At 43.4% G+C, this 288,358-nt stretch overlaps 2 protein-coding genes across 5 annotated transcripts; one reads left to right on the top strand and one right to left on the bottom strand.

Annotated features, from left to right (window-relative positions):
- The first annotated feature begins 103,648 nt into the window (after positions 1-103,648).
- CCDC68 (coiled-coil domain containing 68) lies at positions 103,649-140,622 on the top strand. Of its 3 annotated transcripts, none has more exons than XM_090037817.1 (11): positions 103,649-103,923; positions 111,972-112,114; positions 116,605-116,637; positions 122,419-122,556; positions 123,139-123,264; positions 123,832-123,960; positions 132,641-132,723; positions 134,615-134,720; positions 136,140-136,223; positions 138,456-138,532; positions 139,950-140,622. In XM_090037817.1, exons 1-11 carry the CDS (start codon positions 103,893-103,895, stop codon positions 140,014-140,016), a joined length of 1,017 nt encoding a protein of 338 aa, XP_089893943.1. In that variant the 5' UTR covers positions 103,649-103,892; the 3' UTR covers positions 140,017-140,622. The 3 variants fall into 3 exon arrangements, with proteins under 3 accessions (XP_089893943.1, XP_089893942.1, XP_089893944.1); XM_090037816.1 differs by having other exon boundaries at positions 122,416-122,556; positions 139,950-140,620; XM_090037818.1 differs by lacking the exon at positions 111,972-112,114 and having other exon boundaries at positions 122,416-122,556; positions 139,950-140,618.
- A 3,169-nt stretch (positions 140,623-143,791) lies between these two features.
- RAB27B (RAB27B, member RAS oncogene family) lies at positions 143,792-217,226 on the bottom strand. Of its 2 annotated transcripts, none has more exons than XM_090037815.1 (6): positions 217,174-217,226; positions 172,401-172,572; positions 166,151-166,236; positions 162,265-162,368; positions 160,224-160,347; positions 143,792-151,945 (listed from the first exon to the last, which is right to left on the bottom strand). In XM_090037815.1, the coding sequence occupies exons 2-6, from the start codon at positions 172,551-172,553 to the stop codon at positions 151,756-151,758; spliced, it is 657 nt and encodes a 218-aa protein (XP_089893941.1). In that variant the 5' UTR covers positions 172,554-172,572; positions 217,174-217,226; the 3' UTR covers positions 143,792-151,755. The 2 variants fall into 2 exon arrangements, with proteins under 2 accessions (XP_089893941.1, XP_089893940.1); XM_090037814.1 differs by lacking the exon at positions 217,174-217,226 and adding an exon at positions 205,022-205,252.
- Between the last annotated feature and the right edge of the window lie 71,132 nt (positions 217,227-288,358).

The following is a 288,358-nucleotide window of genomic DNA, read 5'->3' as shown; positions in this document are numbered from 1 at the left end:
AAACTAGGTTTATGTCTCCTGAGTGTCCTGATTTAGTAGGTGTGCTTTAACCTGTGTAATCAGGTGCCCCAAATACAGCACCAAATGCCACTTTCACCCAAAACAACATCTGGAAGAGGTAATGGGCAGGGACTCACCCAGGTTGTGTGAGACCATTAGTAAATCCCTTCCTCACTCTGAGGGGAGCCAAACCCTGCCTCCTTGGAGTGGATCTTAGTCACCAGGTTATGGGCTATTGGAGAAAGTAACAGTGTCCACATTCATTGTGTTTTGGGTAAACTTGCCTACTTTGTGTATGGCCTCTGGCAGATGTTGCACTTAAGGTGTGATTAACCAGTTAATCACATTCTAAGTAGTAATCTGGCCACATGCTCATGCAATTAATGGCATGAAAACAGGGAATAAGCCACAAAAATATTACACAAAATACTGTCATATTGTTGGACTGGGGATTAGATCTCATTGCACCTTTAATTAAACGTCTGTCAGCAGCCTAAGATAATTCAGCATTTATTGAACTAGAGCCATCACAAGCCAGAGTGAGCATGACTCCATAATCCAGCGTACCCGGGGAGAGGAAATTTGGATTCTGGTCTCTGCCATGATAACGTCAATGATTGTTCCATGTAAAATATATTAACATACCTTAGAACAGGGACCAACTCTCCCAGAGTCCAAGTGAGCCCTTTACTCACTTGCTTGCAAAGTCATAGTCCATCTTGATTTCCCTCTTTCTGAACCAATGAACCCTAGCATCTTTTCTTCAATAGGCTGGCCAGAGAATACCCACACACCAAATTACCCTTTGGGGTGTGAGGTGAGAGATACGGGTTTGAACCACCTAGGAGAGGGAAGTAAGCCTGGAATGCCCTCATCCTGGGTGAGCCCCACCCAGTAGCTTATTGTATAAAACTGGAAGGGGTAGTAGCAATGCTGGCAACTATGATTAAAAAAAGAAGAAGAATTCATGTTAAATAAATTATGTGAAATCACGTCACAGAATCATAGAAAGGGTTGGAAAGGACCTCAGGTCGTCTAGTCCAACCCCCTGCTCAAAGCAAGACCAACCCCAGCTAAATCATCCCAGCTAAGGCTTTGTCTAGCCAGCTCTTGAAAATGTCCAAGGATGGAGCTTCCACCATCTCTCTGGGTAACCTGTCCCAGTGTTTTATACCCTCCTAGTGAGAAAATTCTTCTTAATATCTAACTTAAATGTCCTTTGCTGCAACTTGAGACCATTACTCCTTGTTCTGTCATCTGCCACCACTGAGAACAGTTTAGCTCCATCCTCTTTCGAACCCCACTTCAGGTAGTAGAAGGCTGCCATTAATTCCCCTTTCAGTCTCCTCTTCTCTAAATTCACAGGTTCTCAGAAGTTTAGGGTTGGAAGGGACCTTGTGAGATCATCGGGTCCAGCCCCCCTGCTCTTGGCAGGAAAGACTGTTGGGCTCAAATAACCCTAGCAAGGTGGGCATCCAGTCTCCTTTCGAAGATCTCCAGGGTAGATGCCTGCACCACCCACACTGGGAGTCTATTCCAGAGTCTGGTCACATGAACCATGAAGAAGTTTTTCCTCATATCCAGTCTGAAACCTTCTTGTAGGAGTTTATGAGCATTGCTCCTGGTTTTCCCCTGGGGTGCTTTGGTGAATAGTTGTTCGCCTAGCCCCTGATGCTCTCCCCTGATATATTTGTAAGCTGCCACCAAATGTCCATGAAGCCTTCTCTTTTCTAGGCTGAACAGTCCTATATCTGTGAGCCTTTCTTTATATGGCTTGCTCTTCAGGCTTCTAATCATAAGCGTGGCTCTTCTCTGGACTCTCTCAAGCTTCTCCACATCCCTCTTGAAGCGTGGTGCCCAGAACTGGATTCAGTCTTCCAGCTGTGGCTTCACCAATGCCGAGCAGAGTGGGAGAATATCTTCTTTAGTTTTGCTTGAGATGCATCAATTGATGCATGCCAGCATATTGTTTGCTCTGCTAATTGCAGCATCATGCTGGTGGCTCAAATAAGCCCAGTTCCCTCAGTCTTTCCTCATAAGTCATGTCCTTAAGCCCCTCACCATTTTGTCACCCTCCACTGGACTCTTTCCAATTTGTCCACATCCTTTCTGTAGTGGGGGGCCCAAACCTGATGTAGATCAAGTGAGGGAACACCTCGAGAGACTCAACATCTCAAGCAAAACCAGGGATGTCATCCTACTTAGTCTTAGTGAGGTTACAGCTGGAGTACTGTGTCCAGTTTTGGGCCCCCCACTTCAGGATGGATGTGGATAAGCTTGAGAGAGTCCAGAGGAGAGCCACCCATATGATCAAAGGCCTTATGAGAGGCTGAGGGACATGGGACTGTTCAGCCTGGAGAAGAGAACACTCAGGGGAGACTTGGCGGCAGCATATAAGTACATAAAAGGGGTGCACCAGGATCTGGGAGAACAGTTATTCACCAGGGCTCCCCAAGGGATAACAAGGTCTAACAGCCACAAACTTCTGGAAGGCTGATTTAGACTGGACATAAGTGTCCAGAGTCTGGAACAGACTCCCCACAGAGGTGGTGCAAGGACCTACTCCAGACTCATTCAAATGGTGTTTGGATACTTGCCTTCTGGGGGTCATTTGACCCCAGCAGACTTCCTGCCTATGGGATGGGAGCTGGACTCAATGATCTTGTAAGGTCCCTTTCAGGCCCTAATATCTATGAATCTATGAAAACTGAACACAGTACTCCAGATGTGGCCTCATCAGTGCTGATTAGACCTTGGGAAAAAAAACTTACAGACCTAGATCCAGGACATGGTTCAGGGATGTGATTCCTGAATGTAGTGGGTCCCTATGTCCTGGAGAGGGGCAGCATTCAAGACATATTCTTGTCCACAGCTTTTCCTACTCCTCTGCTTATCTTTCAGGGCAGCGTGCCTCTTGCCGTGAATCCTGTTCTGAAAAACTTACCTGCTTCCATGCACTGTACAGGGAGTTTAGGCATCTATCTCAAGGCTGTTGGTTCTGCTCAGAGATCAGGTGCATGGAAGTTATGCGCTATGGTACTCAGTGTTATAACACCCAACTCCTATTTTGGATCTAACCTTTACAACTTTTGAAAAAGTGACACTGGCAGATCTGGCTGGATATGGTTATTCCAAATTTATTGTTAAATTTAAAATGATTAAAAAGAAAATCAGGTGTCTAATGACATATCCCCGATTTTATTTATAATGTGTTCTGCTCTGCTCATACATACTTGTCAGGGCACAGTAATCCAGTTTTGCTATAATTAATTCTTCCACTCACATTCAACATAGAAATGATACAAGAATAGACACAAAAATCTAAGTGTGTGACATCTGAGTGGATGATTTCCTTTTTATATATATAACACTTCTGTACTGATAAAAATGAGTGTGTTCTTTTTTACATTTGTGACACAACCTTGGGCATGATTTTGTTATATTACAAAAAGCAATTTGAAAAATATCCCTCTTTGGCTTCTGTACAACCACAGAAAATTGATTTATTTTGGGGTTTCCACAGCTGTGTGTGGGTTTTTGCAATACTTTATTTTGTATTATTAAATCTGACCCTTGAAATGTTCCTTTGATTTAATGTGAAATCTGTTTTATTTGATAATTCCTTATAGATACGGGGGAGAAAGTCTTGTCAACGCCAGAGATTTTTTTTTCAAAATGTAATGGTTCGATCATTGCTTTACCACAGACTCCAAATAAGGACCAAGAGCAGAAAAGAAACCAGATTGTGAGGTAGAGTCATGATTTGGTGCCTCTTGGTTTTGAGCGAAGGTTTGGCATAACAGCCCTGGGGTCCTATGTGCTAACATTGTACCTATTGTTTTCCCTTGGGTTTAACTCCACCTGTTCCCTGAACTCTGACCTGCACATGAGCCTAGGGGGTGCTGCTTGTGCCCCAGGCATTTTTATCCAATAACAGGGATAGCGAGGACAAGGAAGTAATGAGCCCAAGCCTAATGTAGCCTTGAGTGAAACATGTGAAAAAAATATATGGGCTCCTCTGTGCTGACTGAATTGGAGGGCAGTATTGACCCATTTTGTTACTTGTTTCAAGCACAACCTAAGATCGTGGATGAACTCAACAGTAAAAATTACACTTTGTGGCTTTCCAGTCTGCCTGTTGGGCCCCCTTGATCTAACATTTTGTGTATGCTTTTAATAACGTATGCCAGCAAAATGAAATGGTACCTGTGCTTTGTCTCCATGGCAGCAACTCCAGAAAGCCCTGGTAGCAAGCAGCTGACGGAGGCTTAACTATTGTTGCAAGCCTTTGAAGATCCTGAGTAGATAATAAGGAGATGAATCATTATTGCTGTTCTGTGCCACTGTGTTGGTTTGAAGAGACAGCGTCATTAGGCCCAACATATCCTGGAACGGGAGGTGGCTAGTCACTGCAGGGGGGATCCGAACAGCAACATATACAGTGCTGATGTAACTGGAAGCCAAGAAAGAGACAGAGGCAGGACTATGTTGCCATGAACTGCTGCTGGCTTGCTTCATGCATTGAGCTACTGGCTCTCCGTGGGACTGAAACAAACAGGAGGGAAACAGTTCCCAGAGAGACAGTGCCAGACAGCCAGAACAACAGGCCATTTGTAGCTTTCCAGTTAAATCATGATATTCAGGGGTCCAGCAGCAAGGGGAGTTGCACAACGTATCCCTTAAGTGAGCAGAAGGCTGATTCCCCAGATGGATTTGTTTGCGGATCAAAGAGCTGCAAACAGGAAGGACCTGCATGTAAGTGCACGCAGGATAAAGGACACATGCATGCTTTCCTAGGGCTAGAACGTGCTCCAGGGCTGGGAGCTGCGCTAGAGCAGGGCTGGAGACGCTGCGTGGCAGCCGGCATCCGCAGGAGGGATTCTTGCTGAGTTAAAGAAGATTCCTCCTGGGAGCTCTGAGGTAGCTCGCTGCAACGCGCTTCATATGGCACGTGACAACACAACCTCACGGCCTTCTTTCAGGCACCTCGTGTTTACGGTGGTAGAGGAGAGAGTCATAGGAGAGGGCAACACCAAGCAGACGAGTGGGGCACTGGGGCAATACCAGAGGGGGCCTGGGTACCAAATGTTTCATGGAGCTCCTCAGAGCACTGCTGAGAAGCATAGCTCACCCACCCACGGCAAACCTGGAAGTCAGGCAGTGAAGCTGCTTCGGGCCTGCCCTGACCGCTCCTGAATTCTCTTTCTCTGGAAGGCTTGATAGTGGCAGCAGGAAAACCCCCTTTGGATGGCTTCACCACTTACTTTCACATTTGCCGTGGTGGCTGGGCAGTGTGTTTTGCTGCGGTCTTCCGTAATCTGGTGAAAGTGGTGTACATATATCCCAAAAGGGTGACGTCAGGTATGAAACCTGGGAATAGCACTTGATGTGAATTACATATCCCTTGACATGAATTTCTGTGCATTAATTGGAGGGCCTCAGTCTGGGAGGAGAAACAGGCATTCTGGAGGACAGGACTAGAGTTCAAAGTGATCTTGATCCATTGGAGAAATAGTCTGCAATCAATAACGTGAATGTCGATATAGATAAGTGCAGTGCACTACATTGAAGAAAGAGAAATCAATCACACACAAAATGAGGAAAAGCTGGCTAGGAGTTTATAGTGGACAAAGCAAAACTTTGAGTCTACCAGGTGGTGCCCTTCTAAAAAAAGAAAAAAAAAGAAAGGCAAATGTAATTTTGGGCTGTGTTAATGAGAATGCCATATGTAAGACAGGGGAGGTAATTTCTCTGCTCAACTCAGCAGCGGTGAGCTGGAGTACTATGTCTAGTTCGGGGCATGATGTTTTCAGAAAGATGGAGGGAAGTCAGAGTCCAGTGTCAAGCAACAGAAATGATAAAAGGTTTACCAACATGATCTATGAGGAAAGGTTGAAATAGCTGGTGTTATTTAGCTGAGAAGAGAGGAGAAGGGTAGGAGAGGACATTTGACAGAAGCCTTCAAAATGTAAAGGTTGATATAAAGAAAATGATGATTGGTTGTTTTCCATATCCAGCAAGAGTAAGACAGGAGGAAATTTGTTTAATTTGTAGCAAGAGTGTTTTAAGTTAGATATTAGGAAAAAATATTGGTCTGCAAAGATAATTGAGCACTTGACCTGGCTACCTACAAATCTTGTGGCACCCTGGTCCTTGGAGGTTTTTAAGAACGGGCTAGGCACATGTCCGTCATGGGTAGTCTGAGCATATTTGATTCTGTCTGGAGCGGGGAGTAGCTCAGAAAACCCCTGTACGTCTCTCCTGCTCTACATTTCTTTGCTTTTTCAAGGGAAGTTCTAACCAATGTAACTTAATTTCCACGCGGTGTTTATATGAAAAGTATTATCCTCATTGAGATCTGCATGTAGTCCTAAGCATTACTATGGTTGCTGCATTTTTACGTTGCTATTTCTCATAGAAAAACAGGGAAGAAAAAGAGGCACAAGAATAAAGGAGAGAGTGGCCCAGCCAGGGTGAATGTTGGCAGAGACCCTGTGCATGTTCCCACTTACTGTTTAATCCTAGAAGGTAGGACTATGTGCTGGTTGAAGGAGCTGCCAGGGGGCAGCTATCCAGTGGGGCTCTCCTTGCCAGCCTCATATAAACACACAAGGGAGAAGGCTGAGGCAGGCGGCATTAGAATACGTCTAATGGGTCTGGGGACACTTTGTAGTGTATAGAGAGAAGATAAGGCTGCAGGATAATGCACTGAAATCTTAAATAATCCACAGGTTACAATTATACCAAAAAGGAAGGGATAGATACCTCAATTCTGGGCCCAATCCTGCATGGCTTTGCATATGTATGTGGCTCAGTCGGTTCCAGCCATGTGCAAGGAGGCTGTCAAATCAGACTTGGTTGTGTTTTAGATTCCCTTTGCACAGCTGTGAGCTACTACACAATGTGCAAGGCAGTGGAGAATCACGCCCAGTAGCTTCACATAGGGGAACAGCAGAAAGAGACCAAGGAGGGGGGAAGTTTGCATTGCCAGTACATGCATTCGCAGGCGTAGTTGCTTTGGCCATTTGCTTGCTGCAGGTGTTTGGATCGCTGCTCAGCTTGCTAAGCTTGTGCTGGTAATTTGCTAATCTATTTTTACCAGTGTTTTCTTTTTTGCTGAGCCACTTTTGAAGGGAGAGAAATTCTGATTTGAATGGCTTTATTTCCTCCAACTTCATACCCTGTTCTATTTACAGACACCTCTAAAATTGACCCTCCTGTGCCCCCCAAAAAGTCATTTGGAAAATGGAAGTCCAGACAGGGCTCATACTATGTTGGTTTGTATAAAACCTGTAGATCTCTTGAACTAGAGGAGGCAGCTGCAGCTAGTAAAATAAGCACACAGTGATAATGCACTGCTCCCTCGATATATGATATTAACTCTTTAGTGATCACCTTCTGCAGCAGATGAGGGCCTTGTTGAATGGTAATTTTGGGCAGTTCCTGGAGCTGTTAACACCTGGACTGTCTGCACATTAACACCTTAAAGTAGCTTAAAGCACTCACTATTCGGCTCAAAGTTACACCAGTCCAGGGTAGGATTATCTATTTGCACAATCCAGCTCCTGTTTCATTCAGGTGTAGCCACTCCCCGCAGATGTATCACTCAAGCTGAAGGTGTGACCGCTCCAAACTCCAAGCTATCACTAAGCTGATCAACATTTGTGCAGTTCACAGCCGAAAGTGTAACAAGGCCCAGAGGCAAACCATTAGTTTGAACCAGAGGCTCTTAACATTATAATCCCTTGGGAGAGAAACTGAAATTAAAACTAGAGGTGTCGCTCCCTAGATCTCTAGGTCAGAACCATCTTTTAAACTGGTCCAGGATAACTAAAGTCTCTGACCAATGAATAACAGTTAAGAATGAAATGAGTCGTCTCCTTTGTGTCTATCTAATCTAATTCAGCATAGTTTTTAACCAAACGGGTAACTTTAAGCCTGTGAATAATCCTGCTAAACTCAATAATGCATTGTTTTACATCAGGCATGAATCTGGCCCATAGTCAAAATAGTCTAACCAAAGGTCTACCAAATAACTGGTATATTTTGTAGCTGAGAAAGGAGACATCTCTCAATTTCTCTCATGCCGTACAACAGGGAAAGCAGAGGTCAGAGCTGTGGAAAGACGGTTTGCCTCAAGTAGTGCACAGACGACTGTGGGTAAAGTTACATGTTTGATTTAGAGCATACTAATGGCACTTAAAAGGTGAGCATCCACAAGTTAAAGCTCTTTACCTTATACTAAGGGCCCTCTGAGCATCTCAAAATGATTTCTCTTTAGCCAAGAATTAACTCTGGGCCCTCTACTTAGCTCATGTTATGTAACTTCAGTCTTTGCCACAGAGATAAAACAAGCAATCTGCAGTCCTCAAGTATACCAGAATACACCACTCCCACTCCCCCTGCCCGAACGCTGAAGGATGGAGCGCAAGTGTCCTGCTCCTAGCCATTAGGGCTGTGCGAGGCTTCGGACAGAGCTTTGGATCTGGAGAAGCTTTGGATGATTCGGGGTCCGAAGCAGCACATCGGGGTCCAAGCACTGCCTTGTTAGGCTTCCCAGTGCGGTTCGGAGCTGCCTCGGAGATCCAGCCATAGGGTATAATGGGGAAACAATAAAATATCTATAACTTCGTTGTTTTTTGTCCAATTTGGATGAAATGTTCAGGGATGGTAGACTCTGCAGAGAGTATGAAGCCTGCCAAGCTTCAAGACAATTGGTGCAGGGGTTTGGGGGGAACAGCAGCCCAAATTCTTGAAAGCAAAACTCATGTCTGCGGACAAGCAAAACTCATGCCATGGGTGCTGTGGGACTGACTGTGCCTGTCTTGGGGCAGGGTGGGGGGGAGACACTACTGCAGGCCTGGCTGCTAAGCTGCTGTATTCCCAGTTACCAATCAATCAATCGTGATTCACTCAGGGACCAGGGACTCAGGGACCAGCGCAATACACAGGACCTAGCTACTACATAATGACTTAACAAGCATCAATTAGCATCTACAAAACCAGGCTAAGGAGAGGAAAGACTCAGTACAGACAATCAACTGCCCCAGGACAGACACAGTCTTGGCACGGGTTTTGCCCATCAGCAGCTAGAGGTGCAGGGCCCAGCACCCCCTGCACTGATCTCCTCCACAGCTGGCAAGCGTCACAGCAGGGGCTACCATCCCTGCAGCTGCACCCCGCTGCGCCTGAAGACGCGCGGTGTCACGCATGGCACCAGTTTTATTTGTCCGCAGCTTGAGGTGCAGTTCCCCCCAAACCCCTGCACCAATCTCCTTGAAACGTGACAGGCTTTGCGAACTCAGTAAGATCTACCACCCCTCCAGTGTTCACCCCCCGTGTTGTAACGTGCAGCCGTGACAGGAGTTTGGCTTTCAAGAATTTGGGGTACAGTTTCCCCTACACCCCTGCACCAATATGCTTGATACTTGGCAGGTTTCATGCTTTCAGCAGAGGTTACCACCTCTGCAAGTTTCATCCAAATAAGACAAGAAACAACAAAGTTATAGATATTTCATTGATTCCCCATTATACCCTATGGCGGGATCTCCAAGGCGGCTCTGAAGCTTTGGCCGGATTGAGGCAGAAACCCGGTCCAGAGCTCCCGATTAGATTGTGCCCATCTGAAGTGGTCGGGTCTTAAGCCGGATCGGATCGCTGCCTACTGGCAAAGGCCTACTAGCCTTGCCCCTGTGGTGCATGCAAAGGAAATTAAGCTCCTCGGACTGTTCTCGTCCAATGTTACCACGGGCCCATTCTGAGCTTGCTCTTACTGCTCCCACCCGGCTGTACAGCGAACTGTGAAAGTATATTCAAACAGTTTGTAAATCCACTTCCACAGACAACCTTCTGGGTTGGATTTTGTAAGCAACCACTACCGAACACTGAGGTTTGTGTTCACTATGGAGGCCAAACCTAGTAAATATGGACAATTGCGTTTGAGGGTCTCTGCAACAGTCCGACTCTTCCCTTGTATGGCCAAAAAACTTAGTTCCTTCTCATTGAATTCACAATCTCCAAGAACCACCCATTGACACCTAGAAATTGAGCTCATTGTTTCATTGAAAAGCAAGTCTAATAATCATCACGAATCAGCAGTTGATCATTCAGGGGAATAATATGTATTCAGGAATTTAATCATAATTTAGAAATTCTTCATTCAGTGGTTTAAACAGTGCTAGATTTTCCTTAATCGAAGTGTCTTGTAGTTATCTGGTATAATGGTGTTGCCCATGCAGTGAAATTTTATTCAAATCTCTTGTAGATTTCACAGAGACCCAAGACCTCTGCTCCTCTTCCTAGTTTGTAGGTACTGTCCAGTCCTTTATAATGTTAAGTTTTGATATTGAGGGTCTAATCCCTCCTCACTAACTGCATAGCTCAGAAAGATGATGTGACTCCTTATAGACTAATATATTCCTTGCAAGACTAAATTCTGACCCCCTAAAAAATTTTAGACTCCTTTCCATTCTCTACCATGCTTTATGGGAAAAAATAACTTCATCCAAAGACTTGAGAATGTTTTCAACTCTCTGAAATGTCCCTGGCGTATCCATGAGTTCAAAAGTCATTCTGTGGAAATGAAATAATCTGTATGATGCCACAATGGAAGATTTTTCTTGATCTTCTAGAGCCACTTTAATCTGATGGTATCCAGATAACCAAATCAAAACTAGTAAAATATTTGCTCCCGACATATTATCCCATGTCTCTGCTACATAAGGAAATGGGCATGAAGTATTTGCAAACTAAGTTTCCTGTGGTAAATGCACATGTTTGAGTCCCTTTTGGGTTCTTCCACAGTTACAATTGGGAATGGCCCAGGTGACAAACTGCATGCTACAAGTTGGCCCCACTGAGGTATTTGGTCTCTTGTTCTGTGCTACCTGATAGGTGAAGGGAATCTGGTGTGGAGCTGGCTCCCAGGAGCACTCTCTTGTTTAAGCATCGCTCCCTAGCTCTTTGTTAGTAGCATACCACGAGAGCAGCGGTTCTAAATGCTTCCTTTGTTTCCCTTCAGAGAAGTCTTCTATAAAGCCAACCGCCTAGCTCTTTTACTGACTGAGCTGCTTCACAGCTTGTGAGCTCTGCTCCTGGGATAGGCTTTGAGACAGCAGCTGTCCTTAGTCTGATTTGGTGCTATTTGCCCCTCCTAGTCAGTCACTGTGTTTGTACTGCTATTTCCCCAAAATTCACCTTTTGGCCCAGTTTGAAGTAGAATTCAACTAGCCAGAAACCCAGTCCAGACTTCTGTCATATCAAATGCTATTACAGGTTGACTAAAAATGGCCTTTTTCATGTAGGGGTATTGCATAATAACCCGGTTTCAAAATTGCCTAAGAAGATGGAACAGTTTTTCTCTGTCATTCAGTAAGCAGGTAGAAACCCCTCTACAGCTCCAAGAGTCACACTTCACTGACGGTTATCCAACAGTGGTATCTGAATATAGTCCAGAACAAATGTGGTCTATTAATACTCTCATCATTCTTGTGATGCCCTCTGATGAAATCCACTCCAAATACAACATCAGTAGAAATACTCGCAAAACCTGCTTAGTATACAGAAGCCTCCCATTCAACAGAAGCTCAGTTTCAGCTCTCTGCAGTGTCAGAAGATGAAGCATCACAAATCTAATTCTGGCAGTATACATTTTCTTTGGAATTAAAGAGTTTTACATGGAGCAGACTCCTTTCAGATCCTGTATCTAACACCATGGTGTCCTTACAGCAGTCAGTGGGTGCATCTATATGTGCAGTTAGTGTGCCTGAATAAACTCCAGCACAGTTCACGCCAGAATTTATTGCTCCTGGGCACAGCATTTACACGTGCGCCTGGAACCACAGCATGTTAAGCCCGGGCAGTGCAGCTCCAGCTGGCAGGAGGCTCCAGGAGGAGGGGTCAGCTGGCAGGAGGGGTCAGCCTGCCAGCTCGGAGCTACTCCACCCTGGCTCAACATACTGTAGAAGGGCTGGCTAGGGCACAAGGATGCTACAGTACAAGACTAGCCAGCAGGCAGCCCCAGTCAATGTCTACATATGCATTGCACTGGTGTAAATAACTCTGCCATCGAATAGTACTTGCGTTGGGCAGTACTATTCTACGGTTGAGTTAATTAATTTACACCAGCCTAATAGCGTCTCATGTGTAGACAGTGGCACTTTACTGCAGAGCTAATTAGGCAACTGCTGTAAGCATCTTGTGCAGATGCACCCCAGTGTCTTCTAGTTAGGCCCATTGCATCAACAACCTCTAATTTCCTTGGATGTATCTTCTATTTCCTTGGGCAATTACATCTTCAGTGGCCTTTGCCTGCACAATGCTTGAAAATATCATTTGGTCTGGGAGCCACTTCAGAAATAGTCTCATTTAATTCTGGGTCCACCTGTGAATACTCCACACCTGGGCCTCTTCTAGGTTTTAGTCGTTTATCTAGCAATCATCTCTTGTCATGCTGCCTGTGTTATGAAGGAGTCACCCAGAGCTGCTGCTTTTAAGGAAACCCCAGTTTCAGCTTCCACATTCATAATTCTGCAGGTCTCTGGTTTATCCACTAACTTATGTTCTTTCACCAGCAGGTTATCACCCTCTCCTGTTAAGCTGCTTATAAGTGTTTTTTCGCATTAAGTCTCTCCCAGTTGGAAGGTCTTGCTTTCCCACCCAGGGTCAGGATGGCATTTTTTTCTTCCTGGAAAAAAAATTCCTTCCCTCCTTTCTGGATTGGCACAAACTGCGAGGGGGGGTTGCCTTCCTGTCTGGTGTGGGGACTAGTCCTTTATCTTAAGGACTTTTCGACTAACTACTAACTGCTTTCCCATCATTGCATCAGAAGGGCATTGGCAGCAGCCTCTTCCCTCCTGGTTTTAGCTGCGGCGTGTTATAGGACAGAGTCCGGCAACCTTTACAAGCTGTGAGAAGGAACAACCCAGCCTGCAGTCTGCTGTGGTGAGCCAGCAGTGGAGAGGCTGCCTGCACCCATGCCAGGGCCAGACACTGCTACCACTTCTCCAAGGGTGCAAGTGCAGCTTCTTGCAGATGGGGACCTGAGCTGGGCCTGGGCAGCTGGAAGCTGCATCCACACTACTGTGGCTTCTCCCTGCCCTAATGCTGGAAGCCACACACATGCTCCAGCTGGGAGGGGTGGGTGCAGGGAGAAGCAGGCACAGCTTCCAGTTGTCCAGTCTGAATGCAGCTCCTTGCTACTTAGCCCAAGCCCAGGCATGGGCAGAGGCAAAGACCTCTGGCTCTGAGGACCAGATCTAGTGGCTTCATGCTCCATATCCTGTCCCTGTTGGATGCTCTTGGTATCTTGCTGTTTCATATACTGTGCTTTGTAGTTGTGTGCGAAGGTTTAAGGTGGCAATTTTGGGGATTCCTTAGGCTAACAGATATCTGTGAATGCAGGGGATTGTACTCAATGATCAAGGAGGCCTCTTTCTGTCCTATGTTCTTATGATTTGTCATGGGGTATTTGTCTGCCTTCCTTGTTCCAGATTGAGTGCAGCACCTTTGCTGCAGTTCAACCATCTCTTATATAGTGTCCCTCTAAAGCATTCTCCTCAAGGCACAAATTACCAACCCTCTTTCCAAAGATCAATCCCTCCCACCACTGCAGGTGTGTTGCATGGCTTTCTGTAACACTAGTCCTTTGCACTAGAAAACTGCTGGTAGAAGACTTTTGCACCACCATCCAAAACTACTGATAGTTACTGTACTGCTTTCTCATCAGCCCACACATCCGCAGGGCGTAGTAGCTCAAAGTCTGTGAAGAGTTCTCAGATTCCTGTGTCAGTAAAGTTATCTTGAAGCTGTCTTGAAGCTACTGATATTAGTAGTAATATTTCTTTATAGAAAAAAATGATTTATTTGAACACCTCTAACTCCAAATGCACAAAAGCAGAATGTAAATTATTACTATCCCCTGGAATCAAAGATAACAACCTAATATAAAACAAGACAACAGCTTAACACTATTGTAGAGATGCTGTTTGCAGTGTTCATACTGAGCTTATCTACAAAAGACACTAAATGCACAGTAGCCTAAATCTACTGCACATTAGTGTACAGGGCATAAACCATGCTAATAGGCTATTGCACAGTTAGTGTCACTAAAAAGCCATGTGCTGGCGCTATTGCACAGTAGTGCCAGTTACTGCACATTGATTTAATACTTGGTTATACAAGTACTAAACTAAATGTGCTTTAACTATGGGCACATTAATGAACATGGAGATTCACCCACTGTATAATATATAGAAAACCCTTCTGTCACATCCATTCCTTATTGCTCTTGATTAGGAAGACAATTCTTTCCTTGCCAACCTTTGTGTAGGCCCCACCTGTAGATTGCCTTCACACAGGAGGTGAAAATGTAACCGTAAATTACTTAAGGTCACAGAAGAAACTAGTATTAAAAATCAAGATTAGGAGTCAGAGCAGTAAGAACCTGTCTTCATCAAGTCATATTAAAGAAGACAATACAGAACTCAACCCTATCTTACAGCTACTACTATGTCCCCGATTTAGGATCATTCAGTGGTAGCGGATATAAAAATCCATTGCTCAGTGATAATCCAGACTTTGAAGAAAGAACTTTTGAACAAGGTTAAATGGGAGAAAGTTAAACAGCAGGAAGCATAATTCTGCTACTGCTGCCTTCCAATTCAAGTGCAACAGCATGATTAAGGGAATGAAGTCTTTTGCCTTGTACAGTTGCAAAAAATTCCAACAGCAGTAATTAATCTTCAAATAAATGGAAGAAAGGATGAGATAAAAGGTCAGCAGTGGACAGAGGAGGCACGGGATATTTCCAGGGAGTAATTTTTGCAGAAGTGTAAGATTTAGGAAGCAGAAGGTCAGTGTGTCAGTTTGGTAAATCTGTCAAGTCAGCATTGATTTTGTTCAGTTTGTTCATTTTTCTGAGATAGATAGGATCACATAATCGCCAAGGGTGAAAAATAAAATAAAACTAAAACTCTTGTAACTGTCCCCAGAGAACCATCAACAGGAAAAAAAATTCTGACTGCACGGTGGCTGAGGAAATGCCACAGTCAAGTGCCTTGCCCTTCCATAGTCCCTTTCACCCATTAAGTGCTTCATAAACATTAACAAATGAATAAATGCTGGAATTGTTGCCAAAGGCAAAAATGAATTAGAAGGTTGGTTTTGCCATCACTCCTGAGCTGAACTGAGATTTGTCAGTATCTCTGTCAACCTCAGGCGAGTTATTCTGGACTATATTCTGCAATGGTGTAAATTCAACAGTGAATTTGTTTTGCCAGAAGAAAGTCCTGCCCAAAGGCTTATTGTTCTTGCGGGGAGAGGAGGGGTGCATGCACTCACGCATGTGCATGTGCAGAGTTCAGTTAAACACAGTGGGCCAAATTATAAGAACAGAAATCGCATGGATGAATCATATGGATTAAGTTAATCCAATAAAGAATCTTTGGTGCCCTTATGCAATGTGTATTGCATGGCCTCTGGTGTTTATATACCACAGAGATGGGTACAGTATGTAACAGAGATAGATAAGATTAAATACATTTAAGATGAAGTAAGATTAGAAACAGTTTTACATTGAGCTAAACAGGAAATTGCAAAATTCAGCTTTGAAAAATTGCCCAAGTCCAAAGATCAAACACTTTTGCTTCCAGTTTCAACAAAGTATTTGTATCCCTGTAAACTGTTTCACAAGAATTCTAGCTAGATTTGTTTTGACACCAATCCCAAAAGAGTTTCTTCTGATTTAGGGTTGTGCAATGAAATTTTGGACCTCTTAGACAGAATAGAAACCCAAACCTCTTTTCTATTGAAACTGAAACTATAGGGAAGCGTGTATATAAAATAATTTTCATATATTTTCACAAAGTAGCTCTGTAATTCCTAATAATAGGTTTCTGTAGCAATTGGTGTGAAGTACTTTCTTCATTTATGTTGGGTCAAACTCAAACCTATGCAACTTCTTGAACTCATTTACTTTTTGCTTCTCTTCCTTGCTCCATTATTCTTCCTAATATTCTTGTCTTACTCCTCCTATTTCCTTCCTGTTTGTGCTCTTGGCTTCCTGCCTTCTTTCATCCTTCTATGCTTGGAACAATCTCAATATACTTGTTCTACCAGGCGTACTCTCTCCCCCTGCCCATTCTCTCAGTTTCTTTAAAATAAACCCATTTCTCTTTTCATCAGTAATCCCTACATTTTGTCCGTCATACACTCTTGTATCTTATGCAAACCAAAATCTCTTTAAGGCAAGAGAATGCACATCTTTCTAACAATATATAAAACTATGGCATCTTAGGAGAAGATTGGCAATACTAATTAATTAATAATATGCCAGGAATGAATCTAGCCTATTATCTCTACACAGGAAGACATTCCAGCTCTGTAAAGTCTCTCTAGTCCAGTTGGTTCAGTTACAAGTAAACAGAACAAACAGCCAAGTCTAAAGGGCTTGTTATAGTCGTGTTTTTTCAGAGATGTTAGAATTAATGCTAGTTGCCAAGTAGTTTTGCAAATGACATTGCTTAGTTCAATTCTTTAAATGTTCCTTCATTTCTGAGCAATTCAAAAGCCTGAGATAAGGCCTGCATTTGCAATAGAAGCCCTGACATTATTAAGGTTTTGAGCTTGAATTTTGTAACCACTGAAAAATCCTTCATACCAGATCAAAAAAAGGACAGGTTTGGTTTTTTCTTACCTGCTGGCCTAATATACATCATGCAGGTTGAAGACCTGGAGTTCTTACTTGCATTTCCAGGGCCATAGTCTAGTGGGCACCAGAGAACAGCTTGCTTGCAAGTGTCTCCTGCTCTTCTGATACCCCTATCTTGTGTTGTTCAAGCTTGCGGCAGCCTGTGATTGGTCTAATCCCATTTCTAATAATATTCTGTGTATTTGCAGCATGGTGAAGAATAGAAGTTGCCACTTGCAAAAGGTTTGTTCAAGGCCTTATGTGAGGTGCAGTTAGACATTTGCATCCAAATCAGAAACTTTCAGGAACGTCTAGATCCATCATACTTAGCTAAATCCTCATTTATTTCTATCTTGAGATACCTAGAGAATCAGAAGTGAAATGATAGTTTATTTTATTTGTTTTACTGGGTTAACGATAGCACCAGTGACACACTCCGCTCTGTACGCTGCAGACCCTGGGCCAAATTCTCACAGGGTACACAAAGTGGTTTCCACCCATTTACATTCACTTTCCCTGGGGTTAAGGGAGCCCAACGGGCTTGTCTGTATTAGGGACACTTGCCCTAAAGTAGCCACAGGAGAACAAACTTCCAGGATAGTCACAATGCAGTACTGTAATATGGGGCTTGCAACTAGGGTTCCCAACTCTGACTGAAACTATTCTGAGAGATTTTTTCCCCCAACATGACGTGATGTGATTAATTGTACTGTTCAACCCACTCACAATACCAGTCTCCTGGATTGCTTTCAGTAGTCACCGGGAGATTCACGCTGATTCTGGTAGACTCCCAGCCAGTCCAGGAAGGCTGGCAACCCTACTTGCAACATACAGTATTTCAAAGTGAAGGACAATTAAATTTATTCAAGTACATTTACACTGCAGGTTTGTGCTGAGATTTTTATACTGTTACAAACTTTTATAATATGTCCTCTGCTGGTATCATTTACATGTATATCTTATACATTCTCCTGCCAGGATGGCATAGCAAACCTAAAGTCTTAGCTTCAAGGCAGGGGGACAGGGTAAGGGAGCAGCCTGAGTATGTACCTTTGTGCACAGTCAGTGCCCAGGGGAGGTAGTGGCCTGGTCCATGGTCGAGAGACTGAGGCTAGGGATACTAGCAATGTTCACTTGCTGATAAACCTGGTTGATAGTTAACAGCGTTTATACATTTCTTTATAAATCCTTGCTTCCTCAAGTGCTATCAGGCCTTTGTACCCTCTGGCAGTGTGGAAGTCTGAAATTAACGGTCAAAGTGTAGGGGTCCCTACCACAGTTAGGTGGGTGGATTTATGACAAAGGCAAAAAGGGGCAAATTTAGCAAAAAGGTCCATGCCACATTTAGAGGAGAAGGAAAAATGAACCGCTGTGGATAAAAAGCAGAGTGCAAACAAGCTTGCTTATATAGTGAGGCAGCATGGTGAAAGGTCTATAGTCACCGGGATGGTCGTTCTAGTTCTGGGTGTAGTACTAACCCGGACTGCAATCTCTGACACCTCCCCAGGTTTTGTGTCCTGGGTCTATCTCTTTAGATTGTAAGATTGTAATGACAGGGGCTGCTTCATACTCTTACGTTTTCATAATGGAGTCCTAGTCAGAGCTGAGGTACCATTTTATATCTCTTCAAGATCAGAGGCCCATGTAAACCTAATGGGCTGTTGTTGGTAAGGTACACCACTTAGTCAACAGTACACCAGGGAGTGATATGGCCAGCATCACATCCAGCCACCTTTGATTCCCTAGCCTGAATAATCAGGCACCTATTTATTAGTGGGGCAATTGGGAATAATCTTTGGGTAAACTGTAATATCAATAATACTACTTGACTGTCACAACCCAGCAGTATGGATGTCCTCAAAGGAGCAAGGGCCATGCCCACGCCTCCCCTGAAGCTGAGCTGGGTTGGCATCTAGGGACCAAACCCTGAACCCATTCCAAAATCTAGAACTGCCCTTTCTCAGTGCTCGCACTGGTACTGTGCTAAACCAGGTTCCCTCTATTTCAGTCTGTAACCAAAAAGATCAAGTATCATCCCAGATGTAAATATAAAACTCTATGGACCTTATACTCCACTCCTTTAAATGTAAGAAGTGTCCTTTAAGCAAGATCCCCAAATCACTTCTGTGCTCCAAAAGTTTGTGTGGCGGTGGGGTGGAGAGAAAAAGCTGTCAAAGGCATAATAAGAGAGGGAATGACCTCTAGTCTTATTAAAATGCACTGACCTAATTTAACTGATGGATCTCTGGATTTACATGGCTGCCCACAGAATAGACTGGCACTGACCAGATTAACTACAATTATTTGGGATTTACAGAGACTGTTTGCAGAATAAACTGGCACTGAGCAGATTAACTAACTAAAATAATTTGGGATTCAGGCAGACTTCCCTTGGCAAACAGACTGACACAAACAAAATTAAGGGAGGGCTGAGGGAAATACATTTGTTCTGCTTATTCATCTCAGTTAAAATTTCTATATTCCGTTTTCCCTCAGGCACAAGAGTTATCTATTACTTTGGCCCTGAGCAAATAAAATATACTAAGTATGTGGATGAAGCCAACAGTCCTTACAGTTTTCGCGGTGATAAAATACAATAAGAGAACAATTACAGATTAGTAGTTGACTTCAACATGCTTTCAATCTTTTGATGTTATTTGTTGTTGTTGTTGCCCCTGGAAACATTAAGCAAGCCCCGCGTTTTTGCCTGCAATCACAAAATGATGCTACTTTTGCTTGAAGAACACATTATTATTATTATACTGATTTATGACCTGTGACCAATTAGGAACCTGTTGCTAAGGCCTGGGGTTGAGATCAAAAGAGCCACGTGGAAAAACCAAAGGCAAGAGTGGCTGGTGCCGCTTCAGTATCACTGCCTCGTAGTGTTGTAATCACAGCTACTGTCATTATGTAACTCTCAATAATACTTGGAAATTTGATAGCACCATCCAGCTTGGTATCTCAGAGGGCTTTACAAATATTAATGAACAGTGCTCTTGTGACAGCATCGCTGAACATGGACTACTGTTCAGAAAGGAAGGCGAGGCTTCCAGAGGCAGAACAAGAGTGAGCAAGCTTTTTAGGTTATGGGCTGGATTGGCCCAGTTCATGTTAGAGGCTGTGAGTGGGCAGGTGCTAGGACCCAGCTGCCACTGCTGCTTTTCTCCGCAGTGGCACACCGACACTTCTCCTTGCTGCTGCATGGAAAAGCAACTGCTCCTGGAGTCCCATGTCCATGGACCGGAGCAACTAGGCCAGAGTCAGCCCACTGTAGCCTAATGCTTACAACACTCATATGGAGAGGGAGAGCCCTGGGTTCTGGCTGAAGCTCCTGCTCTTCTTTTTGTTTTTAAGCCAATGACTGTAATGAAAAATGCATCAACGGTCCAGTGAACAGAGACTGGAAATCAGGACTTACTGTTCCCAACCACTAGGCCAGAAAGCTTAGTTTATTCTCCCTCTGGCCCATGAATCTCACAATCTTTGCTCCTCAGCATCAATGGGAGGGTTGAAGAGTGAATCTCCTTGGGTGGAAGAGATCCTAGAGCCCAGCTCTCCCGCCTCCTGGGTAAATGATCTAAGCACTAGGTTACAATACAGAAGGTGGGCTCCTACTCCTGCTGTTTGAATAAAAACAGTTGTAGCTGCTGGGTTTGGTGCTGAACTCAGTGCTATCGGTGGGCATTTGGTGTGCTAAGAGCACCTCTGCAGGACTCTGCCTGAGACGACTTAGGTACTGCAACACGGGATCTGGATCCAAATGGATCCAAAGAGTCACCTGCCTGCTTAGAAAGGGCAAATTTCAGCATGTGCCATGTGCAGAACGGCAAGTGTAGAAGCATCTTGTAGGTCAAAAAGGGAGATGCCTACTGAGGCACCTCCAGGGGTAGCTGGCTGTTGGGTGGAGGTTTTCGGACTTAGCAGGGGACATCTCCTGGAGTTGTTTTAGGTACTTCTGTGCTTTTTCAGATCTAGCCTTTAATCTGCCTTTTACCTCAGCCTCTCATTTACAATATTAGTAACACCTCCTCTTTCCTAACCCCCGTGAATCTTCCTAGTTTAGCTAGTAACCCCTTCAGTGCAGAGGTTGGTAGTATGGAGACAAAGTAAAGAAAGAGTAAAAGCCTGAATATGTGCCTTAGTTCTGACTGCCTACACCTTTAGGCCAGAGCCAAAGCAGACATCACACAAGAATTGTTTTGTGAGCATTTTGCATGGACTAGAAATAATATGGGCTAGAAAGTCATGTTGAATTATACTGGCTGATTATCTATCCCCAGGAGACCAGCCTTTCCTGAAGTATTCTGGTTCCATGGAAAAGAACTAAAAAATACAGATAGGAAAAAGTGAAGCATGAAAGGAACTACCATTTGCAAGCTGCAAATAAAGGATTGGTCTAGGTTCAGCAAAGGTTTGAAGTGGGATTTTGGTCTGTTTGTGTGTTTTATCCTCCTTTACCTCTCTAAATTTCCATACTGTGTCCTACTTTCCATATCCATAGTGCCTACTTTATGTAATTTAGTTGACTCATCTTTGCCAACAGGTAGTTTCTAAAATGTTCTTTCTCTGTTTCCTTTTTTTCTTTTTATTTTCTTATTGAATCTTTATTTGGGGAAATACAGAGTATAGGGGCATTTAAATGACCTTCTCTGCTATCCAGAACATATAATATTTATCTACTGGTCATGTTTGGATTAAAATTAGATGGGGCAGAGGTGGGGAGGGCAGTCAGTGTCCTAAAGTACATTTGCGATAATGTTAAACCTATACAGAGGCAAAATCTGCAGTCCACACTCTAGCAAAGCTCCCGGCATCCAAATGGTATATTAACAGAAGTGTCTTAAAAAAGATGGTATAGATCTATACCACCCACAGTAAGACAGGGAGACCACAAGAAACACTGGAATAGCTATAGATCACTGCCACGGAGTATATTGAGAGATAATGTGGAAGTAGAGAATAACAGATGTGCGTCAGAAAGTGAACCTCCTTAGATACTCTTCACATATTGCTGTTACACTGAAGACATCTATTTAATGTTGCATATATTGTTGACATACCACACTGCCATCTAGTGTATGAAGAAAATGAAGCTATTGCTGTTCGATTTACATGGACAATAACTGTGAAAAGAGTGTCTTTCCAAAAGCGACTTTTCTATCCTTTGCAAAATATTAAGCAGTTTGGACAAATGGATTCTTTTGGCCAGATGTTCAAACAAGTTAGGCTCAAGCTGAAAACCTAATTTATACATGCAGCTATTGTGATTTTGATAATAACGTACATGTGAAGGTTCATTTATAGACATTCACAAATCTTCTTGCTCCTTGTGTGTATGCATATGTATGTATAGGGACACAGGAATATGTGTGGTTGCACCCTAATCATACCATATTCCTTTCAATATGACACATATTTTAAAAAAATATATTTCTTCGAAGGATGAGCAGTCTTAAATACTAATGAAAAAAGTACAGAGCTCTCATAGGTACTATAATTTATCTTTTATTCTTTTCTTGGAGTGAGAATCAGAAGATTTGGGTATGTCTTAAATTGAAGGGCATTTTACATTTGAAGGAATATAGCATGTGTCTATGCACATGTATGATTTCTTTGGCTCCTGATCTGCCATTTTACTAATTTTAGTTGTTTTCTAATATTTAACAGCATATGTTGTGCTTAACTACCATTTAAATTAAATGGGCCTCTTTGTTTTGGTTTGTTACGAAAACAAGGGTCAGAAGCCTTACTAACTTTACCTCTTCCTTGCCATCTAAGCGCCCGTTCTTTTCTTACGCTATAAATATGAAGTATAAACTAAAAGCAATACAAAAGCAGATGAATGATGCCATTCTACCACACAAGGATAAAATAGGTTACCCTTTATTTTTACAAATGGGGGAGAAACCGTGAGTTTGACAGAAGATAGAGCCAGCACTGAGTACAATAGAGTTTGGGATATGCATCTCTCTCTCTGAACTCACTGGAGATGTGCATCTCAGATCTTACCAACACTCTGAGCATTTTCCCTTAACATGTGGACTGTGATAGCAAAACAGTCTTGATAAGGCATGTCATGGGTGAAGCTACAGTATGGTAATCAGCACAAAGACCTTGGAGGGTGAGTAATTTAGTAACCTCTTTCTGAGTAGGAGAGTCTATTTTAAAGTTCTAAATGGCACCATAAATGTAGTCAGGCATATATTTCCATACTGATACTGGATAATAAACACAGTAGGAGCCTAAAGTACCTTGAGGGACATCCTGCTGTGCTTATTATCCTGTACTTCTCCACTAATTACTACAGCCTAAACTTTAATACTCATGTATTTGTTTACCTACTACTTTATCAGCTGCCTTATCTCTGTTTTGTAGCTTTTCGATGCCTGCACTTATGTTGCCATGTTTGCCTTTCAGAAAGGTCTGCAATACGTTGGCTATGTATGTTTCTACTCACTTATTGTATCATGTGGCTTGCTGTGTATTCAGAGATACTGGCACACTGCCCGCATTCAACCTTGGTTGAGTTTGTGAGTGCAGTGCATTTGCTGTTCAGCCCCTTTTGTCCTGTATGTAGGCAAGGTTAGTGTCAATAAGGAAAAGAAGAGATGAAGGCAGTAAAGAGAACTGCATGTTGTTATTGGCTAGGAGTTTCAAAGGAACTTAATGGATTTTGGCACTCAGTTCCTCAGCCATTAATTCTGATCCTGCTGCCAATGTATTTAGTAGATGTTTATTAGTGATAACTGAACTACTTAAAAAATGGCACAAATCTTTCACCAAACTGTACAAAACCTTTTTTTAGGTTCAGACAAGTGCTTCCATTTGCTCCATTTCTCTGCCTACCAAAACCTCCGTCCCCTGTAACTCCTCTGACGTCCATTATTGATTATTTACGTTAGTACAGTGCCTAAAAGCTTAAGTCTCAGCCCAGGACCCCATTTTGCTAGGTATTATCCAGAAACAAAACAAGACAGTTCTTATCTCAAAGAACTTGTGCTTCAAATATAAGCAAAGAAACAACAGGTCAGTATAGATAAATGGGGGAGTATAATGAGGCAATTCTGGTCTGCATGATAGTTGTCTAGAGACCCCAGCAGCTTAACTGTTGTCATGTGTTTATAGACATCATGGCAACATAGAGTTCTGGGGAGGGATCTGAAGGAAAACAGAGTAAAATCAGGTAAATTGGATAAAAACCTTGTTTAAACATTGAACCAGTGTGAAGTGGAGGAGTATCACGGGCTGATCCATAGACTTAATAGATTTTTAGGGTTGGAAGGGACCTCAGTAGATGATCGAGTTTGACCTCCTTGCCCTTGGCAGGAAAGAGTGCTGGGATCACATGACCCCAGCCAGGTGCTTGTCCAGTCTCCTCTTAAAGACCCCCAGGGTAGGGGAGAGCACCACCTCCCTTGGGAGCCCATTCCCTTACCGGGAATAAGTACTTCCTGGTGTCTAACCTAAATCTGCTCTCTGTCAGATTGTGGCCGTTGTTTCTAGTTACCCCAAAGTAAAGAGAATATCTCTTGTTCCTTGCTGTCCCCTCTTCTGCACCCTCCCTCCCCCCCCCCCAATTAATTTATCGGCAGCCACAAGATCACCTTTTGGCCTTCTCTTATGGAGGCTGAAGAGATCCAGGTCCCTCAGTCTCTCCTCTCAGGGCCTTACCTGCAGGCCCCTAACCTAGCCCTCCTCTGGACCCTCGCAAGGCTATCTATAGTTTCATAGTTTCTAGGGTCAGAAGGGACCTGAGCAGATCATCTAGTCTGACCCCCTGCATGGCAGGAAAGAGCACCGGGGTCAAACGACCGCAGCAAGCTGTACATCTAGTCTCCTCTTAAAACCCCCCAGGGCAGGAGCCAGCACCACTTCTCTTGGAAGTTGGTTCCAGATCCTAGCCGCCCTGATTGTGAAGTCGTGCCTCCTGATATCTAGCTTAAATCTACCCTCTGCCAGCTTGTGGCCATTATTCCTGGTCACTCCTGGCGGTGCTCGGGGGAACAGGGACTCCCCCAGTGCCTGCTGATCCCCCCTGACTAGCTTAGATCCACATCCTTCTTGAAGTGCAGCGCCCAACGCTCGACACAGTACTCCAGCTGTGGTCTTACCAAAGCTGCATAGAGGGGAAGTAACAGGTAACAAGGTACTTCTTGATACTCAGCAGGAGATGATAGGAAGAGAGGGGGACCATGTAGGCCTGTGAAATTGAAGTCAGGTAACTTATGAGCCAAGAAGGGATGCACAGAGAAGGGTGACATGGCCCAAGCGGTGGGCTAGTAGTGTGCAGCAGCTCTCTGAACAGACACAAAGAAGGCAAAATTATGTGTGTTCAAGTTACAGAAAACAATCTTGCAGTAACTGAATTGTGAAATAATGAAAGCCCGAATGGAACATTGCTAATTCCTTCCTTCTGGACCTAAGAGATCCTCAAATATTAACTCCTTCTCATCTCAGAGCAGTCCCAGACATATAATTCTTGTTCTACAGGCCTCTAGTGATAGCCTGGTGCCAAACAGGCCTGTAATTTCGTGATGGGCTCAGCCAGCTATTCTTAGATTTGGTGTACTCAGCCACTTCCCAATAGCATAGATATTATAATCCCTGCATACTATACTATATTATAATCCCTGTATATTATATTATAGCATAGATATTATAGCATAGCTATTATAATCCTTGTATACTATACTATATTATAATCCCTGTATACTATACTAGGACAAACCTAATTAATGAAGCCCTGTGGCTTTGTTGCCATTTCCTCAACCCTTTCTGTGTTGTAGCAGGGTAAAACTGGCACTCAAGAGCACTCCAGCCATGTACTTTACCCTCCCTAGCTTACCTCCAAATAAACTCCAGTGCTCTTGGGGTAGCCATATGATTCAAAAAGGGCCCCTAGGGTGAAGATATTCCTCGAGAACTATTTCTGGTTTCTTTATGCACTGTAACATTATAGGGCTGAGGACCAATGGACTATCAGCCCCCTGGGTTCTGTCCAGAGAAAACGTACTATCTAAAGATGAGGATTTCACCTGCCTTACTCCCCAAATAACCCTTCTAAATTTAATAGGACTATTTGTAAAATAAGCTGGCCACAATGGCCATGGGTAGCAGAACCTGGTGCCGCAATAAAGAGTCACAGTAGATAAAGGTGGAAGTGTGAGAGGGAAGGGTGATGATTTATGAGTTGAAACACCAGTTAGTACTAGTGACCATGGTTAATTTTATGTGTATTTGGGCCACAATCAAGATGTTCTTCATTGCTGTAGCTTTTTTAGATGTCTTATGAACATGAGCCAATCTGTGGGAAGAATTAGTTTGTTTTGTTCAGCCAAATGTTTTGAGACAAATATATATGGCCTGCGTGATGGTCCTGAGTTCTTATATTTTAGGACAGTGTCAAATATGTGCATCCTGATGGCACTCAAATAGTAACAAAAGCATAACTAAGCACAGAGAGGTTGAATTAGCTCTGTTAGGTGCCCTGCAGCGGCGCATCATTGCCAAGTGAAGGACAAGAAGTAAGTACCAACTGAAAGTACCCGTGTTCCTTACCTAGGGAGAATTCTTATCTTCAGAAGCACCACATGTCCTCAAGTCACCGCCAGCAATGATAATGGTCCACATTAGGTTAAATTTCCCAGTGGTACAAGCAGATTCAGCTCCATTGATGTCAGTGATGTCACATCCACTTCTTTTGCTTTTTTGGCCAGCTCTGGTGGAAGTAGCTGTAAATCATCACAAAAGCGTGGAAAATAGTCCCTGAAATTATGATATTTAGCCTTTAGCTAATGACACTATGGAAAGAAGCAGCTTTCCTTTCAGATAACCTGTTTAGCCGCTGTTGATCTGGAGGATCATATCCATTTGTTCTATTAATAATTAGGCGGTTTGTCCAGCTGGTGAGAAAGTCCATGGGCTCCTCAGTCTTTGGGAAGACAGGGTGAAATAACCATTGCTGGAAGGAGAGCAAAGGTTGTGCCACCCATTACTCTGCCAGCTGTAATAATTGTTTTAGGGATTGGGCCTAAAAACTGCATTCTATCATCTTGTCCTTTCTTTAAGGAACAGCTGTGAGCATTGGCCTACATCCAAATAGCTGTACCTGGAGAGTGTAGTGTAGCTGGAGTGTTTTGGGGAGCGAGAAAGCTGGGGTGATTCCATAGGAATGGGAGATATTGGAGCCAGTCAGCTCCTGGTTTTATTAAGAGATCTCAGGTCAGTTGTCACCCCTGCTGGGCCGCATCAGGTCCGGATATTTGCTTTGAAATGTAAAACCAATTCTTGTGACAGGACAGCGTTGCATTACACTAATCAAAGCATCATAGCCCCAGAAATTTCTGTCCGCCAGGACTAGCTTTCTTCCACTACTGGCAGAGATCTCTTCAGATGTTAGAAGAAACATCAATTTCTGATGTACACAAATGCCTTTTACATACATGCTGCCTCATTTGCAAGGGAAGCAGCATGCTAAACCCCCCGTTCTGGTACACTGTTAAACAGTTGCTGCGTTTCACCCCAGAGGTTGGCTGCATTTCAACAGTGGATGAAAACAATTCCGGCATGTCATTTCTAAAGAGCTTAGGGACCATTTGGGACACAAGGTGCTACATAAATATATGCTGATATCAGTCGCAACAATAGAAAACTAGTGTAACTTTATCAAAATATGGAATAACACTATGCTGAGGGCCTCCTCCTTGGTGGCTTTCAATTGGTACTTACTTCTTGTTGTCCTTCACTTGGCAAACGATGCACCGCTGCATGGCACCTAACAGAGCTAATTTAACTGACAAAATTCAAAGCATTCAAGTCCAATAAATTGGATTATCACCCTTTTGTTGGATTAAGATGAATGACTTTCCAAATTCTTGGCCTGTTTACTTTGGCTGTGCTTGAATCCTGTGAACTCCATTTCTGATAACCGTGTTAAAAAGAAGACTATGTGGGAAAAGATTGAAATAGAAATACATAATCAACAAATTACTTTCTGGTTCATTTTGTTTTGTCTCCGAACTCAGAATCTTTCCATAATTACCTTAATTACTCTTGACCTGAGAACCACATTCAAAAGGCAATTTAAAAAGAGATTAATAGAAGGATTTATGAGGAAGAGAAAGTATTACAAATAATTTTCATGTCTGTCCTGCATACATTCAATAAAGTTTTCCATGAGGTAGACAGGATTACAGAAGGGCTGTAACTGGCATTGGCTAAATCATAATGCATACTTGCTGAATTGTCTTACTTAGTAGAGAAGGATTCTGGGCTTGTCATTGGCAATTTCATCTGTACTTTCAAAACAAATCCTCCGTATTTGAAATCTGTTCATTGCGCTTTTAGCTTGGAGTGCTGTAAATATACTTTCAAATGCCAAACTTAAACCACTGAAAAGTGTTACAAAGCCAGAAAAACACAATTTTAAATCCGCAAACCACATGGTCAGAAAACTATATCCTCCAGTCTTAATTTATAATAATGGATTATAAAACAGAGATGGAAGTGGGCCAGAGGCAGACAAATCTGAGTCCTTGGAGTTAGAAATGTCCCAATTCTTCTACTGATGGTGGGTAGATTAGGGGCCTGATCCAAAGCTGATTTAAGTCAATAGGAGTTTACTTTAATGTTTGTTGGATTAAGCACTGCATAAAAGAGGCCCCAATACCAAAAGTATCCACGTTATGGATGCAAATCCTTTGTTTTTTTGCCTTAGGCATGTAAGTAGTGCTATTCATCTCATGCAGATGAATACTTTAATAGTGCCGTGGTGCATGTTACACTTAGCAGCTGTTAAATGAACTTAAAACATGAATGCCCACTTATTCAGGCAGTAAAATGTGCTAAGTTTGCTTGTATTGTAGAAAAGTTATGCCTTAGTAATATGTGCTCAACTATCATCAGACAGTTCCATAAGCAATTTCTGGCCTTCACTGAGCTGTGATATCAGATAGGGATCTCTCTCCTATACCAAGCTTTTGGAGGGGATGAGGAAAGCCACACATCAGGAGGAAGGATCCTGGCTCTTTCACTTGCCCGGTTGCTCCAGGATCAAGTTGAAAGCTGGGTGTCCACAGCCTAGAATGTCACTAATTGTTGGTCCCAGCCCTGGGATCGCACTGGAGCCAGTTCAAGACTCTGGTGCAGTGCCAGGGCTGGAAATGAAAACCAGCGAGCTGTGCATGTTAGAGATTATAGTAAACATTGTCATGCAACTACTCCAAACATGTTTAATACTTCATGGATTTAACACATACCAAGTGTCCTAGTGACAGGATCCTAATTTGGAACTGTTTAAGTCATTGGACTGGACCAAACGCTGATCTCCTTAGCTCCACCAGAAAATTCCCTAAAACTGATACATTGCAATCTATTATTACCTTTTGCTTACAGTTCCTTCTGACACTTTCCAGGGCATGTTCCAATGCTCATGTCCAATTTAACTGACTTTTTCCAAATGTGATATCATCTGCTTCTGTCTCAGATGTGTTACCAAATTCTGAACATATTGCATTTATTATGGTCTTTATGTTCACAATAGATAAAACTGCAACTGGTAATCATGACTAAATTTTTGTATGGCCAGAACCAGTCAGTCACATGCAGGAAAGTATGCGGGTGCTGATGGATATCTTACTGTCTTGCCCTGCCTCCCTACATCACCAATCATCAGGGGGCGGGGAGGTAAAAGAATTCTAGTATGGGGGGCACAAGTAGTTGCTATCAGTATAAACTGAATAAAGAGAGAACAAGGGACAGAACAATTGGAGTGACTTGATTGGGACCCCAGGATAGCCTTGTTTTCTGGTTGTACATTTGATGAAATCAGAGAAAGAGACCAAGTTTGTCATTTCTTTTATAAAAACTCATGGCAGCATTTCCAAAGCTCAGGATTTATAATTGCCACCTTAGGCACCTAAATCAAAATTTGGTAAATCGCTTGGCAGTCCATGAATGTTGTGCATCCTAAACAGCTTTGCACTCACTTGTCTGGAGATTCCTGTGCTAGTTTTACATGAGCTAGTAGAGTAAATTTGCCTGGATGGAACTCATTGCTTTTGTGACTAGTCTGCTTCCAATACACAAGTTATATCTTAAAACTATCTTGGGTATAATTATACTGCACTGCAACCCACAGTGTAGCCATACCTTAAGACTATTTTCATTAGGTAGGTTAAAAATGGCAAAAAGATGCCATCTACCCCCACCACTTGGGCTACGAACTGTATCAGGGAAAGAATGGAGTGTGAAGGGGAAGCAAAACACTGCCCAAGGTATTAAATTAATTTGGCCAGGATGAGGGGATGTGAAAGAACTCTTATCATTACTGCTGTTGTTATCCTTGATTTGGACAGTACTGGGCACATTTACATGAGACACTCTATTTGAGATCAGAGCTAATTACTGCACAGTAAGCATCACTGTCTAAATGTGCAGATGCTTACTGCGCAGCAATTAGCTCTAATTGCAAGTAAATTTGCTACCTGCAAATGCAAGTAACAAATTTTCTCAGGTTACATACTGCACAATAGAGCACATGTAGGTGCTCCTGGCTGGGAGCAAATATGCTTCTGGTCAGCGGGGCAGCAGGGAGCAGGAGATTATTTGAGAGCAAACTCTCCTGGGCATGTGTCTACGTGTGCAGCAACATGGGAGCAGATTTGCTGCTCCTAGCAGCAGAGTGCTCCCACTCCCTGCAGCCCTGAAACAGCCCCTTGTAGCAAACAAGGGGAGCTCTAGGCTCATCCTGGGTGCTAGTCTGGGGGCCAGGAGACAGCTGTCTCCTGGCAGGAGCTGGGACATGGGTCCCTGCCCCCAGGAGCTGCCTGCTGCTGGGGCGGGCTCTGCCACTGGACCCCAGGCAGGGACAGTGTCCTCCTGCTTCAGCAACAGGGAGCTCTCAACCCCTTCTCCACAATCAAAGGACCCAAGCTGGAGTGGGACAATCAAAGGACCCAAGCTTATCTCTCAGCCTGAGCCCTGTGGTCATGGGGCTTGGGCTGAGATATCCTTATCTCCCAGTCCCCACTCCATGGTCACAGGACCTGGGCTGGGAGATCCTTCTCTCCCAACATCAGCTCTGTGGTCATGGCCAGCACCAAGAAATCCTTCTTTCCCAGTGCTAGCTCCACAGGCCACAGAGATGGCTCTGGGAGAGAAGGTTCTCCCACCTCAGGTCCTATGATCACAGAGTTGAGGCTGGGAGCTCCCTGCTGCTGGAACATGTGGATATTATCCCTGCCCAGGCTCTGGTGGCAGAGATGCCCTGGTAGCAGGCAGCTCCTGGGGACAAGGAGCAATCTCCTGCCCCCTGCTGCCTGGCTGACTGTGAACACATTTGCTCCCAGGTGGGCAGCTACATGTGCACTACTGAGCAGTAAGTAAGCTCGAGTAAATTTGCTACTTGAATTTGCAGGTACCAGATTTACTCATGATTAGAGCCAATTACTGTGCATGTGTAGAAGTGGATGCTTTCTGCACAGTAATTAGCTCTACTGTTCAGTACAGTATCTCATGTAGACAAGCCCACTGTGATATACTAGCCAATTATCATCACTTACAACAATAATAGCATTTTAGTTGGTGCAATATTATCACTTCTCACTCTGGAACATTATTCAAACACACAAGATTGAGAGCAAGATAGAAAGCTACTACTACATTGCTTCACATGTTGCACTATGCAGATAACTGCCCTCTGGTGACACATTCCCAACAAGACTTGTGGGTGTTGGTTGACTACACTGGGGCAGTTCCAGACAGCTGTGGGTTTACAGTTAACAAAGACTTAGTATCAGTGAATACTCAGCAAGTGTTATATGCCACCTGTAGTGTACATTGGTGGAGGACAACTTCCTGGACCTCAGAAGTTCCACTTTCTAGACCATGCACAGACAGATCAAGTCGGTATCAATGAGTAAGTTGCTTTTGGCATCCTGGAATTTGACCAAGCAGGCCTGTAGGCAACAAGGAACCAAAGTATCTATGTAAGTTAGATGTATAAGACTGTGGCTTTTATTGTTTTGGCTTAGGGATGTAAATTTTGCCTGTAAATGACCCCCCCCCCCCCAAGGATCACAACTGTGACATGGTGGAGAGGCTAGTGTGCACTGGTGGTCTCAAGAGTAATGTCATCTGGAATTTTATACTCCTGGTATGGTCAGTCAGTGACAAAGTGAAAAGTGACAGTTGCAGGCTAATAACCATCAAAAAATAAAAATAAATATCCTCAACAGTACCACAGATGGAAGAAGAAAAAGTACTTTACAGTGGCTGCAAAAACAGATGTAAGCCGCAGTGGAATAGAAACCTCCAGTTGTCTAGGTTTTCCTTGCCAATGAACTGAAGTTTTCTTCTTGCAAATTATCATGTAGTTTCTGCTGCACAATGGCATTCCCCATGTTAAAAGAAGGTACGTGCAAATATCTTCCTTCAATAACACGTCCTACAGCAATGGGCTAGTGATGATGTTCTAATGATTACCAGTTCCCAGTGATTACCAGAAGCCCCTACTTATGGACCTACACAGAGGTGATGATTGTATAAGGGCCATTTTGTGCTTGGAACTTGGACAGATGTGCAATTTGGCAGCTCTATTCATGGCGGAGAATTCACTCCTCACCCCTTCTGGAGATGGACCTAGAAAAGGAGCCCTAACCTTGGTCTGTCACATTTCACCTGTCTGGAAAACCATGTCCAGTGGGATTGTTCTATCTTCTGTCCAAATGAAGTTATGAAGTTTGTAACCTGGAATGTCCACACCCTTATGGACAATTCTAATAGTGATACACTGGCATTTGTGGCCAGCAAACTTGCACAATTTGATATTGACATTGCTGTACTTAGTGAGACCAGATGTGCAGGAGAGGAGCAGCTCACAGATCATTGTGGTACCTCCACCTTTTTTTGGAAAGGAAAAGCCAAAAAAGACAGACACATCTATAGCATTGGTTTTTGTTATCAAGACAATAATTACTACTCTGATGCAGGATTTCCACTTGGCATCAATGAGTGTCTCATGACGTTTCTTCTTCAGCTGACCAACAGACAATGTGCAACAGTCATCATAGCAGACTGTTGTAGATGATGTAGAACTCATGATGTAGACTGAAAAACAAAAGAGGAATTCTATTCTAAACTTGACCAAGTTTTCTCATCTGTTCCCAAAGAAGGTAAAATAATGCTTCTTGACAACTTTGATACGAAAGTGGTCAGGAATCTGAGCTATAGGAAGGAACACTTGGAAAAGAAGGGGTAGGAAAAGTCCATTCAAATGGAATTCTCCTCTTAAGCAAGTGTTGGGAGCATGACCTTTAGCATCCTAACTCCTTATTCCACCAAAGCAACAAATGGAAGACATTATGGAAGCACTCCCAATCAAAACACCAGCACCTGACTGACTACATCATAGTGCATACCTGGGACCATTGCAGCATCCATATTACCAGATTTTTGACCAACACAGACAACTGCTTGACAGATTGTTGTTTGATATGTTCTATCATGTCCATACGTATTGCCTGTAAACAATGTAAATTGAATAAGCAACCAAGGAAGAGGTTCAATATTGAGCGCTTGAAAACCCTGCTAAAAGCAAACATCTCCAGAAGTGCCTCATTAAAAAACTCTCCAAACTCCCATGAGGTATTTAAGGAATCGCTAGGCTTCTCCAAAAAAGAAACATGAGGATTGGTTTTATGAGATTGATAAGGAAATTCAAGCTCTCATTGACAGGAAAAGGAGATCCTTCAAAGCTTGGCAGAATAACATTAACTGCAAACAGAAGCAAGACATTTATTGCCACATTAAAGCTGAGATCCAGCTGAAAATTCAAGAGTGAAAAAAGAAGTACTGGGAGGATGAAGCAAAAGAGAGTCAAAAGTTTACCAACAGTCAGTATATGCATAGTCTCTGCAGCACAACCAAAACTATCTATGGGCCAAGCACAGAAGGAGCCATTCCTCTGAGGTCCAAAGATGGAACAACACATTTTAAGGACAGTTGCACCATTAACACATTTTAAGAGCTTCTGAACTGAAATTCTAACACAGCACCATCACAACATTTCACGACACCCCATTGAGGACTACCTTGCAGATCCACCAACTTATCAAGAGGCCTCGAAAGCCATTAAGCAGATGAAGAACAATAAAGCATGTGGGCCTATTGGAATACCAATTGAAATGTGTAAGCCTGTCAAAAAAGTTCTCTCACCAACTATATGCCATTGTTCTGAAAATCTGGAAACATGAACAGATTCCCAGTGACTTGGGAGACGCCAGACTCATAACCATATTCAAGAAAGGGTATACATTGAATTGCCACTATTATCTTGGTATTGCACTCCTGTCCATAGCTGAGAAGATCCTCCTGCACACTCTCTTCCATAGACATACTTTCCTTGTCAAGATTTTATTTTAGGTGAGTCCTAATGTGGTTTCAGACCACTTACACGTGCAATAGATATGATCTTTCTTGCTAATCAGCTGCATTAGCTACAGTAGAAGTGCCACAGGCAACACTGTGATCTTTACATGGCCTTCTTTGACCCGACTAGAGCCTTTGATTCAATCAGCAGAGAGGCTTTATGGAAGAACCTGATGAGATCTGAATGCCCACCAAAATTTGTTACCATCATTAGACTTCTTCATGACCACAGATGCAACCATCCTAAACAATGCTTTAGAAATTTAGGATATCAATTCATTTTAGCCTTTTTTTAATGCTTTCAGAATATTTACACCCACGTTGCACTTTTTTCAAACATATTAGTTACTTGAATGTATTTGATACCTTTTCTATTAATATTCTCTGCACACTAATGACTAATATCTAACATTTAAAATTGCTTAGTTGTGACTGGCTACATAATTACATGACATGTCTTCTTTCTCTGCCTGGGTAAGTGCATGGAACTTCTGGCCCAAATTTTTGGGTGTCCCCAATATAAAATTTGGTCTTCAGAGAGAGTTGAACATGCACTTTTGACTGACGTTCTCCTAGTTCAACACTTTCATTTGAATGTCCGTGGGCTTCAACTGCTAAAGGGATGTGGGACTGTCCAAAACAATTTTTTTTAAGTTCATTTTTTTTCCCCTTAGGTTTAAAATCCAGAAATGAGAACAGGATGTTCTGCTATGTTTTGGATGTCAAGCGAGAGCTCTGAAATGAGTTAAAAGGTTTCAAGAGGAATTTCCACTTATTTTAGCTCGTGTGTGTAGAGAGAAATGACATGACATTCTATGGAATTGAGAGAGACTTCAAAGACCAGGGAACAGAACTGAGAGCACGAATGACCTACGTGAACTCCACAGAGAGTCTTCTGGTGCTGATATGAGTGAAGAAAGGTAAGGATGGATACTTGAGTTCAGCTAATGGTGGTGCAGGTGGTACAGAGATGAACGCAGTTGGATTCACTGAGTGCTTTTTGTTATAAGAGCAACTCTTTGGATTGTACACTATCTCCACTTAAGCAGCTGGGTTACCATTCTTCTGGGTTCAAAGCTGGCAGGTTTCTTAGGCAGGTTTTCAGATAGAATGGAACAGTGAGGTTCAGAAAATCTGCTGTGTAATTCAGCCGTAAGTGGCTAAAATAGAAGAAAGAAAAGGACTCTGATTAAAGGGTAGCGGTGCTAAATCTAGGTGTCTTACTATAAATGCAAAGGTATTGGAAAAAAGCATCATGAGTGTACTGGTTATTATTACCTTGGTATGCACAGTTCTATCCATGCTATATAAACAGAGCTGAATAAAGCTTGCTCCCCTGAAAAAGATCTGAAGTTCTTTTCTTCCCCTGCAAGCCCCTGTTGTCTTTATTTTTCTGTTGGGATAGGTGTCCTCTACAACCAGTCATTCAGCTCTTCAGAATGACAGAATACGGAAAAAAAAGGAAGGCCTAAAAAAGATTAGGGTTATTTTTAAAGCCTGGCCACCGCAGTTTTGAGAGTGGAATAACTATCAAAAAAGAATACAGAAGCTTGTATTCTACTGTATGTGGAACTGCTCACAGGGAATGGGTTTTTTTTCTGCTCTCTTCCATCTCTAGTTTCCTCTATCTAAAATACATGTAAAGCAAAAATTTAAAAAAATAATAGATAAAGCCAAACATATTTATTAGTCTCAGGCAAATGGCTGGAGACATCTTTTTTTCATGTGTTGCTTTTTCTGCTCATAGGAACCCCCAGTGATACCTTAGAGAGACTGGTAACGAAGCTAAACCCATATCTGCCTTCTATATAGCAGCAGATTTGGCGAGACATGCGTAAAGTATTTGTCAGCCCCACTTCAGGTAATCTTCTCAGCACATCCTCATTTTGGGACATCCAGAAGAGAGAATGGCAAATAGCAATAGCAAGGGGGTTCCAGCCACTCAGACTGTTCCTTCCTCCCCTGAAGGTAAAGAGCAGCACATGCTCATAGCTGCCTTTTCAGTTCCCTTTGGAGCCAAGGGACTTCTATCTAGACAATGAAGAGCTAAAAGAAGGAGAGTATAAAGATGCTAACTCCAGACTGACACCTCTGTCCCTGAGGTCAGAATCTCTAGACGGGCAGGAAACATGGGAATGGAAACAGGCACAGAAGAGGGAAAGGGACAAATGCTGTTTCACCTAACGGCTGTCGTCCAGGTGCATAGTTGCCATTTTTGCACTTAGCAAATAGGGGCACTTGTCCATCTGACGAAAATTGGCCATTTTTTTTGTAGTTTAATTCTGTCACGCTGTACAAGTGTGGGGATTTTTTACGATTCAAATGAGTTTGCTGCATTGCTAATGAAACCACATATGCATGTAGTTTAGTTTACAGTATAGCATTTGTAACATCACGGCCTTTGACAGCTTGCCCCTCCTACCCCCCCGCTGCAGGAGAGGTGGGCTGAAGGCAGAAGTGGTGAGGGGCCCAATCCTTTTTTTTGGCAAAGCCTGCCCATGTGTCCTGCAACCAGGGAGGTGAGCTGCCAGTGGGCCCCAATCCTTCCTTCCATAGTGGCAGTGTCCTCTGGGGGCACCAGCAGGTGGGTGCTGCCCCAGCTTAGGCTCAGGGAACAGTTGGATTGGGTTGAATGTTGCCTGCAAGTTGGGTCAGCACCTGCCCGCTAGCCACCCACCTGGCTGGCCCTGCAGGGTGCTGCCACTGTGGAAAGAAGGTCTGGGCCCCCTTGCAGCTCAGGACCCACTGGCAGCTGGCCCCCTGGCCATGGGAGATGCAGGCAGGCTCTGTGGGAAAAAAAAAAATAAGATCAGGCCTTTTGCGGCTTTTTTTTTTCCCCCCCATGAGCTGCCACTGGGTCATGCTGCCCCTGAGCTGTGGTGGGGCCCACATCTTCCCTCCATGGCAGCAGTACCCCTTGGGTGGCACCTGCCTACTAGCAGCCCACCCTGGCAGCCCAGGGGGGTACCACCACCATGGAGGGAAGGACCGGGGCCCCCTGCAGCTCAGGGCCTGCTCAGCCTGCTGTCAGCTCATGCCCTGAAGAGGTGGGCAGGCTCCCCCAAAAATCAAAAAAGAACAGGCCCCTCACCATAACAGTGGGGAAGCCCCTAAATTGAAACAGTGGGTTTTTAATCATCGCAGTTAAAAACCCACCATTTCAATTTTGGGGACTAAACCACATCATGTATACAAGCATCCTAGTTTGCGATTCTGCTCCACATACATGTGGCCTGGGTTGCCCCAGGGGGCGAGGGGGGGGAGAGTAGTGAATCAGGGGATTGCCCCAGGCCTGCACTTGGGGTGGGGGGGCACGTGGAGCTGGGTGGAGCAACCACCTAGTGCTGGTGACTCCGTGGTGCTGCCACCGCCACCGGTTTCACATCTAGCTGCTTGCCATGCCACCCCCACCCCCACCCCCTGCCGCCAGCTTCTTTATGTCTGGGCCCCACACAGGCTGATTTGCCTCAGGCCCTGCACCCTCCTAGGGTCACCTCTGCATCTGGCTGCTGAGTATTTGCAATGGGAAGGTACATGGCTCCGTAAGAGCATGTGGCTGGCAAGCTTGAAGTCACAAAATTCTACCCAGCAGAAATCTAGTGAGTGCTAGATGCTGGAGGAGAAAGGGCCTCCTATGTTTTAGTCCCAATAATTGAGTGTTTGGGGCACTTGCCCAGGAAATGGGAGACCCAGGTTTTAAGTCCTTCTCACCCAGGGCGGGGTTTGAATCTACATCTCTCCAACTTTACAGTGGAGTGCTCTGACCATCAGGCCGTAAGTTAAACATTTTTAAACTTGCTTTTGAAGCTGGCCCCTGAGCATACAAAGGAGAGAGAAATGCCGGGCCAAGAGGAAGCAAACAATTGAGTGGGTGTGTGAGATTAATGTTGCTCTGGAAGGGATTTAATCAGCAGAGCTGCGTGTAATCGGCAACACCTATGGTGGCTCTGTTTGTAATTTTTCACTAGAAAAATGTTCAGCAGTGTTTCTTAATGGTGTGCTTTTCCCCATAGCAGGACAGAGTTAACCAAAAGCACATTTTATTTAGGAAATGTCCTTTACTATTATATTCTAAACTGTGCCTATCATGCAAATAGCATCAGAATAACTCATTTATATTAAAAAAAACCTCTCTACCATCTATCCCTTTCTCCCCTTCCTCTCCCAGGGCTCACAGTCTCAGGATGTCTAGCATCTTGACCCCTCTGTAGAAGTATTTTCTAGTTGGGTCTCAGATGCTGCTCTTGAAAAATGACTTTTTAAAACTACTCTTTGCTACTCTTCAGTGCACACACTGATCTAGGAAACAAGGAACAGGTAACAATTACCTATGATGCATCAGTTCTCATTCAGTGACATCATTGCCTTGACACAGTATTGGGCTGGCATTCTAATATTCTGATCTGTATGTGGATGTCCTCATAACTTGTGTTCAGGTTTTACTTTAGCTGCATTTCTAAACAGGTCAGACTTGCCCAAATAAGGCCTTGTTCAGTGTTATGCACTGAGCATGTTCATTCTGAAGAGGAAAGTGTGAATGCACATGGCCAGTCCAGTTGACCATGCCCACGTAACCCACCAGATTTTTGGGTGCTCATGGAATATTTGTTAAGCTAGGCACATGCACATGCATATATTCAACACGTATGCTCCTGAATATCTGTCCCAGTGTGCCCACAAACAAATCGGACTAGGCTTCACATACCGTTTGGTCTCCAGACATCTGCTGCTTTTTTTTTTAAAGCAGAAAAAGAGTTACATATGTTTTATCCATGAAAGCAGTGGGATTGATGGCCATCTTCTTGACTGAACCTGCAACCTGGACCAATGGGTTTATTATCAGAACCTGTTTCTCAAGAACGGCCAGTCCCAAAACAATGTGGAGAGCTAATTAAAAAAGCTGTTTCTGATTTAACTTGGCAAGGTTTTCTGACATCCACTGCTGAACATCTGGAAAGAAAATTATTTTTAAAAAACAGAGGAATGAACAAGGCTGGGTAGAAAGGCAGTTGGGGGATAAGTTATTTTATTAAAAAAATACCCAACCAAATAAAATCCCCAGCATGGAACTTAAAAGACATCTGCTTACCATCATCTCAATCACTCTGGTTGTGTGTTGTATCCCATTCCCCTTTGCTTTCATCTGTCTCTGTCTTTTTTAACATAGTAAGCTCATCCTGGCTGGGTGCATGTTAGTTTTATATTTTTGTTCAGCATCCAACATAACAGCGCCCTAAACACAATTTGCGCCACTGCTTTAACTAGCATGCAAAGTTGAAAAAGCAAAAGAAAATAATGTCCCTAACTGATTAAAAAGAAATAGAAAAATCACACTGGGCTTGATTCAGCTTTCACTCAGGTGAATATGATGCTTCTTATGGATTTCAAGGGGAGCAGGATCAGGTTGTTTATTCATCCCCAGGTTTTAGCTATGACTTCCCTTAAGTGCTGCATTTAATCAGTACTTTGTGCCTCTATTTGTGATTTTTCAATAGAAAAATTATTAGCAATGTTTCTTAAGGGTGTGCAGTGAGAGAGGGTTAACTAACATCTTGGATTTAGGAAAGGGAAAAAAGTCATTCTGATGACGTCTCCATTAAAAAAAACCTGAAGAAATATTTGTGAAACTACTGAGAAAGGAAACAGGGAATAATGGTGAGAAATATACACAATATTGGACAAGACAAAAAAATCAAAGGTTGTTCTCCAGACAATGGGAATGCATGCTTCCTTCTTTTCTCCAGCAGAGTATGCATTGTGTGGCACTAACACAATTAGCCCATCAAAAGATGTGCTAGTTTATTCCAGGTGCCTTACCAATTAGGAAAACATATTGCAAGTGAACTTGAATTTGTAGTATAAATGAGAAGTTTTATGAATTTCAGACTTCTTCTACCCCTTTGATTCACTGACTAAAAGATGGGTTTCTTGTAATATAATAGTAAAGAAGAAAACAGAAATGACCAAATTGTGCGATAAGCATATGGAATAACTGAGGTAAGTGATCAATTAATGGACATTCTTATTCAGCGGGTGCATCCACCTATTCAGTTAGCATGTAGCAATAAACTCTGGCACAGTTCGCACCAGAGTCGGCTGCTGCTAGGAGCAGTGTCTGGGACCGCAGCTGTTTGAGCCAGGGTGGAGCAGCCCCAGGATGACAGAAAACCCAGGGGATCACCCCAAGTTGATTAGGTGGTGGAGGGCCTAGCTGGGTCACGAGGGTGCTACAATGTGGAACTAGCTGGCAGGCAGTCCCCGCACTATAGCACCCTTGTTCCCCAGTCAGCCCAGTCCCCGTCTACATGTGCATTTTGGTGCATTAAATGACATCCACTGTAGGATAATATTTGTCCTAGACAGTAGTATCCTACAGTGGAGTTAATTCATTTACTGTGCCCTAATACGAGTGCATATGTAGATGGTGACACTTTATTGCAGAGCTAATTAGTCAATTCTGCAGTAAAATGCTTGCATATATGCACCCAGTCAGTGCTACTATATTATACTGTAAGTATCTATCTAAGGGGACAACAATCCTATTTAGCAAATATGTCTGGTATAGTTCAGTTATAATTTTCCCCTCCAAGGGTACATCTACATGAGATGCTTTACTGCAGATATGACTAATTAGCTCCTCAGTAAAGTGTCACTGTCTATAGGTACAGTGCTATTAGGAAGCAGTAAACTAATTAACTCTGCTGTAGGATAGTACTGCCAGACACAAGTACTATCCTACAGCAGAGTAGTGGCACGCAGCAAAACGCATGTATAGACAGTGATGGAGCTGGTTGGGGCATGAGGGTGCTACAGTATGGGGGCTTCCTGCTGGCTAGCCCCACACTGTAGCACCCTCATGCCCTAGCCAGCCTCTCCATAGCATGTTGAGTCAGGCGGGGACAGCCCTGGCCTGGCAGGCTGACCCCCAGGGCTCTCTGCCAGCTGAGCCTGCTGTGCCCTGGCTCAATGTGCTGTGGTCCTGGGCACACATACAAAGGCAGTACCCAGGATCAATAAACTCTGGGGCAAACTGCACAGAGTTTATCACTACATGCTAATTGCATGTGTAGATGTGCCCAGAAACATGGCAAATAGCCTCCTAATTTATCATTTGACTGTATTAAAAATAAAAACCTAACAGCAGCCTTCCAAACATGACTGCATACATCAGTTATTGAGTGCCCAGCTTGAACCACCTTCCAGAGGTGTGATTTTCTTCGGTAGTCTTCAGGACATTCTGTTCATCATTCTACAGGGACACACATAGCAAAAAACTAGCTTTGCTCTTCCTTTCTGGCCAAAACCACAATAAAAGAGGTCTAATGTAGGTAAGATCGTCCATCCTTACACAGTTATGTTAGAGCAAATCAGAATCCAGCTCAAAGAGACTCCAAGCTTTGGAGTTCTGGTTGGTACTTATGGCTATTTGGCATCACAGTAATACAAATATCACATAGCGGCAAGTATTCTCTAACACTTGCAACTTTATATCGTGAAGAGGCAGGAGCCATAGTTGTTACTTTTGGAGAATGGAGAGTTTGCAGGAATAACATGTTCTTGTGTGAGTGCTACAGGTATTTTATGTTCACTAGTTTTACAATTTTTACTCTTGGAAGAGTTAATTACAAACAATTTAATTAAGATCTCTCAGTCATTAATGTTCTAGTAGCTTAGCAAGTTTGGGTTCGCTCAGCAGGTTGCAAAGGTTTTATTCTATCAGTTACCCTCCTATTAACTCATCCTGCATCAGCACCGAGCTTGTTTATTGTTCCCTGCCCTGGGAGCTAGATAATTTTAAATATCATTAAACAAAAGATTCTAGGATGTCTCTATTTTTGGGATGCCACCTGTCCTGTTCAGTGCAGGGCACTCCAATCTATTTTTCCTCATACCTGGGTGCTGCAAATCAGGAGCTTTGCAACGCTCCATCTTTACAACAACATCAGTTATGAGGATACAGGAGAGCTGCGACCAGAATGGTTGAATTTTTCACTGTGGGTAATGTAGCTCTCTAAGGATAGGCACTGTGGTGTTCCCATCATGTTCTATAAAACTGCTTCTCAGACGTGGTCTGGAAAATAAACAAAAAGTGATTTTTTCCTCCTGCCTTGTACCTCAGAAAGTTAATCTTTATATGCACTGGAGAACTGTAGTACCTGCACAACTAGTAGAACAAAAGGCAAGACACTGAAAAATGATTAAGTTAGAGGGAAAATGATGTAGTTAGTTCAAAACTGTTCTGGTTTGTTATGTGTTAACACCCCCCTATTACATGGGTTGTCACTGAATATATTGTGGTTGCCATTCTCTATCCCAGACATGAGTGCCTTTCAGTTTAAAGTTGTGCACCATAGATGCTACCAATAGCACCTCCATTGCTGAAGAAACATGGAGTCACAGGAGACCATGGACATGGAATCCTGCATTTCACTCTTACAGAGGCTTTCCTAGACCTCTTAGATGGGTCCATCTAGTCTAGCATATTAGGCTAGATATAGATATTGCCAAATGAAGCAGATCAGTTGTGCCAGGTCATGTCTTGGCACAGCTGATCCACTTCATTGGACAAAACCACATTGCCCATTGTCCTGCCCATTGATGCTGAAGGACAATAGGTGATGGGGCAGGGTTTGAGGGGCCTGGTTCTGCACACCTAAGGAATTCCCACTCAGGGTCAGGCAATTCAAGTCCTGGGAGTGCCTGCCTAGCTTTCTCTGCTTACCAAGACATGCCCCTGGGGATACAGACAGCACTTCTCAGTAAGTGGGGAAACCCCGCCTTTCCCCACTTACAGAGACATGTCCCAGGGATCCTGGGGACATTTACCAGAGAACCTGGAGACATATCATAGGGGCAACCCCCCAAATTTAGTCACATATGGGGTGCATTCTACACATGCAATTAATGCTCAGAAAGCTTACTACAAGTAAAGTATTGCACAGTAAGCTTTTTCTAAATGCACATCAACATGTGTGCCCATTGGAATCAAATTTGCTTCCAACAGGAGCAGTTCAGGGCAGGGATACTCCTTCTGTCCAGTGTCAGGTCTGGGCTCCAAGGGACTGGGGGGAGTTGTTCTGCTTCCAGGGAAGCTACTTGCTGCCTCCACCCCTGCCCCAGGTAGCTGCCTGCTGCCCAACCCCCGCTCATTGTGGAGCCAGGCAGAGACAATGTCCACTGCCCCCAATAGCAGGAAGCTCTCAGCCTCCGGCTCTAAGATTAGAGCCGGGGCTGTGACATTGCCCCCTCCCCTGAGAGCTGCCTGCTACTAGGGCTGGCTCAGATCATGGAGCTGGCCCCAGCAGTGGACAGTTCCAAGGAGAGGGGGTTGTTCTCCTGCTCCCTGCTGTCCACACTGACTGGGAGCAATTTGCTCATGGTCAGCTATGAAACCATGCACTACTGTGCAGCAGCTACTTCACAGTAAATGTATTATCTGTATTTACAGGTAGTAGAAAGCCATGCAGTAAACTAATCTACTGCACAGTAGCTCCTGTGCATGGATACATAGTGATGCTTTACTGTGCAGTAGATTAGTCTACTGCACAGTAAAGCATCTTGTGTATACACACCCATGGAGATGCACCCCACAAGTTCCCAGGGGACTATCTCTATCACCAGAGCAGGTGCTTTCACAGCTTGGGGAACTCTACCCTAAGTAGAAATTCCTGCAGTCTGCAGACTTTGGTCTGTCGAGCTCCTAGAACACCTCCCCGGGGTGGCTGGAGAGTGCAGGCAGCTCCAGACTACCCATATTCTCATGCCATAACATAAACAGACATTTTCCACTAAATAGTATCACAAATTCATACCGCCTTTGTTGCAGCCCCAAGTTTTTGACAAGAGGTATTTTGTTCTGCCATAAAAATGTTTACAGTAGTACAGGATGATGAAAGATGACCTCTGTTTCTACACCCATGGGGCAGAGAGTAGATACTAAAGGAAAGTGCATTTATGCAAGACCATTTCAGACTGATCTGCTTACCTCTCTCCTCCTGTAACTCCCAACATGTCTCTGGTGTTTTAGCAAGTTGCTCTGACTGCCCTGCAATAACAAGTCTCTGAACAAAGGGGAAATAATCTAATATATAGGAAAACTTTGTTTATCATGCTGCTGTTTGGCTGTATTATGTACATTGATTTTTGTTTTGTTTGCTTGTTTTGGCTTTATGGCATCTGGGAAAATGGCATATATCTATATCTATCAAATCAGTAATGTTTGCTTTCGCAGCTGCTTTCCAAGTGAAAATTCATACATAAATCATTAAAACCAGTCTCACATGAGACAAGAGGCCAATGATATTTTATTGTGATTTAATGAAAAGCTAAAGCACTATAGCACACGGCACAATTTTCTTTGCATTTATAGATGTTTTGTGTTAGGTAATGGGCTGCACTTTGTTGTACAGTACTTGCTTGTGTAACTATGTAGCTATGCTATAATGGAGTAAGTTGGACAAGCTTATGATTTGCAATGGTCTCTGGTAACAGCTACCTTGGTTTATATATCAGTGCTTAAGAACCTTCTCTAAACAAAAGGAAGCACATTTTATCATCCCTTTCCTGAAAGGATCACATCACTTTTGAACAGTATTTGGTATTTTTAAGGGTTGGTTTTTGGGGGGGGGGGGGTGATCACTCCAAAGCCTCTGTCTTTCTTCTAGGCCTGGGGCATCTGCAGTGTAAATGTAAATGGGTGAGAATCCTCCACACAGATGCATTTAAACCTTGCTACAACCTAGACAGAAGAGATGAATGGCTTTTTAACTTACATTACTAGTAGTGCTTTATTGGTAGGAGGAATGACATGATCCTTTTTGGAGTAAAGAGGTGGTTAGCTGTGTTAGTGTGAAGTCAGGCAGAAGGTGGGGCAGGGTGGCACTTGAGAGACTGGCCAGTTCAGAGAGGCATGAGTTTTGTAAGCAACAACAACCTACTTTGTCACATCTGGTGAAGTAGGTTGTTACCCATAAAAACTCATGCTTCTCTGAACCAGTTAGTGTCTAAGGCTACTTTGCTTGACATTCTTCTTTTTTGGAGGAAGGAAATGCTTTGCAGGAACACCATAGCCTAGTCCAGTAATTCTCAACCAGGGGATTGTGGCAACCTGGGGTGCTTGGAGATCCTTAAATGGTGCCATATAATGTTAGCCCTATTAGGTGTACATGTACAAACATGATTCACAAGATAAACTCAGAGATTTCAAATAGAAACCCATAATATCAAAAAATCTTCAGGACTTTCTGAGTTATTTGCAAAAGAAGCCTAGCCGTATTATTTTTCTGTCGTCAAAAACAAGGAGTGGGTATTTTCCAAGGGGTGACTTGTGTCTAAAAATGTTGAGAACCACAGGTCTAGTCAGCATACACATGCAAGAAAGCTAGTTGTGATTGCACAACACAGTTGTATTTCAATGGTAAATAATAGTGCATTAGTCAGAGGTGAGATTATAAAAACCTGGTTGTCAATACTAATGGGCTATCTAGTTATTTATATCAATTGTACAATGGGCAACTGAACATGATCTTATGACTGAAGTCCTGACAAGAACAAAATGGAGGTATTAAAAAAAATAATAACAATTTTATACTTATAATTGAGCAGAATGGTAAGGATTTCTGAGAGTGATATCTTTACTGGACTAACTATGGAGAACTGAGTAAAATTCAGAATATCTATCCCAGGCACTTCTGATACTTAAAGATCTCAAAACGGGATGAAAAATTGAATTTTCTTTACATTTTTCATGGAACGAGAAATTAAAAAACTTTGACTCAAATGCTGAACCTTTTTTTCAGAACAAAACTCTGGACATTACTGAAATAAAAAAAATCTGAATTTTGTTGAATTCAATCAAAGAATCACTTCTCTTTGAATCACATGAGTGTTTAATTGCTGATCTCTTGCCTTATGGAAGTTACCATATAATTTGGGCCTCAACTCAACTGATTCGAATGGGCAGTTTTCTCTGGAGACCTACATATCCTGAAATGTACTGAGGACCAGGTAATTGAGCTGTCTGGATCATCAGGGAAGTTATAACTTAGACAGCCTGATCTAGATTTAACAGATTTCATAGACATTAGGGCTGGAAGGGAACTTGGAAGATCATCAAGTCTAGCCCCATGCCCCAGGGGCAGGAAGTCAGCTGGGGTCAAAGGATTCCAGCAAGATAAATGTCCAAATATTTCTTAAAAGAGTCCAGAGTATGTGCCTGCACCACCTCTGGAGGGAGTCTATTCCAGGCCTTGGGGACTTGGACAGTAAAGAAGTTCTTCCTGATGTCCAGCCTGAAATGGTCTTGGAGGAGTTTGTGACTGTTTGACCTTGTCATCCCTTGAGGGGCTCTGGTGAACATCTACCTATGCTCCACTATGAACATTATATTTACTGTGATTGAATCAGAGTCCTATGGCCCTTGTACTACACCAAATGACTAACACAGCTCAGTGTGCACTTCACTGTGGAAGATGCAGTCCTCTGGTATCTGACCCACATGAGACAGTGGGACTTTGAACTGTAACTTGCCAAGAGCATTGCACTATGGATGATAATTTATTTGTTGTACTAATTAAAAAACAAAAGACCATGTGCCATGCAGTAAAACAAAATATTCCAATGTGAGCTAAACCTACCTAAAACAAAATATTTTATTCTGCTTCTCCTGAAAGAAAAACAAGACATTTTGGTAAAATTGAAATTTCTCTTAGGAATACTAGATCATGGCAACCACTAGCATTTTTGGCTTAATTTACATTTATGTTCATAAATAAGTGACCCAATGTTCCAAGATGTTAGCCCTCACCAGTCCCATTGTCTTCCATGCCTGCAAATATAATCACTTGTCTTTCAGTGGAGCTCTGTACAAGCATGACTACACCTGGATGGATCTATTAAGTTCATAGGGCTGGAAGGGAACTCATAAGGTCATTTAGTTCAGCTTCCAGCTGGATCATCCCAGACTAAATCATCTCAGTCAAGTGCTGGTCTAATCTGCTCTTGAAAATTTCCAGGGATGGAGATTACACAACCTCTATAGGTTGCCTTTTCCAATGCTTGACCACCCTTATAGTCAGAAGGTAGCTGCTAGAATGCCAGTAATCTGGGGCAAGAATTGTATTGTATTAGTAGGTATTTACATTGTTCCTATCATGATTTGGTGCTAATATAGTACACGGAAGTAATATTTTAATGTAAGCACCATGACTATCAAACAAATAGCAAGTCTTGGTATGTGAATATTAAATAAATATTATATGCTACCCTTTCTGTCCCTGACAGCTGTTTTGGAGATATATATGTCCTGAAAGGGTTTTTAAATGTAGCAGATTATTTTGAACTAAGCAAAATGTTTCTCATAGTCATTGCACTCACTCTCCACTTAGCAAAATACTATTTTTCAAATGTTAAATAATTTATATAATTTATAAGAATCTCTTTTTGTACTGAGTGGGGGAAAAAATAACCTATGAGGTTTCTTGTGTGCTGAGCTACAACAATGTATTAATTTGATTTACACTGCAAAGAGTCATTAGAAAGAAAGGGATTAGACAATGAATCACTTCTAACTTTGCTTACTGCCTCTTTTACCATTTAAGTAGTATTGGAGTGCTTTGAAAAGTGCTTTAGGTGAAGAAGAAAATACTACAGAAAGTAAGCCATAGATCTATTATATGAAATTCAGACAATTTCCCCCCAAAACTGATGCATAATATTAAATGCATCAGAAAAAACAAGCATGAATAATATATGGGTAAAGCTGGTAAGTCTTTAGTTGCTTTGGGAACAACGACAATCTTTTTCTTATGAAGGAGGTCATTTTATATATCTATTTTTATGTACACGTGCACACACAAAGAAAGTACAATCAGATTTTAAAATGCTTTTCTCATTACCCTATGGGGAAAAATGTACCTGTAAAAGTGTATTACAAGAGCCAGCTGTGACTGGTGGTTCTGTTGTAGAGAAGCACAAAGTGGATCATTTAGAACTGAGACACCTTGGGTGCAGAAAGAAGTGACAATTTTTGCTCAATATGGCTACAGAAAGCAGTCTATAGCCATGACCAAACACAAGTGCATGACTGCAGACAGCTTCAAAAATGCCCGATCCAGTGAAAATCTGAACTCACATCCCAGGAATTCCTACATAGGATAGGGTTCCTTCAACTGTGAAAGCGCCTGCCCTGGGACAGTCCCCTGGGAACCCTTGGGGTGCATCTTCATGGATGTGTGTACATGAAATGCTTTACTGAGTAGTAAACTAACCTACTGTGCAGTAATGCATCACTATGTAACCATGCACAGGAGCTACTGTGCAGTAGATTAGTGTACTGCATGGCTTTCTACTACCTGTAAATACAGATAATACATTTACTGTGCAGTAGCTACTGCACAGTAGTACATGGTTACCTAGCTGACCAGGAGTAAATTACTCCCAGTCAGTGTGGGCAGCAGGGGGCAGAAAAACAATCCCCTCCCCTGGGAGCTGCCTGCTGCTGGGGCCAGATCCATAATTTCAGCCAGCCCCAGCAGCAGGCAACTCCACTGGTATTACGACCTCAACCATTTGAGGTAAAGCATCTTCCCCTGAAGCAGAGAAGAGAGAGCATAAAGGAGAAGAATCCTAGCCTGCAGCATACTCCCCTGTGGAAAGACCTGCAACTGCTGTAGATGGATCTATGGCTCAAGGATTGGACTCTTAAGTCACCTCAAGCCCCAGGAATAAGCCAAAATAAAGATCATCTTTGAATCAAGGGACTGCCGGTGATGAGGGCTGTGAAGTTTGGGAGGGGAGGAATTCCCAGAGGTAAGGGACAAACAAGGTAAGAAAGAAAAGAAGCTTGATTAATGGTGGATCAAGACCTATCAAAAGGTAGGAGGGTCATTATGACCTGTAGTGTGAAGGAAGACTTTCAGGAGTCTGATAGGTTATAGTATACCATAAAGTAATATCATTGTTCAGTCCTTGGTTCTTAGTGTTCAGGCAGCTTATGAATTTTTGTTCCCAAGCTCGTTTTTTAAAGATGTTTGTTATGTTTCCCTTGGCCAATGGACAGCATAGTGAGAAACAGAGTGGTTTTTTTGTGAAAAATTTGCTCTATTGGCATTTGTTTGCCTCTATCTTTTTATTTTTCCTGTGAGAATTCATTCTGGTATGTAGTTGCTGTTCAGTTTCACCCACCTAGTTACTAGGGTTTTGTGAGGCTTTGGTCGCTGATTCAATTCAGCAGAGATTCGGCCTGATACAGCAGCTGAATCTCCGAATCCGAACTGAATCAGGAGACCCTTTAATCTCTCTGAATTGAATAAGAACACTCTGAATCAATTCAGAGAGATTCAAAGAGATTCAATGATTCGGACATAGACACAGCTTTAAATGTTTTTTTCTACATACCTCAGGGTACCAGGCAGCTTGTGAATGCTGAGATGCTGGGGCAGATGGAGTATCCCACAGGAGCACTGGGGGAGGGAGGGTCCCCAGCATGCTTGGCAGTGGACCCAGAAGTGGACCAAAAGCACTTCCAGTCCACTTCTGGATCCGCTGGGGAGCGTGCGGGGGACCCCCTCACCAGCTTGGTGATTGGTGCCTCCTGGGTCTGGGGGAGAACCCAGGGTTCCCCCATGGCCAATTGCGGATTGGTGAGATAATTTACCTGATGAATTTCAAGAAATGTTTTAAAGGAGCTAATTGACGAATAATTCTTTCTTTATCTTCCCAGCTCTAGGTAGGCACTTGTTTTGACTGAATTGCTACCATAGTGCTCAGTAAACCCCTACATAACATCTGCTGCAAGATCTTTAGTTCCTGTCTACAGCTCTGGATCTTACAGCAGCTCATCTGTTTGGCCCAAAGCCAAGGTAAAAACCCAGGTTAAGTCTTCAGAGAAGACATACCCTTATAATCAGAGGAGAAAGGGAGAAGAGCTTCCTGGAGTAAAATCCTGCTTCTCCTGAAGCTAGTAAGTTGATGAGCTGAGTTGAGTCTTTTAGGCTGGTTTTCCATGGTTAGACATTGGAGTATTCCGGTCACTTGAAAAATGTTTTTGTCAAATTATCCCTTATGATGCTGGATGTCCAGAAGTCATATTATATTATTATTTGCTTCTAGCATTACCTGCAATGGTGAAAAAGTTTGCTCAATTGAAAAGGAACAGCTTCTAAGGAGCTTTAATCAAAAAGACAGATTTTCTATGGTTAGCAGAAATGGCTATAATGTACAAGGAAAGAATTCACGGTTTGCTGGAAGGACTTAACTACTGGCAAAATAATAGTGTAGAGTAGGGCTGTCCGACTTCTTTGTGGTGGGCTGCACACCACAAGAGCTTCACCTGCAAGGGCCACAACCCCTCCTCCCCTGAGCTCCCCAGCTGCAAGCTCCGCAAGCACGGCGCTTGTGGGGTGCTCCCCCCATTATACCGCTGCACTAAGTGCATGGGTGGGCAGCCTCCACACATCCTTGGCTTCAGGCTTCCTTGCTGCACTGTGCCATGGGCTTCCCTGGCACTGGAGGCTGCATTGAGCTGTTCCTTCCTGCCCTGCCCTCTGAAGAGAGATGGGAGGGAGAGCATGGAGACCATAGATTAACTCCTCATAGGCTGCATGCACTAGTTGGGCAGTCCTGGTCTACAGGGACTAAGGGTCACACACACAAATGTCTAGGTACCTAGCTTCCAGTGATTCCAAGGCAAGTTAGGTGCCTAAATTGAATTAAGCACCTAAATCCCTTTTGTGGAGAGGAGCCTGAAGTCCTAATCTTATTTCCACTGCATTCAGTGGAAGTTTTAGTATTGACATCAGTAGAAGCAGGGATGATTGGATAAATTAGGAGTTGAAATTGTGTTAGTAGCCCTAGCCATTAGCTGTCTCTCTAGAGGTGTTTTTGTGGTTTAAGTCTGAGGAAATTTTCTTTACATAGTTCATGTTGTGACCTAGAATCAGTAAACTCACTGTTTGATTGGGTAGATATGGATTTCATTGAGGGATGAATCTTTTCCGCTGGGATATAAATTTCTTTCAGACTGAAAAAAATTCAGGTAATCATCCAGCATAACTGATGTCAATGTTGTTATGTAATAGAAAAGCAATACACTGCGAAAGTGTGGCTTGGGATTTACTAAATATAATAACTGTACAGAGGGAAAAAAATAGATGTTTAGGGAGTCACCAGCAGCCTGAATTGAAAAATGAGTGTCACATTAAAAACATTCCTATTTAATTATCTCATAGATAACATCACTTAGATTGAGTTTCATATCTACACAAATTAGTTGTACCACTATTATTAAAACCTACTTAGGAAACACGATCAGTGAGAACTACCACTTTGAGGCTTAATACATCTATGAACATGAAAGTGGATTTTTAACAAAAATGATCTTAAGCAAATCTATGAGCTAGGCACATATACAGATACATATATACCTAGTAAGTATGAATCAAAACTAATCCTGCTTGTCAGTTTACCTATGATATGCTATGTCAAATCTGAATACAGTCAGTCATAGTCAGTCTGTTTGACTTGAGCTCTCATTTGTGCAAATGCCTCAAGTCTGACAGTGTAAAGGGGCTTTATACATCATATACATTTACTTCACTTTAAGAAATAAACTATATTGCCATTTCAATGTCAGAGGTTGCATCTACAGGAGACATTGACTGCTCAGTAGCCCAAGACTAGGAGTGTCTTCTGTAGACATGACCAGAGCAATATAATGGATCTCTGTGGTAAATGACAAAGGACTTTATTTAGCTAGTGTGCCTTAGTCTGTATACTGAAATGGCTTAGCACAATGGAAGCTCTGACCTGGATCAAGATGTCTTGAGTACTGCACATCTTAACCACCATTTTCCACAATTAAATGGTCTCTGATACTTCTTTCATTTTATTCAGGAATAAATAGTACTGTGCCTTGCCTGGAGTTTTAGGATAACAAAGATTTTCCTGTTAATAAACCTACTGGTTCAACTGATCCAATGTCCAGAGCGTCTCCTTCACTGGAGAGAAGAGATTTGCATTTGGGATCAAGCCTTAAACTTTGAGTCTGTCACTATTAAGTATTGTTGATGAAGTAGAATTTGATTAGGTCAGGTTTATGGGGCTTTCCCCTTGTATATGGCCTCATGCAAAGGACTTGAAGAAGGTTGCTTAGAGACATCACAGTGCGTGGCATGGTTAGGAAGGATGATTTAATTCAGTGCATTTCTCTCAGAAGGCTTTGTTCTTCTTGCAGGAAAAAGTCCTGAGAAATATAAAAGTGATTATCCACTGCCTCACCCAAGATGCAAGGAACTCACCTGGTTACCTATACTCTCTGGTTCAGTACTACTGACAACAAACTGATGTCAGCAACTAAACACACACTACAATAAGGCCACCGTTTAATTTCCCAGTGCTTAGTTTCTCTTTTGTAAAGCTGCTAACTCGGGACTCAGGGGATGTGATGCAATAAAACGCACAATTAACTCATCACTCAGAATTTATTTCCATTTTGTCATTAAAGCAATAGTCAACTACCTGGCACTTGAGCCTAAGGCCAATGGCTATTACCCTAATGCTTTACTAACAGAGCTGTTAGCTCCTCAGACTGGTTTGTGATTCTTCTTAATCTGTATTCTACTACAGCTCCATAACTTGCATATATACACAGTCATCAAAATATTTTAGGTGAGGCTATTATGTGCACATAGATTCCAATTAATACTAGACTAAGGCTGGGGATTTAGAGAAAGAAATATATTTATGTTTTACACATCATCATTACCTTTCCCTTCACTTTCTCAGTGCAAATAGGTCCTCTTCTAAAGTCCAATAAAATGAATGAGACCCTCTCTCTATCAGCTTCAATAGGCTTTGAATGAATTCTCTTGTATTCTGGAAATGTTTTAATATCTATTTATTTTGGTGTAAAAGAGGTGGGCTATGTATTCATTTGAGATGGGTTTTAGGTTGCATCGAGACTCTGCAGGTTAGTACAGTCTCTTGTAATTTGTTAGAAGTAATCGTTGACTATTTATTCGTACCTGTGAATTTAGTGAAGATGAACAGCCATTGAAGATTTCCAGTTCTCCAAAATTTTGTAGCACTGCATAATGTGAATTAAAACTGCATGCCCATTGAAATAATTATTGGTGAACATAAGTGTGAATAAAAACTGGCAATTTGCATTGGCATTCTAGACCTTGTTATATGTATTTTCTGTAAATATTTGTAAATACAAAATCATTGTCTTTCTTTTGGTTTTGTTTGATTCCCAATACTTTGATAGAAAGAGAACATATTGTGAGTGCTCATGTGAATATACATTCACATTAACATTTGCCTGACTTATTCAAGAAAGATTTTATAAAAGTTTCACTAGTTCAACAGCAAATGCCAAACAGTGAATGCTTAAAAAATCAATGTGTTTATGTTAATTCATGAACAGAATAAGGGGCTACATTTACTGAACATGATGTTCCCTGTAATTACATTGCCTAGTCGTAGTGTTAATTTTTCTTCTGTTTTAATGCACGTTCTATCAAAAAGCTATGTTAAGAGGATGTTAAAATCACACTGCTAAGTATTCAACAGACAGAAAATGCCAAGGTGAAGTAATAGGCATATCTGGTTCAACACTTCATACATTAGGATATAATTTTATCTGCAAATGTACGTACCCACATGGAACAGTTTCTCCTACTGTGCACTACCTCATGAATGCCAGACAAAGACAATCAGTGCAAATGACTTACATCCAAGTTGGTCTACCAGTAAATTAAGGCTGTTATATCAGTAGTAAGTCTTGTGCCTTAGGAAAGAGGAAAGAGTTTGAGGTATGGTTACCCCATAATTGTGACATAATCTTCCTGTCATTTTATGACTCAGATTAGTGAAATTGGGGATGCACTAATGGCTTTGGGAACAGAGGAGCAAAGACACTGTTAAAGATCTGAGGAAAGATTCAACCAAACATGTCAGGAAATAGATATCTACTTCCTTTACCATTTCCATTCTGGCATCAGCATCTACTTGTCTAAGCTTCACTTAGGTTTGCAACACTTAAGAAATTAGCTATCATGAGGGCAGAGAACAAAATGCAATTAAAATTGCAGCTGCATCATACATCACAAATCCCCGACAAATCTTTCACCTTCAGGCGTACTGCTTTCATTTCCATCTGTCAATGTCTCATTCATGAGGTGAACCATGACAATATGGGAAAACTTGATAGGACCGCCTCCTAACTGCAAACCACACTGGTATTTCACAGCTTCACGTATGTTGTATCTTCGCATCTACTTCTGGGAAGCTTCATAAAATTAAATCCTGCCCAATAATTAGGCTTGTATTTTTATACTAGGTTTCCTACAACAAATGTCATAAGATATGGCAGATAAACGGGAATGCATTTTCTTCTCAGTGAAATACTTGTCACCAGATTGATCCATATAGCAGCTGCTTATAGTAAAAAGCAACTATATGTAAGTGTTTAAGATAGAGATATATGAGGAAAAGATCCAATTATTATGAGGAGACGTAACTGGGTCTGGCCTGGGTTAAGTCTCTCAGAATGCCCAGTGTGAAATGAATGTTTTCATAGCCTTGAGCAGACTCAGTCTTAGTTGAGTGATTGATTAATTGTTTGTCCACTGCCTTCTCTCTTGACATGATGGACTACTGAAGGCTTTTCTAAACATTAGAAATGTGAGGACTAAAGTGCATGGTGTGTAGTGGAGTTTTATACCTCTTTGTAAAAAGAGATACAATCCATTTGGGGTAAGGCACTGAGACAGGTATCATTTGAGGTTTAGTTCAGATAGAAATAAAACAGAATGAATTGCTTTGTTCTGGCTCTTACGGCAATGCCTTGACTTTGGTAGAGTCAGAATTTCACCCCAGGTGTGCTCAGGTTGAGCACCCAGAATTACTGCACATTTATTTCACGTTTTTGATTTTGTGAGCTGTGATGTGGGGGATAAGTCTGCAACATGAAATAAATCCCGGGATGTCATTCTTCCCTTGTACTCTCGAGCAAATCCCAGGACGTCATTCTCCCCTTGTACTCGGCCTTGGTGAGGCCGCAGCTGGAGTACTGCGTCCAGTTTTGGGCTCCACAATTCAAAAAGGATGTGGAGAAGCTTGAGAGAGTCCAGAGGAGAGCCACACGCATGATCAGAGGTCAGGAAAACAGATCTTACGATGATAGGCTGAAAGCCATGGGACTCTTTAGCCTGGAAAAGCGCAGGCTCAGGGGTGATCTGGTGGCCACCTGTAAGTTTATCGGGGGTGACCACCAGGATCTGGGGGAACGTTTGTTCACCAGAGCGCCCCAAGGGTTGACGAGGTCGAACAGTCACAAACTCCTGCAAGACCGTTTCAGGCTGGACATAAGGAAGAATTTCTTTACTGTCCGAGCCCCCAAGGTCTGGAACAGTCTGCCAGTGTAGGTGGTTATCTTGCTGGGATCCTATGACCCCAGCTGACTTCCTGCCCTTTGGGCAGGGGGCTGGACTCAATGATCTCCCGAGGTCCCTTCCAGCCCTAATGTCTATGAAATCTATGAAATCAATGAAAGTATACATGATAAGCACATGTCTAAATTTCCCAAGTCAAGCCCATCAACACTATACACTGGCATCATAAGCAGTTATTGTTTCTCAACTGCTCTCCACCTCCTATAAAATAACAATACAAGGGACCCATAATCAGCATGGGAAAAGGGGGCAGGAGTTTTCCAATTGAGCATATGGCAGAGACAGATTCTACCAAAAGGAAGGTGCATTGTCATTGATGGACTGACCACTGACCAATGTGGCTTTGACATCCCAGACTTATATAAACAGGATATACAGGAGAAGTCAGGAAGGACTCTGCCCATACTAAAATGCTGAAAAACCTCAGACCCATAGAAAGGATAGGATCATGCAGGGGGAGAGTGTGTGCATCTATGTAGGCAATTAATTCAAAGCAATAAACTCTGGAGTTTAGGGCATGTTTTCTACATGTGCTCTCAGCAGTTTGAGCTGGGGCAGAACAGTTCATGCCAGGGCCAAGGGTATGGGGGTCAGCCCCGGGCTCTGGGTGGTGGCGTCAGGCGGCAGAGGGGCTGGCTGGGGCACAAGGGTTCTAAAAGTGTGGATCCATGTGGTTAGGCAGGAGTGTCGTCCGCGGCTGGCTGGGCTGAGCCCATGGTCAGGGTCTACACGTGTGTTTAATTGCAGTTAATTACCCCACTATAAGCGCTATCCCAGACAGTATTATCTTATGGCAGCATTAATTAGCTTTCTGCAGCCTAATAGCATCGCATGTGTAGATAGTGACATTTTACTCCACAGCTGGTTAATCTGCTCCACAGTTAAGCATACATGTAGACACAGTCAATGAGTCTCACGGTTTGTGTTATTTTTCAAAGACATGTATGTCCTAAGTACTTTTAAGAATAAAGTGGCTGTGATTAAGACATTACATTGCTAAGCTTCTGCTACGTTGCCCTTGCAAACTTTAAACTAGAAGCCCAGGTCACCCACAGCTTTTGTGGAGCTTGGGGTGGGCTCAGGAGGATGGATGCACTAATTATCCATATGCTTATGGTAGCTGGATTGTAATGTCCCATGTCCTAGTGAAGGATGTTTGACAAAACTTTTGAATCAGTGTGCTCTCTAGCCCTAGAGTTAGGAATACATGGGATGCTTTTGGATCTTCTTGCAATAGAATGGTAGGACAAAAAGATAATCAGGCCACATTATAGCAGTGAGTAGAAATGGTCAAAATGTCTTAAATTCTGACCCATGGGCCAGGAAATTTGTTGGCAGGGGAGTGGTAGCAGTTAACATTGTCCACCAAATGTCCAAGTCCCATATGGCTAAATTGGGCCTAGGCCACTGACATGGGGATGAATTGGGACCAAGCCATTGCCACATTGCTGGATCAGGGCCAGGCTAGGCCACCATCACATGTCTAGATCAGGGATGGGCTGTTGCCTTATGGCCAGATCAGGGTGGGCCAGGTCTTTGCTGTGTACCTGGATTTTGGCGGGGCCAGGCCAGGCCTACGCTCTGCAGCTGGATCACTCCCTAGTGCACCCACCTTGGGCCCATGGCCAGATTTGGCCTGCAGAGAGACCTGGCACCACCCATCCAGCCCACAGGGCAAAACAGCTCTAAGATGTTGAGGCAGAAAAGCCGTAGCTAATTTGAAACATAGAAGTAATTAGAATAACTTCATATACACTGAAACATCTAGTGGAGCTCTGACAGGGGTTGATGAAGAAGGAAGGACTTGAAATTCTACTGGTTGGAGAACAGGCCTTGGAAATGGGAAAGCTGGGCTGGGTTTATATTTTTACTATGCCTCATACCAAGGGTGGGCAAAGTCCGATCCATGGGCCAGATCCGGCCAGCAGTGGACTCCATTTCCCAGCAGTCCCTGCCTGGGTGGCTGGGGCCGGTCTCCGTGTGCCAGCACAGTGCAGCTTCATGGTGCCCATGAAGACCAACCCCAGCCATGCAGGCAGGGGCTGCTGGGAAATGGAGCCCAGCTGCCGGTTGGATCTGTCATTTTACCTACCGCTGTCTTATACTGAGATCCAGTGTGAGAATCTCCATTATGAATAACTTGGGCAAGGGATTAGAACCTGTCCCACAACCTAAGTAACACACGCTATCCCTAGATTTAAACCTGTCTTGATACCAGTCCAAAATGGATAAGTTTAGGTTTCAGTCTGAAAAAACATTTGCCTTAATTTTGGATTTGTGAGCCTTTTTTTTTTTTTTTTAAGTATGTTGTTTTCATTCCCGTGCAAAACTAAAACAAAGTTTAAAGCTTCAAGAGCTTCTGCGAAATGGATGTGTCATCCTTATGCAGCTTTGGATGTAGCTGAAGACTGCTTTAATGATCTCTACACAGAAAAGACAGAATTAAATTGCTCTTGCTAAATTAACTCTGTCTCCTCCTGATTTTAAATACAACCTTAACATTTTGTTAATATTCCTCCCCACCCCCTCAAAGACTAGGTATATTTGTGTCATACTCTATATTTGTGTAATTAAGATATACATATAAGATTTTAGCTGACATAAGATACCATTACAAAATATTGAAAATTTACTCAAGAAAGATCACATCTTCATGGGCTCCATTCTATACAAAACAAGTGATATTTACAGGAGTACTTCTCTATGTAATTACACAATTATTAAAAACATAGTAGGGAAGTAGAAGCTTTTATCAAGTCATTCAAATTAGAGCTTTTTCATACTAATCACCACCTACTTGAATATGTATTGCTTCGATGTAACTGTAAAAGCTCATTAAATAAATTTTTCTTTAAAATTTAATTACTGAGAACTTCTTCAGAGAATAATGATTGTGGATCATAATTAGGATCTTTGTTTCTATTTGTTTTTAGACTAAAAGGTATAAAGATGTGGAAAAAGAGAGAGAAATTGCAGATCCAATATTTGGAAAAGGAGCTGTCAGATGGGAAATAGAATATTAACATGTCAGATCCAGGATTAAAAAGTAGAAGGATGGAGCTGTAATTTGAAGCACCTTTTAAAACCTTTGTTTTTGGTGTTAACTACAATACAGACTTTTTATCTTCCTCAAATGGAAGATGCTAAATGGGTGGTATTTCCAATCAAAGTATTTATGCACATTCAATTACTTAAAACTATGATAATGCGCTTGTAACTTGAATTTGGCAATAGAAGACAAACTTTAGTTTTATACTTCACAACTTGTATAAATCAAAAAATTTCTAGTGCACATTACTTAAAACATATATAGGTTATAGGGCTCTAGCCATATTTTACATATATTCAGTTGTATGTGTTTGTACATATACTAACTATATATAAACAAAATATATGCATGTGTATATATATATATATTATATAGTTATATATACACACACACTAAACTTCAGAGCAAGCCTTTATCTATTGTTTGGGGGAGGAGGAGGGCTTTTGTTTGTTTTTTTGTTTTTGTAAGTATGACAAAGGATGGAGTAGAACTATAGAACTGCAAGTCATACTAAAAAATCTATTAGAAAAGAAAGATAAAATATGGAGACCATGAATATCTTTACTCCAAGATGTAAAAAGGTAAGGACTAATAGAAGTAATAACTGTGATGAATAATCAGAAAGAATCTGATCCTGCAGGCTCTAATGTGAGTAGCCCATAGGCAAGTGTGGTGAAATCAGCAGGTTGCTTGAGTCAGGGTTGCAAGATTTTTTTCTAATAAAAGCTAGATGAAGGTGATCGGTCACCTGAGAGCTTTGGGCCTGTAGCTAACTTTCACCTCCTTTCATCCACTTATAAGGGGGAACAGGGCTCACTGTGCTTTTCAAAGCCTGGGTGGTAGTGGTGCTACTGGCACCCTTTATAAAATCACCTAGTGGTTAAAGCAATCCAGTAACATAACTAAGGAGATGGGGGGAGGATAGGGGGGTGAATTGGGCAGGAGCCCAGGCACCCATTTAGGTGCAAAAATAGCAGCCACTGCAGTTGTCATCTGACTGTGCCACCAGTAGACAGTGGGCACATCTACATGAGACATTTACTGGAGAGCAGCCTAATTAGCTCTTCAGCAAAGTCTCTGTGTTTACACATGTGGTCTATTAGGTTGCAGTAAACTAATAAATGCTGCCTTAAGCTAGTACTTGTAAATACAAGTACTATCCTGCAGTGGTGTTATTTACTGTGCAACAACACGTGTAGATGGATGGGCCTGGCTGGGGAGCACAAGGGTGCTTTAGTTTGAGGGCTGCCTGCCGCCTGACCCCTCACTAAAGTACCCTTGCACCCTAGGCTGTCAGGCTGACCACCTGGGTTCCCCAGCCAGCCACAGCTGCTCCAACTTGGCTCAGTGTGCTATGGTCCCTGGTGCACATGTAAATGCTTTGCATTAATTACATGTGTAGATGCACCCAGTGCTGCTGCTTCCCAGGGCACAGAACTGCTCCGTTTTGCTTGTAGAGCAGTCAGCCCAGAAATGGGAGATTTACCATCAATCCTACCTCCACTCAGGGTTTAAAACCCACACTGCCTATCTCCCAAGAGTATGCCTTAACCACCAGAGTGTAGACTAGTAGACTAGTCATGATGGATGTATTCCCTACCACTCCTGATAAAGGTGTCCCACTACTCCAAACAGAGGAAGCCAGAAAGAGAGCAAGAGAAGCATAAATACAGAGCATGACTTTGTAGCCTACAGGTTAGGGCATTCTCCTGGGAAAAGGTGTCCTGGAAAAAAATAATCTCTTCTCCTCTATATTTCCCTTGGGTTTCTGTGAATCCCATTCCTAGGCACCTACCTTTTTCTTTGCCTTAAAGCAGGGATTCAAGTGCCTGTTTAGAAGCTTGTATTCAATTCAGCTGCAGTGCCTGTAAGTCATTTGTGAATTTGGTCCTTTTCCCCTTCATCATACAGGAGTAGCTAGCTGCTTCTCTTTTCTTATAAGGAAAGACATGATTACAGACAGCTTGGACAAATCGACCAGTTCAACTGTTTTAAAAAGGATTGCAGCACAATTACAGCATTCAAGGATACCTTGTAAGTTTTTATCACTGCTTCTATTTCATTTAAAAGTTTCCTGAGAATAACAAAAAGTAGCATTCAAAAAATCTGTTGAATTCTTTGCATTGTCTGCTTCAGAAGTACCTCCTGCATCTACAGCTAAAATGAGCTGGGCCGAGACATTGAAAATCATCATCCTGAGGAAAGCAGTAGGCATACACTCTACATATTAGTGCACAATAAAGCAGAAGGTGTTTATTCAATTGCTCAACAATGGGTGCTAACGGGTTGTTTGTGCTGTATAAGGACAGCTTTTGAGCTGGTAACAAGAGAAATCAGTCTGATGATGCCTCTCAGCCAGATTCTCTCAATCAGCCAGACATAAACTGGACATTAGAGAAAAAAAATACCTTTTGAGAGATGGAGAGCAAATTGGGCACTCAGTTGTGAATAAGCTACTGGACAGGATAGAAAGTGGCTTCAGATGACAAAGGATTGTGCTTTAAACCAGAAACATACTGTCTGCCCTCTTTAAGTTACATAAATGTTCAACATCTACTTCTCTTTGGTATTTGACATGAAGTACAAGGATGTTGACGGAATAGAAAGTTTGCCATTTGTGGCAAAGGAGAAAATGAGGCATCATCTACAGGTATAGATACCTTACACACAAAAATCTTTTGAAGGAGAAGCAGGCTAAAACCCTAATGATAATTTTTAACAAAAAACGAGAAACTAGGGAAACTCCAAAGGGCTAGAGGACTGCCAACAATATGTACAAGTTCCAGCATCTAAAACAGGTAAAACAGGATGACTCAGAACTATAGTCTGGTGTCAACAAGTAAAATAATGTAATGGTTAATCTAAGACTTTGTCCACAAGGAATTAGAAAGTAAGCATATAATTAATGCTGGTCAGTTTGGCTTGCAGAAAACTGATTTTGTCAAGCATTTTTTAAAATAGAATTATAGGTCTGGCTTATTGGCTTATCACAATAAACTTCAACTTACTTCCATAAAAATATTTCAATTAAAAATCTTGTGTTATGCGGTATTATTTGGTAGGGGTGCACCGATAGCCAATATTTAAGGAGGCATATTGACTGATTCTGATCTGATATCCAATACAGCTGCCATCAGCTGGTCAGTCAGTTGTGGTGGAAGGGGAGGGAGGAAGGGAAAGGGGAGTCAGAGGGCAGATCAATGCCCCCTGTGGTAAGGGAGGGGGTAGGGGCAGGGGCAGGCATGTGGGAAGGAGGCATGGCTCATGGTGGCAGGGGTGGCTCGCACTGCTGCTTGCACCTTGAGGGGGGGCACGTGCCTCCAGATCTGCTCAGCATGGGGCAGGCTGCAGCTGCGGGGTGGAGCCGGAGCTGGAGCTGGGGCTACATGGGGACCTTCTTAGTGGGTGCTGGGCTTGGAGTGGGCTCCAGTGGTGCTGGGAGGAGGCTGCAGCCACCCCAAATTTCACCCCCCAGCACAGCCCCTGCTGAACGTCCGATCTCCACCCAAGTTCTGGGCAAAGCCGCGGCTGCCCCAGGTGGTGGGTGGTGGTGCAGGGCTGGGAGCAGAGCTGTGGCAAAATTTGGGGTGGCTGCGGCCTCCTCCCAGCACCACCAGAGCCTGCTCTGAGCCCAGCTCCTGCTGAGAAGTGCCCTGCGCAGTGCCAGCTTTGGCTCCACCCTGTAGCTGCAGCCCGCATCACACCACGCAGATCCAGGGGCACATGCCACCCCCCCCGTGTCCTCCCAGAGTGCAAGCAGTGGTGGGAGCTGCTCCCCCCATAAGCTGCGCCTCTGTCCCATACCCCCCCGACCCTGGCTGGGCAACACCTGCTCATGTCCCCTCCCTCATCGCGGGGGGAGTTGATCTGCTACCCCATGCCCCTTCCTCCTCCCCTTCCACCACAATGAACTGACAAGCTGGAGGCAGCCCTCTATACTGTCGGCTCTGCTCCATGCCATGCAGTGGCTGCGCATTTATCAGCCAAATTATTGGCCCCATTGGGCCGATATATACAATTTTCTTTATATCGGTACTAATCCAATATTGGACCGATGTATTGGTGCACCCCTATTATCAGGACACAAATTAGATGGATAAAAAACTGGCATACTAGTAGATCTCAAAATATAATTGCTAGTGGGGAAATATCAGAGTTGGACAATTACTATTATGGTGCCCCAGGGATCATTTTCCTTTCAACACTTGAATATTCCAGCAGTTCTTTAGTCGATAATGTAAAATCTTGCTAGTTAAGTTTGCAGAAGACAGATTACAGAACTAGGAAATAATGACATCAGGTTATTGTTTATACATTGAATAACCTGACTAAATTGTCATTATTCAATTAAATGTGCTTTTTAGAATAGCTAAATAAAGGCAATGTATGTGGCAGCAAGTAAAGCAGGCTCAGTTTACAGAATAAAACATTTTAGCTTGGAAAGCACAGACTTGGAGGCAGACTTAAAAGTCATTTTAGAAAATTACTTCAACTTAATCTCTTTGTATGTTGCTGTGGCAAAAAGACTTATGCAGTCCTTACATGTAAAAATGGGAATGTCAAGTCAAGGCAGGGAAATTATTTCTGCTGAACCCAGCTTTGGTAAGACCACTACAAGAAGAATCCTGTATTCATTTCTGACGTCCATGCCTCAAGAAGGACGTGGAAATACTAGGGAGACTCCAAAGGAAGGCAACAAAAATTATCCAGGGGCTGCTAGGAAAGCTTTACAATGTGAGGTGAAAGGAATTTAAGTTATTTTGTTTTCTCAAGCCAAATTGTGAGGAACAGATTAGACTACAAGATTAGACTACATGACCTTAAACTCTATGAAATCCACCCAATTATTTACCATTTTCCGATGAGTTTTTCATGGGGTAAGCCTCTTGTAGACAGTGAGTCAGCACGTTTGGTCTGATAGTTCATTTTAGTTGAATGCATCCAAGCTTGGGAACTTTAAGAACCTCCATTTAGGGAAACATGCTTATCCCTGTAAACCAAACACAGATCTCACAACATGGGCATCATCAGCATGAATTTTACAATCATTTTTAAGACTGGAAGAATACTGTCATGGTGATGACACCACCACCATCCATATACGGTAACTGCTCTGGACAAATACAAATCATTTGGATGTATTTGCTCAGCTGCAGCACGGTTTCAAGAGTGGATCAGCATTAGGCTGCTTGCTCCCTTCCTCTGTTCCCTCATAAATGAATGTAACATGTCACAAGGGTAGGATAAAAATATTATTTCTTTGTATTCATAAATGATTCTGGGTTTCTACCCGACATCAAAGCATTTGAGACAAAACTCACAGTTGTCTCGCAGAGGCTTTATGCCTTGAGTCTCCCACCAGGCCTCAAGTCTCACAAGCCCAGGTCAGTGTTTTAATGACACAAGCTCTCCTTTAATCTTTCTAAATCCTTCATTCTCCGAAACTATTTGCTCTGAAGTCAAAGCATAAGCATCTAGCTAAGGGAAGGCTAAAAACAAAAGAACTGCTAAGCCAACAATGGAGATGAGTGATATTTAATCAGTAACAGAAGTACTGCTGGAAACAACAGAGGTTAAATATAGCGATGAAGGAGCGTGCTAATATGCACGATGATACATAGTTATTTCTGACATGTAACTGAACAAAATGTTTGTCACTTGCATGATATTAAACTATATTCTAAGGCCGTGTTTTAGAAAGGGACCAAGTGTTACTTTATCTCCTTCCAATCCTGTCCTCAGTCTTCAGGCTCCTGCCCTCTATTTCCTTGTGTTAGATTCTTGCAATTCACCTTATTGAGAAAGGACACATCTGGGGTATTAGATCATGAGAAGAGACTGGGGTTGACGTTCCAGAACTGTATTCTTCTCTTTGGTAAGATGATGGATTCATCTGTACAATGTTAGTTGATTTCAAAAACAATTTATTAAAAAGAGAAAATAAACTACAGAACGTGTTTGCATAATAAAACTAATTGTAATTCTTTGTAAAGCCCAATGGTTACAAAGGAAAGAACATCTCATAAATTTTCCTTTGTTAAGAAATAAATAGTATTGATAGACCCAGGCTTCTATCCCCATGTGTTTATCTTTTACTAGTAATACCATGTGGTTATAAAGTCAGCAATAGAAGTGCTTGGATTTGAACCAGGTAGAATAGTGTTCACAGAGTTATTCAGAACTACCTACTTCATTCCTAATATAAGCATTTTTACTCCAGCAGAGGCCCAGATATGCACAGAAATGTCATGGATGTCAAGACTATCACTGATCATCAAATCACAGATCTTCTGTACCACTACCACAAGCTACTACTGCATTAGCAAAACGCAATAGCTTTACTTCAGTCTAGCAGCTTTAAATAAGATAAAATCTCATACCCCAGATAATTTAGTCAAGCTTGTCCTGATTTCCTTGATCTGTGCAGTTCAAGTCCCATTTGAAATCCAGAAACAACCTGCGCACAAACACTGTACTGCAGTTACTAGATCAGACTGATCTTGGGACTTTTAGCACCAAAATCCTTACTACCTGACCTTGAGGAGGACTCCCTCACCTACTGGCAAAGATACGAGATACATAGTCTGCGGCCTCTGCAGTAGATATGATGAACTACCCAGTTCAGTGGACTGTACTATTAAATACCCATTGTACTGGGTGATAGAAATCCTGCCTCCTCATTACCAATATGTATTTGGAGTAATTTAACTGAGGGAATCTCTCAGGTTGCTTTTATGTAGTGTTGCGTCCAGGACCCACAGAGCATGTTGTAGCACTGCTTGGCCTGCCCAAAAAATGCCAATATGGCACACAACTGAAGGGCTCTACCTCGTTAGAGGGCACAATTCCCATGCAGACCTTTCCTGGGTGTGTGTTTGCTTTATTGTAATCTTGCCCATTTGCTGTTTATCCACAGGTCTCACCAAAGTCCTCTTCTGATTCATGATATTTGTTCTCTTCCTTTCTTCCCTCTGTTCCTTCTTCCTTCCCTTCTTGTTTATCCTCTCCCCTCTATAGTACACAACACTTTTTCCTACATGGCTTCCTTCCTCTCTCAACATCCCCTCCCTGCAGCAGATATCTAGGTCTAACGTCTGCCCCTCCTTTGCTCTGGTAATATTTGCCCTAGCCCTGGCCTGCCCTCCAACATTCCCATTTGCCCTTCCTGCCCTCTTCCCACTCTTTCAAAATCAATTGGCCCATATTGCCAAGCCTAATCCCCTATTTGTTACATTTCCAAATAGGTACATTTCTGATTCACTGTGTTCTCTCTATCATGCTTGGGAGGAGTTTCCCATAAATAGCAATGTAATGATACCATTGTCCTTCTTCACGTTCTTCCTTAAAACTCTCCTTTTCTGCATTGTCTACAAAAGATCTGATAGCTGTTGTCAAATGTTGGGTCACTGGTATTCTTAGACATATTATGCTGAGTAATATGGTCTCATCAATTTCTTGTGCTCCCTTACCCTTCTGTCTGAATTGTCCATTTTTTAATATTTAGATGGTAAGCAATATAGGACAAGGAATATATTTTTCTTCTGTTTGTGTATAGTACTTACCATAATAATGTTCTACTATTTGATTAGGGCCCCATGTTGCTGTGGTGCCACAACGAATAGCAAAAACAAGTGTACTTCTTTTTTGTCTTTTTAAAGAAGAAAATCGATAAGACTATTTGTTTTTGCTGTAGATGTTTCACGTGTCAATCTATTGATCAATAAATGTATCTAGCACCTTCATCCACAGGTGGTGTCAGAGAGAGGATTGTTCGTGGAAGAATACAGCAAGAGGTGTGAGGAAGGGTATTCAGATTGTCCATTTTCATTGCTAAAACTAGTTTTTTTAAATTCTCCATTGGCCTGGCCAAATGAACTTTTGCTATGGGTGATATTCATTTGTATCTCAGATTGCTTGCTGTTCTCATGTTTTGGTTCAAGCATATTATTATTATTATTACTACTACTTAATTATAACAATAGATCCCTATTCTGAAGGTCAATATTTATCATTTAGTGTAGTTGAGCACTGCCACAATCAGTGTTCTACATTTTTAATACATTCTTTAATAATATGTTTCTATTAAAGCCATTTTATTACTGCTGAATGTGACCATAATTACCATTACTGAATGTATTATAATGTTTTTTTTAAATTCTATGATGCCAAATTCTGGCCCTTTTCAGAGGTGGTGTGTTGGGAAAACCCCCCAAAGCTCTTACTTGTGCATTTTTCTTCTGGAGATGAATCATAGGCAATTAACAGGAACAACTCTAATTAACTGGCATAATTAAAAAACTAATAATGTTTAACATTATTGTTTTATACAATGACATTAGCTTTAACAGCCTAGCAACACATCAAGGCTTCATTTACATAGTCACCAAGTATATTATTTATTCTTGGTTTCTTTGGTAACCAAATTGACAATAGGAACAGCAATGTGAATTCCTAAATTGTTTTGCCATATAGCTTCATAATTTATGCCATTGGCAGTAATTGTAATGTCTGTATAATTTCCTTTTAATTATCGACTAATGAAATTTACATTCATTTGGGTAAAAAACAAATATTCACATTCAACTTCCAATCACCTGTCCAAGTTTCCAATCAATTTGCTGATGTTTTGTGCCTATGTTTATCATTTTAAATATCAAGTTGTAAAAGAAGTATTGAAATCTCTTTGATTATTAGCAGTTGGAGGAATATCGATTAATACATGTGTTCCTACTGAACTCTTCTACCTTTAATAATTTAGAAGAACCTTCTATCAGAAAAGAAGAGATAAACTACTGACTTTTTTATATTAAACTCTAAGGATTTTACGTGGAATTAATTCTGTAAACTTTAATTGCAGAATAATCTCTGCCTGTTCCCTTATCTCTTGATTTATTACAGGCATTTATTTCTAGTTTGAAAATTTCTCATCAGTTTCCCAGGGAATTAATTTAGATTTCCAAAAAGAAAAAAAAAAGGGTGTGGGGAAGTAAATTGCTTTTAAATTCAAATTAAGATGCTAATTACAATAATTATTTCTTGAAATTATATAGAAATTTTATACTTTTGAGTATAGTCATTTTGGGGGAAAATGTGGTTTTCTCATAATCTTAATTGAGTTGTACTTTTGAATGAAATAACACTTTACTTCAGTTTATGTTAAATAATGACACTTGGGAAAAAGCAGAATAGGTGTAATAATCTCTTGTTTTAGGCCCTGATCCTGCCAACACACACAAGGGACATTCATGCCATTTACACACAAGCCTAATTATGTGGAGCATCAAAAACTGATTTTACGGGTGTAACACTGTTGAAGCCTGTGTGACTACATTCATGTAACTAAGGCTGTGGACAGATATCAGGTTATAAGGTTTTAAAGGACTGAGGGAAATTTACTAATGAGGACTGTGGCAGTTGGAACAATATAACTCTTTCATTTTCCCACTCCTATACTGATACGGTGGTAGAAAGGCCTAGGATGATGAACAAATCAGGAACAGAGGTTGGATTAGGCAGTCTTCAAGCAGTTGAAAAGTATATTTAAAATGTCTGAGCTTGTAAAAATGAGGGATTATTACTTCCCTGATATCTGTTGGGGAAAATAACATAGCTTGATGTGAAATGTCCAGCATGTTCTTAATATGCTTCAGAAAACATGGGGGAAAAAACCTAGGTCATCTATCTGGACCACTAGGGTAGGGGTTCTACAGAAATGTGAGGCAGAAAAAATAGATGTGTGGGTTTATTCCTGAATGGAAACCTGAGGGTCGAAGGAAAGCTTGGTGACAGCGATCATGAGTTGATCACTTTCTCTATCCATTGCAGAGCTGGCAAATCAGTCAGCAATGCAGAAATCCTTAACTTTAGAAAACCTGACTTCCATAAGCTCAGGAGGTTGGTTGTTGAGGCCCTGAGAGACCATGATCTGACAGGGAGGGAGAGTCCATGATGAGTGGTCGCTTCTTAAGGAAATAATCCTAAAAGCACAAAGGAAGTCTGTTTTGGCCTGTAGGAAAGATAGAAAAAGAGCTGGGAGACCCCCTTAGCTCAATAGGTAACTCATGGACCTCCTGAATCTGAAAAGAGAAGCTTATAAGGGATAGAAGTTGGGAACTACCACTAAGGAGGATTATGCAGCACTGGCCCACAACTGTAGGGAACAGATGAGAAAAGCCAAGGTTGAAACCAAACTCAAACTGGCTATGGGATTACCAAAGACAATAAAAAGTCCTTCTTCAAATACGTGCAAAGTTGGAAAACAAAACAAGGGCAACATCGGCTGAACCAAATGGGGCAGCTGACAACCAACACCAAGGAAAAAGCTTATCTCTTCAACTGTTGTTTTGCATTGGTTTTCCACCAGCCCAAGGGGATCACCCTGCCTGACAGGATGTAGGACTACCTGGGTAAGGGGGATCATATGCCTATCATTGGCAAAGTTCTTGTGAGGGAACACCTTAAAGGCTGGACACCCACGAGTCAGCTGGCCCAGACAGAATGCACCCAAGAGTGCTAAAAGAGTTGGCTGACATCATAGCACAACCAATGGCAAGGATATCTGAGAACTCATGGTACTCTGGAGAGGTTCCAAAAGATTGGAAAAGGGCCAATGTGGCCCTATCTTCAAGAAAGGAAGGAAGGAAGATCCAGGGAACTACAGGCCAATCAGCTGAACCTCAGTCCCTGGAAAGATCTTGGAAAAAATTATCAAAGAAACCATCAGCAACAGGCTAACAGAAGGTAACATTTTGAGAGAGAGCCAACATGCCTTCATCGCAGGTACATCTTGCTTGACCAACCTCATTTCCTTCTATGACTAAGTGACACATCACCTGGACAAGGGTGAAGAGGTTGGTGACATATACTTGGATTTCAAAAAAGCCTTTGACTTGGTCTCTCATGATGTCCTTATGGTAAAATTGGGGAACTGCGGCCTTGATAACCTCACAGTCCAAAGCCTGGGGAACTAGCTCTGTGGTCAGACCCAGAGAATGATAGTCGATGGAACTGAGTCAACATGGCATATGGTGACCAGTGATGTCCCCCAGGGTTCAGTACTTGGACCAGTACTCTTTAATATATTCATAAATGATCTGGATTTGGGTGTCAGAAGCGGTCTGGCCAGGTTTGCAGATGACACCAAATTATGGGGAAGTGTAGTCATGCTAGAGGATAGGCTGGGGATTCAGGCTGACCTGGACAGACTCACAAGGTGGGTGGATTAAAACCTGATAGCATTCAACATGGAGAAATGAAAGGTGCTCCACCTGGGCAGAAAGAACTCACATCATACCTATAGGCTTGGCAATGCTACACTCACTAGCACCACGACCGAAAGAGACTTGGGGGTCATGACTGATCACAAGATGAATGTGAGCCACCAATGTGATGCTGCAGCCAGAAAAGCAAATAAAACTCTGGCTTGCCTCTACCGATGCATCTCAAGAAGACCCAAGAAGTCATCCTCCTGCTTTACTAGGCCTTGGTGAGGCCACAGCTGGAGTACTGCATTCAGTTCTGAGCTCCAGACTTTAGAAAGGTTGTGGAGAAGCTTGAGAGAGTCTAGAGGAGAACCATGCAAGACAGCAAGAGAGCAGGTCTTATGAGGAGAGGCTGAGAGGCATGGGACTCTTCTGCCTGGAGAAGCAAAGGCTCGGGGTGACTTAGCGGCAGCCTATAAGTATATAAGTGGTGTGCATCAGGAATTGGGAGAGCTTCTGTTCACCAGGACACCCCAAGGGAAGATAAAATCTAATGGTCACAAACTGCTGGAAAACTGTTTTAGACCGGACATAAGAAAAAACATTTTAATGTCCAAGTCTCCAGAGTCTGGAACAGACTCCCCCCAGAAGTGGTGCAAGCACTGGAAACTTTTAGCCTGGATACTTTTAAGAAATGCTTGAATGCTAATCTTGGTGGGGTGATCTGACCCCAGCTGACTTCCTGCCCTTTGTGCAGAGAGCTGGACCCAATGATCTCATGAGGTCCCTTCCAGCCCTCATGTCTATGAAATCTATGAGAAAGCAATATACTAAGAAACAAAGAATGCAGAGCTCTTTAATGCCTTTTTTGCTGCAGCCTTCATGAAAAATGAATGGTGACCAGAAATGTGAGGCAGAAAAGATAGCTCTGTAGGTGACAGGTAGTATCCCAAAAGAATAATATAGTGCCATTTTTTAAAAAAAGGAAAGGAGCATCCAGGAAATTATAGACTGGTCAAGCTGACTTCACTATCTAAGAAGTTACTACAGAAAATTATACAATATAAAGTGTGTATATATCTGGAGGATGAAGTGGTGATTGATAACAGCTTGTAAAGAACAAAATATGCCAAATCAACTTGATTTCCTCTTTAAAAGATTAACTGTTTTGGTGGATAAGAGGAATGAGGTCAATTAAATATACCTGGGATTAGTATGGCTTTTGACACAGTCCCTCATACAATTTCATATGTAATTAACACTTCAGAGTCTGACTGGTAGGATGTCTCAAGGAGATCTACACATATAGAAGAAAAACTATGCAAATGACAGCATAGGATAAAATTAGCTTTGCAGAAGAATGGTTGAGAAGCATCTGGAGTTATGGCGGGTTACAAACTCAACACGAGTCGGTATACAGATGATGCTGCAAAAAAGCAAATGCATTTTTGGGCTATATTAACAGAAAACTTGTATACAAGACATAAGAGAAGATAGTTGCATTCTACTCCACATTGGTTACGCTTCTGTGGGAGAATTGTGTGAGCACAGCATTTTAAGAAGGATATAAATAATATGGAGAGCATGCAGGTATGAATGATGAAGAAGAAAAAGAGATTGGAGGCCACATCACCTGCGGCAAGACCGAAGATTAAAAGAAATTAAGGGGGTCGTGATAGGAGTTATCAAGTATTTGAAAAGCTGTCATAAAAAGGCCAAACAATGTTCTCTCTTTTCTCCAGGGACAAGACAAAATACAATAAGTTTAAACTACAACATAGTAGCATTTTCCTAACCATAAGAGCAGTAGGGCAAAAAAAAAAAATACTGCCTAGGGAAATTATGGAGTCTTTCTCGTTGGAGTTTTGCAAAAAGAGGCTGAATAGGCAACTGCCCTGGGTGGCTGAGGAACAATGAGACCTATATCTGAGAAAGGGATTGAATTAAATGAATCTCAAGGTTCCTTCCAATACTGTGATTTTAAAAGTGGACTATATTACTATGATTTGGTTTAGCTCTACTTCCACCTGTGAAGAAACGTACAGATGAAAATAATTATATTAATTCAGCACGACTCGTGGCAAACCAGTGTAACTTAAAACTGGTGTAATTACCTGTACATACCCTAAGTGGAGAATTTGTTCAAATGCCCAATCTTGTGTCAGGCCATTCTTGCACCAGGCATCAATATGTTAATTGTGCTGAATGTGTAATAGTGCTAAGGTAAATGCTCTCTCATCTTGCTCAAGTGAGAAGACAGTGAAATATGTGAAATTAGTGAACTGAGTGAAACTAGTGACTCAGTACAATGGTTCTAGGAAGCTCCCAGGAGCAAACTGCTGAAACTTCTGCCACAGCTGGAAGGGGATGTTACAGCGGTATGTGATTGTGATGGAGTCATTGGTTCCTTATCTCCTTTTTCTTTAGATCAGGTTAAAGGGGAGTCCCAATAGGGGCAATACTGGCTGTACTTCAGTGAACAGATGGCAGGCCAAGTGAGCTATGAAGTCCATCGTACGAAATTACCTTTATGTGTTTCCACCATAGGTTTAATGTGAATCCAGATGGGACAAATTAAATTATTAAAGAATAATCTTGGCTAAATCTTGATGGGAAACAATTATTGTTTCACAGACCCATCAACACCTTTAGTATAATCAAGTACATATGGACAACCAAAATATAGTAGAAAATTGGTGATTATAGATGTGATCCGACATCTTAAGTGTAGAATTATACATGTGATCCTACATCCTACATCTAGCCCTATAGGCTATGGGAATCTGGCTATGGGAATCAAGGACAATAGAAAGTCCTTCTTCATATACCTGGGAAGTCAGAAAAAAACAGAGGCAACATCGGACCCTTGCTGAACCAAAAGGGGCAGCTGACAACTGACACCCAGGAAAACGCTCATCTCCTCAATGATTATTTTGCATTGGTTTTGCACCAGCTCAACGGGATCACCCTGCCTGACAGGATGCAGGACTACCAGGGTAGGTAGGGTATCCATCTCTTCATGGACAACAGCAAAAGGTCGGCCTTGCAGTGCATCCAGAAGGTTGATAAACATAGGCCTTTAGGGATCTGGGACTCATAGGAAACGGGTTCCAGGAGCCCAGGGAACACATTTCTTTATGCTAGGTGTATACCCTCCCATATCAATTGAGCTGTGGCTCTTCAGTATGCCACAGGGAGAGTTTCTCTCTTAGATAAGTAGATCCCCGATCATGTAGTGCTTCATACACAAAACAGTTTTGTCTTTTCAAAGGCATGCTGGAACAGGTATGTATATTTGTCATGCAGGTGCTCAGATAATCATAAAGAGAAGATGTATCTCACAAAATGTAGGAAGCGGGTTCCAACCTTCTGTGGTACTGCCATACAACAAATGAAAAAGTATAGTTGTATCACTTTTAAAGCCTCCACAGAAGTGGAATCAATACAGTGTCAAAATGTACTCAACTAATTCAGAGATTTCAAATGCTCCATTTGGGGGCATTTCATGACTATGAACTTCTCTACAGAACTATGGGTCCTTGGAAAAAATGAATGTATTGCACTTCTCCATATAGCACGGATTTACTGATTATTAATTTTAGGCCCTGGTATTGCATAAAAAGTGGCTTGGTAGAAACTGATGTCTTGTGCACATCTCATTGCAAAAACAGAGATGGGGGCCCAGCCTTTCTGCAAATGTATTCCGGAAGATCTGATTTTCCAGATATTAGAAATAAATCCATAGTTATGTGAAAAAATATTAATGCAATTTTTGTCCTGCTTTGTTCAAATAATAGCAGTAGTTGCATATCAATACCTGATATTTAATCACCCCATCAACTAATCAGGGCATATTTTCATGTGGGAATGCCCCCTTAACAGCTTAATACATTGCTTACCTCAGAGGAAATATCTTCTTCTGAAGTTTAGCTTCATCTTGATTTAGCCTCATCTTGATTTTCATTTCATTGCAAATCACATTTTTCATGAAAAATCACTTAATTTTGTGACTTTCATGAAAAATGAAAAATTGTTATTTAAACCAAGCCCTAACCATAGCATTTGCAAAGTCCTGGTCAGTTGTATGTTCCAGGTAGCATACAATTTGGTTCATCTGAATTGTCTCTTCATTGCTGCAGAATTATTTCTGCTGTGAAGAATTTTCTTTTTATTTTGTGGATAAAGTCACTAGAATTCAGTCACAGCTGCCTCCCTCCATGGGAGTAGGCCAAGCCCTTGAAGAGACAAATTCTTGTTCTTCCCTGCTTGAATTTCAGGTGGTGTCTCTGATGGAGGTCCTGGGAGCCCTTCAGGTAGCAACTTTATTTTGGGACCCATAATTTTGATTGGGGAGGGAAACCAAATCCACAATTTAAAGGACCAGGCCTTGTTGTCACCTTTATCCCATTCAATTGAAATCTTTAATCTCTTCTCCATTGCTTTCCCCCACCCTGATATTTATAGAAGTTTTCACTATCTTATTTTTAAAGTTAGCTTTCTGCTTTCTACCCCTTTTAAAGGTACAGGTTTCCCTCACTTTATGCTGTACATGCGTTCCTGGAAAACGGTGCATAACTCGAATTTGCATAATGGGCACCCACTTTACAGTGTAACAAATAAGGATATGTTCCAAGACCTCAACTGTACTGACCCCCAGACCCATTTCTTCCACTTTTACAAGACCATTTCGGTACTCACCAACAGCAGACAGTACACGCAAGCACAGGGTGGTGGTGATCATTTAGTTGCTGTGAAAAGAGGGTGGTGAAAGGTGTTAGAGTTAGTGAAGTCCTTTTGCGCTTCATTGATGGACCAAGGAGAGGGGTAGGAGATAAGCTAGCAGTAGGAGATAAGCTGGCAGGACGCTTAGAAGCCATAATGGGGAGGGCAACTACAGAAACACAAGTTGCAGACAAGGAGTGAGGAGCACAGATCCACACAGGAGACTATATTTTGGTGCGCATCACTCTGACAATGCACTGCACAAAGCAGCTGACTGCAGGCTTCCATCGCACCTATCGCAAAAGACTGAATTCACCTTGCATATAATGAATTTTTGGTATAAAAAGGGCCATTGCATAAGAGCGAATTCGCACATACAGAACCAGCATCAAGTGATGCAAACCTGTATTTGGCTTTTTTCCCCCATTGTTTTATTTTTAGCTGTTCTTAATGCATAACTCTGCCCCGCATTCATGTGTGTATCATAACCTTATATTATATACGAGGTGGTTAGTAATAAAGGTAAGTTCATTCGCATATAATACAATCCATGCATTGTATTATAATTAGTATCCATATACAGTCTATGGAGACTGCAGTGTTTAGGTATCTTTAAAGTACAGGATTGGTAAAGAGAAGTCATTCCTTTCTGCTGAAGAGTAGTTTCTAGTGCTTTCTTCTAGAATTTAATGTTGGTGAACAGAGCTCTATAATATTAACCTGACACCAAGAAACGCTCCCTCCCCAGACCTTTTTTATAATACTTTTATTAGAGCACAAGGATTGTAAACTATATATATTTATATTTTTCAACTAGCAACATACATTGGAAAACTTTGTTTCATAAAAGCAGTTCCTCCTTACTTCCAGCACCAAGGACAAGGCTAAAGATGATGCCAGCCTTGACCCACACCCCTTGAACACTTATCAGACACATATACTTCTGGGAGAACTTGCACATAAAAGTAAGTGTGTGCATTAGTGTTTTCAGGGTTAATGCCTTAAAATGGTTCTCTTAGGACTCAGCTCAGGCACTTTGCCTCATACCCAGAAGTGCCAGCAATCTCATTAGAACATTGTTATCTCTATCCTGCCCCATGTGGAGTAGGGCCCCATTCTCCAAATAGTCCCACTGACCCTGACTATTTAGGATATTTTTATTTGTCAACCTATACTATGCTGATTCTTGTTACAAATGCCTTATTCTAAAATGAATCCCACAAAAATAATGTTTTGTCAAGGCTTAATTGCAGTATTTTGATCCCTGTCGTGTAGTTCTCCCAATGTATGAGTAGTTTCCAGCATTATGCTACTTGCAGAGTGGGGTTCTACACAATGAAAAGCAGAATTGGGTCTTGGAGATAAAGACCTGTGTGTCAAAGGAGTTGCTTTTTTTTTTTTTTAATCCACACTCATTTTTTCAGCTATTCTTCGTAAGGGATTGCTTCGGCAGTTTCTGATGTGCAACGATATAAAGGACCTAACAGAGCACAATCTCCTTAAAATAAAAGGAATGGGACATTTTAAAGAAATGAGCATCTGTGATTTAGCTAATTTTACTCAGCAAGCAGCAATTGTGATCCATGTTTGGGTCCACTGAACAGCATTTCTATAGCAGTTGAAAATTCATTTCATTTCATTATCTGAACTGTTCAAGCACCCCAGTCTGGATCAGAGAAATCTTCCTAAACCTGCAGGAAACCCATTTACCCCCGCTGAGGCTCCAGCTTCCTTTCTTAGATTAAGGTAGAGTTGTCTTGCTTACAAATTCTGGCAGATATATATCTTATATATATAAGATTTGTATCAAAAAGAAAAGGAACTTTTACTGAAATCCACAGTGTATATGCGTGGCATTATTACTCTTTTCTGTTTCATTTAGGTCTGTTTCAAGGCTACTTTACTGATCTCGCATCTGTTACAAATACAGTTCTTGATACATTAGGAAGGAGAGAGCTGCCTCTGAGGTGATGCTGTGTAGAACAAAGAGAAGACCATCTACACTCTGAGATTTTACTAATGAAGAAAGTTGCAATGCCATTAAGTTGAGAAAAGAAAAAAATGCAGCCATCAAAGTGGAGTGTTTTCAAATTAGTGACAAATAAATGCAGAGATGTTTGTGGTTGTAAAGATTCTTGACAGCAAGTACCTACCCTCATCAAGAACATGACTCTGCCTCCCAACCCACAATGCAAAATCTGACCTAGATTCAGTTCTTGCTTATGCTGGTTCCATACACAATAATTTCACAGAAATTAAGTGATTTACTTCATATTGGCACTACTGTAAATGAGATGAAACATTACATAACTTATTTCTATCATTAATATTAGGTTCCTGTGAATGCAGAACATGTACAGAATATATGGCAGATTTCTGCATTGTGTGCCAGATTATTAATTTGGACATACATGAATACATTCAGATGCACTGCATTAAACGGAGAAGGCTTAGATCAATTAGATCAGAATTCAATCCCCTGGAATAACATGCAGAAACTACATGTGACTATTGGTCCCATGAGAGGTTATTATCAAATAAATTAGCAAAACTGTTCTAAAGTACCCATACATACTCACAGAAGGTAACTAAGATGAGACCAATGTGTCTGAAAGAGGAATTTCCACATGTAAATGAGATTCATGAGTCAGTCTGAACTCTACATTTCAATCCTGTGGGTTAAGCTTGAGTTTTTTCCCTTTGCTTTTCTCTTGGATTAAAACACTGTGTTTACTTAATTCCAAAACAAGATTTTTTCCTCCCATTCAACAAGTAACAATGTAATATCTACAGTCAAAGGCAGCAGGAATCCACCTGGCAAGGCACAGGGTGGTGCAGGACCCAGTACAGTGGCAGGTGGGCAAGGTGTGTGTGTAGGGGGTAAGGAGTCTGGGTCAGTCTAGCGATCTACCTCTCCAGCCGCTTGCCTTTTCCACTGCTTTTTCCCCTGCTGCTGCTTTCCCTACCACAGCACTTGGGAGAGAGGTATTTAAGATGACCTTCCAATAGCTAGATTCTACACGCAACGTTATAACAAACTTCTCATTTTCTGTATATGGAATCTAAATTTGGGGAGTCATCTTAATGTGAAGTCATCTTTGATTCAAGCAAAAAGGACAATTTGACAAAGAAATTTTAGGGTTCTTTTTCCCGTTTACCCTGTCACGTTAATTAACCACTCAAGATCTGATATTGAAAACAAAACTGTATGTTACATCTCTGCATACATGTGGACAGTCCAATACTCAAACCAGAGACAGACTGAAAGATGGAAGGGGTAGGATGAAATATGAAGGGGATAAAGTAAGAAGAAAAAAACAGAAAAGTGATGAAGGTGTAAATTGGAGGTGTCAGGAAAAAATAATGGAGAAGATAAAAATGAGAGAGAGAGAGCAAGTTAAGCAAGATGGACATTAAAGGCCATCTCTAACTGTCAGTCTCTAGATCACAAGGGGAGAGGAGTATTGGAATCAGTTTAATGATTGCCCAAGATACATGTAAAGAGTTGGAGGCCAAGGACTTCCTGCCATATTTCCCCCTCTCATCTCAAGCATTGTTCTGGAGACTCCTGCTTTCTTGGATTGAGCAATGGACCTAATGAAACACGTCGCTTACCCTCTGTGATACAATCATCTCTCTCTCTCCCATGAACTGTGTTTTCACCTTGGTCCTTTGTAAAACAAGAGAAAGAAAGAGAAGCGGTGATTATACAAATGCCATGTTAATGGAATAAGGATATGCTGGAACTGATCTTAGATCTGCTCCATTTTCACTAAGCACCATGATAGACTGTGAGTTCCTCAAAGCAGAAAACATTGTACTTCAGTATGTGGAAAGTTCCTTCTTGCATTTGTACTCTGTTTAATGGAGTATGGGAACACCTAATGCACAGTGGATGCTACCATAAAATGCGGCTGAACTGCTCTATTTCCACACCAGGAAGCACAGCATCTTGCAAACAGCCAGTTATGGAGGTTCACAGAATTCAGGTTTCAGCAGAGTCAATACTCCAATTCAGACAGTCTTCTGCGGAGCTAGGTGATCAAGCTGATAATCCTGTGTGATATTTAGGGTGGAAGATCTGTTGTAGCCACTATGACCTAGGAAATATGTGAGAATCAAGATTTTTTTTGGCTTTTTTGCTTTTGTTTTTGGACACACTGAATAGTTGGAAGAGAGGTTAGGTAAGCGTTTGGGCACAAAGTATCTTTCCTCAGGTCTTGGAAAGAAGCAGAAACAGCTTAAGATAAATACCAGGTAAATACCACTGTAGGCTAAATGCCAGGCATTCCCGCAGAGTTTCTTTGAATGAACCACCTAGCACAAACCTACAATACAAAAAAACTCACCCCCCACTGACTGTACATCCCAGTTGTCAAATACCATTCCGTACTTGAACGTATAAGAAGAGTCTTTAAACAGTTACAGCCGATACTGGAAGAGGACCAAACCTTGAGAGAAATATTTCTAACCCCCACTGCTTCTGGTTTTCAAATAACCCCCAAACTTCACCTTAATCATCAGCAGCAGCAAACTTCATGGTGATCAGCCAACACCAAATGGAACATGGTCTGCCTAAACAGCAAATACAAACCAGGTGAAGCCATCCACATTGCTGCAACAGTCGATACACCCCACAATGAAACCATCAGAATCCAGGGATCCGCCCCACGTCTGCCACAGCTATAGCACCTCCGATGCAATGAACGCCCTCGTGGAAACGACGTGGGTGAAACTGCTGATTATGCTAGAGAATGACTTCTCCCGGGGAAGCAATGGAGGGCACAAACACCCAGTCACTAGTGAGAGAACACTTCACAGAACAAGCCCTCTGTTTCTGACCTCACAATCATTGCCATTAAGATGAATTTACAAAACATCTTCAGAAGACTGGCCTTGCTACAAAAAAAATGGTAATTTTACTGAACGTTCAAGACCCTGAACATAAACACTGGTTTGACCTGTTACAATGTAGCTGCTCTCTGCTAACCTCTGTGTGAACTCCCCAGGTGACAGGGACCCTCTTTCCTTCTGGTAACTTCTTTGCTCGGCATGGTTACAGTCCTCTTTCACTTCTTGGGGTGACTATTTTCATTTCCATACCGGGGTTAAATAAAAGTCATTGCTTTATCTACTATGTAATTCAGGTTGTCTCTGCTTCTTTCCCAGAACTGAAGAAGGGCTGTCTTTGCGTCTTTTCCAGAGCTGAGGAAGAGCACTTTGTGCCTGAAAGCTTCACAGTCAGCATTGATCTTGAGGATACCCCCAATAAGCCTGAGCTATGTGAGCCACCCTTCTCTGACTATATCATAATTTGTAGCGCACATCATAGTTGTCCGTATTGCACCGTTTACTTGTGAAGTGGACCACTTCTAGAAATCAGTCTTCAGACTACTTCTCTTCCTAGCTTTGTCTCTGCTTACAGGCAGTGGAGCTAAGTGGGATACAGGAGGGTTGAAGTCAGGAAAAGGGAATTTTGAAATCGCTGCTGACAGACTGCATTGAAACCTGAAGACTGGGAAATTTCCAAACACAGTGCAGAAAGGGGAGGACTAGGAAGTAGGTGGTGGGAGGCTCAGTCCTGAATGCTGAAGTTCAAAACAGTGTTGAGGGTAAACCTAGATTGCTTTCAGTGCTGAGCTCAGTGGATTATAGTATAGACCAGTGGTGCTCAACCTCCAGCCTGTGGGCCAGATTGAGCCCTCCAGGATGTGTCGTCCAGGTCATGGGGCTCCCCATGGGTCCAGGAACTTGGTGGTGACAGAGCAGTAGCAGTATTGTCACTTCCCCACTACCAAATTTTTTAGACCTGTGGGGAGCCCCATAGGCTGGATGATGTGGCCTCCGCTCTAGATACTGCTGGTAATGGGATCACTTAGTAGCTGGATCTGGTGTGTGGAGTCAAGCCATGCGTGTGATTGGGTTTGCATGCCAGCCCGCACCCATGGACTGAATCTACATTGGATCAAGCCTGGGACTGAGACCCGCCCTACAGACCGACCCTGTGCCACTCATCCAGCCTGGGATACCTGAAGGTTGAGCAGCCTTGATAGAAATGGTTGGCAAATACATGCTTCGGGGAGACCTTGCAGTGGATCCTATCATTGCAGGTGTAGCCACTGTGACACAATACCAGAATAAAGCAAGAATTTTAAAGAAAAAAGTGGTCAGTGTATTGTAGGAATGCTTTAAAACCTGGCTAGACTTTTCCAAAAACAGTGCACTGAAAAATCATATTTTTACACAATTTTTCTGGTTATTAAAAGAGCATCCATAAAGTCAAATCTCTCCTTATATACATTTACAGCAGTCAGATGATTAAAGACACTTGTTTCATAAAGCTACAGAGGATGCCACCCATAGAAAGGGGAAAGGGATAATGTTGTTAACTAACCACAACAAATATTCACTCCAGTACCTCCCAGTCTATGCAATGAGCTTGCGTAACTGTGATAAGAATCAATTTTTGTATCCTTTTCCAAGTTCCCAAAAGTGATATTGTATTTACTTAAAGGGAAGCATGCAACAGTGATACAAGTGTGAAATTAAAACAACATTCATAGATAGCTAAAAACAAGTATTTTATCTTGACAAAGCAGATTAAATGAGTCCTTTACAGCTCAATCCAGAGGCATTACAACATAATACAATTACACTCCAATCACATTATAACTCATATATTCTAGAAATTTCTTAATGATTTTTTAATTATATCTTTTATTTTTGTGGAAAAACTGTAACCCAAAAGGAAACTGCTTTTCAAAAACTGAAAGCTAATAGAGTTTTGTTAATTTTCTTTTTTTGTTAATATTTTGCCACTTTTGAGCAGAGGGACCAAACTGTTTTGTTCAGTGTTTCTTTGTAAAAAAATCAAATTTCAGGGGGGAAAGTTGGAGAATTACTTTTGTTAAAGAAGAAATACTTTCTATTCTGTACTAAATATCGATAACTGAACCATGAAGGCCTGTAAAAACTGATGCCTTCATTTGCCAAAGACTAAGGCAAAAATCAATAATGCAGGAACTGACATGGGCCATAACCCTAAGAACATGTCCTTTATTACTATAGAATCTCGAGGTCTCCTCCCAGTGGTAGTATTAAGCATGTATGTCTGTGCAGAGTCATGGCTAGGAAGAAAAACAAGAAAAAAGAAACCTGGACAAAATAAAACTAGTTCAGGATGTTTACAAAAAGTATCTTGGTTTTCACTGTACACCACATGCTAAATATAAAAGGAAAATGACATAATTCATTAGGACACTGAGCAGATAGAAGGGCTCTAGAAGACTACAGAGACCCGGAGTTGGAATATTTATATGGGAAATAACTTCAGCTTTTCCCCTGGCAAAAGTTGAAGATGACAACAATTAGTGCAGGCAGACCACGCAAACCTTCCTCTTCTACAACCTATGTCAGTGTCAGCTGGTTTTCACTGACATCTTGTTCATGTGACCGAAGTAACTTGGCTTGACATCCATAACATAAAGGAATTGATGTGTTGCAGGAAAGGTAAACAGAGGGCACATCTACATGTTCATTAATACAACATTAAGTTTAGTACCTGTAACGATAGATAGATACTAACTTAACATGTCATAATCAGCACTACTGCACATTAGCACAAACGACTGGTCATTTTGTGATATTAAGACACAGTAGACTAAATCTACTGCGTATTAATTCATTAGCATGGGTTTTGCCTGCTGTGCTAATGCACAACAGAATTCGTCTACTGCCCTCGAAGCACCTTGTGTAGATACGCCCAGAGAGACCAATTTTCTGTGGGCCAAGTTGGGACGGATTTCATTTGCATCAAGTGGACTTTGCTGTACATATCCCAGCAATTATTTTGCTCTCCTGAAGTAAACAGTCTGCAACTGGGACTTGGCTGTCTTGTCAGACTGCCATGCATTTAATAAAGCTAGCGCTAGGTGGCAGACCAGTGTCACGTTACAGGCTGCACAAAGCTCTCCCACTGGCACTCTTTCTGCCCAAAGATGCATTTCATGCAGTTTTTGTCCTTATCATTAAGAAAGATCTGAAACAGGAGAAAGAGCAATGGCTGCAATGATTCATCTATATGGTATACAAAGCAGGTGGGGCTGTATTGTGCTGTAAAGCCTCTTTACATATGGAAGGAAGGAATCCAGCTACCCTGCCCAGATAATACACTTGATTTTAACTACCTGTTTTATTTTACCTTTGTGTAATTGTTGCCTGCTTCCTTGTAGGGTAAATCGTGCATATTGTAACAATGCAAAGTGACTGCAGAAAGTGATACGCATGCTTTCTCATTCTCAAACCGACTCCCAAAATGTTCAGTAAGGTTTAACTCGGGCTTAAGAACTCACCCAGGGTAGCCTGTAACTTTCTGTAGTTGCATCAGGCAAGTTTCATTGTATCCCATCTATTAGGCTTCACTTTACAATGAATTAGCTACATGACTTGAATTGGGAGTTAACAACAGTCACCAGTTAAAACCTCATCTACATTCAAGATAGCTACTGGATTGGGTTTGATCTCCAGAGACAAGGGTTTCAATTTAACACTGATCATCAGCTAAATGGAGAATCCTTTACAGAAATAATTTCAGACCTTACCTTACAGAAACCTAGAGGTAAATTGCTTAGAGACCAAATTAGTTTTCTAAGCTAAAAAACGCTACATTAATATCTTTGTGAATTGCCTCTTGCAGTCAATATTTAAGTTCCTATGGGCTGCTTCTCCTTAGTTTTTTTCTAATTTACTGTAGTTATTATCACTTTCAGTTCCTTATTCAGACTTTGCAAATTACATGTCATCCATTACATAACTAGATTCCCCATGATGCTGGGCCAGTAATGTCATGTAAAGTAGCCAGGAATTTACTCTAATGCCTAGTTAAGAAGTAATTACTTACATAAGCAGTTATAGCTGCTTTTCTTTAGTTCACTTCCAGTGTTTCCTCAGTGCTTGGAACTGTTTAGATCCTCTACATCTCCTAAGATTACACTAGGGGGCACACGAAGCACTGTTTACCCTCATTAGTCAGTTCCTGGCTATTTTCATCATCCTGTTCTTACAGCACTGGAAGGTATTTCCTGCCTCTCCTATTCCAGTCCCCTGCTATGCACAGGGGCATCTGCATCATATAAACCAGGGTTTTCAACCTTTTTTAATAAGTGTCCCCCCCCCCCCCCCCCCGCGGGCAGATGTTGGGAGGGGAAGTCGGGGGGGGGGAGGTGGTGCATAGCCTGATGCGGAACAGCAGAAGTGTGGGGTGGTAGATGACAGTGGCCACCACCTCTGCCACATGCAAACCCCCTCGCCCCCCACATCTGACTGGCCTGCTCTCTCAGGTGGTGCCTGTGCAGCCCACAGAGGGGTGCTGCTGCCCTTGCCCCACCCTGGCCCTGCTCCTGGGAGGCGGCAGCATGGGGTGGTGGGTGGCAGTGCTCTGCCTCTGCTCATGCGTGCATACCACTTAGGGCCTTCCTAAGTACCCCCAGGGGTACATGTAGCCCTGGTTGATAACCCCAATATAAATCTTTTTGCCAATTGATTGAACTCATTCAGTCGTGTTGCTTTCTCAGAGCATGTCTACACTGCCTCGGGGGCAATCCTGGGAGCACTGCTGAGAAGCGTTGCCTTTCCCACTCCCTCCTCCTCAGTGTATGCAAACCCAGAAATTAGGCAGCTTAGCCTGGCCCTGAACATGAAATACAGAGACTGAGAGAGACTCTGGGCTCATGTTCCAGACCATAATAAACTGGCTACACTGCCTAATTTCTAGGTTTGGGCCTGTAACAGAGGGCCTTCCCTGGGCCGATTTGCCTTTGGCCCGCCCACCTGTTTCTGGGCCAGTCACTCACCTTCCTTCCTGCCATGCCTTGTTGCTAATTAATTAATGATCTTAATTAGGTTGGATGCTGCCCATTTCTTGCCCCAATGCCAGGGGGTGCTATCTGTGGCAGCGTACCTTCCCTACACCGCAGCCCATGCCTCACCGATGGCATCCACTGATGTTAATGTGGGCGGCCCCACACTGGGCCCTAGACTTCTCTAATCGGGACCCCTCCAAGATTCCTCCATTCCGGTAGCCTACCCCACCTTCATTCAGGCTATCTAGCTCCCTGAAACTATTTTCCCCCCTTGGGTGTGGTCCCCCCGGGACCTTTGGCCATACAGGCCCTAGCTTCACCTCCAAGGCCAGTCAGAAACCCCAGGCCCTCTTAGCTCTGGGCATCTCTTGCGGTGGGCCCCTGGCCCTTTTGCCTGTTCTGGTCCAGGCACCAGCATCGACTAGCTGAGGGTACTCTCTCTATCAGGTCTGAGTCTCTAGCCCTGCCCTCTCCCCTGGGGTCTACCCTCTGGGTAGCAGGTGACCCACCCAGCTGTGGGAACTGGAGTTAAGGTGCCCCAACCTGCCTTTCACTGGGGTGGTAACTGGCCTGGCATTTCCTGGGGGCTCCCGTGCCATTGAGAGCACCACCAGGCCAGCCACTCCCAGCAGGGTGCAGTTTTAGGCCATGCCCAGGACCAGGCACCTCCTAGCCATCCCCTACAGCTCCTCCCTTACCTCCAGAAAGTGGCAGGCACCAACAGTGCCCTGCCAAATGGCCCATAAAGTATGCTCCTCAGAGGTGTTTCTGAGCTCACTGTAGGGACAATGTAGAGCTGGCCTCTACAGTGACTGTTCTTCTAGCACTTGCCAGACCTGCTTCACCAAAGACCTGGCCACTTCCAGTCCTCTGCTTGCCATTCTTGTGATTGTATGTTATAGATCAGAAACTTCCATCCATATTTATTATATCTTTCCTCTAATAAACTTTATATTGTGATAAACACGTAAGTGTGGGCTTAGTGGTAACCATGTCGATTCCAGTATATCCAATTACATATTTCCAGTTATGTGTGTGCTTAAATACTTTGTAGTATTGGGTGCAGCAGGCTTAGCACCTTCCAGCACCAAAACCATAAACAGGATATTTAATTAATATTTCTCATAGATTTAAGTGAATGATTTTATATTGCCCAATTATAGTTATGGTAGGGAGTGAGTTGTTATAGTTTTCCTGTCAAGATAATTTTACAGACACTAAATCTCAGCATTTCAGGAACTCTTGATTGCTTTCTGCTAGTGTATATATTGAACTGGTTTCTGATTGAAAAAAAAATGTTATCCAACAACTACATGGATAAATTCTACTGAATAAAGAAAAGACTTCCCTGAGATCTCAGGAAAGCATACATGTAATTAGTAAATGTAGACTTTTTTCTGTGCCCTAATCCTGTTCATTTTTTATTCACAGTGATTTGGTAAATAATTTCTGGGTCTACTCTTTTGTCTTTAGGTCATTCACGCACAATTCAAACTAGCATCTGATATTTTCAGTCTAAATTGTTTTGCTTAAGTTTTGAATCAGTGTGCCAGATACATGGTCTGTTGCTGTTCCCTTGCTGGGTGAACACAATTCTTGTTATCCCTTTTGATAAATCCAGATTATGGTCATTGTCCTAGAGCAACAAGTTGCTGTAATCACTCTATTACCACTTTGGAGAGAGAACTGCATCACTTGTATGCACATCTCAACTGCTGGCTTTTACCTCTCTCACAAACTCACCACTTGAATTCTCTGGGCTTCAGAACTGCATCAGACTCTTGATATCTTGGACTCCATAATCTCAATAGTCCTTTTCTATTTGTTCAAAAAGTCACTCCATTGTGTCCAGAGGAAAGCAGGGGATGGCTGTAAATATATTGAGCCTACAGAACTCCCTGTGCCTGAAATCAAAGATGTCCTTTTTATAGTAGCAGAAGAAAAATCATGGCAAAGCATGAAAAATGGTTCTGTTCTAGTTTAAAAGACCTTAACCTGTACTTTCATAGAATACTTAAATTAACGAAATATTGAATTCACAAAGAAAACAAGTATATCAAATACGGTAAGGAAATTGATACAGCCACACAATCTTCCCAATTACAGTTTTGCTTAGCACTACAGCAAAATCATAGTGTCTGATTTTAAAACCTTCAAAATTATTCACTCATTGCTTTGCAAGTCATTTTTCAGGGATCTAATATTTAATTCTGATTACAAAAACAGCATGGAGCAAGATATGGGATGATACCCTGGAGTCTGCAGAGAAAAGAATATGTTTTTCTTTGCTACTAGAAACATGAGATTAAACTAGATCTCAGGTCATAGAGTTCAGTTGGCCCTGATCCTTTTAAAGATGGATTAAAATACAAAATAAAACTCTACCCGTGTTATGGAAATGGGATACATGCTGCTGCCACATCCTTCTCAACCCTGGTTGAATGTGGTACAACTGTAACATCTTCACTTTTTTTTTCTTTGTCATGAGAGCTGAGAAGGATATATTCTAGCTACCTGGAAAAAGATCATAAATAAGACATCAATAATAGATATGGTGGTACAGACACTTAAAATGTATCTATCTGCATCCTTCAAATGAATACGGTCCTAATTTTAATGCAAATAAATATACATGTCTTCATTAATATAGTTATCCCCTGACAGAAGATGAAGTTTTCCAGGTTGTATGGGATGGTAATTTCATTTCTTAAAGGTGGTGAGAGTTAGATGTTTTGGGGGTTTCCTCAGCATCTTCTGACCAAGAGAAAGCTAAACAAAAAGATTGCTCTCCCAAACCTGTTAAGCCCAGTGATTTTGGGGAACATAGTGAGAACAGCAATGACTATTTCAGTATCAGCACAAATGGCAGGCAAGTCTTAAGGCAGATTCTGATGGAAAGTCAAAAAGGAAAACACAGAAGTTGCCACTTCTTGGCACCAGAAGCTGCACTTCTTTTCAGCTTTTATTTTGTGCTTAGCAGTTTGCCAGTGTCTGTCATTTTTTTCCATTGATTTTGGCCAAGAGCACAAGTCTTATCCATATAAGAGCAGGCCAAAGAAACCCGACAAAAATGTGAAAAATACTTTTAAGTGATCACAAAATTTTGGGTGCTTCAATTTCTGGGTGTCCAGCATGAGGAGCTTCCAGTTTTATTTGCTGAGTACTCCCAGGTTCAGATGAAGTTGTTAGGAGCTGAAGATGCAAAGCACCTCCAAAAGAGGGCCATGTTACTTCAGCTTTCACATCCAAGTATGGAGGAACTCAAAGTTAGTGACTGCTTATTGCGAAGTTTGGTTCAGTCGCAGTCCTAATAAAAATGGATGATACTGGGATGATGCCAAACTGAAGTTAATTTTTGAGCATTAAAGCTGGTTCTCCTTTCACATAAAGCATTGTACTATATGAGTTATTCCACTGAAATCAATTGAATTACCAATGTAAAAATCAGTATAAGTGAAACCACCGTGGGGACTTCAGACTTTAAACCATGAAACCTTTCTGCTTTTGCATGGCTGAAGTCCAAGATGATTTGCATCACATTGTTTTGTGATGCTATGTCTAAGGCCTTAGGAGGCAGGGCAGGGGGAAGCTTTCCCATCTGGGCAGGCAGCTCCATCCCAGACAGGGGGGAGATTGGGCTGCCCCCGAATCCCAGGGGTGTGGCGGGGAGCCTTTTCTGGGCCAGCAGGTACAGCTCCCCACCACCCCCAACAGGCTTGAGGCCAGCCCAGCCCTCCCCCTGGCTGGAACAGAGCTGCCCCCGCCAGCCGAGACATCTTCCTCTGCCTCCCCCTGGAGCTTGGGGCCAGCCCAATATCCCCCAGGCTTGGACGGAGCTACCCACCCACCTGGGACAGTTCCCCCCTAACCTCCCCAGAGGACTGGGAGCCAGCTTGACTTCTCCCAAGTTGGGATGGAGCTGCCCACCAAGTTGGGACAGCTGAGGTTAAGCCCCTGTGCTCCCCTGCCGACCTGGGGCTGGCCCCTGGGAAAGCCTGGAGCTCTCCCTGGCTGTTACAGGCTGGGCAGAGCAGGTTGGGAGCAGCCCCTGTGCAGAAAAATTCAGGCACGTGACTTGTACATGTAGATGTGCCTACTTTGTCTTTTCCATGCGGTTCAATGCATCTATACACACAGCATTCCTAATTCTTTATAAAACATTGGCACCTGAATACAGGGACTTTGGCCTCAGTTCAATAAAACACTTAAGGGCATGCTTATGCTTAAAAATACGAACAATGCTCAAATAAATAAGACGTGTGTGCATAGGGGTTAGACCCACAATAGGACTCAGATGCCTAACTCCACCCTGAACTGCCATTTAAGTATCTAGGCCGCATTCAGATGAGCAGGCATGTGCACTTGCAGTGGTGCAAATAGTAGCGGCACAAATTTGTACTGCGGTGCTTGTGCCCTTTGTTGTAGGCTGTGCCCAGCTCCCCCACTCCTGCCTGGGCTCCATGCACTGCTGGGGGAGCTGGCTGGTGCACAGGGTGCCTCAGTGTGGGGCTAGCTGGCAGGCAGCCCCCACCCTGAGGCACACTACACTTCAGGCATCTGGGGAACTGCACTCCAGCCAGCTGGGGAACGGAGCAGCTGGCTGTGTCACAGGGTGCCTCAGCTCCGGAGATCTCCCTTCTCCATGTGCCTGAGTACTGGGCCTCCACTGCAGACTCCCAGGGGAGTCAGGGGATGAAGGCCAGCGCCTTGAGTGCAATGTACCTTGCTTTACTTTGGGACCTGCAATTGGGGTGGAGAAGACTGTGCTACTGATGCTGCGTGTTGTCATGCTGCTGGTGCTGGGGTTTAGTATCACAGCTGGTGTCAGAGGGGGTGCAGGTGCAGGCACTGCTGTGACCTCCTTGCTCCCAGTGCCAGCAGAAGCCTCATGGCTGGTTGAAAAGAGCCTGCGGCTCAGCTTGGGCAGTGGGGAACTGACACCTCTCCCTCTGCCTCCTCTCACTCCCCTCCCAGACTTGGCAGCACTGGTCTTTCCAGCACGCTTCATGTTTTCCTGTGCTGGAAAAGGTGCCTGGCTGTGTGTAGTGTGTGTATATGTAGGTGTCTGTGCGTGCAATCTATTGAATCTATGCTGTGCTTTCCTGAACAGTGCCCAGGGATCACACTGTCAGGCAAAACACAGATTTCTTTTTCTTCAGGTAAAAAGAAAGAATAATTTCAAAGGAATGGATATAGGGAAAAAAAAGAAATGGCATAGGGATAACACCACTAGTATTGAAGTTAGGCGAGTATAGCTAAGCTGTGAGTGTAAGCTGTATCCTATCCAATCCTTTGCAAGTGGAAGACACACTCCCTAGTTGGACAGTAGCAGGTAGGAAGCAGTCAGAGTCAATGCCCTGCAGATGCTGCTCTCTGGTGAGAGACAGGCTGACAAAAGCTGACAGCTTAGGCACTCACAGGCTTATATGCTGTTTTTAAACATGTTAGATCCCTCCCCCAGAGCACTGGGATTGGAAGGGACCACAGGGACAGTTGGCAGACACTGGCCAGCTTCAGATGTCAGTCTATTCCCCACTTTTCCCCCTCCCTCTCCTTACTTTCTCTTTCCCTGCAAGCCCAGCTTCGAAACAACAAAACATCTTCGAAACATTTTGATTTGTTTCATTGCGTTTCGAACATTTCAACATGTCTCCCGTTTTGTTTCAGATTTGGAGTTACGGGTGTCGAAATGCTCGAAACAAAACGGCAGTCCAAATTTTGCCGTCCTACTATTTGTGAAATCAGACCTTACTCCACTTATCTCACCCATGGGGCCCTACAGAGCTCAGTCTTGAGGGTGTTCCCAGCTCATGCCTACTGATCAGGCCCAACAAAAAACACAGCCGGGGGGTAGTCCCTCTATTTTAGCCAGAGGTAAGACACTCACTCAGGATGTGGGATGCCCAGGTTTAAATTTGTCTTCTACTTAGGTTTGAATCTCCTCAGGCTGAAAAAAGAGGAGATGAGATCTGGTCTTCCACAGTCTGAATAGGTGCTCTAATCAGAGAGCTACTGGGTGAACGGGGAAACAGCATCTCCTCCTGTGGGTGTATACTACACAAAAAGGTTGGGTTGGTCCCTAACACAAGGATAAAATTCATGGCTCTCAGTTTCTTGTTGGAAGAGGTACATCCCCACAGCTCATAGTTAGGCCCCTAATACTTTTTGACGGATGGGGCTTAGGTTACACACCTTTCCTCAGGATATCCTACAACAGGGGCGGGCAATTATTTTGAGCAGAGGGCTGCTTATTGAGTTTTGGCAAGCCATTGAGGGCCACATGACAGGCAGCCATGGGCAGATAAATATTAATTTTCTAAATTTTTTAGGGGCCCCATGGGCTGAATACAATGGCCTGGTGGGCCGCATCGGGGGGCCACATTTTTGCCGACCCGTCCTACAGGCAGCTTTCACTACTGCTTGTGCAAACCCCTTTGTGCAAATGCACTATATATGGAGTCTGGTGCTTACTTAGGGGCGGTAGATTCTTCTCAGCAAAGCACCTGAAAGCTGCCTGCTACAATTCTCCCTCTTTCTGTAGGTTTCACCCTAGTGCCCTGGCTGCATTTAGGCTCTTTTTGCTGAATTCACCCAGAAGCAGAACCTTGTAAACGTCTCTTCGGTCAGAAAACTTTATCAGGAATGCTATGGCCAACATCATGAAAACCAGATTCAAAAAGCCTGTAAGTATTTGTAGGTATGTAGAATCTACACAATACACATCTTATTTCTAGATGATTCATGCTTTTTTCTATTCCAACAAAATGTCAACATAGGAAGCAAACACTGCTTGGTAGTTGAAAAGAAGAATGCTTCTTAAATCAGTGGGTACCTCACAGAATCTTTTTACTGGAAAAAAGGATCCTCTGGATTTTTAAATATTTTTTTAGCACTGGACCAATAAATCATTTTAATGTCTAGCACAGAGCTACTTTTGATGTGCAAAATATTAACGTGTATTACGGCCTTGATCTTCAGAAGTGACTAGGGTTTTTGGGTACCATTTTTGAGTGTCCAAGTTGAAATTCCAAAAAAGGACTGGATTTTCAGACAGTGTTCAGCACCACCCCTTGGAAAATCAAGATCCTTTAAGGCATCTTCATTACAGCACCTATCACTTGTCACTTGAGTATGTCATGTAAGATCTATATCTTCTCCCATTTAGTTTGTTGATTCAGTGTTTTCAGGAAGGTAGTTATTGGGAGTTGCTGACATATTCTTTAGTAAGCATGGATATCATGCTAGGGCTGACTCATAGTTGTCAGTTCTGTGGGTTTTGAATCATGATCGGCTACAAATAAATGTGCACTTGGATCTCCCTAAGGTTTTCCTCTTCTCTTACCACAGTGTGAATCGTCTTTGCATCATTGTTCTTTACAATTTTTTATATAAATAATTTAAATTATATTATGAGATAATTACATAATTGTTTTGACTAGATAAATTGCAGCAAGCAGTTTTCCTTGAGTTTTAACTTTTGCTGCTCCACACCTTTGGTATTGCATCACATCTATATTTCTCCATTTAAAAAATTCACAGGAGCCATTCATGTACAGAATGGCCCCATAGGCATCTTCCAAATTAGGTTTCAGCATGCTTAAAAATTAGGTATCTGGTCCCAGAAGGACATTTCAAAGAAACAGGGAGTCAGCAGAGAAGTTTGTTTCTTCCAGTGGGTTCTCTGACTCCTCCAACACCAAGAGGTAGCTGCCTATATTTCATAGATTTTATAGACATTAGGGCTGGAAGGGACCTCGGGAGATCATATAGCCAGCCAATAGGACATGGAGGGTATTGGGATGTGGCTGAACCCGTCTCCAGTCTGAATTTGGAGCTCAGAGACCTGAGTCAAAGCTGTTCGTTAGGCACCTGGGGTCCAGAGCCCTCACCACATGAAGACAGGCACATGGTGGTGCCAATCTTTTATATACAAGCCTATTGGTTGGAACATTCATGTAGGAAGTGGGAGACTTAAGTTCTAGGCCCTCCTCAATCTGCAAGGATTGAAACCCAGATCTTCTATTTCCCAGGAGACTGCTTTACCTAGCATGTTACAGAATAGCTTGGGAGAGGGAAAGGACTCTCTGAAGCCCTTCTGTGGACTTTCTTCATCCTCCATTGATTGAAAAAAACACAGCTAAGAATGTAAGTCACAGAGCCCAAAGTAAAGCAAGCAAGAAGCAGCCTGACTTGGTGGCTTTCGCTTAGATGGGATAGAAACTCAGGGATATATATGTAGGTGTAAAAATACACGTACACACACACCTCGGATACATATTTTATCCAAGAACTAAGGTAAAATGCATGGACAGTGCAGAAAGCAAAGACTAGTGAGCAATAATGAGATAGACAATTTCAGTATGTTAAAAAGATGTTTATGGTATGGGAAGATTTCAAAAAAAATGAGTACATTTTGGTAGGATTGTGTGATTCATAATAACAGGCCAAATTCATCCCCACTGTAACCTGCATGCATTTTATTTATTAAACTTAGCAGTCAGTTACATCAGGAACAAATACATGGCCCCTTTCTGATCAAAAGCATTGGGAATGGGGCCATTTAGAAGAAAGGAATAAGCGTCCATTTTCTAATCAGGGTAAACAGCTTTTAAAAGCAGGAAGTCTTTTTAATAGGCAGGAAGACTGAGGGCTTCATTTTCCTGTTAATGTTGTTTTCTGCGCAGGCAAAAAAACCTCTGAAGTCTTTTCAGTCTTACCCAAACCACTCATGCATGAGACTCTTATTTCAAAAAGACATTGACAGGACCAGTTAAAATACTGTTTAATTAAAGCAATAAATTAATTACCAAGTTTTGCGGGTGACTATTAAACCCTGGAGGCAAATGAGCTGCTCCTTGTTGACGGATTATTACTAGTTTGTTTGAACAACAGGTTCATTTCTCCAGCACAAGTTGGTAATCACTGAAGTTTTAATAATGGAATAATTGTTGGAGCAATTGACCAGATGCATATTCCTTTAAGTGGCTACAATACCACTATGATGTGTGGACATTCTTTGAATTTCTAGTTATGGCATTTTCAAGTGCTTGCAAAGAAAATTGGCTCAGATTCACCTGAAAGCGGAAGTGCATATCATCTGTAGAAACTGCGTTAGGACTGAATCATGCTTTTAAACCATACCTGCACTATGCCGTATTGAGAACATGAGGAAGAATTCTAATCAAGCCAAGAACAGTGACTAAGAGCATGCATATGGAAGTAAGCATATCTCCACCCTTGAAAAGAGTATGATACACGTTGCTCTATACTCAGCCAAGTCTGTTATAATACCTCCTTCCACGAGGACAGCACAGATATTAAGGATGATCGTGCCTTTAATGTGTGACTGTATTCCATTGCACAACAGCTCTATGTGCAAAAACATCATGACAAAATTCAGTAGATCTGCATAGGAGCCACTGCCTAGTCAAGGGCTGCCAGATGCCTTTCACAAGTCTGAGAAAAGCTGGGATCGAGGGCAAACATGTTCCATTCTGCTTGTTCAATAGGGTATTTATATGTGGGGCATTACTGCACCCAAATATGATGTGCTACATAGAGCCCTATGCAATATTTATTATCTTTTATAAACTTATTCTACACTTACCTTTTGTCTTCCTTCTCATGAAACCTTTAATTTGGTGGCAGAATGTTTATATAAGAGCCAGAGACATCAGAGCTGGATTCTATTCCATGTATTGGGTGTCTAAATTGGGTTTAATTCCATTCTACCCTGTAATCCATTAATGCATCTACCTGAAATCCATTAATACATCTTTGTTTGTAATGCTCCATCATCTTGCCCTTAAGACTGAGTCATAGAAAAGCAGAGAGGAGGAGGACCCCCCTCCACCTTTTTTATTTATAGGTTTTTAGGGACATGAATATGGTAGGATAGGTATGTAGTTAGGTGCTTAAAACCACTTACGTGCCTAATAGGTGCAATAGAATCTGGCCCCATGTACATTGTGTGTGTGTGTGTGTATATAGCTTATATCTTTTCAATGTAGTTTTTCATGTCAAAGCAATAGATACATAATATGGGTTTTAGTAAGCTTATTGGTTAATCGGAGCCAGAATGCAACTCAGTGGGCACATCTACACATCTACACAATGTACATGGGGGCAGTCAGGAAGGCCAAGGCAGAGATGGAGATAGGACTAGCTTCCCGGATTAAGGACAATAAGAAGTCCTTCTTCAAATACATAGGGGGTAAAAAGAGGGTCCCGGGTAATGTGGGGCCCCTGCAGGACACGATGGGCAGCTTAGTCGTCACGCCAGATGACAAAGCTAACATATTTAACGATTTCTTTGCCTCTGTCTTCCTAAGTAGGGACCAGTTCAGCCACCTCTCTGCTGGGCCCCCCTCGGGCCCCGGGAGAGACACGCCTGGGCCAGGGGTTAGCGAGGAGTTAGTTAGGGTACTTCTGGAGAGGCTGGACGTGTTCAAGTCTGCTGGTCCGGACGATCTTCACCCTAGGGTTCTACAGGAACTGGCCGAGGTCATTGCGGGACCCCTGGCGCGGCTCTATGAGCACTCGTGGTGCTCTGGTGAGGTGCCGGAGGACTGGAAGAGGGCCAATGTGGTCCCTATCTTCAAAAAGGGAAAAAAAGAGGACCCGGGAAATTACAGGCCAGTTAGTCTTACCTCAATCCCGGGTAAGCTCTTTAAAAAAATTATCCTGGCACACATCCAGGAGGGTCTTCCGGGGGAATGCATGCTCAGGGGCAACCAACATGGGTTCATCAGTGGCAGGTCTTGTCAGACCAACCTGGTGGCCTTTTACGATCAGGTCACCAAATCATTAGACGCAGGGGTTGCTGTGGATGTAGTCTTTCTGGACTTCCGGAAGGCTTTCGACACTGTCTCTCACCCTGTCCTCATCAAAAAGCTGGGAGACTGTGGTGTCGATGCCCACACAGTCAAATGGGTCGCCAACTGGTTGGAGGGCCGCGCCCAGAGGGTGGTAGTGGATGGGTTCTTCTCGACCTGGAAGGACGTGGGCAGTGGGGTTCCGCAGGGCTCGGTCCTCGGGCCCGCACTGTTCAACATCTTCATCAGTGACTTGGATGAGGGGGTAGAAAGCACCCTGTTCAAGTTTGCTGATGACACTAAGATGTGGGGGGATGTGGGTGCACTAGAAGGGTGCAATAGGCTACAAGCTGACCTTGACAGGTTGCAACGGTGGGCGGATGAGAATAGGATGGGGTTTAACACTGATAAGTGCAAGGTGTTGCACATGGGGAGGAAGAACCGGCACCACACTTACAGGTTGGGGAACTCCCCTCTTGCCAGCACGGAGACGGAAAAGGATCTTGGAGTCGTCATTGACTCCACGATGAACATGGGCCGGCAGTGTGGGGAGGCAGTCAAGAAGGCCAACCGTACCCTGTCGTGCATCCACAGATGCATCTCGAGCAGGTCCAGGGAGGTGATCCTCCCCCTCTATGCGGCACTGGTCAGGCCGCAGCTGGAGTACTGCGTCCAGTTCTGGGCGCCACACTTCAAGAGGGACGTGGACGATATGGAAAGAGTCCAGAGGAGGGCCACTCGTATGATCAGGGGTCAGCAGGGCAGGCCTTATGAGGAGAGGCTACGGGACCTGAACCTGTTTAGCCTCCACAAGAGAAGGTTAAGGGGGGACCTTGTGGCCTGCTACAAACTGGTCAGGGGGGATCAGCAGGTATTGGGGGAGTCCCTGTTCCCCCGTGCGCTGCCAGGAGTGACCAGGAATAACGGTCACAAGCTGGCGGAGGGTAGGTTTAGATTAGATATTAGGAGGCGCTACTTCACAGTCAGGGCGGCTAGGGCCTGGAACCGGCTTCCAGGTGAAGTGGTGCAGGCTCCTAGCCTGGGGATTTTTAAAAGGAAGTTAGACGAGCACCTTGCCGGGGTCATCTGGCCCCGGTGCTCTTTCCTGCCAAGGCAGGGGGTCGGACTAGATGATCTACCTAGGTCCCTTCTGACTCTAGCTACTATGAAACTATGAAACATGCATTAATGTGCTTTTTCTAATGCACATTAAATTTAATACCTCCAGTGTGAGGTACTAAATTAATGCACATTAGGTTGCACTAATGCACAGTTGCACATTTGCATGTTTTTTTAGTGATGCTTAATTTGCAGTAATGTCACAGTTTTTTACATGATATGAGCAGTAAAATAGTCCACTGTGCATTAAAGTATATGGATAAACATGTCTCTTACCTAAATAATTCTAACAGGAATCCCTTGTTTAAATAACTTCCTACTGCAGATAAAAAAGCCAAAACTTTTTACTGTTGGCTGTACAGCAAACTGCAATTCCATATAGAGATACCAGAATTAGCCCTGAGAATTAACCCTTCACAGAACTAATTAGCCTGGATAAAGTACCAGACTAACACTGGCATCTTGCTTCCTGTGCCTAAGCTAGTTTTCTTAGCACTAGCTTTAGTGCATCTACCTGGTAATGCACTGTGCCGTGTAGACAAGTTCATATTATACACAGAAATCTCCTTAAAGGACTGCACTATTAAGATCTTCACAAAAGCTGGCTTCAGTTATGTTTGTGGCCTATTCCTAGTTAAATGAAGACATACTCTATGGTATTTGGGAGAGAGAGAAAAACAAAACTGAACAGGAATGCATTAAGTAGTAAGTATTCCAAAAGAATACAGACTGGTATTCATCTTATGTACTGAGACAGGAAGAAAGATGAGTCACCCTAACTGGTTTTCAGAAAGGAATGTTTTTGCTTGGTTAATAAGCATGCTACCCACCAAGAAAATTACTAACTTGGTTTGACCTGAAAAGTGATGTAATGCCAAATGTTAATTTAGGGTTGAAAGGTGAATTGCCAAAGCTCCTGGAGCTCCTCATAGTATCTCCAGTTATACCCAGAAGAAAAAGGGTCCAAATGACCTAACAGGAAAAACAGGAAGCTTTATTTGTAAGACAGAAAGTTCTTGCATGTTACTGACATTTCAACATTCTTCTGAAATCTAAGCTTAACATGAAAACTAGTGTTTACTCCTCCACTTACAAATCTGTGGTTGTCATCACCACCCTTTACTGAATAAATTGTAATTGGAAAAAAGATTTAAAAAAATAATCCATATGAATTTCTATTCCTCTAAACTAAAACATATCCTATCACACCACTTCCCTCCACATTACATTATGGTGTCTAATGTCACAGGATAATGTGTACTAAGATTCAGCTAAGATTTCAGTTCACTTGAAAGTCTGTAAGATGCTATTGTACACGTAACTTGATTTTTTAGATATGCTACTATCTAATAATGTGTGTTCATTTTCTAATACATTAAACTCTACCCTAGCTATTTCCTATTTGTCAGGATCCTTAGAATTTAGAGACAAACTAAAATAACAAATTTGGATTTGATACACTGTGGGTGGATGTACACGTCACCCTATGGCTACGTAGTGATAATGGTGTGCTATAGCAACGTGGCAATCAGTGCGGTCTACACATGATCGCCAGCTACATTGCCATAGTGGCATGATCCCTGATTACAGCATGCTGCTATAGCAATGTAGCGGCAAAATCTACCCATGTGCCATGCGTACTGTGCAGTAACTACCTATAAAGCACAGCACCATAGCAACGTTGTTATATGGCGACGTGTAGGCATGCCCGGTTTTCCATCAAATTATATACCCTGAGTATAAGTCCATCTTCTAAGGAACTGTACTGCACTACAATTCCTTTATCACAATAATTGCATCCATCCTAACATTGCTTCAGTTCTCTTGAATAACTTTTACTTGACTGAGAACTAGACTATGGCCCTTTTTCACTGTTGAAGCTAATCACAAAAAGACTATGGTAACTGGTCTATTGTCTAATAGCATCCTTTAGGTGGGATTTTCCAAGTCAAGGCAAAGCCTCAGCAATAGATGGTAACTTTCACAAAATCATTTCCTATAAATAGCAGGCATTCTCCTTTTCTCAGGATGTCTCTTTGGCTAAAATCACAGGTATTAAATATAGACAGATGGAAAATTAGTTTATTCTATTGGTTTGACTAGAAAGAGGATACCATATATGAAGAATAGATTAACTGGACTTTAAATAATATAATAAACCACAAACTCCATTAAAAACCTATTGACAGATATGCTTCCAAGTCCACTGATGTTAATAGGACACTTTTCATTGAGTTCCTTAGGCTTTCACAGGATAATAGCAAAGTATATCTCCTGAAACCCTCCAACTAAGCTTTACTTGTTCAAAATACAAACTGAACAGAGGGCGAGCCCATACCAGAGTCCATATTTTTATTCCTTTCTTAGGCTAGAGACAGAAATTATACATAAAACTTAGAAACCAGTTCAAATCCGTAACACAACACAAGTTAAGTACACATGAACTATTTTCAAGGTGGCTGTAACCAGTTTAAAATAAACCTGGATGGATGTAGTATTAGACTTAACTGATTTAGGTTAAATAAGTTTATTGAACTGCTGCTCAGATCCCCTCCAGATAGAAATTAACTCACAGTCCCCTGGTATCCCAGGATGCTTTGCAACTCCCCAGCAAATCCCCCCACCCCTCACAGGGTGGATGAGCTAGGCTTGGACCTTAGCTTGGAGTTGCTGGCTCCAGTGGAGCAGGGAGGCATGCTTTAGTGCCCCGCTCCCCCAGCTTCTGGTCTGGGCCACTGCTTTTCTGGCTGCATTTCCAGAATAAAAAATGAATGTGTGTTCACTTGCTTATCGGTTCAATCTATGCATCTTAGATGAACCTGTGAAGACTGAAATCGATTTAGCCTAGGGCTTTTTGACTGTTTGTAGTTAACCTTAATGGATCTGTGAGACTTAACTCCCATATTTTGTGTTTTATTTTGACAGAAACTGAGTCTTTCAGCAAGATTTAGAATTCAATCAGTTTAATAGCAACAATGAGGCAGAAACCTGACCTTCAGCGTGTAGCCTTTTCACACTATGTATTTTATCAGCACAGCAGCTAGTAACAGTGTAATGATGATGATGACTGAACCTGAGGGCAAGTTGGAGCCTTTACCTGAAATTACATGTTTGCCTATCCTCCACTGCCTCTTGTGAACTACATGTTTCAAGGACTCTAGAGTTATGATGGGAAATGTGTTGTAATTCCTCCTCATTTCCTCTTCCTAAGAATACTTTCTCCAGTTCTTTGTAAATGGACATGGGGACAAGTACAATTGCTCATTTTTTGGGAAGCAAGAATTGGGTCCAGGAGATTTTCCTTTATGTGTTTGGAGAGTGGGACAAGTAGGCATCTTAGGGCCGGCCATAAACGTAGGCCCACCCACTTGTCTTAGGGCTAATTGCCCACCTCCTCTCCTGCCATGCCTCGATGTTAATAATTACAAAGATATTACGCAGGTGGGAGGCTGCCCATTTATCTGCCCTGATGACAACGGCCTATATACACGACTCTGACCTTCCCTTATCATTTCATGTCCCATGCCTTACAGATGTTTCTTCTTTACTCACTTTACTCATTCACTCGGGATCTCCAAGACCCACACACTGTGCCCCAGGCCCCACACACTATGCCTCCAAGCCCCATACATTGTGCCTCCAAGCCCTGGACCCCAGGCCCCACAACTACTGGGCTTCCAAGCCCGCACATTCTGAGCCTCCAAGCCTGCCTTATAGGATCAGGACTCCAAGCCGCATCCCTTTGCCCTCCCTGTGCATTCCCCTTACCCCTGGCCCCTGGAGCTTCATCAATAGCTCCTCAAGGCACAGGGCCCCACTCCACAGGAGCCTTACACCCAGTTCCCTTTGTGACCTTAGGCTCATCTGCAAGCCTGGGCACTGCCACAGGTCCCTTCACCTGGCCTAGGCCCTACCTCAGCACTCACAGTGAACCTGGGCTCCCTTTGTACAGATCCAACTACCCATCAGGGCTGGGGCTAGAAGGCAGCCCATACTTGCCTTTCACTTGGGAGATAACTGGCCTGGCATTTCTGGGGGATTGTCCCACCACAAACAGTCCCACCAGGCTACCCTACCTTGGCAGGATGCAGTTTTCAGTCATACTCAGGACTATGGGGTCTCCTCCTTCCCCAGCCCTTACCTCCAAAGTGTCATCAGCCACCACTACCTGCAAGCTTGTTGTCAGGGCCATGCCCTTATAAAGGGCAGCTGATCCCTGTTCCCCAATCAGGCAGCCATGCCTAACTGGGGCTGCAAGAAGCTGCAGACTGCCCTGCTGCTGCTCAGGCCCCTGCAAATAACAGAGCACTCTGTGCTCTGTTACAAGAGGTGAAGTTCAAAAAAAGTCAAGTTCAATTTTAGGAGAGGCCAAGTTCAATTTTCATTTATGTATTAGGAGAAGTTAAGTTCAAAAACTGGGAGTCAAGAAGACTTGGAAAATGTTGACTCATTACCTGGCAGGGCAATCATCCAATGCTGAACCAATGGTATTATATTGAAGACAGGTATCCTCACTATTCTATTTCAGTTACTTTTAGGTTATTGCCTAACTTATATTTCCCATGCTTAGTTAAATGGAATGTGGAAAAGTGATCAAAATAATTTATTTGGTAACATACAGAGCTTTAAATCCTAAATTCTCAAGAGGTTCGTGAATTCACGTGCTCTTTTGGCTGAAGTGAGCAGCTCTCTGAAAATCGAAGCCTGAAGTCCCAATCCTGCAATGAGAAGTTCATGGAGTGTATATGCTAAGATAGGGGTGTCAAAGGTATGGCCTGTAACAGGCTTGTGGGGCTGCTGGGAGCCAGGGATTATGGGGTGGGGCTTACCACTGCCTTTGCTGCAGCTGCTGCGACAGCTGCTGACCCCACTGTCTCCACTGCTTGGCCTACAAAGAACCCTGTGGTCTGGCTCTGACTCGGGGTGTGGGGTGAGTTTGACACCGCTGCAACAGAGAACTAGAAGGGACCTGGGTTGGTGAGTTCAGTTCCAACTAGAGCAAAGATTAGGCTATGTCAAGAGAGCTTCCCTGGTAGAGACCAATCAAACTGCACTGGTAAAGCTAGCCATGCTTCTTCCCCTGCGTCAGCATTCAGTGATAGCAATCAAGGTACACAGCACTAATCTCAGTCACTGGAAGTGTTTCCTGTAATGGACTGTGACTGAGCTCTCCATTGCTCTTACAGACAGTTTCAAAGATACATGGAGTTGCTTTTTCCCCACCTCAATGGCACATTAGGCAGCAATGAAATGGCTTAGTGGCCAGTTTGACTTAATGTCCCTTGGCTGCTGAACACCTGAAACCACTGCTTTGCCTGAGACAATCACTAGTTCCAGAAAATGCCCTGCACTTTGTTCACTTTTTTTCAGTTATATCTAATAAAGGCGGGTTAACAATCACTCTGGAGATTCAGACTTTCTGTTTTAATTAAAAACAAAGGAGGCAGAAATTGCTTTGCCTGCCAGTTCATTTGTTAAGAATTACTGGTGAATCTGGACAGGGGCAACACTGAGTATGTAGAAAGCAATGGCCTGGCTCATTGCTCTTACCCTCTCACCTGCTTAAATCAGGCAGTAGACTTTGAAACTGTGCCCTGCCTTTCCTACATGGACTTGTCAAACACAGAGAGAAACAACTAGCTTTGTTCCCAAGGGAGTGGCATTGACCTAAGAAAAAATGTGTGCAAAGAGGGCACATTTTAAAACAAAAATTATAATTAGTATTAAAATCCTCTTGCGTCCCAACTAAAGCCTCTTATAAACAAATAAGTACAGATTACACCATTCACAGATGCCTCTCAGGTAGGTGTCACATTGCTTCCTGTTAAAAATGTCTTCACTCAACACTATGTTATTAATCAATGAGACAAACTGGGTGCTACTTGGATGCTAATCATGCACTTGTGACTTTAATGGGGCTGCTTATGTAAGTACAATAATTCATGCATCTGCACTGGGGCCAAACAGAGATGTCTGTGCAAGAGAAAAGCAAGTCCATGGCAGAGATTCAAGGTTGACTTAAAAAGGAACAAAGTCATTTTAAAATGGAGTTTGATAAATTTGTGACTAGGATTACATGACACAGTGACTGTCATAGTGAGGGCCTGGACTTGATGACAGAGGGAGGTCTCTTCCCATCTTCCCTATTTTTCATAATCTGCCTACTTTATACTTTGTCTCCTATATTAAAAAGGCATTGCTGATAAAGCAACGTTTATTTGGCTTTATCAGTCTGGATAAAATATACCTCTGAGCACATTTTGCATAATTTTTCCCAGTCTTGTTTCATTTAATGCTTTTTATCCTTAAACCTCGTCTTCCTTTGAGGTGCGTTTCTTTTTCAAGCTTGCTCGTTCTTCCCCTCTTGCATCTTAGAGAGGGACGCTTTTGCATCTCCTCCTTTTTCTCTTCTCCCATTCATTTCAATCCTCTTTTTGTCACCGGCTCCAAGTAGCCCAAGGGTGGACAAAAAATGGCCCATGGGCCAGATCTAGCCAACCAGCTGGTTGTGTCCAGCCCACAGGCAGGCAGCCATGAACTCCAGGGGTCTGGCCCATGGGCAGCCAGCAGCTCCAGCCACGGCGTGGTGCCAGGAAGGGCTGTTTCCACCGTGCTGGGTGGGCAGGCGGGTGAGACAGCTTCCATGCAGCGCTCACGCACTGGCGTCAGCTGTGAACCTGGGCAGACACCCCGATCCCCACCAGGAACCTGCCAGCTGTGTCCATAGCTGATGCCAGCACGTGCCCGGGGCTGCTTCCAGTGTGCCGGGTGGGTGCTGGTCTGACCTGCGGACCTGCCTGGCAGGTTCTGGGCTGGGGTGGGGATCAGGGCGTGCTGCAGCTCTGGGTAGCATGGGGGTCAGGGCGTGCTAGTTTCAGGTGGTGTGGGCAGTGGGGTGAGAGAGAGAGAGGAGCCCAGCCAAAATAATTGCCCACCCCAGACTTAGGGAGCTGTGGTGAGCTGTTGTGGGGCGTAGGGGGCATGCTGACCCCATCTAACCTCCCTAAGTGCAGCGGTGGCCTTAGGGTTGTTGGGGCCCTGGGCAAGAGCGTCACTCGGGCCCTCTTAGAGGCTTAATTTTGATGACCTAGAAGCACGTGGATTTCAATTGCACGTTGCCCTATCCGTGAAACGGCAGTGGAAGTATCTGAACACAATACTGACAGAAATAGTGTAACGAACTGCTATTTTTATGAAGTGTGGGGCGGTCGCTCGGTTTCCCTCCCCTGAGGCCGCTACTGCTAAGCGGCCCCTGCCCGAAGGCCTGCCCACCCGTCCTGGCCGCGCAGGGAGTCGCGGTGAGGGGGCCGGGGCGGGGGTGCCGACCGGGCTGCCAGCACCGCCCCGGGGTGCCCCTCCAGCCCACACTGCCCCTTGGTTTCCTGTGCCCCGGCCGGCGCCGGCGCGGGGAGGCCGCTTGGCTCCCACAGGCAGGTGTGGAGCCGGGTGCCCGCGAGCAGAGGTGAGGGAGGCGCCCACACGGCCGGCCCCGCCCTCGCGGCGGGAGCGGGGTGTCTCCCCGGGCTGCTCGGCACTTCTGCTTCCCTGCAAGAGGATGGATGGCGCCGAGCTCGCTCCTCCCGCAGGTGAGTGTCTGCTCGGGCCCCCGGCCCCCGGCCGGGAGCAGCGAGGGGCTCCTGGTGAGCTGGAGGGTGCCGGTACCCGCCCGGGCTTGCAGCCCTGGCACCTTCAGGCCGGCCGCCTGAAAGGTAAGAAGTCCTCCCCTCCCATTCCCGGCTTCCCCGCTGCCCCTGGGGCTCCCCCTATCCCTCAGGATTTCCCCTCGCTCCCTACTCCTCTTTCTCTCCTGCCCCTTGGACTCCTCTGCTTCCCCCTGCCCCGCTTTCCCCTCTGCCCTTGGGGCTTCCCCCTGCCCCTCAGGATTTCCCCCTACTCCATGGCCCTCTTTCCCCCCTGCCCCTGGGGCTGTCCTGCTTCCCCCCGCCCCTCAGGATTTCCCCCTGCCCCCCCACTTGTGGCTGCCTGTCCCCAGGGTCAGGCCGGGAAGGGGGAACTGCCACATTGCTGCTCTTGTCCAGGCTGAGCCCGGCCCAGAGAGCGGCAGGTTCACCCTTGCCTGCTTGCTCCCCCAGGACAGACAGCGCAGGGTGGGGGGAGCAGGGATCTGGGAGGGCAGAGGGGCAGTGGGGCCGACCTGGACCAACAGGGGAGACAGGGGGCAGGCGGGGTGTGTATGCGAAGGTGTAGCCTAGAGTGGCTGCACATTTGTGTAACAGGAGCCAGGCAACATGGATCAGAGAGAAACCTAGGCTGGAGTGGCATCACTTTAAATCAATTAAGGAGTGCCTAAAACTAGTTTGAGGTGTTAATTTGCAGACACTACTGAGTTAAGAGCTCCAGGAGGTGCCTAAAATTAACATGTAGCAAGGCCCTTGGAGTGGTATCTTTTATAGGACTTGAGGAAGAATGGTTTACATTCAAAAGCTTGTCTCACTTTATCCCAGCTGCATAGTGGGTCCAGTAAAAATGATCGTCCTAAGAAACCCTTGGCTCTCGCATCATTCTTGGACCATCATGGCTACAACATCAGTCTTCTGCTACCGTAATATAGACACTGTACAAACGTAGCAGAAGAGTCTCTTCTCTGAAAAACTTTACAGTCCATTTAGATAAGACATGCAGATGTGGGGGTTGGACTGGATCGGGGCAGGCAATTATTTTGAGCAAAGGGCCGCTTACCGAGTTTTGCCAAACTGTTGAGGGCCGCATTTTCTTTTCCAGCGCAGGGTAGCAGGAGCGACCCTGTGGTCTCAGGCCAGAAGCCTCTGCTAGGCAGGGGTTTCTGGTTGAGAGGCAAGGGCTAGGCAGACCTTGCTGCTGGGTCCTGCCACTAGCTCCCTCTGGGTCCTACTGCTCCAGGCTCCTGTCACCTTTAACAGGTAGCTATGAGCAAATAAATATTAATTTTCTAATTTTTTAGGGGTCCCATGGGCTGGATCCAGCCCCCGAGCTGTATTCTGCCCACCCCTGGACTAGATGACCTCTGGAGGTCCCTTCCAACCTGATTTCTCCATGATTTGATGATGTTTGTATGAAGTGGAAGGGGAAACAGATGCAGAGGGTCGGGTATCTTCCAGCAATGGGTTTTGTTAGAGCTTTGGATAGAACCTGTGACTTCCAAGTTCCCAATTCAGTGCCCATGCCAACCATGGGACAGGGAGGTCCAGATAAGGGAGATCCTCTGCCTTCCATCAATGCTGACCTCATGAAGGAACAACTTAAAAAGCTTCAAGTCAGCCAACCCTGACAATCTACACCCCAGGGTACTCAAGGAGCTGGTGAGCATCATAGCCCAGCCCCTGGCACAGATCTTTGAAAACTCCTGGCACTCTGGTGTAGTGCCCGAAGACTGGAAGAAGGCCAATGTGGTGCCTATCTTCAAGAAAGGGAGGAAAGTGGATCTGGCTAACTATAGGCCCATCAGCCTGACTTCTATCCTGGGGGAGATCTTAGAAAAGTTTATTAAAGAGGCCATCCTTAATGGACTGGCTGATGCCAACATCCTGAGAGATAGCCAGCATGGCTTTGTTGTGGGTAGGTCTTGCTTGATCAATCTCATTACCTTCCATGACCAGGTGACCTATCACCTGGACCAGGGACAAGAGATTGATGTCATATATCTTCACTTCAAAAAAGCCTTTGATCTGCTATCCCATGATCACCTCTTGGCAAAACTGGCCAATTGTGGCCTTGGGTCCACCATGATCCGCTGGCTGGAGAACTGATGCTGTGGTTGGACCCAGAGGGTGGTAGTTGATAGAAGTTGATTGTCATGGTGCCCTGTGACCAGTGGGGTCCCCCAAGGCTCTGTCCTTGGACCCATATTGTTCAACATCTTCATTAATGATGTGGACATTGGAGTCAGGAGTGGACTAGCCAAGTTTGCCGATGACACCAAACTTTGGGGCAAAGCATCCACACCAGAAGACAGGCGGGTGATCCAGGCTGACCTGGACAGGCTCAGCAAATGGGCGGATGAGAACCTGATGGTCTTTAACACCGAAAAATGCAAGGTTCTCCACCTTGGGAAGAAAAACGTGCCGCACCCTTATAGGCTCGGCAGTGCTACGCTGGCTGGCACTATGGAAGAAAGAGACTTGGGGGTCATCGTTGACCACAAAATGAACGTGAGCCTGCAATGCGATGCTGCGGCTAGTAAAGGGACCAAAACGCTGGCTTGCATCCATAGATGCTTCTCAAGCAAATACCGAGACGTCGTTCTCCCCTTGTACTCGGCCTTGGTGAGGCCGCAGCTGGAGTACTGCGTCCAGTTTTGGGCTCCGCAATTCAAAAAGGATGTAGAGAAGCTTGAGAGAGTCCAGAGAAGATCCACGCGCATTATCAGAAGTCAGGGAAACAGACCTTACGACGACAGGCTGAGAGCCATGGGGCTCTTTAGCTTGAGAAAGCGCAGGCTCAGGAGTGATCTGATGGCCACCTGTAAGTTTATCGGGGGTGACCACCAGTACCTGGGGGAACATTTGTTCACCAGAGCCCAGGGGATGGCACAGTTATAAACTGCTGCAAGACCGTTTCAGGCTGGACATAAGGAAGAATTTCTTTACTGTCCGAGCCCCCAAGGTCTGGAACAGCCTGCCATCGGAGGTGGTTCAAGCACCTACTTTGAACACCTTCAAGAGCAAATTGGATGCTTATCTTGCTGGGATCCTATGACCCCAGCTGACTTCCTGCCCTTTGGGCGCGGGGCTGGACTTGATCTTCCGAGGTCCCTTCCAGCCCTAATGTCTATGAAATCTATGAATTCAGCGTCACTCTTGCTGTGAGAATCGTTATTGGCCCAGTTGTGCTTTGCTGGAGGTGGGACTACACACAGCATGTACATCAGCATGGAAAGAATTTCAGTATCTGCAAGGGCGAAATCTATGTTAGTGTTTTGTTTGTGGGATCCTCATTTTAATGCAAGCATCATATGTAGCAAAACCGTTAAAAAAGTTATCATTACTGTAGGAGCTCTATGCTTGATTGTGTTCTGTGCCAAGTATGTACTTGAGATAAATTGAGGATATTTCAGAGCATGCTGTATTGTCTCTGTGCTTGCAGTTACAAGCAATGTGGATAGTTGATATAAGGAAGTTCACTTGTTTGCTTTCTGTGAATGTGAGCACCTGTCTGTATTCCTGTCCCAAATACAGCGCCTTCCTTCCTTTAACAAACTTGAAACTTAAAAAAAAAAAGCTTTACAGAACTTGGCTTCCCCATACACACACTTTCAACCACTTGTTTTTTCTGTTTCTTATGAAAAGTAGCCTAGTATAAAAGATGCAAGAACTATTTATTGTAAATAAATTATTCAGTAAACTTAGCTTTAGAGGTTTGATGAGGTGACTAAAACCTTTTAACTTGGAGAAAAATGAATAGGGAGTGCTCTTGCTGCAGTACAAACAGCAGCATTTTCCCAGAAGTGCAGGTATTCATGCAAACTGTTTCTCAAACATTGATGAGAAGAAACCAATGCAGACAAACAAACCAAAATATTCCCTGAATGGTTATGAACAGCAAATTTTAAAAAAACAACAAATAATGTAGAATGGAGAAAATGCTCCATATTGAAAGGAATATTTGCAAATGCATCACCAGCACTTCTCCTCTTCCTTCGTACTATGTACAGCTTTTGCATACAATACGTGCAGAGAAAAGCTTATAACCAAACAGAAAGTCAGGCTTGAATCTTGCTGGTCATCTAAAACTAACCTTAAATGGCCCTGTCTGTTAAATATTGCAATTCATTGCTTTTGTTTTAAACAACAAAAACAAACAAACCAAGCCATTAGTCCTAAAGCTAGTCATAAAAGTTGACCTTTGCTTCTTGGTAGTGGTAGCACAACATGAAGGAAACTGACTGTAAATCCCAAGTAAGCTGTGAATTAATATAACGTGTGGATATTTCATATTCCTTTCAGTTTCAAGATATCTGTGACATTATTTGACTATATTTTTGCTGGCGTGTACCAGCATAATTTTGAATGTAATACTCTTGTGTTACACAACTAAAGTTTGAATATGAATATGTGGATGTCGTCTTCAGAGCTTTCTAACAAAGATGAAAGCAGAACGTAAAACTCTTGAGAAGAGCCAAATTCTAAAGCGAAATATATAGTCTTGTTTATTTGGCACGTGATCTGAAAATATTTTTGGCTAAAATATCCTGTTTTCCTGGACTCTTCTTGCCCTCTCTTGAGTCCACCCTCCTGGTGTCTGTTCTGGCTTCCTTGCTACAAGGGTAGACTGGTGCTATTCATCCCTTTGGGACTGAGCTTTAAGAAGTCAGACCCTGTTTCCCAACCATGTAAATGCCACAAGCCTATCTGTATTGGGCCGTATAAACTTGGCTGATATGCTCTGAGTTTATGTTGGGGTGCTCTTTATCTTAGCCTTTCCTTTGCCTGTCCTGCTTGATTTCCTCTAAATCCCCTTTGGATGTACCTCTTGAACAAATAATGTGTTATAAACAAATGCAATATGCATAAAAGAATTATAGCTATGTTCCTGATTGTCACATCTGCACTGGCAACTTCAAGGCTAATCAAAAGTATGTTATGTAGTAGTAATTTCAGAAAATCAGGATGCCTGTGTAAAGCATAGGTTAGCATCCAGTAGGTAAAAGTATTTTTCTACAGATGTCTTCCTTTTTACACTGCCATCCCTGAGTGCAGGAAAGCGCATGGATAACAGCTGGACTTGGCATTTCACCAACTACACCAAGCTCTAAATTGAGGAAAGTGTGTGTTTGGAAAATCGAACAAACTCCCAGTGCCATTTCATTCTGCCATGATGTGTTAAAACATCATTGAATGTCAGTTAATCATCTTGAACAGTAGGCTAGTGGTAAATTGTTAAGCTTCAGCATGACAAGGTCAATATTTTCTCCTAGAAGAGTCTCTTATATCGTGTCTGTCACACTGGTAGGTAAGGGACAAAAAGGGATTTAAGCATGTGTGGTGGGATTTACGTGATGTTTAGGCACCTAAGCCCAAAACTGAACCAGAAAGCTCCTGCTGAAGACTCTTCATTCCTGGATGAAAACCCTGACTTGTATTCCTACTTCCTCTTGTTTTTGGCCCAGTGAAGCCTAAACAGGAAGGGGGAAAGTACTCCCACTCCAGAACAGGCTATAACCTTTTGGGAACTGAGATATAAGGCCTTGAGTTCTCTCAGGTAGGAGAGAATTTGAACCCAAATTTTCCGTTTTCTCAAAAATGCCACTAAGCCACTTTTAAAGGGGGAGGGCGAAACTCTAACCCCTTCACTGAGTTCTAAAAGAAGTGAGATCTGTTTGGTTCTTTGAAAGAAAAGTATAGGCACCTGCTTTAGGGGAAGATTTTAGACCATGGATGGTGAGCGGATGGAGGTGTCTCCCTCCAGCTTGGAGTAAATGTCTGCATTTAAGATGCTGCAATCGCAAGTATTTCCTAAAATTTAGGATCCCTTTGCAAGTTTCCTAATTTTCCACACAGTCTAAGGAGCCTAGGCATTTAATGTTGAGTTCTGGATTTTGTTGTTTGACTGCTAGGTACTTTTCTTTTTTTTGGTATCTAGTCCAAAGTACCTTTACAGAAGTTCTTGTTTGGTGTGAAAATTGTTTAGGTGATTTTTTTTTTTTTTGTGATGTGCTTAAGCAAAGTACCACCTGTGGACAGGTCTAAAGAGCTGCATTTCTGGATCTGACTGGGCTGGAACTTTGTCAAACTGAATACCTTCCATGGGATATCTTGGAGAGCAGCCTGGTTGGCATTACATTGGGTGTTAAAACTCAGGTAGACTGCCTGAGTTGCTGATGACATGCAAATTAGGTTCATTCTGTTTACTATGGGAATGGCATCCTTCATCTTGAATAGCATTAAGAAGATTCAAGTTGTCTAATTGCACAGTATTGGAACATTACTTAAATAATAAATATGCTAACTTGAGGGAGCTTCCTGTTGGTGTTACAATTTATTGTGGGATGACTAACTAACTGGTTATGCTGAAGGCCAAAGCCTTTCGTAGCACAGAAATAGTACTGTTACTGAGTTGAATGAAGGCAACTTCAAGTTCTTAAATGAAGCTTCTGTGTTAAAGAAACACATTTTAAGTCAGGGGGGATCAGCAGGCACTGGGGAAGTCCCTGTTCCCCCGAGCACTGCCAGGAGTGATCAGGAATAACAGTCACAAGCTGGCAGAGGGTAGATTTCAGCTAGATATCAGGAGGCGCTACTTCACTGTCAGGGCGGCTAGGGTCTGGAACCAACTTCGAGGAGAAGTGGTGCTGGCCCCTACCCTGGGGGTCTTTAAGAGGAGGTTAGATGAACACCTTGCTGGGGTCGTTTGACCCCAGTACTCTTTCCTGCCATGGCAGGGGGTCGGACTAGATGATCTACTCAGGTCTCTTCCAACCCTAGAAACTATGAAACTATGGAATGAAAGTGTTTTTAAAAAAAAATCTCATCTTTATAGTCTGTAAACCCCTGTCGCCTACGGTAGGACTCCTACCTTTCCTGCTTCCATGAACGTTACACACATTAAGAAACCCATGAGTTTTTCACTGCAAAAATGGATTTTTATAGTTCCTGAATCCAATTTTTAATGAAACTTGAATACTCCAAATATGCTTATTTCACAGCCTGATTAAATTAGTGGAATTTGAAATGTGTGCACCCCCAGAGACATGCATGTTCACCTGACAATAATCCAGCTGACATTGGATGTCACCGTTGTACTACATAAACTTAACTGAAGGCAGGTTGGCACTTCCTTCTGGGTATATATAACCAGTCTTTTCATGTTAGCAAAGAAAAAGTCTCGGCTTGTGGCTCTCCCATGTAACTGCTATGAAAAAGTTTGTGGGATACTGTGTTATTTAGGATCCAATTTAGACACCCTTATTCATAGTGAGAGGCACATAAGTGACTCCACCAATGTCAGTAGAATTGATTCTGCTACCCATGCTTCATGTAGTCATGTTAAAATGAACGTGATTGTGGAGTAAGGTGCGACTCAGTCTGAGTAAGGTAGAAACTCTGCTAACACCGAATATGGCAGTGCTTTAGGAATGAAGGGCATGTGGAACATTGTCTTTGAATGAACACATACTGAAACTGAAATATAGCACGAGGAAAGTAAGCCAAATTCTGCTTTATCGGACTGGTGTAAATACCGACTAATGTCATGGAGATTAGAGGACTTACTGTGGAATGTAGAATTTGGTTTAGAGACCCTAAAATACATGTAGAAAACTTTTAAAATGTAATATTTGCATGCGGGGGGTATGAAATGTACTTATTGCCAATGACAGAACCCCTAAATGTGCGCATATTTTGGCCACACACTTTATTTTTGTGTGAAGAATATAGGAATGTGGTTTGGTTGGGAATCCTATCCAACAACTGCAATAGAATAAACATTCAAGAAGTGTGTATTAAAGTTTTTTTTGTTGTTTTTGTTTTGTTTTAAAGTCTACATAAATTTTGAAGATGTGGAGTCCTTTAAAATATACGTTATATACAGAGCCATGTATTCAGCCTTCTTGTGAGTGGCATTTAAATTTGTGTGTTTTAGAATTAAATTAATTCTCTATAGATATTGGACTAATAAGGCTTCTTCCCCAAATATACAGAGCAACACAATGCCCGAATAATGACAACCACCCTGATACTCGCAGAACATATCACAAGAGAAGACAGAGGCTCAGATGGAAACTATTTACTTTATGGTTCCTCTTGTGCCCAAATCTCTGAAGAAACTGAATATGTAAAAAAGGTTGTTATTGTCATTATTATTATTATGCAGCTCTATTTACTTGTCTTATTCTCTAATCCACAGCAGAAAAATTTATCAACTTATTATCCTTCTAAACATTTAATTTGGAAAATTAAGAGTTTGCTCTCCTTTAAACTTTCTGCTGTTATATTGGTTATTAACACGCAAACTCAAGAAATACTATTTTGCTTGAAATAAGAACTGAATTGTGTATTGTTATAGATGAGATACTCAGTGTTATTGGTGGGTTTTTCCATTCATCTTCTTAGGATTCCTGTAAGAGACATTTAAGCACATTAAGATCATGCAGAACAAAGATGCTCAAATTCCTGAGCAGATATTCTTTCCCCAGATAGGCATTAAGGAGACGCCCATGAAAACAGGCAGGACAAAAAATCAGGCACTTCCTGAACAAACAGTGAGAGCATATCTCAGAAAAGGACCAGAGGGAGAGAGAAAATGCTTTTGGCTGTTGTTGAATGAGTTTTGGTAACATGAGAAAGAAATCACTTACTGGTTGCTTGAGTCCTCTGTGTTCAGAAAAATAGGACTTTGATTGTTTACAAATGAGATTGCACCAAGGAAATATCTTATTCGGTTACCAGTTTCCTTTACATGAAACACCATGAAAGATCACTAAAATTCTTAGGTAGTCATACAATTATAGGAAAGTAGGGCTGGACGAGGGACCTCATGAGGTCATCTAGTCCAGGCCCGTGCTCAAGACAGGATCATCCTTAGCTAAACCATCCCTGCCAAGCATCTCTGTAACTTGCTCTTGGACATTTCCAGGGATGGAGTTTCCACAACTTCTTTAGGTAGCCTGTTCCAGTGTTTGGCCACCCTCATAGTCAAATAGTTCCTCTTCATCTCCAGCCTAAATTTCTTCTGTTGCATCTTGAGGCCATTGTTCTCAGTCCTGTTCCCTATGGCCACAGAGAAAAGCCTGTCTCCATCTGCTCTGTAATCACCTTCCATTGTGAGGCCTCACCAGTGCTGAACAGAGCAGAAGAATCACTTCCCTTTATTTGCATACGACACTTCTGTTAATGCAACTCAGTATACTTTTGGCTTTTATGCAGAAAGAGCGCACTGTTGGCTTATATTCATCTTATAGTCTACTGTAACCCCAAGGTCTCTTTGTAGTACTACAGCCTAGCCAGTCATTTCCAAGTCTGTATTTGTCCATGTTCTAATTATTTTACCCAAGTGCAGGATTTGGCACTTGACCTTTTTGAATATCATCTGATTGAATACAGACCATTTCTTCAGTCTATCCTGGTCATCCCGGATCCTAGCCCCAGAATATTTGCAACCCCACCCAGTTTGGCATGCTCCACAAATTTGCAAATCATTCACTCAATCCCATTGTCCAAATCATTAACAAAGATATTAAACAATAACAGACTCAAGACAGTTAGTGAATGTTCTCCTGGGGAACCCCATTTGCTACCTTTTCTCAATTAGTCATCAATGGCTCAATGTCGATTTGTTGAGAACGATGATCTAACCAGTTATGTATCCATGTTACAGTCCTTTCACCTACTCTCTATATCCTTAGCTTGTTAATGAGAAGGTCTTGGGAAACAGTGTCAAAAGCCTTGCTGAAATCAAGGCATATCATATACATTCTTCCCCCCGTCCACAGAACTTGCTACCTTATTATAGTTTCTAGGGTCAGACCCCCTGCCATAGGTTCTAGTCCGACCCCCTGCCATGGCAGGAAAGAGTACTGGGGTCAAACGACCCCAGCAAGGTGTTCATCTAACCTCCTCTTAAAGACCCCCAGGGTAGGAGCCTGCACCACTTCTCTTGGAAGTTGGTTACAGATCCTATCTGCCCTGACCGTGAAGTAGCGCCTTCTGATATCTAACCTAAACCTACCCTCTGCCAGCTTGTGACCGTTATTCCTGGTCACTCCTGGCGGTGCTCGGGGGAACAGGGACTCCCCTCATGCCTGCTGGTCCCCCCCTGACTAGTTTATAACAGGCCACTAGATCCCCCCTCAGCCTTCTCTTTTGGAGACTGAACAGGTTCAGGTCCCTCAGGCTCTCCTCATAGGGCCTGCCCTGCTGTCCCCTAATCATGTGAGTGGCCCTCCTCTGGACCCTCTCCATGCTGTCCACATCCCTCTTGAAGTGCGGCATCCAGAACTGGATGCAGTACTCCAGCCACGGCCTGACCAGTGCTGCATAGAGGGGGAGGATCACCTTGGACCTGCTCGAGATGCATCTGTGGATGCATGACAAGGTATGGCTAGCCTTCCTGACTGCCTCCCCACACTGCCAGCCCATGTTCATCTTGGTATCAGTAATGACTCCAAGATCCTTTTTCCGCCTCTGTGCTGACAAGAGGGGAGTTCCCCAACCTGTAGGTATGGTGCTGGTTGTTTCTCCCCAGGTGCATCACTTTGCACTTGTCTGTGTTGAATCCCATCTTATTCTCGTCTGCCCACCCTTGTAATCTGTCTAGGTCTGATTGTAACCTGTTGCTTCCTTCTAGCGTGCCCACATCCCCCCACATCTTAGTGTCATCAGCAAATTTGAACAGGGTGCTTTTTACCCCCTCGTCCAAGTCACTGATGAAGATGTTGAACAGTGCGGGCCCGAGGACCGAGCCCTGCGGAACCCCACTGCCCACGTCCTTCCAGGTTGAGAAGGACCCATCCACTACCACTCTCTGGGTGCGGCCCTCCAGCCAGTTGGCGACCTATTTGACTGTGTGGGTGTCGACACCGCAGTCCCCCAGTTTCTTGATGAGAACGGGGTGAGAGATGGTGTCAAAAGCCTTCCAGAAGTCCAGAAAGACTGTCCACTGCTAACCCTGCATCTAATGATTTGGTGATCTGATCGTAAAAGGCCACCAGGTTGGTCTGACAGGACCTGCCACTGATGAACCCGTGTTGGTTGCCCCTAAGCATGCAGTCCCCAGCTGGGCCCTTGTGGATGTATGCCAGAATAATTTTCGCAAACAGCTTGCCTAGGATTGAGGTAAGACTAACTGGCCTATAATTTCCTGGGTCCTCCTTCTTCCCCTTTTTGAAGATGGGAACCACGTTGGCCCTCTTCCAGTCCTCCAGCACCACACCAGAGCACCACGAGTGCTTGTAAAGCCGTGCCAGGGGTCCTGCAATGACCTCAGCCAATTCCTTTAGAACTCTAGGGTGGAGATCATGTAGACCGGCTGACTTGAATACGTCCAGTCCCTCCAGAAGTTCCCTAACTAGTTCCTCACTAACCCTTGGCCCAGGTGTGCCTCCTCTGGGGCTTTCTTATCATAGAAGGCAATCAGGTTGGTCAGGAATGACTTGCTCTTGATGAACCCATGGTAGCTGTTATTGATCACCTTATAGATGTGGCCACTTTCACCCAAGTTACCTTTTGCCTTCACATTTTCAACTTACTCTTCCGTTTGCGAGGAGTAAATCAAGAAGAGCTTCACCTGTAGTTGGCCTCTCCACCACTTGAATCAACAAATTATCCCCAACACACCCTAGGAATTTGCTGGACTGCTTCTGCATTACTGTGTTTCCCTCCCACCAGGTGACCTGATTATTAAAGTCTTCCATGAGCATCAGTCAGTTGCTTACAGAAGGCCTCATCCACCTCCTCCACATTCTCCCCCTTGTTTGGTGGCCTGTAGTAGGCACCCACCATGACATCCACCTGCTGCCCTCCCCTCTGACCTTTACCCAGAGGATTTCAACAGGCCTGCCTTCCACTTTGAACTGTACCTCAGAACATGTGTACATCACCTTTCTAAATAGAGCAACACTTCTTCCTTTTTCACTGTCTATCCTTCTGTTTAGCAGACACTGAACAAATTATACCAATCCATGATTGTGCTCCAGTCCTGTGAACTATTCCACCCCATCTCCTATAATCTCAATGTCATCATAATTTTGTGCTTGTACTAGGATGTCCAGTCCTTCCTGTTTGTTCCCCATGGTATTTATTTGCATTAATATATAAACTTCAGGTACCCAACCGACTGTCCTGTCCTGTCCCTGAGAACACTGCTAAGGCTTCTGTTATTGCTTCTCCTTACTAAGTTTTTCTTATTCAGGTCCCCGGGCTCTTACTTACTTTCACTTTACATATTTTTACTTGTTACTCTTTATACTTTTGATTTTTATCCCCCTGTAGACCTAATTTAAAGCCTTCTGTGAGAGACTAGCAATATGCTATCCGCTCTTTTTGGGTGAAAGAAATTTAAGTTGATCCTAACACTAGAATGAATAATTAAATCCAGTGTATTCATCGGAGATCTCCTGAACAGTGATGTTTGGCTTGTTGGAGACAGGTGTTTTATTTTTGGTAGCTAAACAGTAGTACACAATGGTGATGAAAAGCAGCCTTTGCAATTCAGCATTGCAGCTGACCTAGGGTTAATATCATGTAATAATAATAAGGGAGAACAATTAGATTGAATGATCATACTAATTAAAAATTATTTTTGTAACCTGTCTTTAATTCTCTTTTTCTCTACAGATTAGATCCACACTAGCAAAGATTCAAAATCAGGTATGTAAAGACATTGCAAATCATAGAATTGCAAATGACAAAACAGGAGCAAAGGCATCAAGAACTTTCTCTGTTTAGTGGCTACTGCCACCGCAGAAATAGACCTACATACTCTAGGAGCCCTACTCAAAAAATATCCTTCTGACATGCACAGGTCCCAGTCAGGAAAGCTGTTTAGCACACACTGAACTTTTTAGGAGATGCTTACGTCTCATTTTATTTATTGCATCTTTAAACATATTCTTAATCTGCGCTTCAGATATCATTAGAAGTAGGGATATTTTTCTCATTTGGCATTTTTGCCTAAAATAGGATGGGCCCTTTTGTTTGTTGCTTTTGTGCAGTTTTTTTGCTTCTGAAGAGGCATTTCTGTGAAAGTCTTGTGAGAATTAGCCACCTAGTTGTGACTTGAGACCGGATATAATTTCTAGGGATGTTGGCAGAGGGCAACACTTTGTAAATGTGGTAGGTCGATGGAGGTCGTTAAGGCTGGTTGATACAGCACTGGGCTGGGATTGGGAAACCTGGTTTTGTTCCTATCCCTCCTTAGATAAAACCTCCCCACCTGTTTAAGAGCAATTTCAGTGATATAGGTTTTAGCAAATGTCAGACAATACTTAGTTTTTCCTAGATGGATTTCAAGGAGAATGGCATTCATTCTGTCATCCATCTGCTTAAGACTTTTTTGATTCTCAAAAACTACTCTAGGAATTACCTCTTTAAATAGATGCAGCTTGTATATTAATGTGACACAATGGCACATCAAGATTTTTTTTTTAAAAACAGTTGCAGAAAACTTCTATACCTGGCTTTATTAGTCTTTTCCTACAGGCTTTAGAGTATGTAGGTTGTAAGAAATGGCTAGGAGTAGGACTGGAGTGAAATTCTAGATCAGATTGTCCCCAGAGCTCAAGGCTCTGAATATGGAGCCAAATATTTATTATGCATCTGATGCATTTTCTCACATGAGCTCAACAACAATTCAAGATCAAAAGAAGCCTAAACTTTAAATAACAACATGTGTTTAACTGTTGTGCTTTCAGGCTAATCTCACAGAACGTTCCAAAGCCTTGTAAAAATTGTAAAGAAAACTTCATAAACTAACAGTGGACTGTAAATATATGAAAAGGTTCAATGTTTACATACTTCCTTTAACCAAAAATGTATGCACCTTGCTGCAGTACATCTGTCAATTTGAGAGCAACTGAAAAGTCCTTGGAGATTTACTGATGAAAAGCTTTAATTAAGAGGTGTGTTGAATTGTCCCATATATGATCGAGTGAACAGATAGGAATGCAATTGTGAGGGAAGTTAAGGCTACATTAATTACAAGATGGATCTGAACATTTACATGCTTTGGAATTTTAATGGGTGTTTATTATACATAAGAGAATAAAGACAAAGTTAGCAAGATGCTGTGAGTTACTAGAAGAATGGCTGTGTCAGCAAAGGGGTGGTATTTAGGAAAGATCCTCTGAGTAAAGGGAACTGTTTTACAGTGAGCACCTTTTCAGTAGCATTAAGAATGCTCTTTTACTGTTTTGTATTGATTTGTTTTAAAAACATACCTTGCCTAATAAGTCACCTGAATGCTGGTATAAATTAATTCTAAGTGTTGGGGGCTGACAGTGGTTTTGTACATGTCTAATCTGTATTTTGTTGTTTATGGGGATGGCAGTCTTTTATAATTGTTGGCATTGTAAATCCTATGATTTATATCACATATGTTTTAAAAAAAAGCTTTTGGGGTAAATAACATTTGCAATTCTGTTATAAATACTGAGCAAAACCTCATTGTAGTGCCACTGACTTCTGCTTTCTGTAGTTCACTTCACTTACACCAAATGCTGCATCTGCATCTGTGTATTAGAAGAGTAGGTGTGAATACGGTTGTGAGGGCAATTTCTGATGATGACTTTGGAGCTATGCTCATTTGGATCTGCCCAAGGCAAGCAGGATTAGCTGGGAATGTGGCCTATAAGGCTGTAACTCATTGCTTGTTGTGGTCCATAGACCTTGGTCCTTGAGGCTCCTGATACTTAACATGAAATAAATACACCGACTCAAGTATAGGCTACAGAAGATGAATGTGGATAATTAAATGATGTGTAGTTGTGTAAAAGTGTAGTTCCCGGTATATATTACAATTAATTTTTCACAGAGAGAGAAGTTTGCTTAGAAAAATACCAGAGTATTGGAAAGTAAAGAATTACACCCTTCATCTGTCTAATGGACACTTATTGTTCCCGTAGGAATAAGAACACTTTATAATATTGTGAAGTCAAGTACTAGAAAATTAGGAAATGGAAGAATTGTTACTTGTCAAACCTTAATCTAGCCCATATTTGCATGGATTATTATACAGTCTTAAATTACATTATCTTATACAATTCTCTCCCAAGCCGTTTGCATCATTTAGTTCATAGCATGCACATTGTGTATATGAGAGCAGATATTGGATATTTTTTTTTTATTATTGTTCAGTGTGCGACCATAGGTCTGTTCCAACCCTGCTGTGAAGAAAGAATTATTGACCTTTTTTTCATGGGGTTTTCTATCATACCCATGCCTGTTGTATCAGAGCACTTCACAGATATTTATTAATCTTCACAACAGCTATGGGAGATGATGGGAAGATGTTATCTCCATTTCATAGACGAGGAATGGAGGCACAGAAACTAAGGTCAAAAACATCTACATTTTTTTGAAAAATTCTGTTTGGGCTTTAGCCTCCATTGAGTTCAGTTGTGGCTTCGAGTGTTCATAGTTTTGGGAGCAGTTTTCAGGGTCTCAAGTAGATACCCTGAAAATAAGAGGCAAAGAGTAAGTAACTGGCTATGAAAAGCATAGGTTAAATGACTTACCTAGCCTCACATAGGCACTTTGGGGGCAGGGATAGGATCAGGGCATTATTTAACTTCTTTAACCACGAGGCCATATTTCCCCTTCTTCCCATCACAAACCAGATTCAAAACACCAGCGGTGTCAAACCTATCTGGCCCCAAGGGGTGGAAGACGGATGAGGGGTTGGTCTATGCGGGTGATCTGAAACCTGTCGGGTTGGTCTGGTGTGGGGGCTGCAAGCAGCACGTGTTGCTTGCAGCATGCAAGCTGAGTCTAACCCCACATGCTGTTTGCAGCATGCATGGGCCCTGTGAGTAGCATGTGACTTTGGGCCAGTATGGACAGATGCTACACACAGCACCCAGAGCTATTCTGGGGTGTGCATGCTGCATGTGTCGCCCATGCAAGATCCTGCATGCACGGCTGGTCTTTGGATCTAATCTAGACTAGCTCTGGATTCAGCATGCAGGGCTGGTTTTGGCTCAGGCCTTGGACCAGCCCAACACACTGTCTTCAGTGAGTACTGGCTCAAGCCTAGTGAAGCACATGGTGCATGGGGCCAGTCTGGGGCATTCACTGAACGCAGCACCCACACCACACTGGCTTTGCAGGCAGGGTCCAGCATAGGAGCAACCCCACACATTGTATGCTGACCCAAACCCAGCCTGCAAGGCTGGTTGGGTATAGGTGCCACATATAACACATGCACCCCACCAGGTTGGTTCGGCATGGTGTGCACCCTGTGCCTTACGGGCTCTGCACCTCACATATGGCATGCATGTCCAAAGCCAGTGCATGCTGCATGGTGTAGGCACCACAGCAGGACGGATGATAAAGTTTTGCAGGCCAGATCCTGCTCTCAGGCCACATCTTTGACATGCCTGAATCACACACGTTCCAGCCAAAGAAACCATCACTGCACAAGCCTGATTGGTTGCCAGACCACGTTCATTTTGTTCACCAAATGAGGTACAATTCCTAAGGAAGACATACAATAGTAGTTCTTGTAGTAAGTAATCACACACTAAAGATTGTACAGTATCATAATACACAGGCATAAAAGGGCCAAGTTAACTTTCACAAGCTGATTTCTGGAGGTGAGACTTTACAAGTTGACTGAAGTTCTTCTGGAATCGATTGTTTTTTCCCCGTATGATTAGCTAAGTTGTAAAACATGCCAATGGAGTGCACAGAAATGATGTGATATTGCATGAACACCCCTACGGGTCTTGAGTAGGGTTGGAAACCTCTTCAACTCGCAGATCTCTGCCATGTTAGTTGAGTGAAGGTAGATTCTGACCCTCTATGTGAACCAGAATTAGCAGGGTGTACAGTGCAAGTTTTGCTAGTGGGTTACACAGATATTTTCTGACAGCAGAAGTGCAGCAAGACTCAAGGATTGTTTGCCTGATTTCCCCTTCCCATGAACCCCAACCTTAAGGTGTTCCAACCCAGACTCCTTGTTTCAGTTTTGCCTTTCTCGACTCCTTTTCCTGCCTATTTTATCCACCCACATCTGGTTCTGCTTGGCACTAGAGTTCTTTGTCATCTTTGTCTCCCTTCTCATGTACTAAAGGGGGCTGAAGCTGGAGCTGAGCTGCCACGTGCCTCAGGCCAAGACAGCTGGTTTGGCAGGGGAGGAGACACATGACTGGAGAAGCACGGGGGAGAGAGCAAATTGCAGGGGAGCAGAGGAAGATTGCATGCGTGATCCGTGGGGAGCATGAGGGACACGGCACAGCTTGCGTCTTCTCCCCACTTGCCTTCTGCTCCAGCTCTGGTCTCTCCAGTCATAGTCCAGCCCAGCTTGGGGGTGGCTGCGTTTCTCCCGGGCTTGGCTGGGACTGGGTTAGGGCCACCACTGTTTCCCATGGCCCCAAAGCTGGAGCACAACTGTAGCAGAAGATGAGGGGTGTGGGCAGGAACAGGGGACAGGTGGCAGGAGTCGGGCACAGGCGCAGGAGTGCAGATCGTGCCCACAGACCAACCCCACATCCCTCTTTCACTCCATGGGGCCAGATGGGTTTGACACCCTTGGTGTAACGAATTGGTTTGTGATGAGAAGAAGGGAAAGAGTGGCCTCATGGTTAAAGAAGTTGATGAATGCCCTGATCCTATTCCTGCCCCCCAGGTGCCTATGTAATGCTGGGTAGGTCATTTAACCTCGCTTTTCATAACTAGTTACTTACTTTTTGCCTCTCATTTTCAGGATACCTGAGACCCTGAAAATTGCCTATTTTCCCTGCCACAGCAGGGGGCGGGTAGAAATTTAAAATGATCTTTCACCAATTAGATTCTATACATGCAGGATTTATCAATGCGTTTACCTTTTATTGTAATTGCAAACACATTTATAATTTTCCATATGTAGAATCTTGCACCTTAAATTTGAGATCATCTTGGATTCCAGTAAATACAGTATATTTGTCTCTAGCCTCATTCTCAAACATGGCTGAGGTATTTTGGCTGAAACATTCCAATAATATAGCGCTGGGGGCAGACAGTGGGTGTAGAAAAGCTTAGTCTAAATGATTCAAGTTTGGTAAAGAGAATCTTCTTACAGGAATTGTCATGCAGCCTTAATAATTGGTATTGCTGCAAGTCCCACCTATAATGCTACATGTACTGCAGTATCCTGAATGCTAATTAATCTTGTGTGGTTATTTATGAGAGACAACATGCTAATGCTTGCAAATGTAAAACGGTGGAGAGCTGAACAAATGGAACATTGACTTATTTAATTTAGCAAGAGTGTCGAATCAGTCGGTGCCTGGAGACTGTGGTCTGTGAATACTTTCGGCCCTGATCCTACAGTGAGCTCCATGAAATATAAGTCGGTCTGTGCAGAGCTTCTTGTGGGATAAGGGCTGGAGATGAGTCTCTTTGTGAGCCCAGTCAGGTAAATGTGTACTGTAAATTGTCTCTCAATTTTAGCAGCCTTTGCAGGCCTCTGATGGAACAGAACGTGAGAAGGATGCTCTTCGCTCCGGATATGATCCAATCATGACAAAGATGAAGGAGACGGACAAACAGCTTGCATGTATAAACAGGGAGAATGAAATCCTCAAGATCAAGGTGCATTCCTTTTTGCAGTGTTTAAATGTACATCTTAGCTGTCCTCAGCCCTGGGTTAGCTGGACTCTAGCTGTAGGAAGAAAACTAGCTCTTCATTATGCCTTTGCCCTATCTGTAAGGCAGTAATCCTTCAGAGTCGCAGCAGGGTTTCCCACTAATCCAAATCTGTTTCACTTTAGCCAACAGTGAATTTCACCGTAAAGCCAGTGCAGCTTCTTGGTTTTTTTTCAGGTTGTAACACCCGAAGTCGGCTCAGTTCATAGTCGTCCATAGCAGATGTACTCAAAACCAATTAGAAGCTTATCTGCCCTTTTACCTCCTCTGCTTTCTGTTGAAATCAGGCAGGGCTATTCTGTCAGTGAGTATTTAGCAAGTTTGTGTCCTTTTCTTCAGAATTTAAAGTATTAGTTGGGCATTTTTATAAGTTTATATTTTTTCCGCATGAGACTTGGGGAAACCTATTTTGCATGCTATTGGTCACACACTTTAACAGCAACATCCATATTATGCTTATGTCATGACTACAGCACGCTCTTAAACCATGGCATAACATTATTAATCCTGTGCATTGCCCTTTTCTAGCTGGAAGCTACAAGAGAGGCCGGTGCAGAATCTCTCAGACATGCCTCACGGACGCTCTATGAGAATTACCAGAGACGGTCTGAAGAACTGAAAAAAGGGTGTGAAGAAGATAAATGCCTAATGCAGGTACACCTCTATATAAATCCTGTATACAGAGTTGGTCAAACACAGAGCAAAATGTATCTGAGATACCTAGGAGGAGACGCATTTCTTCTGGTCAATAGGCCAGAAACTCCATTGAGCGGATTTCTTGTTGGCATCCTGGTTCTAATTAGGGCCCTAGTTTTCAAATGTGACTTGAGATTTAGGCTGCCTTACTTTTGGTGGGCTTAATTTCATGTGGATAAAAGAAACTAATTTTTCAGAAGGTGGATGATTAGCACTTCCTGTAGAGCAGGTCTCAGATGTCTCCAGTGGCCAGTTCAGAAGCACCCAAAATCATCTTTTATTCCTGAAAATGCTGGCTGTGACTGCTTATATGGATACTGGTGTTGTTGCTTTGCACTGGACTCTTTCCCTAAAGGTTTGCCATTCTCTCCCTCGTATTGCGGGAGGAAAGAAACAGAGTCTTACTACAAGGGTTAGGGCTTCCACAGAATGATATATCCAAGTGCAGTAAATTGGCACATACTGGAAAACGGCAATACAGTAGTTTAGTAAAAAATGTAAATTGTGTACTTCATTGACTTGCAGGCCTGCAACACTGACAGAGAACAAAAACTCAAACAAAATGCAGAGAACGTCAGTTGCCTTACTGAAAGACTTGAAGAAAAATACAGTCGGATTGCAGAAATGGAGAAACTAGTGCAGAGGATGGAAGAGGTATGTTCAGAGAATGTAGTTTGTAGTCCCTAGTTGTGCAGTCAACAGAAGCTTCCTTATGCCTGTGGAGTCTGTATCTTTGATTTAGTATCTCTTGAATGATAAAGCCCTGAGATTCACAGTCAAGAATCTGCAATAGTCTTTGCTCACCTACATGTTGTCATCAGATTGGAACTAGTCTTGTGAATAACGATTTAGGGATCCAGCTCTTCAGAAATACACGATTTCAGTGCTTTAGCTCCTACCACTATTAACAGAAATAGATGAAGCATTTTTCACTGGAAGTTTAACATTTGTTTAATCCCGTTGAATTAAATAGCATTAAATGGTATTTAATGCTAAACTTCCATTATCTGCTGGAGCTTTAATGCCATTGAAAGCTTAGTGTTTGATGTGACTGACCAATAGCTCTTGCTTATGAGGAAGAATTAAATTTAAAATAATTCAAACATATCCTCAGGTGGAGTAAGTGTCCTTTTGCTTTCACTTGGGCTTACCTATGTCAACCAGCTGAGGATTGAGGCCCTTTAAATGTAATTATAAATAAAATTGTGGCCATGCTTGCCCTCTCTTTCCATCTCTCTCCCCTTCAAATATTTAAAAACAATTAATGGCCATAACTAAATCTAACAGAAGCCTTGACATTTCCTGGGGGTTTTTTTTATTGTTTTCTAGCAGGAATGATCTATTCTTTCATGCTTATTCTTGCATTGCCACATTTAATAGAAACGGTGCAGTTAATCTGTTCTCTTATTGGGAATTTCTTTTGAAAGTTCTCAGCTGATTCAGAAGCACTGAGCATTACAGCAAACAACCCTCCTGTTGTAAATAGCCATTAGCAGTGAAAGCTAAAATGAACGTATTGTTTTAAAATTAAACTTTCACCATATGTTCACGGGCAATTATGAAAGAAACATGATCTCATTTCATTAATACAATACCAGTAAAGAAAAGTCAAATTAAAAACATTTAAATGCAAAAAACAGAATGTACTTTCCAGGGCATTTGTATCATTTGTACTGCTTAACTATATTATACTCCTGCCATAAATAAGGTACTGGAGAAGTCAAGTAGGGGTGTGTGAATAATTACATTTTCTGTTTAAATAAAAAGCTTAAATATTAATTGGAGCAGGGGCTGGAAGATGGGGGCATCCCTTATTATTGATCAGGTAATAACGTCCTCTGTCTCTGGTCCAATAAATATTTAAGTATGTTATATACAGTTGAACAGCTTCATATGAAAGTGAGAGAACCACCATATAGTGAAGGCATACCCTATGACTTTGTAGTTGAGCCACTCTCCTGGGAGAGATTTTGATTTAACAGCCTGCTCTGAATTAAGTGGAGAGGAGGTTTGAACGTGGGTTTGCCACATCCTACATGAGTGCCTTAACCCTTGGCTTCCAGAGCATCAGACCAGCCCTTCTCCATTTTATGAATGGTGCTCAAGTCCCCTAGTGAATTTAGCCTGAAAAACTGAAATGTAAGGTTTTGTTTTGATATTTCAGGGTGTTTTGTTTTGTTTTTTTTAATTTGTCAAAACTATTCTGAATTTGACCCAAACTCACCAGTAGTTTTTTTTGATTGGCCTAAACTTGCTTTGGAGATAGTGGGAGGGGTGACAGAGGGATCTGCAGCTTTTGAAGTTCTCCCAGAAGTTCTGAATGACTTGCCTGGAAGTAAATAGTTTCATAGTTTCTAGGGACGGAAGGGACCTGAGCAGATCATCTAGTCCGACCCCCTGCCATGGCAGGAAAAAGTGCTGGGGTCAAACAACCCCAGCAAGACGTGCATCTAAACTCCTCTTAAACACCCCCAGGGTAGAAGCCTGCACCACTTCTCTTGGAAGTTGGTTCCAGACCCTAGCTGCCCTGACCGTGAAGTAGCGCCTCCTGATATCTAACCTAAACCTACCCTCTGCCAGCTTGTGACTGTTATTCCTGGTCACTCGTGGCGGTGCTCAGGGGAACAGTGACTCCCCCAATGTCTGCTGATCCCCCCTGACTAGTTTATAACAGGCCACAAGATCCCCCCTCAGCCTTCTCTTTTGGAGACTGAACAGGTTCAGGTCCCATAGCCTCCCCTCATAGGGCCTGCCCTGTTGTCCCCTGATCATACGAGTGGCCCTCCTCTGGACCCTCTCCATGCTGTCGACATCCCTCTTGAAGTGCAGCACCCAGAACTGGACGCAGTACTCCATCTGCGGCCTGACCAGTGCCGCATAGAGGGGGAGGATCACCTCTTTGGACCTGCTTGAGATTCATAGACATCAGGGCTGGAAGGGGCCTCGGGAGATCATCGAGTCCAGCCCCCTGCCCAAAGGGCAGGAAGTCAGCTGGGGTCATAGGATCCCAGCAAGATAAGCATCCAATTTGCTCTTGAAGGTGTTCAATGTAGGTGCTTGAACCACCTCCGCTGGCAGACTGTTCCAGACCTTGGGGGCTCGGACAGTAAAGAAATTCTTCCTTATGTCCAGCCTGAAACGGTCTTGCAGGAGTTTGTGACTGTTCGACCTAGTTATCCCTCGGGGCGCTCTGGTGAACAAACGTTCCCCCAGATCCTGGTGGTCACCCCTGAGAAACTTACAGGTGGCCATCAGATCACCCCTAAGCCTGCGCTTTTCCAGGCTAAAGAGTCCCATGGCTCTCAGCCTGTCATCGTAAGATCTGTTTTCCTGACCTCTGATCATGCGCGTGGCTCTCCTCTGGACTCTCTCAAGCTTCTCCACATCCTTTTTGAATTGTGGAGCCCAAAACTGGACGCAGTACTCCAGCTGCGGCCTCACCAAGGCCGAGTACAAGGGGAGAATGATGTCCCGGGATTTGCTCGAGAAGCATATATGGATGCAAGCCAGCGTTTTGGTCACTTTACTAGCCACAGCATCGCATTGCAGGCTCATGTTCATCTTGTGGTCAATGATGACCCCCAAGTCTCTTTCTTCTGTAGTGCTATCCAACATAGCACTGCCAAGCCTATAAGGATGCTACAGGTTTTTCTTCCCAAGGTGGAAAACCTTGCATTTTTCGGTGTTAAACGCCATCAGGTTCTCATCTGCCCATTTGCTGAGCTTGTCCAGGTCAGCCTGGATCACCCGCCTATCTTCTGGCGTGGATGCTTTGCCCCAAAGTTTGGTGTCATCGGCGAACTTGGCCAGTCCACTGCTGACTCCAATGTCCACATCATTAATAAAGATGTTGAACAGTATCGGTCCAAGGACAGAGCCTTGAGGGACCCCACTGATCACAGGGCACCACGATGAGTGACTGCCATCAATTACAACCCTCTGGGTCCGACCACGGAGCCAATTTCCCAGCCAGTGGATCGTGGTGGAGCCAAGGCCACAACTGGGCAGTTTGGCCAAGAGGTGATCATGGGATACCAGATCAAAGGCTTTTTTTGAAGTCAAGATATATGACATCAATCTCTTGTCCCTGGTCCAGGTGATAGGTCACCTGGTCATAGAAGGAAATGAGATTGGTGAACGAAAGACTGCGGAGCTGGTGTCATCGGGAAGGCTTTGGCTTCCATGACCACAGCCCGCTCTTTGGCGAGAGAGGCAGTGAGCTGCTGGGAAGAGATGGCCTCCACCTCTCCCCCCTGGGGTGGAGGCTCTTAGCCAGGCTGGCTGATCTGCTCCACCGGGCTTTAAACTAAGCTCACTGGGGGATGGGGGGACGACTGCCACTGCTGGCCCGCTGAGCAAACCTTGCAAAGCCAGCAGACCAAGGCACTTAAGGTAGCCCACCCCTGCCCCAGCCCTGGCACAATCTGTGGGCAAGGCAAGAGCCCCCAAGGGCACACTTGCCTGCCTGTACACTAATGCCAGGAGCCTGGGCAACAAGCAGGACGAGCTCGTCCTCCTGCTCAGTGCAAAGAATTATGACGTCTTTGGGATAACGGAGACCTGGTGGGACTCCACCCATGACTGGACCACGGGTATAGAGGGCTATACCCTGTACAGGAGGGATCATGTTGACAAAAGGGGTGGGGGTGTAGCTCTCTATGTGAAGGAAAGCTACATGTCCCTGCAAGCTGATGTTGGCGACCGGCATGGACAGCTCCCCACATATCTGAAAAAGGACTTTTTGTTGTCCTTGATGCTTGAAGCTAGTTGGAGTTCAGTTGCAGCCTTATCTTTCCTGGTTTGCTCCATGCAGGACCGGACCAGTGCAGAATAATTTTCCTTGGAGGTGAATCCCGTCCTCCATCCTTTGTAGGCTTTCCTTTTTGGCCTCAGAAGGTCCGCTAGGTCCCTGGAGATCTAGGAGGGCTGCTGTGCCTTCTTGCTGCCTTTCCTCCATGTTGGAATAGATTTAGCTTGTGCATTGAGGATCGCTTCCTTGAGAAGCAACCACTCTTCTTTGGTCCCTGAGGGCCTGACCATCAAGCCTCTTGAGCTTGTCAAAGTCGGCTTTTCTGAAGTCAAGGACTTCTGTGTTGCTGACTGACTTGCCAGCTTTACGGCGGACAGTGAAGGTGATCAGCTCGTGGTCACTGTCACCCAGCTTCCCATCGATCACTGGGTCACCAATTAGGTTGTCCCCCGTAGCCAGTACCAGGTCGAGCAGCGCTTTGCCTCTCGTTGGCCCATAGACTTCTTGAGTCAGGTAGAGGTCATCCACGCACGAGAGAAAGCTTTGCGACTGCTGGGATTTTGCTGAGTGATCTTCCCACAAGATGTCCGGGTAATTGAAGTCACCCATGACAACCAAGGTCCTGGAGCAAGCGGCCTCAGTCAGTTCCCGGGCAAACTCCTGGTCAAGCTCGGGACTTTGAGTGGGAGGTCTGTAGTAGACTCCCACCGTTGTGTCCCCTGTGCCGTATTCCCCACGAATTTTTACCCAGAGGGTCTCTAGCTGTCCATGCTGGTCACCAACATCAGCTTGTAGGGTCATGTAGCTTTCCTTCACGTAGAGAGCTACACCCCCGCTCCTTTTGTCAACACGATCCCTCCTGTACAGGGTATAGCCCCCTATACCCGTGGTCCAGTCATGGGTGGAGTCCCACCAGGTCTCCGTTATCCCAATGACATCATATTTCTTTGCACTGAGCAGGAGGACGAGCTCGTCCTGCTTGTTGCCCAGGCTCCTGGCATTAGTGTACAGGCAGGCAAGTGTGCCCTTGGGGGCTCTTGCCTTGCCCACAGATTGTGCCAGGGCTGGGGCAGGGGTGGGCTACCTTAAGTGCCTTGGTCTGCTGGCTTTGCAAGGGTTGCTCTGCGGGCCAGCAGTGGCAGTCGTCCCCCCATCCCCCAGCGGGCTTAGTTTAAAGCCCGGTGGAGCAGGTCAGCCAGCCTGGCTGAGAAGAGCCTCCTCCCCAGGGGGAAGAGGTGGAGGCCATCTCTTCCCAGCAGCTCACTGCCTCTCTCGCCAAAGAGCAGGCTGTGGTCATGGAAGCCAAAGCCTTCCCGATGACACCAGCTCTGCAGTCTTTGGTTCACTGTGTGGATCCTCCTCTCCCTCCTCAGCCCATAGCCTGAGACTGGGAGGATCGACGAAAACACCACCTGAGCTCCCAGACCCCTAAGCCCCGCTCCCAAATCCCTGTAGCGCCCCATGACCTGGCTGGGGGTGCTCCGAGCCGTGTCATTGGTGCCCACGTGAATAAGGAGCATGGGGTAGTGGTCTGTGGGCCGGAGAAGCTGTGGGATCCTCTCCGCAATGTCTCGGATGCGGGCCCCGGGAAGCAGCAGACTTCCCGGGCTAAGGGGTCGGGGCGGCAGATTGCCCCCTCAGTCCCCCGCAGGATGGAGTCTCCCACAACAAACACCTTTTGCTTTGTCTTGGGGAGAGCGGGGGCAGTAGCTGTGGTTGAGCCTGGGTTGCCTGCGGGAGCTGGCAACTGAGCAGGCTCTGCTGGGGCTGCAAGAGGTGTGAACTGTGGATGCATGCCAAAGTGCGGTTGGCCTTCCTTACTGCCTCTCCACACTGCCGGCCCATGTCAATGATGACCCCCAGATCCCTTTCCACCTCCGCGCTGACAAGAGGGGAGTTCCCTAACCTGTAGGTATGGTGCCGGTTGTTCCCCCCGAGGTGCATCACCTTGCACTTGTCTGTGTTGAATCCTATCCTGTTCTTGTCCGCCCACCCTTGTAACCTGTCTAGGTCTGATTGTAGCCTGTTGCATCCTTCCAGTGTGCCCACATCCCCCCACATCTTAGTGTCATCAGCAAATTTGAACAGGGTGCTTTTTACCCCCTCGTCCAAATCACTGATGAAGATGTTGAACAGTGCGGGCCCGAGGACCGAGCCCTGCAGAACCCCACTGCCCACGTCCCTCCAGGTTGAGAAGGACCCATCCACCACCACTCTCTGGGTGCAGCCCTCCAGCCAGGTGGCGACCCATTTGACTGTGTGGGTGTCGACACCACAGCCCCCCAGTTTCTTAATGAGAATGCGGTAAAAGACAGTGTGAAAAGCCTTCCGGAAGTCCAGGAAGACTATATCCACTGCTACCCCTGCATCTGGTGATCTGGTCGTAAAAGGCCACCAGGTTGGTCTGACGGGACCTGCCACTGATGAAATGATTTGGGGCATTCAGTCTGCAGTGGCTCCCGCTGTACTTTTGAACAGGTGACACCACAATCACTTGCCAAATCAACTCCTGCCAATAGGCAAGTGAGGGGACTGAGGCCTCCACCTTAACTTCATCCTTTCCAGCCCAACTGAAGTCTATATCTGCCATTGATGCTCCAGCCTTCTGTTTGTATTAGGGGTTAAAAGGCACAGGAAGTGTGGTAGGCTTATGCCTCTGCATCCAAGGGAGTGGACTGCTTGTTTCCCCGCTACCTTTGCACATCAGTGTAGAGGCAACTACCACATGCCATTAGTATTTTTAATTATTGATAAATTATACTTAATTGCATGCAGAACTCTTCAGTTATTTCAGTGCACCTTTTGAATGTCTTCAAGTTGACTATGTTTCCAAAAAACTTCTGTATGATATTCCCAAATCTCATCATCCTGTCACATCAATAGGGTAACATGGAGGGTAGTTGCAAGCAGAATTCTGCATACAATTTTTTGTTGTCTATGGCTGAGATTTTTAGACGTGCCTCCTATTTCCAATTATCCAAGCTAATAGCAGCACCATTTTAGGCAGTGTTCATAACACTCCATTAATATACCATGTTGGAACTTGCCAAAGAAAGAGAAACCAAAAAAAGGCTTCAGTTTCTTGGCAGCATGCAGCTAGGATCATCTAGACTCTACAGCCAGCCTCTAAATCCTGTCTAACTTGTAGCTTGTTCCTAAACAAAATCTCCAGGGGCAAAACTCTTGCCTTCACCAGGGCTGAGGTTTTACACTTACAGACTAAGATGATACATTGTGGAGTGGCTTTATCAGTTAGTAGCTTCCTTAATTTTCCCAGCAAGAAAGATTGTATCTGGATCACTGAATATTTAGAAGTGGACTATCAAGATTTGTCATTTGTTGATATGAAAGTTTCTAACTGAATCCATTTTAACCTATGATTTCTGATCCATATTTGCTAACAAAGTCCCTTTCAGTCTGTACATAAATTGATGAGGTTATAAGGGATCTCAAGGATCATGTAGTTCAACTTCTTGCTTAGGTGCAGGATTCACAGTTGCAACCTTTCCACTCAAATGCTTATCCAGCCTCTGCTTGAAAATTCGCAACAAAGTAGATGGCATCTACAGCAGAAAGGATCTTTGAACACACAGCAGGCAAAAGCCAATAAACTGACAGCTTAAAAGAATACATTATCCTCTGCTGATCAGGGGAGGGAAACTAAATCATTTCCTTGTAAATACCTGGATATTGGGATGTAGTAATTTGATACATTGCCATGTGAAAAGTATATCTTCAAATGTAAGAAATTCGAAAAACAACTAAAAATGTAAGTTAGTTGCACCACTGGGATTTGCTTCTCATGCTGGAAACAAATTAGGAGATGCAGATTAGTGCAAGTTCCTGTTACGCTGGGGAATTTTCTTCAAAAATCAAACTTAAACCAGATTCTTCCACCACTGTTCAGCTGATACTATTCAGCTGAACTCAGTTCATTTGAACACAATTGGCATTATTTCATTTCAGTGTGATTCCTCAAGTAGAAAGGTCCTGCTTAGGCTGAATAATGCTGGTGATCTGTCACTGTATTGACAAGTTAGTTGAAGCCAGTACAAAATCATGGAAGATAAGTTCAAGACTGCAAAGTCCTTCCATTTTTCTGAAGAGCAGCTTTCATTTAAAAAGCCAGCGTTTTCCAGTAGTTCCAATGCAGCATTAGCTGGAGTAGCACAATTTTTCTCCTTGGAACAGGAAATACCAGTGGTAGTTGTGTGTTATCTGATGGTAAATCTACATGTTTTAATGGCAACTGACTGTGTTCACGTCCATAGAATTGAAACTTTCCTTACTCTTTAAAAAATAAAGCCTCTAGTCTTTTAAATTTAAATATGTTTTGTCCATGCAGATCAATACAGAGCTGTTGCCGTGGTAACCCTGCCTTTTCTACAACCATTCAGTGTGACCACTACAGCTTCTTTTTTCAAGAGCCATAACTAGTACTAATGTAGGTTTATTTCTAGATGGTTACTGCTGACTCATCTCTGGTCATTTTGCCTATTTCAAGATAGATTAAAAATAATCAGAAACATAAATAATCAGTTCACATCAGGTACATGTGGGTATGTGGACTTCTTTGTTTCCTAGGAAAAGAAAACTTTGCTAGAAAAGAAGCGGTCATTTGAAGAGATGCTCCTGCAGTTGATATCAAACCATGAAGTTGATAAACGGTAAATAATAGCATGCGACTAAGTGCTTTCAGTATGTTTAGCTGCCTCAAATTGGAACATACATGGGCTTTGATTGATTGCTTTTACTTTCTATACTTTTAAAAGAATAATAAAGTTTTCCTGTGATGCATCCAATAGGGTTTCTAGGCATTTATTTATTTAGAAAATAAGTAACCATACTCTGTCATTTGAACACATGGAGAAATTCAGCTAGGTGCTGTTGTCTCTTCTCTGGGAAACCTCTTGTTTTAATTAGCAGGACTTGTGCATATAGACTGACTGAGTGTAGTAGGTTTGATTTATAGATATATATTCTCATATACCCATCTTAACCCCATGCTGTTTATCAGAACCAATATTCCAAAGGCCAGGCACTATTGTTATTCTATCTGGGATATAATTAATTTTCCTTATTTTGATCCCTGCTTGACATTAAGCAATATGAAAAGGCAGTGTAGTCAGGGCACTGGTCATGGGGTAGGTAGACCTGCCTCTGTTACTAGCCTGGAAGGTCACTTTCCTTCATGTTTCTGAACATTGGCCACATTCCACTCCTGTCTTGCCTTTAGATGGGGTCATTGTATATTTTGTCAGTGCCATAATGTGGGGTAGGCAAGTAGGATGCATATTTTGGGTGCTGCCTAATGGTATGGGTGCTTTCCTGTCCTCCACTGATCTTGCATTTCCCAGCTGTGCATGGAGCACAAGGTATTCTGGGAATCATAATTTTATAGAGTGTCTGTGTAGTTCATGGATGAGGGTGAGGTGGGGTGACTTGACCCCACTGTTTTGCTGCTGAATTAACATTTCTTTTGCTTTCTTGACATTGGCTTCAGCAGCAAATAAAATGGGGTGAAACTCTCCTCTCCCCAGCGATGAACTCCACTGCCACTCTAGAGACCTACAATTCTCATAACACCTTGCAGTCCATGACCCAGATTGCCCACAATACTTCTGGCTGCTACTGCTGGGTGTTACCTAGTGCAGGAAGGGTGAAGGGTGTCCTCTGCTGTGTGTTTTATGCTGTGTATTTGCACATTATTTGCATCAGGGAGTTTTTCTCTTTGCTGGGCCTTCAGCTTCTATTACTATTACTATAATGCAAATATGCTGATGATGAAAAGAGGTGGTGGCTTCAGGGGTCTGTAGATTGTATAGCCATTTCCCCTCTATGATCACAACTGCACAAATTTCCAGGATTTTTAGGTCTACATATCACTTCTACAGTTTTTTTAATTGCTGTTTTCTGTGTTAGTCAAAATATTTTATTAGTAGTGGATGTGCTTGCTCCCATTTGTTGAAATTCTGCTAAGAGGTGAAATTTCACCATCAATTCTGTTGTCTCTGGTCACTAATCTATATGTGCCAACACAGTTACCATGGAAATGTATTGTTCAGTAGCTAAAGTGGTATGCAGTACCCTATGGTATGGCTTTAAAACATTCTTAGTGTAAAAGTGAAAGCTTATGAGACCTTGCCATGTCCTCTCACCTACTGTGTCCTCTGTATGGAATGGTTGCCCCCCTCCAAAATGAATAACAATGCTACTATTGATGCTATAAAGAATAAACCCCACATTTTTTTTTTCATTTATATTGTATAATGTTTACAATTTTCTTTCTTTTATGTTGTATAATGCTTAGTGAATTTAACTACAGCTGCTATGGCAAGAGGTTGATACCACAAGTTGAAATCCTATGTGCTCTGGAAATCACTAGTTCCGATCAATGAAAAATATCTTTATAGCATAGACTTGGATTTGAACTATAATTACAACTGACCAACCCCAAGAACTAGGAGCCCAAATGGCTGTTTTCTATAACCATGCTACATAAAGCAGGTGTTGGATCTTTCCCTCTGATTTTATGTTCTTCCTCTTCTACCTCTCCAGGTGTGCGGATCTTCAAGAGGAGCTTTGCACTCTGCAACAGCAGATCCGTCATTTGCAGAATTTGATCCTGTTCCAGAATCAAGGCCTACGCAATGTGATACAGGAGGTTGGATTAATCAAGTTGGTTTCATGATGTCATAGTTGTTGAGGGAGCAGGTGGGAAATAGGAAATATGGGTCCGAATCCTTCAATACCACAGCAAGAAATACTTCATCCAAAACCAGCTGAGGTGCATTGGTAATATACCTGAATGGGAGTTGTGCTCAACATGGCTATTCCCTTGGGCAATGTTCACTGGCATTTTCTGGCATACGGTCTAGTTGTCTACTGCTGTAGGGGTGGCCTTGAGTACAAAGACAGCCCCAAGCATATGTGTTCTACCTGGTGTTTTGTGTGGATCATTGTGTCTAAAACACTTCATTGCTGTAGCTATAGACACTGTGTAAAACAGTCAATAAAATGAAAAGATATGTGGGAATCTACAAAACATTTCTCACTGAAGCCCATATAACATTTGCATTGCTCTCGCAGGCAGTGCCATTAAAGTCAACAAATTGGCTTGCATGAGAAAGTAGGAGAGATTTGGATCCAAATAAGACTGACAAAATGTGAATCTGCTTAATATCTATTGTTTTTTATAACATCTTTTTAAAGAATTATTTTCAGTAAGGATATACATTTTTGCTGAGCATTTACCTCTGAAAAAATAGTAGGGTTGAAGTATTGTTGTCGTTATGATGATCCAGGAAACGTATGAGAGGCAACAGTCTTTGGGTGGTACTTTTTTATAGGACCAACCATATAGTTGAGAGAGAAATTTGACAAGCTTTCTGGCAAACATTGCACTTCAGCCATCATGTGCTTAAAAACCTATCGAATTTCTCTCCCAGGTAATCAGTGGGTCTAGGAAAAGATATCACCAAAATATCCTTCCCCTATACAAAAATGTAATCCTGTTCTGTAAGCTAACATAGGATAGGAAATTCTCCTCGAGTCTTGCATGACTAAGGCTAAAAATCACTTGTGGGTAATCATTCCATTTTTGGCAAAGCTGTCAAGAACTTCTTTAAAATTTAAAAGGTGAATTTGAAGTGCGACTTTATCTGATTAAAAAACAATGGCGAGTCAGTCATTTCACCACTTCTCTTCCGTTAGGCAACCGTTTTTGGTCACAGGCCAGAACAACCCACCCTGGGACAGATGGGCAAGTGCTAGGGTCTGGCCACTGCTGCCTATTGTCTCTAGCAGCATGGGGAGAGCCCCCACAGCCAGAGCCCCTGCCACCACCAAATGCTGCTGAAGCCCCATGTCCACAGATCAGTTGCAATGGCTCTGCAGGCCAAATCCAGCCCACAGGTCATGGGAGATAGGCTGCTAACCCCTGCTCTAAAGTATTTCCTGTATCAGGTGGAGTTCAAATTCCATTTATTCTCATACTATAAGAAAGTTTCATGCCTTCTAATTAACAAAAAGGTTTCTAAACCATTTAAAAATCATTGCTAACTTAATTTTTTTTAACTTGTAGATTGAAGAATTGAACAAGGAACTAAAAATCCAAGATAAAACAATAGAAGATCTGAAAGAAAAGATAAATATGCTTGAAGCTCAGGTAAAGCAAGAAAGAACAATATGTTTTACTAAACTCTACAGTAGTGAGCCCAAAATGAGGTGTGTTTAAAAACCTTTGTGTTCCTCAATCCCTTCTGTCTTCCAAAATGAACAGTAAGAGATTAATGCTATGATTTCCAACCCAAGGTATGGTGTGGTATTTTTTGAACTGTTTTCTGGGGATGAATAGGTAGGAGTGCTTTCTACAAAGCAAACTGGATTTACATAAGCATTCAGCAGTGGCCTAACTTTCCTTCCATTGAAGACCACAATAAACATCGTACTGGATTCAGTTGTAATAGAGGATGAGGCCAAATCCAGTAAGTGGGATTTAGGCACAATTCAGGAACAGGGACCTGAGCCAGGATTCCCTTCTTTCCGGTGAGTCTTGTAACTGTTAAGTCAGAGGCCCGCTGCTGCTTGGCTCTTTGAGTCAGTTCTTTATTGCACAGAGGCATCCCTTCAACAAAAAGATCACCATTCAAATTAGCTTAGCATTGGGTCATTAGGGCAGTCTATAGGTCAGGGGAGATGCAGGCTTCAATGCCCTCAGTTGGTAACAGCTCAACCTGGGACTTCCTCTTCCAAGGTGTTTGTTGTAATCACTACAAGAGGGGTGTTGCTACTGCTGTTGCTCCTCCTGCTTTTTAAGAGTTCATTTTGATAATCTTTTTTGACAGAAAGGACTATCAGTGCCTCCCCTTGCAAGAGGATTCCAGGTTTCCTCCCACAGCCCTGAAGGAAGGGATTCAAGGCTCACTCTGTTTCCTGTTGCCTGTCTCTAGGCAACTGCATCCTCAGTAGTAGACAGTCCTCAGACTGTACACAGCTTGTCACTCAGCATGCCAGCTGCACCGGGTCCCATTTGGAGGCACCCTCTATAGACAAGCTTTGTGCCTACCACAGCATTCTGGATTGCACTCCCCCTGCATGTCTCCACAACTAGTCTATTAAATCTGCAGGGCTGGGGTGTGAACAAGCACATTTCAGAATAATGGGCCAGGCTGCTTTTACACACCATGGGTGTTTTGTTTTTAAAAACACCACTTCAGTTTAGAGAGAATTAAACCAAAGTAAACCCCCATGGCATGTATGCAAGGGTCAGACCCAATCCTTACCTGCCTCTCCAGCGGTGGGGAGGGGAGGGCGAGGGGCTGGTGGGCTGAGCAGTCCCTGAGCTGCTGGGCGGCCAGTGCTTCCCTCCGTGGTGGTGGCTGTGGCACCTGCCTGCAGGCATCTGGCACGGGTGGTCGCAGGGAAGCACCAGCCCTGTCTCCCCTCCCCCCAGTTGTGTGTGGAGGGAAGCACTGGGTCCCCGCACAGCTCAGGCAGTCTCTGTGGAGGAATAAAAGAAAAAGATCAGTTTCGCCACTTTGTTTTTTTTGCTTCAGTGGAGCCTGCTTGCAAGGGCTGCCTGGATAGCCCCTGCGCTGCACAGGGCCTGGTGCTTCCTTCCGCAGCTGTTGCACTTTGTTAGATGGCAAAATACAACACCTTAGAGATGTTTTATTTTGCTACATCCCAGAGTCATTGAACGTGCAATACACCGCCGACAGTGCGAACAGCCACGCCATTAAAACTCAATATGCCACTGACAGTGTAAACAGCTGCTCCATTAAAGCAGTGCAAGAGGGAATTTAAGCCACTTCAAAGGCCAATTTTGTTATGTATATGAAGGCCCCCAGTTTCTATTTAACAACTAATTATTTACATTGGGGTAGGGCTAGAGTGTGGTTCTTGCCAAGATGGTCCAGAAAATGCGTGAGAGGGTAGGATTTCTAATGATATCTTCTGTTGGACCAGTTGTACAGTTTGGAGAACAAGCTTTTTCTGGCCTCAAGTGCCCTTCCTCAGGTCTAAGAAAAAGGCAGACACAGACTGAGCTAAATATCAGAGGAAAGCCTCCATGGAAATGCAGACAGTCTGCTTGTAGGGATAGAGGACGGCTCTGAGCAAGGAGTGAAGAGGTGTGACAAGGAGTGGTTAGGAGAAAAAACTGCGGTAGAATAGGTAATCTAGTTTAATGACAGAGCAAGACCATTCAAGAGTACCTTAAGGGTAGCATCCACTGGGTGTGTCTGCATGTTCATTAATGTGCCTTTGCTACCACACGTTATATTTAGTACCTCTAATATGAGGCAGTAGATAAAGATGCAGTAGCTGCACTAATGCACAGTAGCAAATGTTGCAGTCTGTAGAGAGGAAAATAAAACTAATTTTGTTTCAATTTCAGAATAAATTACTTAAATACAAAGTGGAGATGTGGTCTGTCCAGTCAACAATGAAGGTTTCAAAAGCTGTCTCAACAGAGTAAGTTACTTTGAAGGTATCAATGACTGGCTAGGTTACAGTAGTACAGAGAAGGACCTGAGGGTTATGGAGGACCATAAACTGAATATAAGTCAACAGTCTGTTCTTGTTGCAAAAAAGGCCAACAGCATCTGAGGTTGTATTAATAGGAGTATCACTTGCAAATGAAGGGAAGTGACTCTTCTCCTTGATTCAGCACTGGTAAGCCCTCACTGGGAGTACTGTTTCCAGTTTTGAGCTCCATACTTCAAGAAGGGTGTGGACACTTTGAAAAGAATCCAGCACAGAGTGACAAAAATAATCAGGGGCTTAGGAGATGAGATTTATGAAGAAAGGCTGAAAGAACTAGCGTTGTTTAGTCTAGAGAAGACTGAAGAGGGATTTGATAACAGTCTTCAAATACCAGAAGGGTATTATATAGAGGATGGAGATGGGATATTCTCTGTGGCTGTAAGAGGGGAGGACTAGGAACAACAGCTTCAAGCTGCAGCAGAGGAAGTTTAGAGTGGAAATGAGGAGCAACTTTCTGACTATAAGGGTGGGTGGTCAAGCATTGGAACAGGCCACCTAGAAGAATCTGTGGAATCTGCATTCTTGGAAGTTTGGAAGAGCAAGTTGGACCAACACTTGGTTGGGATAGTTTAGTAAGGGATGAGTGGGCTAGATTAGATGGCCTCATGATGTCCCCTCTAGCCTGCTTTCCCATGAGATGTCTGAAATCTTTCTTCCTACTCTCTCTTCAAACATCAAAATATGAATAATTAATAATGTCATTAGGGATGTGTCCTGGCATAGCTGATCCATTTCATTGGACAAAATAGATGCTACCCATTGTCCTGTGGTGTCACGCTGCTGCCACCCCCAGGGCTTTAGGGGAACAGCAGTTGGGGCATACCTCTGCAAATGTGGGAGCTCTGGGTGTGCAGGATCAGGCTCCATAGGGAGCTCCAGGCGCATGCACTTTCCTGCCTTAAAACAAGCAGATGTTTGCCAGAAAATAAAGGCACAAATTCATGCTACTACTTTGTCACAGACACATATGTGAGCATTTGCGGTGTGACAAAGGGAATGGACTTCTGTTTGCTTTCATTTTGTGCCACCATAAAAAATGTTATGACCACACAGAAACAACATGTGTTTCCAGACTTACTGGCTCAAATGCAGAGCTTTGCTCCGGTATCTTGCTAGTTCCTGAACCAATTTTTAAGAGCCTTCACATTGTTTAAGCACCCTGATGACAAATGTGGGACAGCGAATTCTATTTGGTGGCAGGACGCACGCTAATTACTGCTGCAGAGCTGACTGGTGAAATGTTTCCTTGCTGTTCAGTTTACTCTAAATGCCTCAGATAAGTTGGTTGCTAGCTCGGTGTTCGTTCTGTTTACAGTTGTCTTTGTCTTCTGTCTTTATCTTGCAGCTCAACCAGGATGGCTGGGATGTCACCCTACATGATGGTAGCTAATCTACAGAAACAAAATGGCTAGATGAGAAACTGTTGTCCTCTTTTATCTTAGTCATAGAGTCCTCTCTTTGTGTGTCTCAAATGATAACCTCAACTCTGTTCAGTCTGATTCTAAGGCCCCTTGTTATAAACGCAGCATCATGAACACTCAAAATGCTTGCAGTGGTGCTTATGCAGAAGTAGCCTTATAGTTGCATTAAAATGAATACACACATCTGGAAGTATGGCAAGACTTGAAGAAACAATATAAATGATGTTTAGCCACAAGACAGGAACAGCCAGACGCTATTCTTGAGGGGGGAAATGCATTATCTTCCCCAATGTTTACTATAAAAGACTGACTTTTTAACAAACATGCTGTGAATCATCTTGACATCGTTTAGGAGTATATTGAGAGGATATCAAAGTCAAACATTCATAACTGCATACAGAGACTATTCTGTTTACCATATTTTAGTACAATTTTCTGGTGCAACTTTGGCTAGTAGATTTTAAAAGTTCATACTGCAAGTTTGATAATGTAAAGGCATATTTAATAAAGTATATATTTGTCCAATTTTCTCATCTTGGTATTGTAATCTAAATTTTAAATGTGACAAGCTCTTTAACAACTTCAGCAATGAAAATGTTACAGCAAGAGTTTTATTTCTCTAGGAGACAGTGGCTTTGGGGTAATCATTGGTTAGCTTTGTCTAACAGTGTCAAGGCCAGCATCATGATCTATGCATGTTTATTTCAGCGCTGGAAGACAAGAAGACACGTCTGCTTGTGACTGATCCATTTTAGACAAAGCAAAGCCCTACCATCTATCACACTGGCCAGTTCTTTTCAGAAAGTATGCTATGATACTGTTTGTAGTATCTCGGTGTAGCTACATGTGGTCATTTGACTCGCCTTGATGTGCCAGTATTCGCAATAGATTTTGGTTTTGTTGTAGTCCAGCTGTTTATATTCTGAAGATTGATTGCTATGCATGATCCCCATCCAGACTATATTAATGAGTTTCAACCTTAAACTGCTAAACCAACCATTTAAGGACAGGAAGTGTTTTTCATTAAGCCAGCGTCTATGAATGTTGTTTTGGAGGACTTCTTTTGCAATGTTGAGTCAAACTGAGCTAATGATCAAAGTAAATAGTATCTAACCCTAAATTGGCTGGTTCAAACCCCCTTACCTGGATTTAGTAATTCTGTCTGTTATGTAGCCTTACACCTATTCACTCCCTCACACCTCTTCCTCATTTTGTAAATAGCAGAAATGCTAATGGAAAACACTTTGAAATGGGAGAGGAAGCGTGTCTTAGCAGACAGCTTATGTTTACACTCAAAATTGCCCATGGGTGCATTATAAAAATCTATAAATTGTTACTTTCCTAAGTTTTAAATGAAATGAACTGCGAAACAGTCTTTTTACTGGTTTCAGTGCCAACACTTATGCATTTCAGTCGTGCAAGTGAGTCAGTTATCAGAATGAATGAGGGTAACTTGTACTGAAGTGAAAATTGCAAACATGCAAAACTATTCATGTGAATACCTTGGGGTCATCTAGTGGGAAGTATGAAGAAGAGAACTTGTATGACCTAATATTAGTACATTTGGCCCTTTAGAGGATTAGCTTAATTGCTTATATGATTGGCCAGGATTTGTGGTAAAATTTACGGAGAGACTTAGACAGTGCTAAGTGTTCATATGCCTGAAAGTTAGGTACCAGCTCTGGAAGGGGAATTTATAAACACAAGTCAGGCATTTAACTCTCTCCATTCAGAAAATGGAAAATTGAGTATGTAGAATTGGGATATAAAATCTATGCAGAGTCAGGATGTCAGCATGAATTTTAGACCCTAATTCTATACACCCAATTCTCTCTGCATCATTAGGAACAGACTGCAGATCATGGACCTCGGACTATATACCAAAATTGAACCAAGTCCACAATGCTGTACAGCTTAATGAAAAAGAATCCCCTTTTAGGTAGTATACTCCATACACCAGTTCACTGCATGTAGGATGGCAATATGCATGCCATTGATAGCCTGGTGCAATTCAGAAACCCCATATTGGCAAATCTGGCAATGACCTCCCAGGGACTGGAGAGCCTGAGGAACACTGGTAGTCTGGGAATTGTGCCACTCTGAGGATGTGCTTGGCAGTAACATAGCCATGGATTTCTCCATGCTCAACAAGTCACAGACGTGAGGCTACCAGGGATTGCTAATTTCCAAATAGCTATTGCCAACTGTTCATGAAAATGCTGGTGTTGGCAAACTGCCTCTCAAGCAATGATGGTCAGCTTGACATGGATCTCCTTGCCACTGCTGCTTGTCATTCTAAGTCCGTGGAACTATCTACTCCCATCAGTTTATGCTTACCTCTCTGACCCAGAAGGGCAGCAATGCTCTACGAATGATCCCAGGGAAGGTCATCCTCTCTGGAAATGGCTCTTTTTCCTCTGGCATGTTTTTCTGAGACTTGTACAAGATTGAATAGAGCTTTAGAAAGTGACAGTTGAGTACTGGGGTAATCCAGCCCCAAGATGTCTTTCTGTGGCCTAGTAGGTAGGGTTTTTTAACAGAAGAGAAAGCATGGCTAGGTAGATCTCAAACTTTTTTTTACTATGGTTGGTATTAAGCCCTCCAAATTTGAACTCAGTAAAAACATACAAAGTTGTCTATCCCGAAGTATGTTCTGTTCTTATACTGCCCTCTGTAGACTACTCCTGCAAAGTGAAGGGGAAGAACATACTAATGCCGTTACTCAGAACTGGTTTGTAAACAGCAGTTTCATGGGAGATGCACTAATTTAAAAGAAAAGTGCAAATCTCAGATAATCATGTTAAAACGCATACAATTTTAATCCAATCTGTCTCCTGTGTAACTCAAGATACAACATTCATGTACTTTCTCATTTTAGGATTAGCCACTGAAAGATGTAAATAAAACTTAGCACCTACCTAATGTGCAACTACCCGTTCACATTGCTGTGCATGGTTAGGTATATTTTAAAGGTGAGGGATAGACTATGATACTATTATATTTGTACTATATAATTAGGATACCTTTTTCAAAAGAAGTGTTTTAAGTTTTAAATTGCTAACTGTATTACAACTTCTGCCGATTCAAGTCACCAATTAAAGAGCTGCTAAAACCAAATCTGAGAATCCCCCCAAAAAAATCCTGCTTCAAAAGTGTTCTGATAGATTTTCAGATGTTCAGAAGGGATGGTTTTCTAACATAAAGGTAACATTCACAGGACCCTACTTTACTATGTATTCATTAGCAGAGACAAATTCTGAACTACTTTCCTTCCAATTGAAATGCTTCACAAGTGGCACCTTGTACGTTCCTTACTAAGCTGTTCCTTTATTGTAAAAGGAGATTTTGGCAGAAAATTCAACTGCATTCATAAGGCAGTTTTTGGCAATCTGATCAGCCCTCTATGTAGCATAGAAATGGTGTACTATTGTTAGTAGACAAGCCTTCAAGATCACAATGCTGTTTCAAAATGGGGCATGTTGTACAGTACTAAATCAATTTTCAGTGACCCATCTATCTAACAATTTAGACTAACTGTTCCATCTGGCATAAGCATTAGGGCCAAAATCAGGACCTGCTATATCGAATGAGTCCAGGATGTGTAGAGATCGACCCATCCTGTCCCCCACCTCCCATCTGCACATAACAATTCTCCACTTGGTCATCCTACACAAGGAACTGCTGTATTGCAAACACTCGACATACCATCGTTCTATTTGCAGAGCAACTTTTGTTGCCCTCTCTGCAAACACACACAGCTAACACAAGTGATTAAAAATGTATTTTTATTTTGAAAAGAAAAAAGTGCAGAAACTGAATCACAGGATTACATTCCTTGACCATATGATACAAACCCAGACACCAGTGAATCATTCAACAATATATTTTGAAGCCACAGGTACTTGGTACAACAAAATAATGACATTAATATTGTTATGCAGTATATCAAGGGGCATATATAATAAAAATGCTATGTTCAAGGAGAATCACATTCATATCACTAGGCATAACACTTACAGATCTGTTGAGAAGACAAAACAAAAACCATGCTGAAGAGTGAAACATTAAAAAGGTAATTCATACAGTAAACATTTAGTGTTTGCTTAAAAGATGGACATCTTAAAACTGAAGCGGTACAATTTAACTTCCATAAATAAGTCCAGTAAGATATAGGCATCTCTTAATATACACTATGCACATTAAGCCCTATTGCACAATGATGATTGACAACTTTAGGGTATCATTTTTAGTTAGATCACTATGAAATAAAAGCACAGAATAAATTACCACTGGTATTCTGAAATAGGTAAGAAATGAGATGTGGAAAAAATATCTAAAAAACAGATCTGTTTCACCCCAAGGAGAATAGCTCCGTGTTGACAACTTAGCTTCCTGTCCAAAGTTGTCCTTAAATTGGAATAGTGGAGGCATGGTGAACGGGGTGCACGCTCAACAGGAAAGTGGCTATGAAGATTCCTGTTGCCAATAACCCTGGTCTTTGGATGAGATTTCACTTCATTCACATGACATCTTTGGAGTTTTAGTGGGTTTTTTTAAAAATAGAAATAGACTTTTGAAAAAAATCAGAACAAGGCCTGGACTGCCTATAGTGTTTTGTGCCCGTAACAAAGTCATGGTCACCCATCTTTAACTTTCCAGTTGTCAGGGTTCTTCGAGTGTGGTGGAGCAGGGGAAAGAGATTCCTCTGGGAAAAACAGTATTATGTATTACTTATGAAATGTTGCATAAGACTGTAAATAGACATCTCATCTGAGCTGGTTGTGATTGTCCCAGGTTTGGATCAAAACAGGAGGGGCACAGCCCTTTACACATGTAGCCCTTCTAAGCTGCCTTGCTGTTTCTCTGCCAGTAGGTAACTAGGGAGAGCGCACAGCCTGATAGGGTTGTCCCTGGAAGAAACTGCAATTAACACGGATGTGCAGTTATGCCCCAGGAAAAAACATGGTTAGTACATTTTTTCTGTCATACTTCATAGGTAATCAAAGTAGGACAGTGAGGATGAACACTTGCCACAAACTTTCTCCTGGGAAAAATGCTATTTACAGCAAAACTTAGTTCACAACTAGGTTAGATTCCTATTAAAAGTACAGTTCTAAATGTATGTTTTGGTTCAGGAGGCTGAATGCTGATCAAGAGATTTGTTGGTGAAACATTACATAGCGTTTCTCAGAAATGAAGCCTCAGCTTTGACAAATTCCCAAGTATTTGCTATTAAGTAGGTATCAAAATATCTATTATACATCTTTTCTCAAGTCATGACATATGGCCTATTTGTATAATCTAAAATCTAAGATACATCATTTGATAGGCTTTCTATAAATTAATCAAAACATTTAAATAGATTCAGCCTTCACAAAAATAGTTCTAAGGCAATTTTCTAAGATTACCAATACAGCAAAAGGCGATTGCTCTCAAATATATAGTGCATGCGACTGAATTGCAGTTTTTTTGGTATGCAGTATCCATAATGCCAGTCTCTTCTATACGAGATGAACAGCTAATGTCAAAATATGGGAGGAGTTGCAGGGCTGTCTGACACATTCCTTCTCCCAGGTTTAGAAAAGGCCATCCCTACTTTCCTAAAAAATAAAATCCCTCTGCATCTGAAAAAATCTTTCAATATCTATGGAACTATATAACAGATATGATCTACATTCAGGTTCTTTTTCAAAGACAAAGTCAGGCTATTTGCAACTCAAATAGGGCTTTAGACCCGATGTCTTTTCTAAGATCCTATACTCTCCAGTACGAGATGCACAGATGTTCTTGAGACGCAAAACGAACATCTAATTTGGTGTCTGGACAGGTCAACAATGACCATAGACTAAGATTCTTCACATCATACAGTATAAGTTTTATTTTCTGTGTTAATATATTTGTCAAAAATGTAAGAATTAGAACAAGAAAATTGGCATGGAAAACCAGGGAGACAGATGCCTTGCAGGCTTGAGGTGGAAACCTAAAAACTATCATGAAAACTAATGCATAAAAATTATAGAAGGCAGAAGAATGATTTTGTATTGGCTTCTTAAAAAGCAGCTTAATCCAACAACACTTTAGGACTGACAGTGCTGTTGTGTACATAAACCAGTGACTGCCCATGGTCTCTAGACACTGCTGGAAAGCACATGCTGATGGTTGCATGAATGCAAGGCAAAATAATGAATACACTTTTGGCAACGCCCTCCCATTCTCAATAGATGCTGGACAGTAAAAAATGCCTGTTAATGGAAGTATTTTCTATGCAGTTACATCTTCAGAAGGACATCTGAACTATGGTTAATCTACCCTGACATAACCTCTTCTCCACAGAAGTATTTGAAGACTTGCTCCAGCAAAGTATGTAAGCTTAAAACAGGTTGTCAAGCTGGGTAACTTGTGCATGTTGGTCTACATTGTAGATCAATACTACTGCCATAGGGACAGAGATTCAACTCCACTCATGTCCCCACTCAAGAACCTTTGCAACAACCGAATCCTTCCTCAGTCCTTAAGTTTGGGGCATAAATGGCATATTGGCCTGTTTGGCACCTTGGAGAAAAGAATTACAAATGAGACACTGAATGGTTTCAACAACTCTTGGTCACAGGCATGTGAGACATGCCCCACATATAAAAAGGTCTATTAAGTTACCTACAGAAGTGATTTCTGGATTTAAAGAGAAGTTTTTAATATAACCAATAGAAAAATACCAGGCCATTCCTTTGTTTTGCTACAGGTACAGCTGGAATATTATTATTGTATGGACAAGATGTAAGAAAGGCTAATTTAGAGCCAGCAAAGGATGTTTATGTTGAAAACCAGTAAAGGAATAACTTGAGCTGAAAGATACTGAGCTTCAGGGTGAACAAAAATTGTGCCCCTTATACATATTATTGACCAAAATGGCAGCTTACATTTTCATAAAGCAGCTTCTGAAACAGTGGAGCTGTAACCTTTAAGCTAACATTGGCAAGACAAGTGCATTTACCAGGTTGATATGGTAGTGTTTTTACCTACAATGACACCTCTGTCTGGAGTTGAAGGCTGGGGAGTAGGGCCTTAAAAGCAATTTAAATATTTAATATCTTTATGATTATTTTCCTGTTTTAAAATATAATACTGTGGTTGCTTGTATTAAGCAATGTCATGTTTTACATTCATTTTAGAAGGACAAAACACCTAATTAAGAAGAAAATAATGCACTACTACTTTCAGAGTTACAGAAGAGACGAACGATATCCTACCACTTTTACAGTAGACCAACAAGTTAACATAGTATGAATGGAGCTGAACAAGAAAACAGATACAAGACCAAAGGTATTCATTATCCTCAGTTTCTATGAAGCTCAAGACCACAGGTTGAGAGAAACGTTAAAAACATGCTAACTTAAAAAAAAAAAACCAACAGCAAAAAAAAAAAAACCAGCGTTCTTTACCCAGTGACAGTGTTCTTGCAAAACCACAGCTACACAGGATTGGCACTTTTGTCACATTGGGAAATACATTTCATGACTTGATTCAGAAGTGACCAAGCTCAGGTTTGGCTCATGCATAGCACCATGTATGAACTACCAACTCAAATGAACACTAATGTAGAGAAGTGCTGCAAAAGGTGAATGAAGGAGGGAAATTCTGGAGGAAAGGCACATTGTTTGGGGACAAAAATGACCTTGAGAAACCACCAAGAGAGAAGAGTCAGGATGCAGACTCAGTTCAAAGAACAGATAGCAGAAGCAGACAGCAGAGACAGACATTAAAGTACTTTAGTATAAGCACATATAAAGATACTGCAGGAGCTTGTTTTCTAAAGCTCTCTTGGGACATGTAGTAGGCTTGTATCCAAGATGCATTAGTACTTAAAAGTAAATGTTTACCTTTATATCAACTTATATATCAAACAACTTATGCAACAGTAAAATTAAAATACCAGGTCTGGTTGACTTTGAAGGAAGTGATCGCTTCTTGCTGGAAGTGTTACATAAAAGTAAATTCATTTTGAAAGTTTGGTCCTGGACGAATTTGAAAGGAAGAGCATGCTAAAGTGAAATGCTATGGAAAAAAAATGTGAGTTTAAGAAGCAAGATAACAGGCTGTGTAACTGTAGCTATAGCTATAGCTGTGGATCTGCCATCTGTAGATTGAGCCAGTCAGAATGGAGATTTAAAAGTCTGCAGTGGAAAATAGGAGCGTTGTGGCAAGGCAGAGAGCTCTATTTGTTTCACCAGAATACGTATGGAAAAATCAAACTATACTAATGACTCAAATGTACTGCAGAGCTTGTTTGTGCATCAGTTAGTTTCCAATGAGTCACAACCAGCGACACATACCTGAGCTGAAAATGTAGGGCAAATTATTGGTCCTGAAAAATGACATGACGGGATCTGTGTACAGCCAGCTACTTGTTACAATGCAACTCAAGACAAGCCCTACAAACTGAAGTCATTCAGGTATGAACCTGGGGCAGCATGTTAAAACTTCACTATATTACAGTTCTTTTGTATACAATCACAGCAAGTCAAGAGTAAGACCATATTTGGAAACTAACTTATCCTATTAGTGCCCAATTTACTGAAGCTCTCATTAATATTCAGGACACCTTATTGGAACTTTCCCATCTGCTCTAATGGAAATACATTTTCTTTAAAAAGACCAGCAGTAACCCTGAGAGATGCTGAGCTTTCAAGTCACCTGTTGAGGTAAGTGGGGATGGCATCTACTCAGTACTTAGATCAAGTCCAAAAGGCTTTTTAGGTGAATGCACTAGCCTTCCCCATAGAGCCAGCCATGCCAGCAAGTTCCACATGAGATTACAAACCTAACATGAACATGAAAGGTGGGTGGTATACCAGCTAAATTCTTTAACACCCTTTAATAGAGCAGTGTTTAGCTTGTATCTTTACGTTTCCGATATTTACACCTGGATGTGGCACATATTTTTAATCTTCACCTCACCTCGAAACAGTGGTTTGGTGACAGCTCCTCCATGCTAATAACATAGGAAGTTTACATACTCTCACTTTCTTCTCCTCTTCCACCAAGTCAGAGTAAAATCTGGGCTGCTTGAATTAGCAGGTATCATTATGACCAGGCTGTAGAGGCTGTGATACTGTACGTGCTCTAACATAGCCGGTGTCCCCTAATTAAGGAGTTGACTAAGATTACTTGCTCTAAGCAAGCTCCATCCTCAAAACAGCACAGCTTCAAACTGGTGTCCCTAGGGAACTAACAGATCATGAGTCAGCCTTTCACTTCTGATTAATTTATTGGGTTGATTACTAGGGCCCTGCTCTAAAACAGCACAGGTATGAAAGTCAACTTTTTTTGGCAATGCAAGTCTGAAAACTTCCAGGGAGCCAAATAGCTGCTATTTTGCATCATTAAGCTTTTATGGAAAGACACTAGGTCTGCGGGATGAACTACTCATAGCTTTGCATGCAGTCACCTTCCTGCCTTACTGCTCCAAGCTACTGACATGTCACCCCTGTAAGAAGTCTAGATACCTTAAGTTGCTTTAGGAAGCACTGGCTTTCTAGTGAAAGTCTACAGCAGAGCATTCTCAGCCATGTTCCTCATCCTTTTTAAAGGGGCAAACCTAGGTGCTATAAATTAAAATACTGAATCCCAAGGGGATTCCAAAGCATTGAAGACAGGAAATTCCCAGTTCCATAAGACCGTCATAATATTAAGAATTTGTAGGTTTTAAAATTCTTTATTAAGAGTATTAATATTAAGAATATCTGAAATAAGCATGCAGTATATGAAGGTACACTTCATGGGATTGGACTTAATGTTTATGCAGTACCATTTTTAGTTTTTGCCTGGAAAATTAGCTATGAAGCCTTTGCATCTATTGAAGTTCATGGGCTTTAAAAAAGGACCACAGAAGGTGCATGAGAATTTTAGGCTACTGTACAGCATCTGCCTTTAGCACTAAACTAACTTGTTCCTCTACCACATTAATAGTGGCTATTTGGTAGCACACAAAATGGACCTGTTCTTCTATCATACCATCTGCCCTGCTCATATGCCAAATTGTTCAGTAAGCATCACTGGAAGAGGTGGGTAGGAAGTGTGCTGTCCATTCATCAGACCAGCTGGTAAACCCTCAATATTTTGGAAAAAATACTGAAACAGTTCTGGGCTTGCCACCTGTGAAGTTTATCTGATTGAGAATCAAAGCACTTAAAAAAGCTGAGACCAAAAGCCTTACATTGCTTAAAATATAAATAAACAGAAGCCTGTATTCTTTCCATCATCTTCCCCAACCTTATCAATTTAGTTTTGCTTTTTAACAGAGACCTTCTGTGCGATACTTTTTCCTGGAGAGGTTTCTCTTATAAAGTAGCTGGAAGTGCACATTCATGTGATCTTAACAATCCTGCTGCTAAATCCTTAACTATGCAATGTAAGAACAACAGCTTCTCTAATGGGCAAAAAGCACACTAAACCAGATGGTTTAATGGGATTTCAATTTTATAGCAACCTACAACAGCATGGGAATTGTAAATATTTTCTTAAATGCTTTGCTCCTAAATGGACTACAGCTTTGATGAAACATGTACCGTTGTATCAGAGCTTCCTCACTTCCATACACTAGTACATCAATATACAATATAAAATGTTCATTCTTTTTAGTGTGCCTTTCTTATTTGCTTCTATGGAATCTCTGGAAAGATACCTGCAACACATTTATATTGGGCATAACATGATTTTTTGGTAGTTTGACATTGCAAATCCTCAGTTTGCAATGTTTTAGGAGCCACTTTCTACTCTGTTTTGTGGATGAGGAAGTTGTGCTCTATGGGAAACCAAGTGCACCAATGCACATTTAGAAATTTGTGCGAGTGCCACAAAATTTTCAACTTGAAGACATGTGAAAACATTCATGAGTTCCCTTCTTTACACCCCAGCTGGAACGCACAGCCTGTTATCTGGCAAACATTATATTTTTCTTACTAGAGAAGTGTTTTTGCTTATGGTGAATTTTGCAAGACACTCCACAAAATCTGTTCTCTCTATCCTCGTCCATAAATAAGTTTTGCTACTTTCCCTGTAGCTCTAGAATTATTTAAAGCACCATCTCCCCAACTCCTAACTCAATCCTCCCTTGAATTCCTAGCAACACAAACAATGTTGCAAAATTCCTTGATTAAAATAAAGCCCCTACTCCTCATACTCAGCCAAGGAAGCTTCGCAGCCCTGCTTACTCTGTACAAGTAACAAGATCGTTCTTAATAAGCCACGTGTGATTCTCTGTACTTGTGCCTCCATTTTAGCATATGCATGGTCCCTGATTTAAAACAAGTTGGTTTACAGAAAAAGACATTGAAGAAGAACCACTCAGACCTTTAAGAACATCAGCTTCTCTTTTAACCCCTATATGCAATTTATGGAAACAATAGCTTCCTTCACCCTTCTCAAGAAGAAAGAAAACCTCTTTTTACATTCATTAGCTTGACTATGTAAAACAAAGAGGATTTTGTGGGGAATGGTTTTATGAGGATGGCACTATATTAGGAATGACTTATTCCAGCACAGAAGCTTCACAGAAAGAGAGAGAGACACTTTAGTTTTCAAATCAGTTCTTGGGAGGAAAACAAAAAAACAACCGAACAAGACAACTTTGTTTCTGTGCATGGCTCAGAGCATCCAGGCTTGAATATATTGGTAGGTTGGCCATTTTCTGGTCAAATATTCTCATTGGTTCTCACAGTTTAGAGGTGAAGTCTAGCAGGCACACTTTCGGTCCTCTGGTTTTGCTGATTCTAGCTTCCCCGAACTTTCTCCATTTGCTGTGTCAGACGCTTGTGTCTTGTCAACACATTGTTCCATACGTTTCATTATCAAGTCCAGCAGTGTGTCCACGGACTTCTCCACATTTTGTCCAGTAGCTGCACTTGTTTCAAAGTAGGGTATGCTAACATGGGATGATTAAGAGATTCATTAGGAAGAGGTTTACAATTAGAGATGGGTCTAAGAATAACATACCAGAACTCAAACAACGAATCCCTCTCTCCTCTCCTCCCCTCCTATCTGCCTCACAACAATTTTCATGCTGGAATAAAAAAAAAAATCTATCTAACTCTTCTCTATCCTACCTGGTCTGTATTGTACAAGTGTGCTGAAGCCAATCCATAGAGATGTGTACAACAGTCATGTCTGTCAGGAGAGTCAAGGCAATTTGCAGTGAGCCCTAGAGTTACAGAACCGCTTACCCATGATATGTTGGGAAGAATCTTTTCCTGTTTGGAGCAGGGCTTTGATTTTTTTTAAAAATCGAATGTAGGTAAATTAGGTTACACACTACCTCGCACAGTTTAGCCTTGCCATTCCTAAATGACATCCTGTAGCCCAGAAAGTTTCTTTCTAGTTGTGTTAAAAGACTTAGGATGTTAATTCTGCTCAAGAAGCCTGTCTTAAGATCAAGCCCCTGACATGTTCATCTCAAACACCCTCTGTTCTGAATGTTGTTACAGACCTGTTTCTCTGCAGTATCCTCATCCTTGGACATCCCTTGGCAGTAAAAACCCCCAAATCTGAACTCCCTATATACAATGTAAATACGTGTGGCTTTTGAACTACATCAAGACACACATATCTACTGCTCCTCATATTACCACCACTTTATTTTGTGCTTCTGGTATAAATTCTTTATGAGCAGCAACATGCAACATGCAGCCCTGCTGAAACAAGTCAGGGAGAATTGATGCTTTGTCTATTTGCTGTATTTACCCAAAGATAAGACAAGACCCTCCCACCACATCAGCATGGGGAAAAAAAGCCCCGGTCTTAGATTTGGATACCAGCATACCGCCTGCCCCCCCATTAAATAGACTGGCTATCATTGAAGTGCTGCTAGAAGTAGCAAGTGGTCAGTCATAAGGAACTAACTATGAAGTTAACTAAATGCAGCCCATACTGAGCATGCCCATGAAACACATCACTCACATTGGGAAAACCATTTTTTATGTTTTGGTCCTTAAAAAAAAAAGAAAAGAAAACTGACTGGTGTTCCCTCCACAGGGAACTGGGACAAGGCCTAAAGCTACTACAGTACTAGGCTGGCAGCAGAAGAGCCAGAGCCAGCCCTGACACCATTGCCTTGTTGCCAAAAAGTAGGTTAGGGCAGCCTATCTGAATAAGATATAATGCCCATTGTGCTCAGCCCCCCTCAGTGCCAACTCATGGTGAATCACTAAATCAAATAAGTTTTGACTTTCTCTTCGCTCCGACAGCTGAGCTGTGCCTTTCTTTCCCATTTCCAAAGATTCCTGTTTCTTCACCAGCCTTAAGTGTCTAGCAGACATCACCAAACTTCTGTATAGCTGAGAGGCTATGTTGCCCCACTCTGTCAGCCTACTGCATGTGATTAGTGTCGCCCTACCCTCTACGGGGAACAGGCAGACCAGCAGCCCTGCACCTCATTTGCAGATACATTTTTGAGGGGTCCCAGGACCTGTAACCAGAACACCTGGTTCCAGTTACAAATGGGAGACTAATCAGCATGTGGATCCCTTGTGGGGGCTGTGGAGGGGTAGGAGGGATGGTATCTGGAGTACACGCACACATATTGTGCAGTGCTGGACCATGGGGTCACCATGGCTTGAAACAGTGTTGACTGCTGGGGCCCAGACCAATGAACTATATAATCACGAGCCTTTTGGACTAATATCATGTACAGTGGGCATGTCTACATGAGACGCTATGTCACAGTAGTGAGGAACCATGATGTCACTGCTACACTGCCATAGCAACGAGCTCCCTCACTACAGTGCATCGCTATGGCTGTGTGCCACCAGGTCGGTGCAGTAATCTGCATTATCATTTAGTACTTCCTAAAGGAAATACTAAATGATGGTGCGGTAACAACTGCGCCATGGGGGCATGTGTAGTAACAACTGGGCATATCTGTACATGTACTATGTTGGCAGGGAAAATAACAGGATCCGGCCACTGCATTTCCCAGGATGAGAAAGACCAGAAATAGTGGAGCTATGGAAAAATTGGCAGAGGTGACAGGGATGGAAGCTGCCACACCTACAAAAAGGCAGAAGCAGAGAGCTGACAGACGAAGTAGACGACTTGGAGATGGTGGAGAACAATCAAAAGAAGAAGCGAAACATCAGAGAATCAGAAGACCTGAGATGGAGAGCTGGAAAGAAACCAGCGCAAGGGGAGATATGCCTTTATGGAAAAAGCTATTATTTGAGATACTGAATGTAAGACAGGAGCAACTGACAAGCTTGCTGACAGGCAAAAACCGAAGAGCGTGGCAATTCACGTTCTGGGAGAAAAAGGGCTATGAGGAGATCTGGGACTTGTACAGAGAAAAGCAAGATGACAAAGCACTGAGGGGGATTAAGTTTCTAGCCAGGGAGCAATCACAGAAGAAAGTCATAATAGTAAAGATGTGTCTAGAGGTGATACATGAAGCGGACACAAGAAGATGGATGGAACAGAGAGTACAAAGAGTGAAAACAATGGGGAGAGTCTTAGATAAGTACAGAATTTGGATAGGGGCGTGGAGCGTCAAGGTAAACCTCAAGAGTGATGAATTCATCAGAGGAGGGATGAGGCACCTGCCATCAATTTTCCAGCTAGAGGCCCAAAGAGGATACATAATGTATTATGGACAACCCAAATATGCAGCCAGTGTGGGGAAGAGAGGCACATAGCAGCATACTGCACAGTAACCCACTGTTATAGATGTAATGAGATAGGCCACAGGGCCAAAGATTGCCAGGAGAAAATAAAATGCACAGTACGCAACAAGGAGAGGCACCTATATAAAAGATAGGCATCTACGCCAGCAAGGTAAGACGGATGGAAGAAGCAAATGAGGAGGAGAAAGACCCCATGGAGGATAAAGACAGATGGAAATGGAAACCCACACAGTGGAAGAAGCACTGCATGAGATGGGAATGGGACCAAGCACTGACATGATAACAGAAGCAGCCCGGCAAGAAGTGATAAAGGAAGAAGAGGTGGTGGAGCAAGACACACATAGCTCCGAGATGGAGACATGGGAAGATGGAGAGGCTGAGGAAACGCAGCGAATGGAAGAAGGAAAGAGACAGGAAGAGGACGATGGGGAACCGAAAGAAAAAGGAGTTAAAAATCAAACAGGCAAAAAAAAGATGGAAAATGCAGAGGAAGACAAGATGAGCGAGAGGAAAGAGAGGAGAAAGCAGCAGAAAGAGAGAGAATGTGGGGAGACAAAGACGACAAGAATGAGAATGAGAATGAGAGAGCGCCCCTCACATCTAAGAAGAGGACCGAGGAAGAAGAACCAGCTCTGAATAGAAAGGCAGAAGACGCACCACACCAGAGTGCAGTAGCACAGAAGGCTTCTGAGAAAAATCATGATGGAGGCTAGAATAACCTCCTTAAACATATGAAGTTTTCAGATGATGAAAAAATGGAAAAAGGTAGAACCCGGTTGTCAAGGATTAGAAGCAGACAGCGTGTGCCCACAGAAATGTGGAATAAGAGTAAAGAATGATTATGAACATTTGAAGAAGAGGTGAACAGCAAGACCATCATGGTGATCAAGAACAGAGAGCAATAAGGCAGCAATGATAAACAACCCAAGCATACAGACAAAACAATTCTTGGAAATAGTGGGCAGGCGATTACTGAGACTGGTAATAACAATACGAGAAGACAACAGAGAAATACTCAATGTCTATGTGCCCATAGAAAATGCCTGCAATTAGAATTAGACACGGTGAGTGGGAGGAAACAAATTGTCGGTGACTTGAATTGCATGATAAAAGAAGACAGGGAGGGAAGTAGCATCAGCAGGGCAATGGATTCATCAGCATGAATCATAAGGGAAATGATTAAAAATGCAGGATTGGTAGACGTATGGGCAAACTCCAGAACAGAAATAAGATTTGATCCTGAAGACCTCAAGTATAGAGCGAGTCCTTGTACCAGAAGGACTGGAGGTGATGCAAAGGAATGTAACAGAGGTTGCAGTGAGTGACCATCCAGCACTACAAGTCAAACTAAAAACAGTCCAGGAGGGACAGAAAGGAAAAGGAGTGTGGAAGCTAAACACGAGAAAGTTAGAAAACAAACAACTGTGTAAGGAATATGCAACACTATACAAAAGCTGGAAAACAGTGAAGAGATGTTTTAAGAATCTCTGGGATTGGTGGAAAATGATTAAGAAGTGGACAAGAGTGTTCTTCCACAGAGCAAGACAGATGGAAGTGCAGAGAGATGAGAACTGGGAATCCTACAGGAGGAACTAGACAAGCTGCTAAAACAAACAGCACAAGAGGAAGACAAGAAAGAAGAGATTGCAGAGGAGAAGACATGAATCAACAGATGGTTTAGGAAGAGAGCAAAAGAAAAGATCTTAACTCAAGAGCCATGGACAGAAGAAGAAGAAACATGGAGTAAATATTTCTCAATGACATTCAAAGCAGCAAAAAAGGAACTGCAGACAGTGAAGGGAGCAGAAGGGGAAAGAGAAATGGGACAGGAAGAAGTGCTGGAGGTGGCATGATCCTACTATGAAGAACTTTCTGGCACGAACATCAAGTTCTTCATCCAGTGAGGGGTTGGTCGGTGCTGTGCAACTTAGGCAGCTGAATGTTTGGAGTACTTGTAGCTCGTTCTCATGAAGAGTGATTGATTAAGTGATTAAGAGTGGAGATAAATTGCACTAAGAATAGAAGGAGATGGAAGAGTTGGGATGGAGAAAGGGAGGTCACTCAGAGGGAGGTGTACGATGCAAGTAGAAAGCTGAGTAGAGAGAAAACACCAGGCTGAGATGGATTACCATGTGAATTTTATAAGCATTTTTGGGGATGTGTAGGCAAAGACCTGGTAGAATTATTTAATAGAATCTGTGAATAAGGCAAAATAAATGAAAGGTTTGTGGAAGGAGTCATTGTCCTTCTCTTTAAACAAAAGGAGAGAAAGAAAAACTAGAGAACTGGCAACCAATTACATGGCTAAATGCAGATTATAAGAACTTTGCAAAAGTGTTAGCCCAAAAAATGGGAGGCAACTTAACAGATCTGATCTAGGAGAGCCAGCAGTGTGCAATACCAGAGAGAAGGATCACAGATGCATTATGGTTAATAAGGAACCCACTGGTAGTGTGCAAGAGAAAGAGAAACACGGGACTTATGAATAAATATAGGTTTGGAAAAAGCATGTGACCGAGTAGAGCTTGGGTTGATGTACACAGTCTTAAGAAAAACAGAATCCCCAGACAGTAACCTTATTGCCCGGATCATCCTATATGAGACAGCCAAAAGCCAGATATTGGTTACTTGAGCTGGGACTCTGAGATATGATCTGGAGCAAGACAAGGCTGCCCATTATCAGTGGGGCTTTTCATATGTCATAGAGCCATTGACCCAGAAAATAAGAAACAAATCGATTACAAGGGTAAAAATCCCTGGTGGAGAAGAAATTAAGTCCATATTATACATATATATATATATATATATATATATATATAATATGGGCAACATCACAGTTATAGACAAGAAAAACTATCAGTTGATAGGGTACTGAAAGAAGCAATGGACTATGGTGAAGCAGCAGGGGCAAAAATTGATAATAATAATAATAATAAAAGAGCATGCTAATGGGACCAGGGAACTGGGAAGGGCTGGAAGACTATGATTTGCAGCTACAAACAGAAGGAATGAAGATTCTGGGAGTACAGATAGACATGAAAGGGAAAGATATAATCACCCTGGTCTGGGAAAAAGATAATCACCAAGGTATGGCAGATAACAGCTCTCTGGAAACAGAGAATGCTGTCTAAACAAGGTAAAGAGGAACTGAAAAAAGACAATACTATTACCAGTGCTCCTCCACATAGGAATTGTGTTTCCTCCAATATGGCAACAAGCACAAAGGACACAAAAAGAATTGTGCACCTTTTTCTGGGGCAGCAAAAGGGAGTGGGTGGCAAGGCAAAAAATACACAAGGGAAAACAAGCAGGAGGATGGGGAATGCTGAACATAGGGGTGTTTATGTACACAAAATTCATCAGCAGAATGGGGATGCTGGGGTAAAGGGGAAACGGAAAACAGCGAGTTTCTGCAGGATCTTAGCCACAAAAGTCTTGAAGACATGGGAAAGAGGGATGGAAAATGCTTTGGGCTTGGACCCCTCCAGCCCACTATGCAAGAGTGGAGAAGTTCATGGTACAATATACATCATTAGAAGGGAGCCTGAAAAAATGGGAAAATAGTAAAAACCTTTAAATGAATATAAGGGACAGAATATAAGGGCAGAATAACAGAAGTGGGGAGAATGACCAAGACTCAGTCAGCCAACATGTGGATGGGGATGTGGGGAGCACAGATGAAGAGGAAACATGTAGAAATCACATGGATGGTGTTGCAAATGGTATTACTGGTTAGGAGAAGATTACACAGATGGGAATTACACAGATGAGAAAAAGTGCCCAAGGGAAAACTGCAAGAACATAAAGTCAACTTACCACGAGTTTTGGGAGTACGAGTATGCAGAGAAGATGTGGAAGAGGGTGGGGAGGTTTGCAAAGAACCCAACGGAGTAGAGTATTGACATATGAGATGGCAGTGTACGGACGGGACCAAAGAGAGCAAATGAGGTTGCTGACACTGTGCATGAGAGTGGCCACATGGAAGATGCAGAATGTGCTGGAGTGCAAGGGACTACTACTCACACCACAAGGACGTGTGCAGCCAGCCACACGTGAACTGCAGGCATATATTGAAAGTAATGAAGAGGAGCTGGGAGCAATGAGTGTGACAGACGCGTGGAGACTGAAAAACTGGGGAGCGCTGTTTGGGGAAAATACTGAGCGAGGTGAGGGAGAACGGGGGGAATAACAGAATGGGCTGGGAGAAAACTGATGAAAGCATGACAGGTAATACCATTTGAAACGACATAGGTGGTAAGGAAAACCTGTTGGGTGGTTTTATGAGAGCCGGTATAGAAATGTTAATATGATGTGAAATAAAAGGCAATGGTGATTGCTTAAAATGGATAAATCAGGGGAGGGGGGATGCATCTTGTTGGCCACATGTAAACAAGAGGTAAATGATGCCAGAAAATAAGATGTGCATAGATGGATGAAAGGGTAAAGGTCAAAGGATGTAAATGAGGAGATTCTATGTTAATTTGGGAAAATGTTTTATGTAAAGTTATGTAAACTTTTATTTTTAATGTAGGGAGGGGAAGATTTTGATTTTGTTTTTTTTTAAAGTTTGTACTATGCATAAGAAGGTACAAAAGTGTGTTTAGGGAGTACTCATGCTGAAATTTGTAGCCATCAGGGCTGGGAGCAGATTCAGACCCACAGCAGTCTCCCATTCCCCTCTGCAGCTTCTGTCCTCCTCTTTGTCCCTTTTCCCATCTTTCTATCATACGCAGCTCACTTCCATGTTGTTCTTGGGGACGGAAGAGCCTGAGCAGGGTCTCACGGTAAGGGGGAGGCCAGGAAGTTGGGGGGAGCAGAGAGCAAGGGGTGAGTTTCCCAGCCACTAGTTTCCCTGCTGTAGAAGTGGGTGGGGAATGAATTCAAGATAATACTCCAATAATTAGATTCTACACTTGGAAAATTATAACAATTTTTTTCATATATAGAACCTAATTATTGGGGGGCATCTTATATTCAGGGTCATCTTATTTTCGAGTAAATATGATAATGTGACAGAGCAAGTAGCAAAAACTATGCTTAAATAAATCAGCACTATTTGCAGAGCTTCACATATAATAAGATTAAAGGTGGGGAGGGCAGTCTTTAAAGTGTCCATATTATGAATGCAAAAAAAAAAAAAATGCAACTAGATTTACAGTAATTAGAAAAGCATATTAATTGTCCTACTCACCCCCCCCCACCCAAGAGAATGAAGCCCCCCACCCCCTCAGTTGTAAATTACAAGTGACTCGTTTACCAAATAATGTGCGTTAAGCAGATCATGTCACAGGTATCACTAGATGCACAGCCCTTTCTAGGGCAAATCTTATGATCTTATGGCTTGACATCAACTTCTCAAGGACTAACTAACTTAATGAGAATTCACTTCTGTACTCATTGCTTTACGTACCCTGGTAGGTCTATTGCAAAGTATGTCAAGTCAGCTTATAACAGGTTTATAAATCCCTCTAACCAATTACATTATGTTATAACAGCCAATTGGCTAAACTTATTTCCCAGAAGTTTGCTTACCCATATTTGTCTGCAAGATCTTTTGCTTGTCTTTCATTTACTTCCCTCTGATCTGATAAGTCAGCCTTATTACCAATTAATACTATATCAGGATTCTCACAATAGGCATTGGCTTGCAGTTGACCTAGAAATAATAATTAAAAAAAAAACAATTTTGCACCATATGGACTTTTCATAATGCATTTGTTCACTAAGGAGACTTTCTACATGGAAAATGGAACAGATGTTGTTAGGAAATTATTTCTAGTACACTATCCATTTTCCCTCTGTGCCGCCTAGAAACAGGAGAATCAAATAGAAATGTATATTAAATGTGGTGCTGGAATTAAAAAGTCAGATATCTAAATCATTGTCTCAAGTTAAGAGAGGAAACAATCCTTCTCCCATTAAAGGAAACCACTATAAGATCAAAGAAATAAAAGCCATTCCAAATGCCCTGAATAAGCAGCTACTTAAAAAAATTGAGGGTAGGCCTTCATGTGGGATCTGTATCTATGTTATATCATTGCTTCCAATATTGGTAGCCAGGTCTTCAGCTGGAAGACCAAAAGAAAAAAATATTATTATCTTTTTTTTTTCTCCAAACAAGTCCTTTCTTTATACTGATTTCAATTTTGAGGTAAACAAGTGCGACTAGAAGTGTGTGGCTGAAAATTGGCAGATCGATACAGCAAAGGAATATTTGGAGTGGAAGAATGAAGGAAGCTCCTTGTTTCTCTAGTAAGCCACTGAAGTGGGAGTAGAGCTACTGTTATTTCTAATAATAAGGTCTTTCTTGCTCTGGTAGGATTTGTATTCCCACACTGCCTTTCAGCATCTCTTTTGTGAGTGCAGGCCAGCATTCTCCCAGCTGGCATGTCAAAATATGTTGGCAATTCACTGAAGTTGCTTTTCTATGAAATGTCTTTCTTTCTGATTGAACTTTTACACTGTTTCTGGCAGCAGGACAACTTGTGGCGTACATGCATACACATGCCTTCATTCTCCATCCTCTGTAGCAGTGTTTCAATCTCTTCGAGGTTAGAAGAGATGTTTTTCTTAGAAACATCGCTCAAAGAATCACATGCTCCTATCTTGCTATCATATGTTCACGTTCTCTCGAGGTCCCTATTTTTAGCATGTGGAGGCCAGACCTTGCTCCCAGGGAAATCAGGGACAGACACATCGATCTAAATAAAGAATTCTTTTAAAGTGGTATGTTTAGCTGTTTGGAGCGCCGTGTGTTAAACACACGGGAAGCCTCAAAAACCAACATGGATCACACTTCACAATAAAAAGGATCGCATCTTGGTTTACAGATAGCCGTGCTACTATTTACTGTGCATTTCCTAGGAATACAATTCTGGATTCTGTCCCTACCATCTCCAAATCACAGACTTTGGCTACCAGACAAAAAAGAGTTTCAGTGACAGCCAAGAGGAAGCAGATTCCTTAAGAAGCTAAGTCGAATCTTGTAAGAGACTACTGAAATACATACACCTCAGGCATATTTCTGATTTTTGTACTGCAGACTGCTTTTAAAGTTTGATGAAACATCTAACAAAGCCACCAGCACTGAACAGTAAACCAGCCAGATAAATATCCTTATTATGAATGAAAATCTAAGGACATAATGCACTGTAGCCCAAGAAGCAATAACAAGATGTTACAGTCTCATGATTTTATATATTCATATACATTATTTTAGATTTTTATGGTAGATTTATGGTATAATCCTAACACCTATTGCCACAATCTTCTCTTACACCGTCAGCAACACAAAATACACACACACTCTAGCTAAACTCAGTCCTTGATTTTGGGGTGGCAACTATATGTACCTTTGACACCTATTCTAGGGTTAAAGGACAGAGCTGAAACTTTAAAGTTCATATACTTTAAGCCGTAGATTTACAACAACCTGAGCACACTGGAACAGGCACAGCTCCATTCTTTGAATATATTCACACTACCTAAAATGATGACACATGCAAGATACAGTAACCTAAAATTCATAAGCTGCTAGCCACCCAATATATGCAGGCTGCTCTGTTTTACTTACTCATCCAGTTTCTGACATTTAAGAAGCTCTGTTGACTGGTGAGATCAAACATTAATAAAAAGCCCATGGCATCTCTGAAAAATGCTGTGGTGAGACTTCGAAATCTGAAGCAAGAAAATAAGCAGCTCAGTTAACACAAAGTGAAATCTAAAATTACTAGGTAAACATTTTGATTTTAAGACATAAAGGAGCAAAAAATAAAAGGAGAATGGCTTTATGAATCTTTTGCAGCAAGCTGTTGCCAATTCTCTGGTTTTAGGTTTTTTTCCATGATTTATCAGCCATATGTTCCTCTAACAGTAAAACTCTTGTACCCTCCTTTGGCTATGATGCATAATACCAGTTGGTAGTTATTTATCAAACAGTATGTAATTTGCCAGAGGATACTTAGATGAGAGAATAAATTACATTGTCAGTGACAAATCCGCTTGTTCAAAATCTGTCTTTTAGAGTTAACCTAAAAAATCAGTAAGTTGTTTTACAGCCACAGCAATACAGATGCATCTAGTGCACCAATGCTCATTTTAAAAAAAAGGACTAAACTACAGTCTCAGCATAGGAGTCAAATATTTATTTGATGGATGGGTAAGACTGTGAGTATGGTAAATATGATCTGACAAATTAAAAGAGTATTTAAGTATTTTAAGCTTGGAATAAGTATTTAGAGGGAGGCTCTGCAGAGGGGTGGACTCATTCATAGATAGCTAAATTCACATGTAACCTGCAAAGTTGGTTGGCTGAAACCTGTTTGGTACGTATGTGTGTTTGAACACAGTAACAGAGTCAGCACGTTTTTGTAGAAAAGCCATGAAACAAGTGCTGATAGTCCGCCTGGGATTGTACTGCTTTGATGACAAATCTCACATTGTATTGGGTTTTTAAATTAATGCTACATGATCTTTCTAGGCACTTTGGCTAGGGACAGATATTACACATAAGCCAGTTTAAGTGATCAGAAACTGGTTTAAACCTTTAACAGAACTGAAGTTCAGTGTACATAAACCAGTTTCAGAATGGCCGAAACCAGTTTGAAATAAACTTGGTTGAATGTCGTATCAGACTTAATGGAGTGAGCTCAAACCAGTTTATGCAACCTTCTTGGTTTAAGTTAAACCAGAGTACCCCACCATCTCGGCATGGTCTCTGGGCTGGGTCCTCTGCTCCAGTGGAGCTGGGCTGGCCCCGCCTCTCTGCTCCCCAGCCAGAGCAGGGGCAGGGACCTGGCCAGACGCTGGCCTAGAAGGGAGAAGGAAAGAAGTTTATTCCTGCTCCGCCTCCCTTCCCTTTCCCACCAGCATGGATCCGCACTTCTCTGCTGGCTGCTCCAGTGGTGGGGGCATGGCCAGCTCCAGCAGTACCCTGTCCTGAGTTGGCCAGGGAGGAGTTTAATTTCTCCCTCCCTGATCTACCGGCAGGGACCCAAGCTGGGGTCTGCCAGGCACTCCCCTCCTTGCTGCTGCAGCGGCCGAGCTAGGTGCAGCCAAATACTGGATGGCCTGGCCCCGAGGGAGCGGGGAGTGGAGTTATTTTCCCCTCTATCCCCGGGGGATCACATCTGGGTCTGCCCACCCTGACTGCTGCCACTTACTCCCTGCTTGGGGAAAGCGGTAGAATAAGACCCTTCTCCCCTACCGCCGGATGCTAGAGGGAGTGGGGAATAATCCTGCTCCCTGCCCCCACCTAAGGGGCCCTGTTGGCTGGTCTCTGGCCAGGCACCTGCCCAGGTGCTGAAGGGCAGGGCTCTTGATGGGGCCAGCAGCCCCTATCACAGTGTCCAGGTAGTGCAAACCTCTTCCTGGCCAGAAGCGTGAGCCACTCCCCAAGCCCCCCAGCACGGCTCCCCACAGGGAAGGGGCCCGCGCTCTGGGAAACCATAACAGGGCTGTTGTCCACATCACAGTCTCTCCCTACCCCCGCCTCTCTGCTCCTCTGGCCAGGCAGGGGAGAAGCCAGAGCTGGCAGGGCCCCTTAGGCGGGGGAAACAGGGAGCGGGGTTATTCGCCACCCTGCGCCCAGGGGCTGCAGCAGGACCTGCCCGCCCTGACCGCCACCGCTTTCTCTGTGCCCGGGGAAAGTGGTGGAATAACAACTGTCATGGTTTCCTGGAGTGCAAGCCCCTTCCCAGCAGGCGGCTGTACTGCAGGTGCTTGGAGAGAGGCTTGTGCATCCAGCTGGGAAGACGCTCGCACTTCCTGGACATCATGACAGGGGCTGCTGTCCCCAAGAGCCCTGCCCCCTCGCTGCTACAGTGCCTGGGAGGGGGCATGGCAGGAGGCTGGTTGGCAGGGGGCAAGGAGCAGGGTTATTTCCCCCTCCCTCCAACGTCCAGTGGAGGGGGCAGGAGGAGGTATTTTTGGCTGATTGCCCCAAGCAGGGAGTGAGTGGTGGCAGTTGAGGGGGGCAGACCCAGCTGCAGTCCCTCGGGAGTAGAGGGGGGAAATAATCCCCTTCCCTGCCCCCTCTGCCTCAAGGTCCATGCTGGCCAGTGTTTGGCCATGCCTGGCTCTGCCACTGCAGCCACAAGGGGGGAGAGCCAGCAGGCCCCAGCCCAGTCCATGTTGGTGGGACAGGGAGGGGGGAATTAAAACCCTCCCTGGCCAGGTCAGCACAGCCTTTTGCACCCCCCCCCCTTCTCCCCTGCAGCCAAAGGTGCATTTTAGTGCCCTCCAGCTCCTGGTCTGAGCAACTGCAGGCATGTGCCTGCATTTCCTCAGTCCAGAGGGAATGTTTGTGCACTTGCAAATTGGTTCAGCCTAGGCACGTTAGACTAACCTGCAAAGATTGAATCAATTCAGGCTCTGACTTTTTGAATGTCTGTCCCTAGCCTATAAGTACACAAGGCATCAATGTCTAGTCTAAGAAACTTACTACATCACAAAAAAAGACAAACAAACACTGTTTAGCAAATGTAGAAGTCCCTAAAATGGCAGGAAACTCTTTTTATGGCGCACACAGTTGAACATTAAAACACTCTTACAGAAAAGGTGAGACATTTGCAAGGTTTCCTCAATGACAACTTAAGACTGACACTACCATACTTCCTGTAAGGAAAATTTGCCTTTCATATAGCGTGACAAAATAGTTTGGGAGGGAGGGGGAGCTTTTAAAGCTCTTTCCAGGTTAAATCAGCATTACCCCCTTCCAATTTGCAGAGTTCCCTTTTAAAGGGCCAGAAACTCCATACTTCCACTTCTACAGGTGGTAAACATTTTAGTTTGCTGTTCCTCACCCCCTCACTACTGTAGCAACAAAGATGACTGCTTTTCATTTATTTTCCTTAACACTTGGCAGTCAGTCAGACAGTCATCAAGAGTGGGTAGAGCCCCATACAATATGCTAGCAAGCGACTGTGAGTTTAACTCATACACGAGTAGCTAGGAGGAGATTATTAAAAGGAACTGAACAGTATTTCATCATAATTGCAGCAGAGCCACAATAGTTTCCAAAAGGTTTGGGATGCGATTTTTTGTAAGGTGTATCAGATTCCCCACATCACAAAATTAGCATTTTTTTGATTTTGGGTGTCTATACACATGCTCAGGGGGGAGGTGCATTATAATGTGAGTGGCTCTCAAATAGCTGTTCTAATTAAAATGCCGTAGCCTCATGTATATTCAGCATCTTGCGTTTCAAAATGGGTGTGGGGGCGCTTTACCTAAAGCTCATTCGACAAGTTCAAAAGTGCCCCCATCACTATTCTGAAACATGGAACACTGAATAAACATGATGGTAAGGCGTGCTGCAGAGTCCTAATTAAAACGCTCCAGCATACTCCACTATGGCATGTTGGAGCACATGTATAGGTAGGCACCCTTTAAGACTTAAGCAGTTAAAATGCTCGTGTTTGATTTGAGGAACAGGAGACAGGATAAGTTCTTATTGTTACCTTTCCTGTCCAGCTGTGTCCCAAAGCTGGAGATGTACTTTGAAGGCTTTCCCTGAAGATCCATTGGGTCCTCTGCTGTTGTATACCTAATGAAAAAAGAATTGGCTGACTTTAGTCAATAAAGTAATTTCCTGCTTGTATTAAGCTTTTTAAGTACAGCACATCATCAACGCATTTTACTGCATTGAAACCAGTAAAACCAAGAGAGGATTAGAAGTTAGGTATTTAAATAAAATTGATTCCTACAGAAATTTGCATGCAAGAGCATTCTGCTTGAATGGGCCGCCTATGATATTTCTAAACCAGAAAGCTAATAGTGTGCTTGAAATGAAAGGATTAAAAACGCACATAAATTGTCTTCAAATCCTAATTCTGCTAATCTTGGTATACACGTACACTGAATAGACTTCTAGATTTAATTTAATTGCTATTCTTATAAATGGTTTAGAGTGGCTGACAAGATTGATCAAGAAATGGGTATTTCCCTAATGAATATATTAAGCATTTAATGTCTTTCTTATTAATGGAATTGCAAAAAAGTTGTGCATGAAGAAGGTACTGTGACCTTTTCTTGAAGCTCACTCCTTAACTGTAACAACATCTCTTTTCAATAAGCTATTATTCACAGATTCATGAATTGTGAGGGTCTCGAAGGGACCTCGCAGATCATCAGGTCCAGCCCCCTCTGCTCTAGGTAGGAAAACAACTGGAGTCAAGTGACTCCAGGGAGGTGATTGTCCAGTCTCCTCTTGAAAACCTCCAGGGTAGTTGAAAACCTGTGGAGGGAGTTCATTCCACAGTCTGGACACCCTGACTGCAAAGGAGTTTTTCCTGGTATTAAGTATGAAGTGGTCTTCCAGGAGTTTATATCCATTGGTCCTCTTCTTCTCCAGGGGTGCCCTGGTGAACATCCGTTCATTAAGCTCCTGATGCACTCCTCTGATATAGAGGTAAGTTTCTATCAAGTCTCCTCTCAACCTTCTCTTCTTTAAGCTAAAGAGGCCCAGGTCCCTCAGCCTGTCTTTGTATAGCTTGCCTTGCAAGTCCCTCATCATATAGGTGGCTCTTCTCTGGACCCTCTCAAGTTTTTCCACAACCTTATTGAAGTGCGGCACCCAGAACTGGATGTAGTACTCCACCTGCAATTTCACCAGTGCTTAGTACAGCCCGAGTATCATTTCCTTAGTTTTACATAAGATGCATCAGTTGATGAATGCCAGCGTGTTGTTTGCCCTGCTGGCCACTGCATTGCACTGACAGCTCATGTCCATGCAATCGTCAATCATTACCCCTAGTTCCTGTTTAGCCACAGTGAAAGTCAAGCTGTCACCTCCAAGTCTGTACGTATGTTGAGGGTTATTTGCCCCCAGATGGAGCACCTTACACTTGGAAATGTTAAACTTCATCTAGTTCTCATCTGCCCAACTCCCTAGCTTGTCCAGGTCCACCTGTATCTGCAATCTCTCTTCTGGCATGGCCACACTGCCCCATAACTTGGTGTCATCCATTAACTTGGCCAGCAAACTTTTCACTCCCCTATCCAAATCATTGATAAAGATATTGAAAAGCACCAGTCCAAGCACGGACCCCTGAGGGGCTCCACTGACCACTTTGCGCCAGGATGACACGGATCCATTCATGAGATTTCTCTGGGTCCTACCCTGTAACCAGTTTCTTCCACACTGAACCATCAAGCAGCTGAGCCCACAAACTTCCAGTTTTCCCACAATGAAATCATGGGATACTAGATCAAAAGCCTTTTGGAAGTCTAGGTATGTAGCATCTACCTTGTCTCCCATTTCCATGTGGTGACAGACCTGGTAGCAGAAGGAGATGAGATTGGTAAGACAAGACCTACCCAAGACAAAGCCATGCTGGCTGTCATTCAGAATCTTACCTTCCGTGAGTGTATCACATTCTTTAATGAGCTTTTCCAGGATTTTCCCTGGGATAGAGGGTAGGCTGACTGGCCTATAGTTGCCCAGATCCACCCTCTTCCTCTTCTTGGAGATGGGCACAATGTTGTCCCTCTTCCACTCCTCAGGGATCTCTCCAGTGCACCACAAATTCTGAAAGAGCTTTGCCAGGGGTTCCACGATGACCTCTGCCAGCTCCTTCAGCACTCGTGGATGGAGTTCAGCACACTCACATTTTATAATGTCTTATAAAAGACATTAAAGTTGTGCTGTTAGAGGTAGCAAGGTGGCAACACAACCTAGTTAGAGCAAGGCAGATTGTATTTTTTTTAGCGACAGTGATGTCTGGCAATTTCCTTTGAGAGGATGAACACACATATTCACAATTGTAACTTTCAAGGTTTTTACTCTTTGACTGTTGTTGCTTTTCTGCCCTCAATGGCAGATACTCGAAGTGATATGATGCAGGAACCACAATAAGTTCTGTGGATTGTAACAGCAGGCTGGCCAAAGTACTGCCAGGCAGGATATGGCTGTTGGAACCTCTGTTACCGTGGGAAGTTCAACTTAGCATGCCACTAAATACACTGTAGAAACACTTCCGGTCCACTTCTGGGTTCGCTGCCGAGCATGTGGGATGCTCCATTCACCCCAGCATTGCAGCATTCGTGAGCCACGCTGGTACCTTGAGGTATGTAGAAAAAACATGTAAAGCTGTGTCTATGGCTGAATCAATGATCCTCTGGCTGAATCAATGATCCTCTGAATCAGCACTGAGTTTTTGGATTGGGCCGAATTGAATCAGGGACAGTGATCCGAATCAACGAATTGAATCACTGTCCCCAACTTGGGCTGAATCTGATTCAAATATAGCCCTACTATTTACATTGATCTAAGTGCAAATAGCACAGAAGCTCCAGGAAGGTTAGAGTCATCAAAAAATGGCCAACCTGATTTAATTTAGCTGTACCTTAGAGTTGCACCAAGTTAGATTGGGTACAGTCAGACTGATCTAATTGAACTTCTGTAGATGTTCCGACTGCACCCCTGGGCCTGGGAAAGCCCAGCCACTGGCACCAATCCTAGAGCTGCACTTTTCCTCCTGCCCTGGCACCAGGCTTTTTTTAGCCCCCTGGCCCCTCCTCTTCTAATTAGACAGACAAACCTATCTATTTACTGAGTTGTATTGGCAGGGAGGAGGAAGCATTTTTAACTCATTCTAACCCCCCAAGCTTCTAGATGTAGTGTCTGTACAAAGCCTTAGAGCCAGAAAAAGTTGTCAGAAATCTCTTCGCAGATTCTAACAGTGGGGCTGGGTTGCTGGAAGGTGTCTAATGTTCATGTTAGAAGTGCTTTAGGAGAGTGAGTGTACTCCAGAAAAAGTGTATAAAATGGTACCTCCTTATGCCAGAGATCTTAGCTTGGTGTGTTAATCTTGCAGGTTTATTGATGAGACACAAAAACTAAACACTAAATTTACAGATCTAGTGATGCAGATCTGTAAATTGTTCATTACATCAAGATTCACTTCCATTCCTATTTAGTGAGCTAAACAGGAATGGAAATGAATCTCAATGTAATGAACAATGGAGAACATGAACAGGGCAGCTCTAAGAGGGTCACTCACCCAGCTTCCTGAACTAGGACAGTCTGTTCTCAGTTCAGGCTTTCAAAATACAGGCATACCTCATTTTATTGCGCTTCGCTTTATTGTGCTTCGCAGATATTGCGTTTTTTACAAATTGAAGGTTTGTGGCAACCCTGTGTCGAGCAAGTCTATCGGCGCCATTTTTCCAACTGCATTTTTTTAGCAATAAAGTATTTTTTAATTAAGGTATGTACATTGTTTTTTTAGACATAATGCTATTGCACACTTAATAGACTACAGTATAGTGTAAACATAACTTTTATATGCACTGGGAAATCAAAAAATTCATGCGACTTGCTTTATTGCGATATTCACTTTATTGTGGTGGTCTGGAACCGAACCTGCAATATCTCCGAGGTACGCCTGTAGGTTTTATTCCTCATGAAGAGGTTTCACAGTCCAACAAACAAGTCAACCCAAACCCGGGGAAACAAGTAACCCATCCACCCACCTAGAACCCACTGCCTTCTTGCACCAGGAGGAGGAACCTACTGCCCCTGTGCTTCTCTCCAGCGCTACTGTCTGTGCTCTCCCATCTGTACCCCTTGCTGGAGATTTTAAATTTTTGTCATGGCTGTCTCCTCATTAGCTATTATCAGCTCTCATTGGCTCCTAATCTCCCACTCAGGAAGACTATTATCTCCTGAGCCACTGCTACTGGGTTTCAGCCTCCTGATAGCCAAGTACCTCTTTACAGTATCCTTCTTTATTATTAGCTTATGCTTTATAGTCTCAATACTGGTCCCTTTAAGAGTATGCTGCTATATTTATTTATCAGAATACAATTTTAAATTAGAACTGGGCAAAATTTTTTGAGAACTAGTTTTATTCAGTTTTCAGTTGGGAGTCATCTGGTACTACTCATGATTTCAGGCAAAAACTGGCAGAAATGAAAAGGTTCGTGAAAGGTCAAGACACTTAATTTTGACCTGTTTTGAGAGTTATTTGACTTAGAATCTGTTAAAGTTAAAATCCTAAAAATGATTTTTTTTTAATTTTGGCACAAACAAGATGTTTTGGTTGACCAGCAGTAAACTTCCCTTCAATTACGAGTTTCATTTGATGTCAGCCCAAAACAACTTTTGTGACGTGCTGGGAAAATTACTTCATTCTTCCAGAATTCACTGAATTTCCAGTTTTAAAATTAATCTTATTTTTAGCTAATTCCTGATCTTGGTAAAAAGGAGGATTGCAGAGCATTTGTAACTTTGAGTCTTTATTTTAAAATCTCAGCATAACTTTACAATCCTTTACAAAAGGATTTCTCTACAAAATTGGGAGAGCAGTACTTTTAGTTTATTCATCATCCTTTAAAGAAAGGTGTAGCATTTCTGCTAACTCTTTCATTCTCCCTGTTATAGTGGATGCTTCCTATCTCTTAAAGTACTCAACATATATCATGAAATTCAAGAGCTTCTATTTGCATTTACCTTCTCCCCCTACTTCCCTACCATTGGAAATTGAAGAATTTGCCCAGTTTTAATGGGCAACCAATGTTAGGAGTGCAAGTAGAGGCCAGATTTCCTGATTCTGAATCCTGTATTTAAATTTTTCTTCAAGAAAGCTACAGGCATTGAAAACTGCATTTAACCCTTAATAATATTATGTAAAAGATGAAACTTGCATACACTGCTTTAACAAACACACACCAACCTAGCTTGGAAGAGAGAGTTTCATTAATGTCTTCACTACTGAATTGTGACCAACAGGAAATACAGACTGTCAAGTAGCAGGGTAGTCTAATGGATGAGCACAAGCTTGAAATCTGAGGACATTTGTAATGTTCCCAGTTTGCCACAGTTCTGTCACGTTGGACAAGTTGTCATCTTTAAACCTATTTTGCCTCCCAAACTTCTCTTATCCTGTCTAATTAGTTTGTAAGCTACAAAGGCAATGACTATGCCTTGTCATATGTTATTGCATCATCTAGCACAAGACCCTAATGTAGGCTGCCAGGCAACTTTATGAAAGTACTAGCTTCCTTCCCCTTGCCTCCTCCTAATTTTGACTTGACCTAAGAAACTAAAATGTAGGGGGAAAAAAACAATATTCTAAAAGCAGCTAGAAGAGGAATAGCCCAGGGTTACCTAAAATTAGTTATCAGAAGTACAAGGAACAGTCCAGTCTTACAATGGGCGGACCTAGGATTTTCAAAAGGGTGGCGCAGATGGTGTGGTGCTTCACCACATACAACACACCACATTTTTCTCCAGTTCAACTAGAATTTTTACTAAAATGCTGAGGGCCTAGCACTATATTATTCAGTTTAAGATCAAAGCAAGAACAAATATAACTATTAGACTGGGTAAGAGTTAAAACAGTCTGCAGAGCTGTGAAATATTTGGGAGACATTACCAGGAATGGCTAGCAGACAGCACAAATCACAAGAGAAAGCATAGCTTGATTTGTGGAACATCAAGACCCTTCAGAAGGATAGAGGTTCATTAACATGTGTGGAGCAGAGAGATCAGCAGAAATCAAGGAGATGATCATGAGCCGTAAAGTCAACTGACTCCCGTGCTGCCTGAACAGAAAGGCCTCTGCCCCTCCACCCCGGCAGTTGGTTGTGAAGTTCAGATGGAGCAGAAATCAAAGGGGGAGTGGGGGTGCAGGTGTGCCCATGAGTCTCACATAAAATATGCTCTCAGAAGCATGGAATCTCCATATCTACCATATAAAAACTTACCACACGCTTTTCCCGAAAGTCAATTCCTACTGTTGTGATGAATTTGGGGTTAAACTTGTTGTCTGTGTATCTATACAGAAATGTTGTCTTCCCAACCCCAGAGTCTCCAAGGGCCAGGAGTTTGATCAGATAGTCATAGTCCCCATCAGTCATAGTGCTGATCTTTATGGACCTGCACAAAGAGAAGAGAAGGTTAGGAAAAAAAAATTAAAATTAAAAACGTGAGAGGCAAAGGAGTTTGTGGACTACAAACAGTCCTTGTTATGCCTGCTTTTTCCTTGGACCCAAAGAAGAATGCAATGCATTAGAAATCTTGCCTAAGCCTATTCCAACCATGCAGTTGGCCCACAAACATCCTTTCCTTACTTTATTTCCTGGACCATTACAGGAAGTGGTTGCACTTCTTAGACTTCTCGACTCCAGACAGCTGCTTTCTTCTGTTACTTTACAAGGCCTCTTTGTACTTGGGGTTCCCTGAAAAACAGCTTCAGCTAGAGATGAAGGAAGTTCCTAAGCCTTTTGCTTTACTCAATCTTCTCTCATCCAACCACAGTAAATCATTAATTGCAAAAAGATACCTCCACCCTCCAACAGAAGTGCTATTCTCCAACCAGGAGAACATGCTAGGAAGCATTACTAAAAAGCCACGAAAGCAGTAGTTCTCAACCTTTTTAGGTTCAAGGGATCCCTTGGAAAATGCCAGCTCTTAGCACTCTCTCATTGTTTGGCTACAGAAAAATAACAGAGCAATTCTTTTGCTGCAAAGAATGCAAAAAGACCGCAATAGGTCAGAGTGTTTTTAACACGATAAACTTCCTTTATGATGTCTCTGGGTTTATCTTGTTCCATGTTTTTCATGTTCACCTATTAGCACCAGCATTCCTTAGCACCCCTGGAAAGGATTACACATTCTGTAAGGAATCTGCAGTTTCTCTCTTCCTCCTACTTCTGACATACTGACATAAGAGTCCCCTTTTAGTGTCTTTTATGTCCCTTGCCAGTTACACCCAAGCTTGTAGCTGGGTTATATTAATAGGAGCATCACTTGAAAATCAAGGGAAGTCAGAGTAATTCTTCCACTCTATTCAGCTCTGGGGAAGCTTCGCTGAGAGTACGACATGCAGTTTTGGGCCCCACACATCAAGGACGTGGACAATTTGGAAGGGGTCCAGCAGAGTGACAGTGATCATGGGCCTGAGAAGCAAAACTTATGAGGAAAGGTTGAAAGAAATAGTGTTATTTAGTTTGGAGAAGAGAAAAATGAGCAGGCGGTGGGATTTGAAAAGTTTTCAAATACCTGAAGACCACCTGGGAGGCCCCACTCCTCCACTGGTCCAGGATGCATGCTGCATGTGGTGCCTGGTCCAACCAATCCAGAACCTTTGAACTGCTCTTGGGTGAGACGCAGTGTTGCAGACAGGCTGGAGTGGGCGTCATGTGCAGCACAGATCCCAGACCAGCTGGGGTAGGTACGGTTGTATGTAGCATAGATCCCAGAGTGGGTACCACATCCATGGGATCTGGCATGAGGTGGCAGGGAGATTGGAGCAGGGGTCCATGGACCCAATCCAACCCATAAACCAGCCCCATGCCGCTCATCTGATGAGTTTGATAACCCTGGTAAAGGAAAAAAAAAAGATGAAAAGGTGGATCATACATCACACAAGAACAAAAGAAACTTTTGCCTCCCTAGTAACAGCCCGAGATGCCAGACTTAGCTAACCAGAGCTTGGAGTTCATTATAACTCTGCCACTTTTACTCATTCATTTACAGACTCTACCCTTTATGCTGAAGACAGTCTCAAAATCATGACGAGCCCTCCTGATTCCCTGGCAGCACCTAACTATTTTAGATCCTGTCTGAGCAAAGCAGGAGCACACAAAGGTCATGTACTATCTTTTTTTTTACTGACGAACAACCACAAACAGCTACTGGTTAGTGGCAGCACTAGAAAAAAAATGTTCAGAGAACTACTGCCATTTGTCATGAACTTAAAGACCGTTTCGTTGACTTAAACAAATGAGCACTAGCTAGAATTCTTATTTTGGAGCATCAGTGCCCCAGATCAGAAGTCTGCAGGATGCATACACCCTGCTAGGAGACTTAATTATCTCAGGAGACAAAACTCTAGGATGGGAAAAACCAAGGTTTTAGAAGCTTTCCATTCCACAATGCAAGATGCATGTGGCATTTTGAAGGCACTCTCATGGCAAAAAAAGAAAAGACTGCTAGCTGGGTGGTCAGGACACTTGTTACTTTCAGCGGGCAGTTTATTATGGCAACAAAAATCACCATTAAGCTCTACTTCCAACACAGGAAGATACCTGAAACATGACTGATCGTTAGACAAGTTGTACTAGTTGCTATGAGTTTTTCAGAGAAATGGTTGACATGGATATTATTCCAAGTCAGACAAACTTAAACAAAAAGTCCTCAGATTCAAGACAACATAGGAGATAAACAGGGATTCAGTGAATAAAGATAACTTGTGTAGTTCTGCTGATTACCCGTTCTGTGATCTTGGGCACTCAGAGCAACAGAGCCACAAGAAAGCTATCATCTACACCAGTCTCTCAACTAGTAGGTCATGACTCCCAGAAGACCCAGAAGATTGTATTACATTTAAATTAAAGAATTTTTTACCCATTCTCCATATAACCCCTTACTCTTGAAGACAATTATGCAATCAGCCTCTTGGAATACATATGCAGTATGGATTTTCATTCTACACATTCATTAATGCACATTAGTTACTGCACATTTAATTTAGTAGTTGCTTAATGAAGTACTAACTAAATGCACGTTAACTATAGTTACTGTGCAGTAGTGCTGGCACACAGTTTTTTTGTGATGCTTACTGCGCAGTAGCCTAATAACACTGTGCAGTCCTGTATTAGCACAGGTTTTGACCAGCACGCTACTGTGCAGTGTTATTAGGTTACTGAGCAGTGTCTCATGTAGACATGCCTGCTTATTTTTGTATTTATTATAAAGATGAGGGACCATACATTTTTTTTAACTTGGAATAAGAGCCTGAAAATGTTGAAAAGAACAGAGTTATAAACTAATAACAATAGTTATCCACATTTTAAAGGCCCTGAGATCGTGGAAATTAGGATTAGGTACATACAAGGTGCATCTACACATGTGCTTTACTGTGGAGTAGACTTATTAGCTCCACAGTAAAGTGCTACCATCTACACATGTGCTGGTATTTGAGTGCAGTAAATGAATTAATTCCGTCATAGGATAGTACTGTCAGGAACAGTGCTATCTTATGGTGAGGTACTTAACTGTGCTGCAATGCACCTGTAAATGCTGCAAATTGCTCCCAGTCAGCCCAGCCAGCTGGGGGCCTGCTCCACCTCAGCTCAAATTGCTGCTATCCCCGGCACTGTGCCTGGGAGCAGTTTATTCCAGCATGAACTGCTCCAGAGTTTATTGTGTCAAATTATTTTCACACGTAGATGTACCCATGAAAGTCTTTGCTTCCTTTGGAGTTTAGTTAATCCCAATATGGATGGGCTTCCATTCTATTTAGGTTTCTCTATCATGCCTATTGCCATGATACCAGAGCTCAAATCCCTGGGTCAAATTCTGATCTCAAATAGTCCTATTTATCCCAATATAATGATAAAGTTTCAGTCAAAACATTGTTTTGCTGCATGGGCATTAAAATGAAGTACCAGCTTGCTTTCGACCAGCAAATGGAAACTGATCCAAATGTAGGCCAGTCACAATTTGTTCTATTTAAAGCAGCAAAAGGGCCAAATTCAATACAGTTCAACCAGCATACGTGAGCTTTCACAGATACAAGGCAGTTCAGGGAGGCTACGCAGCTTTAGGTACATCTTTTGACTTAGAAATGATCAAAAGTTTAACAACAGAAGCTTCTGTGGCAGTGTTAATACCTTTCTACTCCAGAGGGAGTCCAAAGCACCTGAGGTGTAGCCTTACAGAAATTCTTTTAATACTCTTCAACCTTGCAGAGTATAACAAGCTGACCACAGGTTCCCCATAGCAATATGGTTACTTCCTTCCTGTCTCTCTCCTGTACATCAAATCTAGGACCAGAATTTCTTTGTCTATAACACTTCTCTACACAGTTCTCTCTCTAGTTATATGTAGCAGATAAAAAAAGCTGTCTTGAGAAGTGACCATTTTGTTAGCTTGCCGTCTCAGGTTACTTAGATTAATATTGCATACTAATAATCAGATGCTGAAACCAACTGGTGGTCCTACCTCATATACCTTGGACATTTGACTTCTCTCAACCAGGTGTAGAAAGGTTTGAGGGTAGAGTTAAATGTACAAAGGTGGACCTATAAAGGAATGCATAATGAGTTTGCTCAATATTTATTGGATCTCTAGGCAGTGAAAAAGAGAATAGAAAATGAATTAACACATAAGCTTAATACCTCCAGCATGAGCTCAGCAAAGGTATTGCCGTTATTGGCATCAAGTAATTCTTTAAAGAAGAAAGAGATACTGGGAGCGTCTAACATGTGCATTAATGTGCTTTTCCTAAAGCGCATAAAATTTAGTACCTCCAATGTGAAGTAATAAAAGTGCAGTAAGCTGCCCTAATGTACAGTAATGAAACCATACGCCTTTTTCAGTGATGTGTAATGCACAGTAACCTATTTTACCATTAGCGTATCTTAACTTTTTTTATGCAACACTTTAATGCACAGTAAAATATGCTACTGCGCATTAAAGAGCACATGTAGGTGTGCCCACTTTCATTTATTCACTGCATTACAATGTTACAATTTTCAAGTTTTAACTGAACCTCTGGGACTCCATTTATCCCCATCACAAAAATAAGAATTAGTTCTTATAGTAAACACATCTTGAAATAGGCCCAATGATGAAGAATTTTCACACCACTTCTGAACAGAGTTAATCGAGTTTTCAGCAAGTCTCAGACTGGCCTGATCCAGTTCCAGGAACGATCAATCTGCCATTGAGGATCCGGTGGCAAATCTTCAGCATATGACTGGTTGAAAACCAATTTACATTTGATGGGAATGTTAACACTGAGAGCCTCAAAAGATGGAAATTACAAGACCTGTTTTATAAAGATTCTGAATTTCATTTCAAAACAGTACCAAAGTTTTTTCACTGCAATAGATGCCTTGAACTAGAAATTAGTAGTAGCTGTCCTTTACCAATTGAAATATCATTATACTCTATTTTTAAAATATAAAATCATAGAAAATGAGGGTTGGTAGGGACCTCAGATGATCATCTAGTCCAACCCTCTGCTTAAAACAGGAAAATCCCCAAGCAGATTGTTCCAGCCAAGGCTTTGTTTAGCTAGGTCTTAAAAAGCTCCAAGGATGGAGATTGCACCACCTCTCTGGGTAACCTGTTCCAGTGCTTTACTACCCTCCTCATGAGAACGTTTTTCCTGGTACATAAAACTTCCCTTGCTGCAACTTGAGATCACTGCTCTTTGTTTTGTCATCTGCCATCATTAGGAACAATCAAGATCCCCCCTCTTTATACGAACCCTTCAGGTAGTTGAAGGCAACTATTAAATCCCATCTCAGTCTTCTCTTCTCCAGACTAAGTCAGTCCAGTTCCCTCTGAGTCTCCTCATAAGTCAGGCCCCTAACCATTTTCACTGATCTCTACTAGACTCTCTTCAATTTGTCCACATCTTTTCTATAGTAGGGAGCCCAAAACTGGACACAGTACTCCAAATATGGTCCCATCAGTGCCAAATAGAGAGAAAAAAGTCACTTCCCTCTATCTGCTGGAACATTTCTACTAATACAGCCCAGTATGCCATTAGCCTTCTTGGCAACAAGGGCACACTGTTGGCTCATATTTAGCTTATCGTTCACTGTAACCCCCAAGTCTTTTTCTACAGAGCTGCTGCTTAGCCAGTTGGTCTCCAGCCTGTAGTGGCGCGTGGGATTGTTCCATCCTAAGTGCAGGACTTTGCACTTGCCCTTATTGAACCTCATGAGATTTCTTTTGGTCCAATCCTCCAATTTGTCTAGGTCTTTCTGAATCCCAGCAACACCCTCCAGCATGTCCATTACCCCCAACTTGGTGTCATCTGCAAACCTGCTGAGGGTATACTCTACTCTATCTTCCAGATTGTTGGTGAAGATATTGAACAAAACCAGCCCCAGGACTGACCCCTGGGAAACTCCACTTGATACAAACTATGAACTAGGCAGCAAGTCATTGTTCACTAGCCTTTGAGCCCGATGATCCAGCCAGTTCTCCAGCCACCTTACAGTCCATTCATCCAGTCCATACTTCCTTAGCTTGATTGCAAGAAAGCTGTGAGAGACCATATCAAAAGCCTTGCTAAAGTGAAGATACATCATGTCTGCTGATCTCCCTGCATCCACAAAGCCAGTCATCTCATCATAAAAGGCAATCAGGTTGGTTGGGCATGACTTGCCCTTGCTGAACCATGCTGACTCCTCCTAATCACCTCCTTCTCATCCTCCTTCAAGTGCTTAGAAATGGATTCCTTGAGGAAATACTCCATGATCCTTCGAGAGATAAAGGTGAAGCTGACCAGTCTTGCCCTTTTCTAATCATCTGGGACCTCTCCCAATTGAAAACTCTCCACGAGTTTTCAAAGATAATAGTCAGTGGCTTTGCAATCACATCAGTCAACTCCCTCAGCACTCTGATGCATCGTGTTCAGCCCCATAGACTTGTACACATCTAGCTTTTCTACATAGTCCCTAACCTGTTCTCTCACCACTGTTGGCTGCTCACCTCCTCCCCAAACTGTGCTGCCAGATGCAGTAGTCTGGGAGCTGATCTTGCCTGTGAAGACTCAGGTAAAAAAAAAGGCATCAAGTACTTCAGCCTTTTCTGCATCATCTTTCAAGTTTTCGTGAACTGATTCCAATGTCATGTATATAAAAATAAAACTCCATCATTTTGGATCAAAATCTGTCCACAAATGAAATTTTGAGTGGCTTGCTGAATGGAAAAAAATGATTTGGGGACACTATTTTGTAGTAATTAAGGGGAAAAAAAAGATTTTTTCATACAAACAACATGCAAACAAAAAACACCCCCAAACTGAACAAACCCAGTTTCATCAAAATGACATTTTCTGACAGAGGACTGACAAATTTCTCTCTGGATCTCACCTCAATTTGCATGTTTTCTAAATTAACTTGAATGTAGCTATTGGTAACATATTCCTTGTTATAAGAGTCTGAATTATTCAATTCAACATGTTTTTTAAAAATTCAGATACTCCCTAATCTGTCAATTCATATCCAACACTATCTTGAAAGCATTCAAGTGTATTGGATTTGACATACTGCACTGTACATTTCCCATTTGGTTTGCACTGCAGTTTACTTCTACAGCCTGTATATGCTTAGCACACCGAGCACAAGGAAGGTTTGCATTTTATAAGCAACCAAACAGGAACTCTCTTAGGGAGAAGGTATCTTTTCATAGTTGCCAAAAAATACTTTCTTCATTTTTAGATTCACAGACATATTAAAATATGCATTCTTTGTTGCTCTAATTGGTACACCTGGTTGTATTTTCAGAACTAAAGAAATGTCAGAAACTTAAGCTATTGAAACAGAATAACACTGCCATTCCTGGTTAACCTGAAAGAGCCACAGCATTTAGGCAGGAACATATGACTCAGAAATCATGATTCAGACACATGTTAAGTGAGTACAGTAGATAATCTTACTATCTTGTCAACTGAACAATTCATTGCAGAGAATGGTTCAGAAACCAGCATACTTAAGCACAGTGAGGTTATACAGCACTGCCCAGCTGAATGTTACGGTATTACAACTCTTTGCTGGGTGAATTTCCTACTTGTACCCAGTCAAGTTGTGTTTATTGCCACCTTTGGCTTGCCCTACCACAATCTCCTCTCCTACATATATGAAAAGAGAACAAGATTCACTGTTGGAGGAAGTCACAAATCTCTCTCAGTGAGAGTTGCTTCCAGTTTCTGTTCATTTACTTCAACCATGAAATTGTCCTCATACCTCTCCAGGTGCTCTTCTTCCTTCCCTTGCATCCCTGCCCACATAGCTTACATGCCCATCACTTTCCATCAGTACCGCTACACAAACAGCTCAGCTGTACCCTCCTGTTCCCGACCCTTCTGAATCACAGCCTGTGTTACCAGCATCCCTGTGTCACCTTTTTGACCTCAAGGCAACCAAGAACCATTAAACAAACCAAAAACTAATTTTCCTTCTGTCCAAATGGCAAATACTCTTTATCTCTTATCCTGACTATTGATTATTTTGTTCAATCCCTATTTAACATTCTCCAGCCATAGCACAAGAGATAATGTTGAGGTCCAGCACATTGTAAAGGAGGATTGTTCAAATAGTAGCCCACAAATGCAGCCCCCAGGGACTTGGACTGTGGCCCCTAGGTTGCCTCCCAGGTGGTGTTCCCCTCACCGCTCTACCTGCTGCTGCGGGGGACCTCAGAGGGGAGCAGGCCATGTGGGAGCCCACATGGCAGCATGGGAGTGAAGGCAGAGTTTATAAATTGTCTTTCCAAAAATCTGTTATAATACATGTATTTTAATACGTTCTGATATTCTTTGCCATACTGAAGAGACTCAAATCTTGATTTTTCTGTGTGTTAGTCCTTACTGGCGCACTTGGATTCCTAGACTTCTGCCAAAAAAAAAAAAAGTTTGTATTTCTGTTTTTAATTTCCAGTTCAGTTACACGTCATTTAGGTGAAAACAGAGTCAAAGTGTTTTCATCAACTAACCTATTCAAGGCTTTAAAAAAACCCAAAAAACGTTTTGAGATTGTGCATAGGTTTCGAAGCTGGTCAAAACAAGTTTTCTGGTACTGAAGTTCTAGCTTTTCCTGTTTGAGATCCGGCAAAACTAAAGCTACACCACCTTCACTGTCAGCCTCCGATTCCTATCACTGCTCCGATTCCTCTTATTCTCTCTCCACTTTCTTCATTCCTTTGATATACCGCTAAAATGGCAAGCCTCCTGCGTCCTTTGTGCCAACCACCACTCTGCTGCCCTTTCTCCCACCCGTTACTAATCTTTCCTATTTAGAGTAAGGTCCTTGGAGATGGACAGCCTTTTGTTCATTTTGTACAGTCTACCATAGCGGGGCTTGAGTCTTGTGAGGCCTCTGTGTAACTCTCAGAAGTCCCATCATGTGCAATTTCAGGGCGGAGAGTCTTGACTGAATCTCAGACACAGCTATCTTGCTGCTGAGAAGAAAGTCCAGTTGTTTGATCAGCATGGCTCGATGTGCCGAGATAAAAACAGGGCAAATACTACCAACTGTTCATTTGCGATTCTAGCGTTTCTTGACGTAAACCAACACGTAACCCTGCTCTTTGAATTCTGCCATCCCTTGATGGAGAAAGGGGAGCTGAGCTTTCTGATGATGACAAAGTCAATCATCTATATTTCCTGTAGGAACAAGATGCTCTGGACAGGATTAAGACTGAAGCCCCATGTTGTTTCTTTTATCTGCATGTTGCAGAGGCCTTGTCACAGGAAGGAAAGAGGTTTAGAGAGAAACCATTACCCATTGTTCCCTTCTTCCCTTTATAGCTGTATGATAAAAGCTAGTCAAGAATTTTCTGAAATATATTTTTATCAGAAAAATGTCATTTAATTGCAATGTAACTGGCCTGTAGGAGCAATTCTGTTTTTAAGCAGGAATCCCAGTTCAAATTCTAATCTACATTGTGTTCAAAGCTACTTTCATTTGAAAACAAAAATGAGCTAATTCATACTAAAAAAGTAAAAGACAAAAAGTCAGAACATGGAATCTCAGATTGGATTCGTTGAAACAGACTGCTAATAACAATGCAGGGAGAGGACTGGAGAGGCCTCGAGTCCTGAGCCCGTTCCCCTGAATTTGCAGATAACCATTGTCCAAAGAGTCCTAAAAATTGTCCTCCGCATCCCCTCTCATACTACAGCCCCAAAACACATTATGATAAAAAGTCAAAAGTGCCTGACAACAGTGATTCTCACACCTTTTTAGACTCCTCAGAAAATGTCAGCTCCTAGGTTTCACTCAGTTTTTGACTCTGCAAAAATACCAGAACAATTTTTCTGTGGCAAAGACCTCAAAAAGACCAAAAACATGTCAGGCTTTTTGCAATGCATTTGTATTTGAAATGCTATCTTGTGAATCAGGTTTGCATGCCTAACACTGCTGCAATTGCCTGGTACCCCACAGCACCCTGAAAGTATTTCAAGGCACTCAGGGTGCCACAACATCCTAGTTGAGAACCACTGCCCTGCAGTGTGCCAGAGGTAGAAAGCACATAGGTGCTGGCAGTGCTCTGACTCTGCAATACCAGAAATGTTGCAGTAATTCACTTCTTGTCCCTGTTCTGGCATGCTAAAATATTGGAAGTTTTAATGGATCAAAATTTTCTGCATCATACTTTTTCTGCATCAATATACTGATTGTTCCCACCATGATAGTAGCTGCTAAATACAAGCCAAGTATGCAGTAGAGGGAATCTGCTGTCTCAAAAACTGAGAATACAAACTTCTACTTTAATTAAGTTTATTAGCTTTTGTTGAATCCTTTCTTTATTAATATAAGTTTGTGTGTGAAGACATGACCCCTTTATATAGTCACCCCCCACACAGTAATTATTTATAATGCCTCTAAGTAAAGATTAAGCCAACAAGCAGAAGGAAAAATTGAGTTCTTCAGAAGCAAAAGATTTTATTTCTCTGCATATGCCATTAGTGAGTGTCAGGTAAGGACCCGACAAACAAGAACAATGTATGCAAAAAAATGGCTCTAGAACGAAGTGATCCACAGATACCTGGATATTTGGGTGCAGTGCACAAATGGCAAAAGGAGCTATAGTAATTGAAGGCTTCTGAATATTACTGTTAGCTACCAGGGACAAGTATCATATTTATTCAAATCAAACATGAGTGTGTCCCCCCCCCCGCCCCCGCGCTAAATGGGGAAAGAATAGCTTCTCATCTTAAATCTGAGTATAAGGTGGCAAAGGCAGGGTCAGCCCAGCCTGGTAAGAGCTGCTGCGATGATGGCTGCTCCAGCTGGACCCCAGAGCCCAGGCCAGAGCTGCTACCACTGCCACTGCTACTGTGGTGGGCTGGTGCCAGAGCAACCATGTCTCCATGCTGGAGTGGGGTTGGGGACAATGTGGAGGGAGGGCAGGTAGCAGGGGCACAGCAGAGCAGGTACCAAGGGTGGCAAACAAAAGGGCAGGGAACAGGTGGTAGAGTTCAGGCTGCTTGGCCACCCTCCCACCCCTCTCCCACAACCTTCATTGCCTTCCCTGCTGTGGCACTGGGAGGTGGGGGGAGGGAAATGAAGTTAAGATGATCTTCCAATAAGTAGATTCTACATGCAGAAAATTATGACAAATTTATAAATTTTCCATGAACAGAGTCTAATTACTGGGGGGTTGATCTAACATTCAGAGTTGCCTTGGATTTGGGTAAGTATGGTACTAGAACTGGTGGACTGGTGGAGTAGGGGTTGGCAACCTTTCAAAAGAACAGACTGCCAACTTCCACCCCTTGCAGTGTCCCAGCCCTTCCTGCTCTGTGCTGCTTGTTTCCCTTGCCCCCATAATGAAGGTTTGCTTATCAAGTGCTACCAAAAACCATGGCCATGCCAGTGGAGAACAGCTAGGTTGGAGGCAAGGGTGAGCAGACCTGCAGAGAGACCAGCCCTTGGCACAGAGTACAGAACAGCAGCAGATGGCTTGGGAACACAGCCCTTCTAAGGGGCTGGTGCACGTGCTGGCACATTTTGCTACCTCACCAGGCTGGATCCAACCCATGAATCACAGGTCACCAGCAGCTTTAAGTTTTATACTTTACAGATAGTATAAAAAATCGAAACAAGCCTGTCCTACAGACAAAATACTTACTTGGGTTTTCACTATTACTTTGGGCAGTGAAGGTTAAACCTATAACAAAACAATGTACACAGGAGAAATAAGAAAATTCAAACAGGGACCACAAGTCAACACAGCAATAATAATAATCTCCTTTCTGTTCCCACGTCATGCAGGATTGTACCTGCTCCAGGCATCTCAGTAAATAAACGGCTCCTAGGAGAGTTCCCATCCAAAAACATTATCTGCCCTCTTGCAGGATTGGCTTTAATGTGGCATACATATTTTAAGAGATGAAAGTTATGCATTGTTGGTACATTTGCAATTGGAGAATACCAACTTTGAGCTCCATCTGCTGACTGACTGAAATACCAGGAAGGTAGGGAAGATCAGAAGGGCTAAAGATGCGTATTCATGAAGCCTCTAAGAGGTTGGTTTTAGATTCCTTTCAGCATGCAGACTAACTAAAAAACAGGTCTCAATTATTACTGAGAAGGCTTCTTCACTACTTTCTCAGAAGAAGCAAGGAAAGCCCCTTGAAAGGAGCATGGAAAAACTACACAGCAATGGTGATTGCTGCATTTTTTTCCTGAAATTCTAGAAGCCACATCAGATTTTCTTTTCCTCTTCAAGTTATTAATTAGAAACGTAAATCTGCAAAATCTGCACACTCTCTGCTGCACTCACAATCATTATTCTACACACTCAAAGATAGTGAGCAACTTCCCAGACCGGTCTTCCACTTTTAAGGACAGAGACATGGGCTAGGTACAGATGTTCAGGGAGGTTATACTGAATTAAAAATGGCCACCTGATCTAATTTAGCTCTCCCAGGTGTGGACCGTATACTTAGATTGACCTAATTAGGGATCTAAGTGCAAGCTGTACAGAAGTTCAGATTGTTCTAAAAATGGCTGACCCCGATCCAGGTTAACCCTACCTCAGAGGCTGTCTAATTTAGATCGCGTCTAGCAGGACCGATCTAACTGAATTTCTGTACAGTTCTCAGCTTAGCCCCAGGGCTCAGAAAGCCCAACTGCTGGCCCCAGCCCTGGGGATGCTCTTTTCCTCCCCATCCCCCTGGCACCAGGCTATCCACCCAAGCCCCCTGCAGACCCTGCTAGCCCCCCCCAATCTCCTTCCGTGGACCCCCACCTGCCCCATCCTCCCCCCCCAGACCTCCTGCTAGCCCCACACCCATCTATGTAAGACTTAACTGAGATAAGGTGGCCATTTTTAACATGATCTAACCTCCCCCTAACCCCTCCAAACGTCTGCACAGCCTGTAAAGGGGACTCAACTGTGGTTTCTGAAGCACCTTACTATGAACCAAGTACCAATCCAAGCAACACAAAATGAACACAATTACCCCACAGCAGAGTGCTGATAATAAGTCAAAAGGGGTTGAGGCTCAGAGCTTTGAACAGCATATATTAGAACTTGGACTTTATATATGGGCGAAAAATCAGATTAGTTCAGATGAAAATAATTAAAAATAGTTATTTTATATAAGGGGCAGGGGGTGGAGATCACCCATTAGACTTGGGATACTGCCTTCAATGTTGCAGAATGAAAGGAGGGCAAGAAAGACGTAAACAGCACATTTAAAATTGGAGCTATCATTGGGGAGCCTCACAGCTGTCTCTCAAATGAGGGAAAGAGATAGACCACAGAAGGGAAAGCAACACACCCATAAGACAAAGCCCATACAAATTATACCAAGGTTGCACAATGATTCACCTGAAATCCTCTGCCCAAAAAAGCCACCTAAAATAAAGACAATTGAGCCTTTCTGAAATCCCAAAAACAGAGTGCACTGATGCCCTCACAGTTGCATCAGTGTGAAATTGGTGCATGACCTTTTCTTTAACCGGACAACAGCTAATGAAACCCAGAACCCATCTCCACCTCCTCCCACCTAGTTACTTCCCTCCTCCCACGACCCTTTTCCTGTAAAGTCACCAAATATACCCCCGGTTTCTTTGTAGTTACTATAAACCCAGAACCAAAACTGATCTTTTATTTTCCAAGTTCAAAGGTGTCAAAAATAAGCCACAACTGTAGCACAGTCATCTTTCAGATCTGGAGCCTTACAAGCTGGCCACTAGTGTTTGCATAACACCTCACTGAAATCAGTAAGCTATTGCATGTAAGAATCTCTTTGAGAGTCAGGGCCCTGGGAGAGTGACTCTTTTGATATTAATAATCCAAGATGTTCTTTGTAATAGGTGCAAGAACCCAGATGCAAATAACATTGTATTGTCAATAGTCTGAAGTTTGAACTTGCCTTCTTTGTCCACTCATCACTGATAAAAGAATAGAGAATACAAGTTACCATTTGTTGCAAGCTCTTTTGACATCACACATGAATACAGAAGACTAGTTTATTAATTTATTGCACATGCTGCAGTACACAGCCTACAAAGGCAGCATTAAATATGGAGATGAAACGCTCCTCATTTTACTCTTACAAACAGGTCTAATTCAGGCAAGCAAAGCAGGCAGGATTTAGCTCTGAATTTAAACATTAATAAACATGCCTACAAGCACGTTTTTAAATGTGTAGTTTAAACAGCAAGAAAAAAAGAGAGATATAAGAATCTCCCATTCTAGTTCACTCGTGTCACTACTATTCTAAAGGTTATTCATTCATGTTCTCAGTCACCCAAGTGCTTTAATATTTTCTAAGCACGTACCTGAAAATTCATGAGATTTTCCTCCCAAGTCTTCTCTCTAAACTCAGGCCATGTTTAATTGGAGCAGGAGCTCCTCTGAACTCCTTCCCCAAATCCCTAAGCACAAGTTCCATATATAATTGGTTCCCTTATACTCCTGCAAACATCAAAATCGTAACTGCACTGTTCTCACAAAAAATGGAACTTAAATATCTAATGAAATCAGTTTCCCTCATTTTTTCAGTAATAAAAAAATTAAACAAATGTACCTCTAAAATAAATTAGCGGATTGGTTCCCAGAGACTATAGTTAAAAAATTCCCCTGGTATTTTCCACCACTGTTGAACAGAGGATAAGAGATTGGTTATACCACATGGGAACATATGCATTCTCTCTATTTTGCTATTTCAAAAACCTGCTTGGTAAGTATATGAATCAGTTCTGTGGCTGACTAAGCTAGGGAATGCCTTACGGGTAATCCATTCTGTCACACTTGAGTGATCGGACAGTGTAATTGTGCTACTGACAATAAAGGAATAATATTGATTTTTATAAATAACGTTAAAATAAAAATATTAAATATAAAAATAAAAAGAAATTTTCAAATAGCAGTAACACACTGCTAGTAAAAATCTAAAAATTAAGTACCACTAATTTTTCATCCCCTCTGCAAAAGGGCAGATAAAACAGGCAGAAACATTTCAGTGAATTGTTGCAATTACCAAGGGGAAACCCCCCCCCCAAAATGAAAGAGAGGAATCCTGGGTTTATTGTACAGGATCTCAGCTAATCTATTCACAGTGGCAAAATATAATACTCATGGTCATTATGAAGTTTAAGTGCCATACAAGAATTAAACAATAAAGTAAGATGTGTCTGGGGCAGTCAGACTTAGTGTAAGTGTTAACAGGAGCCCTATGATAAGTGGGATGTCATTCTTTTTTTATACATATTTTATGGGTCTGAACCAACTGACTATGAATGCAATGAGAGTCATTCAAAATACCAGCTTAGCTGCTGTTTGCAGACTTGCAATTCTGACACTGATCAAAATGCTAAATCTATCACTATCATTCAAAGACAAAGTGAAAGCTACCATTACTTTTGCTACTTATTTACCAAAGTGCCAGAGGAAAAAAAATCTATGAAATGTTATAAGATAGGGTTGAAAGACAGGAACTGGGTTGTGCTTCCCTTGTCACTGAATAAACACGATATGGTTACTCTTACTTTGTTTCTTTGACCTTACCACAATAAATTTTTAAACCTGAAATCCATCATAAAGGCTTACAGGATCTCTGTGGAGAGACAATATCTTGCCCTTCAGCCTGAATATTTCAGCTAAATTATGTTACTTTAAAATAAAAAACAGGAGGAACACAGTGATTAAAACTTTGTGAGTAGGTGAAGAATCCAAATCTGAACATTACACAAAGGAGACTTGAAGAACTTCCAGCTATTCATGCTTTTTTATCTTCCTACATCTTCCTGTAAAATTAGTGCATTTACAAAGAAGAGGTAAAAAAAAAAGGAAAGAAAATAGAAATGGACTCCAAAACTAAGAATATACGGTCAAAATTAAGAACTCAGTTGGACATTTACAATCAGACCCTCAGTTGGTATAAATTAACATAGATCCACTAAAATAAAGAAAGGAAGCAAAATAGCTACCTCAGGAGCTCTTTAATGACTTAAAAAGTGAAAAAAGGAAGCTTCCACAAAGCAGGAACAAGGGCACATATCTGGGCAAATGAGCCACGAGCTGAGTACTAGCTACATGAGGGGCTCCTTAAGGCTTCCAAGTTTCACAGTGAGCCTAGAAAACCTCAGGTCCTTGACCTTAGAGCAATATATATGGTAGGACTAACCTTGAGCTGAAAGCCTAGGCAGTCCTAGCATCTCTGACTCCAAAGCAGTCTTGGGTGATGGTAGTAGCTGCCCTGGAACTTTTGTCCTTGGAACCTTGGATTCACCAGCAATCCCCCAAGTAAGATGGCAGACAAGCAGGCAGATCTGCACTGGCCTCCCTGCCTATGTACTGGTGGACAGTCACCCACAATGAGAAATTTGCACGTCATTTTTTAAATTTTAACACACATTTTCTGATTTCCAACCCGTTTCTTCCTAAAATTCCCTGCCATCTCTAGCAACAAGAGCTGTGATGGCTTCTTGTTCCCGAGGGCTAGGGACAGACATTCAAAAAGCCTGAGCCTGAATTGATTCAACCTTTGCAAGTTAGTCTAAGCTGGCTAGGCTAAATCACTTTGTAACTGGACAGACATCCCAGACATGCAGGCAAATGCCTGCAGTGTCTCAGGCTAGAAGCCAGGGAGCACTACAGCAGCCCTCCCTTCCCTTCCCTTCCATAGGGCTGAGCTGAGGGGGCTGTGGGCCTGGCTGAGGACACTGTGATTAGGGTGGGGTTCCCCATTGATAATAGAGCATTTATTACCTCTTTTATCAGCATTTGCAAACCATCAGAAAACAAAACCTTGTTCATTAGTTCAAGCTCTTCTTAAACAGCTTTTTCCAAAGGAAGGAATGCAGGGTCATTACCAGCTGTACTGTTAATTAGCTCCTAAGGGACACTGTCCTATCTGCCTTACAAAGCATTAGCTAGCATACCCTATGCTGGTTATAGTCCATGCTGGAGGAGAGAAGAGGAAGGAATCTCTGCTTAAGCAGCAAGTGGTGAGAGGGGGAGAGAGAGGGGTACAGTGAAGCCAGCAGACCCTGCTGTGCCTGCAAGTCTCTTCCAGAGCTACAGCCAGGGAGCAGAGGGGAGGGGCCAGCTCTGCTGTAGATCAGAGAGACCCGCCCACCTCAGAGAGCATGCCCAGATGCTGGGGGAGTCTGATTTATCTTAAACCAGCAAGGGGTCTGGGACAGACATTGCATAAACTGGTTTGAGCTAAGTCTGATACTACATTCAACCAGATTTATCACAAACTGGTTTCAGCCATTTTCAAACTGATTTATGTACACTGAACTTTTGTTCTGTTACAGGTTGAAACCAGTTTCTGATCACTTAAACTGGTTTATGTGTAATGTCTGTCCCTAGAGCTCATTTCACAAGCTGTGATCTAGCCCCAAGAAATTTTTTTAGCTGGGTCCATTAAGGGGCAAGAGGGATTTCTCACCAATTTCAACTTTCTAGCTATCTTTTCCCCCGCTCCTCCTGCTCCTTACCTGTCCTATTGCTTCTCCCAGATCTATTTCTTAACTATCCCAAACCCCACTGGCTAGGGACAGAAGTACTAACTTAATTCACCATAATCAGCACTACGGCACATAAGCAGAGATGAATCATTTTTAGTTGTGCTAATGAGCATTAGACTAAATTTACTGTGCATTAGCCTGGGCTTTGCCCACTGTGCTAATGCTCAGTAGATTTAGTTTAATGTGCTCCAAGCGTCCCGTGTAAACATGCCCACATTTTTCCTGTGCAATTCTGTATTGAATCTATTTAGACCAACTTTCTGTGTGGGGTGTTTTCTATGTGGTTGCTGTTAAGTAACTGTTCAAAGTCCACAGATATTCCATTGAAAATATAAGAAGCAGGTAACACTCATCCCTTGCTATTTTGGATTAAGGGGATTAAAACTGGATTGAAAACTGGCTGGATTGCTGGGCTCAGAGGGTAGTAATCAATGGCTCTATGTCTAGTTGGGAGCTGGTAACAAGTGAAGTGCCCTAGGGGTCATTTTTGTTCAATAACTTCATCAACAACTTGCAAGATGGCACAAAGTACACCCTCAGCAATCTTGCAGATGATACCATGCTTGGAGGAGTAGTAGATATGCTGGAGGGTAGGATAGGATTCAGAGAGACCTAGAAAAATTGGAGGATTCATAGAATCATAAAATCATAGAACTGAGCCAACAGAAATCTTATGGACTACATGCAGATGAGCACAGTCGTGTGGCATGCAGCATTGCAGGTGCGGCCATGCAGTATGTGGCACGGCAAACATGCAAAACCCATGTGGACAAAAAAAGTGGAACAGCGCATGCAGAGGCAGCGAGCATGGCCTAAAACCAGAGCTTTGCCACCCAGAGCCACACTCCAGCTGCTGGTCAGGCTCCAAGTGGCAGGATCACTGCTGCTGCAGCCCCAGGAAGCCCCCAGAACCACAGGTAAGGCTACCCCTACACGAACCAGGTAACCTGCCATTTGCCAGAGGGTGCACAGCACAGGAGTCCCCCAGGGACAAGTAGCAGTGGCACAAGGTGTGCCACTGCTTCTTGTCCCCAGGGAAACAAATGCCCATGCCCATGTGGACATGATCATGAAGTTCAACAAGGACAAGTGCAAAGTCCTGGGGGACAACCCCATGCACTGGTACAGGCTGGGACTGACTGGCTGGGCAGCAGCTCTGCAGAAAAGGACCTGAGGGTTACAGTAAACAATGAGCTGAATGAGAGCCAAGTGTGCCCCTACTGCAAAGAAGTCTAATAGCATACAGGGCTGCATTAGTAGGAGCATTGCCAGCAGATCAAAGGAAGTGATTTTCCACTCTATTTGGTACTGGTGAGACCACACCTGGAGTCATGTGTTCAATTTTGGGCCCCCACTACAGAAGGATGTGTACAAATTGGAGAGCAAAGGGTAACAAAAATGGTGAGGGGGATGGGGGACATGACTTCTGAGGAAAGGCTGAGGAAACTGGGCTTATTTAGTTTGGAGAAGAGAAAACCGAGGGGGCATTTAATAGCAGCTTTCAACTACCTGAAGGGGGGTTACAAAAAGGATGGATTGAGACTGTTCTCAGTGATGGAAGATGAGAGAACAAGGAGCAATGGTCTCAAACTGCGGCGAGGAAAGTTTAGGTTAGATATTAGGAAAAACTCTCACAAGGAAGGTAGTAGAGCACTAGAACAGGGTACCCAGAGAAGTTGTGGAATCTCCATTCTTTGGGGTTTTAAAGACCTGGGCAGACAAAGCTTTGGCTGGAATTATATACTTGGGGGTGGTCCTGCTTTGAGCAAGGGGCTGGACTAGATGACCTCCTGAGGTCCTTTCCAACCCTCATTTTCAATGATTAGAAGGAAAGTCTCTTGATTATTCTTGCGTTCAGATGCATCCTAGCAGCTTTCCTGGGCTCAAACAGGAATTATATATGTATTTTTTAGCACAGAATTCAGCCTCTGGCAACAAAACTGTCTTAAATTTTTTTGGTTAATGGCTTGTCTTCAGTGCTAAAAAGCTGTATTTTTACCTTACAGTAACTAGTACTCATGAGCTATCCCAAGGTGAAAACACAGCAAAAACAGGTTAGTTTAGCTTCAGTGTAAACCCTAGGCTGCTACCTAGGGTTTACCTCTGAGAATATACACTGTGGTAAAACAAAAGTGCTTTGTCTTCACTGCATTTTTACCTTTCAAAGGCTTATGTACATTAGTTATCCTTAGGTTAAAAAAAATGGAATTTTGTAGCAGTGAGTACAAGATATCGAACTGTCACTGCTAACCACAGTCTTGGACAGAAACTGTATCAGAAGGATCGACTTATCCTCCTGCTCTCATGGAGTAACCATGCTGACTACAGCAGGCTAAGCCCAGAGGAAAAATGAAGGCATTTGATCTGTAATTCTCTAAGGGTAAATTCTGCTGTCCTTTTACACCAAAATAAAGCCAGAGTCATGCCACTAAAAGTTTTTGAGAGATACAAGTCCAACACACTATTCTTGTATACACTAACACAGCCCCTGTTAACAGGTCCCGCTGGCCTTGACCGGATATGCTCATATCTATGTGGAAGACAGAATTTTGCTTGTGATACTTTGCCTGGCGACGAAAATTATGATTCTACTTTTAGGAGAGGGAAGTCTGGACTAGATCTATTTTCTAGCTACTTCTCACAGGGAAGAGAAGCGGGTAGCAAAGAGCCTTGGTGGAAGGGGAAGCTGAGACAAGGGAGGGCCTCCCCCACGACTAACAAGAAAATCAAGTGGGGGTCAGCAGCACTACCATAAATCTGAGGACAGTATTAATGAACTGGTTGAGTGGGCAGTAGTAGTTGACTGAGGGGAGGTGGACAGGTGATGGATGAGTAGACAGGCAGAAGTGACTGGAGACAGAATTCACTGGACTGGAGAAAGGAAGAACTGACTGGGATGGAAGGGACTTGTCTGTTGAGTAGAACAGATTGATTGGAGGAATGTAGATCTACTGATGGAAATGACCAGACTCCAGTTTGCAGGCCTTGCAGTATAACTAGATATGTGGGGCAGACAGGAAGGCTGGCTGGGGCGGAGGGTGCTTCAGCATAGGACCTCCACAGCATGTGAGGACAGAGCAGTAGGCAGCCCTGCACTGTCTGATCCCCTGTCCGCTTTTTACCACTTCTTTATTCACCATTTTTTTGGCTATTGGGCAATCCCAGTAGCAAATTCTGCCCTCACACTAGATTTCATAGATTTCATAGACATCAGGGCTGGAAGAGACCTCAGGCAGGAAGTCAGCTGGGGTCATAGGATCCCAGCAAGATAAGCATCCAATTTACTCTTGAAGGTGTTCAATGTAGGTGCTTGAACCACCTCCGATGGCAGACCGTTCCAGACCTTGGGGGCTCGGACAGTAAAGAAATTCTTCCTTATGTCCCGCCTGAAACGGTCTTGCAGGAGTTTGTGACCGTTCAACCTCGTCATCCCTTGGGGCGCTCTGGTGAACAGACGTTCCCCCAGATCCTGGTGGTCACCCCTGATAAACTTATAGGTGGCCATCAGATCACCCCTGAGCCTGCACTTTTCCAGGCTAAAGAGTCCCATGTCTCTCAGCCTATCATCATAAGATCTGTTTTCCTGACCTCTGATCATGCGCGTGGCTCTCCTCTGGACTTTCTCAAGCTTCTCCACATCCTTTTTGAATTGTGGAGTCCAAAACTGGACGCAGTACTCCAGCTGCAGCCTCACCAAGGCCGAGTACAAGGGGAGAATGACGTCCCGGGATTTGCTCAAGAAGCATCTATGGATGCAAGCCAGTGTTTTGCTCGCTTTATTAGCCGCAGCATCGCATTGCAGGCTCATGTTCATCTTGTGGCACTACATACAGTTTAACATGCTAGGCGTGCAGTCTGTGGTACCACAAAGAGGTTTTTTATGCCACAAACTGCACATGCCTGCGTCTCTAGATCCAGCCTAAGTCTTCTCTCCTTCAGACCAAATAATCCCAGCTCTTCCAACCTTTTCTTGTAAGTCCTATTTCCTAAACTATGTTTGCTTGCTCTGGGCCAAATCTAGAAAGGGATCTCTCTACGTTGGACTTGCATGGACTTCAGGCACTTCCAATCACTTGCTGCCAGGCTTGAAAGCACCTAAGCATCATAAACAACCCCAGGCTTTTTTAACCAAAAATTTCCCCAAACATTTTGCTTCTGCACTAGCCCAGGAGCATCTTGGATCTAAGCCGACTTAGGATCCAAAAATGAGGGCTTTCTGAGGGGCTTCCATCCTTCCTTGCCATGCCTTTGTGCCTAGTACTCTGCTCAGAGCAAGGATTGTTTTAGATGCAATTCTGAACTACCCAAGTCTGCTCATACATGGCACAGGGAACCTAGATATCTAGAAGTTAGGCATTGCTTGTCAGTACTGCATCACTGAAGTTAATTTTTGGGTTTAAGCCCATAATGCTTGGGTGAGAAGGGGCTAGTAAAAATTATCCAGCCTCCCCCACTTTGATTTTTGCTAGTGAAACAGAATATGTTGGGGGAAAATCAAATACACCGTTATCTTTGTGACTCTTATTAGGAGTAATTAAAACATTCTGAAATAGTCCTATACAATTACTTACATTGTTTCATTTAAAATAATATATATATACTGTAGTTCTGAATCACATTCCCTATACCTTGTTCTGCTCTTGCTTTGACCAGGTTTACACTACAGTAATTCCATTTATATGAATGCAGTTATCCCTCATTTACACTTTTCTTACCAAAATCAGGCACCTTGACACTCATGCATCAATTGATACTCAGGCTGCGTAGTAGGTGGCAGAAACCCCCATGTATAATTTTGATCCCTGGGAAATAAGATTACCTTGGCACCTTTCTTAAAGCAGACAGTCTTACAAAATGTCTGTATCATCCCAAACTGCATTGGAAATACTGCTTTGTGATATTTTCCTGTGGAATAAAGCATTTCATTTTACTGCCTGGTTGTGGGTATTGGGAGATAAGCTAATGGCTACTAAGTATGCAAAGGCAATCTGGAAATGAGGGCACCCCTGCTCCACTAACAAGTATTTCAGAGACAATGAGAGTGGGCAAGGCATGCTACTCAGCAGCACTAGGGATGTTCATTTTGGAGGCGTCGTTTTTAGTTTTTCAGCTAGAGATCCTCCTAGGTTTGATGTGCTAATATGTGAAGGACCTGCAGCTCTTCCTGACTACCTTTTGGATACCCAGCTGTCCCAGAAATCACAGCATCACAAACTGAATGTTGCCCCAAAATCAAAAATAACATTTGAAAGTTTGACTGTGGCTCTTACAAATAGGTATTTAAAATGTTCTGTTATTGAAGTAGGGTTTTGCTAAACCAAAGCTTACTAACAGCTTGACTCTCTTGGCCTGTTTGTCATAACTCTTTCCCCTGCATGCTGGGCTATATTTTTTTGGATTTGCTCAGCATAAAGACAGAAAGGGGCATGGGCCAAATGTAAACTCACTTCCTGAGTTCTGGATCCATATAAGGCCAGGGATGAATCCAGAGCAGGTACAAGTGTCTGGCTTCAACTCCTTTTGGTCACGCTGCACTCGAGCTGTTGGTGTGGGGTCTGGCTGGAGCCCCTGACCCCAGGGGGTGAGTGCTGCTGCTGTCACTCATCCCTTCCTTTCCCCTGCTGCTGAATGCAGTGGGAAGTAAGAGGAAGTGGGAGGATGAACAGCCCCTGGTCTCCAGAGCCATGTGAAAGCAGGGTCTCTGGCCAGACCCTATCCTGATCAGCTGGTGAGCTCAGCACCCACTGCTAACACACTGGCAGAAGCCTGTGCTGACCAGCGAGCCCAGAGTTCCCTACACAGGCATGGCACAGCCAAGTGGGGGCATCTGTTCTGCCCCCAGTACTGAGGCTTGGAGTAGGGGAACTGTGAGTCTCTTATGCAAGTTTTACACATGCTTTAGAGCCTCTGTGAACCTCCGAATGCTTTCCATCCCCTTCAAGACCTCTGTATTTGACTAGAAAGACATGAAAGGGTTTTGGCATACCTGAAACATGTTCTGTGTCTCAGGGTCCTGAACACATGTTCACTGGGATGCAGAGCCTGTTTGGAAAGCACCTGGCGCTTTGTGGGAACTTCCAGAAAAAAAAGATAGCAATAACAATGCTAAATCACAATACCAGCTGAAGTCTCTCTACTGTTCGTGCAGGCAGATATAAATTCCCTATGCCATTCTGTTTAAATAAAAATATACAGCAGTGATCAAAATTGTTTGACTTGTCAAATAATCTGCTCCCATTTAACATGACTCTTAAAGCACTATGCATAATAAAGAATGCTTCTCATGGATAGTGGTACATTAGCAAGAAGTCACTTAAAAAGCACTGATGTCTTTTATGCATTTAAATCACTGCTTTTGAAACAGTAAATTATATCTCCATTCTAGAGTTGACAAGCCCACGTGAATATTGAGGCAATCTGATTATTCAGTGTAAAGGTCTTAAGAATTAAATATATTCTGCTGCTCAGACAAAAATGATTTACACCTGAATACTTAACCTTTACATGGCCAGGGAAAAACTTATTCCTTCTCAGCACACTGCAGTGCATAGTGCTGAGGAGCAGAGTCTTTCAGTTTTTCCTAGACTCTCCCTCCAGACTTTCCCTCTAACTATAGGGAAAGAAAGGAGCTAGACCCCAGAGGTGTAACAAGCATTTTCGCTGACCTGGGCAGCAGCAGTGGTTGGTGGAGCCAGTGGTGGCCACCATCATTCTTGAACCCGCTCAATATTGGCACCCTGGACAGTGCCTGGATCACCCATCTCTTGTTATGGGATTGCTAGACCCAACTTCTCTCTCTCCCCCAGGTTTTTTTACCTGCTGCTACACAAAGAGAGATGCAGGTTCCTTGGATGAGTGAAAAGTTTGTAAATCAGTGAAAGGTCTATAAGGAAGTGAAGTGAGTCAGTACCTGCCTCCGGCAAGATTAGGTACCTGTTGGATTATCCTACTATGAAACTTTGCATACCTGCGTCTTCACCAGCACACTCTGACACAGCCTGTTAGCAGGTGCAAAATATGCAGGAAGTAACAGGTTTAAACTGAAGCCAAACTCTTAATGCTGCTCTGGCTCAGGGGATGTATTTTCTTCCTTGAAATTTACAAGGTTAAATCTTTGATTCTCTATTGATCGATCAATCCATCAAAGGATTATTTATTGTGCTCTGAACTCATTGTGGTTTAAACCAGAGAAGCAATCGTATGTTCTCTTGCTCTCCAGACAGGAACAAACTGCCATTCAATAAAACCACATTAACTAATAATGAAAGACATATGGCAAAATGTTAACTATTACAAAGCTGTACACAAAAAGAAAGGATCTGATCTCGGTTATCCCACTGTAAATCAGGAGTAACTACACTGAAGTCACTGGAGTTACCCTGGTATGGGACTGATGCAAATGAGAAGAGAACTCCCCCCCACTAAAAAACAGGGCTATACTTTTCTAGTGCGTGTTAAGTCAGATTCATCCTAGGCTGCTAAATTTAGTGCTGTAACAACAGGTTATGTTGCAATGCATAAAGTGTGAAAGTAATATTTACAGTTTTAAATGATTTTTAGATTGAGGATATCAACAAAAAGAAAATGGAAGTGAAGTCTTTGTGAGACTGTGAGGGTGTGGGCAGATATAATGCTTAGAACATTCTAAATACATTAGAAACCCCAAGGGTGCTTTTACACGTGCTCCGGGGGTGGGGAGAGTAGCGCTCTAATTAAACCGCTGCCGTGTCTCGTGTATCAGCATCTCCACTAGGCCTGTGTGAAGCGGCTAGCGTTCACTTTGGATTTGGATTCGGCAGATTCGGGGGACACTGATTCAATCTGGTAATTTGAATCACTGTCCAGAATTGATTTGGCCGAATCTGATTTGGCCGCCACCAAATCGATGGAATCTATGAAACAAACAGGCCCCATCCCCCGCCCGCTCTCCCAGCCCTGTCAATGGCTGCCCCACCTGGCTGAAGTGTCCCAGCTCTTTAAAAAAAACCCAAAAAACCCCTGCACTCACTGGCTCCTGCCAGGCAGGAGTGGGGGGGAGAATCCCTGCTGCCCCCCACTGCCCCATGCTGCATGGGGTGCTCTGCCATGAGCCCCCATCCCCTGCCCACTCTCCCAGCCCCATCAATGGCTGCCCTGCCTGGCCCCAGTGTCCCAGCTTTTTAAAAAAAGAAAAAGAAAAAGTCCCCACTCACCAGCTCCTGCAAGACAGGGGGGAGATCCCCACTGCCCCCTACTGCCCCACACTATGTGGGAGGCTCTGCCACAAGCCTCCAGAGACCCCAACAGCCGCTGTAGCATGTGGTGAGTGTGGGGCTTTTTTTTTTTTTTAAAGAGTTGGGACCAGAGCCCAGGTCCAGCTTCCTGCGGCAGTGAGCAGGGAGTGCCCAAACTGCCTAATCTCCAAATCTTTTCTGAATGAATTTGGAGGCTTTGAATTGATTTGGACCTTTTTATTGGACTTCTGATTTGATTCAGATTCAGAGATTCAGCCACCAAATCAGGCTGAATCTCCTCTGAATCAAATCAGCACCTGAAGCTTTGCACAGTCCTAATCTCCACGTTTAAAAATGACAGTGGGGGGCACTTGAACTAAAGCTCGTTTGATGAACTTTAGTTCAAGTACCCCCACCACCATTATTAAGCATGGGGACACTGATACAAAAGACACAGGAGGCTGCTAGAGTGCAGCAATTGCCACGCTCTAGCAGACTTAATTAAATAAGCCTGCTCCAATGTACTGAAATTCCAGCACATCGGAGCAGTCTCTGCACTCATGTATAGGGACTCCAGGAGTCTGGATATACACACCATTTAAGACTGCTTAAACTTCCTGGAATGCTTCAAAAGCACACTGAAAAAATCAAGTGTTATTCTGAGTCCTCTGTGAACTGGCTCAGTGTTATGTGGGGACAGAATTTGGCATGCCTATTCCTGGTCAGTCCTCCAAGTGTCCCAAATTGCATATCTTCTCACCAAGCCCCCTCCCCCAAATATATGCAGGGCAAGAGGCTACTTGGGATTGCACCCAGGACTCTACAGATCAAATCCACAGTCCCAGATTCCCCCAACACTGAGGCAGGTAGACTGTAGTGAAGGAGTATAAACAGAGACTATATTTAAGTCCTCAGATCTGGTAAGAGTCCTGCCCCTCACCACTTCCAGCACTCACTCTCTTCTCCTCTGTCCACAGCATCACAACTTTTCCCTTTCATTCCCCTCCCCTACCCCCACTCCTTCACCTACCTCTGACTCTAACTGATCTAGGGGTGCAGGAAGAAGGGGGATCAAGAGTTCCCCTCTTACTCCAGCTAGGAACAGCAGCAGCAGTGGTGGCAGTGAGCAGGTTCCTCTTCTCTGCCTGGTCCCCCTCTCCCCCAACAGCCCGGGAGCAACCCACCCACCACTGTTGCTGTGCCTGGCTGAGCCCAGATGGAGAGAGGCAGGAGTGGCTCTGCACCCCACTTTCCCCCTTCCACCCCTAGAACTAATCAGCCAGGGACAGTGGGGATGTAACAGGGAACCTTAACCCTGTTACAGGGAAAAGAGGGCCAGGGAATAAAACTCAGCAAGGCCACTTTAGAACCCAAACTTTTGTAGCCTGAATAGGAAAGGACTTCCTGCAGCAGAGAGAAGGTTTGCTTGAATAGTCAGAGTGGTAGAAGTCCTGGCTGCCTCTGCTGAGCAGGAAGGGACAAGGGGTGAACCTGACAGGGGTCTGCTTTTCAGTTTTTCTCTCTCTCTCTTCCTCTGCCCACTTGTTAGTAACACCCAGCGGACCAGGGCAGCTGTGAAGGAAGTTATGGAAGTTGCAGAGCACAGTGCACAGCACCATGTACATTCATGCTTCTGGGAAAAAGGTAGGCAGAAGTTACAGCTGGGCTCAAGCCCAGGAGAGTCCAGGATCCTAAGATGAAGCAAAGTGGGGAGAAGCCCCAGTCAAAGACAGAGAGGATGAGGGAAAGAGAAGGACAGATCCCCAGATAGTGTAGCCAGACTAGTAGCCTGGGGACAAGTAGGGGGGAAGCAAAGCAACCATGCTTGGGCCCTGGTTATGCATAGCTGCCTCCTAAAACAGGATCTTAATTCTAACATCAAGGTGTGGCTGGTAGGAGAGAGGAATCAGATCAGGGGGGCTGGGGAGGAGCATGGATGTAGTACAGCCACCAAGGGGCTTCAAAACCACTCTGTTACAAGGGACAGCAGCAGTGGCAGTGGTGAGTGGGTTTTGGGAGAGGTGGGGATATGCTGCTAAGGATGGAAGGAAGGAGGGAAGAGACTCTTGCCTGCTCTCAGGACTGGTAGACCTGTGGCATGGCCTGAAAGGGGCTGCAACAGCACCATTGCACTCCCTCTGGCTCTGCCCCTGCCAGGTGCTGGGTGGCTGTCCCTCCCAGGCTGTGGTTCCTATGGGACTCAACCCACATGAGCCTGGCACCCTAGAGCACAAGTTCTCTAGCAGGGAAATGAAAATGAAAATTTGACTTTCAAGACAGGATTTAAAAAGCAGTGGAAGCCTTGGGAGGCCCTCAGAGCATGCCAGGCAGGCCCCCAGCATCTGGCAATCCTTCCACTAAGGAGCTTAATGGTCTGTGTATTCTACCCCTCCCTGATGATGTTTCAGCAGCAGTGCAATCCCTAACGAGGATCCTGCAAAAAATCCTTAGCAATGAATGTACAAAAACTTCTGTACAGGGCCAGTTGTGAATTGGTTTCTAATTGGTGTCGTTCTTGGAATGGTTCAAGTGTTGTATCTGTCCACATCATGGTGGACATTAAGTGGATACATCATCGGTTGAATAACCACTAGCAAAGAGTAACTATAAATGGATCAATGACAGGCTGATAGGAGGTCTCAAGTGGGATTCCCCAAGGGTCTATTCTGGATCTGGCACTGCTTAACATTTTTATTAATGATTTGGATTCATGAATAGAGATCATACGGAGATCCAATCTTCAGACATAACCAGAGTGGGAAGGGTTGAAAACATCTTGGAAGTTAAGGTTAAAACTCAAAAGGGTCTTGATACATTGGAGATAATAAAATAAAATGCAAAGACAAAGTGCAAGGTGCTACTCGGGGGAGAAAAAACAAATGCACAAATGCAGTGAGGGATAATTGTTTTTTGGGAAGGATTTGGGGCTTCTGGTGGCGTACACTCAATATGAATATGCAATTTGATGGCATCACAAAAAAAATGCAGATTGGTGTTGCATTAACAGAATCATTATATTGAAGATGCAGGAGGTGACAGTACCACTCTGCTGGACACTGGTTAAGCCTCAGCTGGTGTACACTGTCCAGTTTAGGGCACTGAATTTTAAGAAAGATGTAGAGACACTAGAGAGGGGAGGAAACACTAGCAGATCTCAAGTATTTGAAAGTCTGCCAAAAGAGGAATGGAGAAACATTGTTCCCCTTTGCCATGAAGCATGAGACAACTGGCAATGGTTTAAACTACAGCCAAAAAAAACACCTCTTGGATCAGACCTCAGGCAACACTTCCAAACTGTATGAAAATCGGGCACTGCAACAAACTGCCTAGGGAAGTTGTGGAATTCATTCACTGGAAGTTTCCAGATGTTGGAAGAACAGCTGTCTGGGATGGTTTAAAAAAAAGCAAAACTTGCATTTGTTCTAGGGATTGGACTAAACAACCCTCAAAATCTCTTCAGATCCTGTGATTCTGAGGAGCAAGTAATGTATGTGCATGTCTCCTCAACATCAGCTCCAAGGGAGAAACAGGAGCTGTCACCTACTCGTAGGGAGGGTTCCTAGAAATATATGTGTGCTTATAGGGAGTGGTCCTAGAAACAAAAGGCAGTGGTATTTTTCACACTACAAATGAATGTACTTCTGTGTGTCTAAAAGCCACACTACCAGTTGGCAGAAGTGAAGGATTTATACACAAGAAAAAAATCTGAGGCAATATATCCCAATGGTCTGCATTTATGTGATTGAGTAAATAGCAATTACAACATCTAAATGCAAGTCCTGTTGTAGTGGTTATAATTTTACATCTGGATAGGTCAGCCCAGAGCTGTTCAGCTGGTAGCACTCAGGCCACATGCAGCCAGTGAGGGGTTCATCTGTGGCCCCTGCTCTCCCCCTGGCTTCACACTCCTCCATCACTCTGGTGACTCCTAGGGTTGCCATCATAGAGGACAGTCCAGTTGTCCCCTGTCCTCTATTGATACGAAACCGGACGCCTTTATGTCCTCTATTTTTCTCTTTCCTAAGTTGGACAGTCCTGGGTCTGCCTTAGGAAAGTTTAGCTATAAGGGAGTGTACATACTTTAAAATGGCTTGCTTCACCCTGACTTGTCAGTAGGTTGCAATATGTTGCTGTGTCTTTGAAGACCAATGTAAGGCGAGGGCCGTGAGAGCTATCACTTATCTCCCCAGCTGTTCAAACTTTCACAATGCCATGGTGGAGCTGAACCTGCAAACACCGAAGTGTACAAAGCTACCAGCATTGGCTTCTTAACTATTGGCACGTTATACCCGATTCTGAGAGTATTGCACCAACCTGAAGTGCTGCAGCTTTGCTGATGTGGGGGTTGAACCAAGTTGAAATGGCCTTCCCATATTATTCAGAAGTCTGAAATCAAGAATGGAAACTCTTTTCTGTCTTGAGGCACATGCTTGCTGACATAAATGGCAGTAATGGCAAAAATCAGCCCTTTCTTCTCACAATGCCAACAAATCTGATTTATTTTTCACTTGGTGACCGTATTTTCTCTTCTAAGCCTGATTTATAAAATCAGTTTAAAAGGAACTTGTAATACTGAGTGCAGGACAGACACAAACATATAGCTGAGTTCACATTGTATCAACAGACCAAGCCAGCCTATTTTTAACCTCATTCTGCAAAAGTTCTGCCTTGCTATCCTTTCATAGACTTAGTCATCAAGTGTGGCCCTTATGTGAAATCAGGTCAATTTACATTAAGCTGATCTATTACAGCAACGATATTTCTGAGTTAGCAAGTCTTAAATCAAAAACGTATTTTACATTTAGACAGTGGTGGTTGTTGGGTGTGTGCGAGAGAGAGTGAGCTTTTTGTGCATTTCATATCACACTGTAGTCTCAGTGACTCCCACATCAACGGAGCTTCGGAGCTATGAGCGATACCAGTATTTGGCATCCTGAGAGCATAGGTATTCATGGAGGATTTGTATTTTTATTTATTTTTTTTTTTAATATATATATATTTTTTTTTTACAGATTTAGGCTGACAATGATCCCTAGAGAATTCCATTTTAGTCATCTGCCCTCTCCAAAACAGAAGTCCATCAAGGCAAAGTATATAATGTTGAACTTCATTAATTTAGTTAAATGCACTTCAGTGTGTCCACCTCTACCTCCGAGAGAGAGAAATCAGATCCATACAACATACAAACTGGTTGTGTTGCAAACTAAAACCCATAAATCTTCCCTCCCTTGTTTGCCACTCCTTATTTCTACCAGCTAAATAATATTAATGCATCCTAATAGGAGCAACACCAACACTTTAGGGTTACTACTTAAATCACTGAATTGGGGTACATCTTTTATTTGGAAAGCAACTATTTTGCTTAGCAACAAAAGGCATCTAACAAAAAGGACAGGGAGGGGGAAGGATAAATTAACATTTGGTGCATGTCAGCTTCAAGAGTGTCCACTTCGTGACAGCTGCCTGGAGAAGATGGTAATCCAATTTGTATTGAAATTGTCAATGGACCCCTCATGAACAGTGATGATGAAGCTCAAAAAATGTTTCAGTGTAGCAGGATCAATATAACCTTCTCAGTAATGTGCAGCAACTTGCTGCTGATTGCCTGGAATCCTCCCGGTCCTCCAAGAAAACCTTTGGTACGTAGATGGTGCAGCACTAGGGTTTTATTCCAGATAGCACATGGGAAGAGAGCAAGGTTTTAGCAAGAAAGCGAAAATGTGTCAATGTTGATGTGCAAGCCACTGTTGGTGACACCCAAATTGTATGCGACAAAACCCCAGGGCCAAATTCTGTTCTTTTTACACCTGTATAAAAACTGTTGCATCTCCATTGACTTCCTTAAAGCAGTGCGAATTAGGAGGCCAATAGTAGGACCTAGCCTTTAAGCTTCCCACATTTTTCATAAATTGGAATTAAGGGGCCCAGTTCTGCTCCTCTGAGGACAGAATATACTCTAATATCCTAAAGCGGAGTTTCACTGCAACCAAGAAGCAAAACCCACTGTCTGCCATGACAAAATTCATTGATTAAGCACTGAAGATAATGTGCATGTAATGACCAACAGCAGCTTTTAAACACAACACAAAATTGAGGGTAATTATAAAAATCACACAAAAAAACAAATCAAACACTGAACCAAAGCAAAATGACATGCTTCTCAAAGAACAAAATTACCACTAGACTTTTTAATGAATGTTTCAAGGGAGGTGGTTTCTTCAACAACTTTTGTCTCGACCTGTCTTGGGCTGCCTGACAAGCTATTCAGAAAGCACACGTGTAAAGTTTAGCTGCTCTAAAATGGAAGCACTGATGCCTGGAGTCTTTTAAAACCAGCTGTTCGATATGCAAACGCCACAGAAGCCATCAAGCAACAGTTTTCTGGTGCCCCACCTCTGCATATATTTCCCTGGCACAGAAATCTACATGTTCTTGAAAAGCATCACTTTGAAAAGTATAATCTGAAATGACAACAGGTAAGAGGAGACAAAAACAGGAGAAAAGACGTTTGCCAGGCTCAGGCCCTGCACTCTCTGCCTGCAGCACTCACTTCTGACACAGTTAGCACTCAGTTATGCACATGCTGCACAGCTGTGAATAGTCTCCAGAACTAATGCTAGCTTCCTCTCTCCGCCCCCCTGCCAAACTCACCAGGGTATGAACTTCTGCGCTGCTGAGGATTTGGTGTTGGATTTCAGGCGGCGAGGTTTGCTTTACCTTTCCGAGGGACTATCCCCTTTCAGCTCCTCAAAAACAAACCTCCCACAGCAGCCCAGGTTCCTTTGAAAATGTTTAAAAGTGCCGAACCACTCCTACAGTCCTGGGTGAGTGTGGCTTTCTCCAGCTGTCAGGACAGGGAAGGAACTGAAGTTGTTCCTAGCACCACCCCCAGGAACCAGCCTGACCAGGCTTCTATCGGAAAGGCTTGTATGAGAAGAAGGCGTGTCCTGTGTGTCTGTACACGGATGTAAGGAACTTACCCGAGGCAAATCTTCCTTGTGACTCAACTTCATGCACTACTAACTGCTAAATACACACTCTGCCCTTTCTTAAAGGCTGTTTTTTTCTGATCATGGTAGGCTTAAAATGCAATCAGCTGCTCTAGGCTATCTAGGGCAGTTTAAGGCCTTTTATGTGCCCAATAGGACTGCATTGATCATTTTACCAGCACAATATCTATACAGAAAGTGCATTTAGCATGCCTGGATGGGTATTTTTTCTACCAGTCTATTTCAGATTCAGTATCATGTTTATAGTGTTTCACAAGCCATTCTGGCTAACTGTGAGTTATTTTTGCATGGCTCTTTTACTACAAGAGCTGTTAACTTGCCAAAGGACAAGTGTCAGGTATGGTATATGACAGACAGCCAAAACAACGGACTATTCATGCAGGAAACCTAACTATTCATGCAGGAAACCTAAAATGCAGTGGCAATTTCTTCTTACTGTAAGTTATTAGTCCTATAAGCTCTGGTCGTTACATCCAACCTAAGTCACTTTCAACAGTCAAAAACAAGGGAGTACCAAACTTGTATCAAATCTTGGTGATGTAGAGTAATACCCTATTTTTCTCATAAAGTGCACACCTTATTTCCCAGGATCAGCCTCCTAAAAGCTGATTTTTGCCTGAAATAGAGGCATCCTGCTTTGATTCCTGATTCGCAGGGCAGCAGCTCTACTATTACAGGCAGCTGAGGGAGTCAATAGCCCATTGTTTTTTACTTCACAGGTGTTAACAATCATTTCTCCTTTTTAATGGCCATTCCACTAATCAAGCTAACTTTTCTTAGGCCAGTTTTTTTTGTTGTTTGTTTTCTATGGCTTCTGGTTTCTTTTGTTATTTCACCTTTTTTTTTTTTTTTTTTTTACCGTAATAGGTCTACTCCTGGAGACCAGTGTTCAGTTTTATTTAAACAGGAAAGGGAGGGTGAGTCAGCTGAAGAATAGGCTCCGTCTTTGCTCTGCCCTGCTTTCTGCTATCCACAGCCATGATACTGGGGGAAAAAAATCTTCATAATGCCTTTCAGAAATAAAGTGTGTATTATATTTGGGGGTGTGATATAGGTGAGAAAATACAATATCTTTGCTTTCTTTCAGAAGTTGAGCTATGCTTACCATCCATTTCATGATTAACACCTAACTCAAAGAACAAAGCTCTATCAACATAAAATACGGCCAATACACTTTCTCATAGCTTGCTACCCATTATAAGACATACTCAGCATGTTGAGTAAGAGCAGAGCAGCAGGTCAAAGATCCACCCAACCGTGGTAGTATGGTTAAAGAATGCAAGTTTCTCTACCTAACAGCAAACAAGGGAGTGACATGGATAGCATCACATCTTTTCCGAACTGACTCACTAGCCTAGCAACCAAGTATACATTTATGGTTGGTTAGGCAGGAGCAGCCTTCAGTCTGAAGCTTGAACTCAGTTCTGGATCCAAAGCAAGATGCTTTAAATTGCCCTGTTGTACTTACGGAGAGCAGCAAATGGTAAACCTTTATTTCCTTGATCAAAGACATCCTAAGGAATAGGGCAAGAAAATGGAACTAGAATTAGTTGGGAAAGTGTGTTCTCACATGATGAACATTTTTGGTGTTTCACAATTTCTCCAATTCCACATCAGCATAAAATCAAGCAGAGGTGTGGCAAGATATTTTAGTACTCAAGCTGGGTGGGGAGGAGGGAGGAAGGGGATGGTGCTGGCCATGGGAGAGCAGGATGAAGGATGGGGAAAGAAGAAGTGGACTCTTCCCTGCCCCGATCTCTGCACTTGAGCAGCAGCTACTGGAGTTCCTGCTGTAACAGTGTGACCTGGGCTGCTGTAGCTGCAGGATGGGCTGGCTTCATGCTGGTGCAGCAGCTCAGTTGGTGCACACTCCACCAGGCCACTCCTGGTGCCCCATCCACTCCCCCGCTTCCAGATACACTTCTTGAAGCAGAGCTGCACCTCCTTGGCAAAGACTGGGACCGGGAGGGTGCATTCCACGCACCTTGCTCATCATTTCCCTCTCCCACAGATACTCTATGGGGCATGGGGCTGTCTGCCTGGCTTCCTATATCTAGGCTGCACAGAGCGGTCTCTGCTATGGAAATGCTTCCTGGGGAGGAGAGAGGCCATACTGGCACCCCAAGTCACACACAGGGTTGGGCCCCTTTCCCCCTGCACTAGGTACACTATTGAAATCAAGACTTCTCAGTGTGGAGGGGAAAAAGATAAACAAGGAAAGAAGTTTATAGATCTGAGAAGAGTCAGTCCAGTGGCTGGTGTACCCACTATAATGTAGGCTCCTGGGTCAAGTTCCTGGCCTATACGTCAGCCTCCCACATACCAGTTGAATGCCAAAGCCATCAGGCTATTCAGGGTGGGTCTCTCTCCAGCTTTTCTGTTTGAGAAGGTCTGAGGTGTACAGAATAAACAAAGAGTAAAGAACAGTAACAGGAGCAGGGAGTTGGGCTCAGATCCAATAAAGGACTCTGGTGCCACAGAGTCTAACTTTCAGGCCCCTAGATTGTAACCAAGAGTCCATTCAGGAGCCTAAACTCCCTATGAAGTCCATGGGGAAAGTTTGATGCTTCAGACTGGGATTCAAAATGACCAGAAGCCAGTGCAAGGGGCTGCCAACAGCTAGCCCATACGTAATGCTAAGCAGAGGAGTGTTTGTAAAGGCCCAGTCCCTTTCTGCAGTTTAAGCAACTAACTCTGCTTCCAGAAGCTTTCTGTCTGCTTCACATCCCAAGCCTAAACCCTCCCCTGAGAGCTGATAGTATAGCTATTCTCTGAAAAAAACTATTTTCTTTTTAAAATGAAGTGGAGATACCTGCCTTTGATATAATAACCTAGTTCAAGCACTCCCCATTTTTCCTTTGGAAGCTGTGCTATCTGCAGGCCCCTATCCTTGGGGCACAGCAGGACACAATTCCTTTGCGCAGGAAGGCGGGAAAAGGGCCCAAGAAACCTTCATGGCTGAGTGCAGATATCCAGGATGCCCTGAGGACAAAGAAAAAAGTGTACTGGCGGTGGAAGCAGGGCGCAGGGATAAAGGAGGAGTACACCTCCCTGACCTGAGCTTGTAGGGATTTGGTAAGGAAAGCTAAATCAGCACTGGAGCTTAAATTAGCTTCTGAGATTAAGGATAACAAACAGTCCTTTTTCAAGTATATAGGTAGCAAGAAGAAGTCTCAGGGTAACATTAGATCCCTACGGGGCAGGGCAGGGCAGTTGGTGACGTACGCGCGAGAGAAGGCAGAACTCTTCAACAAGTTCTTTGCCTCCGTGTTCCTGTCTGCTGACAATGGGGTGCTCTCGGGTGACAGCGTAGAGAGGCCCAGGAAGGATGCGAGTCCCCCGACTGTTAGTTCAGACCTAGTTAAGGATTACCTGGAGGGCTTAGATGTGTCCAAGTCAGCAGGCCTGGATGACCTTCATCCGCGGGTGCTGAGAGAATTGGCTGGTGTCATCGCGGAGCCATTGGCACAACTGTTCGAGGACTCCTGGTGCTCAGGCCAAGTCCCTGAGGACTGGAAAAGGGCCAATGTGGTTCCTATTTTCAAGAAGGGGAGGAAGGAAGAGCCTGGCAACTACAGGCCAGTCAGCCTCACTTCTATCCTGGGGAAGGTCTTTGAAAAAATTATCAAGGGCCACATTTGTGAGAGCCCTGCAGGGGAAATGATGTTGAGGGGTAACCAACATAGGTTCGTGCAAGGCCAATCCTGACTGACTAACCTGGTCTCTTTCTATGCCCAGGAATCAAAGAGCTTAGATGGGAAGGAGGAAGTCGATGCCATCTTCTTAGACTTCCAGAAGGCCTTCGACACAGTGTCCCACCCAATTCTGGTGGGCAAGCTGAGGGACTGTGGCATTGACAAATGCACGGTCACACGAGTGGCAAACTGGCTCCAGGGGCGCACCCAGAGGGTGGTGGTGGATGGGCCGATGTCGACGTGGGAGGGTGTGGGCAGCGGAGTCCTTCAGGGCTCGGTCCTTGGGCCAGTGCTGTTCAATATCTTCATTAGCGACCTGGACGAGGGTGTGGAGAGCACCCTGTTCAAGTTCGCTGATGACACCAAGCTGTAGGGTAAAGTGAATACACTGGCAGGCAGGGACCACATCCAGGTAGACTTGGATAGGTTAGAGAAGTGGGCGGATCAGAACAGGATGTGGTTCAATAAGGACAAGTGCAGGGTGCTGCACCTGGGGAGAGGGAACCAGCATTATGGTTACAGGTTAGGGGCTGACCCTCTCAGCAGCACAGAGGCAGAGAGGGATCTTGGAGTCAGGACTGACTCCAGGATGAACATGAGTCACCAATGCAACGAAGCAATAGGCAGAGCCAACCGCACCCTGTCATACATCAACAGGGGTATCACTAACAGGTCCAGAGAGGTCTTGCTCCCCCTCTATGCGGCACTGGTCAGGCCGCAGCTGGAGTCCTGTGTCCAGTTCTGGGCACCGCACTTCCAGAGGGACGTAGAGAACCCGGAGAGGGTCCAGAGGAGGCCACTCGTATGGTTGGGGGCCTCCGTGGCCAGCCCTATGAGGAGAGGGTGAGGGACCTGAATCTCTTCAGTCTCCGCAAGAGGAGACTGAGGGGGGATCTTGTGGCTGCCTACAGCCTTATCAGGGGCCACCAGCGGGGAAAGTCTGTTCACCAGGGCCCACCTTGAAGTCACCAGGAACAATGGCCACAAGCTGAGGGAGGATAGGTTTAGGTTAGATATTAGGACGAACTACTTCACTGTAAGGGTGGCCAGAGCCTGGAATGGGCTTCCCAGAGAGGTGGTGCTCTCATCTTCCCCGGAGATCTTCAAGAGGAGACTGGATATGCACCGGGCTGGGGTCTTATGACCCCTGCCACCCCCAGTGCTCCTTCCTGCCCATGGCAGGGCGTCGGACTAGATGATCTGTCTAGGTCCCTTCCCACTCATTGATTCTATGATTCTATGAATGGAGGTTCATGAAGCCAGAAGTTGGAAGCACAAGAGGGAGCAGGACTGTGTTGCTTAATGGCTAGTGTGTACACTGGGAAGGAGGGGATCCTGGATTGCTGCCCCTGCTCCCAGAACTGTTGATAGAGTTTACCTCAAATGGTCAGATTAAAAACAAACCTGAAGTCGCTTAGCAAACTTATCCATTAATTTTTCCCCGTCTTGAAAATATATCCAAGTGCAATACTTGGATGTATAAAGAAGAAGTATGGGATGAGATGCCATCTTACCTCTGTATATAGCATTGGTGATAATGTAATATGGCATATAAGGCTGGTATCCAGCTTTTAAAAGATGTTGATAAATCAGATAGAAGTTACAGAAAAGAGATATAAAAGTGATTAGAGGGTGGAAGAAAATGCCTTACGATGAGAAACTTAATGAAGTCAGCTTGTTTAGCTTATCAAAAACAGCCAGAGGTGATTACACTGTAGGACTATGTTCACAGGAAAAAAATACTGGCTACCCTGTAACCCAGTGAAAAATGGTGTATCATGAACTAATGGCTAGAAGCTGAAGTTAGACCAATTCGTAATAGAAAGAAGGTATAAATTTTACAGAAAGTGTAATTAGCCATTTTAGTAATCTACCAAAGAAACAGACATTGCTCATACCAATTGAAACTGGAGGCCTTTCAGAGACATACCCTTTAGCTAAATGTGGTTAAATAAGGCAAGCTGTTTTTCTCAGTACGGTATGTGCTATACAGCAGGTCTGTCAGCCTGGGCACATCTACAGATGCCCCTACGGTGCCGTTGTTACTGTGCCATCATTTAGTACTTCCTTTTGGAAGGCTTTCTTTAAAGCACACCATGCAGTACTCCTTAAGAAACTCAAGGCAGTCCAAAAGGAAGTACTAAACGATGGTGCAGTAACAGCCTGTACTGCGCCATCCGCGTGATGCATGTTTATTTTTACCTGAGACATGCTACACTGAAGGAGTCTGTCACTATGGTGATGTAGCTGCAGCATCATGGTTTCTGCCCGCCGATGCTATGGCAATGTAGCATCGCGTGTAGATGCGCCCCCTGTGATAGACTGCAGAATTGACTAAATAAATTAGTGGCCCCTTCTGGTTTTAAACTCTGTGAATATTCAAGAGATGATGTCAAGGAAGACAGGCTCCCATTTCTTAAGGAGTGCTGCATGGTGTCCTTTAAAGTAGAAAGATGACAAGCAGAAGGGAGATCCTTGCAGGTCAGTCTAGGAACACAGTTTGTGAGATGGTATAAGTTTAATATCTGTGTATTCAAATGTTATCTGTAATCTCCATGGGAGATTACCACATCCTGTGTTATACAATGTGTCACGGGGCACCCCCATGCCCCGCTTCTAGGGAGGCTCAACCTCGGGAGGGGGAGAGGTGTAGCAGGGCACTAGGGTGCCTGCTACTGGCATTAGGAATAAGGGCTGAGGAAGCTCCCTGAGATAGTACAGGTGTTGGTTGCCGGAGCAGCCAGGCTGGTCACAAGACCAGAAGGGGGCAGGGCCGGGCCTTTATAAGCAGCCCAGGCCAAAGCTTAGCAGTAGTTCCCTTCTGACAGCTTGAGGTGCAGGAGAGCTGAGCAGGGTAAAGATGAGTGGTGTGGCCTGAATGCACAAGGGGCTGCACCATGGTAAGGGCAGAGAGACCCCTGACTGGGAGGCCTTTGCAAGAGGGCCAGGTGGGCCTAGAATCTATGTTATAGCCAGGAGGCTTATCGTTGTGTTACAGCCGTTTGGCTTATGGTTCTGTTTAGTTCTTTGTGTTATACCGGAGGACTGGGTGAGGCTGTAGGGGTGCAAGGAGGCCTCGCAGGGGCTTCCCAGTAGCTTGGGGGTTCCTGGTGCCCAGCGAGGGCACAGTGACTGGTGCCACAAGCTGGCTCGGCAGCACAGTGATTGGCACCACAGCTGGCATGACGGGTGAGCGCCAGAGAGGTGCGGTGTGTGGGGTGTTGAGACCCCAGCCCGTGAGGGCGGTATCTTGCCCAGTAGGGTGTACGACCAAGGAAAGGGGTGTGGGGCCAGGTAAGGCTGAGGCCGCCTGAGCCCTGTGGTGAGAAGCCCCAGTGTGGGCAGGAAAGCGCGAGAAGCATGGGGCAGGCCCCAGAGAGGGCGAGTACCACGGGAAGCGCGGAGCACGGGCCCGGATGCGGGGGTGACTGCACAACGTACGAGAGGCAGGCCCTGGGGTGGGCGCTGCCTGGACGGGGAAAGCCCCGGAGGGGGGCAGGCCTAGTGAGAAGCCCCGGAAGGGGCTATTAACTGGGACACTCAATGGCCAGCCAAATGTATGTATTTTAATAATAAAATGAGTGCAAGAGAGTGACAAAGCACTGGAAAAGCATGAAGAATAACAGCAAAGAAGAAATAAATGTAGATCTTACTTTACATACTGTTCTTGCCTCTCTCTGTGTCTCTCCCTCATGCTTCATGAAAACAAGTCTCCGTTTTGAAAGCTAAATTTCTAAAAACACTTGAGTGCTAAAATTGGACATGCAAAGAAACCCTTCTATTGTGGGAGAAGGAACCCTTCTATTCAGCCTTAGTATTGTTATAACCTAAGTATCGCTTGTGATAGCATAGTTCAATGTTTTGGGGGGTTTTTTGTGAGTCCAATGCTAAGAACTAATAGGAGCTGCTCAGACATCACAGTAATATCTGAGCAGGATGACAGACTGGTCCAGATCACTTTGAGTTGATCAGGACTATATATATAAAACAATCCATATAGGCATACCATCCTTCTCACCACTTGCAGGCCCAGTGAATGTATTTATAAATATCATAATTATCATACTAATTCTGAATGAAGAAGTGTTAAAGTTACAATGGTTTTGCTACATTTCTATTGCCACAGGAATATGCTGAGGTAGCAGCTACTTACTGGCGTTATTCAGCACCTGTCTGTCAACACCCCCAAACAGGATCCAGCTGTTATCCAGTCTGGCCATTTCTGCATTTCTATTCTCTCCCATTGTTTTTGGCTGGTTTAATACAGAGAAGTAAGTGGCAGGATGGCCAAAGCTTAAGGCCCACCATCCTCTACAACTCTGAGACATTTTCATGGAGACCAAAAAGAGGACATAGGTATCACTGAGTCCCAGTTAGATCAGCATTGTACACAGAAAAGGCAAACAAGACAAAATACAGCATAAACTTCAGCAAACCTAATTCTGGCTGCTTTCACTAGTGATCTCAATAAGTAAATTTCAGAAGTGTAAGAAGCAGTTTTTGCATCCTGGGCAGGAGCAGCAGTCAGGCCACTGGTGGCCGTGGCAAACCACCAATCTTGTGATCCCTCAAAATTGGCACCCAGACCTGGTGTCCCTCTTAACCATTCTTAGGTACACCACAGGCAAACAGCAACAGATGCTAATAGTTTTCCATATGCAAGTCAGTGATGAATTTGGCAGCTAGTTTTCTGATCTATCACTTAGAGTTGATCAGGACTAATATATATATATCTAAGACCATCTGTATAGACATACCATCCTTATCACCATGTGCAGGCCCAATCAATGTGTTTATAAATAGTATGATTTTTATAAATAATTACATTTTAAATACACAGCAGATATAGCAGTTATGTGATAATGACTGATATACAGGTGGAACCCCATGCTACTGTAGTTACGTTAATAATAAGAACATGAACGGTACCAGAAACCCCATGTTTCAGTACCCAAGCTGTCTCATTCAGTATTTTTGCACTACCATTTAGAAGTATCCCAAAGTGAGGCTGAGCCAAAAGAGGAGGTTATTCATATAGGTTCTACTTATTCATCTATGCTATATTCACTATGAAGGCTCTCTAACTCTTTTTGAAGCCCTTACTAGCAATGAGGCTAACCAGTAACTGTGTGGAGTAGCCTCTACTGGCATAGATGGGGCTACTTGGTGGGAGCACAAGTCTCCATTTTGAAAGCTAAATTTCTAACAGAGGGCAAAATATACTGTGACACATGTCAGGGAATTCTTGTACTATTCTGTAGTGTTTACATTGAAATGATTTGGCTTTCCAGCCTTTAGGAAGAAGTGTGGATAATTGTAGGAGTATCTACATATGCAATAAGTGTGCCTGAATAAACTCTGGTGCAGTTCATGCAAGAGTTTACTACTCCTCAAGGCAGCACTTACATGTATGCCCAGGACCACAGCATGTTGAGCCAGGGTGGTACAGCCCAGGCTGTCAGGGAAGCTGCGGGTTCAGGAGCTGCTCTGCCCTGGCTCATCATACTGCAGAAGGGCTGGCTGGGGCATGATGATAGCACTGCAGCACCCTCATGCCCCAGCCAGTCCTGGTCAACATCTAGACATGCATTGCAGCAGTGCAAATAACCATCAGGCAACACTCAAAAGGTAGCCAAAGAAAATGATACAAAGACGCACTCAAAGTCGCCCTCAAGCTTGGAGGCACTGACACCAACAGCTGGGAGAAGCAAACTGTTGACCATTCGGCATGGTGCCACCTGGTCCACCAAGGCATGTGCCACTTTGAGGCCCAATGACTCATTACCAAGGTGGAATGGCAGCAACAGAGGAGGGAGAAGGAGACTAACCCAGGGCTGTGAATCCCACTCCCCTGTGCAACATCATGCCTTCATTGCTGAAGAATGAATGCATCTAAAATTGGGTTCCTCACTTGCATGAGGACCCATCAAGCCTACCGAATGTCATCCTCAACTTCGAGGGACTGCCACTGCTGACTTATTGCAGGGTTAATTAGTTTATTCTGGCCTAATAGGGGTACACATGTACATGGTGACACTTTACTGTGGAGCTAATTAGTCAACTTTGCAGTAAAGTGCATGTGTAGATGCTCCTAGTAAGTAGCATTTCATTCTCTATTCAGTTTGAACATGCAGGACCTCTACTATTATTTGTTCATTTGTTATGACGTGTATCCAACACCATGTGCATAAATAGAGTAGCTACAAACAACCTTTCATGGTTGCATAGAAATAGCAGACCTTGTGCCATTTTCAAAGGTTTACCAGCCACTTACATTTCTGCCTACAAGGTATCTGAACCTTTCTAGGATTTGTTTACTAGCTGCATTTACCATGGGACTATAATCCCCATTGTCTCTCACATACTCAACGTTTGTTACAACTGAGCTTTTACACAGATGCTCCAGGTGCCCTCTTTAGGGCACATCTGACACAGCCCACCTCTGAAAAAGCAATCATTCAGTAGCTGATCAGCACCAGCCACTTCAATTTGAATGCCCACCCGGGTGTGCATCACTCTTGCTAGAGGTCACCACTTCCATTTTTGTTGATTTGTTGCAGTCTCTACTGATACAGTAACATCCATGCTTGTGAACAGATGAGTTCCAACCCTGTTAGCAAATTGTTTCAGTAAGGCCAGGCTACCTTTCTCAGACCAGAGATTTCTCATAGCATATTTCAACCTGGTAACCTTTGCAGTGTTGGATTAACTCCTCTAGTTCCCCCATGCATGTATTTATTCTACAGGTTTCTGGTGCCATATAAATTGCTGTGATATCTGTGGCAGCAGATCTTAGAGAGAAAGTGAATTTGTTAAATAACTTTATTTTGGGGGTAACTTTTCTCTTCCTGTCCTACCAGCCTGTGAGTAGATGCAGCAGTCTGTGGTTTGCTTCCTCTTGAGCCCTTAAATTAAGGAGGGCTTCTCACTCACGGAACTCATGTTTCCTGCCTACGCCTCTAATAATTAGAATTAAGCCTTATTCACAGAAACAGGAAACATTTATGGATCCTGTTCTTTTCAGATACAGATTAACTTCATACTGTATGCAGCAATGACTAAACACTTACTAAAAAAACAACTAGCATAAAACAAAAACAAACTGAAGAGGTGACATCTGTTAAATGAATCTTCTCTTGGCTTTGCTTTGGAAACGTTAGCGGGTTATGGCATTTATCATCCCATGAATAGAATATTTGCATTAGCTGTTACATTACACCACACTAGAAGACAAACATATTCTCTCTCCTACTCTTTCAGTGCCTACACATTTGCTGGAATGCAACTACTAATGAATACTTGGATATATTTTTCTATTTTCCAAGAAAAGCTTGTAGCCATTGTGCTTTCCTCCTATATCCCCCTACTACTTATTCTTTATCTGGTCCAGCAAGCCCAGCCATTCAAGTCCCTCTTTTAAAACCTACACTTGAAAACTGTATCTAGTGTAAGTAATCAACGTTAAAATTATATTCACTAAGAAAAAAATTCACCTCTGCATAGAAGGCTGTAAACTTGGGATGATGTTGAACTCAAATGGCTCACTGGTTTTATGCTGACCCTCTGAACAGAGGAGAATTTCACCCATAGGCACATCTACATGTGTTGTTAATGTGCCTGAATTTCTTGCACATAAAATTCAGGTGCACCAGGGCACGCATGTGTGCCCTCACTGGCAGCAAACTGAACCCAACAGGAGCAGCCTAGCACATGGCTGCCCCCCTCCCCCTCCGCAGCAGCCAGGTGGAGCTCCAGACTCCCCTGGGTGCCAGCCCCAGGCTGGCAGGGGACTCCAGGGACAGCCCTGAGCTGGCAGGGGGCATGGGAGTCAGGTCTGGGCTTTGGGGGTTAGGGGAGCTGTCCCAGCTCTGGAGACTGCTCTCTTCCAGCCACACAGAGATCAGGGCTGGCCCTGAGCATCGGGGGTATGGGGTCCTTGTTCAGGGGGCAGCACCCCGCTAGCCATGAGGAGATTGGGGTTGGTCTGGGGGGAAGATCCCAGCTATGCAGAGCTCCCAGACAGACAGAGGACAGCGCTCACTGAGAGCCAGCCCCAGAGCAGGGTATGAGGCTGCCAAGTGGGCAGACACCTCCTTACCTTCCTTGATGACAAACTGATCCAGCAAGTTCATGTCAGGCTCCTTCCCCACCTGCAAGCAAATTAAGGGGAAAGATGAGGGTGCTGCTGCTGCTTGAGCATGGGGCATTACCCCAAGCCAGCACCACTAAGCTGGGCTGTAATCCTGGGCTCTGCATGGCTGGGAACTTCCCCCAGAACCAGGACAGGTTCCCTTGGTGCCTGGGCCTTGGGGACAGCCCTGATCTCTGTGTGGCTGGGAAGGAGCTGCCCTGGAGCTTCCAATTCTCCCCAGAGGTGGGGCTTAGCCAGGCACCCTGATTTCCCTGCCTGGGCTGACCAGGAGCAATTTGCTTCCAGTCAGCATTTACATGTGCACCTTGGAGCAGTAGTTTAAAGTGCCATTTTCTAGTACCTGTATCTGTAGGTACTAGCAAATGACACTAATCTAGTTCACAGTAATTGCTGTGCACGTGTAAATGGTGATGCTTTATTGTGCAATAGATTGGTGTGATGCACAGTAAAGCATCCTGTGTAGACATGCCCAATGAAAATAATTTTGAGGTAAGGTTGGAGTGTTGGTTTAGCCATGCTGGTCCAGGAAATGTACAAGGCAAGGATTTTTTGTGAATTTTTTTAAGGACCAACTCTAGAGCAGGGGGATACAGTCAGTCCAATAATAGATGTCACAAAAATCCTTGTTTATCAATAACTCCAAAAGAACTATACTGTGTTGTAGAGGCCATGGGGAGAAGCTATGCCTGGTTCAGTCTAGAGTGGAAGCAGGAAGAAATGAGGAGGGAACTGAAGGGACTGCAGTACACAGTGTAATGTTCTGAATTTTTCAGTGTTTTTCCCTTCAATATTTTCTTGGAGAGTTTAGATGATGAAATATATTTGAACTGTTCTGAGCAAGAACTGGCTGTCCATCTCACATAATTTCATTTAGATGAGTTGATTTATAGTTTTTTAATGAAGTATGCTTTTTCCCTACTCTTCCCTCTGGATACTTTCATATTATTCATCTAAGCACAACAAAAACAGATCAATTTTTCATTTCTGTGAACAGCCTAATAGTTCATGCAGCCCTAAGTCACATCTCATTTATGCCAGATGCTTCCTTGCCTCAAATCTTCATTAGATTCCAGCCAGAGTTACCTGGATCCATTATTATATTACACAAATAATTTCAAAAGTGGACTAAGGCAAAATATGGATTGTATATACCCAAACTCATGCATAACTCCTACTGTGTCACCTAGGCTTTAACTAAGTCCCGTGTAACCTGCCCTGTTGAGACACTGATAAATGTCATAATTATGAACTTTTTTTATGGATTAAGCCATTGTGTTGATTAGGAAACAATGAAAAAAAGGCCATAGACTGAATAATGATTATCACTTTCTAACAATTACCATTGGAACTGGCTGCAGCATACACAACGCTGCAGTACTCCAAGTGCTTATTAGTTACTCAGAACCAACAGGTGTCCATGCATAGAAAAATAATGTGTGTTGTTTTCACACTTTAGAAATGTTAAAATTGGACATACAAAGTAGAGTATTAGAACTATCATGCTTCAAATTTATTTGTGGGGTGAAATAACTGTAATTAATTATAATAATACAGATAAAGATGTATTTGGAACTCAGGGAACACGTTTGCATCCTGATTCACTGCCACTTAACATCTTTTGGACTCATGTGCATCTGCACAAAACAGATGGCTGCATTCAAGAATTTGGTGGCTCCAACCCAACAACACCAGCCTTGCCACACAGAAGCTGAAAACCACAGCAATGTGGCTGTGGGACAGCCTAGGGGCATCCCTTCATCAGCAGAAATGGCTGGGAGCTCTATACCGCTACAGCAGTTTTTTGGGAGGGCTTGCCTTTGTTCCAAGACATATGAATACTCACAAACATAGAAATGGAAAAAAAAGGGCTTGAATCTTCAGCACCACTGGTGCTCTTGTAAAGTTTTCAGGGAGAAAGATGGTTTCTGTCCCATCAAGCATCCAGCTCACGCTGACCAGCTGCTACTCCAAAGCATCTCTTGCCTGACTGCCACTCTCCCCAACCTGTTAATGAAGCAGATGAGTATTCTGACTTTCAGACCCAATTCTAATCTCTTACCAACACTAATGTAGCTTTATGGAAACATTAGTTCCTTAGGTATTTATGTAAGTAGTTCCACATATCTGCTCCCATGCAGATTATCAAGTAGATCACTTTTAGTGATAAAGCACAAAAATGCTTTTTGCACCAAATGCTCTTATTTCTGATGGCACCTGCAACATGGGAGAAACATATGATGTTCTAAATTAAATTAATCTCTAGAACCTGGTCATGGAGCATGCTTTAATATAGCATGTGAATCTGATTAAACTGCTGATTACTGGAAAATGTTGTTGAAAGTATGGTGTTCTGAGCAAGAGGAAAGCTTTACACATTATACAAATGAATCCCTCTAATAAGATTGCCATAAATTCATCTGTTAGAAAAAAAACCCTTTCAATACACCTATGAATAATTCTGTGGATCTGCTGCAAAATAATATTACTGGTAAAGTTCAGGAACCCTTAGCTGTGAACTATGACTATAATGGTGACAAAACATAATGAGAAATTTTGACTAACCTGTCATTGCTTCTAGCAAAAGACACATCTAGCCCCAGGTGTGTCTGTTTAGTAATGACTAATACCCTCGTTCTTAACAAGACAACCAGTGATAAATGCTGAGACTAGCTATTGATCTCTTTACTTTTCCCTTTTTAGGAGAAATTAAGTACCTACCAGAAAATAAATTGGGTAGAAGCGTTCTAATGGCAGAGGAAATTAGGAGCAGTTGGTGAAATAGATAGGGGAGTTGGAAAGGCATGAGCCTACTGAAGTCTACAAAGGCTGAAAGAGGTTGCTGGAAAAACTACTGCTACAGTGAGGTGTACCACAGACTGCACCTGACTGGGAGTAGCAAGCAAGGGGCAGAGGCTGTTGAGTAGCAAACAGCAATGGCAGATCAGGAGAAAGGGCAGGAGATTTGCTCCAAAGAAATGAGTACATCCAAAGAATCAGCAGCGGCCTTCTTGCACTTAAAGGAAGACAGGTAGTCAAGCTGGTCAAACTGGTTTTCTAGTGTCTCTGCTGTATCATGCAGACTTATGCCCTCACTTCCTAGTAATGTTTTATCTAACTTTTTCTTATATATCTGTACTGCTGGAGTTTCTTAGTTTCCAGTTTCCTCTTAGCATCAAGGACCTTTGCTGCAAATATATAGGTTAAACTTTTCTCCTTACTTCCAGGCCATCTCTTTCTCCTTCTCTCTCATGGAGTAATTCCTTTCCTTCCTTTCATAGACATTAGGGCTGGAAGGGACCTCGGGAGATCATCGAGTCCAGCCCCCTGCCCAAAGGGCAGGAAGTCAGCTGGGGTCATAGGATCCCAGCAAGATAAGCATCCAATTTACTCTTGAAGGTGTTCAATGTAGGCGCTTGAACCACCTCCGCTGGCAGACTGTTCCAGACCTTGGGGGCTCGGACAGTAAAGAAATTCATCCTTATGTCCAGCCTGAAACGGTCTTGCAGGAGTTTGTGACCGTTTGACCTCGTCATCCCATGGGGCGCTCTGGTGAACAGATGTTCCCCCAGATCCTGGTGGTCACCCCTGATAAACTTATAGGTGGCCATCAGATCACCCCTAAGCCTGCGCTTTTCCAGGCTAAAGAGTCCCATGGCTCTCAGCCTGTCATCGTAAGATCTGTTTTCCTGACCTCTGATCATGCGCGTGGCTCTCCTCTAGACTCTCTCAAGCTTCTCCACATCCTTTTTGAATTGTGGAGCCCAAAACTGGACGCAGTACTCCAGCTGCGGCCTCACCAAGGCCGAGTACAAGGGGAGAATGATGTCCCGGGATTTGCTTGAGAAGCATCTATGGATGCACGCCAGCATTTTGGTCGCTTTACTAGCTGCAGCATCGCATTGCAGGCTCATGTTCATCTTGTGGTCAATGATGACCCCCAAGTCTTTTTCTTCTGTAGTGCTAACCAACGCAGCACTGCCGAGCCTATAAGGGTGCTGCAGGTTTTTCCTCCCAAGGTGGAGAACCTTGCATTTTTCGGTGTTAAACACCATGAGGTTCTCGTCTGCCCATTTGCTGAGCTTGTCCAGGTCAGCCTGGATCACCCGCCTATCTTCCGGCGTGGATGCTTTGCCCCAAAGTTTGGTGTCATCGGCGAACTTGGCCAGTCCACTCCTGACTCCAATGTGCACATCGTTAATGAATATGTTGAACAGTATGGGTCCCAGGACAGAGCCTTGAGGGACCCCACTGGTCACAGGGCACCACGATGAGTGACTGCCATCAATCACAACCCTCTGGGTCCGACCACGAAGCCAATTTTCCAGCCAGCGGATCGTGGTGGAGCCAAAGCCACAACTGGGCAGTTTGGCCAAGAGGTGATCATGGGATACCAGATCAAAAGCTTTTTTAAAGTCAAGATATATGACATCAATCTCTTCTCCCTTGTCCAGGTGATAGGTCACCTGGTCATAGAAGGAAATGAGATTGGTCAAACAAGACCTACCCGCAACAAACCCATGCTGGCTGTCCCTTAGGATGTTAGCCTGGGCCAGTCCCTCAAGGATGGGCTCCTTAATAAACTTTTCTAAGATCTTCCCCAGGATAGAAGTCAGGCTAATGGGCCTGCAGTTAGCCGGATCCACTCTCCTCCCTTTCTTGAAGATTGGCACCACATTGGCCTTCTTCCAGTCTTCGGGCACTACACCAGAGCGCCAGGAGTTTTCAAAGATCCGTGCCAGGGGCTGGGCTATGATGCTCGCCAGCTCCTTGAGTACCCTGGGGTGCAGGTTGTCAGGGCCAGCTGACTTGAAGGTATCCAGCTTCTCAAGGTGTTCCTTCATGAGCATTGATGGAGGGTAGGGGATCCCCATCACCCGTATCTCCCTGTCCCATAGCAGGCATGGGCGTCCCATGGGACTGATGAAAGACTGACGCAAAGTACCTATTTAATAGGTTGGCTTTTTCCTGGGCGTCAGTTGTCAGTTGCCCCATCTGGTTTAGCAGGGGTCCAACATTGCCCTTGCTTTTCCTCCGGCTCCCCACATATCTGAAAAAGGACTTTTTGTTGTCCTTGATGCCTGAAGCTAGTTGGAGTTCAGTTGCAGCCTTGGCTTTCCTAGTTTGCTCCCTGCAGGACCGGACCAGCGCGGAGTAATCCTCCTTGGAGGTGAATCCTGTCCTCCATCCTTTGTAGGCTTTCCTTTTTAGCCACAGTAGGTCCGCTAGGTCTCTGGAGAGCCAGGGGGGCTGCTGTGCCTTCTTGCTGCCTTTCCTCCGTGTTGGAATAGATTTAGCGTGTGCACTGAGGATCACTTCCTTGAGAAGCAACCACTCTTCTTGAACTCCCAACTCCCTGGGGTCATGGTCCCTGAGGGCCTGACTGACTAGCCTCTTGAGCTTGTCAAAGTCAGCTTTTCTGAAGTCAAGGACTTCTCTGTTGCTGAACTGACTTGCCAGCTTTACGGCGGATGGTGAAGGTGATCAGCTCGTGGTCGCTGTCACCCAACTTCCCATCAATCACTAGGTCGCCGATTAGATCATCCCCCATAGTCAGTACCAGGTCAAGCAGCACTTTGCCTCTCGTTGGCCCATAGACTTCTTGAGTCAGGTAGAGGTCATCCACGCACGAGAGAAAGCTTTGCGCCCGCTCAGATTTAGCTGAGTGATCTTCCCACGAGATGTCCGGGTAATTGAAGTCACCCATGACAACCAAGGTCCTGGAGCAAGCGGCCTCAGTCAGTTACCGGGTGAACTCCTGGTCAAGCTCGGGACTTTGAGTGGGAGGTCTGTAGTAGACTCCCACCGTTGTGTCTCCTGTGCCGAATTCCCCACGAATTTTTACCCAGAAGGTCTCTAGCTGTCCATGCCTGTCGCCAACATCAGCTTGCAGGGACATGTAGCTTTCCTTGACATAGAGAGCTACACCCCCGCCCCTTTTGTCAACACGATCCCTCCTGTACAGGGTATAGCCCTCTATACCCGTGGTCCAGTCATGGGTGGAGTCCCACCAGGTCTCCGTTATCCCAATGACATCATATTTCTTTGCACTGAGCAGGAGGACGAGCTCGTCCTGCTTGTTGCCCAGGCTCCTGGCATTAGTGTACAGGCAGGCAAGTGTGCCCTTGGGGGCTCTTGCCTTGCCCACAGATTGTGCCAGGGCTGGGGCAGGGGTGGGCTCCCTTAAGTGTCCCTTTAAGTGCCTTGGTCCGCTGGCTTTGCAAGGGTCGTTCAGCGGGCCAGCAGTGGCAGTCGTCCCCCCATCCCCCAGCGGGCTTAGTTTAAAGCCCGGTGGAGCAGGTCAGCCAGCCGGGCTGAGAAGAGCCTCCTCCCCAGGGGAGAGAGGTGGAGGCCATCTCTTCCCAGCAGCTCGCTGGCTCTCTCTCCAAAGAGCGGGCTGTGGTCATGGAAGCCAAAGCCTTCCCGATAACACCAGCGCCGCAGTCTTTGGTTCACCACGTGGATCCTCCTCTCCCTCCTCAGCCCATAGCCCGAGACTGGGAGGATCGACGAAAACACCACCTGAGCTCCCAGACCCCTAAGCCCCACTCCCAACTCCCTGTAGCGCCTCATGACCTGGCTGGGGGTGCTCCGAGCCGTGTCATTGGTGCCCATATGAGTAAGGAGCATGGGGTAGTGGTGTGTGGGCCAGAGGAGCTGCGGGATCCTCTCCGCAATGTCTCGGATGTGGGCCCCCGGGAAGCAGCAGACTTCCCGGGCTAAGGGGTCGGGGCGGCAGATTGCCCCTCAGTGCCCCGCAGGATGGAGTCTCCCACAACAAACACCTTACACTTTGTCTTGGGGAGAGCAGGGCCAGTAGCTGCGGTCGAGCCTGGGTTGCCTGCGGGAGCTGGCAACTGCGTGGGCTCTGCCGGGGCTGCAAGAGGTGCGAACCTGTTGCTAAGCTCTGGCGGGGCAGGGGCCTTGGTGCGGCGGGCCTTAGGGCCCTTGACCACCTTGGTCCATGCCCCTGACTGGGCAGAGCGGGAGGTCCCAGAGTCCTCCTTAGTCACAGAGGGAGATGGAGCTCTCCCCTGTGGCTCCTGGGGGAGAAGGGCCTGGCAGTAGGAGTCTATCTCCTGCTCGCAGTCCCTGATGGCACGCAGTCTCTGGACTGTGGCCTGGAGCTCCTCCAGCTGGCGCGCCAGAGACCCCAGCAGGGAGCAGACCCCGCAAGGGGAGGTGGCCATGCTCCCGGGCCCCAGAGCCTGAAAAAGGGACAGGCAGCCCCCGCAGCCAAGAGCCAGGGGTTCTGTCTGCGTGGAGCCTGGAACCATAGGCTGCGTCTGGGTGGCCGTCTCTGAGGTGCCCAGTGGAGGGGCCGTAGAGCCCGAGGGGACCCGAGGGGTGCGGTGCGTGCCCATCCGTGTCATGCCTCTGGTAGGCTGGCTACGGCTGGGGCTGGCTATGGCTGGGGGGGGTCGCAGGCAGGGTCTCGTGCCCTCCCACGCCCTCCCCTGCACGAACTCCGCGCTAACTCAAGCGCCTGTTTACACAGCCTGTTCGCGGGGCTCCCTGGGGGGCTGGGCCAAGTAGGGGCCTGGGCGGGGGCTTGACCCGGCCAGGCCCCAGGCAGCGGCCTCCTCTGAGCAAGCGAGGAGTTAACCCCTTCCCACCACGAGCCCGCTTACCTCCGGCTGTGCTGGGGGTCGGCAGGGGGCTCGGCGGCTGCTGAGGAGGTGTCTGGGGGGCTTCGGGGGAGTGGGGGCGCAGCGGGCTTCACCTGCGCGTCTCTCACCGCTCCAGAGCCTACCTGAGTGTGGTTTGTTTTTTTTTTAGAAGGTTAGTTTGGGGTTTACTCTGGTATAAATTGCAATCATGCCCTGCTTGAATCTTTCCATAAACTTAATTCTCTCCATCCCTCTAATTGCATGCATTGCTATGTGTAGGATAACAAGTATAAATTGAGCCCTCTCAGATCATTCTCCAAGCTCCGGGTTATCTTTTCTTGCTTTTCATGTTTCCTCACCCCCTCAATTCCCCCACTTCTTTCATTTCTACAGGATAAAACTTTGGGGGTGGGAACTGTTCATGATTTTCAGAATGCATTGCAAATGCAGACACAATATAAACAGATTGCTGTTAGTTATGAATGTGAAAATACCAGTGGCTTCCCTCCCCAGAATATGAAAAAACACTGAGAATTCCTGTTCAGTACCAATTCTTGTCAAGTCAAAGAAACTGAAGGAGGCATAAGCAAGTGAAGTGTTTGGCCTGGGATTTGCTTTTGACAATTAACAACATGACAACATGTCATAAGAGAGTTATTTTTTAAAGACTATTTTAAAGACCTTTTTTGATGGAAATACATATACTAATAAAGTCATCCAAACTATTTCTGTTTTTAGCCAAATTATGTATACTTTCTGGCTTTCATTTTTTTTGCCAGAAAAATAAAAAAATCATCAGACAGCAGGCAATTTTCCCAAAAACTTTAATTTATACAATAACTAATTTTCTGTTGAAATATAGTTCTGATGGAAAACTTTCAATCAAAATTGGTCTCAAAACTAGGGGTTTTTTTTCCTTTGTTATTTTTCAGTGTTCTGTTTTCCACATTTTCTCTGTGCTATTTTTGGCTCTTTCTGGGTGTACAGTAGGAGATGGAGGCTTCCATATCATATACAGAATCACAGAGAGGAAGGGCTAGAAGGGACCTCCAGAAGTCATCCAGTCCAACCCTCTTCTTGAGGCAGGGTCATCCCTATCCAAACCATCCTATATAATCTATAATCTGAATTCTATATACACAGTACTCCAGATGGCCTAACTAATGCTGAGTAGAAGCACAATCTCCTCCTATGTCTTGCACCTAATGCTTCCATTGATGCATCCCAAAACCACATTTGCCTTTTGTGCAGCTGCATCACATGATAGATTCATTTTGACTCTGCAATTTACCAAGACTCCCTCCCATGTCCTTTTCCATGGTGCTGTCATCCATCCAAGTGTCACCCACTTTGCATTTGTGTTTTTGATTATTTCTCGTGAGGTGTAGCACCTTGCATTTGTCTGTATTGAATGTCACCCTGTTAGTTCTAGCCCAGCTTTCCAATCTGTTGAGATCCTTCTGAATTGCACTCCCAAACTTCAACATGTTTTCTGGATGTCACCCTAGTTTTTTTGCAAACTTGCTCAGGAAGCTTTCCATGTCAGCATCCAAATTGTTAATTAACACAGTGAACAGCACCAGGTGAAGGACAGACCCCTGTAGGACTCCACTTGAAACCTCCTGCCATTCTAATGTAGAGCTGTTAATAATTACCCTTTCCCTGTGGCTATGGAGCCAGTTATCTATCCACTGTACAGTAGTTTTATCTAGCCCACATTTCTCCAATCTGTTTATGAGAAGGTAATACAGGACCTTGTCAAAAGCCTTGCTGAAGTCAGAAACACTAGGTACACAGCATTCCCTTCATCTACCCAAGTAGTTCCTTTGTCAAAGAAGGAGATCAGGTCTATTTGACATGATTCATTTTTCATAAAACTAAGCTGGGTGCTTGAGATCAGCCTTTCCTCCTCCAGATGCTTTTAAATGGCCTTTCTTAGAATTTCCTCCAGTAACTTTCCAGCTATTGAAGTGAAGCTAACTAGTCTGTAGTTCCCTAAACCCTCTCCCTCCCCCCTCCCCCTTCCCCCCTCTTTTTTTTAAAAAAGAGGCACAATGTTGGTTCTTTTCCAGTCCTCTGGTACCTGACCCATCTCCAACAACTTCATGAAGATTGTTGCCAAGGGCTCTAGATCTCTACCAGTTCTTTCAGTACCCTGGGATAAAGATCATCATGCCCTACTGACTGATTTGAATTCAGAGAGTCCCAACAAAAGCTCTCTGATCATCTCTTTTGTTATCTCCTCCTTCAGCTCACCCTCCTCCTTACCCACATCATTCTTATTAGGTGCCTGGCAGCAGCTTAATTTTTTTGTGAAGACTGAGGCAAAGTACCCGTTGAGTAGCTCTGTTTTCTTTGCGTCTTCTGTTAGGCACCCCCCCTCTCTCCCACCCTGGTTTGTTAACAGTAAACTCACAGCTTCCTTTGTCCTTTTTTCTCTGGCCAATATACTTATGGAACTGCTTTTTGTTGTCCTTAACCTCCTTTGCCAGGTGGAACTCGTTCTTTATTATTAGCAAAACTGTCTCAGGAAAACTTTCCCTCGCATTCATTATTTGAGCTACCAGTCCTTCCACTAAGGAATTTTGCTTGGAAACTGCTGATAAGTACCTACAGTTGCCTAAAAACAAATTTTTAAAAGACTTTGAAATATTCTGGTATAATCAATCAAGCTACAAAAAATAAAAATAAAAACCAAATTCTTCTAAACCTGCTCTTATTTATTTCTGTCCCATCCTGTTTTTTCCTATGCAAATCCCATGTTATAGTTCTTCCACCAATAATGCCTGAAGCACAAACAATATTGAGTGCTTTGCAAAGAATGAACCTGTTGGTGGTAGAAAGCTAGCATCTTGTTCTTTCCCGGGTAGCATTCCTTAGTGCTTTTATAATTTGAATGGGGGACTAAGAGCTTGCTGCTGCATGTCTCATTTAAGTAAGATTTATACACAAGAGGAGCCACACTGGCTTTGGCTAAAGTAAGGAGCAGACCCTTAACTGATCAAACTGAAAGATTATCTTTGCTGAGATCCCAGAGACTGAAATGTCAAGCAGTTTAGTGACATATGCATTGGGAGTAAAATTAAGTGTGACAGATTGGCCAGTGAACATATACACCCTCCAGAGCAATGTCACGCTTGATTTGACAGCTGAGAAATAACGTCTTTGACTATACGGGCCCGAATTCAATGTTGCCCTCTGTTTCTATGGGTCTAATTTTGTACTATTGAGCTGCTCTCCCTAGCTTCTGGCTGGATCTCGGCACGAGCAGTTCTGGGGCTTCTCCAGCCCCCGGGTCAGCTGCAGACAGCCGTGGCAGTGGGCTTCCAGGCGCTCCTGTTTCTTTCCTACCCCCTGAGTGTCACTCGCAGTCTGGGAGCAGGTGCTAGAAGGGGGCTCTTCCCACTGCTGTTATTGTCCATGACCAAGATAGGTACCTCAAGCTGGTGCTTCTTCCCCACACCCCTGCCTGGAGCAGCCCTAGGTCTCTTCCAGCCTGGGGTCAGCCACAGACAGCAGGGGCAGCAAGCAAGAGCCCCCTTCTTCCACCAAGAGGCATCCCCTGCTGGAGAGTGTAGGAGAGTAGGGGGTACTGGGAGTGGAGGTGAGGGGTGCTGAGCAGTAGGGAGAGAAGTCCTTTGGATTTAGAGACTCGAAAAAGTCCCTGGAAGGTGCTGCAGGGGAGGGGAACGGGAAGGAGGCACTGATGGCATCTTCTGCACCCCTCTTTTCAAATTTCTGGATCCACTCATGGAGACACCAGGGAACCCGGGAGTACTGACCAATCATCCCAGGATGACCTTGGGTCATCAGTGTGATGTGGCCATGAAAAAAGCAAATGCAACTCAAGGTTTATTAAGGTATTTTTAGTGAAGTCAGGGAAATCTTAGTGCCACTGAACAAGAGCCTGGCAATACGACACTGAGAATTATATACAGGTTTTGTCATATGTTCAAAAAACAGATTAATTTATACTGGAATCTTTCCTAATAGAGAAAGGCTATTAGGATAGTAAAGGAACTGGAAAAACCTGTCTTATGAAAGAGGTTGAAAGACTTTAGCCTGTGTAACTTAGGAAAATTGAGGTTGAGAGAGAATCTGATTACTTATGCAGGGAAACGGAAATTTAAAATGGAGTTTAAAAAATAGCAACAAACTGAGCTTATTTGCTCAGGTCATGGCACATCTGAACAGCTGTAGAAAAAATATTATCACTTAATCCTGATCTCAAATGGATATCTGAAGACAGAATTACTCTCATTTATGCCTCCAGGCTCTCTCTGGTAATGTCAATAGCAAACCTCATACTGAATTAAGCTGCGTAGGACTGGACCATTACTCTGTACTTTTCCTGTGAACTGATAATCCCACAGCTGATATTTGGGGGTTTGATCTAGCTCCCATTGAAATCATTTAGGTCTTTACATTGATTCAGCCAGCACTGCATATACTCTGGATGCATCTACACGAGATGCAACATCACTGTAGGGATGAGCTACAGTGACGTAGCTCATTGCTATGGCAATGTAGTGTTGGTGGACACAAATCATGATGCTGATGCTACAGAATTCAGAAATTACCCATGTGTCGCTGGGACTGAACAGTAACAGCAATTACTGCGCAGTCATATAGTAGTAAAGCAAGTACTAAATGACTGTGCAGTAGCACATGTAGATGTGCCCTCTGTAAAGAACACTCACTGTCCAAGTTTTGAAAGAGATTATATGATGCGAGTGCCCATGAGAGCAGCAAACTGGACCTGATGACCCAGAAAGTCCCTCCACTCCTACATTCTGAGCTCCACATTAGCAGCAGAGAATGAAGCATCTCATAAAATGCTATCCATACCCATTTGTCATCTTCAGATAGATGGTAAATGAAGCGTAATGCACAGTACTGCTATCTTCCTTTCTTACAAATGCTAATGTCTCTGAACAAGGCCAGGTATTCACACTGGAGATCTTTTTAAAGCATCTTTTTTAACTTACAAAAAAAAGAGAATATTTCCTCCTTACGTAGTTTGAGGAAGTGAGATTCAAGGGGCATTCTACTGGGATAGAGACTACTTTTCTCAAAGTATTCTTGATCTGCTGCCTATGGGATCATATAGGCAAACTGTGTAGGCACCATCGGGAGACAACCATCAAGACGCACAATATAGAACTTACTGCAACGTATGACTATGAAACAGCAGATCTTAAGCCCATTTACTGTGGAAGAATGTGTTATGTTCATTATGCTCATATTGTAATAATTAAGGTAGTAATTGTGCTAAGACAGACATAGTGCAGTGGTATTTTGGACAACTATAAGTGCACAAGCATTTTGGTTGCATGTACAATGGAAAGGAAAATGTAGCTTTAGGAACTAGGAGATCTTTGTGATTAAGACGTGAGAGCGGAAATCAGCAGGGCTGACTTCTGTTCCTTCCTTTATCACAAGTACCCGTGTGACTGGTCAAGTGACTTGCCCCCCATCACTCTGTACCCCCATCTATAAAAACAGAAACATCACAACATACTGCCTCATATGCAGCAAATACTTGTTTAAGTGGCAGCACATACCACAAACTTGTCTGGACATGGCAGTTCCTGTTCTCTTTTAAAGGGTTGCTTATTAGAGATGGTGTTGATACAGTGATACTTGGATGCAAATACGGCAAAGTTAGAATTCAGAGCTCAGACCCAATATGGATCCAGCATTTAAGCCAAAGATGCAGAAATCCTCTTGGGAGTTTCCTAATCAGTTTGAAAGGACTTCTCAGATTTGATGTTCCCAGGAACATTACTAACAGTACATAGGAAGTACAGGGCCTGAAAGGGGGTTCTGGGTCATTGGGTTCAGACTCCCATATTTACAGGCAATCATTTATTCAAGGAACCTCCAGCATGACTTCAAACTCTCGCACACAACTATGAGACACAACACCTTTCATGCACTTCAGAAACACCCTTTAACATGCCATGGGTAAAAACAGGGGAGATGATGGCATTAACCACTTACTTCCTTGAAATTAGTGGCATTAAGTCTTTGGTAATTGTATATTCAGAAGATCCTACAAAATGGACCAAGCCCCATGGTAGAGGAAGGCAAACATCTCCTTTCTCCCCACTTCCTCCTTCCCACAGTCTTTGCCGTATCTCAGCTGGGCAAGTTTGGCAATCAATAGGACCCTAACTGATGGGACAAGGCCCTCCAGCCAGGAATCCCCAAGGTATATTAGCATGGGCAATAGCATCAGGGCATCTCAGTCAAAAGTACCCAGGCTTGGCTTTGGCCAACATCCCAATGTTTCAGAGAAAGATGGGAACAAAAAAAAAAAAAGAAGAACAGAAGCCAATAGTATTCATGAGGGGTAAAAATTCCTTCCTGAACCCTACTAATAACCAGCAAGAGCCCTCAAGTATGGGATTAGCTGACTACCTACCCCACTTGCAGAGAATTATTGCTATACCCCCAAACCTCGGGATTGCAAAGACATGGTTCCACATATCACACACTTTGCGTGTTGAGGAAAAACTCCTTGTTCTATCACGCCTACCATCATCTGTTTTTTGCCCACACCATTTTTCTTGGAAGACCATACCCAAACTTCATTCTTCTCTGATAGTTAACAATCTTCTTTTAGCTTGCAATCCAAATGTATCTGTGGACAGTTTGTACCCATTTGATCCAGTGCCCATGTTGTTTGTCAGTATAAAAAGTCTTTCTAGACTTTGTTGTAACTCAGGTGTTTCTGTATGGGGTAGCTGGCCCTGCATTCTTGCTTTCGTCTGCAACACACTGTTTCTACCACTTTTGCTTTTCCATTGCTTGTTGTCATCGTCAGGTTTCAAAGTACTAAACTCCTTGCAGCAGACTTGCTCCATTTGGTGCAGTCCTAGGTGATAGTCTCCCATGAGTTGATGTCTTTGTTACATTTTTTTCAAGTTGGCCTGGATGTCTTTGAAGCACTTTGTCTGCTCCTCTTGAGCATATGCCTTGACGGAGCTGGGAGAATAAAAGTTGTTTCGGGAGTCTGGAGTTGGACATCTGGATGATGTGGCCAGGCCAGAGAAATTGATGTCAGATGATCATTGCCTCGATGCTTGTGGTATTTGCTTGCAAAAGGATGTTAATGTTGGTGTGTCGAATGATCATCCACATTGATGGTATTTCTCCAATGACTTGAGGTGTCTCCTGTATGTTGTCCAAGTCTCAGCTCTGTACAGTAAGGTGAGGATCATGACTGCTTGATAAACCCATGAGCTTGGTTTTGGATCTGTTGCAAACTTTGAACACCAGTTTCCTCAGGTGTCCAAAGGCTGCACTTTCACTTGTAAGGAGATATTGGATTTCTTCATCATTGTCAATTTATTGAGATAGATGGCTTCCACGGTATGGGAAATACTCTATGTTCTCCAGGGTCTCACTGTAAATCTGAGACTCTGTTGTTGACAAGAGTGCTTTCAACTCCATCCCACAACACCCAGTCATAGACAATCTCTGAATCCCTCCAATCCTTGATGAGGTGAAGAAAGCCATCAAGCAGATGAAGAACTACAAGGCACCTGGAGCATCTGGAATCCCCTCTGAAATCTTCAAGCAAGAAGGGAGAGGAGCTCACAACACAGCTCCGTGCCCCCTCATCTTAAGGATCTGGAATAATGAGGAAATCTCAGATGACCTTAGGGAACGCCATCACAGTGACAGTCTTCAAGAAGGGAGACAGATCTGACTGGAAATTAAGAGAGAACCTGTCTGCCACAGGAAAAATCATTTCAAGAACTCTCCTGAACTGTCTCCTACCTGCTGAAGACCTCTCAGAATCTCATTATGAGTTTAGGGCACCAAGAGGCACAACTGAGGTGATCTTCACTGCTCGTCAGCTGTGGGGAAAAATGCTGGGAACATTTTTTCTTCACATGGCCATCTTTGATGTTTGACTCTATCAACCAAGAAGCACTGTGGAGGATCCTTCTGAAATATGGATGCCTGCCGAAATTTGTCACCATTCTTTGCGTGCTCCACGATGGTATGTAAGTGGTTCTCACTAATGGATCTATCACAGATCCCTTTGAGGTTAAGATAGGAGTTAAGCAAAGCTGCATCATTGCTCCAATGCTCTTCTCAATATACTTTACTGCTGTGCATGGCAGGGCACTGTTGGTGCCTGCCACTTTAAGACCAAAGCCAAGCAGCCAGCAGGTACCTGATTGCGGCAGCCATTTTAGGTTCAGTGCTGCCTATATAAGCAGAGCATTTTGCTGCTGGCAGGAGAGGAAGCAACATTGCCTGGCTGCAAGGCTTCATGTATCATCTTGGAGGTAGGGGAGGAGCTGTAGGGGATGGCTCGGGAGGCTCCTTGGACCTGGGCATGACCTAAAGCTGCACCCTGCTGGCAGTGGGTGGCCTGGACCAGAAAGGTCAAAAGGGCCAGGGGCCCACTGCGAGGGGCACCCAGAACTGAGTGCCTGGGGCCCTGGCTGGCCTTGGAGGTGAAGCCAGGGCCTGTGTGGCCAAAGGTCTCAGGGGGAACCATGCCCGACAGGGGAAATGGTTTCAGGGAGCTAGACAGTCCGAATGAAGACGGGGTAGGCCACCAGAATGGAGGGATCTTAGAGGAGTCCAAACTGGAGGATTCTGGGGCCCAGTGTGGGACTGGTGAGATCAACAGCTGGATGCCATCTGCGAGGCATGGGCTGCGGTGTAGAGGAAGTATGGAGCCACAGATAGCACACCCTGGCATTGGGGCAAGAATGGGCAGCCTCTTGCCTTAATTTACATAATAATTAATTAAGAACAAGGCATGGCAGGAGAATCAAGTGGGTGGTGTGCCCAAAGGCAAGTGGGGAACCTAGCACTTTGGCTAGGTGAGGAGCCCCACTTTGCCACACTGTGTTACATCTGACCATCAATAAGCTTCCAGTCAGAATGGAGCTAAACTGATGAATGGATGGTAAGCTGTTTAATTTCATCTGAGTCAGAGTCAAAACCAAGACCACCCTGACCGCAGTCACTGAGCTCCAGTATGCTGACGATGCAGTGTGTGTGCTTACTCAAAAGCAGACCTTCAAGCAATCAATTTACTGAGGTGTACAAGAAAATGGGACTGTCACTTAACATTCAGATGACTAAGGTCCTTCATCAACAAAGCTCTTAATGAGCAGTCCCAGCTCCCTTCCTAATATTTACCACAAGAATGATCACATTTCCTTTAAATCTCATTTCTGTTAAGCTAAACAAGAAAAGGTCCTTTAATCTTTTTTCATAAGAAAAGGTCTCCATTCCCAAACTCTGGCCCTTATTTTAATTGAGGACTGTCCAGTGGTGGCCCAAAGGCCTTATCCAGCCCCTGAATAACTTGTGGCCTGTGGTCCCTGGGCTTCCCTTTCATATGCCACTCTCCCCATGGCTCTCCTGTTGCTGGCTTTCAGGTCACTGGACTCCCTCTCCCTCCTCCAGCTTCTGCTTTCTGCCCTTGCCCCTGCTTGAAAGCCCCATTTTAAACCATTCCAATTTATGTCCCTCCTTTTTGAACACTGCTGACCAAAACTGTACATACATGGGGTCTTTATCATTGCCTTATACAATGTTACTAGCACTTCCTTTTCTTTATTGATTATACCTCCTGAATTATACCCCAAGATTGCATTGGCCTTTCATAGATGTGCCACACTGGCAGTTCATAGTCATTCCATATTCATGCAAGACATCCAGGTCCTTCCCTTCCTCAGTTGTCCCTAGTTTATGTACCTTCATCTTATAGCTGATGGTCGCACACTGTTATTTATTCCTAAGAGCATGACTTTGTATTTTACACACTTAGCCTTCATTTAAGTTTTAATATTACTTTTCATGAAATTATCTAAATCTTCCTGCATAAAAATCTATTCCCTTTCCACATTGGCATTTCCTGCCAGTCTAGTGTTATCTGGAAATATCATGAGGTTCCAGTACCAAAGTACACCCAGCCTATGTGCAGGGTGCCTACATTCAGACAGCATGACCATTGAATAATTGAGTTCAGGATCCTGAGGAAAGGAAGGAGATCAGCAAAATAAGGCCCCTGGACTTTAGAAAAGCTGACTTCAACTCATTTAGGGAACTGATGGGCAGGATCCCCTGGGAAGCCAGTCTGACAGGGAAAGAAGTCCTGGAGCCATCCTGATGTGTAGGAATACTAGCAACTATGTCAGAAGACCAGCTTGGCTTCAGTGAGCTAAAACACAAAGAAGTGGAAACTTGGACAAACACCTAGGGAGGCGTATAAGAGTATTGCATGGGCACGCAGATGAAATCAGGAAGGTCAACACACAGTTGGAGTTGCAATTAGCAAGAGAAGTGAAGGGTAACAACAAGGGTTTCTATAAGTATGTCAGCAATAAAAGAAAGATCAGGGAAAGTGTGGGTCCCTTACTGAATGGGGGAGGCAATCTAGTGATGGAGGATACAGAAAAGACTGAAGTGCTAAATGCCTTTTTCAACTCAGTCTTCACATGCAAGGTCAGCTCCCAGACTACTGTGCCTGGGAGCACAGTTTGGGGAGGAGGTGAACAGCCAACAGTGGTGAAAGAAGAAGCTAGAAACTATTTAGAAAAGCTGGACATACAAGTCCATGGGGTCAGAAGGGATGTACCTGAGGGTGCTGATGGAGTTGGTTGATATGATTACAGAGCCACTGGCCATCATCCTTAAAAACTCATAGCTATCAGGAGAGGTCCCAGATGATTGGAAAAAGGCAAACATAATGCCGATATTTAAGAAAGGGAAAAATGAGGATCCAGGGAACTACAGACCAGTCAGCCTCACCTCAGTCCCTAGATAAATCATGAAGCAGATCTTCAAGGAATCCATTTCTAAGCACTTGGAGGAGAAGAAGGTGAAGAGTCAGCATGGATTCACCAGGGACAAGTCATGCTTGACCAACCTGACTGCCTTCTGTGACAAGATGACTAGCTCTGTGGTTGTTGGGAGAGCAGTGGATGTGATATACCTTGACTTGAGCAAGGCTTTGGATATGGTCTCCTACAACATTCTTGCAATTTGGATGAATGGAGAGGAAGGTGAATAAAGAACTAGATGGATTTGGGGGCTCAAAGGGTTGTAATCAATGGCTCAATGTTCACTTGGTGAAGCTCTGAGCAGCAGGATTGCCACTGATGCAGCTCCAGGACCCCAGGTAAGGCTGCTGGCCCAAGCCTCCCATATCTCACCTGAGGTAACATGCCATGTGCAAGAGGGTAGGTGGCAGAGCCATTTTCCTGGGACAAGTAGTGGCAGAACAAGGGAAGTTTGTCCCTGGAAAAACAAACATCAGCATCCATGTGGATATGACCATGAAGTTCAATAAAGACAAGGGAAAAGTCCTGCACTTAGGACGGAACAATCCCATGCACTGGTACAAGCTGGGGACCAACTGACTAAGCAGAAGCTCTGCAGAAAAGGACCTGGAGGTTACAGTAGACAATAAGCTGAATATGAACCAAGTGTGCCCTTGTTGTGAAGAAAGCTAATTGCCTACTGGGTTGCATTATATGAGTGTTGCCAGCAGATCAAGGGAAGTGACTTTTCCCTTCTCTTTGGCACTGGTGAAGATGCATCTGGAGTACTGTGTCCAATTTTGGGCCCTCACTACAGAAGGATGTGAACAAATTGGAGAGATTTGAGAAGGGGATAATGAAAATCATTAGGTGGCTGGGGCATGAAACTTCTAATAAGAGGCTGAGAGAACTGAGTTTAGTTTGGAGAAGAGAAGACTGAGAGGGGACTTAATAGCAGCCTTCAACTACTTGACGAGTGGTTCCAAAGAGGATGGAGCTGAACTGTTCTGTGGTGGCAGATGTCAAAACGAGGAGCACTGGAATCAAGCTTCAGAAAGGGAAGTTTAGGTTAGATATTAAGAAAAATTCTCTCACTAGGAAGGTAATAAATTCCTGGAACAGGTTACCCAGCAAGGCTGTGGAATCTCCATCCTTGGAGGTTTTTAAGACCCTTCTAAACAAAGCCTCGGCTGGGAGGATCTACTTAGGGAAGGTCCTGCTTTGAGTATGGTTTTGGACTAGATGACCTCCTAAGGTCCCTTCCAACTCTCATATTCTATGTTTCTATGAATCAAGTGAGAATTCACAGAATCATAGAAGTAGGGTCGGAAGGGACCTTGTAGATCTTCAAGTCCAACCCCCTGCCTGGGAAGGAGAAGAAAGCTGGGCTCAAATGACTCCAGCCAGGTAGGCATCAAGCCTTCTCTTAAAGACCCCCATGGTAGAAGCCGGCACCACTTCCCATGGAAGTTGGTTCCAGATCCTAGCTGCCCTGACTGTGGAGTAGTTCTTACGAATGTCTATCCTAAACCTACTCTCCAACAATTTATGGCCGTTATCCCTTGTTATGCCAGGGGGCACTAGGGGAAACAAGGTCTCTCCCAAACCCTTCTGGTCCCCCCTAGTGAGTTTATTGATGGTCACCAGGTCCCCCCTCAGCCTTCTCTTGTGAAGGCTAAACAGGTTCAGGTCCCGCAATCTCTCATTGTAGGGTCTGCCCTGTTGTCCCCAGATCATGCAGGTGGCCCTCCTCTGCACCCTCTCAGTGTTGTCCACATCCCTCCTGAAGTGGGGCACACAGAATTGGATGCAGTACTCCAGCTGTGGCCTGACCAGTGTCACTTAGAGGGGGAGGATCACCTCCTTGTCCCTGCTGGAGATGCACCTGTGGATGCACGACAAGGTCCAGTTAGCCCTGCCAACCGTGACCTCGCATTGTCAGGCCATGTTCATCTTGCAGTCAAGATCCCTTTCTGCCTCCATGTTCTCAAGAAGGGAATTTCCCATCTCATAAGTGTGCTACCGGTTACTACTGCCCAAGTGCAGCACCCTGCACTTATCAGTATTGAAAAGCATCCTGTTTTTGTTAGCCCACCGCTGTAACCTATCCAGTTCTTGCTGCAGTCTTTCCCTCCCTACTAGCGTGCTCACCTCACCCCAAATTCTGGTATCATCAGTGAATTTAAACAGGTTGCTTTTCACCCCATCGTCCAAATCGCTGATAAAGAAATTGAACAGCATGGGCCGAAGGACCGAGCCCTGGGGGACTCCGCTACCCACTTCTCCTCAGGTCGAATATGACCTGTCCACCCTCTCAGTACAACCCTTCAGCCAATCTGTAATTCATCTGACTGTGTAGGCATCAATGCCACAGTTGCCCAATTTTTTTATGAGGATGGGGTGGGAGACGATGTCAAAGGCCTTGCTGAAGTCCAGAAAGACTACATCCATGGCGACACCTGCTGAGTTGAAGTTGAGCTTGTGAAGCAAATTAAAACTAATAGAAAATATAAATGAAAAGAGAATCAGGAGAGAAGAAATGGGGCCAGTACACACTGAAGATAGGGTAGGAAATCAAGGATAAATTAGGCCAGGCCCAAGAAATGAATGAATACTTTACTTCAGTCTTTAAGAAGGATGAAGATATTGGTGGGATACCACATAGCAATAACATGATTACAGGAATAAGAACATGTGAGGTGGAAGTAAAAAACTTAGGTTGCTTACAAATCAGGGGGCCTGGAAAATCTCCATTCTAGGACACTGAAGGAATGACACACAAAATAGTGACTTCTTCAAAACAGATCATTAATGAATTTGTTAGCTCAGGGTTAGTATACTTTAATTGGAAAATATCAAATATGGTGATTTTTTTTTTAAAGGTAGAAAATGTGGCCAAGGTAATTACAGGTCTGTTAGTTTGACTCAATACCATGTAATGTCTTAGGACAGATACTGAAGGAAAGAATAGCCAAATATATGGAAATAAATGGAAAATGGGATAAAACACAAGATGGGTTTATCAGAGGATGTTCATATTTGACTAATCTTTTCACAGAATTATTTTATTTTCTCAGATAACAGATAATGATAATGCAGTAGACTTAAATTTTCTGGAATGAAGCAAAGTGAAGGGAATCTGAAATAAAGGGAAAATCCCCCCTGCAGCCTTGAGTAAGGCACATATGCTACAGAGACGGGTCAGTTACTCCCATTGTCAGCACTTCCCTGTGAAAGAGCTATACTGGCTCCTTGTTCAGAAGTGTTGTTATTATGGATTGTACCACTATTCACTAAGGTGCCTAAAACTCCATGCACTGTACAGGGAGCCTGGATGTCTAACTTAGGATTCTGGGTTAACCCTTATTCTGGAGCTTAAATCAGGCTTATATTCATGGGCCAGGCACTTAAATGTTAAGTATTCCAACACTGAGTGTAGAGGTGCCCAGGTTCTTTGTTTGAAGAAACTCATTCAGGGTATAGACAGAAATTACGACAGCTGAAAGTCTGCAGTATACTGTTTATGTTGAACTTATCTACCCTCACTGTCCAACTGCTGATGTCCTGAGGCCCCTGTTCAAAAACCAAATGTGCACCTTACAAAGCTAACTCAATGCATTCAAATAAACATGCTACGCATAAAAGGGAAATCCCAGGGTGGCAAAGAAACTGGTATTCAAAATGCACAGTGCACTTTAATGTGCATTTCCCTGAGCAAATACTCTTAGATTTATTCACTCATGGGGACGCGGGGTAAGTCAATGTGTAAAAATAATGAACAGTGGTACCATCACCTTGATGTGGAGCTGATTTCCATCAAGATGAGCTAGGATGAATGTGATGATCTGAGGATGTCTCTGATCTTTGAAACAAAACATATTTGGTGCATTGTGGTAAAGCTGTCTGCAAGATTTTGAATGGGAGTTCCAGTCCCTGAGCAGGAATACAATTGTGTTCCACCTGGCTCATTAATAGCATCCAACTGCTCCAGCGGAAAGCAAATTCTGACAGTGCACTCCCCCACAAACACCCTCTCTGTTTAAGCCAGAGGCAGTGGGGAGAAGAGTATGCTAATTCTTCATCAAAAGAATAATAGATTTTATGCCTTGTTTGGCACAAGTTTGTATCAAAGTCTGAAAGAAAGAGTCAAAGAAAGTGGGAAGAGACTGAAAGGAGTAATAGGCAATGCAGTAAAACTGATTAGATGTTTAGTAGGTTTGGCAGCATAGCCAAACTGAAGTCAGTGCGGCTGGATTAGCTCTCAGTCTGAAACATTAGTCACTGTCCGCCCACGTTACCCACTGGGGTGGGGCTGAGAGGAGAAAAGAAGCTAAAAGCATGACTCACCTGGAGTTTATTTGATGTAACTTTATTTCTAACACAGGTCAGTGTGCAGGAAGAGAATACCTATTAAAAAGGGGATTTGCCTCATCTGCTAGAACACTAAGTTATTGCAGACACATTATGTCAAATCCTATTTCCATGTATGCCTCTAAATGGCCCATATGCAGTAGTGCAGGGGTCACCAACCAGTAAATCTTGATCCACTGGTAGATCTTGGAGCCTCTTGAAATCTATTCAAGGCTGGGGTGAGGGGTTGAGTGCCTGCGTGCATGCATGTATGTGCCCAACAGGTCAGTCCGTGGGGAATGGAAGGGGCAGGGGCTAGATCGAAGTCCCCGCAGTGAGGGACAGTGCCACAGAGGCAGGAGCAGGAGTAAGTTGAGTGGGAACCGAATGGGTGGGACTTACCTGTTGGGGAGGTACACCCCCAAATAATTTTTTCTCCCTCTGTCTCAATCTGCTCCCCCCACACCTTCCATCCCCACAGCCTTACCTGCTGGGTCGGGGGGGAGGGCAGAGGTCCATGTTTGATCTTGGGTTGCTTTTAAATGCCAAAGGTGATCTCCTACTTAAAAAGGTTGGGAGACAACTGCAATAGTGTAACTTCAGCCTTTGGCACTTTATACACAGTTTGAGATTTAGCTCTTGGCATGTAAGCAAGTATGGATCCACTTGGCATGGCTGACGAGGCTGCACTCTGGACAGGCAGCTGTGCAGCAAAGTAGGCTGACCTAGGTATGCGTGTACAGCTCAGAAAAGTTAGTCACAGAAAGACCTTTTGGTGGGGGGGGGGAGAAAGGACAGTCCTCCTACCCCTTAGACCAATAGCCTGGAGTTAGGGCACATGTCCAAGGACTCAGAGACCCAGAATGTAGGCTCCACTAATGTCTGAGCCCACATCATCTCCTGCTTCCCAGGAACGTGATCTAACCTCCATACCACTAAGTTTGCATGTGCAAGATGGGCGCCCCTCTCAACAGATGGGTCCTGCGATCTAACCCAGACCCCTGTACACTGGGCTGGAGGAGTTTTCAAGACCCCAATTGTGTAAACAGGCTCTTAAATCCTATTGAAATGTCACTTTAGATACCTACATTCCATTTTTGCAATCTAGCCCTAAACATTTCTTAGTGTTGTTTCAGTGGGACAATAGCTGACCTGGAACTATACCTGCTGTATCTCTCCTCCCATGCCTTCAATCTTACCTTTATTTCACAAAGGCACTTTAAAATTACTTGCATTTTTTGAGCATGTGATTCAGCTTGATCATATCATCTTTTTTCACGGGATCTAGCATATTCTACATGAACAGACAGGTACTGTAATATTTTATACTCCTTAACAGAAAAGCATTTACTACATACTTCAACGTTAGAAATAGCAATGATGAAGCAATACCTTACTGTATTCAGTCAAGGATCATCTCTATCCTGAAAATGGAAAAGCAATTTCAACCTCACAAGAACACATATAAAAGGCTTCAGAGAGGAATACTGTGAGATAGCTACATTTTTTTTAACAATTTCCTGCAACTTTGTGAATTAAAATCTCCAAGAAAATATATTTGAGGTAAAGTAAAAGAAATAGGTGTTCAGTTACAAAATGAATTCCTATTTGACTGAAATTGAAATGGAAATACTCAGAAAATTACAGAGGTAAAACATAGCAAGCAGGCATGATCAAATGGCATTGTTCTACTGGTAAGTCCTTCAGTCACCATATGACATACTCCCTTGCTATAAGTATTTTCCATCCCTCTGAAATATAAAGAATTCCAAGCCAAATAAAGTTTTGGAAGTGAAATCCATCCCAGTGACAAACTGGAGTAGCTAGGCTTGGCTTAGAAGGATCTCAGTGGGAGGATGGGTGGAATTCTTACTACAGGCCATTTCATGACTGCTAACACAGCTCTGGTACTGCAGGAGCTAAGCATCCTTGTTTAAATGCTCATGGATTTAAAACTTATAATAATTAATAGACTACATTTTACTTTTGGGCAAATTGAGGCAGAGAGATAGAAAGAGAGAGACAAAGTAACTTGCTCAAGGTCATATAGTACAGTTCAGCAGTAGAGTTGGGAAGGAAGCCCAGGGCATTTGACTTGTAGTTGCATGCTCCATGTTCTTCCTCACTCTCCCATGTCTTGTTCAACAACTTATTTTTAAGCTAAATTGAAGACACATAAAAGTGAAACCATAGCTAAGCCATGCAATTACCCAAATTCACATATCTTCAATTAGAAGGCAGGGTAGATTTACATCTTACAAACTAACCAAAGTGTACACACACACGTGTACATACATGTACTTTTCTTAGTCTATAAGATACAAATTTACACTGACTTCTATTTAACTTCAGACTAACACAGCTAACAATGTGTCTCTGCTCATAAATCCGTTAGCCAGGAAGAGACAGCAGAAAATACAGACTTTCCTCTGTGCCAAAGTTATGGTATGATATTGGGCAGTGAGGAATCTGCATGTCTGCAGGAGTATAACTTTGAATCCTGATTCACTGTAACCAAATGAGATGTTGCATTGCAAGTCTAATATTATCAATTAATCTCCTTATTTGGGTAGCACTGCTCAGAGTTAAAATAGAGATTATTAATTTTCATAGCATGTCTGTAGAGTAGTATTTCTATTCCCATGGGACAGTGACTAAACACGCAGTAACTACAGTTACTGAGGTGTCAAAGAACATTTTTTTTGGTGATGCTTACTGTTCAGTAGCCTAATACTACTGTGCAGTAGCATATTAGCATGGTTTTTGCCCGGTACGCTACTATGCAGTGCTATTAGGCTACTGCGTATGAAGCGTCTCATGTAGACACTCCCAGTAAATAGAGAAGGGAGAGAAGATGTTTGGAGAATCTAGGGAGCTATGCCTAGCAACCAAAGCCCTAAGCTGACCTGAATGTTGGGCAGTTATCATAAATTATTTATTTTCCTGTTATTAACGCCACCCCTCAGCCTCCAAAGTAAGTCCTGAGGAGCGGCCTGCTGACTGGGTTGTTTGTTTTTGCTACTTCATCACCCCAATACACAGATGAAAAGAGAGAAGCTAAAATTCATAGCCAACCAAGCCATTTACTATCAAAACCTTTTGGATACTTAAATTAGCTCATAACCTTCTCTTGGATAAATAAAACAAATGATGCCCTTAAGTCTTCCACTATTAGGCAAATTTTCCTGGTCTCATATCATTCTCGTCCATCTGTCATGAACCAATTCCAGTTTTTCAACATCCTTTTGGAAGTAGACCCTGTAATAAACTAAATTATATGCCACTGGACATAAAGAGAATCCATAACAGAGATGGAAATTCAACTGATAGGGCATGTCTGCATGCGCCCTTGACAATGTAGTTTCTTGCTAAAGCAAGTACTAAATGACTGTGCGGTCTCGGCGGCGCATGGGTCACTTCTGCCAGTACTGCGCAGTACAGTCATGGTTCATGACTGCCAATGTTACATCATCGTGGCAATGAGCTATGTTGCCATAGCTTATCACTACAGTGACATAGAGTCTTGTGTAGACATGCCTATGGATTTCCTGATTCCTGGTCCTGGCTTTAAAATAATGGAATATGTTATCAACTCTGCATACAAAAAAATGTTGGGCTTAGACATGGACATTTTAGCAAAGATAAGCCTAGGAGCTGTAAAACCACCTCATGAGCTAGAATTAGTTTCTCTTCCTTCTTCACAACCCAAATATTTTTTGAACTTTGGCTGAAGGGAGAATGGGAAAGGAGAAGTATTTTGCAAACATGTTTCTTGGGCTATACCACCATAATTGTCACTAGCTGGTATAATGGGCTGATAATGCTGCCATGAGTTGGGAATATGGAGGACTTGGTAGGAGTAATTTTGGGAGTGCAGAGTCCAATTCCTGTGGTCATGGAAAAAAAGACAGGAGAGGCTTTAAACCAATGGTTCACAACCTTGTTACACTCAAGGCACTCCTTGTTTAACTCAAGGCACTCCTTCCTGGACCCAAGGCACTCCACTGAAAATATCAGCTCCTACTTGTCACTTATTTTTTTGACTATGGAAAACAATAGAGCAATTCTCCTGTTGCGAAGAACACAGAAAGACTACAGCAGGTCAGAATGTTTTGATCAGTATGGATTCCTATTTGAAATCTCTGGGCTCATGTTTGCACATCTAACAGTGCTAATATTGTGTGGCACTCTTCAAAGGATCTCAAGGCACCCCAGGGTGCCATGGCATCCTAGTTGAGAATAACTGCTTTAAACAAAGGCCAGGGGGTTGAGTGCTGTTTCCATACTGTAGAGTAGATTGACTGAATTACAATTAAATTATCCATCCTGTTGACAGATGCCTATCTTGAAAGAGTATCAAGCTAAAGCAATGCTACTCTCAGCTCTTTTAGGTAGACAAAGTATATAAACCAACTTCTTATCTGGATGAAAACAAGCCAGTTGCACTGAATGCAGGTCTTGACTTACTTGTAGAGCTTTAGGTATATCTACATTACATAGTGCAGTGCCATGGAGCTGTCAATACCTGAGCTAGCTCTAAATAAACTAGCTGGGGCACCAGAACCAGCTTTAGTTCAAGTGCTCCCACCACTATTTTGAAATGTGGGAGACTGGCTACATGAGACACTGCAGCACACTGGAGCGTTGTAAGAAGAACGCTTCAGCAGACTTGATCAAGACTTAAGGGCCTGATTAATCAAGTCTGCTCCAACGCATTCTACTCAGAAAGTGCTGGAGCAATAGGCACTCATATGGGTGAATTATCAGCAGGTAAAGTGGATATAATTCTCTTGAAGTCAATAATGTTATGGTTAATACCAGCTAAGAGTGTGAGCCACTGAATGTTTGCCCAATTTTCCATACCAGTATTTCCCACTGGATAGAAGTTTGCTTAATATATTGTTATCTAGAGGAAAGGAAGCAAAAGGGGAGGGGGGAAGAGGAGGAGGAAAAAACCCTATTCTTCCATGTCATAATAAAACTGTCAGCAACCTGGCTACTTGTGGAATCACATGTTGCTATCTTCATTACCTTTATTCTCCACCTTTCCTTTCCTTTGTGGCCATTGCCTCAAATTAGGCTGTAGGCAATTCAAGGCAATTCAATATACTTATAAGAATTTCTTATATTATGTGCACATACAATATATGATTATAATTTACATGAAAAATATGAATTGATAACCAGGTACAGAAGAACAATACCTCTCTGATAAAAAATGAAGTAACAAATGCCTAGAAGGATACAGCATGCTAAAAATGGTTTAGGGAGCCTGGTATTACATCTAGTCCCTTTTTATTTATTGCCCATCATAGATGAAGCACAAGGGATTGGTACTCCTAGGCAACCAGGCATTTTTGTTGTTGTTTTCTTGTTATTGCTATTATTTTGAACAAGACATCATTCAGATCAAAACTTCATGTTACAAAATATAATTGTTGTGTTTTGTATATTTTAAGAGTCATTCTAGTTAAAAAATGACAATTACTGTAATGAAACACATGCTGGTAGCTACATTACAGAATATTGTCTGGAATAGGGTATTATAGGGAAAAAATGAATTGAGGCAGTAAAATGAGATTAGTATCTGTGCCTAAAAGACTATAGTTCTGTTAAATTAAGGGCTGTATAATCATGCATGTAAACTGAATGCTATGAAGAAGAAAGTGAAAGGCAATTGTTTCAAACAAAACTTCTTCTCTTCACCAGTTATACCCCATGCTATTCAGACACTTGCAATGACTGAAAATGAAAGTTGTGTTTACTTCAGAATTATCTGCAGTCAGTGAAGAACCATCCAGATTGTCTTCAGGGCACAAATGCGTAGAAACAAGCAAACTGCTTAGAGGGGGGTAAAAATGCAGCTGGGTACTAGGCATCTGCTAATGTTTGCAGCCGCTTTCTAGAAAGCCACTAATAGCTGGTCTGATAGAAGTCCAGGCATAAACAGATATTATTTTAAAGATAAATTAAATAGATTCCCTCTGGACCATGTGGTTTAGGTAGAATTATTGGCTCTTTGGATAATCACTTAATTTTAGTCAAAGCTAAATTATCAAATAGGCATCTCTAAACACTGCGATACAATACTGCAAATGGTAATGTTAATCAGTCCAGGCTGAAGAATGGAGAACTAAATGGAAAATGATATATTCAACTATTGTATTTTAAAAGGATAGCAACTGATTGCGATAGGAGGTTTTTTCCCTCTGCTAAGAGGTATATTCTAAGGCTGTTAGACTGGCTTCCATTTAATGTTACTAAGAAGTCTCAGGTGGCTTCTCCTGGGAAACATGCCCAGTCCACTTTCAAATGTCATCTTCATGAAGATACTCCTTCATCCCCCATAAAAAGACAGGGAATTTATTTAAAAAACCAACCCCCGCCAAAAAAAATGTTTTCCTCATGTGATTGTAGATTGGCTTACAATGTATTATATAGATCACTGACCCTTACTTATACTTGCACTGATTCCACATTCTTTCTGCATCAAAAATAAGCACTGCTTATTTTTGCATTAGCAAAGAGAACAGTAGCTAGGTAGAAAGTTCATGCTGATATTGCATGTCTAAAGCTGTCTCCATGCATTTGGTGAGATACAAACAAGATAAATAACAAGACATCTATCTTAGTTCTATTATTACTACTACCAATTTTCAGAATATAACTACTTGTGGCTTTCCAGGACTACTACTAAAAATAAAGAAAAATCCTCTTATTTGGAGCATGTTGAGGTAGGAAAGAGTTAATAGAGGAATAAACCTTGGCAGGCCTTGTGAAACAAATCAAGAGCTAAGTGTAATTGACTGTGAACAACTGTCCAGATTTAATACTGACAGTTATCAGAGCTTTTACTGAAAAAAGTAGTTGCTACAGCTAATAATTCTAGTGCCTTTTTCTATCTTGAAGTGGAAAAATACGACTTCCCAACTTCATCCATTCATCTAAGAGAAAGATACAGGAAAAAAAACACATGAAATCATCTTGCACTTTCTTTGCAAACATGCTCAGGATAATTCAAAGGTGCTTTTTCCTTTACTTATGCCAAAAAGAGGAACATGAAGCTATGCTATTGTTGTCCTTGAAGTAGAGAAGTCAAAATGTCAAACTGCATACTAATATACAGCAGAAAATGTTTTTGAAAAAGCATACAGCATAGTTACACCTTGGACATTTCCTAAACTGTAAAATGATTCCTAAAGTAATTGGAACCGGCGTGTCTGAGATCAGAGGACTGACTATTGTTCACTGTGGAGCCTAAAGTATATTTCTTAGGCCCCACTGACACATTACACTTAAAGTGTGATTAAGCAGTTAATCACGCCTTATGTCGTGACCTAGCTATATGTTAAAACCTTTACTTGACCCATGGGAGTGATCATCCTTGACTGTGAGAGATTGCTGCCATCACCAACATATTCAACCAATTAATGGCATGATAAAACAAGCAATAAACTATAAAGTTATTCCGCAAGCTCTATAGCTTGTTCTTATCATGCCATTAATTGAATGGGTGGCTAGGTGCTCCCGCGTGGCTGGGAGTGCTATCAAGTGAAGCACTTGTTGCCAACCCAGCAGCTGACAATGTTTGCAGTGGCTCCTGGGTCAGGTGTGGGGCTCACAGCAGGAGCAGCAGGGAACAGCACTGCAAATCTCATCAGATGAGGGGCTCGGGGGGGGGAGGGAGAAGAAAAGCAGCAGGGAACTGGTGCAGGAATCCCAGGCTCCCCCTCCATCAGCAATAAGATCGGGATCTAATGCACAATCCCACAATCACACCTCCAGCTATCGCACATTTGATCTCATTGCTCCTTTACCTGCATATGCAGAGAGGCCCTCAGTCTCTTCTCATTCTAGTAATAAATCAAAGTTTGAACTACTTCTCACACAATTTTTTTCTCTACAGTACAATCAGGAAGATTTTCTTGATGTTGAAGTTCTTCTCTTAGTTAATTCTATCTCAAAACTTCAAGTTATATCCCTCCAAGTGGAACATGCGTGGGGACTGGCACACAGGAAAGCTCTCACATGGAGGACACTAAGATAACTCCCACAAGGTTGACAAATCAACTAGCGGGATTGAAGCCCTGGACTTCAGAAATGCTGACTTCAACAGGCTCAGGACATTAGTAGAGGAGGTGATGCAGGATCAGGGATGGAAGATGAATGGGATGCATGAAGAGTGGTTGCTCCTCAAGAATACTATCCTCGAAGCACAAAGAAAACCATTCCCATGAAGAAGAAAGGTAGCAGAAGGGATGGCAAGCCCTCCTGGCTCAACAGGGACATTGCGGTCTTCTTGAAAAAGAAAAAGAAAAAAAGAGAGGCATACACACAGTGGAAGCTAGGGACAGTCCACAAAGAGGACTATATAACAGTGGTCTGCACTTGTAGGGAAATGATTAGGAAAGCTAAGGTGGCGACTGAGTTTAAGTTAGCCAAGGGAGTCAAAGACAATAAGAAGTCCTTCTTTAGGTATGTAGGGAGAAGAAGGAAAACAAATGGAAATGTGGGGCCTCTGCTTAACACCTCAGGACAGCTAGGAACAGACACTCAGGAAAAAATTTACTCCTGAATGCCCACTTTGCTCCAGTATTTCACCGGACCAAGGAGAAAGATAAGTGAGATAAGGATCACAGAGGACACAGAGGGCATGGTGGGAATGATAGCCTTCCCACTGTGGATGCTGAGCTGGTGCAAAACCAGCTAGAAAAGCTAGACATCTGTAAGTCATCAGGACCAGATGGACTTTACCCAATAGTGCTAATGAAGCTGGCTGACGTCATTGTAGAACCCCTGGCAAAACTATTTCAGAATCTGGCACACAGGGGAGATCCCTGAGAATTGGAAGAGGGCCAACATTGTACCCATATTCAAGAAGGGGAAGAGGGGGACCCGGACAACTATAGGTCAATCAGCCTAACCTCCATCCTAAGGAAAATCCTGGAAAAAAGCATTAAAGAATCTATGTACAATATGCACATTGACGGTAAGATTCTGAATGACAGCCAGCATAGCTTTGTCATGGGCAGGTCTTGTTTTACCAATCTCATCTCCTACGAACATGTCTCTCGCTACCTGGACTCGGAGAGAAGGCTGATACTGTATACCTAGACCGCCCAAAAGCTTTTGATCTAGTATCCCATGATATTCTTGTGGAAAAATTGGAAGATAGTGAGCTTAACCACTCAACAGTTCAGTGGGTGGAAACTGGCTTCATGGTAGAACCCAAAGAGTTCTCATGAATGCATCTGTGTCATCCTGGTGAGAAGTGGCCAGTGGTGTCCCTCAGGGGTCCGTGCTTGGACCTGTACTTTTCAACATCTTTATCAATGATTTGGATGTGGGGGTGAAAAGCTCACTGGCCAAAGTTTGTGGATGACACCAAGTTATGGGGGGGGGGGTCATGGCAGAAGATAGGCTGCAGATACAGGCAGACCTGGACAGGCTGGAGAGCTGGGTAGACCAGAACCAGATGAAGTTCAACACTTGGACCATGACCTGCATTTCCGCACAGAGGACATGCTTGGGTGGGATGGGCTTCATCTCTCCCCAGAAGGTAAGTGTGTTTTTCTTCCAGGCTGGCTGATCTCATATGGTGAGCTTTAAACTAGGTTTGCGGGGGGATGGGGATGCAGAGGAACATGAGGACACTTTGCTGTCAAGCCAGGTGACATGCACAGGTAGTACTCAGGTAAGTGACAGGGGCCAAGGCAGATTTAGGAACAACAGGGTGGAATAAGCACCTACAGGAGGCCTCAAATGCCTCTATACAAGAGCTCAAAGCATGGGGAAAAAGCAGGAGGAACTTGCCCTCCTGCTAGCTAGCAAAAACCCAGACCTAGTGGGGCTCATGGAAACCTGGTGGGATTCTATCCATGACTGGGCAGTGGACATTGAGGGATACAGGCTGTACAGGTGAGACAGAGCAAGGAAAAGGGTGGGGGGAGTGTAGCACTATACGTCAAAGAGCAATATGCAGAGGGGGTCAGAGGAGGGGCAAACTGAGGTGCTCTGGGTAAGAATGCAAGGGGGGCACGGGGAAAGGGACTTGATAGTGGGCATCTACTACAAACCACCTCACCAGGGGGATGAGCTGTACCTGGAATTCTCAGGTTAGCTCATGGAGGCAGTAAAGTCGAGGGATGTGGTTGTCATGGGTGACAAACTACTCAGACATCTGCTGGGAGGAGCAGTCAGCCAGGTCCGACTGCTTGTGTAGGTTCCTAGCTGGGATACAGGACCTCCACCAAACACAGGAGGTACATAGTCCCACCAGGGGAAATGCCTTGCTGGACTTGGTCCTTGCCACAGGCAATGACCTAGTGAGGGGTCTGCAGGTACTTGACCACCTGGGTGACAGTGATCATCACCTGCTAGAATTTACTATCCAGCGCAGGGTGGATAGTGGCGTCTCAGGGCTTTAATGAGATGGGAGTCCAAGACGGGTGGTTGTTCCTCAAGGAAATGATCCTCCAAGCTCAAAAGGAGTCAGTTCCAATATGCACCAGGGGGGCAGGAGTGCTCAGAAGCCCCCATGACTTGGCAAAAGCATGCCTGGGGATGCCTGAGGGCAAAAAAGGTGGCATAAAAACAGTGGAAGCAAGGGGCTATCACCAAGGAGGATTACACCTCCATTGCTCGGGACTACAGAGAGGCTGTTAGGAAGTCCAAGGCAGAGATGGAGCTAGGGCTAGCAACCAGAATTAAGGATAATAAAAAGTCCTTTTTCAAATACATAGGAAGTAAGAAGAAGGCACCAGGTAACGTGAGACGCCTACATGATAGGCTTGGCAATCTGGTGATTGTGGCAAATGGAATAGCTGACTTGTTTAACAAATTCTTTGCCTCCATATACGAGGACGTCTCCCCCACTAGAATTGCAGACAGACCCAGGCAAGGCACCGCCATGCCTAGCATCAGGGACATTTGGAGGAGATGGATGTATTTAAATCAGTAGGTCCAGATGCTCTTCACCCGAGGGTGCTGAGAGAATTGGTGGGGGTCATAGTGGGGCCCTTGGTATGACTCTATGAGCACTTGTGGGGCACTGACCAGGTACCAGAGGATTGTAAAAGGGCTAATGTGGTCCCCATTTACAAGAAGGAGAGAAAGGAGGACCCCGGCAATTATAGGCCAGTCAGTCTTACCTCAGTCCTTGGGAAGACCTTTGAGAAAATGATCAAGGAGCACATCTCCAAGGGTCCAACAGGGGAGGGTAATGCTCAGGGGCAACCAACATGGGTTCATTGAGGGCAGATCCTGCCTGACTAACCTGTTTTCCTTTTATGATCAGGTCACAAAGTCCCTGGATGAAGGCATTGAGGTGGATGTCATCTTCCTGGACTTTAAGGCCTTTAACAGTTTCCCACCACATTCTCTTAAAAAACTTGGTGAATGTGTCACAGTCAGATGGGTGGCAAATTTGCTTCATGGTCACACCCTAAGAGTGGTGGTGGACGGGTCATTTTCAACCTGGAGGGATGTGAGCAGTGGGGTCCCCCAGGGCTCGGTCCTGGGGCCTGTACTATTTAACATCTTTATCAGCAATCTGGAGGTGGGTGTGGAAAGCACACTATCCAAATTTGCTGATGACACCAAGTTGTGGGACAAGGTGGGCACACTGGAGGAGAGGGACAGAATCCAGCTAGATCTAGACAGGTTACAGAGGTGGGCAGATAAGAATAGGATGGAATTCAACACAGACAAGTGCAAGGTGCTGCATCTAGGGAGAAGGAACCTGTAACACACCTATATGCTGGGGAACACCCTTCTTGTCAACACGGTGGCAGAAAGAGTTCTTGGAGTCATTGTTGACTCCAGGATGAACATGAGCTGCCAATGCGAGGAAGCGGTCAGTATGGTCCACCACATTTTGTCATGCATCTACAGACACATCACAAGCAGGTCCAGGGAGGTGATCCTTCCCCTCTATGCGGCATTTGTCAGGCCACAGTTGAAGTACTGTGTCCGGTTCTGGGCACCACACTTCAAGAGGGATGTGCATCCATTGAGAGGGTCCAGAGGAGGGCCACTCTCATGGTCAAGGGGTAGCAGGGCAGGCCCTATGAAGAGATGCTAAAGGGCCTGAACCTATTCAGCCTCCACAAGGGAAGGCTGAGAGAGGATCTGGTGGGCATTTACAAACTCACCAGAGGGGACCGGTGGGAACTGGGGGAGGCTTTGCTCCCCCAGGCACCACCCAGGGTTACTAGGAATAATGGCCACAAATTGTTAGGGAGAAGGTTCAGGCTGGACATCAGGAGACTTTACTTTACAATTAGGGCTGCCAAGTGAGGTGGTACTCTCTTAAAACTTTGGGAGTCTTCAAGAGGAGGCTGGACAGATATTTGGCTGGGGTGATATGACCCCGGCACCCATTCCTACCCTGAGCAGGGGGTCAGACCTGATGATCTGTTTAGGTCCTTTCTGACTTTAAGCACTATGATACTATGAAACTCAGAAGTTAAGATGCTCCATCTGGGGGCAAACAATCTAACTACAGGCAAACTACAGGCTTAGTGGCAACAATTTGACTTCCACCATGGCTGAAAGGGACCTAGGGGTAGTGACTGACCATCACGTGAACATAAGCCGGCCATGTGATGTTGTGCCCAGCAGGGCAAACACCACGCTGGCATGCATTAACCACTGCATCTCATGCAAAACTAAGGAAGTGATACTCCCACTGTACTCTGCACTGGTGAGACCACAGCTGGAGTATTGCATCCAGTTCTCGGCACCGCACTTCAACAAGGACATAAAACTTAAGAGGGTCCAGAAAAGAGCCACCCATATGATCAGGGACTTTCAAGATAAGCCATATGAGGAGGCTGAGGAACTTGGGCCTCTTCAGCCTACAGACTTGAAGCCACTACCAAGTCTCTCAGCTACAACAGGGGAATACATCAGGAACTTGGTGAACAGCTTTTCACCAGGGCACCCCTGGGGAAGACCAGGAGCAATGGATACAAACACCTGGAAGGCCGCTTCAGGCTCAATTCCAGGAAAAACCCCTTCACAGTTAGGGTGTCCAGACTGTGGAATAAACTCCCTCCAGTGGTAGTGAAGTCACTTACCCTGGAAATCTTCAGCAAGGTGACTGTCCAATCTCCTTTTGGGGTCACTTTTCCTGCGTAGTGCAGGGGGACTGGACCCAAGGATCTAAAAGGTCCCTTTCAACCCCTAACGATCTATGAACCCCCTTGTCTACACCACACCAAATAATTCCTCTACATCCTTGGTACCCACAACCTTCTTATTTCTGTAGACATACATTTCTGTGCCCCTTGGTAATTGCTTAGCCAAGGTGCACTACTATAATACCAAACCTTTCCTCTTAAGATAGTTCCTTCATCCATTCTGTGATCTTGCTGTAGCTCATCAGTATCTTCGTTCTGCAGAGCTCAGAAATTAATAAACTATTCCATGTAGGAAAACACCAGCCTGTTATGAAAACAAGCTAGTATTTCTTCATTCTATGACTTCATGCCTTTACTCAAGTAGCCTAAAAATTGCATAGGTTATCTCTAGGCGTATTACACTGGAAAATAAATTTGCTCACCCATATGGCTTCTTTTTCCTAGGTTGCTGGACATACATAAAGAGAACTGGTCCCTCTACTGAGACCAGATTTCATTCTGAAATCTTTATTTCACTCTGCTTAGTACACATAGCCCAACTCAGATCGCTCTCATTTAGTCTTTTAGTAAAAATGACCTGAACTGTAGCCACAACCACAATACTTATACATAAAATTAAACCGTCACAAACACTTTCAGGATTATTGTTATTTTTTTGGCCATACATGTGCATTCAAAGAAAAAGATTCTTTAATTTCACCTTATAATGTGGAAAAAAGCTGTACTGCCTTTCAAGATAAGAAAGGGAAGTCCTGTCAGGTATTCAGATCTCCATCTTTACTCCTGGAAGTTCCAAATGTAAATAACTGTGCTTCAAATAAACTAGAAATAAATAAACTAAGAAGAAAATTATGAGTGGTATTATATGTGAGTCTGAACCTTGGCACTGATTTTAGCAAAACTATTTTGACTTGTAGCACAATAGAGTGTTGAAGGGTTTTCTTTTCCCTCTCCCACCACTCCCCTCTGCAGAGAGTAAGGGAAAGCCAACAAAGGAAATATACGGTTTACATGAAAACAGCCAACCCACAAGACTTTCACATCCACCAAATAAGTCATATCCATCTTGGTAGAAAGATATATATTTGTATATTGTATGGCATCACACAAGTGATACAGGACAGTAGATGTTCGGAGAATCATGGGAAAAACAGTTCAGTTAAAAGAAATGGAAAAAATAAAAAGGCACCCCAAAGTTTCTATTAGTTTTAATACTTTGTGATTATAGGGGGTAGAGGGAAAGGAGGGGGGTATTGTATTTATAAGCACAAATCAAGTACACAAGAAAACATGAAAGGTTTGAAAGGTCGACGACAACATGATCTTAAAGTAGCTGTAATGATTTGTGTACATAGTACCCGAGAACACTCAAGCATGCCAACAAAGGCAGAAATAAAAACACATTCAAAGACATGGGAAGAAAATAAAAATACTAGTCAGCAATTCAAAAACCATAATGTGGCAGTAGAGAAATTATAGTCTTAAACATCCTGAAAACTCTAGTGGGTGGTTATTCAAGTGAGTTTCCTACAATGTACAAATTACAGGCAGCTAATAAATAAGAAATTAATTTCTCTTCCCATATATGTGCAACTCAACAAAAATGATGCAGACCATAGTTCAGTTTTTCCCATGGCACACTCTCCAATTTAATTTAGTTTTTGTTATGGACTGTTTGCAGCTAAGGCATCTGATATGTTGCACAAAACTGAAGATAAAAATGAGGCTAGGCCAAACATTCACACATTAGCCAGTTTAACACACACCTGGTAGCAGTAACACACACCTGGTAGCAGTAACAAGAAATGACAGTGAGAGCAGGCAGCCAAAGAGGCAGGGTTAGCAATTGCTTATGTTGCTGCTGAAAAAGCCTTGTCTTTAGCAAGGCTTCAGATAGGATCCTGCAATAAAAATGTTGTGATGTCACCCAAACTTTGTGGCCTTCCAGATAGAGGACATGAGCAATCCAGTTTATCTCATTTGCCTGGGAGGCACAAAGGGAAAAAGGAGATCAGAGGTATTTGCCTGCAATTTCAAGGGGTTTTATCAGTGATTTATAGTAAGCTTTGGCTTGGAAAGTCCTTGTGTAATGCAGAGCAGAATGTGCTAGTTCACGGTGCCTCAAAGTAAGTGGCAGCAAATAATCTCCATGGGCCAAAGTAAAAGAAAGAGGTTGTTTTAATTAATCTTCATTACCAATCTTTCCATCATTTAACCAGGAACTGTCAGTGCCAGTACCTGTCGCGAGTAGAGCCCTAAGAAAGATTTGTTGTTGGGGAAAAAAGTCACTCTACATTCACGCGTTTCTGCCTTGCAGTAAAATGATTTGATTTAAAATGTGATCTTTCAGTTAAACTTTCCTCTTATGCTAAATAAACACAGCACTTGTTAAGACCGTGTAACAAGCCTGATTAAATATAAAATGATGGGGTTTTGCTAGAGAGGTTTATAATCCAAGTCCCCACTTCAGCAAAATACTTCAGCATATGCCTAACTTTAAACACACAATCAGGTTCACTGATTCATGCAGCCCATATAAATATTGAAGTCAATGAGCCCACTTGTGTTTAAGTTAGTCACATGCTTAAGAGCCTTGTTGAACTGTGATCTTTGTTAGATAGTAGTCTGGGATGAAAACAAATAAGGGAGCTTCAGCTAATGGATTAATTGAAAGGATTCCCTACTTCAAGGGGTGTCAAGCATACGTCTCACAGGCTGGACCTGGCCAGCAGAGCCTCTGTATCCACCCCACTGGGCTAGTGACTCCCCCCTGGAAGTTGGGGGAAGGGGCTAGCCAGGAGTTAGTGGCCCTGAATCCTGGCCCTTGGGCCGCAATAGACACTGAAGTAGGTGGCAGGAGGGTGAATGAGAACTGACCACAGTTCCAGTTGCCCTACATCCACTTCGCCCATCAACACTGCCACAGCCCCAGCTCCTCAGCCACTGGCCCAGCCATCCACTGCTGCTGCTATTGCATGCTCTGCACCACACCTAGTGCCATGTGCCCTGTGCTCTGTACTCCCACTTCACACCCTATGCTCTGTGCTGGCACTACTGCATGCCAAGTGTCGGAGCTGGTGCCAAAGCTAGCACTGCACATCCTGTGCTTTGCACCACATCTGCATGTCCCCTGTTCCATGCTGGAGTTGGAGTTGGAGCTAACACTGCATGTCCAGTGCTGTATGTGGTGGTCACTGCCACCACCACTGTTGCTATGTGTTCTGTGCCAGAGCCACTGCCTTGGCACAAAATGTGTTATCAGCAGCTCTAGCTCCAGCATGGAGAATGCAGCAGATAGTGGGAATTGAAATCAAAGCCATTGCTGCTGCCATAACCTGGGCTGGATCTGGCCTGCAAGCAGCCCCATGGTCTGGATCCATCCCAGAGCAAGAGGTATTTGACTCCCCTACCATACTTGTAAAGGAAGTTTCTAGGATCCAGGCGATTCCTGAATGAACAGTTTGATACCATGCAAAACCGAGCTGAATGTCCTATTGTAATACAGTTTTTAAGAAATGATTTTGACATTGTGCACCATTCTGTAGAACCGACGCAGAAGCAGGAATTCTGAAGACCTGACATTTTCCCAAGCAGGCTAGCTCTAGAGAAGGTATGTATCCCCTGAGCTAAAAGCATCTCATTCAGTACTCAGTTATGCATGGTTCTTTAACTTTTAACCACAGAATGTGTTATAGGCTGAAAATCTCAGTGATCACCATGGAATGACTTTGACAATGCTGCTTGTAAAAAGCACCTCTATGAATGAGTATCTGTATCAACATCTGCATCAAAGGCTGATTATTTATCATTCAGGTAGCCATGTTGGTCTGAGACAAAAAGATTGGAGGTCATTTCCCCCCCCGCAGCGGTTTTACTGAGTAATATTAAATTGTTTCTTTCAGATAATCCAGCTATTTCCATGTAATGTCTAAGTAAAAGTCCATTTTTGCCACCCCAGAATGTTTTCTAGTAATTCTGATTCCAAATGCATGCCAAACAACTCCCCTACAACTAAGACAGAAATATTGCTGTAGAAAAATGCAGCAAGAACTTTAAATGTTTAAAATCAATCAGTAAGGATTATAAACAAACCTCTGGAAAGGAAAAATATAGCAATGCTAAGGAAATTGGAGAAAATCCCTTCATCACAATCTTCCTTTGGTCAAGACTAACTGTGGCCTAGCCATCTACAGCTAAGCAACAGTAGAAGGAAAACGCAAGACCTTCTGGACAAAATACAGTCCCCAAGTTGCCTAGATCAAAAGCTGGTGGGATACATAGCTGATCAGGCTTGCCAGAGCCTTACACAGCTGAGTGTGGAGCAGGCACTGCCTGCTTTACATATGTACTTATTACTGCCCACTTTATTACAGAAGTTTCTCCACTTTCATCTCTAGCCAGCCCACCTTTGCTAGCACAGAGAGGGAAGTAAAAGTTACTGTTGGAGATTAGTTTCCCCAAAGACCATGGAAGTACTGGGGAAAGAACAGCAACTCCATACATGTCTTTCTTTGGCTGTTGCATTTGGATGTATAATGCCTTTGTTACGTGCAATATTTGAAAGTGTTTACCCAGTTGAACAGAAACCACCACATGATCCAAGATAAGCTGAAGTTGGGCTTTTTGGTTTTTAGTCCCAGCCCTCTGTACTCTTCCAGGAACACTTTTTCACATTATGCAACCCTGTACACTCAGGGTAAATTAAAGGGACCTGAGCAAAATAATAAGCAAACATATTTGGCAAGTATCAGCTTATCCACAAAACTGAGTAGAGAGGAAAAAATGCTAATGGTGTGCTCCAGAATTCACAACAAAATTAATACTAAAGCACAAGTGATTCAGGGAGCCCTTATAAATATTCATCATCCTCAGAGATACTGATGCATTGAAGACTGCATAGGTTAGGTAGTATCTGTATTCCTGTACAGTAATTCTCATTAGGATCCCTACACTAGCTCTTCTGATCAGAACAAATGCAATGCATTGGTTCAAAATATTTTTCTTCTTAATGGGATGTTTTCATAGAGTGAGCCAAAATCCTTGTAAAGACAGGAAAGTGGCTTAGAGTGGTTTCTAGACACCCAGATATCCTCTGCCCCAGACTTCCAGTGATATTAGGCAAGCCATTTAGGGCCAGATCTAATAAGGCAAAACTTAAACACAAGTGAGCTACTTAAGTCCAAAGCTGTGATTCAGAAAGTCCCTATTCAGCTGCCACTTTAACCTGAAGACAGTTAAACTCATGGGGCATGTCCAGATGAGCATGTATGTGTGGTTTGCGGTGTCTCAAAGCTGTTTGAGGCACCACAAACTGCACATAGCACATGTGCACCTGTTCACTGTGCTGCTAATTTGCAGCATCATGCCAACATTTGACACTGGTAGATCCCAATGTGAAAAAAACTATCACAAAAAACCCCCAGCATGGCTGCCGGCCAGCTTCCATGCAGCTGGATAAGCACTGCTACTGTCCCAGGAGACCCCAAGGACCCTAGGTAAGGCTGATGGGGCTCCTTACACCACCCAGGATCAATTTGGCATGTAATGGAGCACATGTGCAGGGGTGTGCTTGGGGAACAAAGCAGTGGCACAAATATGTGCTGCTGCTGTTTGTGCTGCAGAAAATTTTTGCCCCTCCACATGCACACTCATCTGGATGAGTCCAGGAGGTCCATCTCTGTTGGGAATTAAAGTTTTCTGGGTGCAGAGCTCTGCTTCTGTACGTGTCTAAAATTATCGCAGTGTGAGTAGCTTAGTGCTTAGCTCCTACCCAACCCTGATATGGATGCATGAACTCGGGCATTCTTCTGCCCAAATGCCTTATCAAGGTGTTCTCAAGACAAGCCTAACACATCATTGGGACCACATGTTGTGCAAAATACAGTAGCTAGAGTTAGGTCTGTTTCCCAGTAAAAGGGAGATTCGGGTTTGATTTTCTTCTCAGCAAGAAGGGGTTTCAATAGAGTGCTCCAGCTACCAGATTTCAGGTTATTTTGAGTGGAACATTATCAACTCTGCCTGTTAAAGCAAAGTCATTCATCAGGCCAGCACACAACTGTGCCAGCCAGCATTGCTGCGGCTTCCCAGGAAGAAGGAAGTCCAGGTCTCTAACCCCTGGTAATCTCTTTCAAAAGTAATTGCCTTACTTGATAAACAATTACATCTTATTTGTAGTATAGAAGGCTCCCTATAGATGTGGTCATTCTCATTTTAATTAGAATGGAGCAGACTCAATTGTACCCTCAATTGTTTTGCATTTGCGCCGCATTCTAATTAAAAGTCTAGCTCTCTGGGAACTGCTCTAAATAAAACACTCCTTCTTCCACCCCCAAGCACGTGTATAGGCAGCCAATATGTCTAGTGTTATCTTCACCCCCTGGATTTGGGTCACACTTTTTCTGCTCAATTGAAGATCCCTCAATGATAAAATCTCTGTTCCTCACATAGTTACTTAAAGCCTGTGATCAATTTATCCCTTAACCTTCTCTTTGATAAGTCAGCTAAGACTGAACTCGCAATAACCCCTATTTTCAAGTACTTTCATCACTCTTGTGACTCTCCCCTGGTTATTATTATTATTTTTTCAAGCATTCTTGATTCAAGGGTTGGTGGCAATTGTCTATGGTTTGCTAATCTTGTTATTTGACTGATCCCCACTTCTATCAACACTATTTGCAGTCTTCCTCTTTCCCTTTTTCTTTCTGCAGTTCCTTGAATGAATGCCTTCTCTAGGCCATCCCCATCTTCTCCAAACGAATGTCCAAAGACTTTTCAAATCCTTCTGTTTATGGTATTGATATTCTCCTGTCATGCCTTTAATACTCTTTTAATACTTATTCATTAGATTAGTCACCCAAGGAAATCACAATATTTTTATAAGAGTGTAATCCAAATGCTCTTGGTCTCTGAATTTACCTTTTTTTCAAGCTCCAATCCAATGAATGATTGTTATCTATACTATTGCCTTGAAAAGTCTGGTTTCTGTTTGTAACCTGGCCCCTCTTTTTTTCCAGATCTTGACAAATTTGCTTGGGCAGTTCTTCCTATTCTCCTTTGACTAGCCCATGAACTATGTTGATTCTGACTGAGCCTAAATACAAAAAGTCTTCAACCTAATCAAGCTCTTTCTCTTCCACCAGCATCTTTAAGTCTTGTTCTTCCTAAAACCGATCCCATTTGCAACATCTTTCTTGAATTGTGGACTCCAGAATTACTGTGGTGGTACAAATCATATCAAATGGGAATGAGGAATTATAAATACATCATCTGGCTTTATCAAAATAAAGCCTGGAATATGGTAATACAGTATGCAACATTTCTGCCTTTTCCTCATTACTACCGACAATTTCTTCTTAATTTCTTTTTTCTTTCTCAGTTGTAATATGATGACTTTTCAGACATCTGGGAAGCTCTTCTTAAATAGATTCCAATTCATATTTCTTCTTTTTCTAGATACATTCTCTCCCTCAGATGATCTGGCTCATGCTGTTTACAGCTTTGTGAAATTGGCCTCTCACACGCACCAAGTGCTTCTTTGAACTTTACTTGCATGAAAGTGTAACTGAGTTAACATTCCCTACCTCTGAGTAACCACTAATTTGTAGCTTTGCTATAAATTCATCTTAATCTATCAAGACAAGGGCCTAGATTCAGCTTGACTGTGTATGCGACTCCACTTAAGCTTTACAGCATGTAATAATTAGGATGCTTCAGGCCAGAAGGGTGATCTAAATCGATAGGGTTAGGTACCCTAACCTTAGCATCCCCATCTGGCTAATAGAGAGAGAGGGGAGCATCCAGACAATGATCCAAATACTGAGCAGATGCTGAGCTGGGAGGTACCTAGAGCCTGCTTAATAGGAAATACCAGGCAGAAAGGTGTATCCAAATCCCTGTCCCTACTCTGACCTTAGGTGCCTGAGTCCAGGCTGTACTGAGGTTCCTCTTCATCCACAGATATGGAACTCCTGGAAGAGAGGCACCTACCTCATATTAACAGTAGCACTGAGTTCAGAATAAAGCTTGATGTCTATTGTCATTTGCATTTGCAAACATGTCCCGTGTTGATGATGGCTGTCCCACCCACCAGGAAGTGGGAGACCTGATTTCTAGGTCTTTCTGAAGGGAGTAATAGTTACATCTTATTTCCCAGGAGAGTCTCCTAACCAACAGGCTGTAAGCTAGTGTGCATGCCCGAACGCTTCTGGTGAAGTTGGATCACTAAACCACTCAGTGGTTGAAACTCAGAGAGTGGAGTTGATCTCACAACGGAGACGTATCCATGGAGCACACCTACACAACTTTTTTGAATGTGGGAAATCACTGTGGTTGAAAACCGCTGTTGGGCTCAGCTTACCTCAGTGCTTTTCAGTGTGACCCACATGCCTCTGTTTCCAAAAGATGCTGTGCAAGGTTGGACCAGAAAGGGCTGGAGAACAAGCCAGCTCTCCTACTGGCTTTAGGGGGCATCAGAGAACCATAATGCAGGAGAATACATATGCTTCAGGCCTGAGAATGGTGCAGTTTTACCTGGCTGCTGTGGTGGTGGTGATGGCAATGGTGGTGCTTGCATCATGGCACCCTGGTTGAGAGCCACCACCAAAAAAATACAGCGTAATGTGTACCAGATAGCCAGAGACTAATGATTGTCCTACACATGCAGTTTCTCTCTTTTAGCATGTAGATATCTCTGACTGTGCTGCCCAGTCTCTTTGAGTATCCTAAATTGTTTTATACTTCCTATTTGTAGCTGCTGTGTGAGCACAGCACTGCCATATGGCATTAAAGTTAAACTATTGAGCTGTGCCCTACAGAAGTGATTGCATTAAAAAAAGATAGCTGTAGGAACTTTTATATAGCCCTTATCTAACTTACAAGAGCATTAAAAGGCTTAAATAGTTGATGCTACTGAAGTACCATGGGACTCTCGAACGAAAGAATTATTTCTTATATTACCGAAGAAGTGTTACTTCAGTGCTCATGTAATATAGTTTGTCTGATGTCTTGACCCTTGAGGCTTTAAGAAGACATAATGGATGGGGAGGAAACATACTCAGTCTAATTTCTGTAATTCTGTCAGAGTTCAAAGTAGTGACTGAAGAAACAACTCTGTGATTACTGCTAGAAAACCAGATACTAATTACTCATTCCACAACCTGGGACTAATTTGACAAGAGTATGCATATACCTATCAAATACAAAAGCCTCGGTTTCAGTGATGCTGCACTTACAGATCAGACAAGCAGCCACAGCCACATGGATAAGGGAGTATTGTCTAGGAGAGAAGGACATGACATTAAAAAACCTATGTAATGTTTGGAAGCTTTCTTGATTTGGATTTAAGCACATTTTTCTAACATGGCCCCTATAAAAACCAGCCAGAATGCTCCTCCTGATTTCTGCTTAGCTGTCACTGGTTTGTTTGTTTTTTACCCGTGCCAAACAGCTATACAAAACCTAAGATCTTTTTTCTCTGTTTGTTAACACACCCATGTAGCTGTTGCTTGTCTTCCCCCTGCATGATGTCTCTTATTTTTTTTAACTTATTTGTCTTTGACTGTGAAAAACTAAGAGCATTGCTGCTTCTTTGTTTAGTAAGTCCCTACCACACTGTGGATGCTGCCAGAAACAAATAATAGATGATGAGAACAAGACACCTAGGACACAGGCATAGAACACAAGTACTTTTCAAGAAACCCTGCAACCTTGGATGTCATGCCCTCTGAATAGCTTCATAGATTTTTCTATCCTGTGTTTAAGTCCAACACTGCTGGACATGGCATAACCAAATTTAGACAACAGGATTTTACAGGGAAGGTACCAAGGACCAAATATAGATCAGTTTGAAATCAAAGGCCTGTCTTTCCCTTGTGTAAAAGGAAGGAATATTTTCAAAGGATTATTTCTTCATTTCAGCAACATATAAAAATCACACTATATATTATGTTTCATTATTGTGTTATTGGAACAGCACTGCAATAGCACACGGAGTATTGCATTAATAATTACAGCTTTAGCATATCACAGAGAAAACTGTTCTTGATTGTTTATTCTATCACTGTTTTTCCTAGAATTTTCAATATGGTGTAAAATATTAATGACATAAAACTTTTAATGCCTTCCATATTTCTGAAATATAATTTGCTGACATTCAGCAGCTTCATTCACAACGCACACAAAAATCTTACTGAGTACAATAGGAGTTATACCTTTGGAAGGCATGGGGAAGACTTCAGGACTTGGAGCACTGGCATTTTGGGACAGAGATATGTTTTTGCATCTATTAGGTTTATCAGCAGATCATAACATTTTCAAAATGCTTAAGTGACTTAAGAGCCTAAGTCTCACTGCCAGTCAATTGATTCAGACTACAGTTTTCACAAATGTGGGCAGCTACCAGATGGCAAGTGCAGTTGACAGCAATGACAGACAGGGAGACAAGCAACCTGGACAAGTAGAAGAACAGGTTAGGAATTACTTAGAGAAGATAGATGCTTTCAAGCCAGCAGGGCCACATAGAATGCACCCATGAGTACTCAAGGAGTTGGCTGAGGTAATTTTGGAGCCATAAGGTATAACCTTTGCAAACTCCCGGAAGTTGGATGAGATCCTGGATGGCTGGGAAAAGGCAAATATAGTGTCCATCTTTAAAAAGGGGAAGGAGGAGGATCCAGTCAGCCTGACCTCAATATCTGGAAAGATCATGGTCCTCAAGGAATCCATTGTGAAACACTTAGAGGAGAACAAAGTGATCAGGAACAGCCAGCATAGACTTACCAAAAGCAAGCCAGGCCTCTATAATAAGGTGGCAGGCTCTGCAGATGGGGGAGAGCAATGGATGTGCATGCTATACCTTGAGTTTAGCAAGGATTTTGACACTGTCTCTGTCATGACATTCTCATGAGATAACAAAATACAGATTAGATGAAAGTACTGCAAGGTGGATATGAAACTCATTAGATCATCATACTCAACCAGTAGTCCTCAATGACTCTGTCTAATTGGGAGAAGGTATCAAGTGCATTTCACCAGGGGTTTGTCCTGGGTCTGGTATCATTCACTATCTTCATTAATGATTTGAACATGTGCATGCATAGCAAATTTGTGGACAACACCAAGTTGGGTAAAATTGCAGATACACTGGGGAGTAGGGATAGGATCCAGAATAACATTTTATCTGATACAGTGTTCTGCAACCAATCAGATGAGATTCAACAAACAAAAGTGCAAAGTCCTGCACTTGGGATGGGATAATTTGATGCACAAATACAGACTAGGGAACCAATGACTGGGCTGCAGTGCTGCAGGGGAGGACCTGGTAGGAAGTAGGCCACAAGCTGAATATGAGCCAGCAGCATGCTCTTGCTGAGGAAAAGAAAGCCAGCAGCATACTGGGTTGTATTGACAGGAGTGTTACTTGCAAACCAAGGGAAGTGATTCTCTAGCTCTGTTCAGCACTGGTGAGGCCTCACCTAGAGTATTGTGTCCAGTTATGGGCCTCACACTTCAAGAAGGATGTGCACAGTCTGGGACATCTAGCACAGTGCAACAAAAATGATTAGGGGCTTGGGAAGCAAAATTTATGAGAAAAGCTAAAAGAATGAGGGTTATTTAGTCTGGAGAAAAGATGACTGAAGTGGGTTTTAATAAGTCTTCAAATACCTCCAGGGCAATTAAAGAGAGGATGGAGATGGGCTTTTCTCTGTGGCCACAGGGGACAGGATTAGAAGCAGTGGCCTCAAGCTGCAGCAGAGCAATTTATTTTGGAGATTAGGAGGAACTTTCTGACTATCAGGGTGATGAAGCATTGGAAGGGGCTACCTAGAGAAACCATGGACTCTCCATCCTTGGAAGCTTTCAAAGGCAGGTTAAACACACACTAGGCTGTGATTGGATAAGCCAAGGGTGATCCTGCCTTGAGCAGGGGGCTGGACTAGATGACCTTGTGAGGTCCCTTCCAGCCCCGCTTTCCTATGATCCTATGATTCCTAAATCACTTGGAATGAAATGCAGCAACACACTTTAGCAGCTTAAAAGCAGGCTTTTAGGCACCTACATCAAAAGAAAGCAATAAAGACTATCCTTATTCTACCTAACATAAACCCATAAGGTACATGCTTTAATTCAACACCCATATTTTAGGCATAAAACTCCCTACATGTTGAAACTTAGACTTCTGTGCATATGTAGAAACATCTCTGTCTGAGCATATAGACACCTTGCTTCTCCCCAAGTGTTCTTGTGATCTAGATAGGATGTCGAGCAATGCCTAACCATCACTCCAGTTCCAGGGGGGACTAATCAGTAGGCATGCTCTCAGCCCACCTAACGCACCCAACCATGTTGTGTCCAGCACCAAGCACAGCAACCATAATCATTTTCATTCAGAAACACAGCCTTTTTCTGTCTAGTAGCCTAGTTATTTGAGCATTTGCCCAGGAAGTGGGAGATCCAATTTACAGAATCTGCCTGAGCAGATTCAAACCCACACCTCCCATGACAGCGCCACTCCACCAAACTGTAAAATAGTTCTTCACATTTCTTATTGAACCTGAACCACTTTGTAGCCACAAACGCTTGAATCCCTGGCCAAAAGGAGGACAAGGAAGACTGGGCCTGCTTCAGCCGCTTAGAAGTTAGGATGCTTTGCTTAGAACAGGGGGCCCCTGGGTTCTGGGCTTTCCTTGTCTATGCATTTGACATGAAAAGTCATCAGATAGAAAATAGGAATACACCTGAGAGAAGTGCCTGGAATCCGGGTCTCTCCATATGCCCTGCTAACAGTGGTGACCACAGTCATTCGGCTGCAGAAGAACTGTAAGAAAGCTCAGTCGTGTTGTAGCAAGTGCTGTCTCTTCTTCCTCCAAAAGAAACTGTCTCTGAATAACTGTTAATTCCTCCCACCAGCTCCCAAGATAAAAATAGACCCTTTTACAATATGGATGTCTATAAAGAGGAAGTAAATTATCTGGATGAAAGAGATTCCCTCTTACTAGAAATCTAAGGCAAACAGGGCAAATCACATCAAAAACTTGACATCATAGGGTTAGAAAGGATTTAATTAATTAGAGCCATGTCCTGCAGGGTAAGCCCTTATTTCATTTTCTATAATTACACTTTATCTGTTGTAAAGTCACCTAGCAATTTTCCATATTTATACACTTAGTCAAATAGTTCCTCTATCTCATCACCTTTCCATAACAACAACAACAACAACATCTAGAAGTGGGCTAGGCTCATTATAGAAAGAAATAAAGACATGAGCCTTATTTTATTTCACCTCTCATGCCCAGTTAGGACTAAGGTACTGAAGGACAATTCTATTACACTCTTCTCAAGTTCCTTAAAAACAAAACAAAAAAACAAATAAAAAGAAAGGCCAGTGGGCCTTCCTCCTCTTTGCTGCTATTTTGCTGCTTCTTTGTGACTTAATCTTAGGTGTAAGAAGATGGCAGGTTCCCAATGTAATTGCATAAGTGGATTAACCAAGATGACAAAGAACCCAGCCTTTGTCACAAGTCCATTAGACGGCTAATACATGGAATTGAATCTGTCTCGTAGACTCTGCCCTCAGAAAATGTCAGGGTAGGCAGAAGAAAGGCAAGGTCTACGAGACAAATACTATTCCATGTATTAGCCAAGGAGTGGGACCATTAGGAAACAAAGGACAGAGGCGACAGAAATATCTGGAATATAAGGATTCAGCGGCAGGGACAGCTTTTGTTAGACCAAATGTAGAGTTGGAAAAGATCTTAGACAAAATTTTGGGCACAAGGTACCCTTCCTCAGATAAAAGCCTGAGTATAACTCCAAAGAGGTATTTTCAGAGATTTTATAATAACATCTCTTAGCCCCTATTTTACAACCTTCTTCCATTCCTTTAAGCAGACTGTTTTTATTTAGATACGGAGTTATTTGAAAACTGCACAGATTTAAAAACTGCAGTAGGAAGTGATACTGGCCACTGTTTAGGTATGGAGAAAAAAAATAGGGAATCAAAACTGGCATACCCAGGGTAGTGCACAGGCAAATGGTGTTGATAAAAAAGGAAGGAAGGTAGTCTGGGAAGAAATATATTTATTCTTTTAAACATTATGTCTCGTGTCAACCGATTCCCATTTCAATTGCATTATTTTTCACCCTTTGAAAGGATATTGCTGCTGTAAGACAAAGATGACTGCCTTTTTTTAAGAAGTATTCAGTGTTTTTTTGCCTCAGGTTACAATAATATGAATTTGCTCTAGCACCTATCATTCAGGGGTACTCCTCTAGCACCTATCATCCAGGGGTCTCCCAGTGCTTTGCACACTTTACTGAATTTATCCTCACAATACCTTTGTGGACTAGGTAAACATTTTCTTCTCTATTTTATAGGAAAGTGAGCTGCCGTCATAGGAGGGGTGCACTACAATGGGGCATTTGCATGCACAAAGTAGAAGCATTTGCATGGCCCCACATCCCTAATTTGCACATGGAAATATGGACAGAGTTGGGGTGCATGCAGCTCTTGCTGAAGTACTCGCTCTTCCAAAATGCTGCACCCACCTGTTTGGGGAATTTTGCAGCAAAGCATAACAAGTCATTTCCTGTAACGGCAAATTATTATACTGGCATGTCTCTTTGGTGATGAATTTTTAAACAACAACTACATTGCTGAAGTCTATTTCTGAGAGGTTTTTTTTAGATCAGCCTCAAAAACAAAGACCACTAAGGAACAGTGGCCAGTAAAACTAAAATAAATTTAAAAATCTGTAAGCACTAAAAAGTGTTTACAAGCCCTGGGCTGATATTTTCCAGGCACCAGGTCTGGCAAGCTTTAGCTGGTGTTTTTCAAAGTAAGAGAGCTTGAGTGAAGCTTTAAATGAAAATTTGAAAAGCTGAGTCAGGAGATCTGAGGAAATGACAAACTGAAAGCAATAATCTTGTCATGCTGGAGGACAAAGAAAGTCTACAGACCAAGTCCTCTTTGCACCTTGATAATAATTGAATGGATAGGTTTAGAGGCACTTAACACATCAATCAACAACAAAATGGAGGTGGTGAGAAATTAAATCTTCATAGGAAAAGAAAGCCAAAAGTCCCAATGTGCAGAGCTGAAGTCATGTAACAGGAAAGAACATCTGTTCCTTGTACTTGATCACCAACACAATATTTCAGATTTATTCGGTTTTAGAAAAACAAAGCTATATACTTTACGTTACCTAAAAGTCATTGCCAGACAGAAAACAGGAATTCTTTGTATACCCAGAACTTAAAGTTGAACACGATAGTGTATTAACAGGCAGTCCTGAAAAGAACTAATCATATATAAAGCAACGGCTAAAATAAATCACCAAATGTTTCCACTAAGGCCCCCGAATCAAAACAAGGAGTCTCCTGACATTGCACGCAAATGCAAGATTGACATAGACTAAAATAGCTTGACATATGGTAATCTAATATTATTGCCAGTCTAGTATGCCGAGAAGCTCAAATGAAATCAGTAGGAACAAGATTAAGCCCCAAATGATATAATTAATACATTTACTTAAGTATAATCTACATTTTTCAAATACAGCTCATCATGAGCTTTCAGAGAAATTAAACTAGACAAAAAGTTTTCAGGATAGTAAATTTTCAGTGATCCACAGATTGTGTAGAAACAGTAAAAAATTCATTTCAGGATAATTTTATATGCTTTGGGACTAAAATAGCACACAATGAAGTTTCTTTAAATCTTACACAACTGCTTCTTTGCATGTGGAATAATTTGGGTTTAAGCAATCTTAATTACGATGTCATGGGACAATGTAGGAATTCTGCCACCCAAGCATCCTCACCTATATTTTCAAATCCTTTGCCTTCCCCAGGAGTGGACAAAGGTAATAGTTGTGCTTCATATACACAGTAGAGGGTGGAGAAGATTTGGAACAGAAATCAGGGCAGTAGTGGTTGTATTTCCAAATGGAGGAGAGGAACACAGATCCAGGGACAGAGTTCCTGTGCTTGTCTCATGGTGTTATTATTGGATAGTTCCACTCTGCTTTCTAGGTGAGAGCAGTTAGCCAAGAAAAGAGCTTCCTTGTCTTCCCCATCACTACCATTTGTGAGGATTTCTCATTTGAGGGCATCTCCTTCTTTCCCTGGGTTTTAATTTTGAGCAAAGGACAAATGAGGAAACATCAGTACTGCAGCTCACTGGGTTCGTCTACACATGACACTAAGTGTCCATAGCAACACGATACAGTGATGTAGTAGGGGTGTGTGAAATGGGGTCTATTTGATTTGGATTTGGCATGAATCGGGGACAGTGACTAAATTTGTTGATCTGGATCACTGTCTCCGATTCGATTTGGCCGAATCTGAATCTGAAGATTCAATGCTGATTCACAGAATCAGTGATTTGGACATAGATGCAACTTTAAATGTTTTTTCTACATACCTCAAGGTACCAGGAGTGGCTCATGAACTCTGCAGTTATAGGGTAGATGGAACATCCCACAGGAGTGCAGGGGGGCCCTCCATGTATTTGGCAGCAAACCTGGAAGTGGATCGGAACTACTTCCGGTCCACTTCCAGGCCTGCCGGGAAGCACAAGGGGGGGCCCCCCACAGACCCCTCCAGCTGAGCAATCAGCCATGGGGGACCCTGGGTGGCCCCCCCAGACCCAGGAGGCAGACCCGGAAGTGGACCAGAAGTGCTTCTGGTCCACTTCTGGGTCTGCTACCAAGCATACTGGGGAGCCCCCCACGCTTCTGTGGGATACTCCATCTGCCCCAGCACTGCAGCATTCATGAGCCGTCTGCTACCTAGAGGTATGCAGAAAAAATATTTAAAGCTGTGTCTATGTCCAAACCACCGACTCTTTCCAAATCTCTACGAATCGATCTGGAGCGTTCCAATTCAATTTGGAGAGATTAAAGGGTCCTCTGATTCAATTTGGATTCGGAGATTCAGCAACTGAGTTGGGCCAAATCAAATCAGGGACTGAAGCTCCGCACAGCCCTATGATGTAGTGTCCACAGGCAAAAAACATGATGTCACAGCTACATCGCTGGAGCGATGTGCTCCCTCAGTATAGCATATTGTTATGGCAAAGCAACAGCTAAAATGAACTGCAAGTGGCATGCATGGTGCAGTACAAACTGTTTCTGTGCCATCATTTTGTACTTCCTAAAGAAAGTGTGAAATGACAGCACAGTAACAATGGCACCATAGGGGCATGAGTAGACGCTCTCACTGGACATGTCTACCTTAGACACTCTGTGCAGTGGGTACTGCACAGTTATTTAGTGCTCATATAAGCAAGTACTTATGCAACTACTAAATAAATGCGTAATAACTGGAGTGACTGTGCAATAGCATTGGTGAATGCCTTTTAAGTGATGTTATGGCACAGTAGCCTAATACCACTGTGCAGTAGCATCTCGGCACAGTTTTTGTCATGAAACACTACTGTGTAGTAGTGTCTGGATACTGTGCAGTCAGTGTCTTGTGTAGACACACCCAATTTTGAGTTGTAAGCCAAAGCCCACATATTTGAGATGTATACATGGCACTCATTACCCCAGAATTCCTGTGCCTCACAATCTTTGACATGTGTCCTCACAAAACTCTGTACGATAAAATGTTATTAACCTCATTTTAAAGATAGAGAACTGAGGCACAGTGATAAAGGGCCTTGTTAGACCTTATACTGTGAGCCATACAAATGTTGATGGGTATAATTTTGAACAGTCGCATCCTTAGTCTGGAAACTTCTCTGACTGTCTCCCATTTGCACAACTGTGACTTGACACTAGAGGCCTGGTAAGCAGGGGCAGGACTAGGAGCTGTAGCTGTGAAATGCCACTTGAGGGCTGGTGAGCCAGGACAGGCTTCAATCCCTGCTCTGTGAGTGGGGGTGTGAGAGGTTCTGGGATGCTGGAGGACTTCAACTTGGGTGGCACGTCTGTAAGGAGTGACTACACCTTAACAGAACAGGAGCTGGGTAGTGTGGATCAGAGATAATCCTGCCCTGGAGTGGCACAACTTTAAGCCACTTAAAACCACTTTAAGGTGTTAATGTGCAGACAATTAAGAGCTCCAAGAGCCGCCCAAAATTACTGTGTAACAAGGCCTAAGGGCCACACTTACAAAGCATTAACTGCACTTAAAATATAAGCATCCATGTGTTCAAGCAGTAAAATACATGCTAAGTATGACTGGACTGTAGCAAAGTTATGACTTTTCAAGGGAGGAATATCTCCAGATCATACTAAGTAACACATGTTCCTTTATTGTTGGATGACTCTGTGGAGAGGTTACGGGCAATCTGAGGTCCCCTGAGGCATCCATTTTAGTTGTAAGTGACAATAGCAAGCAGAGGTTAATTATTGCAGCCCCTCCACCCCCATCTAGGTTTTACAAGCAGTGTGCCCTGGTGGGATCACAGAATTACAGCCTGCTTCCAGGGCCAATTCTGCTCTAACAGAAGAGGCTCTGGTGCCAAAACTGGACTGACAATCGGCTCATGCTAGTCCCAACCCTAGCACTGCACAAAGTTGGCTGAAGACTCCTATGTGGTGCTGCAACTGGGTCTGACAATCAACTTATTGTTGGTCCCAACCTCCACACCTCACCAGAGCTGGTTCAAGACTTCATGCTGATGCTGGAGCTGGTTATCAACAATCAGCAAACTGGGCATGTTAGAGATTGTAGGGAATGTTGCCATGCAACTGCTCAGAACATGTTCTAACTTTATTACTGTACAGATTTTACACATAATAAATGGCCCATGTGACCATAAGGCTCAGAGACCCAGATCCTCCAAGAGGGATTTGAGTGAGTCAGGCAACCAAATACGTTTAAAAATCTGGCCCTATGAGATTTGCTCATGGTCATACTGAAATCTCTATTAGAGTAGTGTGCTGAATCCAGGTCTTCAGAGTTGCAGTTTGTAGACTTAACCACTGGACGATCCTTCCTCCAAAGCTGCGTAGCCCTTTTTAGGCACTTCCTGAGACTGGGATTTTGTACGATGCACTAGGTATGTTTGTGGACTCCCACTGATGTAATCCCCTACAGCCTGCATATCACATATGACAATAACAAGCAGGAAGGTTGTGCAGACATGCAAGGCAGCAATTAGCTGTAGAAGACCACCTTCTAGGTGAAAAACATCTCACTGTTCTCGACAAATGAAGCAAAAACAGAGCAGGTGACAGTCTTTTAATGAGCTACAAACCTAATATTAGAACTCAGAAGCACTCATCATCATGCAGGAAGCAATGCCCCGTGTAAATGAAATGCCTGTGGATAAGCTGTAGGGTGCACCAGAGGAGAGATATCAATATCATATTCCCATAAATTATAACAGGAAAAACAAATAAGACAGAGACATGTACTGCCTGAAATCCCCCAAGTCTTATTCCCAGATGTTAATAGCCTATTATATGCAACAGATTTGAAGGCTAGTATATGCTAGCAAACAATTATACAAACAAGCTTCCATCTGAGAAAACAAGTACAGCATCCTCATGTATCGTTCCGTGTTCTATTCTTGGAATTAATTAGTGGCGTAAAATATTCAGATGCTGTGATAGAATTTTTTTTTGTAATCTGAGCATCCTTTTCCAAATTGGCTCTCATATTTTGATCACCTTTGAAGCCCCAAACTTGCTACAAGTCATAGAATAGATCTCTGAAGTCCAATGCCATAACTCTGTACTGGAAGTAAGAACTTGCACTCGGTTCTTGGCAGAGGACTGTTTATTTACAGATATTCCTGACAAAAACACATAAAATAACCCGGCAGGAATCCACAAATTCTGGAAAGTTGTACTGTGGGGATTCTCTCTCAGAGGGTACTCAGTAATTGGGTATTCACTGCATGTAGTGTCTCTCCAAATTCTAGACACCACGTGCTTAAGGAGGAATATTTAAAAACCAGTACAATTCTTCTGCGGTAATCCCTTGCAGTTGAGAATGATTGTCTTCCATGACTGTCTTATCTGCGTGTCCAAAGCCAGCTGATGAGGCCTATCTGGGATCAACAGACCCTTCTGCAACTTGGACATATGTTTCCGTGTGGGGTGTGTGGTGCTGGATTCTTGATATGGTCCACAACACACTGTTTCTGCCACTCCTGCTTTTCCATTTCCTGTTGTTGTCTGGAGGTTTCAAAATACTGAAATCCCTGCAGCAGACATCCTCCATTTTGGGCAGTCCTGGGTAGTAGTTTCCCACGAGTTGACATCAAGGTTGATTTTTTTTAGTTGGCCTTGAGGATGTCCCTGACGTGCTTTCTCTGCCCACCTCTTGAGAATATGCCTTGGCTGAGCTGGCAGAATAAAACTTGCTTTGGGAGTCTGGAGTCAGACATCCAGATGACATGGCCAACCGAACCACGTTGATGTTGGACGATCATCAATCACCTCAGTACTCGTGGTGTTTGCTTGCAGGAGGATGCTAACATTGGTGCACCTGTCTTCCCATCAGATTCAAAGAATCTTCTGCAGGCAGTGTTGATGATACTTCTCCAACAACATTAGATGTCTTCTATATGTTGTCCATGTATCCGGTCCATACAGCAAAGTAGGGATCACGACAGCTTGATAAACCATGAACTTGGCTTTGGATCTGATGTCATGCTTGTCAGCTGATGCCATGCTTGTTACCTGTTTCTTCAGGCGTCCAAAGGCTGCACTTGCACATCTGAGGTGATGTTAGATTTCTTTGTCAAGGTCAATCTTCTGCGAGAGATGGCATCTGAGGTACGGGAAATACTCAACATTCTCCAGAAGAAGATAGACTTTTAAGAAGTAAACACAAAATACCCCAAAATGTAGGAGCACAAACACTCACATGCATACTTTCATGTGGTTTTCAGTCACCAAGCCTGAACCCAAGCAGAAGGAAAATCAGCCAAATTCCACCCACTTGAATGCCAGTCAACAGCCCTTTGTGCCACAGAAACTTTTTGAACTCTATTAGTAGTAAGGGCTCCCACACTATTGATCAACCTGCCAATAGATCAAGACTGACTTGCTGTAGCCAGTAGAACTAGCAAGAGCCTTCAGGAGCACAAGACTCTACGGGCTGTACTGTTGTATATCGTTAGGGCCCTGATACAGAAACTAATGCATGTTGTTCTAGGCATTGGTGAAGGTACCTTTCTCAATGGGGACAGCATAGATTGTGAAGTAGTGTATGTTGTAATGATAGCAAACTTGATGAATCATTTTTGGAGCTACCCGAAGCATTTTTCTGGAATCCGAGTTACAGCAGGATGTTGCAAGCAAGTGATGACAAAAAGACTGAGTCAGAAAGGGATTTGAGTAACTGAACTCCAGGCCACATAAGGTTCTGAACGATTTCAATGACAGGCAAAGCTCTGACATATTCAGTACCAAAAAAAAGCTAAAGACCAGATGTAGAGAAAAGGCAAAAGCTCATGCCAGTTTGAACTCTGATTCCACCACCATCAAGAACGAAGTCTCCTTTCACCCAGGCCTGAGTAATCTTCCTGTTTTTACTTTACATTTCCCCATGCCACCTTGGCAACTTGGAAAACTGGGAATCTCTCTCTCAGTACCAATTAATGTTGTCCTAATGGTCAGTCAAAGGTGCCAGTTGAAACCAATGTGCAATATTCCTCCTCCGCAAAGCATAACTTTCACTTCCATGACTGGCAGCCTGGTAAGTAAGGGCCCTTGACATAAAAGACACTCAGACTTTCTGTTTCTGCACCTAGCCCTTTCATGAGCTTGGAACTCTTGTTCCTGAGCTGGAAAAACCTGAATTGTTATTAGACTGTCAGGTCACCCCAAAACTGAGGCTGTAGAGATGGTAGCATTATATGCCACTAATTTATATAAGAGTGATCCTGCTACACTACCTCCATCCATGCCTTCTCTCTGGACAAACTTATCCATCTGCATGGACGCTACAATGATGTCTAAGCTGGCGTTTCCTAAATCTCCACTCCAAGTCTGTTTCCTTCTGTCTAGTCTTGCATAAACATAATATACTAGTCTGCATGGATTGGCCAAAAACAAGTTCCAACAGTCAGATTTATCCTCAGGTCATCCTTAAATACTTGTTTTTTAGCCTCTCACAAAGATTTTTTGTTTTTGGTATTCCACAACATGCAAAGAAAAAACCCAGGACTCCTACCAAGTGCTGGTCCACACCTTAAGCGATTTCCCACTATATTTATTACAACTGTTTGTTGATAGCCTTCCTGATACTGAATATCATTCCCTTCCAGTCCATTCAAAGAACATCTATCTTGCCTTTTCATTGCACCACATTCTCCTCAGGTCCTTCTACTAGCCTGTGATCTCCTACCAGCTTCCTATGTTAATCGTTACAGCCACCTTCCTGCCTCACTATTAAATCTTATTTTTTACTGCCTCCAGCCTTTGCTTCCTTTAGTCCCTCTCACAAGGAGTTTTATTTCCCCTTTGAATCCTATAGTCATGCCTTTTTCAACTCCTAGAATAATTTTCCAATTCTCTTGTCAGGATCTCACCTGTGCCTCCTTTAAATTGCTCCCAAAGACTCATTTTTCCTGAAGGTTCACTAGCCTAAGGGATTATGATGCTTTTAATGAGTTTATGAAACAATAACTTTTAGCTAACAACATCCCTGATCTCCTGATTCATTTTAGATCTGGGTTTTTGTTGTTTTGTTTTGTTTTTTCTGGGTTGTTGTTTTTTTTGGATTGTAAACTGTTCAGGGCAGCTTCATTATTGCACCAAGCTCAGATCATTGTTTGCACTGTGTAAATAAATAATGACCCTAAAGTCATTACATCTAGAAAAAAACTACAGTACATCTAGAAAAAACTTCTACTTTCATCTCTATGTAACAAGGGCACGAAAAACTTTTAGACAAAAATAATCCTGCTTGCTACCCTACATATGTATGTATGGGCTCCATCCTCCAGCCCATACAGAGTCAAGTCTCCCATGCCTTGCAGACCTCACTGTATCTCTTAAGGGTTCCCAGGATTTACCCTGGCCCATTTCCATTTTCTTTGTGAAAAGAAACTGTAGCTAGCAGCATTTAGCTTCTATTTATTTTCCCCCTTTGATCATGTATCATTATGTTTCAGAACCATTTTAAAAGCAAGTTCTTTTTTGAAAAATGCCTGTAAAGATGTATCAGAACAGGCCCTGTTTATTGTCTTGCTGTGGTTTTCAGATGTCCAGGGACAAATCTCCTATATTTAGGAGTAACAAGATAGTTTTAATGGCCACGCTCAGAAACTCAGGGCTAGCAAAGTCAGGTTGTGTTTTTGGGGGTACATGCAGACATTTGCTACACCCAATGTATGATCATGCAGCTTACATTAAGGTGATGTAGATCAGGAACAGCTTGTGTACATGTTCAATCATGCCAGGAGCCTCAGTGGGAACCAGATTACACTGGGAATCTGAGAAATTGGAGGCAGGGGGGCATGCAATCCAGAGGGAGGGGTTGTCTGTCGGAGGCCGGTGGGGCCAGGGGCCTAAAAATATCCTGTGGGAGGATGGGACACAGCCCTGGGGTTGGGGCAAGCAGCTGAGCTTTCCCAGCCTCAGGACTGTGCTCTGAACATGTGCAGATGTTTAGTAGATCAGGTAACCCATTCTTGATTTAACTTAGTTTACTTCTTCAGGTGAACAAATTTGGATTGGGTGGGCCATTTTTTTGTCTGATCCAACCTTCCTGAACATCTGTACAGATCAGCACTTAGATCGACCTAATCCTAGTGAGGTCAATCTAAGTATAACAGATACCCTTAGAGTCTAATATAAGAACCACCAATAAAGATGATGCAAGTCAAATTGTGCTTTAGCTATGTTTCATAAACGGATGTAGTTCCCTTTGCTACAATGGAGTTACTCCAGATTCACTGGTGTAAATGAAATCAGAAGCTGATCACAATTGTAGAACCAAATGAGAATTTGCCACATGAAAATGGTGCCATTTGTGAATGGTCACCAAATAGTTTGGACAAGGATCTTTGTGACTATATTGGTCAATTTTCATGTTCAGCTTTCAAAGTGAGTGACTTGTCACAGCACAGACTCTGCTTCCTGATGACACACCTTAGAGTATTAAAAGGCACCAGTTAGGTGGCTAAGCATGAAAGGGTCCAGTCCTGCACTGGCTGAACCAGAGTATTGAGAGGATACAGGACAGGACAGTTCTGAACAGCTGCAACTGAACACCATACTTGTACTAAGATGGACAGAGCCATTGAATTAAGTTTTATTTTTCACTCATGCTTTATAGCTAGTCAGTTCTATTCATGAAAATCTGCAGTTCATCTATGAAATGGAATCTTGCTTTTTGTGCTATGGCCTCAGGGCTGCAAGGATGTGATAAGAGAGATGAATAAGGCTGTGTCAGGTTGCGTTACCTGTATATTTGAATTTTTGTGCATTACCTCCTCTAAAGCATCTATTAGACTACTTTTTTAAAAGTGCTACTAATCAAAAGTCATTCTTATCCACATATCATTTATATAATATATACACCACTATTATTACTGCTTAAGCACAGAAGGCATCCCCTTCTTCCATAATTCAGGGATGCACATAATTGACTGATTGTCCAGAACACAAATCAGTCAGATCAATGCACAATGCTTATGCTTGCTATACTCCAGGTATTTTAGAGATCATTATTTTTAATTAGTTCATCATAGATTATATATATTGATAATCTATACAGCTATATTTGCATAAACAGCCACACTAGAATGTCTCTACTATTTATACTGAATCCTTTGCAGTATTATATCCTCTGGACGTTTTCCATGCCATATTAAGTGGCAATATATTTTAGTCAGAAAAAATATTGGTTGGTATAAAATGAATAGGTGCCTGTGTTCACAGCCCTCGTAGAGGGGAGTGGAGAGAAAATGCCAAAGCTTGACTTGTACACAATGCTGAGCTGGGATAGTGCAGAACTCCAGTAGCTCTGGGAGGATGGGATAAGAGAAGAAAATGCTTCATGATGACTAATGATCTTAATCTACTTCTGTGTACTCAGGATATAGCTTTCTTTTGCCCTGGTTCACTGAACCAGTGCAATGGCTATGGCTCCTTCTATTTCCCTGACCCCAACTGGGGAGATTTATCCAGCACAAAATACAAGGATGGGCATTTTTACATGTGCTCTGGAGTAAGGGGGAGGAAGAGGCGCTTTAATTAGAGCTGCTTTGAGAGCTGTTCTAACTAAAGTGCCGACAGCATCTCATGTATCAGCACCCTCATGGTTCAAAATGGTGGCAGGGACACTTTAACTAAAGTTCATCGAATGAGCTTTAGATAAAGTGCCCCCACTGCCATTTTGAAGTGTGGGGATCAGGGCAGATTAACTCACAGGCCCAGGGGCCCCTACCAATCAGGGGCCCCCTGGGGTGCCAGGGGCAGCACGGCCCAGGTGGGCATCCTGGCCACGGGCATCCGGACCAGGCAGCGCGTGCCTCCTCCCCTCTAGCTGGGCCAGGGTCAGAGGCTAGGGGGCAGGCATGGAGCTCCCCATTGGTGGCCCCACTCCTGCTGTCAATTGTCTGCAGATGGCTGCCAGCACCAGCACTACTGGGACAGGACAGGACAGGATGGGACACGCCCCCCCCCCCCCCAGTCAGCAGAGGGGCAGGTGAGCAGCCAACGTGGAGCCCGTGCTCCCCCCAATACTCCCAGGCCAGCCCCAGCCCCAGCCCTGGCTGCATGACACCTGCCAGGCAGCGGGGCCGGGCTGGGGCTGCCTTCAGCTCAGTGGCACTCATGCCCCCTGGCTTGCTCCAGACATGCCAAGGAATCCAGTTGCAGCCCCCTCGTGGGTGCAGAGGCAAACTGCCCTCACCTCATGGGGGGCCTCCAATTTTCTGTTTGCCCAGAGCCCCAGTAAGTCTTAATCCACCACTGGTGAGGACGCTGATACACAAAGCGCTGACGCTGACTGGAGCATGCTGAATAGTACACTCCAGCAGACTCAACTGAGTCTGCTCTGACGTGCCGTAATTACAGCGCATCAAAGCAGCCTCCCTGCATGTGTACAGGCACCTGATATGTCCACTCCACAGATCTGAAGCTCCTGAGGCATGTTGTGCTCAAGCACACCCTGCTCACGTGTTAAGCCTGGAAATGAGACCCTGAAGCTTTCCCAGGGTCCTGCCAACACCTCTTAAGATTTCTGCCTCTGGTGTACTTGAGAGCTCCAGCAGGGAACACTCTTAGATCAGCACCATTGACACTGCCTCATGTCTGGGTTTGGTGGGTGAGAGCAGAAGCAGGTAGGAAGAGCACTCCTTTTCTGAGTAACGGAGATGTGATGCAAACCTGCACCAAAGGACTGAGCTGCAGTGATCTTATTGGTGTTGCTGGTCTCAAGCGGTTTGATTTTTCTGCAAAACTAAGATGATGGTATTGTGCGATTAAATGAGGGTCTCAGCTGAGCTCAAGTATTTAAAAGCCCTCTGTCCCAGAGAAATTTTATGAGTGCTGGCAACACATGAGTTAAGTCTGATTATGCGCAGACAACACTGGCTCATGGTAATTTCCACAGTGTGCCCAGCATGTGCCCCCTGGGTGACCTCTTGGCCTGTCAGTCACCGGTGACCTACTCTTCAGTCCTGCGCGTGCCCAGTTACCACACAGAGCTCAAACTTGCGCATGCTTAGTTCCCTCAGAGCACGGCGTCATCGTTCCAGAAAATTCTAACGGCTAAGCAGCCTGATTGGCCAAGGGGCTGCTATGTTAGTGTGTGAGCCCTCCTTGGTGTGGGCCGTGTGGGCGCCGTTGGTGAGAGACCGCGCGCTACCTGTAGCAGAGGCTGCTTTCAGCAGGGACTGCGAGGCAGAGAGCGATATTGGGATTCAATCCCCAGTTCTCTTCACAGCCTCACGCAACGATTCATACCCTCGATTTCATTTCTCCTCGTATTGATTCTCCTGATCACCGGACTGTTTTGGCTTTGACCTCGACCTCAATTTTGATTACATCTCTGCGGCTTCGATATTGATTCCGGCTTTCACTTACCTGGCTTTTTGACTGACCTCGGCATCCATCATCGACTACAACTCAGCTCATCCCTACTTACCCCGATCGTATCTCCACGGCATCGCATCCCGGCTCTCGACCTTGGCTTTGTCTTCGACCACCCGTTGTCCGTCAGACTGGCATCACAACCACTTCGCTCTTCCCGATGCGTTACAGTTTTGTCTATTGTTCGTGTTGTTCGTTCGACCCTTTATGAGCTATTGACCAGCCCTGAGACTAACCAACAGGCAGCCGCACCTAGCTCCGGCTAGAAAGCAAGGGCTTGTTGGGGAACCTCATGGGCCAACAGACCCCTTTGTTCCTGTTCGTTCTGTTTTTTGCAACTTTAAGCTGTAACTGAAGCAAGCATCACAACCTATGCCATCAAAAGTGTAAGTCAAATAAATCTCCATCTGTTTTGAAACCAGTACGTTTTCGTGCCTCAGAACTCCACGCCAAAAAATCCCGCCTGTTTCGTGTCCAATCCGTCACCACCCGGCCGCCCAGCTGTGACACCGTGAGCTTGGTTTACCAACTCCGGGACACCCTCATGCTTGCAAAGGAAAGCTTATCAAACAAGAACTCCAAAAGGTCCAGAAAAGACCAAAAATAAAGAATCTGTAAGCAGCTTTTGTATGGTTCTCTGAATCATTTACTTTTAAGCCAATCTCACAATTTTCAGGGGCCTGACTCATGACTTTTGAGCCTTGGGGTTTCATTGCATCTTCCAGTGCATTAGTGTAGGGCACAGGGACAATCTGGCTCCATTTGTGTCATTAAATAAATGCACACATGAGCATCGCTTTAATGTGATTACTGGCTTTGAAATACGAATAAATTCACTTTCCCACTTAGCCTACGTAATACTCATTTGACTGATGCAAGCAGGATCTGACCCTTAATTACTCTTTCTGCTTTGTATAACACACTTGACCCAAACAGCAGTGACAAATAAGGGTCTATATTTAAGCACTCTGCTATAAAAAAGGAAGTCTGGAATCCAATCAGGGACCTGCAGGTGTAAATCTTGTTCATGTAACAGTGCATTTCAAACTATGATAATGATACCTCTTTAAACAAAACTGTCTACAGAATGTGTTAATAGTTTTATAGCAGGATGCAAAAGTTTACTGAAACTTGATATCAGTGTGAATGAGCTCTTGCTTCACTGGCTACAGTGAAATGGATTTAAGATTTCAATCAGTCACCACCCAACTGTAATGGAGGGAGTATCTTTAATACATAACTAAGAACTGAAGTATTGTTAATGATGCAAAAGAAAAGCCATATGCAGTAGTTTGAAGAACATAAAATGATAGGATTTACCTAAAGAGGCTGAGTGAACATCCCTCAGGATAAATGTATATTTACTGTGTATGTTAAGCAATTTCTTCCTCCTACTCAAACTGGAAGTCATTGCTTTGAGAAGAAGAGTAAATGGCATGAAATATATTACTCTACCACTTTCCTTGACTTTCTGTTTTGAAAACATTGAGGGAAGAAATTAAAGAAAACAGTTTTACAAAGCAAAACACAATGGAAGCAACCATATGAGGGTAAATACATATTTAACAGCAATTTAAATTTCTGACATACCATGGCTGGGTACTGATTTTGCTTGAAAGAGTATTTAGCAGAGGCTTAGTAGGGCACCCTTCAGTAACAGTTATTTTTGTGCTTCCCCCCTTTGAAAGGCAGAGCCTAGTTGCCCCCACTCAGCTACGCTGCTTGTATTTAGGACAGTTATGACCGTGACCCTGGGATTTCACACAACTGAGCAACCTTTTACGTTCTTACATTTCAGCAACCTTTGCTACCCTGCTTGTGAAATTCTGCTTGCCTCTAGATTTATCATATTCATGCAGGGAGGAAGGCTGGCCTTGTACCTTGGGACTGGGGGTCTGGTGACCTCTATAGCCTTAGCTAAACTACGGATGTCTTGCTCAACCTTCAGTCACTTGCCTTCCCTGTTAAAAAGCCATATAGGGTTTTACAATCCAGAAGAGCAGCAACACAGAATTTACAACTGAAGGGCTGCAATTCAAGCTGGGTTTCTTTGCCCCATCCCAATCCTGGGATGCCTTGGGCTCAGTGTAACTTAGGCAGACCTGAGGGCCCAATGACAGAACGAGCTTTTAACTCACACTTGTAAATTATTACATTAAGTTATTTATTTAATATAAAGTCCATTACAAAATACCTTAAACACCTTGGCTGCTTGCAGACATAAAAAACCCCAGAACCACTCTTTACCAGAAGCAGCAGCATGTTACTTCAACCTGGCTCTGCAGCGTCTGTATAGATCGCTTTTTGGTGCTTTTATGTAAAGCTGAGTCAATCAGGCATTAGATAAAAGCATCGAAAAAAGCCTCGCTAAAGCACCCAGTCTACACACACATTTGGCAAGCCAGCTCCAACTAACACGCTGCCTAGCTCTGGGCTCGCATTGGGCTCAGCCCTGCAACGTTCACACACCCTGGAAGGAACTCGGTCCTTCTTGCTGCCGACAAAAGCGTTACACAAGTGATCGGTAACTTGTCTATACCAACAACAGGACAGAAATTTGACACATAAAGCCAGCCTATACCCATAACAAAACAGAAGTTCAGCACATGCAGACTGTTTAAAAATGGTGGACCCTGGTCTAAGGTCCCCCACCAAAGGGCGAACGTGTTCTGTTCGCTACCGATCTAAACTACGCTGCCTACAGAAAAAGGCATAGCATAGATCAGTTCCACCTCTGGCTTTCTGAATGTCTGTACCTAGCCTAAGTCTAAGGAAATAGACTAGACTAAGGAAATCTTGATTCAGAATCACTTCAGAGATTATTTTTTCTCTCCTACTCCTTCACCTCTCACCCCTCTAAACACCCTTTGTCTCACAACCCCAACCCTTTACGTGTATTCTCTGTACTGTTCTTACTCCAAAGACTGTTGTTCCTAAGCCTTCAACAGGAATAAGTGGGTTGCAGGAAGCCATACCCTCCCCATTGGGTTTGACAGCTTTGGCTCTTTCTTTTTACAGAATTCTCAATGTTCTTCTACAGTATTTTTATTCTAGGGATTTTTAACAGCATGTAAAAATATGCATCAGGCAGGATCTGGAATTCTCCACTCCAATGCTGCAGTGGAGATGGGCACAAATCCTGCTTGGAGAAGGTTGAATAGAGTTCTTAAAAGGCCTTACAGAGAAATGCAGAAAACATGCTCCCAGAGAAGCAGAATAAGGTAGAGGCAATTATCCACTTAATGCAAGAGAAGTCATTCCTCTCACAAAGGTTTTGCAGTAGGTGGCTGAATACAAGGAAAGAGTATAAAGAGTCTTTGTCTGAATGGTAACTGCTAAGAGTCATATGGTCACAAAGCCATCTAGAGTACTATTTTGATCTTCTGGTAGTGTGGACTTTGCAGAAATCTAGTATATTCATTCTCAAATCAAAACCAAAATCACAGGGTCTCATTCATTCCCAAGAAAGGACCCACAAAATGCAAATGCTTAACAGACATCTTTACTGGGGAAATATTTCATTCACAGATCAAGCTATGTTCTCACAGTGAGAAGTCGTTTAAGGTAGCTAACAATAACAGGTCTACAGCAGGATGCAATTAGCACTAGACATTTTTATAGTATCTTTGTTCGCAATCTGGTACCATCAAGAGTTTAATGAGAAGGTCACCAGCAGGTTCTTCCAACACTGGTCTACACACAGATCAGATCAAATCTGTAAAATAACCTTGTTCCTGAAGTTGCAATAAAAAGCTGTAAGAAACATCCCCGGATTAGGGGGAAAATGTTGCCTTAGCAACAAATTATCAGCATACCCTTGCAGTGGAAAAAGTCATCAATGTAATTGGGTGTAGGTAAATATTTCAATTCTGCCTTGAAAATGAAATAAGACTTACAGTAAATAAAAATATACAGAACTACTAATTTAAGATGAATATTACTGATATTTAAAGAGGATGGATGTTTCTGATAAAACTGAGTATATTCTTGGGGATTACAAGTTACATTAGAAAATATTATTCAAAAGGCTCAATTAAACTTGTCATTATTTCTTTCATTCCCTCATGCAACAGAGGGGGTAACCACGCATCTACCAGTAAACTTAATATTACCTTTAGTAAGTAATAATGGGGCACCTTGAAACCACAGAAGTTATGGTTTGATACAATTTTTTATCACAATCACTCTATCTTTCTGATGATAAGGATAGTTCTCTAATCTAGTTTTCTGCATTCTGATTTTAAAAGTCTTCAGTGATGGGATGTGGACTCAAAAGTCAAAGTGAGAGCTATAGTGGTCACTTAATTCAGACATATAGTGCTACCAGAGCAGGACTGAAGCAGATAAGTGGACCAAGGAAGCTGGCTGTGTTACTACTAGTGCTAGTCTATGGATAAATAGATTAAGGTTTTTTTTGTTTGGTTGGTTTTTTTAATCTTAGGAGGTATCTGTTGCTGTTGATGTGGGGTACATTCATCTTTTATTTTTTAAAATATAATCAGGGAAAAAACACAAATTAGCATCCAGTTACAAATTCATGCGTCTCCAGGATACAGCATTCTCTATGTCTTGTAATGGAAAGAATGTTTTTTATTTGAATACTTACCGAGCAGGATGCTTACTAATCTGATTTGCATGCGCCTAATGGTTTAGTTAAGCTATTATATAAAACACAGAATTGGGAATGACTTTGTAAGTAAAGATAGCACAGGCATTCTTCGAAAACCGGGCAGCGTCTCAGAACTGAGACCGATAATGAAAGCAGGGATCAGAATTCATAAGGGAAGCAAGCTTATCTGCAGTAGTAACTAGGTTTAATTTCACACCCAACCCTTGCAGGCTTCCCATATCTCACACCAGAACATAAAAGTGAAGCACGGCATTTCCACTGGAGACCCTGGCACTTGGCAGCAATATCTCCCGTTACCACTGAAAATAATGACAGTCAACTACATAATATTCACATAAAATATTAACTCAGACATTTTCCCAGAGCTGCACTGCTTGTGGCTTCCTGGGAAATCATGAGACTTAGTGCCCACCTATGGTTCTGGAAATATAGATTTAAATGTTCATTATTATACTTTGCATAGGCCATTCTAGTGATACTGTTTCACCAGGAAAATTCCCTTTAAAGAAGTTGTTCCTTTCAATGTTTATTAGAAACAATGACCCCAAACTTCATGGACTGTCATACAGGCACTGGAAGCTAAATACAAACTGCACTCATATAAGGAAAGATAAAATTAAGTCCTATGATTTCATTTTAGTAAATCACTTGAGTTCATTTTTAGGCAGCATTTAGAAAAGCACTTGAACCAGTTCAGTGAGGCACTATATGCCTGACTTCAAGCACATGACTAGTCCCATCGATACACGTGATATTTTTACATGCTTTACTGGATCTAGACCTTAATACCTTTTTTTTTGTTTGTTTTGAGAAAAAAAAGTAGTTAAGGAAGTAAAGGTGATGGAAGATAGAGTCTTTTTCTAGTTTTGATAAACCAGTGAAGAAGTTTATTTGCTATCTATGAGATGGTCTTCAAAAATCTGACTAAACAAGACTTCCATCTCTGACTATTCACTCAATCCTAGAGAAGTCAGGCAAATAATCAAAAACAAAAAAAGCAGGATTTAAGACTATCAGGAAGTAACAGGCGATAAGTATGTAAGATGTGCACTGCTTGACATATCTGAATTGTAACATAGTACTTAACAAAAAGTTATTTTACATACAATTACGTAGCAAATTTCACTCTCAATCAGTTTATCTGTTTTTCTGAATTATTACATCAATTTTACAGCTATTCCTGTATAGGAATGAGTCAATGTATTATTCAAATATCAGTGCTATTCATTGAGCAATGAATTCTATGTGCGTTTTTATACCATTGACAAGCTCTGGTGGCAGGTTACAAAATTAGAAAGATAAATATAGAACCCAAGTATTGCACACTTTATTCACAATGGTAAAAAGTAGCTTGCCTGATAGGAAGCTTCAATAGGAATATTTATGTTATCTCCCACTAAGGTGAGCAAAAGGTGTACAGCCAGCCCTTTGAAATGCCTTTTTTTTCAGTTTTTACTCAGAAAAATTCAAGTGAAGTTTTGCCAAAGGAAGGCTGGACTTCAGTTTTAGCTTCATGCCATGGGGAACAAGCTGTCTTATGTACAGGACAGTTTTGAGACTTGAGGCTCCCCTTGGAAAATACCGGCTCCTAGCTTATACTTAGTTTTTGACAACTGAAAAAAAAATGCTAGAACAGTTCTTCTATTGAAAGAACTCAGAAAGGCGACAACAGCTTCGATTGTTTTTAACACTGTTTGCACGCCTAACAGTGCTAACATTGTGTGGCACCCTGCAGCACCCTTGAGGGGATCTCAAGGCACCCAAGGGTACCATAGCACCCTGGTTGAAAATCACTGACTAGAAGATAAAAAGAGGTCATTTGTCTCTAGAATTTTGAAAACACTCGTTTAATAAACCTTTTCTGCATTTCCTCTTCATGAACATTTTCTTCATGGGAATTTTAAAACCAAATCATCTGACCCTAGTTTTGTAGTTTCAAAGTTAGTAGGGTCGGAAGGGACCTGAGCAGATCATCAAGTCCAACCCCTGTCATGGCAGGAAAGAGTACTGGGGTCAAACAACCCCAGCAAGGTCATTGTCTAGCCTTGTCTTAAAGACCCCCAAGGTAGGAACCAGCACCACTTCGCTTGGAAGTTGGTTCCAGATCCTAGCTGCCCTGACAATGAAGCAGCACCTTCTGACGTCTAGCCTGAATCTACCCTCTGCCAGCTTGTGACCATTATTTCTAGTCACTCCTGGCAGTGCTCGGGGGAACAGGGACTCCCCCAGTGCCTGCTGGTCCCCCCTGACTAGTTTGTAACAGGCCACTAGATGCCCCTCAGCCTTCTCTTGTGGAGGCTGAACAGGTTCAGGTCCTGTAGCCTCTCCTCATAGGGCCTGCCCTGCTGCCCCTGATCATGCGAGTGGCCCTCCTCTGGACCCTCTCCATGCTGTCGACATCCCTCTTGAAGTGGGGCGCACAGAACTGGATGCAGTACTCCAGCTGCAGCCTGACCAGTGCCACATAGAGGGGAGGATCACCTCCTTGGACCTGCTCGAGATGCATCTGTGGATGCATGACAAGGTGTGGTTGGCCTTCCTGACTGCATCCCCACACTGCCGGCCCATGTTCATCTTGGCATCAATGATGACTCCAAGATCCTTTTTTTGCCTCTGCACTGAAGAGAAGGGAGTTCCCCAGCCTGTAGGTATGGTACCGGTTGTTCCTCCCCAGGTGCAGCACCTTGCACTTGTCGGTGTTGAATCCCATCCTGTTCTCATCCACCCACCCCTGTAACCTGTCTAGGTGCAATTGCAGCCTATTCCTCCCTTCTAGTGTGCCTACATCCCCCCCACATTTTAATGTCATCAGCAAATTTGAACAGGGTGCTTTTTACCTCCTTGTCCAAGTCACTGATGAAGATGTTAAACAGTGCGGGCCCGAGGACCGAGCCCTGGGGGACCCCACTGCCCACAGTCCTGCAGGTCGAAAATGACCCATCCACCACCACTCTCTGGGTGTGGTCCTCCAGCCAGTTGGTGACCCATTTGACTGTGTGGGTGTCGACACCATAGTCCCCTGGTTTCTTGATGAGAACAGGGTGAGAGACAGTGTCGAAGGCCTTCCGAAAGTCCAGGAAACCAGTTGGTCTTACCTCGATCCTGGGTAAGCTTTTTGAGAGAATTATTCTGGCATATATCCACTAGGGGCCAGCAGGGGAGATTATGCTTAGGGGCAACCAACACAGGTTCATTAGAGAACCTTACCACCCTGGGTCCTCCTCCCTCCTTTTTTTAAAGATGGAAACCACATTGGCCCTCTTCCAGTCCTGTCACCACATCAGAGCACCATGAGTGCTCGTACAGCTATGCCAGGGGTCCCACAATGACCTTGGCTAATTTCCTCAGCACTCTGGGGTGGAGATCATCCGCACCAGCTGACTTAATTCCATCCAGTCCCTCAAGAAGATCCTCTCTGACCCTTGGCCTAGGTGTACCTCCCCTGGGGTTTGAGGGGGGCCCGGTGGGAGGGCTGATCTGGTCCCTGCTCAGGAAAATGGAGGCAAAGAAGTCGTTAAATATGTTAGCTTTGTCATCTGGTGTGATGACCATATTTCCTAGTGTGTCTTGCAGGGGCCCCACGTTACCCAGTACT

The sequence above is a fragment of the Crocodylus siamensis genome, chromosome 3, assembly GCF_052110815.1.
Source record: "Crocodylus siamensis isolate JL-2025a chromosome 3, ASM5211081v1, whole genome shotgun sequence".
Classification (NCBI taxonomy): domain Eukaryota; kingdom Metazoa; phylum Chordata; order Crocodylia; family Crocodylidae; genus Crocodylus; species Crocodylus siamensis.
This window is presented reverse-complemented; position numbering and strand designations above follow the sequence as displayed.

What these genes read in the sequence shown, in the direction of transcription:
- CCDC68 (XM_090037816.1), top strand. Translation starts at nt 103,893, where the DNA reads ATGGATGGCGCCGAGCTCGCTCCTCCCGCAG. An exon ending in AAACTGAATATGTAAAAAAG is followed by an intron (nt 112,115 to 116,604) that starts GTTGTTATTGTC and finishes TTTTCTCTACAG; the next exon opens with ATTAGATCCACACTAGCAAA. An exon ending in TACGCAATGTGATACAGGAG is followed by an intron (nt 134,721 to 136,139) that starts GTTGGATTAATC and finishes TTTAACTTGTAG; the next exon opens with ATTGAAGAATTGAACAAGGA.
- RAB27B (XM_090037815.1), bottom strand. Translation starts at nt 172,553, where the DNA reads ATGACTGATGGGGACTATGACTATCTGATCAAACTCCTGGCCCTTGGA. An exon ending in ACTTTCGGGAAAAGCGTGTG is followed by an intron (nt 166,237 to 172,400) that starts GTAAGTTTTTAT and finishes TTTTTTCATTAG; the next exon opens with GTATACAACAGCAGAGGACC. An exon ending in GATCTTGCAGACAAATATGG is followed by an intron (nt 151,946 to 160,223) that starts GTAAGCAAACTT and finishes ATCCCATGTTAG; the next exon opens with CATACCCTACTTTGAAACAA.